Here is a 288,358-nt window from a genome sequence, read left to right on the forward strand (position 1 = left end):
TTGACTTGTCTTCTGGTTTCTGAATAAAGGATATCAAAGAAGGCCTACCTCTCACACCCATTTTAATGCCATCTTCACCTGATGTATCTTTATAAATTATCGTCCAAGCCCCACCATCTTGGTAAAGCATTTTCATTCCTTCCCACTGTTATTTGATGGCATATGTCACTGTTCTTGGTATAACAACAACTCCTGGAATCCCAACTGAGCTGATGCTGATGTCAGGTTATAGCCACCCACCCTGATCAAATGTCTCTGGACCAAAAGCTAAAGAACTCCTTAACAACCCTGTGGCTAATTCACTGCCCCCTACCCAGGATTGGTGCCTGTCCTCTGATCCTCCTTCTTCAGCGAAGGGAGGTATGCTGAACATCGAAGCCAATTCATTTCTTCCAGGAGCATTGTTCAACATCAATAGAAATGTCATAGAATAGGGTTGGGGGGAAGCGGAGAAGAGGAATCAATCCAACCACAAAACAAATGTACATTTTTAATTCAACCACAAATCAAATAGAAAGAAGATGCAAGTGTTTTACGTAAACAACCAAAAAAATAAAGGAGGGGAGGGAGGGAGAGTGGAAAAGAGAAAAGGAGGAGTGAAGGGAGGAAAGGAGGGAGGAAAAGAATGAGGGAAGAAGGGAGAAAGGAAGGGAAAGAGAGGAAGGAAGAAGGGAAGAAAGGAGGGAGAGAAGGAGAAAGCAAGGGAGGAAGGAATGGAGAAAGGGAGGGGAGGAGAAAAGGAAGAAAGGAAGGGAGAGAGAGGAGAAGGGGAAAAGAAGAGAGAGAAAAGGAAAGGAGGGGAAAAGGGAGGAAAGCATGGAGGGACTGTTTCAACAATTTGGCTAGCAGCTGTTGTGGGGGTGAAAAACCAACACAAGCCCAACAACAAGAATGCTGCCAAAGCCCAGGTTCTTTTGATCTGCTTCACTAAGGAAAGCAACGTTAAGGGGTTAACAAGCTTACTTTAATTTAGCATATAAATACCATTCCCTTAGTTCAGGGGAAAAAGCCAGCACCCTGAACTTCAGAACAAATACAAACAAATTACAAACATTGACAGACAGACCAAATACAATTCATAGTTACCAACATCTAGGTTCAGCCCGGGAGCTCATAACAAGGGCTGGCCCAGAGTCACACATGCCACCATGGCTGTGGGTAAGAGCTCCAAAAAATAGGAAGCCAACCCCTAGTTTTGTATCTTTTTCAGGGTCAAGGGTGAGTCACAAATGTGACTCACCCACATGACCCAAAATCGTCACAAAGATGCGACTTAAACCCACGTGGTCTAAAAGCCCCTGATGTCCCAAACATGCCACTCAAACCCACGTAAACTAGGCCCTCCCCTGAGGCAAGGAGGTCACCAAGGACTCCCAATCTAATCAAGGAAACAAAGGCCAAACTCTTCAAGGGCACTTGGTTGAACTGAATGCTAAGAGCCCATTTTGATTGCCAACACAATCCACCCCTGCTCCAGGATACATAATCTAAATAGCCATGGATCCTGGAACAAAATAGACCCATTATACATTGTGATCCAATCACACAGGAAACTAAAACATATCATTCACAACAAAGCAAAACATATCATTCAGTGCCATTCCCAAATACTTATTTACAATTCAAATGTCCACCCCTAGGTCAAAGCAAGTTAATCTCTTTAGTTCATACTCATAAAGTACTTCTTGAGCATCACACAGCCATTCCAGGCTTTTTTCAGTACCCTCAGGCACAGGCATGCTTTAGTTAGTAAAGTCCTAAAGCAAACAAACAAATTCTTGGGGATGTTTTCTTCTCACCAAATTGCTGTTGCAGGCTTCCACTTGGCACCCAAAGTCCAAACAAAGTTCTGTTGGGGTCTGTTCTCCCCATTATGGTCCAGTCCCTGGTTCCAAGTCCTGAGGGGTGGCTGGGCAATAAAGCCAACAGGATGGGGTCCCTGAGAGTCCAAGGCACTTCCCCCATCCCACCATAAATACACCCCTCCCTCCTGGGTCCCAAGCAGCCCAAGGGGGAGGCAGCAGAAAGGCACACTTGGCCCCTTGCTGCAAAGTTTCCATCTTGCCCCAGGGCTGAATTCCCAGCTCCTGGGTTCCTGGACCTCCAGCTCCAGCTGGCCCCTCTCAGCTTCTCCTGGAATCCTGATGCAGGCAGCTCACAAATCTCACCTTTCCAAACTTCTCACATATGCAGTTTTCCTTGCCACCATCTTCCACTTCTTCTCTCTCCTCACCAGGGGTTCCCACTCCTGTCGTTTCTGCAGGAAGGTTACTCTTCACTCCTGTTTCAAAATTTGTCATACAGTATAATCTCAAGGCATTTACTCTTTCAGCACAGTCTTCCAGAACCAGGCTTATCAGCTCAAACCCTTGGAAGAAGGGATTATCTCCCAGGGCCCCTGGGAAACCACTTCAGGCCTTTGTTGCTCCTGGGGCTCCATAGTACCATAGCCACCATAAGCACAAAGAGCAATCCAAAAACTGGGAAACATTCAGCTATCCCAGTACCCCAAAACGCCATACTTTCCTTTTAAAATGCAGATCCTGCCGTGACTACGCCACTTGTTTCAACAATTTGGCTAGCAGCTGTTGTGGGGGTGAAAAACCAACACAAGCCCAACAACAAGAATGCTGCCAAAGCCCAGGTTCTTTTGATCTGCTTCACTAAGGAAAGCAACGTTAAGGGGTTAACAAGCTTACTTTAATTTAGCATATAAATACCATTCCCTTAGTTCAGGGGAAAAAGCCAGCACCCTGAACTTCAGAACAAATACAAACAAATTACAAACATTGACAGACAGACCAAATACAATTCACAGTTACCAACATCTAGGTTCAGCCTGGGAGCTCATAACAAGGGCTGGCCCAGAGTCACACATGCCACCATGGCTGTGGGTAAGAGCTCCAAAAAATAGGAAGCCAACCCCTAGTTTTGTATCTTTTTCAGGGTCAAGGGTGAGTCACAAATGCGACTCACCCATGTGACCCAAAATCGTCACAAAGATGCGACTTAAACCCACGTGGTCTAAAAGCCCCTGATGTCCCAAACATGCCACTCAAACCCACGTAAACTAGGCCCTCCCTTGAGGCAAGGAGGTCACCAAGGACTCCCAATCTAATCAAGAAAACAAAGGCCAAACTCTTCAAGGGCACTTGGTTGAACGGAGTGCTAAGAGCCCATTTTGATTGCCAACACAGGGAGGCAGGTAGGATTGAAGGAGGGGATGAAGATATGGAAGCAGGAGGGAAAAAGGTATGGAAGGAGGCAAGGAGGGAAGAAGAGGGGCAGAAAGGCAGGAAGAAAGGAGGGAAAGAGGATGAAAGGAAATAAGGAAGAGAAGGATGGAGGCAGAAAGAGATAGATGGAAAGAAAGAGGAAGAAAAGAAGGAAGGTGAGAGGTAAGAAAGGGAAATTGTGTCCAGAATTCCTGTTCTGGCCTCTTCCTTCTCCCACCTTCCAGATCCAGTGCTTGTATCATTCACTCTAACAGTCTTCTTTCCCCACGTAGGCTCTTCTTGGCTTGTTCTGGGTCCTTTTTAGCAAGGGACCTTTCCTAGCTGGGACAGATGATGGTCAGGACAGACCAATCCACACATTAAATAAACCCCTCTCTATATACACTATACAAGAATATCAGTTCAGTCTGCATCCTCGCAAGGCCAGTCCCTAGAACAGGGCTCCCCTGCCCCTGGACTCCAGCTGGTACCTCTGCTAACCCTGGAGTTCTCCAGGGAATCTCTAATTTATCACAGAAAAATAAGAATGAACAGCCTAACTCCAGCCCTGGCTGCTGTGTCCATGCATGATGTCAGGGCAGTTTCTACAGGCACTGGGGATCCATTGATAAACATACCATGTAAAAGAAGGGGGTGGGCTGGGTAGATTAGACTGGGGTTGTGCACAGGGGCAGCTACCCTCAAGCTCCCATTGCTACCATCTGTGGAACATTTTGTACCATTTTATATCATTTTTTGTAATTTCAATAAGACTCAGAGCCTGAACTAATCAACCAGAAGAAGAATCTGGACCTAACAGTCTCTTTGTTCTCTGAGTAAGCTCAGAGATGCCTCTTCTTATGTCAATACACTCAGATAGAGCATTCCTTTCTCTGTCCATGGCCATTAAGGGTGAAAAACTTGACCCCAGACACTATCTTGAATTATTTGACTTTTCCTTATCTTAATATTTTATGGGCATATACTATGTTATGGAATGTTAATGGCAAATTAAACACAGAGATCCTGGGTTGTAATTTCAATTGACACTTTGTCAACTATCTGAATCATTGTATTTACAATCTATTCCATTAAGGAAAATCCTTGTCTTGTATCATAATTAACATACATGGGGGTCATAAAAGTGATGTAATGCAGGCTGCTGTGTTGGGACCAAAAAAATGTATTTAAGCTTCCTCATTTCTTTGTTCTGGGAGTCAGACTTAGTCTGGCCCCCATGCATGCATGTATCTGCTAAGTTTAAAGGGAATGAATAAATAAATGTATAAGCAACATGAATTTTTCTATCACCTAGCCTGTCATTTCCTTCAACCAAACTTTGAGGTTTAACAGTTATGGTGCCGTGAACTGCGGATGGAAATGATGGAATCAGGACAAAGAACTGCAAGCCCAATCTCACCAACGCCATTCTTAGGTGCCTCGGCATTTTTTTTCCCTAGAATCTTGGCCTTGATGAGGTGGGGGTAAGTTCTCTGTATTCCCAACTTCCACAAAGGACTCCCACAAATTTGGTTGAAGTCCAAAAATTCCCTTTAAGCTAGCTCTGGGGTCGGGGACCAATTCACGTTAAATCGCTTTGGATTAATTCGGTTCCCTCTTTGAAAACGAGTTGGGAATGTTTTTCACCTTGGGCTTGCTGAAATGGCTGAGAGAAGAAAAGGCAAAAGCCTTTTCCCTTAAGGCTCGCAAAGCTGCTAATTCCCTCAACTTCGTTCTCCCCTAGCTCCAGCTCTAGCTGTTCTACTCTCTCCTCCCTATTACCTACTCTAACCCGGAGGGAGGTAACTTGGTTCTGCTACCATTGACTTCTCTCCCTCCCTCCTCCTCCTCTTTCCCCCTTCCCTTAAGAGCTCTGTTTTTGTCTTCTGCCCTATTCCTGCCTCCTGTTCCCTTAAAGGCTCTGATTGGGGGAGGATAAACATCCTCACTCCTTGCCTTTTCCCTTACGTACCCTGGCCTAAGGAGGATAACTTTGTGCCACTGCTATCATTGCCTCTTTTCTCCCCCCCTCCCTTTCTTCCCCTTCCCAAGGGCTTTGTTTTTTTGAGAAGGACAGCTACATTCTGGATGTAGATTATGGAACTTCAAGCTAATAAGAGTGTTTAGGTAATAAGGTCTTAAATTTGAATTTTTGCACAAGAAAATTGTATAAGATATTATTACGAGTGAAAGTTTATCTCTTTATAAAGTATCTGTCCAATAATTTTAAAGGAAGATGAGTTCAATTTATTGCTGAACCTTCGTATTTTGAAGGATTCTTATACCAGGTACAAGATATAAGTAAGGATAGACACAGCAGATGATATATAAACTGAAATTTTCTGAAGTTTCAAAAATGGAAAACCAAATTTAAGTGATTGTACTAAGTATATTAAGTAAGAATTATCTGAGAATTTCCAGATCTGAACCAGAGAAGCAGAACTCTCTTTTACTGTCTAGGGACCAGATAACTACAATCAGGCATCTGGAAAAAAAAAAGTACTGCTTTAAATGGACATTGGGAATATGTAACTGGGATTTAAAGTTACTTTGTATACAAATTGTGCAATTAATTGCTGGAATTAAATCAGAAACATTTTACCTATCATATTTATATGGTCCAATTTTTAAAATATATGCAAGCTATTTAAAGCTAGCCTTAAGGATGTTCCTTAAGCAATTTGAGATTATAGTCACATCTTAAACTAATTATTGGAACTTGCCATTCAAAGACTTGATGGGACTGTTAACTGACTGTTTTTTTCTGAGTCTAACTCCAGGTGTGAATATCAAGGAAAGATGACCCAAGATGCCAGCAACCCTTTGAGGGGAAGGCAGGTGTGAACTGCAGGTATGATTTAAACCTGGCAGTCTGGCTCAAAGCAGCTTGCAATTTGACATGACTTCTGCCTGGAGTTGACAGGAAACTGGGGAAAATATCATCCCTTTACTCTAAGTCCCTAATCTCTTAGTGGTAAATTTCTATAATCAGAAGGTTTTGTAAGTACAGCAACAAATCTATTAAAATAATTGATTATGGAACATCTTAGATTACTATAGGACTGGAACTAGTGTTCCCATATAAGTTAGGGTCTTTAATTCTTGGTAACGGTATGAAGACAATTAGGTCAAGGGTTTGTGAGAATATTATTTTGTTAATACCATGCCTGTCTAAAGCTTTGTTAAGAATGGCTTGTTGTTTATTTTGTAAATGCCATCAAACAGACATGGCATGACTAAAGTATGTGAATGATGATTGCATTACTTTGTATGGTTCATGTTTAAGTTTTCTTGGTTATCTAATGTGTAAATATAAAACATGTGACATGCAAATTTCCCCCTCTCAGTATCAGTCTACTGTGAACCATCTAAGTGGTTTGGTCTGTACCTGACTTAACGTAATTGTACAATTTGTGAATTGTGAGAAAAACTTTATTGTAATTGTTTAAACTCAGCCCTGTGTGGCTGGGATACTGAACCATGTATTGTACTGTTTCAACTTAGCCCTGCATAGCTGGGACCTATGTTGTGTTGTTTTTCTCTCAATTATCAAACCATATGTATTCTGGGGGCTCCTGTCAGGTCTGACTACTCCTATAGCTGCCAACTTGTGGATATGGACTCCTTGATCCTTCTGTCACATCTGAGGACTGCCCCTGCTCCCGAGTGGACGTCTGAACCCATAAGAGACTTTGCCCTCTGGTTTCAAAGAGCCTGAAGGGGACAGCATCAGACGCAGTTTTTCCCAAGAGTCCGGACCAGAACCTGTACAGACAGCTGCCTTTCTGAGTCCCTTGAGTTCCCAGAACTGTTTGCCTATGTCTTTGGTATCTTTAGCCATTATGGTCCCTACCCTGATCCCCCTTGCAACTTGCTCCCTCTGCTTCTTTACAATTAGTTTACAGTTACTGCCCATCTCTGGGACTGTCCAACCACAGGAAGAAAAAAAAACCTGAAACCACCTAGATAAGGATTTTTAGAACTTCACCCCTAAGGAAGATAGAGGTTTTTCCATATCTTAATTGGTCTTCAGGTGAAACTTTCAGTTTGCCTTTGACCAAAAGGAGGAAATGTGGAACATTTTATACCATTTTATATCATTTTTGTAATTTCAATAAGACTCAGAGCCTGAACTAATTAACCAGAAGAAGAATCTGGACCTAACAGTCTCTTTGTTCTCTGAGTAAGCTCAGAGGTACCTCTTCTTATGTCAATACACTCAGATAGAGCATTCCTTTCTCTGTCCATGGCCATTAAGGGTGAAAAACTTGACCCCAGACACTATCTTGAATTATGTGACTTTTATCTTAATATTTTATGGGCATATACTATGTTATGGAATGTTAATGGCAAATTAAACACAGAGATCCTGGGTTGTAATTTCAATTGACACTTTGTCAACTATCTGAATCATTGTATTTACAATCTATTCCATTAAGGAAAATCCTTGTCTTGTATCATAATTAACATACATGGGGGTCATAAAAGTGATGTAATGCAGGTTGCTATGTTGGGACCAAAAAAATATATTTAAGCTTCCTCATTTCTTTGTTCTGGGAGTCCGACTTAATCTGGCCCCCATGCATGCATGTATCCGCTAAGTTTAAAGGGAATGAATAAATAAATGTAAAAGTAACATGAATTTTTCTATCACCTAGCCTGTTGTTTCCTTCAATCAAACTTTCAGGTTTAACACATCCCGGCTTCTGTAGTCCAGTGTCCTGTATGTACAAACGCCTTCTTGGCTTAACAGTCTGTGGGTGTGGGTATCCCTTTTCTGGCTGGGGGCTAATGGAACAGGGGGCAGGAAAATGGGGCAAGATCGTGCAAAATGGCCCCCAGGCCAGCCCCTAAGAAAATAAGCATGACTATAGGCAAGACAGGAGGCAGGGGAAGGGGGATGCATGACACAAAAGTTGGGAGTGGAAGCACACAGGCAGGACAGCTGCCACATTCAGGACCAGTGCATCTTGGTGGACGCTGCCTGCCATTCACTCTGCTGGGGGGCGGGCCAGATTGGCGACCATTTTGGCCTGGTCCACAGCATCCAGTAGGTTCTTGGCATCCACGGCCAGCGTATGGGAGGCTGTGAGCATCTGACGCTTACATTCTTCACTCAGTGAAGTCACCGCATTCTGCTGTGCCAGACGCATCTTGTTGATTAATTCTGCTAGGTCTTTGTTCAGCAGCTTCTGTGTTCCCTCAATCTGTAAGGGATTAGAAAGAACAATCTAGGGTTTGCAAAGCTCAGTGATGAGAGGCTGGGGGCATAAAACCCCTGCTCATTCTCCATGCTTGTCCAATAATAATGGAATCAGACCTAAAGCTGGCAGTGACCTCAAGACCACTTAGGCAGCCCTCCCCCCACCTCACCCCCACCTTCACACTCTATATATGAGGAAACTGAGGTCTAAGGAAATTAAATGGTTGCCCAAGGTCACACAGGTAGTGTCAGAGGCAGGATTTGAACTCAGGACCTCTGACTCTAGAGGTGGTGTTCTTTCCATTGTGACTACTTGCATCTCAAAGCAACTTATATTCATTATCTTCTTTGAGCATAACAACTCAGTGAAGCACAAGCTATTAGGACCCCCATTTTATAGACAGGTAAACTGAGGCTCAGGGAGCTCAGGGTCACACAGGTCTTCCTGAATCCAAGTGTAGTGCTCTATCTATTAAACCACACTGACTCTTCAACACATTCACTACCTCCATAGTTATCAGGCACCATCTTACTAATTGATGCTCCCACCTTGGACGGATGAACAGCCATCAAATGTCCATAAGCAAATGGGCCATAAGATATAGCGCTGGAAGGGACCTCGGAGATAACTGAGTCCAACTCCCCCATTTTACAGATAAGGAAAGAGGGGACCAGATAGAGGAAAGAACTGGCAGAACCCGAAGCTTGGCCTTTAGGAAAAATCCTTTCCCAAGTTGTTGGTCCCTAGAGAGCATACACCATGCCCAGACTCCATCTCTATCTCCACATCACGGTCCTCCTAGCCAAGCTCTTCAGACAGGCCAGCCCCAGGGCCTGGGGGAAGGAGCCGGGGGAGGGAGGAGGAATGAAGCAAGCCAAGATGGCCCTCATGACTCTTTCTTTGGGAATAAACACATCCCAGGACAGGGGAGGACTAAACAGCAAAGTGTGCAGTCCAGCCAGGCCCCAGGAAACTTACTTCTGTTCGTGAAGCCAGAGGTAGAGTGGGCAGAAGGTCATCCACGCTTCCAATCAGCTTCCTCAGGGTTAGGCCTACATTCTAGGAAAGAAATATCCCCACGTGAGGGTAGACTATCCCATCACTCAGAGTCCGAGGACTTACCCTAAGATTCATCTTGGGAATCCTGGTACAATGTTAATTCTTTGAGGGCAAACAATGGTTGTTGTTTTGTCTTTGTATCCCCAGTCCCTAGCATGGAGGCTGGCATATAGTAGATATTGAATAAATGCTGATTAACAGGGCCAAAAGTAAGGCAGGGCAATCAGTACTTTATCTCAGGGCACCAACAATTGGGGTGGCGGTGGGGGGTTGCTTCAGTCTCAGAATGGCCCTCTGGTCCACTGCCCCACACCTTCAGTGAACCCTGTGCCATAGGATGCTGCCCTCAAGGGTTCCACCCTTCTTCCTCAGCCTACCTTTTCCAAACTCACAAGGCTTGACCTTTGTCTGCCATTCACTCTCCTTTGTCCTCCTTCTCGGGGCTTGGGATCACCCAATACTCATGCCCTCCTCAATTAAATTTGCCCTGGGTGCTGGAATTCCTACCTATGGCTCTGCTTGTTGGATTAGACTGGAGTGGACTGAGATATCTTTTCAGTAGCAACACTGGAAAATGTACCCCTAGCAAATAACCTTGGGAGGCAGCCTCAGGGATAACAAACTAGAACGTCAGTGTTCCCTTAGTCTTTCCTTCTGAAATCTCACATAGAGCTTGGTTTCTATCTTTCCCATTCACTTAACACATTCTAATGTATATTCATGTGTATACCATCAACCCTCCTAGGGCACAAGCTCCTTGAGGGCAAAGGGCGATGTCTTTACATATACCACAGGGCTTTCATTAAAGCATTTCTCTTCTCCTCCTACACCTTGCCCTGAGTTTCCCCTTTTGGTTTCCCACCTTCACCACGACAACATAGCCTTCCGGGGGCAGCTGGCTGAGTTCATTTTTGAGATCCAGGACAGCTCGAACCAGCTCCATGACGTTGATGTACACCATGTCATCCGTCCTGTCCAGGTTGGCTGTTGGCAGGATTGACTGATGGGGAAGAAGTCAAGAAGAAATTAAGAAAGGACGCCTACGAGAGAAGGTGATGATTGAATCCCCAGGTACATTATCTTCTATGAATGGGAGGGAGAAGGCAGAGGCAGGAAGACCCATAAGTCAAATGGGGCTGTCTCACTGGCATTCTATTTTTGTCTTTTCATGATGCAAATAAATTGTCAGTAGTTATAGCCCCAGGCTCCACTCTCTGTATTGTTCCTGCTACTCTTCTGGGATACCTTGGACCTAATGTTCCTAAGCCCAGATCATACTGTCATGCCTAGCCCCTAGTTCTGTTCCCCACCAGACTTGACTGGCCTGATGATGGCTCCTTCCATTGCTGGGATGGTGAATTGTGTGCTTCGACCCCGACAATCCCGATTTTCTACCATTTGACTGTGCTAATAGTCTCTATAGAAAGCTGGCCTCCTCTCCTTAATCAAAAGAGGGATAGGGCACTATGCGTGGCTCCCTCAGGGGGATACAGCATTTTCCTTGGACAAAAGGTCAGGCTAGGCTAATAACCATTGTTATGGATAATAACGACAAGAACCACAATAATAACTAACATTTATAGTGCTTTAAGGTGTACAAAGCACTTTATCTCTCTCTAAATAGACTTAACATATGTTTATATATCATTATATTTATAATTAAATATATTTAAATACATTTAAATATAAATTATATTTATATATTATGTATTTATAATTATATAGCATATAATTATATATCTTATGTAAACTATAAATTTATAATATATTTATATATCTATAATACATTTACATATTATATTATATATTTACATATTAATAATATCATATGTAAATAATCTCATTTCATCCTTACAACAACCCTTTAAGGGAGATGCTATTATTCACCATTTTACAGATAAGGAAACTGAGGCTGAGAGGTTAAATCACTTGCCCAGGCTCACACACAGGTAGTAAATGTCTGAGTCAGGACTCAAACTCAGGTCCTCCTTACTCTCCAGGTCAATACTCTATCACTGTACCACCTAGTAGCCTAGAATTCATTGTGCATGAAGTTACTGTTTCAGACTTAAAGCCTGTTATTTCGTTGCTGTTCAGTCATTTCAGTCTTGTCTGACTCTTTGTGACCCCATTTGGGATTTTCTGGGCAGAGATACTGGAGTGGTTTGCCATTTCTTTCTCCAGTTGATGTTACAGATGAGGCAAAGAGTGATAAGTGACTTGCCCAGGGTCACACAGCTAGTAAGTGTCCGAGGCCAGATTTAAACTCAGGAAGAGACTGTTATACAGAGAGAATTGTTTAGTTTGTTGGCGCCCTTTCCCCAGTGATCTTCTAGAGAGTAGAAAAACCTTCTCCTTGTACAGATAACGGGCACTGTGGGTACTGAAAAAAGAGGCAGGATCCCCACACCTGCTTTCTCACTGTCATCTCTCTGGTCGATCATTACTGCCCAGCGACAAGTACCTGGCTCAATCATCTCCCCTGATGGTATAATAGAAAGACTACTGGGCTGAGGGTCTAAAGATCTGGGTTCAAATCATGCCACTTAGTACCTGGATGACTTTGAGCAAGTCACAACCTCTATGGACCTCAGTTTCCTCATCTGCAAAATGAGCGAGTTGGACTAGATGGTCCTTTGCAGCTTTAGATCCATAAAATATGTAAAAATATGAGACAAAGATGAGTTGAAAATTACTTCAAATCCTAACAAATTTCCTAAACTGATACTTAAAAAATAATGTATTAAAAACGAGCCAGCTGTTTCTATGAATTTCAATAAAGTTTGCCAATTTTTGAGACTAGTCACTCCGACCTCTCTAGGCCCGAGTGTCCTCATCTGTAAGATGTGGGGACTGGATGAGATCATCTCTAAAGCTCCTTGTGTCTAGAAAAGTGGGTAATTCTAACTCCCTCCCAGGCTCCGCCTGAAGGGAGGTGACCCACTATTGCTAAACATCTCACCCACCTGAGCTCCCAGTCGTGGTGGCTTCTGAGGAGGCCCCGTGAACTCAGCTGTGACCACAGGAGGAGAAAAGGAGAAATAAGTAGGGAGCAAGTCCGTAACCTACCCTCACTTTTGGTCTGGGAATTCTTTTTTTCATTTGGGTTAACTCATGCACCCTCCCCTACCCTCCACCCTTTTCCACTAAATTCCAGAAAAGTCAAGCAACGACCCCCATGTGACTCAAATGAGAAAAACAGCAAAAAGCAATCAGATCCCTTGGCTTGGAAAGCATGCGTTTTCTGACTCCAACCCAGCCCTCTTTCCCACATGCTCCCTGGGCTTCTGTACCTAGAAAAGGTGAGCTTTTGACTAGATACTTTCTTTGATTCTTCTAAGATCGAATAGGCTCTGAGTCCTAGCTATACTCTAAGCTCTGATGAAAGTTAAGCAGTCTGTACCATTTACTCTTGGTTTTCCTCTTATCTTTCACACAGGTTCAGACGATGTAAGAGAAAGAGGGGAGGGGGAGTACCTCTAATTCCTAGTCTGTGGCCAGGAAGCTCAGGCTCTCCCCACTTCCTTCTCTCCCGTACCCTGTGGGCCATGTAAGAGCACGAGCAGGGGCAAGCAGAATATGGATCATGCCTTAACCCTCACTAGCCTGGTAGTGAGAGCTAGGGGTGTAATAGGAGAGAGGCTTTGACAGAATGAGAGACAGAAAGAGACAGGGAAGGGGAAGAATAGAGAGAAGGGAGTGAGGAGAGAAAGAGACAAAGAGAGGAGAAGAGAGGGAGACACAGAAATACATACATATACATACACATATATATATACATATACATATACATATACATATACATATACATATACATATACATATACATACACATATATATGGGGGGGGAGGAGAGGGGAGAAGAGGAGAGAGAGGGAAGGGAATGGGAGGGAAGGGGAGGAGAGGAGGTGAGAAGGAGGAAGGGACAAAAAGAGGAGGAAGGAAGAAGAAAAAGGAAGAAGGAAGGAAGAGGGGAAAGAATCATCTATAAATGGAAAGAGTACAGGAGAAAAATGAGCACCAGAACAGAGGACTCAGGGAGAGAAGGAAATTTAAGGAGATAGATATAAGCACATGGGAGAGGGGACAGGATGACACAAGGAAGATCGTTGGAAAATAATGGACAAGGATGAATTGAAAATTACTTTAAATGCTGACAAATTTTCTAAAATTATACTTTAAAAATAATGAATTAAAAACAAGGCAGCTGTTCCTATAAATTCCAGTGAGGTTTGCCAACCTTTGAAACTAGTCACTAGTAAGGCCATCCCACTGACACTAGGCACCACTGATGGCAGGCCCCATTAAGAAGATAAAAATGAGTTTGGATAGAAACTTACTATAACCAGCCTCCTTCTCTGGGGTCTATAAGAAAGGAAAAGAAAGTCAGTGTTACAAACATAGCTTTGAGAAAAACATGCCTTCTCCTTCCCTCTCTTGATTCCTTTTCCTGGAGGTGGGAACAGTTCTGGCCACAGCCCAAGGGAGAATCCTAGGGAGCCAAGGAGTGATTGCTACCAGACCATGTGCAGCTCATGGCCTCCTAGGCCTGCTGGAGTTTTAAACACAAAGATGTTAACACATATCTGTTGAATCAAAAGCTTAAGAGCTCAATGCTACATTTTCTATTCAGCAAATATTTATTGTGGACCTACTATGTGCAATCCACTACATTTGTCACTGGGCATATGAAGATGAAAAATGATGCGTGGTCCCTGCCCTCAAGCCCACGCTCTAGTAGATGACCACAAATAACTGTGATACAAGGCAAAATGTGAAAGGCAAAGATGGGCAGTGCTTTGAAAAATGTGATTGAGGGAAGAGATTATTTTCAGTCAAGAATCTGTGTGTGTATGTGCACAGGTGCAAATTTTATTGCATTCATTCTTTATATACATTATATATATATATATATGTATGTATGTACTATACACACATATCTCATGTCCTTCAATCAAACTATAAGATGCTTAAAGGTGGGTACTGTTTTTACTTTTGCCTTTGTGACTCTACTGTCTAGTACAAGGTCTGTTACCTAATGAGTGCTTAATAAATGCATGTTCTTTGAATGGGGAAAGTCAGGGAAGGTTCTTAGAAGAGGTTTTCCATGAGTTGGGTCTTGAAAGGAGATTTGAGATTAAAAGAAGGATCTTTTGCTCTACCAAGGGAATAGATATTGTATTGTTAAGCTTGGAAAGGGAAGTGTTATCATCCCTCCGTGCTAAGGGTGATATAACTATCTGGGTTAGTCATAGCAACACTTCCAGTATGCATGGTCTTGTTCTTCGGTCCAAGTAGCAAGGGCCATGGGCTTGTCACTTACCACTGGAGACTTATCATTCATGTACAGCATAGGGTCCTATGAATGAGAGAACCAAAGGACAGATTTGAGACATTCAGTTTACTTGAGTCAAAGAGGATAATCTTTTGTGAAATATGGAGAGGTGAACTGGGTGTTGGATTGAATTGATCTTGTATCACATTTTTAGGTGATGGACACAACTGCAATAGTACCTTTTATGAGGTCTTTTTAGCCCTCCCCTTAGAAGGAAGAAGACATCATTACTTAGGGATTACAATGGGATACTGAGTAGAACAGCAGAAACCTGAGGTCCCTTGACTGGTTAAGGATGAATTTTGGAACTGAAGCCGATAGAGGAACAACTAAGTGGGCCAATCTCATTTAGGTGGGAAGTATTCTGGTGCAAGAGATGTCTTTCTTGTTTGGGGGTCCAGAAGGGAATAGCATGCCGGAGACGGATATTTAGGCCTATAGAATCCTAAGCCAAGCCCTGGGGACTTTAGATACAGAATAGTTAAGCAAATTGGGGCACTTTTTTTATCTGGAGTCATCTATTTTACATACACTTTCCACTCCCTGCTATCCTGTCATTATTATTTCTGTATATCCTTCTTTTTCTTTATGAATAAGTTCAAGAAAGCACATACTGTTGGGCTAGGGTGTGTGACAGCTGAATTAAAATAGGAAAGAGTCAGTGTCTGATAGAAGCCAATATCAAGGTACAGCAGCAGCAGTAGAAGAGGAGAAAGTGACCAGAGATTGGTGTGGAGATCCTCAGGAAGATGAGCCCAGGTTGACCAGAAGGCTCTGACTAGGTAGCTAAGGTACCTAGCTGAGGATTTAGAGTGAGACACTGGACATTAGACAATGAGGTATCATAATGGGTAATGGTTGACTTGGGAGTCAGAAAGTACCCAGTTCAAATTCTGTAGTAATAATAATAATAATAATAGGAAGAATTTATGACCAAAAAAGAGATAGAGAACATTATGAAATGCAAAATGGATAGTTTTGATTACATTAAATTGAAAGGTTTTTGTACAAACAAAGCCAATGCAACCAAGATTAGGAGGGAAGCAAAAACTGGGAAAGAAATTTTTACAACCAGTGCTTCTGATAAAGGCCTCATTTCTAAAATATATGGAGAACTGAGTCAAATTTCTAAGAATATAAGTCATTCCCCAATTCATAAATGGTCAAAGGATATGAACAGGCAGTTTTCAGAGGAAGAAATTAAAGCTATCTACAGTCATATGGAAAAATGCCCTAAATCACTATTGATTAAAGAAACATAAATCAAAATAACTCTTAGGTACCACATCATACCTGTCAGATTGGCTAACATGACAAAACAGGAAAATTATAAATGTTGGAGAAGATGTGGGAAAATTGAAACACCTATGCTTTGTTGTTAGAGTTGTGAACTGATCCAACCATTCTGGAGGGCAGTTTGGAACTATTCCCAAAGGGCTATAAAAATATGTCTATCCTTTGACCCAGCAATACCACTACTAGGGCTGTATCCCAAAGAGATCACACAAATGGGAAATGGACCCACATGTACAAAAATACTTAAAGCAGCTCTTTTCATGGTTGCAAAATTATAGAAATTGAGGGTATGCCCATCAATTGGGGAATTGCTAAACAAGTTGTGGTACATGAATGTGATGGAATACTATTTTTCCAGAAGAAATGATGAGCAGGTGGACTTCAGAAACACCTGGAAAGACTTATACGAACTGATGCAGAGTGAAGTGAGCAGAACCAGGAGAACACTGTACACAGTTAACAGCCACATTGTGCAATGACTGACTTTGATAGACTTAGCTCTTCTCAGAAATGCAAGGATCTAAGACAACTCCAAAAGGCTCATGAAGAAAAATGCCATTCACAGCCAGAGAAAGAATTATAGAGTCTGAATGTAGATCGGAGCAGACTATTTGCTCTCTCTTCTTTGTTCTGTTTCTTCTTTCTTGTAGTTCATTCCATTGGTTCTAATTTTTCTTTACAACATGACTAATGTGAAAATATGTTTAATACCCATGTATATATAAAGTTTATATCAGATTGCATGTTGTATTGGGGAGGGGGAGAAAATTTAAAATTCAAAAGCTTATGGAACTGAATGTTGTAAACTAAAAATAAATCAATAAATTTAAATATAAAATAAGAATAATAATAGTAATAATAATAAAAATAGCTAACATTTATATATAGTTATAAAGTTTACAAAGAACTTCTCATGTATTATCTCTCCAGATCCTCACTACAACCCTGTGAGGTAAGTGCTGGCATGAGACTTGTTTTACAAATGAGAAAACTGAAGCTAAGAGAGGTAAAGTGACTTGTTCAGGGCCACACAGCTAGTAAGTGTCTGAGGCAAGATTTGAACTCAAGTCTTCCTAACTCCAAGTCCAGAGCTCTATTTACCATGTCATCTAGCCACTGCTATAAATAAGAGGAGAGGGAGAGATAGAGGGAGGGAATGGAGAGGGAAGAAAAAGGAGGAGGAAGAGGAGGAGAAGGAGGAGAGAAAAGGAGGAGAGGGCCCTGGAGTGGCAAGCCAAAGTCTGAATTTTAGTTTTGTCTCTGACAGTTAATAACTGTGTGACCTTAGGCAAGTCACTTTACATCTCTGGGTCTCAGTTTCCTCATCTGTAAAATGAGGGAGTTGTTGATTCCTTGGAAGAAATGAGGAACTATGCCTCTCCCCTTCACTGGAAGAGTGGGAGGACTATGAGTATAGAACATGTTGAAAGCTGTGGGGAATTAGATTTGTTGGCAGGTTTTGCTTAAGTGATTTTTTTTCGCTTTATTGAAAAAGAGTTTGCTGGAGGAGTGGTGAGGGCATACCTGGCAATCAATGACTGTGATGAAAAACAAAAGGTGTCAGTAAAACTTTTCTTAAAAATACAAGATAATTACAGGAATTGGACTAGATGGTCTCTAAGGTCTCTTTCAGCCTTGTCACAATACAATTCTATGATTCAATTTCCTATTTCTCCCCTCCCTTAGGCTCTCCAAAGCCCTTTATCATTGGGTAGAAAGTCAGACTGAATGATTTCCAAGACTCCTTCCAACTCTGATTCTGTGATTTTTTTTAAATAAGAAAAGCTCCTTATTTTTATTTTTTAAAATTTAAATAAAATAAATTATTTTAAAATAATTATTAGCTATTATTGGGTAGAAAGGCAGACCAAATGATTTCCAAGACTCATTCCAACTCTGATTCCGTGATTTTTTTTATTTAAATAAGAGAAGATCTTTATTTAAATATGAGAAGCTCCTTATATAGAGTTCTGGGGGGCCAATTCCCATTTCAATTCCCACTCACCAGGGACTTTTCCTCCTGCCTGAGCCATTGGTAATCTTCCACCATCTGCTTCTGTTGCTTGTCCAAGATCTGACGCATCTTTGCTCTCTCAGCTTCCCACAGCTGCTGGGCCTCCTCTCGACTGCTAGGGCGGACAAAGTCCTCTTCCTGAGATGGCCAAGAGGAGAAAGAAAGGTATCCTGAGAACCAGCCCTTGGGCCTGGTGAAGATGGCCTCAGGGTGGGCACCACAGAACTATAAGCCACAGCCTTAGCAGAGGGCCTCTGTCCAGGGAAAGCAACAACATGAAGAGCCCGGAGGACACCCTGGCAAATCCTCCCTGGCCAGAAGGCCTCTGCTTTCAACCCCTCCCCAATGCTTTGTTTTTGTTTGTTTTCTTTTGGGGTTGTTAAAAGTTGGGGTACAGATGTAGGCCTATTATTAGCATTCCTGAAAATCACATACCTACTTACATGACAGTAATACTGAAGATTAACATTAGAGAACACTGTGTAACCCATACTCAAGTAGGTGGTTATATGTTGCCTTATCAAAATTTGGGTTATTACCTTAAGATGAGTTTTCCAATTGGAGCTGTAACTTAATGGGTTAAAGCATTATATAAATATCAGCTATTAGTGTTATTATTAAAAATGCAAGGTGATTTCCACTTAGACGCCATGCCTGTAATTCCAGTAGCTGCCAGTGGATGACTTACTGGGCCCTATTAATGATTATGTAGGTCTAATAGGCTCTTACCTGGCATGGGTAACTGAGAAGACCAAATAGCACATGATCTAACCAATAATGCATTTTCCACATAAAATGAGAATTCTTTATTAAAATAACAGCATTGCTTAATTAAAACCCTAAAATAAGTGTATAAACTAAGATATATAATATAGAGCAAGATTTCAAAAAATAACCAATAATTAAGTTCAAGTGAAGCACCCTTTTTGCTTGGCATAATTAACTTAAATATTGCTCAATTTAATCCAATCCTGATTTAGTTTTCATTCACATACAGTGTTTTGTACCTATTCACAGCTCAGCTTCTTATAGGGGGAGGTGTGAAATATGTAGTTCATTGAAATTACTATTGTAACAATCAATCCAGTTTCTCCCTTCCCCATCTGCCAACCTTTCTTCTAAGCCCAGAACTGGCTCTCGTTGCTTCTGACAATTTTATGTGCCATCTAGCACTTCGGCTCTCATTTCCTTCGACAGAAAGTACAGACAATGATCACGTCTGACTTTCCCCATCTCTGCATAAGATGGGAGACCCTGTATTTTTCTTTCTTCCAATTAGGAACTGGTTTTTCTGACAGAGCTGTTAGAAACATAGTCTAGGGATAAACAATACTCATTGGAAAGCCAGGAGGGTTTTAATTATATTTTACATTTGTTCATCCTGAATAAATGGGTATGTCCCCTTAATGGAGTACAGGAGAGTACAAGGACTCGGACAAATACCAGTCTTTTATTGATTCCCAATTTGAATCTCCCACCTGGCTATTCATTGGCTAGATGTAACCCCCTGAACTGCCCATGTCATACTTCCCTCAAATAGCTTGTTAAGCATGCACACAAGCCTTTACCTTTCACCAGATCAGAAGTCTGGTTTCAGCTAGATCACAGCTCTGATTAGAACCAGTCAACTGACTTACATTCTGCTAAAGCTGGGGGGGGAGGGGAGAGTGCTTTTAATCCTGTGGAAACAAAACTCCTTCCATCTGTTTCCCACAGGGCTACATGCTTTTCCTTCCTCTCCCTTTGAGCTCCCTATTGACATTCAAGTTATTTTGAACAGAATGCTCAAGACTGCATGGGAACTAGCCTAGCTGTGAATGGGGTGGAACTTATACATTAGAGTTGCTCTCAGCCTGAGTCCTTGTATGAGCATCTCTCCTGTTTTTGATGTTGTGGGCTGGGCTCCTGGCTCTCTTGATCCCCTTGAAAAGTTATCCTAACCTGACTCCTGCTATGATTGCCTCCTGGAGGCATATCTAGATTTCCCTATTACTGCTTCTAAACCAACATTCTCTGGAGCTTCAGGTAGAACTTGGACTTAGCACCTCCCTCCACACTCCTTACTTTCCCTGACCCCTCCCCCACCCCAAATCTCTCCCAGTGCTTTTTGAACAAAGTCAATGGGAGAACAAACTCTCTTCACAGGAATTTTGCTAGAACATATCTATAAGCACTTAGTAAGACCATGGCTACTTTTAGCATTTGTTTGTTCTAGCTCAAGTACTGCTTGACCTACTTATAAGCAGGCTGGTGTATAATTTTGGATTGAGTTGTTATGTGTTTAAAACTACCTTTAAATGTCTTTGGATACAAAATGAGGGGGTTAGACTGGATCATCTCCATGGACCCCTCCAACTCTGCCATTCCAGGGATCTATGAAAGCTATCTGCCAGAACTGATAGCAGGTGTGTTGAGAGAAGTGGCTTGCACCTGACGTGCCCCTAAAGTGAAGTGACAGGAGAGTCACTTTGCTACCCTACTGGGCTCTGCTGAGCGACACTGCTGCTTAAGAAACCAGCATTCCCACCAGTCCCCCACAAATAGCACTGCTTGCAAGCAGAAGGCAGCAACATCAAAGAAATGGTTTCTTTGGGCAATTCAGCAGAGGTAAGAGGTAAGAGAGGGTTTGCCCCTTGGGGCAAAGAAGAGCAGCTTCTCTGGAGCCAATTCCTTGACTTAGCTGTTTTTATTGCTCACTGAACCTATGCCATTGCCCCAGGAGAGAGAGCCATTCTCGGGGCACTTCCGTGGCACTGGGATACAAAAGAGTGAAAGGATGGCATCCAACTGGGCACAGCAGAGGGCATATCCCTGAGAGAAGCTGGCTCATATCCTAAATTTCAGTATTCATACTGACTAGAGGGTGTCTTCTAGAGGAACCTCAGGCCCGCTCAGTGCCCTGGGCACTCCCCAGAGTGGGAAGTCACAGGGCATCGTGCTCCCTCCTGCAAGTTACAACTGCATCAAAAGCCAAGTCCCAGCATGCAGATAGTTCTTACCCTCATGCTGTGGCGTTTGAAGACATTGTGCCGGTGGAGAGGTGGGGTATGCAAGGAATTAACTGGTGACGGATACTCTATGGGGCTGGTGAGCGTAGGCGAGCTGGCACATAGACCCTCCGGTACCTGTTTGAGAAAGCAAGGCAGCAGGAGGCACAGAGACAAGGCAAGCATACATGATAGAGAGTTAGCAGCAACACATATGCACACATGCCACACACACAAAAACCAACACAAGCCAAAGGGAAACACCAGGACAATTCTTGAGAAGGACTTTGTCCCTGAGAGACAAGAAAGAACACTTTTCATTGACCCAGCACTTCAGAAGCAGCAGGATCAAGGTCAGAGCTCATTAACCTAGAAGTCAGTGTACGTGGGTTCCATTTCCAACCCTTAGCATTGACTTCCTCATGGACTTGGAAAAACAACATGATCTCTGACTCTCCCTAATGGGAGAGTCTTGGAGAAAACTAATGCTGCTCCTTTCCTCCTGTACACAGTGGGCACCCCCACAGTATTGCTGATCCAATAAGACACTGCCTGCTTTCTCAGCTCCTAAGAGGCAGTTTTCCTTTATCCCCCAGGTACAGAAGTCCTTCTCCAACCTGGTAAACCAGGATTGTTGAGGTACAGAATAAAGCTTGACTCAGGGCTTCAAACACCACAGAACCAATTTTTAAAATAATGATACATTAACTGTTTTAAATTCAACATAACATTCGTCTTGGTTATTTTGTTTATTTTTAAGGCCTGAAATAATGAAAAGAGCACTGGCTTTGGAAACGGGGGACTAGATTTTAAATCCTATTAATTAACACCCATCTGAGCTCGAGCAAAGTTATTTCAATTTTCTTGGCTTCCGTTTCCCCATTTGTAAAATTAGAGCACTGGACTAGATGAGCTCTTAGGTCCCTTCCAACTCAAGATTTACAATTGTATGATTTCCTACTGTCAGTTAACAAAATGTACTTTGGTTTCTGAATCAGTTTCTTGGAGGTACCTGGAAGTGGTGGGAAGAAGGCTCCATTGGGCATCAAAGAGTCTTGGGTCCAGTTCCAGCTGGGTCACCTACTCCCTGTGTCTGTGTGACCTTGGGCAATTTGATTCAATTCAGTGGGCATTTATTAAGAGACTACTTTGTGCCAGGCACTGTGCCAGCATTGGAAAGGCATTGTTACAAAGACAAAAAAATGAAACAGCGTCTGTCTTTAAAAGCCTTACATTTTAATGGGAGTAAAACAGCATGTTCACATCTTTGGGCCTCAATGAGTTTTCTGATTTATAAAATGAGGGAGTTGGACTAGAAGTTCCATCAACTTTGAAACTTAAATCAAGCTTTTCTCCTCCTAAGGGCAAGTTAGACCTACCAATTTATTTCTTCCCCCACTGACACTTTTTTTTGGAAGGAGGAAGGTAGGGCAGTTGGGGTTAAGTAACCTGCCCATGGTCACACAGTTAGTAAGTGTGTCAAGTGTCTGAGGCCAGAATTGAACTCAGGTCCTCCTGACTCCAGGGCCGATACTCTACTCACTGTGCCCCCTAGCTGCCCTCTGACACTTTTTTATTTAAAATTTTAGTTTTTTTTCAATAAACACATATTTTTCTTTCTCTGCTACCCCTACCCCCACATAGACAAAAAAAAGAAAATAAAAACAAAATCCTTGTTGTAGATACGCTTAGTTAAGCAAAATTCCACATTGGACATATTTAAAAATATATTAGACCTGCCAATTTGTAACCTTGCTGGTTAGGTCCAATGAGCAGAACCCTGTGGATGGGGAGAGACAGATGCTTGAACTGAGATGTTGCTGCCATTCTCCCAAGAGGACCATGGGATTAGATATTGTTTTACTCAATTGTGTTTGCTAGAGCCACCGATAGGCTCAATACCAAGAGGTAAGAGAGGGATAGGAAAGGCCAATCACATCCCCAGGAAGATGTGATTGGTATAAGATGATGTAGCAGTAAAGGTCAGAAGGGAATATGAGAGTCCCCCTTTCCTACTTCACACTCTTGGCCCAACCACCCGGTGCCTCTAGGTTGATCACTATACTCTCTGGTCTACAGCACCTCCCAAGCTGGGGAGTTTTAAGAGGCATCGGGGTTGCCCTTATTATAGAAAAGGATCCTCACAAGACAGTAAAGAATCCTCACCCCTACTCAAGACTCAGCTCAAATACTGCCTTGCTCAAGAGGCCTTTGTGGATTCCCCTAGGAATCAGTGCAGCTTGGCTGCTCGAAAGATTGAGTGCTGGATCTGGAGTCAGGAAGACCTGAGTTCCAATCCTGCCTCAGATTCTTACTACCTGGGCAAGTCACTTAAACCTCTGTTTGCCTCAGTCTCTTCATTTATAAAATGGGGATAATAATGACACTTACCTCCCGGGGTTGTTGTGAGGAGCAAATGAGATAACGTTTGTAAAGGGCTTTGCCAACCTTAAAGCATTATACAAAGGCTAGCTATTGTCATTATCAATATTATTAGTTCTCTTGCCCCCAATCACCATGTATTTTTAAAAAATCATATCCTGCATTTATTTATCTGTGAATATGCTGACTCCCCCTAGTACATTTTAAGCTCCTCAAGGGCAGTGACGATTTCATTGTCGTCTCTTTGTCCAGCACAGTTCGAGGTACATAAAGGGGAGATAATAAATACTTATTGATTCATTGATCAAGGAGGCCTAGGCTTGGACCCTAGTTCCAATACATTTTCTGTGAGAACTTGAGCACGTTGGAAAAATTCTCTGAGCCTCAGTTCCCCACATGTAAAATGGAGACAAAAATTCTGAGACTTCCTCAGAGCTGTAGCTGGTACTTCTGGCACCTGCAGCAAAGACCCCAAAATGTATCCAGTCAAGAAACGTGGAAGGTGCTCGAATCAACTTTCTGAGACAAAATCAGTTGAGAGTGTGTGTGTGTGGGGGGGGGGCTGGGGAGAAATCTTGGAGAGAATCCTTGTGCCTCTGAACACAAGACTTCTCACTGGCCTCCATGAGCACAGGCCTTGGGGACCCCAGTATCTTCCAACTGGGAAGGCCGATGTAAGAGGAGGGAGGAATAGGGGATGGAGTTGGGGAAGTGGCTCACTACCCGGTAGCTTCTTATCGCAACTAATCATTTTGGTTAATTTGGTACTAATTCCATCAGTTTCTGTCAGCTGGGATACAGATGCTGTCAGTTCCTTCTAAATTCTGGTGTCCTGAGACAAGGTCACAGTCACCTCACCCACACCAAACCAATTCCATTTTGTAAGTGGCCTTCACTCTATCTCACCAGTTACAAGTCTACACCACTGATCTCACAGGGCTTTTTGGAGAAAAGCACTTTTAAAGCTCAAAGTGATACACGCTATCAGCTGTTATGGAGGTAGCATGGAGCAGTAGGAAGAACGCTGGATCTGAATACCAGTCGGGTGGCTCAGTGGATGAGTGCTGGGCTTGGAATCAGGAAGCCATGCGTTCAAATCCTACCTCAGACACTTACTAGCTATGTGACCAAAGGTAAATCAATTGACCTCTACCAGCCTCAGTTTCCTCATCTGTAAAATGAGGGATTGGACCTGATGGCCCCTTCCAGCTTTAAATCTATGATCCTGTAATCGCTTATCACTTGTGTGACCTTGGGCAGCTTCTCTCAGTCTCCATTTCTTCATCTGAATGAGGGAAACACACTAGATGACCTCAAAGTTCCCATCCAACTCCAATCCTATGACCCAAATCTTCTTCTTCACTTGCTACCAGATGCCTACTAGAGGAGATACTTGGCTGTAAAAAAAAGAGCTCAAAGGGAGGTAGGCACTTACTCAAAGCAAGCAAACATTGTGAGAGTTCTCTGAGGGCAGAGGAATGAATATCCAGCTTTCTAATGCAAGGCCCCACCAGTCCTAACCAACCACCACTCAGGGGGAGACAAGGGAGATGGTAACTACCAGTTGTTCACTCATGGGGCCTTGGATGACTCACAATCAAGTTCTGCCTCGTGTCCCCACACAAAACAAAACAGATCAGGCAAACATCCCTTCTTGTATCACCCTAATGAGTGACTTCAGCTCTTCAGGGACACCAAGCCAGAATTTTGAGCATGACTCAGTGGTGGATGAGCCCAAATTTTCTAGCATATCCCCTGCAGATGCTATAATGTTGTGTTTACCTGGAACTGCAGCTTGGGAGCCAGAAGGTTAGTTTGTGGAGGCAGCTTGTACTTGGGCCGGCTGGGCTGGAAAAGAAGAAACAGATGAGTTAATCCCTGATGTTTTTCCTGCTCCTTGAGAGGAGGAGATGAACCATATAGGAAGAGAGAACACTAGGTTCTAGATGAAAAGGTACCTGCTAGACAGGGAGGGTTTAGGAGAGATGAGGGCAACATTAATAACCGTCAATAGGGGTCATCATCATTCTGAAAAAATATTCACTGAATGTATATCGTGAATAATGAGCTATGGGGATACAAAGAATTTGAAGCCATGGTGCCTGCCCTCAAAAGGCTTAGGGGGACAGGACACATGTGAAAAAACACCAAACAAACCATAAGGCAGAGTAGAGTATGGGCAGCTAGGTGGTACAGTGGCGAGAGTGCTGGGCCTGGAGTTAGGAAGACTCATCTTCATGAGATCAAGTCTGGCCTCAGACACTCACTAGCTAAGTAACCCTGAGCAACTCACTTAACCCTGTTTGTCTCAGTTCCCTTATCTGTAAAATGAGCTGAAGAAGGAAGTGGCAAATCACTCCCGTATCTTTGCCAAAGAATCTCATGAAGAGTTGATCGCAACTGAAAAAGACTGAACAACAACGATTCCCTACACCAATGAACCTTAGGTAGGTCCAGTTTTTTTAATGAACTGAGCATAAAGGATCAGGGTAAAGTAGGAAGGCAGGGCAGAAAGAGGAGAGAACCCAACCTTTCTGATCCATCAGGGAATTTGGTCCAATTCTTGCCTCATAGCTTAATGGCCCATCGAGGCTATGGAACTTGTACCTATTGGTCCCTAGGAAGAAAGATTGCCCAGCATCCTAAGAAAAGCTGATCTCATGTATTTTACTGACCTAACCATCCCATACTGTCACCCGCTGGGTATGACTGGTCCCAAGCCTTCTGTGCATGCATGTGAGAGGGACTGAGTGGAAGCAAGAGATTGAGAAGCTAAGAAAGACAACAGCTATAGAGGGAGGTTGGCTGATCAGTCAAGTTATTCAATAGTTAAAGAGGCCCCTGGCTATGTCTTATGTCCTAGAGGCAGCATGGCCTGACTTACTTTGGGTGGGGGATCCTGGAAGGCTGCAGGCTCCAAAATTTTGGGTGTCCGATAGCGGATGTTCCTCTCTTGCTCTTTAGCAATCTCCTTCTCCATCTGGTAAACATCACTGCCAGGGAGTTGATGGGATTAGGAGAGACAAGCTATAATTTGCAGATACCATGGAAGTTCTCTCTTGCTCTGTGTAAATACCCTCTGCTTCCCATCTGAAGCCAGAGAAGGACTTAGGGCCAGATGTTAGATTCCCTTCCCATCTACACAAAACATAGTCTCAGTTAAATCATCTATGGAAGTGACAGCTATTAAGAGACCCCCATGTTCAACAAGGTAGATTAGTACTTGTGACCCCTAGAATGGTCTCCTTTCCCATTAGCATAACAGAAATGAACAAAGTGTGTGGGACAAAAATATAATGCAATACCATTGAGCTGTAAAAAAAAATGATGAACCAAGAAACTTAAGAAGATATGCATGAACTGATGCAGAATTAGACGAGCAGAATCAGGAGAAAAACATACCCAGTGACTTCAATAATGACATTAAATAAAGACTCTCCATATGTACTCGAGGATCTGGTCCAAGGCCCAATTGTGTGTAAAGTGAAGTTTGTCTTTAATACCCACCTAATTATACACCTGTTACTGTAATAGCAAATCTTATTCTTGTGGTATTTTTAGTTTTGCGAAGCAAACAACAACCTTAGTGAGATAGGTATTGTGAATGTGATTACTTTCATTTTATTTTTAATTAAATTTTCTTTTTCAATTATCAAGGATTTATTTGTTCCTTACTGGGAATTCCCTACACCAGAGGTATCAAACGTGTGGCCAAATATCTGCATCTGGCCTGCAACACTCCTGAGTGTGTTCTAAACAACATTAACATTAAATTAAATTCAGTTAAATTAAAATAAAAAATACTTGAAATACTTAAAGTAACTAAAAACACAATAAAACAAAGATAACATCACATTTTAAAACAAATTCAATATGCAGCCCACAGGGATCCTTATGTATGGATCAGTGGCCCCCATTCCTATCGAGTTTGGTACCACTGCCCTACACCAATGAAATCCCAAGGGTGGGCCAAGTAAATCAGACAATTAATAAGTGTCAGTTATTATCACTACTGGGAAACTAGCCCTGTGATCCTGCCAAGACGATGCTAACAACATAGTATGGTGATGCTAGCTGTCTATAAGGCAGGCAGGGCTGGACCACCCGATGGGCAGTTTGTAGAGTCCATGGCCAGGGGTGAAACAATGGGTTGGACATCTGTAATGCTAGAACGCTGCCAATGGACAAAGGAGAGAATCATTTCCAGGGGTGTGTGGCAGAGCATCCTTTGGTTTACTTTTCATTTATTCCTTTTTCTTTGCATTGACATTCAAGGGTGAGCTTTATTAAACAGATAGTGTCGTGCAGCGGACAGAGTTCTGGGCCTGGAGTTGGGAAGACATGGGTTCAAATCCTGCTTTGCGCATTTACTAGTTATGTCAACATGGGCGAGTGATCTCTTTGATCCTCAGTTTCCTCATCTATGGTATCTTTGTCGCAGAGTTGTTGTGAGCCTCGAATGACATTATGAAATGTGTGCCCGGGACATAGTAATGGATTAAAAATCCTTTATTTAAAACTTTATAAAATCAATGCTCATTTATTGTGTGCCTACTATAGGCAAAGAGGCTGATAGGTGGATCGGTGGATAGAGCTCTGGGTCTGGAGTCAGAAAGACCCAAGTTCAAATCTAGCCTCCGACACTGACCAGCTGTCTGAGCTTGGGCAAGTCACTGAAGCTGTTTGCCCTAATACACTGGAGAAGGAAATGGCAAACCACTCCAGTATCTTTGCCAAGAAAACTGCATGGACAGTATTGGTGAACCATGTTCCCCAGGGTCACAGAGTTGGACACAACTGTACTCGATCTGGGGACTACTGGTCAGTTTCATTCTAGGAGGGTTCACCTTCACTGACTATTCTGGACTGGCTTCCTAATGATCTTGTCTTTTGGAGCTGTCCACCATTGCTTCCCACAGGGTCAGTCCCTTGCCCCTATGAGCCTTCTTCCCAAAGCCTCCCCGGCTCTCCACTTACCTAAGGCTGCATACAAGTTCTGTGAAGCGAGGTCGGTCACTGGGGTCATAGTCCCAGCACCGGGTCATTAGAGTATACAGGACAGGAGGGCAGAGATCGGGTTTGGGTAGCCGGTCCCCTTTCTCCAACACTCCAATTACATCTTTGTTCTCTAGCCAGAAGAAGGGCTGCTTTCCAAAACTCAGGATCTCCCACATGCACACAGCTAGGAAGAAAAAGGGATACAAAAATGGAAGGGGCTTAGCCACTAGAAGGAAGGCATTCCCATCCGAAGACTTGCCCAGGAGCTGCCTTGACAATGGATATGAACCTCCCAAGCCAAGTTCCCCCAAAACAAAGGTGATGCCCATCAATTAGAGAGTGACTAGACAAATGGTGGTATGTGAATGTAACTGAATGTTGTTAGGCCACAAGGGATAAAAAATATGAAGAATTCAAAGAAACCTGGAAAGACTTGTATGAACTGATACAGAGTAAAGTGAGCCAGCAAAGAGAGTAATTTATACACTAACTCACTGTAAAAACAATTTTGAATGACTTAGGAACTCTGATCAAAGCAGCACTAACTATTATTCCAAAGGAGTGAAGAAAAATATATTATATTTGCCTCTGACAGAGTCATGATGGACTCAAGGCAGAAAATAAGACATGTATTTTTGGACATAGACAATAAAGGAATTTGTTTTGCATAACTACACTTCAATGCTATATGTTACAAGTGCTTTGCTCCTCCCCTCCTCAAATTGGTGGGTGGGTGGGGAATAAGGAGAGAAAAAAAATTTAACTGAAAATAAATTTAATTTTAAAAAGTGTCCTAAGAAATGACAAAGATGAGAACTTCAGAGGGAAGTGAACAGAGCCAGAATGATTTACATAATGACTACAATAATATAAAGAAAAATGGATTTCACTCTGATCCAACCAGGATTTCAGGAGACTAATGACGCATTCCTCCCACCTTCTGGCAGAGAGATGGTGGATTAGAGGCTCGGAATGAGGCATACTTTTATGGATATGGCCAATGTATGGATTTGTTTCACCTGATCATACTTGTTTGTTATAAGAGAGGGCTTTTATTGAGAGAGGTTAGTGGGTAACAATGCAAATACTGCATAGTGATTAAAGAAAGAAAAAAGAAGTATTAATTAAACTGTAGTGAGCCTGAAAACAAACCTATAGAAGTTTTATATTTGATACAAAACATTAAATAAGTATGCAAACAGGGGCAGCTAGGTGGCGCAGTGAGTAGAGCACCGGCCCTGGAGTCAGGAGAACCTGAGCTCGAATCCGGCCTCAGACACTTGACACATGTACTAGCTGTGTGACTTTGGGCAAGTCACTTAACCCCAATTGCCCTGCCAAAAAAAAAAAACCCAAAAAGTAAGCAAACAAAAAAGCAGACCAAAGTTCAAAAGCAGACACAGATAAGCAGGGCAATTTTATTGCTACCTTCAAACATGACCCTTGTCCTCCGGCCTTAAAAAACTTTCACTATATCTTACTATCCCCTCAAACTATCATCCTATATTTCTTCTCCTTTTCTCACCTAAATTCCTAGAAAAAACTGTTTTCACTTTCTCATTCATTCCTTAACCTTTTGACTTCTGATATCATCCCTTGATTAAAATTACCCACTTCAAAGCTATCCACAATCTCTTAACTGCCAAATCTGATCATCCTTCTCAATCCTCATCCTTCTTGACCTCTGTGCAGAATTTTACACCATTCAAGACCCTCTTCTCCTGGATATTCTCTTCTCTGACTTTCCATGACTCTCCTCTCTCCTGATTCTCCTCTTGTTTGATTGACCAAGCCTTCTCAGGTTCCTTTGCTAGATCTCTGAATGTGGGTGTGTCTGAAGGCCCCATCCTGGGCCCTCTGCTCTTCCCTCTCTCTACCTCTCTTGGTAAATTTATCAGAAGTTATGGGTTTAATTATCATCTCTCTGCAGAAAATGTGTAGATCTACATATCCAGCCTCAGGCTCCCCTGAGCTTTAATCCTATATCATTATTTACTTATCAGACATTTCAAACTGGATTTCCCAGACTTCTCAAACTCCACATGTCCAGAATAGAACTCATTATTTTCTCCTCAAATCCATCTTTCTTCCAAACTTCTTTATTTCTGTAGATAGTACCATCCTCCTTCCAGTCTTCCAGGTTCTTAACCGTGGCATTAATCATCAAATCCTCCTCTCCCTTGCCCCATATACACAATCAGTTGCCAAATATTGCCTTTTTCTACTTCTGTAACATATCTGGTATGTGACCCCTTCTCTCTATTCACACAGCTGCCAGCTTAATTTAGGTCCTCATCACCTCTTTCCTAACTCATTTTCATAGTCTCCTAATTGGTGTCCGTGCCCCATGTCACTTCCCACCCCCAACAATCCTCCATACAACCACCAAAGTGATGACTAAGTACAGATCTGGCCATGTCACTCCAATCTAATGGCTCCCTTTTGTCTGTAATACAAATCCAAATTACCATTAAAGTCCTTTATAACCTGGCCCAAATCCATCTTTCCAGCCTTATTAGACATTACTTCTCCTGCACTTTGAAATCCAGCTGAGCTGGCCTTCTCTCTGTTTTCCATACAACTTGTCATCCATCCTCTATCGCTCTGCTTTTGCACTGGCCAGCCCCCTGGTGTAAAATATGTCCACTCTGTCTTATATAGTCTCTCCCTTCCTTTGAGATGAAGTTCAGCCAGCCCCTTCTACATGAAGCCTCTTATCTTTGGGTCTATATGCACAAAATATGACATATCTTTTCTAAAATGGCCAATAGGTGGATTTATTGTTCTGTTTTATCACACTTGTTTGTTGCAAGGGTGGGGGAAGATGGTCACTAGAGAAAGGTAGCAATTTAAAAGAAGAAAAGGGCATCAATAACATATTTGAAAAGGGTGAGTGGGGGTAGGAAAAAAAACCTAAAGGACAAATAAGCTTTTTGGAACTATGGATTTCCTGTTATTTACCAATCCTCTGTGCTGGGCTTACTTGGCAAGTTACTTGACTTCTTTAAATCTCCATTTACTCATTTATAAGATAAGGAAGTTTGGATTAGATGACCTCTAAGGTCAAGCTCCATGATCTCTTAATGATCTCTGAATATGGAGTCTATCCTAATAGGGAATCAAAAGAAATGACCACGAGGCCTCAGGCCTCTTCTCTGTGTGCTTAATGTATTAACTCAACCCCCTTCTCCAAAGTCACAGGACTGTTCTTCAGTCTTACCCATTTTGAATCTTCAGAGCATTCCTGAGCCTTAACTTTGTTCCAAAATGACTTTCCATTCATAACAGTTGTTTCCAGGAGTGTCATCAGCTACTACTCATGGTCAGTTCTCAGCCCTTCTGGGATTCATTAGTTGGCATGGCTAAGCAGGCAGTACAGGGACGACAAATGTACTGGCTTCACCCCCAGCGTGAATCTGGGATACCCAACCATTTACCATCAAGGACAGAAGAGATAAGAAACACTTTCCTAGGTTTCCCTATGCTCTTACTCACCAAACATCCAGACGTCACTGGCAGTTGTGAACCGACGGAAGTTGATGGATTCAGGGGACATCCATTTGATTGGGAGGCGAGTCACAGAGGCTTTGGGGGAATGAATATCGAATAGGAGTTATTTTTATAACTGGAAAGATCATAGACGACAGCACCCATCTCCAAAGACTCTCAACCTGAACTCCTTCCCTACCCATCCGCCTACCAAACCTAGATCTTCCCAGTTCTAGTTCTGGGTTTCATCAACAGCTCTTGGATGGCATAATAGAGACTAGGAATAGAGACGTCTCACCTTTGTAATACTCTTCATCTTCAATGTACCGAGAAAGGCCAAAATCCCCGAGTTTCACACATTCAGGAGAAGCCACCAAGATGTTCCTGACTGCAATGTCCCTGTAGAAAGGAGGAGGATGATGATGATGATGATGATGATGATGATGATGATGATGATGATGATAAGAAGAATGATGTTAATAGTAAACATTGACATAATGCTTTAAGATCTGCAGAGTGTTTTACATGGATTATTTCATTCAATCTTCACAACAACCTTGGGACTCAGGCACTATTATTATCCCCATTTTACAGATGAAGAAAGGGAAGCTGAAAGAGGTTAAAGTGACTCTCCTAGGGTCACATATTTAGTAATTGTCTGAGGAGGGATTTAAACTCAGGTCTTCCTGACTCCAAGTTCAACACTCTATTCATAATAGAGAAAAAACTCCTGGGACGGGATAAATGGAAATGAATTCTGACCAGGCCCTCTGGCTTGTGCTTCGTATGCCAAAGCAGGATCCAATAGTTACTTGTTTCACTCCAAGGAAATATAGTCCCAGGACTTTGGCATCTGGCTCCAATGTTCCATCAGCATCCCATCTCTATCACCAGTGAATGGAAATCACATTTCCCTCTCCCAGGTTATCTTCCCTCTACTGTGTATATGTGTGTGTGTGCATGCACATATGTATGTGTGTATATATGTATACGAGCATATATGCATGTATATGTGTATATATTTATTTATATTATATATTATATAATATACACTATAAATATAATATATGTATATATTTAAAAATTATCTCCCCCATTACAATGTTAAACAAGTCAGTAAGTAAGCATTATCAAGTGCTTACTGCATAGCAGGCACTGTGTTAAGCACTGGGGATACAAAGAAAGACGCATAGTTCCTGACCCAGTGGAGCTCACGTTCTAATGGGGGAAACACCGTACAAATAACTTTCTGCAAATGTAACAGGACTGGCTCAGAATGCCTTTGACCCTGTCTTTTTACATGGAGGAGGCTGGAGAGGCTGCTTCTAAGGGAATCGGAATGACGTGAAGAGAAGTGCCCTGGAGAAACACTGGAGCACTTGTGAGCATTCTATAACTTGTTCTGGTCTACTAACCATGGGGTTAGGAGAAGGCTCTTTGATAGTCTGCAAGGTCAGAACTGGGGGAGCCTTCAAAAAGTGCCAGTTAGAGCTTCAACCATTCTCTTGACTGATTTCTCTTGGTGGCTCTCTCCTCTTGGTTTGACTCCTTTGCATTCAATGAGAGATAATGCTATAAGGGGAATGTCATTGAGTCCTTTCCCCACAGAGGCCAACATGCGGTCTATGAACATAAGGCTGAGTTCCTTGCCTCCCTTGGCATTTACTGTTTCATTTTAGGTGTGACCTTATGATTTTCCAAAGGTCAGTAACAAAAGTCCTCACCTCAGTCTGGGAATACAAAGATCTGGGAGTCAGAATTTATGCCAAACTTCACAGTCAGCCCAGTATTCATGCCCCAAGGAGCAAAGACCTTTGGGGTTCAGCTGAATGGTAGCTGAGACAAGGACTCATTCACATTTGGACGTAATCTTGGTGGGGCCAGTGTCATGTGGACATTTTGCTAAGTCTGAGCTCACTCTCTCCAGAGATAGAGGTGTACAGAAGAGAGTACGTCCTGAGGTTTTAGGAGGAAATATTTGATTTTTGCCTTTGCCGTATCTTCAAAGTAACATCCCTTTCTAAATGTCAATTGATGTTAAGTGATTATATGGAATTTGGGTACCTAAGCAGGGGAGGCGCACAATGAATGGAGGGCTTGAGCTGATAGCATAAGAGAAGAGCTACCCTCAGCTCCTCAGGGTACCCCTAGAATCCTGAAGATGAGGTGTAGCTGATTTTACTCTGAGACAATAGGCCCAGAAAATACTTGCTACACACATAAGATAAAGTTGGTATAAAAGGAAAGTAATTTCAGAATGTTAGCTCCTTGAAGACAGGGGTTAGGTTGTTTTTTTTATTTGTCTTCTCAATACTGACACATACATCCAGGTCCCAATTAATGTGAATAGTGAATCACATGAATACATGTTCACATGTATTCAAATTTGCACTATTTGAAGTTAAATTATATAAAATATGGTAATTGGTTCCAGCTCAATGGAAATACATGGTTCGAATTGAAATATATGCAACCATTTCACTGGATTCATATTAGTCACACTAATCAGGACCTAACTGTTGTAAGTATTTAATGAATGTTTATTGATTCAGTGATTGATTTTATTTTTAGAGAATCTAAGCTCTCATGGTTTGATTACACTTCTTAGAGCTAGGGTATGCAGTTAGGTGAGAAAGGAATAATTCCATGCCAATGTAGTCAATCAATATAAGCTGGAGAGAGAAAAGATGGTTTCTGTGTGGAACTCCAAGTGGGAGAGGTGGGAAGATCAAGATGCAGGTAGGAACCAGGGCAAATCATTTACTTCAATACTTCAAAGATTTGTGGTTTCACAGGCGTGAAAACTCCCTTCACTGGTGCAGATCACAACTTTAGTAGATGGTCACCACAAACTGAAGTGGCCAAAGAAAAAAATTATTTATCTGGCATCCCATCTCCTAATGATGAACCTCACCCAATTTAGCTAGGTGGTCCTTGAATGATGGACATATAGTCAGTCCATCATCCACCCACTGGAAGCTTTTCCTATTTGACTTGACTTGGCAGTGACCATTTTCCACTGCTGTACTCTTCAGGAACCCAGAGTCACCTCCCTTGCATGACGAGGCATCTGTGGAAGACTTTCCAGTGGGCCAGGATAAATGTTATCTATTCTTGGGTCTTGATTCAGTGGAAAACATAGGTACTCTAAGCTGGGAATTAAAAGGCCCTTCCCCCCTGCCCCTTGCCCCGAGACCTAGTAATTCCAGGTCTTCCAGAATGAGTTATGAGAACTGATAGCCAAGATGGAGAAAGCAGATCTGGACAAGGTTAAGAGACTATCTCTCATGAATTCTTAACCAAACGAGAGGTGAAGACAATTACAAAAGATTAAAGTTATTATTCTAGTGACATAAAGTTGAAAAGCTTTTGCATAATCAAAATTAAGGCATTTAGGATAAGAAGAGAAATGGTTAACTGGGGGGGAAAGCTTTTTATCAGATTTCATAGATACCAACCAAGATAGAAAGAGAACTAATGGAAATATATGACCAAAAGCCATTCCCTGGTGGAGAAATGATCAAAGTATCTGAACAAACAATTCTGCAAACTATTAATAACTAATAATAATAATCCCCCAAATCACTAATAATGAGAAAACTGCACATCAAAACAACCCTGAGGTTTCACCTCCCATTCAGCAAATTGTCAAAGATGGCAAAAGATAGGAATAGGCAATGTTAGAGGGGTAATGCATTGTTGGTGGAGCTGTGAATTAGTACAACTATTCTGGAAAGCAATTTGATATTATGCAAATAAAGTGAGTAAAATGTCTATAACTTTGACCCGGAGAATCCACTTTCCAAAGAGGTCACTTAAAAAAAGAAAAGCTCCACATGCATATAGCAGCACTCTCTTATAGCAGCAAAGAATCGTAAACAAAGTAGATGCTCATTAACTGGAGAATGGCTAAACAAATTGTGACATATGAATATAATAGAGTATTACTGTGTTGTAAGAAACAACAAATTTAATGAATACAGAGAAGCATAAAAAGATGTACATGAATTGGTGCAGAATGAAGAAAAGAGAGCCAAAAAATAACATGCATAATGACTAAAATGACGTAAAAGGAAGGAATAATGACCACAAACAAAAACAGAAGTTACAAAATTACGGTGAACAAACATGGCCTTAAAGAAGAGATATGAGAAGACATCTCCCCGTTGATTCCATTCTACTCTTTTGCAAAGGTCCGTGGGTGTGTGGAGCATTGCATATGTTTGTAGACTCTTTCTGTAAATTGATGAATTTTGGTGACTTTTTTTTTCATTACTGTTTTTCTTTTGTTTTCTTTAAAAATATTATCTGTAATATGAAATGGCCCTCTTGGAGTAAGGAGAGGAATTCTGGGAGACATTTGGTGATATACAAAGCCAAAGATGTCAATAAAAATTTATTGTTTAAAAAAGGAAATGATGAACTCAGTACAAAATGAAGGATATTTTTAAAAAATTTCTTTATTCTTGGTTTTCTTTAAACAACATGGCTAATACAGAAATACGTTTGGCATGACTTCAAATGTATAATGGGCAATGCATTGCTTGCTTTCTCAATGGGTGGGGGGGGCTGGAGGAAGGGAGAAAATTTTGAACTGAAAATAATTTTTTTAATAGAGAATTTTAAAAATCTCTTTTTAAGGGATGGCCCTCTGAGATGGGGGAAGGGAAGGATACAGGGTGATATTTAGGTGATATAAAAACAAAAGATATCAATAAAAAGTTTTCTTTCAAAAAAGAAACCATCTCAAATGAAAAGTAAATGTAACAAAATTATAAATATTAAGTGAGATTCAAATGGGGAGATATGAGAAGATACCTCCAACCTACCCCTCTGCAGAGGCATTACACATTGTACATGATGAGACTTTCTCAATCCGTTATACTGACTTTTTTCCCCCTCTCTTGTCTTACGGAAAGACTATTGGGGATAGGTAGGGGGAGGAATACGTGAGATACTATGGTAATGTAGAAACAGAAAGCACCAATTTTTAAGAACATATCTTTAAAAAAGAAAAAAGAAACATCTCCCCAAATTAAGGGATGATCCTCATCATAACCCTGCTTCAGCTCAAACCTCCTGGAGAGTGGGCTACGACAGACTTTCTCCCGACCCTCTGAGCCTTAAATCAACATGGCAGAGTGGGAAGAAGCCAAGTTCTAGAGTCAAAGAACCTTGATTCAAGGCCAAACTCTGGGGCTTGCTATTGGGTGACATTGGGTGAATCACTTCACTTCCCAGGCCTCAGTTGCTTCATCTTTAAAATGAAAGGTTGCAAAGGGATCATAGAAGTGGGAAATGAATCCGTATGTTCAAAAATATTTATAGCAGCTCTTTTTGTGGTGGCAAAGAATTGGAAATCAAGGGGATGCCCATCAATTGGGGAATGGCTAAACAAATTGTGGTACATGAACGTAATGGAATACTATTTGTGATATAAGAAATGAGGAGCAGACAGACTTCATAATAACCTGGAAAGACTTATATGATCTGATGCTGAGTGAGGGGAGAACATTACACACGATTACAGACACACAGTATCTGTGATGACTGATTTTGATAGACTTGGCTCTTCCCAGCAATGCAAAGTTCTAAGACAACTCCAAAAGAGTCATGATGGAAAAAGTGATTCACATCCAGAGAAAGAATTACAGAGTCTGAATGCAGATTGAAGCAAACTATTTGCTCTCTCTCTCTCTCTTTTTGTTTCTTCTTTCTCATGGTTCATTCCATCGGTTATAATTCTTCTTTACAACTTGACTATTGTGAAAATGTGTTTAGTGTGAAGGTATATGTAGAACCTATATCGGATTGCATGCCATCTTGGGTGGGGAGGGGGGAGGAGGTGGAGCGGGAGAAAATTTGAAACTCGAAAACTTGAAGAAGTGAAATGTTGTAAACTAAAAACAAATAAATAAATTTTTTAAAAAGGCAAAAAAAAGAAAGCTTCCTAATCCACAGATTGGATTATGAGATTTATTTGTTCAAAAGTCTTCAACTGTTTTATATTAAATAAAATGTAAATCTGATAAATGAAAAAAATGAAGGGGTTGGACTAAATGACCAGAGGTCTTTTCCAGGTTTAGGCTTATGTTCCTGCAGATCCCTAGACTCTACCACCCTCCCTGTTGTCACTCCCCTCCTTCCACCTACCTGTGGACACAGCTGATGCTTTCCAGGTAAGCCATGGCCTTGCATATTTGCAGCGAATATAAGATGAGTGTGGGCACCTTCAGGGAATTCTTATTGTGTTCCAGGTAGTGTCCAAGCTGTGGGGAAAGGAGAAAAAAGACCATCAGAAAAATGGGCTCAGACTTCTACAAAAAGTGTACACATTGGCCTTTAGGCATCAGGCTGCAACCAGAGTTTGCGCTAAGGCCAAAAGCTACATATGATTCAATCCAATCAGCATTCATTAAGCACCTTCTCTTTTCCAGATAAAGAGGGGGATACAACTGGAGATACAAAGACAAAAATGAAATGGCCCCTACCGTCAAGGGGTTTACATTCTGCTGGGGGGAAACAACATATATTCAACAAAGTAAATGAAAATTATAGACCAAATAAAATACAAGGTGATTATGGGGAGTGGGGGAGGGGAAGAATGCCAACTAAGGGGATCAGGATGCCTCTTGTAGGATATAACTGACATGTAATCAAAGGATCATAGACTTGGGAGCTAGAAGCAACCTTCAAAGTCATGGAATTCAACCATTTTGTTTTTCAAATGAGGAAACTGAGGCACAAAGGGGTTAAGTGACTTACCCAAGGTCACACAGCTAGTAGGCATCTGAGGTAGTCTCCCTGATTCAAAGTCCCCTGGCCTATCTATGACACCATACTGCCTCTCAGTAAGTTATGTGCCTTCTGCAGAAACTTCAAAGGAGCTAGAAGTTCCACGTGGAAAAGGTGAGGAGGCAGGACATTCCAAGCATGAGGCCCAGAGAGGTTAGATATGGAATGTCATGTACAGTCAAGGAACATGGCAAGTAGAATATGTTAATGGGAGTGAGATGTAATTATCCTGGAAAAATAGACTGAAGCTAGATTGTGAAGGGCTTCAGCTGCCAACTAGATCGGTTTATATTTTATCCTAGAGGCAATCAGAAGCCACTGGAGCTTCTTGAGAAGGGGAGTCACATAGACAAACCTATGCTGTAGGAATATCAGCTTAGTGGCTATATGGAAGGCAAATTAGAAGGGCAGGAGACTAAAGGCAGTGACACCAATTGGGAGGTTACTGCAATAGTCCAAGTGACAGGTGATGAGGCCCTACATGATCATCTAAGGATCTTTTTCTGAGAACACCTGGGAATTTAATCACCTGGTTACTCCTAATGGAAAAAGAAGGCACAGTACTGAGATTCAGAGCCCCTAACCCTAAGGTGCCTCACCCCCAGGAGCCCAGATCTGTCCTGGGTCAATTGTAAAAACAGATCCCCTGGTGATTGAGTTACCCCTACAGAAGCTTCTTTCCTCCCTGCCTCTCTGTGCTCACCTCTCCATATGGGTACAGCTCCATGATGATCCACGTGGGTTCCTCTTCAATGATACCGATCAGCTTCACAATATGGGGATGATCCAAATTCTTCATTAACACTGGGGTGGGTCACACAAAGTCAAGGGCATAAACAGAAACAAAAAACATTAATCTGAATACTGAGTAATTATAATAACCAAATTTAAGAGATAAAAAATGCTTTCATAGAGGTTGGGGACTATGGGTATAGAACATTAGATATATTGTCATTATCATAAGTTGATGTCTTAGTTTTGCTATGCTAGTCTTTCCCCCCTCCCCCATCTACTTTTTTATTCCTTTTTACAAGGGATGGATCTCTGGGTAGGAGAGATATATGAGGAACTAAAGGTAATATTAAAACAAAAGATATAAATATAAGTTGAAAAAATCCATCTGAAAGACTACATGCTGTCCAAAATTGGGGGAATAGTAGAGATGATTTGGGGGGAGGCTCAGGTAGAGGCGACTAGCCTTCCTTTATTTCCCAAGATTTCCTGCTTGGGCCTCATCAGCAATCCCCTCCCAGTCCTTCTCCCCCCCTCCCCCTCACTGCTTTCTCTTCCTTCTCCTCTTGGCCTTCCCATCTCTGAGACTACATTCCAACTTGGAAGCTATTTTCCTTCTTCTGCCAACATCTTCTTGCCTCCCTCAGCCAAGATCAGAGAGTGGTTTAGTGGAGAGAGCTTCAGAGTCAGAGGACCTCAGTCTGTGTTCCACTTCTGTAACTTACTACCTGAGTGACAAGTCTAGAGCCATGATCCTATGATCCATGAGGTAGCTGACCTACCTGCTTCACTCATGAACTTCTCTTTATTTTCAAAAGTGCAGTCCTTCTTACAGGTCTTCACAGCCACATTGATACGCTCTCCTTTCTGCAACCAGAGATATGCTCAGGACCCCTCCATCCAGTTTGATAGTCTAGGAAACGTGTTTCTGCCTGCCCACTTCCTGGGGCATGACCTCCATGCCTCACTGGGCTCTTCCCATTAAGGCTGTGCCCGGGTAATGTCCAGAAAAGGCTCTGGTTTTTCAGTCCTAGTCTTTCTCAGTCCAATTAACTATATCCTAACTATTCCCCCTTTTCCTGACTAGTACCCACCTCACTTCTGGAAACCTCCCCTCCCACTCTGGAATCTTCTATAGAAACTTCCAGTTTCCTAGTTGATTTGTGTCTCTCTGTCTATGGCCTAAAAGATGTGAAACCAATCAAGCCAGGCTGAACAGAATTTATCCTCTACCTATAAAACTCCCAAGTGACCCAGGCCTAGAGCTTCCTTGATCCCAGAATAGCCCCGAGTTGCCCAGAAGGATGGAAGAGAGGTACAATATAGAAATTTAAGACAGTCATGGACTCTCTCCTCAGGCTATTGCTTGAAAACCATTGGGCTGAGGCTCCCTGGCTGTATGCCTGGTCCCATCCCTGCGCTTTCTCAATTTGCTTTAGACATGTCAGTCCCAGCCCACATGCTAGGGACCCTGTGGGCTGTCCCAGTACCCTGCCTTCCCTTGCTGTCCTTGCCTTCCCTTATGAGAGGCGTTATGACATAGTGGAAAAAACCTTATCTCTGGTTCAAAAGGTATAGTTTCAAATCCCAACTCTGCCATTTACTACCTATATGACCTTGGGCAAGTTATTATACCTTGTTGAGCCTCAGTTTCCCCATCTGTAAAATTAGGATGTTGGATCAGATGACTGCTACCATCTCACCTTATTAGAATGTAAGCTCCTTGAGAGAAGGGACTGTCTACTTTTATCTTTGTATCCCCAGTGTCCAGCACAGTGCCTGGTATACAGTAAGAGCTTAATAAATGCTTTTTACGTTTGTTTCTTCCACTTAGCACTTCCTATCTCCCTCTTTCTTCAGACTGTACCTCTATTCTATTCTTGGCCTTTGTACTGCTATGGTAAGTTACTCTCTTTCCTCATCACCCCCCATCACCTCAAACATTTCATGACCATTTCTGTTACCAAATGGGCACAGATCCAAGCCCCTCGTGACTTATCACCTCTCCCCCTTACATGTTAATGGCTTGGGCCCCAGACGAGAAAGGAAAGGTTTAGACTGGTCAGTACTTACATGGTTCTGGTAGACACCTTCATACACTTCCCCAAAGAAGCCTTCCCCCAGGATGCGGCCCAGAACCACATCTTCCCGTGCAACACCATACTGCAGACCTGAGGACAGGAAGAAAACCATGAGCCCAAAGAGGGGTAAATGATGACGGTGGTTCTTCCCAGGAACCTGACTACTCAAGGGAGAAAATAAGGTACTAGAAATAGACAAAAATCCAGAGCTTGAGGGTCCCTTAGTGGACCTTAAGGCCAGCACTTGCTTTTTCACAGATGAGAGATCTGAGTCCCAGAAAGGCTAAGCAATTTGCCCAGAGTCACACAGCTAGTATCTGAGGTAGGATTTGAACCCAGGTCTTCTGAACTCCAAATCTAGCTCCCTAATCATTTTGCACACTGCGAGTTACCTGAAGGCTCCAGGCTTCCTCAGTCACCTAGCCACACTACCCCTGACCAGGACCCAGGAGTCTAAGCATGGGAGGGGCAGAGTAGTAATATGGAAACTGCAATGAATTCTGGTCACTTCAGGGCACCTAGGATAGTCACTGAGTGATTTTATGTCCTTGCAAAAGTAACTGAATCCCTCTGGCCTTTAGTTTCCTGGCCTAGAAAATGAGGGAATTGATTTGATGACCTGTGATAAGCTCAGAGATTGAGAACTAGAAGGGAGCTCAGAGACAGTTTAGTCCAACCTCTTTAGCTTAGAAAAGAGGATACTGAGGCTCAAAGAGGTTGTGACATACCCAAAGTCACACAGCTGATGTCATAGGTGGGATTAGAACCCACATCCTTTGGTCACAAAGCCAGTGTCTTTCCATTGTTCCATTCTTTCTCTCTGAAGTCTCTTCCAGCTCTGAGTTTCTATATATCTGGGCCTCCCTGTTTTCTCAGACCCAGAAAAGAGTTTTCCCCCTTGGAAGGACTGGGACACACCTATTTCTGTGATATCCCCTCAGTAGAAGCCAGCAGAGTGTCAGGTTCAATACAGGTTGAATGAATAAATACTAACATTAATATCATTTAAATTAATAGTGACTTAGGTGTACCCCCATCTATGTATAAGGCTGTTGGTGCCAAATATGGGAAAGAAGGAAGGAAGAGAGTTCTCTTCATGACATTCCAAACACCTTACCTGTTCACCCAAGATCTGGACACTGACTGTGGTTTTCATCATTCATTCAGCAAATATTTATTGAGCACCTACTATGCGCCAAGTGCTATGCTATGCTCTGAAGATTTCTTTGGGTGGGGGGCAGGGGAAAATTCGCAATTTTGCCCAGGACCTACCTCCAGACCTCCGCAGGGTGTCATCAGGAATTTCTGCATAAATATCTGACTCTAGAATGACAAAGAGAGGGTCCATCCCATTGTCAAGACATCCCCAAACAACATGAACTCAGGAATTCAGTGGGCGGCTCCATTCCCCATTGCTCAGGGATGATGGAGCTGGCATGAGCCATGTCCCTATAAAAAATATCAGGCACCCTGCTACATGGTAATTCTCTCCATTATCTGACAACTGAGGGGGCAGGAGGTTTGGAGAGGAGAATGGGACTGGAGGGTGTGGGCAGAAAAACAGGGACAATGTTACTCCCTGGGCCTTTTGCCCACCTGGGGCCAAATCTTTCCAGCATTCCCTGCCTACTATCATCAGAACTGGTCCCTAGAGTGGGGCCAGAAGGTGGAAGGATGACTCCCCCCACCGCCCTCTTCATTAGCCTCAAGTAGGCACTGAAAGCCTAATAAGAGAATGAAGGCAACCCTTAGATTAAGGTCTTTAACTGGAATCATGGTTGCTGTGGGCAGAGCCAGCAACATATTGAAGCTGCCTTTCTTTCTAGTCTGAGGGAGTCTCAGAAGGGTTTTGAAAGAGGCAGAGCAGGGAGGAGAGAGGCAGATTGATTGATATATGGGGCTTACCAATGCTGCAGCTTTCTGAGAAGTGGGATCTCCTCTCTCCAAAATGTCTATAGAAAGGGCATTGAGAAAGCCAAAAATTGAAGTTAGTCTGGGCTTAGATCTTTGGATCGGATCCTACCCAGTGCATCCCAACCCCTTCCTCTGTAGTCTAGTTTCTTCTCCAGATGGTCTGACCCATAAGCTTTGAAGGGGGTTTCCCTAATCCACTCCTTGATAGGTCTACCCCCCTCAATACTAAGAGATAGCTATTTCTAATATAGAAAATAGCCACCACTTCCCCATTCCCTCCATCCCCAGCGATTATCTCAGTTACCAATGCCAGGTATGGTGATGTAGGATGGGATGAACTACCCTGCTAAAATGACCCAGTCTACAATTAAGACATGGGAACTCCCCAATAAGGAAATGATGGGGTAGGATCTAGATCAGCAAATCTGTAGAAGCTGAAGTTTCTATTTGTCCCTCCTTCTTTCACATAGGATCCACCCCAGATCCCACTCCCAGCTATCCCACTCTACTCACATGGTAGGGATCTGAGGCAGGCTGTTCCGTTTCTCACCATCTGAGAGAGATAAGAGGAAGTGAGACTGGGGAGAGAGAAGGAGTCTGGGTTCTGGGTGGTCACCTGCCATCCTCAACACTCTTAGAACTTTCTTCTGTTAGCTAGATTGATTTATATCCTGACTCTCATGGAGTTTCCTTATGTTGGAATAGAGATTGGATGTTGGGGTTGGAGAAGGTGGACTAATCATTATTGGGATCATAGAGTTAGAATTGGGAGGGATCTCAGTGACTGAGAGGCCAAGTGAGTTTCCCAAGGTCATACAGGTATTAAGTAAAAGAACTGGGATTCAAACCCTGATCCTCTGACTCCAAATCCAGCTCTCTTTCCACTCCCCTTCATTCAGTCTTGCATTCAGTACAATTTAATAAGCATTTATTATATATGCCTGGCATCATGGATGATAGGTGTGGAAAATATTATACTATTTTATATCATTTCTAATTTCAACCAGACCCAGAGCCTGAACTGATGAGTAACTGGAAGAAGATCCAGGACCTGGGCTTCTTTGTTCTCTCTAAAAGTTTGCTCAGGCAATACCCTTACCTCTGTCAACAAGGCCAGATTAAACTGACCTAAGGACATTCTTATCGATGAGAGTCATTAAAGGATGAGACCCTAACCCCAAGAGAGATTACCTTGCTTAATATTCTACAGGTATATACTATGTTATGGAATGTAATGAGACACAGAGATGCTGGGCTGTAGTCTCAACTGACTTTTGTCAACATCCTTTACAACTCTATTCCATTAAGGAAAATCCTCTTCTTGTATCATGGTTAAACATACATGGGGGTCATAAAAATGAGGTCATACAGGCTTGCTAGCTCTGCTAAAATAACGTATATAAGTTTTCTCATTGCTTTGTTCAGGCAGCCAGAGTTTATGCTCTGACTCCTTGTACATACAAGTAAGCTAGCTCCGCTATGCTTTAAGGGAAAATAATAAACAACATGGATTTTTCTATCACCTAGCTCTGTTGTTTCCTTCAACCAAATTTTCAGGTTTAACATAGGAAATAAAACAAGTCCTGTCTCAAAGGAGCTTACATTTTATTTAGGGAAACAACATATATGGCCAAAATATTAACAGGATAAATACAAAGTAATTTTAAGAGGGTTGGGTTTCAGAAAAGACCTTATAAGAAATAGCATCTGAGCAGACCCTTGAAGGGAGTGAGAAAGCAGAGCATTCCAGGCATGGGGGACAGAGAGGAAGGAATCAAGGTCGATGAGGAGGTTGGACTATGGCCTGTAAGCTCCTATCCAGCCCAACAGTCTGAGCCTATGCATCAGGAGAGAAGACAGGGCCCAACTTAACGCTGGTCCTACTTCCCTAAGGCTTCTCTTCTCATTGTCCCATCAGCTTCCCGAAGGCCTGATCTCAGGTATTCCTCAGCTCCACTCCCATCTCCCAATTATCTTTTAAAAGATTCCCACCTTTCTTGGAGGAAATGATGAGAGAACCTTTATGTTCACCCTGTATCCGGCAATAGCCATCGATCAGATCAGCCATATTCTCAGCCTCAGCCAGGGAGGAGGTTTTGATGGACAAAGACTGCAGAGGAAAAACAAGTGAGGACTGAGATCCATGGGGACCATGGTGAAAATGTATAGACATGGTGGGGCCAGTATAGCACAGTCATCAGAATCTTCCCATGTGAGAGCTGAGGGGCAGCCCACGGTCTCTGGGTATACTATCTAGGCTACTCCTCTGTTCCTCCAGCTCTTTTTCTCAGAGCTTCTTCTTCATCTTTTTTGGGGGGAAGAATTGGGGTTAAGTGAGTTGCCCAGGGTCACACAGGCAATAAGTATCTGAGGCCACATTTGAACTCAAGTCCTCCTGACTCCAGGGCCAGTGCTCTATCCTCTTAGCCACCTAGCTGCCTCTCAGAGCTTCTTGAGATCTACCTTTTGTTTCTTGAGATCAATCTCTTTGACCAGCTCCCTAATAACAATGGTAGCTGGTGTTTACATAGCTCTTTTAAGGTTTGCAAAGCATTTTACAAATAATATCTCATTTAATTTTCACAATAACCCTGGGAGGTAGGTTCTATTATTAAGATTCCCATTTTACAGATGGAGAAACTGAGGCAGACAGAAGTTAAGTGACTTGTCCGGACTCATGCAGCTATTAAGCATCTGAGCTCAGATTTGAACATGGGTCTTCTTTACTCCAGGTCCAGTACTTTATCTACTTCACCACCTAGCTCTTGCTAGCTTAAGTCCTACTTACCTTCACCAATTCTAAAAATCAAGCACTGAAATCTTCCACATAAGTACCAACCCCCCAAGACACTGCTCCCCTGACCCCTTCACAACCTGAAACACTGTCAAAGATTTGGATGTTCTTTTATTAATTAATAATAACAGCTTAAATTTAATTCAAATTGCTAGGTGGAACCATGGATAGAGTGCCAGTCTTATGGTCAAGAAGGCCTGAGTTCAAATCCTGGCTCAAAGGCTTATCAGCTATGTGACCCTTGGCAAGTCATTTACCTCCCCAAGCCTCAGTTTTCTCAACTATAAATTGGGGATGATGATAACAGCACTTACCTTAAAAGGTCAAATAAGAAAAAAAAATGGAGATCAAATGAGAAAACAGGTTAAGTCCTTTGTAAACCTTAAAGTGCTACACGAATGTTAGCTATTGTGATTATTTAGTGTGCCAAGGTTTACAAAGGACTTTTGTACTGGATGCCACATGTTTTCCCCAGACCATGGGGAGCCCTAAGGGGCTCACTGGGCCATATGGTGCAGTTAGAAATTAAGTGTACATGTGCAGCCTCTGGTCATGATTATGCAACTTGGGAGACCCAGAACAAGGATACAGTTATCTTTAAAATAGGATATTGTTCTTTGGAGACATCTAGCCTATTCAAGTCACAAATTAGGCGAGAGAACCCTACCTACTTCACTATCTGGCTAAACATGCTAAGGTCCACCATTGGTGACACAATAAGCCCCATAAAAGCCAGTACTGAGAAGTGGGTATAACTCTTCAGACCTGATGGACTCCTCCTTCCTCCCTGAAAGCTGCTGTTGTTACCAATGAGCACACATCCTCACGGGGAACTGGGGGATATGGGGAGATTAGTATTCATCAACGCATTATGTAGCACTGTTAAGTATCTGCATATATTCTTGTTGCTTTTACCTAGTTAAATCATTTTGAATTTTATTTTTTTATTTTTTGCCATCTGCCTCATTGTCTCAATCTTACCAAATTCCAACCTTGCATTAGGGAACAGTGAGCACCCAGTCCAGAACAACTTTACACAGATGACCTCATCTGATTCTTAGAACAATTTTTTGAGATAGATGCTATTATTATTATTATTATCATTTTCCATTTTATAGATGAGGAAACTGAGGCTCAGAGAGGTTAGTGACTTGTTTTCCCTCTTAAGTAGGTAGTAAGCTAGTAAGTATCAGAGCACCGAACCCCGAACAGCTTTATATACTTTATCTCATCTGATTCTTACAACTTTGTGAGGCATCATTATTACTATTATCATCATTCCTCATTTTATAGGTGAGGAAACTGAGGCTTGAAGAGGTTAGTGACTTGCCTAGGGTCACTAGCTAGTATTAGAGACAGAATTTGAACCCAGGTTTTCCTGACTGCAAGTCTGGAACCCTATCCACTATACCACACTGCCTCAGCCGACAGTGGGAATTTGAAGAGTACCATGGAATCATGGTCAGAACCCCGGACTTAAAGTAAGGAAGACTTGGGTTAGAACCTAAAGAAAGGGGAAAACTCCCTCTGCCCTCAAGAAGCTCACATTCTAATGGGAGAGTCAGCATGTATATATGTGGGCAGAGACAGAATATATAGAGTAGGCTAGATGTGACGTCATAGGGGAGTTCCCCCACAATGACAAAAACACAGATTCTTCATGTATCCTCATAACCAGAAACCAGACAGCTTTTTTTTTCAATTCCAGGTACAACTGAATAGGACTTATGAGAGTCCAACCTAATTGCTTTTAATGGCTCTTGCAGAGCCACCGGGATATGATGAGCAAGTTCTCACCTGAGGCGCGCCTTCAATCCCCAGCTGGAGTAGTGCTTGTCCATCTTCCACAGGTGTACACTTGATGGACTTTATCTGCTTGAACTCGGCCAGGCAGGTTGGCTACAGGGGATAAGTGACTCTTTACATTCACTCAGGGAAAGGGAAATGATGTCTAGACTTTGTCGGCTACTCAGAACCCAAGGACCAGGCCCAACTGGAACATTTGACATGGGAAGGTTCATCGAGCAGGAAAGAGGAGGGGAGAGTTCTCCTCTTGGGATGCTTTTACGGCAATGTTTTGTCCTCATATCCTGGCACAGAGCAGAGTCCCTGGCATTTAGAAGGCGCTCAATAAATACTAGCTAAACTAAAGTGAATTAAATTTCTCTTGTGACCATCTCCTGAGGACTCTTTTATATCCCTTATTTCTTTATACTATATCTTCCTTCATATCCTTCCATCTCATCTATCCCTCTTGTGTCTCTCTTCCTGTTCTACCCTCTCCCTTCCATTGTGCCCTCTGGAATCCTGTTCCATTATTAGCAAATTGCCCATCATATTAGACACATGCCCTCCCTTCAGAAACTATTTTGTAAATATCTAGTGTTAAGTCGTCTCTGTGCATGCTGTTTCCAAATAGTGTAAGGTCCTTTATTTCTGTTTTTGCATCCCAAGTGCCTAACACAGTGTCTGGCACATAGTAGGTAGCGCTTACTAAATATTTGTTGAATTCTCATCCCCCTTCTATCATCTTATGGAGAAGGGAATAATATAAGGGGAGCTCTGACTGCTATGCCATAAAGGGTTCCTCATGTCCACTGTCACATGTGCCTTATTACCCTTGGCCTACCTTTGCATCTTGACTTGTCAGCTGTCGGATGCCCTTGGGCCCGATGACCAGGTCTACAGTAATATTCCACCCTTGCTGGAAGGAAGGTAGAAAATGGATCGTTATATTCAGTTCTTTCTAGCCATACCTCAAGAACCAACCTCCAACAAGATAAGAAGAAAACTTGCTTAAAATGGGTCAGCCTTTGATTTTGTTTTGTCTTTGTACCCCCATGCAGGCACAAAACAAGTCCCTAAGAAAAGCTTGTTGAATTAAGTTGATTTCAATCCCTCTACTGACTTAGAATATAAGCTCCTCAAACTTAGGGCCTTTTCCTTTTGTCTTTGTATCCCCCTCACCCAGTGTGTGATACATAGCAGGTGCTTGATAATGCTTGTGACTTGACTTTGTATTAGAGAATGAGGGACAGAGATTTCTTAGACCTCCAATGTCACTTGTTTTCCCTCAGCTCTGTTAGATTTCTATAATCCTTTTCTTCCCTCAAGCATAGCCCCCTATCCCTCCCCTATAGCTACGTAACACACACACCCACAAAATAAGGACAATCATAGATATTTGAAGAGACTCCAAAAGACCATCTGGTTCTGCCTCAGATTCAGACAGGTAAAGTATTATGTAACCTCATTTTATAAAAGAAACAACTGTAACCTACTTCAGTAAATCTACTTCATCTGGATGCCCTGACCCTCAAGAGCACCCAAAGCTGGGTGCTGTTTGTTTGTTTTTCTCTCTGTTGGCCTCATTGGGCCCAGACACTGAGAGACATGGAACCTAGCACTTGGAGGGGATGAAGAAAGTTGGAGAAGCCATTACTATGAGTTCACAGCGATAGGTCTCCTGGTCAATGTTGGCGAATCCGGCAAGCGTGTTGAAAAATTTCCTGACACATTCCTCTTCCTTCAGTGAGGCATACTGCTGAAAGGTTTGCTGGATCATCTTTCGGAACTGTTTAGGCTGTAGAAGAGAAGCCGTAAGAGATGGCGGTGGCGAGGTGGAGCGTATTGTAACTGCTCCTCATGATCCCTACCCTACCCCATAGGCCAGGCAAAGGAAGGACCACAGTATAAACATGGCCAGAGAGAATGCTATTATAGAAAAAAGCCCCAAGACCTCACTGGTAGGCCCTACAAATTTAAACAAAGATATTACATAAAAGCATAGCTGATAAAATCCCCTCCTTTCTATGGACCACTCTGCCTCTAAATGGCCCTAAAACAATGAATATTGACTACTTTCCCAGTGGAAATTTCTGACCTTCCCTTTGCCTGATGACTAATTTGAAGAATTTCTCTCTTCCTTCCTCCTCCTCACCTTCAGATTCTCCTGCATCTGCTTCGGGAAAAACAGGTCCAGTCCCACCTCCTTCCTAGAAGAGAAATCAACCAATGGCAACTCATTCCAAACCCAAAGCTTCTTGTCCAATTAGAAATAAATAAGAGGGCTTGGATCTGGGGGGAAAAGGTCCCACTTGGTCCAGAATGATTGGATCCCCCAATTTGGTTCATCAAAATGGGATAAAAGTTAAGGATCTGCGGAATGGTAGAAGGGAAGAAAGGGAACTCAGAGACAGAAAGGGGGCAGTAGGGAAGGATTGTAGATACTCACTCTAAGAGCTCAAAGTTGGACTTCTTGTCAAGGGCATTGTGGGGCATGTCTTTAAAGAACCTCCTATGGAGAACAGGAGAGATAGTGGCTAGTAGACCAGGGCTCAGCAATTAAATCACTCCCACATACACACATTGGCCTAGGAAGATCCCAAGCACCTGGGGAAACCCTGAATGGATAGTTACAGAGTTTCAAAGTCTGACTTAAAAAAAAAAAGATCCTTCCCCCAGGGCCATTCCTAAAACTAGACCCATTACCTATGGCACCAGGGTGCAAGGCCCCCACTCTTATTTAATTAGATCATAGACAGTGGCTCAAGAAGGCATTTTGCAGGGGAAACAGAGGCAGTTTTGTCAGTTGGTGTGAATAAAGAATTGAGATTACTATATACACAGAATTTTTCCTTCTTCCTATGACCAAGGAGAAGCAGGTAGGTATTTTCAAACACAGCTAACGTGGGAATTTCTTTTACTTGGTAATATTAATATTTGTTACAAGGGCTTTGTTTTTCTTTTGTTTCTCCAGGGTGGGTGGGCAGGAGGTAAGTGGCAGGGATAGAGAGAGGGGAGCAAAGAAAGAAGAAGGGTCACAGAGAACAGAAAGGCCAGAAAGAAGCACAGACAAAAAGGATAGCTTTGAAAGGTACGGGTTGGATATACTTACAAAGAAAAGGAAGCTATACATAATAGAGACTTAAAGCTTCATGTATAACCTCCTTCTGATACATGTGTATATGCAAATGCCCATTTTATTTAGTGTTTATTATATTCAGAATAAAAAAATCTAAAAAAAATTTAAAGATAATAGCATGTAGAACTCCATCTTCTCCTATTTCCTCTTCCTCTCAATCCCTTTAGGCTTCATGTTTTGCAATATTTTTTGTTCTCTTCAAAGCTGCCTTTGATATTCATTTTAACTTGATTTTGCCTACTTGGGGGGCAGGGTACTTAGAGCTACACTGTGCTAGGGATGGTCCCAGGCCATATACCCAACTAGGCATGGTTTTTCTTATATACAGCCCCCAATATGTTAAGAACCCCTAGGTCCTATCCAAAGTTGAATTATCCCAGTGGACAGGGCTGTTCATTTCTGTGGAGAGAAGCCAAGGAAGCAGCAGCTGATAATATGACCTTGACCTTTTCTGGTACTAAGTGGCTGCTCCATATTGACCCATCTAAGTAGGTGTCCCCACTCCCACCTGACACTGGTTACCTCAGAAGTCAATCTATCCAGTAATCCCTACTTTTCTGTGGGCCTCACATAGCTTCTCTTGCTCTATTCACATGTGTCTCTCTTATCCTCTGGAAACCCTTCTATGCTGCAGTTCGGTTTTTAAACAAACATTGTCACTATAGAAAAAGTAAATAGTCAAACCGTGGTAGGAAGTTTGCATGAGATGACTATTGTCTCGGACCTTTAGGATTAGAAGGAACTTTAGGGTTCATCTAGTCCAACCTCTCACCCCAAGAGGAATTTCTTCTTCCATATCCCTAACAGGCAGTCATCCTGTCTCTGCTTGAATGTTTCTACTGACAAGGTGCTCATTACCCCACAAGGCAGCCCTTTTCACTTTCAGATAGCTCTAACTAACTGTTAAAAAGTTCTTCATTATATTGGGCCAAAACAAGCTTCCCATTGGTCTGGTTGCCTCATGGAACTGAATAGTATAAAACAAATCCCTCTTCCATAAGGCAGCCCTTCCAATATTTGAAGATAATACCATATCCCCCCACACCTCCTCATCTCCAGATTAAACATCCCCAGTTCCTTCAACTATTGTATTTAAATGAGGAAAGAATAGCAGGGAGTCAGAAGAGAAAATGAAATAGAGAATAACAGAGACTGAAGGGTAGCTAGGTGGCTTAACGGATAGAGTGCTGGGCCTGAAGTCAGGAAGACCTGAGTTCAAATCTGGGCTCAGACACATACTAACTGTGTGACCCTGGGCAAGTCATTTAACCTTGTTTCCCTCAGTTTCCTCATCTGTAAAATGAGCTGGAGAAGGAAATGGCAAACCACTCTAGTATCTTTGCCAAGACACAACTGAACAACAATGGAAAATAGGGACTGATCAAAATAAACTTATGAACTTGCTCTCTTTTCCCCACCCCCACAAGCCACTCAGCCTACAAGATTAGTGACTTTTTGTTCTCTGAAGGACTGCTTTTCATGTTCATTTTAACTATATTTCACCTGGATAAAAATATCTGAAGAGTGAAGGTTGGGGGGAAGGAAAGCAGAGGAAAACCAAGGCTGATGGGAACTTGGGCTTGGGCACAGGTAGTAGTCACACTATTCTCAAATGGTAATAACAGAGGAAAAATTTGATCGCAATAAAGTACTCAATTACACTTTTCTATTAAAAATATGCCACCTAGGGTTCTATCCCAAAGAAATCACACAAGTGGGAAAAGGACCCATATGTACAAAAATATTTATAGCAGCTCTTTTTGTGGTAGCCAAGAACTGGAAATCGAAGAGATGCCCATCAATTGGGGAATGGCTGAACAAGCTGTGGTATATGAAGGTAATGGAATACTATTGTGCCATAAGAAATGGGGATGATAAGGACTTCATAACAACCTGGAAAAACCTACATGACATAATGCTGAGTGAGCGGAGCAGAGCCAGGAGAACATTATACACAACCACAGATACATGGATTCTGTGAGGACCAACCCTGACAGACTTTGCTCTTCTCAGCAACACAAGGCACAAAGACAACTCCAAAGGACTCACGATGGAGAATGTTATCTACATCCAGAGAAAGAACTATGAAGTATGAATGCAGATTGAGGCACACTTCATTATGGCCTTGCCCCCCCCTTTTTTTTCTTTTTCTCTCTTTTGTTTTTGTTTTTGGGTTGGTTTTTTTTTTTTGGTCTTGTTTCTTCTTTCGCATGATTCATTTCATTGATCACAGTTCTTCTCCATAACTTGACTAGTGTGTAAATTAATTCAATGTGAAGTTATACGTGGAAGCTACATGGGATTCCATGCTGTCTTGGGGAGGGAGGGGGGAAGGGAGGGAAGAAAATCTGGAACTCAAAATTATGTGGAACTGAATATTGTTAACTAAAAATAAAAAAATGCCATCTTAAAATAGTGATGTAAATATGAATGTAATGAAGGCATAACAGCAACGAGATAAACACCATTTGATCTTGATTGGTTCCCTCTTTCTAAACTTGATTTATTATCAATCATTACTCAAAATGAGGTACAAACTTACTTTGGCTGGTTTTCTAAGTCAAAGGTTTTCTGAGACTGTGCCCTGGCTATTTGACGGTCAAATCCCTGGACTGTTACCTCTAGTCAGGGTAATCACTTGGATGACCATGCTGTTGATTACCCACTCTTCCTCCAGTAAATTCTTCTATTGAAATATGCCATTTATGTATAGGATGAAAGAATGAATGAGAAATATTTATTGGGTACCTGTTTTAGGCCAGGCACCCTCCTCTGCTATTTATAGGGATTTGTTTGTTTTAAAATTTTCAATGTAGGTTTATAAAAAGTATTTTACCCTCTTCACCTCTCCCCTCCCCACTCTCTTGAATCATTTAAATGTATTATGAATTGTCATGCACAGCTTCTTTTAAACACAGTTTCATAATAGAATCGTAGGATCTAGAGATGAACAAAACCTCATCTAGTCCAGCCCTATAATTCTATAGATGAGAAAACCCAGGCACAGATAATTTTGACTCGCCTAAGGTCACGAATTTAGGAAACAGAAGAGCTCTGACTCTCAACTCTTTATCTACTTTTTAAACTCTATTTATTACATCACACTGACTCCCTCTCTGAGTTTCCTCATATTTGTTTATTTGAAGATGCCCCCTACTCCCTCCCCGCCCATACACATATCTAGAGAATCACTTAGAACCAATCAAAACTCAATAGGGAAAAAGTCACATACAATAACACAAGTACAAATTTATCTCTGATCTGATCCAAGTAAAACAAATCCCTACAGAAACAGGAACTGATTAGTCAGTGCTGTCAAGGTCTCTAAACAGCACATCTCTAGAGTACTTTCTAATGGGTTTATTGTTCTGTTTGCTCAGCTTACTTAATGTTTATATTATGTTTCAACACTCTTACAAAGCCCATCTAATCATTAGAAAAGGGAGCATTCTTATCTTCTGATGGAGAAGTTTCTGGATAGGAACCACCGATTTCAAATCCCAATTTGTGGGAGGGGAGAAGAAAGAGAGAGGGATGTGAAGACAACAGGTGCAGTAATAGATGCCAGATTTGAACTCAGGTCTTCTTGACTCCCGGCCTGGTACACCATCCACTGCGCCACCTAGTTGCCCTGTAGTCAATATAGAGGATTCTTATAGATAACCCCTTTCATCTAACCCCCAGTACCTAACACAAGTGGTTCATGATTAACTGAGCAAAGAATAACATAAATTAGCTTGATCTCTCCTGGAAAAGAGATTTTACATAGGACCATAGACTTAGAACTAGAAGAGGCTTTAGAGACCATCTAATTGAAGCGGGAGCAAAAACAGAGGTACAGGAATGTTAAAAGATTTACCCAGGGTCACGTGGATAATAAGAGGCAGAGATGGGATCTGAACCTATGCATTCTGACTCCAGGAACCAGTGTCACTAGGAACCTATTAAGGTAGATAATGTCAAGTCTAATTCATTCCAGGATAAATAATACCTTTATCCAGTGACTTGTTGGCTTATTGTGAAACTTTCAAGAAATGGAGACAGAGGAAACTGGCATCAATCACTAAACCAATCAAAAAAATAAGCATTTATTAAGCACTCACTATATACTGAGCACTGTGCTAAGGGCTGGGAATACAAAGACAAAAGGCAAAAGCATTTCCTGCCCTTCGGGAGCTTATATCCTAACAGAGAAGACAACATGTACCTATATAAGATGCAAATTAGATACAAGGTTTAATAAAGAAACTCTGACATTCCAAAAAAAAAAATTAGATACAAGGTACCCCTAGAAGGGAAGGCACCAGCAATTGGGGCAGGGGAAGTGGAGCCAGAAAGCAGTACATGAGCCAAGTATTGAAAGAAGACATGGATACAAGGCAGAAGTGAGGAGGGAGAGTTGTCCAGGCCTAGGGACAGCTGCCGCAGAGGCATGGAGACTGGAGATGGAGCATCCTATGTGAGGAAGAGTAAGTGGGCTTGGACAATGTGGCTGGGATGGCCAATGTGACTGGACAGGAAAGTGGATAGAGGTTGACTGAAAGGATGCTGGTACTCTTGAGAGTAATAAGGGATTTTAGAAGGCAATGGATGGGGGCGGGGGTAGGTGCAGGGAGGGAAGAGACTGAATTCTGGTTTGGACTTGTTGAGTTTGAGATGCCTATGAGACATCCAGTTCAGAAAGACAAGGGCTGGATATATAGGTCTGGAAGTACTCTGCATAGAGAGGATCATAGAATCCATGGGATCTAAGGAGATCATCAAGTGAGAGAAAATAGGGTTCAGGCTGCAAATTCAAGGTTCACCCACAGTTAATGAGGGCATAAGATGGACCAAGCAAGGGACACTGATGAGGAACAGTTAGACAGGTAGGAGGAAAGACAAGAGAGGTAGATCATGAAACCCAAGAAAGGAAAGAGCATGCAGAAGGAGCAGGCAGTCAATAAAGTCAAATGCCACAGAGAGGTCATGGATGATGAGGACTGTCCATTAAATAAGAAAAGAGATCATTGGTAACTTGGGAGTGTTTAAACATCCTCAGATCTGTAGGAAAGGATTTTATCCTCTGGCTTGCAGGATTGTACTTCTTTTGTCGTTGGTTAGCTGAATGTGTACCATGCTGAAGATATTCTGGAGAAAGGGAACCAGGGAGAAATGATGGGGAAGGCCAAGCATACCGTCCTAGGAGGAGAAACTCCTTCTATCCCACATCCTTTTGAGCACATTTTACCTCAAAGCCAGCAGTCCCTCCTGGCATGCTGGATCAATTGAGGGGATCCTCCACTCTGCCCAACACTCATCAGTCTCTGGGGATTTATGGGAAGCTCAAATCATCCACAAGACTGGTGTCGAAAATAGTGGATTTGAAGGCAGAAGATCCAAATTTGAAATATAGCTCTGCCTCTTACTACCTGTATGTTCTTAAGCACTTATTGGCTCTTACTGGGCCTTAATTTCCTTGTCCATAAAATGAGAGGAAAAAAAGTACTAGATGTCTTTAAGGTCTCATCCTGCTGTAATGATCCCTACTATACCCCCATGGCTATCCCTGGGCATCTTGCACTCTGTTTTCTAGAACAAAAGCCAGAATTCTCTAATGACCCTCCAGTCAGTAGAAATAGGGAGAAGAATTCCCAGAATCTTCCAAAGATTTGAAAGAACCAGTGAGCTGAGTAGCCTTCCAATTCTATCCCCCACCCCATGACTCTCTCTCTTTGCAGCGGGCTGGGGTAACCTTGAATAGGTTGTGTAATAACTTGGAGATGTAGCTAAGTGACAATGTTCTTCCGTCTCTGTCACCACACAGTGCTAAGGATAATGTCTAGACACAACTGAGTATAAAGACAAAGGTGTATTACTGAATGCAGAGGCATTCAGACACTGAAAGAACAGATAAGTACAGAATATTAGAGGTGAGAGGAACACTAGAATTTATCTAGTCCAACCCCTTCCATTGTGCGGATGAGGAGGCTGAGATACACAAAAGTGAAGTTACCAGCCCAAGGTCGCTGAAGGACTTAATGACAGAGCCAGCAAAGAAAATGAAACTGGGCCCAGATCTTCTATGCCCCCCCACCGGACCCACCCAGGCCAGGATTCTGTCTATTCCACCAGAGTGGAGTGCTTTGCTCACTATAGTTTATAAATGAGGCTATTAAGATGGGAAGATAAGACAGGCAGATTTTGGGTAGCAAGACAGCTTAGGGCTCAGTGCCAAAGATATAAACAAAGAAACCATAGGCAAATGCAGGAAGGAGGCAAGGACAGTGGACAGAAAAACAGGTTGATATGTACTATCGAGCAGCCAAGTCTTAGTACCCAAGTCTCATATCTTCTACTATTTCTCCCCTTTCCTATTCCCTCCTTTTGGTTTTGGGAAGGAAGCCTGGGTCGACTGTATACAGGGAAACCAAGAAGAGATGGGCAGTCTGTGTCCATGGTACCTGGCTCACATACAGATGGCGCCTTAGGAAGAGACTGGAAGTCACATACCTGAGCTCCAGACAGCCCAGCTGGAGTGCCATGCCTTCACTGACCTTGCTGGCATAGCGTTGCATATAGTCATTCCGCAGCTGTGGAGGAAAAAAGGGACATCACTAAATCAGTGAGCATCTGTTTAGTGTCTACTATGTGCTAGGCACCGGGCTAGGATACCAAGACAAAAACAAATAGTCCCTGCTCTCAAGGAACTTACATTCTATCAGAGGAGACAACATGTATATACATAAGTAAATGCAAATATATATATGCGCATATATATATAGTAATGATACGGTAATGGGGGAGGGAAATGTACTAGTAGCTAGGGAGATCAAGAAAGGGCTCATGCAGGATGGGGCACTTCAACTAAGCTTTGAAGAAAGCAAGGGATTCTAAGAGGCAAAGATAAGGAGAGAATGCATTTCAGACATGGGGGATAGCCAGTGGAAAGTTACAGAGAAAGAAAATGAACTCAGACCTCCAATCTCTTTCCCTTTCATACCCATCCTCATTGAGAGCATAAGATTTAATTTTGGTTTTGCCGCTGACTTGTGATATGCCCTAGGACAAGAAACTCTCTTTCCCAGGACCTGTTTTCTCTTCTTCAAGAGCCTGATCTTCTGGGCAAGAAAGTTCCCCAAGAGAGCAGAAGAGGCAATGGGAGCCTTGAATATAGGTTAAACTAGTGAGGTAGAAAAATGACAGCACAGAGGCTGCCTGGGGACCCAGCTCTGACATTCTAGGATTCCAACCTAGGGGCAGAGTGGGAAAACGGGAGAAGGCCAGGGAATGAGCGCTACTGCAGAGCTGCCTGGATTGGCTTCCTGCAAATGCTGGCCTTTATTGTGTCCCTCCACCCATGCTCCCAAAGGAAGGACAAATGAGACTCAAGGTTCCAGAAGCCTCACCTGTTGGTAAAAGTAAAGCAGCGTGGTTCTATCTTCTTTCAGGGCCTCCATGAAGTCCTCCGGTAAGTAGCGGATCTGCAGGTCATACCTGAGGCAGGAAATTCAGAACCTCTGGTCTGGGGTGGGGCGGCTGGTGCCTGAAGGGGGTAAAGGGGCCAGCAGAGGAGGGGCAGAGGCAGACAAGGAGCCTGGCATGCAGGGGTCCTCCTTGGACTGTTCTGGGCTTTCTCTGAACTCTTAACCAAAGCCTGTTCCCTCCCAGGGAGACAACATGGGATGGTGGAAAGAACTGAATTTGGAATCCGAGAAACAGCTCAAAGCCCTTCTTTTCCACTTGTTAGAGGTACGACTTTGGGCAAGCCATTCACATCTCTGGGCCTCTGTCTGCTCACCTATAAAACCGGACTAGATTGGCCTCTGAGGAAACTTTCAGGACTAGATTTATGATCCAGTGATCACTGGGGTGGGGCAGAGGTATAGAATCACATGGTCAGGGTTCTCCTATTCTGCTTTAGCACCTCCCCCCTCACATGGTAACTGCCTCTCTGACCACTAGTAAGAGTGATAATAGTAATAAAAATAATAACCAGCATAAAGTACCTAAAATTGTTCAAATCACTTGTCATACTTTACCTCATTTGAGCCTTATGATAATCCCATGATGTAGATGTTATAATATTATCATCTCCACTTTACCGATTAACAGATTGAGACTTAGTGAGTTTAAGTGACTTGCTCAGAGTCACACACCTGGTGTCTCTGGCAAGATTTGAACCTAGGTCTCATTGCACCCTATTCATTAAGCCATGCTGCCTCTCTAGCAACACCTAATTATCTTTATCTTGAGCACTCTTCAAGAGTTCCAATAGAATGCTTATATCATATCTTCGAAACTGAGGAAGTTTCTAGATCACCAGTTTGCAGGTATTGTGGTACAGAGGGAAAAGCACTGGCTTTGGAGTCAAAAGACTTGGCTTCAAATCCTGATTCTGATGCTCACTAGCTGTGTGACCTTGGGCAAATTATTTAACCTCACTAGGCCTCAGTTTCCTCAATTATCAATGAGGGAGTTGGATTTGATGGTTCTTGAGTTCCTTCCAGATCAAGATCTATATTCCTAAGTCCCTGTGAGCTCTGTGAAGTGAGAATGGTGGGTTCATGGTGAGCCCAAGATAAGCTTTCAAGAACTCAGTCTATGGAAGCTATGGGAGGATATGAAGCTATGCCTCTGCTCGATTTCCCTAGAATTCTTCTCTGTCTCACATGACTAGGATGAACCTTGGCTGTGAGATGAAGAACTCTCCCCTTATTGTTAATACTTGGAGGACTGGGCTGATGGTCTGACCTTTGGATAGAAGGAGCCCAAAAAGTCCCTGACTTTGAACGGGAAGAGGAACCTAGAGCTGGATTTAGGTGAAGCCTCCCAAGGCAGCAGGAAGCTAAAATATAGCAATGCCAGGACAAGAAACTAGTTACAGGGGAGTGGAGCTAGTTAGCTCAAGAAGTGGATGATGCCCCTGTGGTTAGGAAAGGGCTATCTTAACATGGGTCCTGAGCTCTGAAACTCAATAAACTCTGAACTTTATTTTATTTTTACCTTTTTAAAATTTGGGAGCAAATAGAGTATTTTAAAAAATCTCACCTCTGTTAGCTGTGGGGGAGAAAGTGGGGTATTGTTGCTCAAGCAAGGAGAATCAGGGGTATTCAGTACCCTGGAAGCACAAACATGGATTGGTTGCCACAGTAGAGAGTTGCATAAGAGATTGCCCTCACCGTAGCTTTGGTAAAGTTCATTTTCTTTTTTGGTTTGGGGCCAAAACTATGATTTCATTGGTATAAGGAACTCCCAGCGAGGAAATCCCCTCTACCAATGAAAACCAGTGACTTACAGTCTTAGGGAGTGCTTGGTATATTGAGAAATTAAGTAATTTACCTAGGGTCACACAGGTAATGATGATGATGATGATGATGATGGTGGTGGCTAGCATTTATGTAGTGCTTTGAGGCTGAGGTAGTAACCTAATGGTATTTGCCAAGTGCTTCACATCCTGACGGAGTGCGTATGACACACGTAGTAATGAAGTATCACATATCAAAGACAGAACTTGTACCCAGGTCTTATCCTAGGCATGAGGACAATAGATCAAACTTACACAGCCAGGATTACAGATTACGTGTTAGAAAGGATTTTCGTTCTGAGGCAGCTAGAGGACACAGTGGCTAGAGTGTTAGACTTGTTATCAGGAAGTCCTGGATTCAAATTCTGCCTTAGACACTTACTGGCTGGGTGACCCTGGGCAAGGTACTTAACTTCTCTATTTATCAATTTCCTCCTCTGTAAGATAGCTCCCAGGCTTGTAAGGATTAAATGAATAGACATGTACACAGCACTTTGCAGACCTTAAAGCACTATATGAAAATACTAGCTATTATTAAAGTCATCAAAATTCCTTCTCTTTTAGTTGAGGAAGCTGAAGCCTAGAAGTCAAGTAATTTGTCTGGGATCACAAAGGAAATAAATGGCAGAGCCAGGATTTGAACCCAGGTCCAAACTCATTGCTCTATACTGCCTCTTTCTGATTCTGGAGAAGGAAGAATACCTCTGGACTAGGGCTTCCCAAGCTGATCCTCTTTCTGCGGTGCATCTACTATCTCAGAGTCTCAGAGAAAGCAATGGGATGATGGAGAATTCCCTAGGCCTCCAGTCAGTCCGCTCCAATACATTCTCTACTCTGTTGTTGTTCTGTCATTTTCAGTCATGTCCTAATCTTCATTATTCCATTTGGGGTTTTCTTGGCAAAGATGCTGGAGGGGTTTGCCATTTCCTTCTCCAGTTCATTTTACAGATAAGGAAACTGAGGCAAACAGGGTTAAATGACTTGCCCAGGATCATACACTTAGTGTCTGTGGCCAGATTTGAACTCATGAAGATGAGTCTTCCTGACTCCAAGCCCAGCGCTCTGTGCACTATGGCGCCACCTAGCAGTCCATTTCTACCCTAGAAATTTGTTTTTCTCTCCTACCTCCATTCGGCTTCAACGTGTAGACACTCATACTTCTCCTGCACCTCACCCACCGTCAGCTGAGGGTGCAGCCAGTGGATCTCATCGGATTTCATGTGTTTCAGTCTCAGTCCATAGCACTCAGTCAGCTGGATGTTGGGCCCAATCCTCCCACTTAACAGGATAGAGGTGATGATCTCCTATAGAAGAGACGAGAGGGAGAATGTGAGACTGAGGGAGAGAAAGCAAAGATGAAAGATTGAGGGCTAAATGAGAGGTCATTTAGTCCACTGGCCTCATTTCCAGATGAGGAAACTGAGGCCCCAGTGAAGTTAAGTGATGTGTCCAAAGTCACACAGGCAGTAAGCAGCAGAACCAGGATTTGAACCCAAACCCTCTGCATGACTCTTTGCATTGTCCACAAGGGAGGAAACACACAAGAAAAGGAAATATGGAGATAAGAAAGGATGACATGGGGCGGTTGGGGGTGGGGAAGAGAAAGGCACTCATCAGCAAATTCCTACAAGGGATTTAAATCAAAATGCCAAATATTAATTGAGTTCATATGATACACAAGGCATTTCCTTGAACATAGGAGAATAGTAGGAATGTAGAGCAGAAAAGGGTAGGGTTTGGAAGTGAAGCCTATTTGACCTGAATAGACCAAGTTCAGCTGAACTGGGCACCATCACTGTGACAGAAGAGCTAATCTGGGCATCAGGAAACTGGGATTCTGACACAGGCAAGTCACCAATCTCCTTGGGCCCCAGTCTCCTCATCTGTAAACCAAAGGGACTGAACTAGAGGACTTCTAGGGTTTTTTCCTAGTTCTCACATTCAATGTCCTATGTCTTTGACCATGAGTTACTATCAGTTCATGTCTAATTGACTATAGTCCATCTCCCAATTTTGGGCATTTTTATTAGCCATGCCCCAGGCTTGAATGCTTTCCTTCCTCATTTCCTCCTCTTGGCTTCCCTCAAGTCCCAGCTAAAATCTTACCTTCTACAAAAAGTCTTTCTTGATCCTCCCTAATTCTAGTGCCTTCCTTCTATTAATTATTTCCAACTTTTCCTACACAGAGCTTGTTTGGACATAGCTGTTTGAATGTTTTCTCCATTAGACTGTGAGCTTTTTGAGGGCAGGGACTGTCTTTTACTTTTCTTTGTATCCCTAGCATTTTGCACAGTGCCTGGCACGTAGTAGGTGCTTCATAAATATTTATTGACTGACTGGCACGCACTCCTGCCTCACCTCTACCTGGAAGAATCCCTTGCTTCCTTCAAAGCATAGCTCAGGGACCAAATCTTATGAAGATCTCTCCGGAAGGCCCAAGTATGTTAAGTGTTCTTTCTTTCTCTGGAAATTACTTTGCATTATTTTGTATATATTATGTATATGCACATACTTCACTGCATAATACTATATTCAAGGGTGTGCTGGAGCCAGCTCAAACCAGCTCCTGACATGGGGCTGATAAATTTTAAATGTGTGCATTTAACACCTTGGAAATAAACAAATGCTACAGATCAATGTTTAGTTTATTGTTTTGTTGACTGTCTAGACTTAAGAAAGTGATGGAGAAAAATGTTAATAATGCAAATTAAACTTAAAAGTATGTCCTGCTTTTCTGGAGAGTTGGTAGTAAGACATTTATCAGCATACCCTTTACTATCCCCTCAGTAGAAGGAAAATTCCTTGAGGACACAGAGTCTGTTTTGTTTTTGTCTTTGTATCACTCAGGCACTTAGGAAAATGCCTGGTACACATAAGGTACAAGATAGGTGCTTGTTGAATTGAGCTCAAAAAGTACATAGTAGGTATGAGATAAGTACTTAGTAAATATGATCTCTCCCTCTTCTGAACACCTATAATAACCAATAGTAACTAACATTTATGTAATGCTTTCTGGCTTACAGAGTATATTTTATCTCATTTGGTTCTAAAAATATTATGAGATAGATATTATTTTTATAGATGAAGAAATTGAGGCTAAAGGAGGAGAAATGACTTGCCCAGGGTCACACAGCTAGTAGGTATCTAAGGAAGGATTTGAACCCCGATCTTCCTGACTCCCAAGTCCAGTACACTATATACTACACCATCTAGCTGCCTATAATACTTTGTTTGCATCTCACATTCTGCCTTTTATCAATGATATTTACAGATTCTATTTCTTTACTTCCCTTAGTAGACTGTGAGCTCCATTATGGAGACCAGCCTTATTCATCTTTGTATTCCTACAATGTACAATATAACACTCTGCCCGTAGTAGGTACTCAACTCATTTGTTCACGAATGAATGAACAAATTAAACGAGTATAGCTTAGGTGTGAAAAGTAGCATGCCTCAGTGGAGAAAAAGGGCATTGCCTGGGAATCAGGAATCTAGGATTCTAATGCTGGCTCCATCCCTGCCTGGTAAGTAAGTCACTTTCTTCATTCCCTGCCTTAGTTTTCTTGTCTGTGGCCAGCTTTCCCTAATAATAAGTGATATCTATCCATCTCACTTTAGGGATTCAAAAGTACTTTATAGATGTATTTGTTCTAAGCTTCCCTTCAATCCTGCTAGGTAGGGACAACAGTTCCCATTTTATAGATACATACAGATAATACCATGCTTGTTTCATCTAGGCCTAGAATATTACAGAGTCTTAGATGAAGTCCATAACCACCCTAACCATCCATACAGGAAAAACCAAGTGCATGAAAAATACCACTCGTTCAGATTAAGACATGCAAATACACAGACAACCTATATTCAGGGAGTCCCACATGCCTAGAATGCTAGATAAAGAGAGAAAGAGAGAGAGAGAGATACACATACATATATAAATATATTAACATATGTGTATGCATTATATATAGACATATATGTACATAGACATATGTGTGTATACAAATTTATGCATATATACACAAATAGATGGGACAGCTAGGTGGCCCAGTGGATAGAGCACTAGGTTTGGAATCAGGGAGACTCATCTTCAATAAATTCAAATCAGGCCTCAGATGCAACTAACTAGTTGTGTGACCCTGGGCAAGTCACTGACCCCTGTTTGCCTCAGTTTCCCCATCTGTAAAATGAGCTGGAGAAGAAAATGACAAACCACTCCAGTATTATTGCCAAGAAAACTCCAGATGGGGTCATGAAGAGTCAGATAAGACTGAAACAACTCAATAACAATAAAAACATATATATACATACATGCACATATGGGGTATACATATAGACATGTGTACATATACACATATGTACATAGACATGTATATATCATCCATATATGCACACATAGACACAAACATCTATATCTGTTTGCCTGTCTGTCTATCTATCTATGGCAGACATTACAAATGGACAATGAATTCAAAGAGATGGTTCACTTCTTTTCCTATATATTGTTTCAAATCCAGCTAGCAAGGGCAACCGAACCTAAATACCAGCAATGGGAGGGGGAGCTCTCAGTTTATCTGAAGAGAGCATTTGGCTGCTGATGGTTTGACTGTACCACCACCTGGTGGTCAAGTCATGCACTACACTGTCTTAATGGTTCAAAGAAACATAGCTTTCTAGTTGGAAGGAACTTCAGAGGTCATCAGCTAATTAACTAATGGATTAATCAGTTGACTGAAAGCCTGCTTTTCTGTAGGTTTGTGGAAAGCTGGAATCGTTACCAAAGCATCTCAGGTGTCACCCAAGATACCAACCAACCATGTTCCTAGGGCACCCCACTGTCAAGGAGATAATAATAACTGATGTTTATGTAGCATTTTAAACTTTTTGGAGCACTTTATATGCATTATCTCATTTGATCCACTGAACAACCCTGTGAGGCAGATGTGAAGAGAGGCTAAGTGATTTGTCTGTGGTTGCACATCTATTAAGTGAGGTGGGAGTCAAATGCAGTTCTTCTTGACTTCAAGTACAGTGTTCTACACAGAGAATGCTGATGAGACAATCTATATAACCATCAAGTTCATCAGCCTTGTTTTTAAAAGGAGAGAAACTGAGCCCCAGAGAGATAAAATGACTTGCTTAGACTACACAGGTAGTTAGTGGTCCGGGTCAATAGGTAATTCCCTTAAACTGCCTATACATAATTAAATGATTTCTCCTAGTGCTTAGCAGAGTACATGGTATATAGTTGGTGCTTAATAAATGCTTGTTCATTGACTGACCCTTCCACTGCAATGGGCACCAGAAATCAATAACAGACCCTATGAGCCCACAGAGACAATAACAAGCAGGGCGGGGTTAAACAAGCTGTGACCTCTGAAGTCAATTCCAGCTTTGGTTCTAATTTATCTTAATTCAACTAAATTCAACAAGCATTTATTTAGTGCCTACCATATACAAGGCACCCTGCTAAGCAGGCACTGAAGACACAAAAAGGAAATTACATTCTTCTGGAGGCTTCTATAGAGTTAAGTAAGTACAAGGTCATCTGAGGAAGGAGAAAACACTAAGACTAGGGGGAGAATAAAGAAGGGCTCCCTTCAGGAGGGTGCTTCTCAGGTGAGTCTTTTTTTCAATTATTATTTTACTTTTGTGAGGCAATCAAGGTGAAGTGACTTGCCCAGAATCACACAGCTAGTAAGTGTCAAGTGTTTGAGGTCAAATTTGAACTAAAGTTTTCTTGAGTCCAGGGCTGGTGTTCTTTCTGCTGCACCACCTGGCTGCCCCACTTCGGATGAGTCCTGAAGAGAGATAAGGATTATAAGAGCCAGAGTTAAAGAGAGAGGGTGTTCTGTGCAGATGGGCTCACCTATGCAAGAATACAATGGTGAGGAATAGAACGATGAGTTTGAGGAACAGCAAATAGGCCAGTTTAGAGGGAAATGGAAGGGAAAACGCATTTATTAGCCACCTACTATGTGCCAGACACTGTGCTAAGAGCTTTATAAATATTAGATCATTATGCAGTTTAGCTGGAACAGATGTTGCATGGAAGGGGCTAATATGAAATAAGTTTGGGAAAGTAGTCTAGATCCAGACTATAAAAGGTTTTAAACTTCAAATGAAAGAATTAGTATTTTACCCAGGGGGAATAGTAAGCCAATGAAGCTTGTTAGGCAGGGGAGTGATACAGTCACACCTGTACTTTAGGACGAGTCTAGGGGTAGCTGTATAGAGGATGGATTAGAGGTGGGGTGCCTAGAACCAGGTTGCTCCTGAAGTATTTGAGGCAAGAGATGATGGGGGAACCAAACTAGGATATTGGCCATATGAATGGAGAGGAGACAGATGTGAGAGACGTTGAGTACTACTTTCCATTTTCAGAATGCAATTCTGGATGTTTTACTCCCATGTCTTGGTCAGAGTCATGTGTTAGATAGAAGGCAGCCACTCTTGGAGTCAGGAAGACCAAGGTTCAAGTCCTACCTAGGACACACAATGGCCATGTGACCCTGGGCAAGTCACTTTACCCCTATCCTAAGACCCTGCAGGCAACCCTTTAAAACCACATGTTGGAGAAAGATGTCCCTCTGCATCGATGCAGGGAGGTCCCTACAATGATAAATGCTCAGGTCCAAAACAAATGGCAATTTCATATAGGCTCATAAATTCATAGATCTACAGCTACCATTTATTTATATAGTATCTTAAGATTAGCAAAGCACATAATATAGGTTATCTCATTTGCCCCTTACAACAACCCTGGGAGGTAGGGACTAGCATCATGCCCATTTTATAGATAAGAAAATTGAGGCAGAGAGGTTACATGCTTTGACCAGGATCATGCAGCTAGTGGGAGTCTAAAGCAGGATTCAAACTCGGGTCACCCTAACTCCAAGTACAATGCTCTACCCAGGGTACCACCTACAGCCTCATAGGCCACCCAGTCCAATCTTCTCATCTGACATAATAATAACTAACCATTTATACAGCTCTAAAGGTTTATAAAGGCTTGACATACATTATATGACTTGTAGATGAAACCTCCCCATTAGAATATGAGCTCCTTGAGAGCTGGGGGTTGACTCCACTTTCCCATTTGTATCTCTAGTACTTAGCATGGGTGCTTTGTGTATAATAAATACTTTTTAATTCATTCATTCATTATTTCATTTGATAGTCACAGTAGTCCTACAAGGTAGGTGTTAATTTTACAGACAAGAAAACTGAGTCTCAGAGGGTCTGACTTGCCCAGAGTCACAGAGCAAACAGCAAATGTCTGTGGTAGTGCCAGAAGCCAAGGATCTCTGATGTCTAATTCAGGACTCTATGGCAGAGGGGGCAGACAGGGGGAAGAGAGAGAGGGAGAGAGAGGAAAAGTAGGGAGAAGAAGGGGGAGATGGAGAAGGAGGGGGAAGAGAAGAGGAGAGAGAAGAGAAAGGAGGGGAAAGAGGAAGGAGAGAGGAGAAAGAAGTGGAGACAGAGGAGGAAAAGAGGAGGGAAGCGGGGAGAGAGAGGGGAGACAGAAGGGGGAGAGGGGGAAAAGAGAGAGAAAGAGAGAGGTGGGGAGAGAGAGGGAAAGAAGGAGAACACACTAACAATCAACAAATATTTTATTAAGCAGCAGCATTTTAGACCAGTATCTCAGGTGGGGCCCTTAGGTGACCCTGAATTATGCTATAAGGAAGTATCTGTAGTTTGTCTCTTTCCAATCAAGGAGAAAAGGGGAAAAAACCAGCCTCCTAATGGGGGAGTAGGGATTTCAAGAGATCCATCAGGGGAGGAGGAGTGTTGGACAAACTTGGCAGGACTCAGAGACATTCCTGGTACAGAATGTTCAGACAGATAAGGGACAGACGTGGAAGTTGTAAACAGAGGCGAAGTGAGAAAACGGAGGGCTGCTTATAGCAAGCCTTTCTGTTGACCCAGGGCCTGAGTTTTAATTCTGCTGGGGAGAAAAAGGGGAACTGCCATTTCCTGGAGCAAAGCTTCTTGCGGCCAAGCTGTGTGGAGTCTGGAGTTGGGGGTGAGGTGCATATGTACGTGCGCGAGTGTGTGTGTGTGTGTGTGTGTGTGTGTGGTTAAGCAGGGGCCTAATCTTTTGGCACTAGAACCACAGGAAGCCAAACAGCTGCCTCTGAAAAGGACCCATAAAAGTGAAGAGGAAGAGAGTCCAGGCAGGAGAATCAGACCTGAATGACACGGAAGCTGGGAAAGGAGGACAGGCCAGAGAGTAAATTCTAGTACTAGGAGACAGGACTCCTGGATTCCCAGCTCCCCCTCACTGCCTCCTTTCATCAAGGGGTGTTGGGGGCAGGGCGGTGCTACATAGATCATTCTCAAAACCTGAGCAAGCTAAGTTTCACCTTACTGTCTGCAGGGCCTTGGGCAAGTCACTTCCCACCCTAAGATTCAATTTCCTCTTCTGAAAAATGAGGATGTTGAATTGACTAGAAGATCCCTTCCAGCTCTGAACCTTTGATTTGGACCCCTGTGATGGTCCTAGGCAGGTCAATCAGTACGTCAGTCGACAAGAATTTATTAAGCGCTCATATGTGCTGGAGACACACTTTCACGGACCTTACAGCCTAAGGGGAGAGACAACATGAGACCATGCACAGATAAGATTTATACAGGATATATTAGAGATAATAGGCAGATGGAAGGTGTTGGGGCTAAGGGACATTGCAAAAAACTTCTTTCAGAAAGTTTGACTTCGGATGAGCCTTGAAGGAAGCCAGGGAAGTTAGAAGGTGAAGGTGAGGATGGAGAGTCCCAGCCTAGGGGACAACAAGTAAAAGTGCACGGAATTGGGAGACAGAGTGTCTAGTCTGAGAAACAGCAAACAGGCTGGTGTCACTGGATCACATAGTATGTGGGGTGGTCACAGAGTGAGTTAGGAGGGACAAGATGATACAGAGGTGTGAATATCAAGTAGAGGTTTTTATATTTGATCTGGGAGCTGATATGGAGCCACTGAAGCGGACTGAATGGGAAAATGACACGGTTAGCCTTATGCTTTAGGCGGATGCAATTGGCAGCTGAGTGGAGGATGGACTGGAGTGGGGAGAGACTTGAGGCAAAGAGAATCAATGAGCAGACTTGTATTAGTCTAGGTGTGAGGTCATGAGTGCCCACTTCAGGGTGGTAGTGATGTCAGAGAAAAGAAAGAGGCACATTGGAGAGATGTTACCAAGGTGGAAATCAGAGGCCTTGGCAACAGATTGAATAGGGGGAAGGGTGGTGAGAGAGGATGATGTCTAGGCTGTAGGCCCTGGTGACTGACAGGAAGGTAGTGCCCTTCATAGTCCTGAGTCCCTTCCTCTTTAAAATACTACCTCATGGCAAAGAATTGGAAATTGAGGGATTGCCCATTAGAAAATGACTGAACAAGTTGTGATATGTGATTGTGATGAAATACTACAGTACTATAAGAAATGACAAGCGGGATGCTTTCAGAAAAACCTGGGAAGATTGACATGAACTGGTGCAAAGTGAAGCAGACAGAACCAGGAGAACATTGTACACAGTAAAAGCAATACTGTATGGTGATCGACTGTGAATGACTCAGCTATTCTCAGCAATACAATGATCCAAGATAATTCCAAAGGACTCATGATGAAAAATGCTATCCACCTCCAGAGAGAGAACTTATGGAATCTGAATGCAGATCGAAGCATACTTTTTTAACTTTGCTTTTCTTGTTTTGTTATCTTTTACACCATAGTTAATATGGAAATAAAAATGAAATAAAATACTACCTCAGTTCCTACTATGTCCCAATCTAGATCTAGCTCCTATAACCCCAAAACTCCCTCAATTACTCTGACCATGAAATAAAAAGAAAGCTTAGGCAGCAGTTGAATGAATGGAAAGACACAAAACCTTTGAATTTAAATTCCTCAATTCCACCTACTCCAGTTACCATGAAAATGTTTTTCTGCCAGTCAGATGGAACTGTCAATGCTTTTGAAGCTGTGGACCAGACTTCCATCTCCCTCCTTTTCTGGAGAGGGTAACTGCTGGATCTTCTTTCTGCACCTGAATTTCCTTGACTTCCAAAGGGAGAGAAGCAATGATAGAGTAGAAAGAGCTCTGGATTTGGAGTCAGAGGATGTGGGTTTTAATTCTAGCTCACTTTTTTGTTCTTGTTTTCATCTGTAAAATGGAAGTGCCCCATGATGGAAAAAATGCTGAGTCAGAAGACCTGGGTCCCACCTTTGAGCAACTCACTTAACTTTCCTTGGCTTCCATTTCCTCATTTGTAAAATTAAGGGATGGGTTAGGGGGCCTCTGAGGTCCCTTCCAGCTATAGTTCTATGACCCTGTCATGTTTGTACTATGTATCTCAAAGTTATTGTGAAGGAAGAATAAGGACGGAGACTGACCTGTGATTTTACCAGTATAAGGAACTCCCAGGTGAGGAAACTCGCCCTACCAATGCAAGTAGGCACCTTCAATTTAGAGTCTTACAGAGTTGCCAAGAATAGTGTTGTCAAACTCAAAAAAATGGATCCCTGTGGGTGGCATTTTGTCTCAGAAAACCACAAATTAACATTATCTACATTGTAGTGTATTTTTATTTATTTTGTCAAACTTTTCCCAATTACATTTTTAATCTGGTTCAGGCAGCACCGGGGAAATTTCTGGGTATGGCAGGTGAATTTATCTTTGGCCAAATAGTGTGTGTGTGTGTATAAATGAGAGGGCAAATGCCTTGCCTAGACTTAGACGGGCAGCTAGGTGGCGTGGTGGAGAGAACACTAGACCCGGAATCAGGAAGACCTGATTTCAAACTCAGCCTCAGACACTTACTAGCTGTGTGACCCTAAGCAAGTCATTTAACCCTGTTTGCCTCAATTTTCATATCTCTAAAATGGGCTGGAGAAGGAAATGGCAGATCACTCCAGAATCTCTGCCAAGAAAATCCCAAATGGGGTCACAGAGAGTTGGGCATGACTGAAAACAGTAACTGAGCGACAAAAGCTCTCATAGGGAGTATGTGTCAGAGACTAGCCTTGAACCTAGGTCTTCCAGGCTTCTCTTTAAGGTATTACATAAATGCAAACTATTGTCTCTACAATTGTTTTGTGTTCTCTCACCTCCCTATCTCCCCAAATCCATCCAGCACCCATAAAAGTGTTCAGAACATAGGAGGCACTTGCAGGCACTGGTTATTAAATTAATTAAGCAGCAAAGGATCTATAGTTGATTCTATTCTCCCCACCCCGACCAGGTGTTAATGCCTTGCTTTCCATCATCTATTGTTTCTGTTTTATGTATTTTGTATTTCATGCTTTGTGACCATGTCATTCCCTCCAGTAGAATATGAATTCCTTGATGGCAGGACCGATCCCATTTTTGGAGAGGCAGTTAGGTGATGAAATGCTGGACCTAGAGTCGGAAAGATTGGAGTTCAAATCCACCCTCAGACACTTACTAGCTGTGTGACTTTGAGCAAGTCACTGCTCTGTGCCTCAATTCCCTCATCTGTAAAATGGGGAGAATGATAGGGCTGTTGTGAGGATTAAATGAGTTAATATATGTAAAGCACTTTGCGAGACTTAGAGCACAGTACAAATGCTGTCATGATCATCATGATCACTATCATTATTATTACCATGTTCGTACCCTGATGGATAGCACATAGCGGGTGCTTAAGGATTGTTGAGGGCAGCCAGGTGGTGCTGGCCCTGGAGTCAGGAAGAGTCATTTTCCTGAGTTCAAATATGGCCTCAGACACTCGCTAGCTGTGTGACCCTGGTCAAGTCACTTAGTTCTATTTGCCTCAGTTTCCTCATCTATAAAATGAACTGGAGAAGGAAATGGCAAACCACTCCAGTATCTTTGCCAAGAAAACCCCGAATGGGGTCACAAAGAACTGGACAAAACAACAGCAATATTCCAAAGCCTGGTGCAGTGTTTGGCACATAGCAGGCACTTAAGAATTATTGTCGGTTGATTAAGGGGATCACAAATTAGAGCTGGAGGGGCCTTTAGGGGTCACCTAGCCCGACTCCTTCATTTTATACAGGAGAAAATGGAGTCTGGAAGGTGCTGAACAAGTTGAGGTGCTGCAGAGGGTGAACATGAACCAGGATTTGCCTGTGAACTGGGTGACGGGGGCTAAACCAAGCCTGGAGATGAGAAGGACCACAAGACGAGGACAGAGACTGCTGGGGTGTCTGGGCTCACCTGTTTTAACCATGGAGTCGGAGAACAAACGGGCAGTGGAAAGACTATGGGAGCTGGGAATGAAGTGGGATACACAGGAGGACGTTCTGAGACAAACAAGCTTAAAGTGAAATGAGAACAGGGAGAGATTCAAGAGAGGAAAGCAGAGCTGGGATGGGCACCCACACTCCCTTCTCTTCCAACTCCAGTCACCTTCTCTCCTTTAGTTACTCCTATGCAGCCAAAGGATATTTGCATAGCAAACTATAGAGAAATCACTTTCTATGGCTGCGTTAAAGCTGTTACTATTGGTTTAGTTGTGTCTTTAGAAGTCAGACCTGGACAAAGGGGGAAATATGAGGCACGTGGCTGGAAGGACAGGAAAACATGGCAGTGGTTGGCATGTGGCCATGCACATAGCTCAGGAGAATTTGTTTATAAAGTCTAAACTCCTTAGCCTGGCACTCGAGGATCTGAAAGATCTATCCTCCATCTACCTATGCAGCCTTATCTCATACCACCCTTTTATGTCCAGCACACCAGCTCAACCTGCCATTCCTGTCACACAATTCCAAATGTTCACCTCTCTGTCTTTGTCCTGAGAGGCAAAATATCACAGTAGGTAGAGAGCCTGACCTGATGTCAGGGAGTTCTAGGTTCATGCCCTGCCTCTAACGTATGATGGCTGTGTAGTCATGAAGGAATTTATTTAACTTCTCAGTGGTCTAAGCAACCTTCCTAAGATGATAAATTATGGATAAGTTGCATACCTGCACTGGGGAAATGGGGTTTCACAATAGAAGTTTCTTACGCTAACAAAAATAACAACAACAATTTTATCCTTTGCCTGAAATGCTCTTACATCTATCACTATTTGTTGAAATAGCCTGCTGATCCCTCAAGGGGTGGTTCAATTACCATTTCTTCCCAGTTTTCCATCTTACCCTCCTCCCTGTCCAGTCAGAACTAATCTCATTGCACTTTATACTCCTCTTAGAGCACTTACCACATTCTCCTGAAATTGGAAGCCATTTACAAGGCTGGGAAGAGAGCCCTAACTCCCCCATTACAAAGACTAATTATTCCTAAATGCCAAATTCCTGCCCATCTTTTTACTCCTTAATCTAACAAACATTTATGGGCAATGCATTGTGATGGGTGCTGGACACTAGGACTATAAAGATGAAAGAAGGTATTCAAGGAATTCTAAGTCCCTCATATAATACCCCTAGCACCGTGTAAGTAGTGATTATTGAATGATCCCATGGAAGATTTAGAATGTCTGTCTCTACATACTTTTGGCTAGCTGGTTGCCTAAAATAGGAGGTAGAACACCCAGCTCCCACATACCTACTCCACTAAAACCCTGAAATTCCAACTAGACAAAATAATGATGAAAAAAGCCAGCTATAGTAAGTAGATTTTTCCACCCCAGAAAGACACAAAAAGACATTTAGAAGCATATGGGCAATGTAAAGAGGGATGTTAGCAGATCCAGTGCTAGCATAGGCAATCTGGCAGCCTCCCCGACTGAACAGACACATGTGTGGTCTGCAAAGCTCTCTGTCCAGAGGTAGCAAGAGTGAAAGGTTCCCCTAAGAAAGACCCAGGGAGGTGAGAAAGACCCATCATCATCAGAATGCCCGAGGAAAGGGCATTGGAGTTCTCAGAGAACTAGTGCTAGCATGGCAGTGTTCAGAATGGCCCAGGACCAGAGGCTCTGAGATCCTTAGCACTGTGTCCTGAAGATGCATCGCTACAAACTTCAAAGATCTAGGGGAAGCTTAACCTCAGGAGAAGGATATCGACACAGGGACCCAAGGGATTCAGGGTAAGGCTGAGCAGGGCCAACCATCCTCCTCCCAAAGTGTAGCATGGGGCTGAGCTTGGCCTTTGCCCAAAACCCCAATTCAGGTACTAAAGATGAAGAGATGTATAAATCAAAGAAAATATTGACCAATATAAAGAATTATTGTAGATACAGAGATTCCATCTAGAAGAAGCAAGTAACAATGACAATAACAACAAACATAATAATTGTAAGAAGTGACCCAAATGAAAAAAAAATGTCTTACATAAAGAAATGAATACCTAGATAAAATGAAGCAAAAGATTAAAAAAAGAAAAGAAATAAGAACTCAAGAGGAAAGAATTGGAAGGAGAACTGAGAGATAAGAAGGGAAAGTGGAAGACCTTACCCAAGTAATGGACTCCTTGAAAACTAAAATAGACCAAATAGAAATCAATGACTCCATGACAGCAAGAAATATTGGATAAAAATCAAAAGATTGAAAATACGGAAATTTGATATAAAAATATTAACCTGGAAAATAGGTTAGAGGAAAATAATTTAAGAATCATTGGACTCAGTTGGTAAGATTCTTTCTCCTCTCACCTGAAGCCTCCCTTCTTTTCTGCTTCCCCTGTAATTCACTTATGCAATGTTGAATATCATGGTTATTTCTTCATCTCATTCCCCCATAATGTTGTGAGTTTCCCTAACACGGGGACCCAAATTTGTATCCCCTCCAACATCTGAGTAAAAAAGTAGTATTTAATAAATGTTTATAGAAAAAAATTATTAAACAGAGAATCATTGGATTCTCTAAAAAACATAATTTTTAAAAAATCTGAATACTATATTTAAAGAAAAAATAAAAACTGCCCAGATCTATTAAAATCAGAGGGAAAATAAAGATAGTAACTAAAGATAGTAAGAATCTACTGATCACCTCCTGAAAACAAAGCCTAAGGAAAAGTCCCAAGAATATCATAGCCAAAATCAGAGCATCCTCATTTAAAAAAAATCAAACATTCAGAAAGATGTTGTTCAAGTACCAAGGAACCATAGTCAGGATCATACAAGACCAGGCAGCTTTTACCATAAATGAGAGGAGATTTTGGAATACAACATTCCAAAAAGGCAAAGATAAAGGCTTACAACCAAGAATAACTTACCCTGCAAAGCTGAATATAATCCTACTGGTGAAAAAAAGAAATGGAGCTTTAATGAATAGGGGATTTTCAGTATTTCTGATGACTAGATCAGAGCTGAGTAGGAAATTTGAAATAGAAACACAAGAGTCCAGAGAAATAAAGAAAGGTAAACATATTGGAAACAATCATAGGTTTTGAATGATGATATAGTGCTAAAATCCTAATAGGGAAAGAGAAAATATGTATCCTTTCAGCATCTTAATATCTTCAAAAGATAAGAAAAACAGAGGACATAGGGGGTAGATTGGTTCTACTTTGAGAGTCTGAAAAGAAGAAAATGAAAGAAGGATAAAAGGAACACACTAATATAGAAAAAAGAAAGAAGGGAGTAGAATTTGCTGTTTATCGTAACTAGAGTGCATGAGAAGACTATAAAGGAAGGAAATAGGCATCAGATAAACCTTACTGTTATATGAAACAGACAAAGGAAGATTGAACACACACTCACACACACACAAGCTTGGTTTAGAAGTGCATCAAACTCAGTCAAATAAGCAGAGAGAGGGGAGGGGAGAAGAGGTTAAAAGAGAGGATAATATAAGGGAAGAAATATCCCCAAGTAAAACAAACTTCTCAATCTTGAATAAGGGATTAAATGGGGAAAATGGAAGGCAAAGAACTAGAATCTGGGGAGGTTTACATCAATTGGATAATCGCTGAACAAATTGGGGCCATAAGAAATGATGAAAAAAGATTATTTCAGAGATTCCTGGTAGTATGGACTGATGCAGAGTGAAGTGAGCAGAACCATGAAAACAAGTTACACAAGGACCACAACAGTATGAAGAAAAACATCTTTGAAAGATGGAAAAACTGTGATCAAAGCAATGACTATCCACAAATCCAGAGGACCTATGATGAAGCATGTTGTCTACCTTCTGACAGAGTGGGGTTGGATGCAAGGTTCAGGAGAAGACAAACATTTTTGTAAATGGCTACATGTGGATTTGTTTTGCCTGACTTGTTTGTTACAGAGGTTTTTCCCCCTCTTGGTTTTTAATTGGGGTGGGGTGGGAATTAGGGTTAAGAATAGCTAGGTGGCACAGTGGATAGAGTGCTAGGTCAGGAGTCAGGAGAACCTGAATTCAAATCTAGCTTCAGACACTTGCCAGACCTGGGCAAGTCACTTAACCCTGTTTGCCTCAGTTTCTTGAGCTGAAGAAAGAAATGGCAAACTATTGCAGCATCTTTACCAATAACATCTCAAATGGGGTCACAATTAGAGTCAGGGGGAGTTAGTCATAGTGCTGTGTGTGTGTGTGAGAAAGAGAGAGAGAGAGAGAGAGAGAGAGAGAGAGAGAGAGAGAGAGAGAGAGAGAGAGAGAGAGAGAGAGAGAGAAACATTTTTAAAATTCACAGAAGGGAACAGAAAGAAGTTTAGAAGGGCAGTTTTGAAAGTAATGTGGAATTATTACAAGGTCTTTTTTTAAAGCAAACCTAGATATGTATCCCAAGGAGATAATAAAAAAGGAAAAGGACCCACATGTACAAAAGTATCTATAACAGCAATTTTTGTGGTGGCAAAAAATTGGAAATTGAGGGGATGCCCATTGATTAGGGAATGGCTAAACAAGTTGTGGTATATTAATGTAATGGAATACTATTGTGCTGTAAGAAATGATGAGCCATTAGATTTCAGAAAAACCTGGAAAGACTTATATGAACTGATGCTAAGTGAAATGAGTAGAACCAGAACATTGTGCACAGCAACAACATTATGAGATGATTAACTATGATAGACTTAGCTTTTCTCAGCAATTCAATAATCCAAAACAATTCCAAAAGACTTGTATGGAAAATGCTAACCACATCCAGAGAAAGAACTATGGAGTTTGAATGCAGATTAAAGCATACTATTTTCCCTTTTTTTGTTTTTTCTTTCTCATGGTTTTCCCCTTTTGTTCTGATTTTTCTTTTACAAAACAACCAATGTGGAAATATATTTACCATGATTGTACATGTATAACCTATATCAGATTGCTTGCTGTCTTAGGGAGGGAGGAGAAGAGGGAGGAAGAAAAATTTGGAATTCAAAATTTTTGGAACTCAAGAAATTTGGAACTTGAAACACAAAAATGAATGTTGGAAACTATCTTTACATGTAATTGGAAAAAATTAAAATACCATTAAGGAAAAAAATAGAGAAAAAAAGTAAGCCTAGAAAGATGCTGGGCAAGGATCACAGGTTTAAATCTAGCCCAAGCCCTTCATTTTACTGAAGAAGAGTTTGAGGTGAAGTGACTTGGCCCATGGTTACACAGCTAGTAAGTGTCAAATCTCGATTCAATCTCAGGCTTCCCCTGACTCTAAGTCCAGTGCTCTTCCCACTATGCCACACTGCCTTCCAAATGTAAGATATGGTCCTTGCCTTCCTGGAGGGCAACTTAGAGTCTAGTTAGGGAACTTGCTCCATTCACAACCACTATTAACTCTCAGTGGATTATTAGGAAAGAACCTTTACAGACACATTCTACTCCTTGCACAATAAGGCTATGTTTTTATCTGGAATTCATATAGCTAATTCAAACCCTTGTGGGTGATGGAGTCTCTTGTGGTACAAGAGGCACAGATTGCCTCTTTCAGGATGCCATGTCTCCTGGTCAGAGCCCCCTCCTTAAAACCCTAGAAAATCTCTGCTACCAATGGCCCAAGGCAATGATGCCAATGGTGCCATTTATAGCACACTAGCTTGTAAAAAGAAATTTTGTTAAAATATTTTCATTCTTCCCCCACCACACTCCTCCACTGGCTTCTTCCTCTTTGTTCACACACACACACACCCCTTCACCATTCTAAGAGGAGCAAAACTCTCCTGACCTTGCTGTCCTCTTTAGTAGGACCAACTTCTGCAACCATCTGTCTGCTCCCCTATTATTGCACTCTCTACTTTCTCCTTGGCCATCTGCAACCTTTCTTCTATCCTCACCACTCTCCTGTAAATGCTCTTTCTAAGGCACCAAAAGGCTTCTAATGACCAAGTCCTGCATAGCTCCCTCAGACCATATGTCTCAGTAGCATTTAACTGGAGCACCAATATACTTCCAATAATATTATAGGACTGCAGATCATGGAATAATACTGCCTCCAAAGAGTTAAAGCTAAGGGTCACCCAAAGGACAGCTGAGGGGCAGGTGTCCCAGGGGAGCAGGTAATGCATAACACTATCCTTCAAGCTTCTCAGGCTCACAACCTAAGCATCATTCTCAACTCCTTAATCTCTCTCATCCTCCCCATATCTAATCAGTTACCAAAGCTTTTTGATTTTACATTAATAACATCTCTCATATCTCCCCCGTTGCTTCTGTCATCTGACACTGCCACCATCCTGGGTCATACTCACTCTAGGACTAGCAACAGCCTGCTGGTTGGCCTCCCAGCCTCAAGTCTCCCCTCACTCTACTCCATCTTCCACTCAGCCATCAAATAATCTTCCTAAAGTCTGACCATGTCACCAACCTTCACAAAAAACTCCAATGGCTCCAATCACCTCCAGGATTAAATAGAAAATTTTCTATTTGGCATTCAAAGTCCTTCGTACTACCTTTCTAGTCTTTCTATGCCTTACTTCTCCCACATACGCTGTGATCCAATGACCCTGGCCTCCTTGCTGACACTCTATCTCCCCATTCCATGCATTTTTACTGGCTGTTCTCCATGCCTGGAATGCTCTCCCTCTTCATCTCCACCTCCTGGCTTCCCTGGCTTCTTTCAAGTCCCAGATAAACTATGCCTTCTACGAGAAGCCTTTGCTGATCCACTTTAATTCTCACACTTTCCCTCTGTTGGTTGTCTCTAGCAAATCCTGTATATATCTTGTTCGTACATAGCTGTTTGCAAATTGTCTCCCCCTTTAGACCGTGGGGTCCTCAAGAGCAGAGACTATCCTATTCCTTTCTTTGTACTCTCAATACTTAGCACATAGTTAGTAGTTAACAAATCCTATTTACTGACTGACAAATGAGGAATTAGTAAAGAGAGGCAAGATAATAGATGTCATCAGAGAAATGTGTGACCCCAAAACAAAAACGACCAAAACCAAAGATGGGTTTGCTGTGCAATAAGAATGAGGAAGAAATGGACAGCCCATGTGCTCCATCAGTATCCACACAGGATCAAAAGGACACAAGGAAGGCCCCTAAGAACATTGGGAGGGCATCCCCATGGTGAATGTGGAAGGGTGGGGAAATGGGTGAGGATTGCACAGAATAGGGAAGCATAGATGGGTTGCAATTTATATCAGTAGTGGCAGTAGTCACAACAATGAGATCATAAGTCTGCTGGAATTGGATTATTGGACCACTTCTCAATTTGAAACTCTCCTCCTTTAGTTTCTGTGATACTACTATATTTTATCTTTCTAGCTGCTTCTTCTCTGACTTTTTTGTGCTTTAACTTCCTCCTGCAGCTAAAATCAGGAGGTACCCCAAAGTTCAGTCCTCGTCTTTTTTTTTCCTATACTCTGACATTTGGAAGGCTCATCCACTGTATATGTTACCTGAACTCTAGGCCCATATTTCCAACTCCACCATCAAAAATTGAACTTACCTTTTTCCCTAAACCATCTCCCCATTTCTCAAGACGTCATCACTTTCTCACTCACCCAAGCCTAGAATATTGATCATCTCTGAGTCCTCCCATTCCCTTGCCTTCTTGTGTCCAATTGAAACCGACACATGTCAATTTTTGTTTCAAAACTTCCTTCACACAGTCATAGAACCAGAGTTTTAGAGCTGGAAGGGCCCTTAGAAATCATCTAGTTCAAGCTCCATATTTTTACAGCTGGGGCCAAGTGTCTTACCCATAGTTGCTCAGGCCAAATTAGCCTCCTGACTGTTCCTTGAAAATGCTATTCCAGCTCCTCTGTCCATGCCTGCAATCAGCACTTTTTTATCTAAGAATCCCTATTTCAATTAAATTTTATTTAAATCTCAGCTCAAATGCTATTTCTACATGAGAAGCATTATTATTTCTGCCCTTCCCCATCCCAGCTGATGGTGCCTCCTCCAAAAAAAAAATTACCTCATATTTTGTTTGTATATATTATGTATGTATGTACTTATGTTATATATGTTGTCTCCCCTGAGAGAATATTAGCTCCTTGAGGGCAGGGACTGTTTCGATTTTGATTTTGTATCCCCAGCTCCTAGTACAGCGTTTGCGATATAGCGGGTGCTTTATCAAGCTCAATAAAGCACCCACTATATCTAAATATAGGTGCTTAGTAAATTATCTGTTGATTGGTTGATGACTGACAGAGTCAAGATTGAATCCAGGTCCCTGTTTACTGAATCCTGCTCTCTTTCCACACATTTTTCTTCCTTTCTTTCTCTGCTACCACCACTTTAGCTCAGATTCTAGAACCTCATATCAGAACTTTTGCAATAGTCTTCTGACTGGACTCCCATCCTCCCACCTGCAATCCATCCTAAATGCCGCTGCCTGATTAATATCCCCAAAATAACGATTTCATCACATTTTTTTCCTGCCAAAAATCTTCAGTTCTCTAAGTACTTACAGAATAAAGCCAAACTCTACAGCCTTACATTCAAGATCCTTTGCAGTCTGATCGCTATCTACCTTTCCAGCTTCATACCTTACTATTCCCTACACAGACGGTCTGCTTCAGACAGACTGACTGACTCAATATCCCCCTCCCCCAATGCTGTGTATGTTCTTGCCTCTGCAAATTTAGCAACATTAGAGAAGTTGAAAAATGTTTTACTGGTGCTTTTTTTGCTTTCTTGTAGTGTTGTTAATTCCAAATCACATCCCCTTTCACTCTTTCCAACAGAATCCTTGAAGTCTTATAGCAAAGATGTAAAATCAAGCAGAACATACCAATATAGTAGCAATGTCTGACAATGTGTACTTCATTCTACAGCCATAGTCCACCACCTTTGTAATGAAAAGAAGGAGGCATCCTTCACTGTCAGTCCTTATTAGTCAATTATTACTACTTTGGTTTCTCCATCAAACAGTCTCTATGGATAACAGCCAAAGCAGCAGGATTTGAGCTAGTGGGATTCATTTTTCTACTGACAACGCAATAATGAATTTTAAGCTATTTTTTCCAGTTTTAGGATCAAAGACATGAAAGATCTAGAAGAAGACCAGAAAATGGCCTCAACTATTAACAAACAGGAGCCAAGATGCAAAACGGAAATAGCTGAAATGACATAGAACATCTCACCAGAACTGCTGAGTATTTGAAACATGCATATTTAATTTGTTTTTGAGAAGTTATCCTCTTGAACCTTCCCATGGCTAATAAGTTAACAATCCTTCTATTTCTTTACTGCAATAACCAGAATATTGATGTTTTCCCATTTTTACATTATTGTGATCATTGTGTAGATTATTCTCCAGACTCTGCGGACTTTGCACTGTATCAGTTCGTACACCTTCCAAAGATTCTCTTAATTCTTTGCATTTGTCATTTCTTACAGTTCATTAATATTCAGTTACATTCCTGTACCACAGTTTGTTTAGCTATAAACACTTCCCAGTTGATGGCACTACTTGTTTCCATTTTTTGCCATAAATATTGCCATAAATGTTTATATGAAATCTTTGCCTCTGATGTACTCTGACAATATATCAGTTGTTTCACCTTCTCTAAGGGCATGTACGGTTTAACACTTGGCCAAGTATAATTCACCCCTAATCGTTCTCTAAGGAGCAGTTCATGTTCTTCATGTAGCACAGGGATTTTATATACTTGTTCCACTAAGCCCTAGAGGGCAGAAATTGGTAAAAGTTTGTAGTTGTTAGTCAGTTGTGTCTAACTCTTCATGACCTTATTTGGGGTTTTCTTGGCAAAGCTACTGGAGTGGTTTGCCATTCCCTTCTCCAGCTCATTTTACAGGTGAGGAACTGAAGCAAACAGGGTTAAGTGACTTGCCCAGGGTCACACAGATAAAAGTGTCTGAGGCCAGATTAGAACTCATGAGGTTGGAGTCTTCCTGATTCCAAGCCCAGCACTCTATCCACTGCACCACCCAGCTGCCCATTTTCTTGTCAAAGATACTGGAGTAGTTTGCCATTTCCTTCTCCAGTTCATTTAGAGATGAGGAAACTGAGGCAAATGGGGTGAAGTGACTTGCCCAGAGTCACACAGCTAGTAAGGGTCTGAGGCCAGATTTGAACTCGGGAAAATGAGTCTTCCTGACTCCAGGCCTGGTATTCTGTCTACTGCACTGCCTAGCTACTCCTAACAGGTAGAACGTAGAAAGAGGAAAATTCAGGTTTGATGAAAGAAAAAAATTATTAATAATTAAGTCATTTAAAGGTGAAATGGGCTGTCCCAGAAGGTAATCAGCCTAATAAACATGTAGTCCAAGCCTGGAGATGTACCCTAAGGAAATTCCTGCCAACTCCATAATATGTCTTCCCAGGTATGTCTTCCTTGCCTTTCTCAGTATAAGAATTTGAATCTAGGTAGTTCTATAGAGTCCTCTGGTCTCTGCCTGAAGACCTCCAAGGAGAGTGAACCCACCACCCCTTGAGGGAGCTCTCATTGTCAGGAAGTTTGTATTGCCAGTAGAAAACTGAATCCCATTAGCCCAAATCCAGCTACTTTGTCCATTATCCACAGAAACTGTTTGATGGGGGGAACCATTTCTTACAGTAGTAACCATTCTGGCAAGGAGTCATACATGGGGGGAGAGACTAGAAGTGGGGATAGACTGCAAGATCCTGGCAAATAAGAATGGGGCCTTCTGACAGGGCTCAGCCTACAGGATCATAAATGTAAAGCCAGAAGAGGCCTTCCAGCTCAGCTCGTCCACCCTCTTCATTTTACAGATGGGGATACTGAGGCTTAGAGAGTTTCAGTGAACAAGTCGTCAAGTGAACCAGCATCTGTTAGGTGCTTACTATGTGCCAGGTACTGTGATAAGTTCTGGAGATACCAAGAAAGATAAAAAAACCCAAAACCACAACAAACCCAAATCCATAGTTCCTGCCCCTACTTTCCATCAAAGAGCTCACCTACTATTTGGAGAGAGAAAACATGTAAACAACCAAGTCCACACAACATATTTGAAGTAAGGATGGGTGGTAATCTCAGAGGAAGGCACAATAGGTAGGAGGGATCAGGAAAGGCCTCTCGAAACAGGTAAACACCGAGCCAAGCCTTGAAGGAAGCTAGGGGAGCCGAAGTGGAGGCCAGGAGGAAGAGCATCCCAGACATTGGTGACAGTCAGTGAAAAGTCATGGAGTGTCATGTCTGAGGAATAACAAGGAGGCCTGTATAGCTGGACAGCAGAGTACATAGAGGGTGTGAGGTGTAGGAAGTCTGGGAAAGTAGGAAGGAGCCAGGTTATAAAGGGTTTTAAAAGTCCTTTAAAGAGAAGATTTTATATTTGATTCTGGAGCTAACAGGGAGCTGTTGGAGTTTATTGAGTGAGAAAGGGAATGGTGAAGTGGTCAGACCTATGCTTTAGGAAGATTGCTTTTGACAGCTGAGTGGAGGATGGACTGGAGTGGGGAGAGACTTATGGCCAAGACCAACCAGAATGCTGTTGTAATAGTTCAAGTGTTAAGTGATCTGTTCAAGATCATATGGGTTCTGTGTATGGGCTACATTAAGAGGTGTATGGCTTCCAGGAATAAGGAAGTGATAGACACACTAAACTCTGCCCTCTTCAGACCTCATATGGAGTATGGGATTTAGTCCTGGGCACCTCAGTTTAAGAAAGATATTGATAAGATGGAGAGTGCCATCAATTAAGTAAGCATTTATTAAATGTCTACTATGTGCCAGGCACTGTACTAGGCACTAGGGATACTGGTACAAAGAATGAAACAATCCTTTCTTGCAAGGAGCTTACATTCTAATGGAGCAGACAACAAGCACATCAATCAATAAAAATGAATGAACGAATGAATAAAAGAAAGTTATATACACACAACATATCTATCTATATGTATATCTGTATGTATGTGTATATATATGTATACACACACACATATATATACATATACATCATATATATATATATATATATATGTATATATATATATATATATATATATCTGTGTGTGTGAGCCATCTGCATAGACACAATAACTAGGATGGAAAAGGGCCTTGAACTCATGTCCTATGAAGTCTTATGAGCTGATTAGCTGGAGAAGAGAAGACTCAGGGGGCACATAATAGCAGTCTTCAAGTATGTGAAAGGCTATCACGGGGAAGAACAATCACTTGTTCTGTTTAGTCCCAGAAGGGCAGAATCAGAAACAAAAGGTGGAAGTTACAAAGAAGAAAATGTACACTTGATGTCAGGAAAAACTTCCTAACAAGGAGAGCTCCCTCAAAGGGTAATGGGTTCCCTCTTCTTGGAGGTCTTCAGGCAGAGGCTGGAGGACCAGTGTGCTATATTAACTGAACCATCTTAGAATTAACTTCTTGGACTGAGAAAGGAAATCAGCCTAGTAAACATTCAGGCCAAGCCTGGTGATGTGCCCTTAGGAAATGCTATGCTACCTCTTTCCAGGTATGGAAACACCTGAGCCAGGACAATTGAGCAGGATCTGCTCAAAGGAAAGAAAAGATCATGGGTTGGAGAGCTGAAAGTAACAGCAAAGGTCATCTGGTCCACCTCTTTCATCTAACAGATGAGGAAACTGAGGCCCAGAGTGGTTGAATTTGGTCAAAGATCACACAGCCATTAAGAGACAAAGGTGGGATTTAAACCAAGGGCTTCTGACCCTAAACCAAAGAACTAGCTCAGCCCACCTCTCCCACACCCAGCTCTTACCTGGATCTCTGTCTGTACAGTGCACTTGACCAGCTTGAAATTCTTTCCAGGGTTGAAGCTGTTGCTGTAGAAGCAGACCTTGAGGATCCGCACGTCCTCCTTCTCCACATCCACAGGCACCACCACCACAGGCTCTGGCGGGATGTCGGGTCGACGCAGGGTGCCCACCCTCACCCGGCTCAGGGGCTCGGACACCCCAGACATGCTGTCAGAGGACAGCTAGGGCCAGCGCATCTCAGTCCTGTTAGGAGACAGTAAAGGGGGAAGCCTGTGTGAGACTCACTGCAGAGCAGCTCCCTCCCCATAGGGAACAAACCCAGTGCTCACCACACCCATCTCTTACCCTTGAAGCCTCCCCTAGAAAGCAGAGAGGTGTAGAAAAATGGTCCTTTCTAATTTACAGATTAGGGAAATTGAGGCAAACAGTTACAGTGTAAGTCATGGAAACATAGAAGTTGAGCCTAGAAGAGAATTTGAGGAATATCTACCAGGGGTCTCAAGGCCACAGGTTCCCCATCCCTGGACTACACCTTAGTACCTGAGAGTAACAGACACCCTTTGGAGACCCAACCCACTAGTGAGAGTGCAAGTTGGGGGAATAATAGAAAGGGTTCTACAGAAATATATGTACAAAATCTATAGTGTGCACAAAAATAAATTCACTATCTTCTATTCAAAACCCACAGGAAGTGGGCCAGAAAGGGCACTAGATTTGGAGTCAAAATACATAGGATCAAATCCTGATACTCTTACTTATCACCTATGTGACCATGGACAAATCATTTAATGTCTTTGGACTTTAGTTTCCTTATCAATTATAATAGATGAGATTTATTCAGAATTTTTAAGTTGTTTGATGCTTTCCATACATCAGGTCACTCCTTACAACAAGTGTAAGATGTAAGTACTGCAGGAAATCTTATATCCACTATGTAGAAAAAGAAACTAGGCTTCAGCAGCTTGCTCACCATTGTCTTCATTGTTGTTGGTTGTCCTTTGTTCTCTAAGAGGACTATTATGTTAGAAAGGTGATTTCATGACTTGCAAGTGAATTGGATTTAAATGAAGTAGGGCTGTGAAAAGTCAGCCACCTCACTTGCTCTTCCAGAGCCGTCTGGGTCTGGTGGTAAGACAAAGATCAGGGCAACTGGAGATGGCCTGGGATGAGTTGGGAGACCTTGGCTTCATTTGGTCATTGTTTGGGCTCTGATGGCTCAGAGTGACTGTAAATAGCAATTGTTTCTGTTTTGGCCAGAAGCTCTGGGGGTCTTTCCCTTCCAGATTGATATTTTTTTGACTTAGGTAAAAGAAGCCATGCTTTGCCTCATTTCTTACCTAACCTCAGTCACTGAATGGGTGATGCTCATGGTCACAAAACCAGTAAATGTCTAAGGTGGGAGTTGAACCCCAGTCTCTTATGACTCCAAAGCTTAGTGTTTTTTCTACTACTCCACATTCTCCACTGATGTTAGGGAGGCATACCTTCCTTCATTCTTATTCACTCATGTAAGGGTGAATTATTTTCAGGAAAAATGTTCTTTCCCTCTATGTCTATGCTTATGCTGTTCCCTTTGCCTAGAGTGCCCCCTTCCCCCACCCCCATCCCCATTTTTTCCTATCAAAATCCTATTCATCATTCAAGGCTACAAGGCCACCTCTGATCTGTCCCAACCAACAGTCAGCTTTGTTTTCCTTTTGTGCTCCCCTGGCATCTTTTGTACATTTCTCCCATTTTGTCTTATATTACAATTCTTGTGTGTCTTATTGCCCTTTCTGGGTTACAAACTCCATGAGGGCTAGGACCATATCTACTTAGTTTATTGCATTGAATTTAATCTGCTTCCAATAACTAGAATGATATGGGTATTCAGTCTCCATTTCCCAAGAACTTTTCATTATATTTCACTACTTAGCAGACACAAAGACAGGAGCAGCTAGGTGGCAGAGTGGACAGAGTGCTGGGCCTGGAGTCAGGAAGACTCGTCTTCCTGAGTTCAGATCTGACTTCAGACACTTACCAGCTGTATGAGGCTGGGCAGGTCACTGACCCTGTGTGCCTCAGTTTCCTCATCTGTAAAATGAGCTAATGAAGGAAATGGCAAACCACTTCAGTATCCCTGGCAAGAAAACCCCAAATGAGGTCACTAAGAGTTGGACATGACTGAAGCAACTGAAAAACAACAAAAAACACAGGGAGAAGACCACAAAGTTTAGTGGCATCCCATCTCCTACTCAGCGCCAAGCATGGAAGTCCAGATGGAGACAGGGCCCAGTCCAGTCTTTTGGGCTGTGGCCTAGAGAAGAAGTCAGCAAACTATAGCCTGAAGGCCAAATCTGGCCTGGCTGTTTTTACACGGCCTATAAGAAAGTTTTTTTTTTCCCCAAAATTTCAAACACAACAAAACTTTATTTTAAAATGCAAAAACCATTCTTAGCTTACAGGTAGTATTGGGTTTTGCTAAAATCTGGCCTAAGAGGGCCAGATCAACCCTGTTTTAGAGGACACTCCAGGAGGCTATGTTTGTTTAGGTATATTCCAGAATGGGCCTGAAGAAGGTATCCACAATGAGCCCAGGCTTCTGATATGGCTCAGTCTTCTAGAGGTTACTCTAAAATAAAGTAGGTCTAAAAGATCCATCTAAAAATAATTATACATTTAGGCTAAACTCAGACCAGTAGATTAGAAGTTGAGTGATGGAGCTATCTCTGGACACCCAATAGAACTCCATACTCCCCAAACAATACAATTCTATCTTCATCCCGTTTATCCTCTTTATACCCTTATATCTGGAAATTAGTAGTCTTCACTTTTAGACCAGGCCTCCACATTTCCATTAGATGTGGTACAGTTAGAAAGAACACTGGCTTTGGAGGAAAAAAACCTAGGTTCTGTGGAAGTACCCCTGAGATTAATATTAATAACTCATCTTCTATGAGTTATCTTGCCAGGCAGATACACTGGACACAGAGTAAGCCTGTTAGCTGAAAGGAGACAATCAGGAGCCTGCAGTAAGCCAAAGTCTTGCTCACTCCCAATTGCCTTTGCTGGTGTTCACTGGCTGGCCTTGCTGAGCTGTGCCCCACCCCATCCCCTCCAAACTGGCTCAAACCAGCCTTCCAGTAAGTTGCAAAGCACTGCTTCTATGTCTACCTGTTCCCAGAAAAGATTATCCATTCTTTTTCCCAACCCCTCTCTGAACTTCCCCTTTGTGGTTTTCAAGCATAAATCTCCCCTGCCCCTCCTGGCTATGGGTACCTTTGTACCCTGTGCTAGGGGCCTCAGCACTGGTGTCTGATTTTCTTTCTAATAAAATTTCTCTGCTTTCAATCCAGCTTGGACTCCTCTGCATTTTGAGGGGTGGGTTTCACCTGGTTGACAGTTCAAATCTCCTCTTCTAACACTTAGTACCTATATCACCTTGGGCAAAGCCATTTACCTCTCTGACCCTCTCATCTGTAAAATGAGGATGTTGGACTAGATCCCCTCTGATCTCTGAACTAGACCCCTACAACTTTCCCTTTTTTAAATACTATTCCAATTCTTATTATCTCTATCTTGTAGGATTTTCTGGCTCTAAGTAGAGAGACCATGAGGTACAGGGTTTTTGGTCATAGAAGCTGTCTTGTGGGCAGAGCGCTGACCAGGGTGTGATGAATTTTATTTTAACTTAGAACCACTTCCCCTCTTAGGTTCTATGTTCTCTGAAATGAGGGCCTTCCTACTAAAAAGGCCCCTCAAGCCGACTAAGTCAACTAATTGGCCGTGGCTTTTCAGTCACGCAGAAGAGCATGAGTGTTTCCCAGTGACACGGGCTTTTGCAGTGGTGTTACGGACAGTGGCTAAACTTCTAAGATCCTTTTGGTCTCCCGTCTGGAGCTGTAATCATGCCCTATGCTCCAGAGTGTAACCACAGGGCCAACCCTTTTCCTACCTCTACATGTACGTCCCACTGACTTGCAAGGGAAGGAGCCAGCAAGAAACTGATTATGACCAGCTTTCTGGCAATTCATCAAGTCCTTAGTGAGCATCTATCAGGGGCCTGCCTTTGTTCTCCACCCCCATACCCATCACTCAGAAAACTATTTTCAGGGGCATCACCCGCAAGCCTCCAGGCCAGTCTAATTCTGATTTGGATCTCAGTGGATGTGAGTGAGGCCTAAAAACAGCTAGAGACGGATCTGTTATTACCTATCCTCCTCCTCTTCCTTATATTGTTCCTGCAGATCTCCTAGGACTGGGCTGTTTACCTGGACTTTGAATGCCCTGCCTTGCCATGGGCCTTACCACTTATTGATTTCTTGGCTGCTGTCTCAGTTTGGCTTCCCCATGCCCCTGGCTTTGTCCTTGCTGCTGTATTACTAGCTTTGCTCTGACCTTTGGCTTGTCTTAACTTCTTGTGAGAGTGCCAGCTTGGACCTTGGAATCATCCTTGATAAGTTGCCAAGTCATCAATTCTAACTCCACATCTTTCACCATTCCCTTCTCTCCACTCACACAGCCACTGTCTCAGTTCAGACCACAGATTATTGCAACAGCCTCCCAAATGGCCTCCTTGCTTCCCTTCTCTTCCCCCTCTAATCCATCCTCTAACTTCTGAAATAATTTTCATAAAGCTCAGGTTGGACCATATCAGTCCCCTGCTCAAGAATCTTTAGGGGTCCCTATTGCTTTTAGGAAAAAATACAAATTCCTCAATTTGGCATTTGGCTCTCCACATTATCACTCCAGCCTATTTTTCCAGCCTTATTTATTATCTCCTATTACTTAATCCCATTACTCTCCAACATGAGCCTTACACTCCAACAAGGTTGGTCCATTCCCAAATATGGCAGCTTATTTCTGCCTCCCAACATCTGCTCATGTTCTATCTCCCCTACTCCCACCTTTCCAATTCTTTCCCATCCTTCAAGGCTTTATTCAAATCCCTTATGCTTTAAACAGCCTTCCAATTACTTCTCCACCAATCCACCAATGATATCTCCCCTATTCTATTCTCCAATGAGAATGAATGTAAATTCCTTGAGGGAAAGTGTCATCTTGCTTTTTGTATTTGCATCTCCAGAGCTCAGCATGGCATTTGGCACAGGGTAAGTAAACATATAATAAATGCCTTTTCATTTCTTCATTCATTCATTCTCACAGGGCAGGAGCCATATACAACCTTTCATCTCCCCCACACACAGGGGCTGGCAGTGGACAGAGATGCAACTCTGGAGTCAGGCGATGGGCTTTCAAGTCCCACCTTTGATGCTCACTGCACGGATGACATGGGGCAAGTCATTGAAGCTCCCTAACCACCAGTTTCTTCATCTGTAAAATGAGGTGGGCAGGGGTGAGGCATGTCCCTTCCCACTCTATATTCACGAGTCTATGAGAGGGCTTATGCCCATAATCGGTTCTCAATAAATATTTATCAAGGAATGAATGAATTTCATTGAGAAGACAAGGAAAGAGTGAAATCACACTAGACAGGAATGGTAAGCAAGACTCCCAGAGGACTCCTACACTCAAGCTGGGCCTGGAAGGAGGGGTAGGATTTAATAGTAAAGAGAAGGGGAAGGCAGAAAGGGGTTATTCCAGGTACCTGCAGATGAAGACAGCCGAGTAAAGAACCTGCCTCCAGGTTTGAAGGAAGGTTCACAGCTACTCTTTCCTTTCCATCCTACATATTAGCAGTCACCCAGAACATTTAAAAAGATGTCAGACTAACTGTAAAATAATGATAATATTATGGTTTGCATTCTCACTGACTATTAAGTCAATTACAATCCTATAGAGAAAGCTCTCTGTATGAGCTTCATTAACCTCATTTACTCATCAGCCAAACATGAGAGTATTAAGTGCCTACTATGTGCTAGGCACTGATGCTACAAAAAGAGAAGTGAAGCAACCCCTGCCCTCAAGGAACTTACTTCTATAAGGGGAGACAATGCACATACACATAAGCATATGCAAAACAAATACGCACAAAATACATGCAAGATAAAGATGAGGTAATTGGTGTCCAGTAAGGCACTAGCAGCTGCAGGGATCCAGAAAGGCCTCGTATGGGTAGTGATACTTATGATGACGTTCGGTCATTTTTCAGTCATGTCCAACTCTTTGTGACCCCATTTGGGGGTTTTCTTGGCAAGGATACTAGAATGGACTGCCGTTTCCTTCATCAGCTCATTTTACAGATGAGGAAACTGAGGCAAACAAGGTTTGGTGACTTGCCTGGGGTCACACAGCTAGTAAGTATCTGAACCAAGATTTGAACTCAGGAAAACAAGTCTTCCTGATGCCAAGCCCAGTGCCCTATCCACTACCCCATCTAGCTGCCCTTGTTTCTCTATGTGGACTAAGAGGTTTAACTGGATGGCTTCAAACCCTATCTCACAGATGCTTACTTGCTACGTGACACTAAGCAAGGCATTCAATTAAACTTATGTGAGTTTCAGTTTTTATATTGTATATTTAAATAGAGATATTGTGTATAGCTTGTGTGCACACAGCACCTCCAGACCTCTGAAGAACCCCACAAACCACAAGATTCTAGCAGTCCAAATTTGGCTCCAGAAAACAAGGTTGTATAATGGGCCAGATGGATAGGTTCAGATGAATTCCCCTATGAGTGGAGGAAATAGTTTGAAGCAGGGACTCAACTATTTTTATGACATGGATCCTTTTGGAAATCCTATTAAACATCCAAAGTCTGTCTCAGAATAAAGTTTCCAAATATATAAAACGAAATCCAAAGGAATCCAAAGGAAATAGTTATTAAAACATTTTTTAAAAAACAAATTCATGAACTCCATGTAAAGAACCCATTATTTAAACCTTTACTAAGCACCCTGGGATTTACTGCCCCCACCCTCTCCCATCCTGGGGGAAATTGAATTCAGAGAACAGGAAGTCTTTAAAAGCCTTTAAAAATGCTCTTCAAGAGTCAAAGGGAGAAGTACAGAAGAGAGATGGGTAGAAGTAGCACAGGACAGAACAGCCGAAGCAGCCTTGGAAGTTACGCCATACATGTGGTACTTACTGACCACGCACATTGAGCAACTGGAACCTTCCCTTGTTTGGTGCTTCACTCAGGAAAGAATCCTAATTGACTGTGCATACCCTTAGATCAGACTGAGACTTTTGAAATTTCTTCACTATTTTTTCCTTCTGCTCTCTTGCCTATTAGCAAATGAGTGACACTGTTTCTTCTTCTTCTTCTTTTTTTTTCTGGAGGCAGAGTTAAATGACTTGCCCGGGGTCACACAACTAATAAGTGTCCGAGGCTGGTTTTGAACTCCCAGCTTCAGGGTCAATGTTCTATCCACTTTGCCATCTAGCTGCCCCTGACACTTAAGCACTTTCTTATTCTTTTAAATGTCCCTACCTGCTGTTTTGACAGTACTTCCAATAGTGTTTTTCCCCCTATATAAAGACAAAGTGATCTTAATTCCATATTGAGTGGATTGGTTGTGTAACACAAGGTTGTGAAACAAAGAGTATGGATGGTGCAAACTCAGAAACTATTTGAATACACAGAATTTAATGGGTCAGGAATCTTTATCTCTGGCCTGGCTATTAGAGGTCGTTGAGGTCTAGGGGCTTTGAGTTTTTGTGAATTTTATTAATTATCTATATTTTTAGCTTCCCTACCTCCATTAAGAAAAGAATTCATGTGGACTCAGGAAAAAAAATAATCCTAAGCTACAACTGTAAGGTGATCTCTTTACCTGAAGAGAAGGAAATAGCAAACCACTTCAGTATCTTTGCCAAGAAAACCCTAAATGGGTCACGAAAGAGTCGGACACAACTGAAGTAACTGAACAACGACAACAACATTATTACTATTATTATGAGGCAGATTTGAACTCACATCTTTCGGACTTGAAGTCCGACACTCCTTCCCTTATATTTATCTCCGACATAAGGCCGTTCCTAATCCTAGTGTCTCCTCCCTTGAAATGACCCTAGAATTTACTCTGTGCACATGTTGAGTGTCTTCCCCTTCCTCCCTTCCCCCTCCCCAACAGAATGTAAGCACCTTGAGAGCAGGGGCAGTTTCATCTTTATCTTTGAGTCTGTAGTTCCTAGCTGTCCTGCAGTGGATGCTTCTTGATTGATTGCTATGTAGCTACACAATGCTAAATATTCTTTATAAAATTTGAACTGTTCTTCCGAAATGCTTTATCTATGATATCTTGGAAGGAATAGATATAGTTTAGCAATAAAAGCCAGCAAGAAACCTGAATCTGAATACTGACTCTAATGCATACTAGCTAAGTGACCTTAGCTAAGTCACCCACTATAATTCCCTCACAGAGGAAGCTGTTGCTCACTTGTGTCCAATTCTTCACGACCCCATTTGGGGTTTTCTTGGCAGAGATATTAGAGTGGCTTGCCATTTACTTCTCCAGCTCATTTCACAGATGAGGAAACTGAGGCAAACAGGGTTAAATGACTTGCCCAGGGTCATACAGCTAGCAAGTGTCTGAGGCCAGATTTGAACTCAGGAAGATGAGCCTTCCTGGCTCCAGGCCCAGCACTCAATCCATTGTACCGTCTAGCTGTCCCTGTTGTGAGGATCATATAAAATGGTGTGTGAAATGTATTGTAACTTGAAATGAATGCTCGTCTGATTCTAGCTGTTGGTGCCGACCTTTTCCTTTGGATCTAATAAAGCACATCGCAATGTTACTCCCTGGTGTACTTAACCTGTTGATTACGGCTATCTGCATATATGCCTTCTCCTTCTTCTAAGCCATAAACTCCACAGTCTTGTCTAACATCTGTCAGTCTGGCGTGATGCTCTCTACACAGAGCAGGAGCTGTGCTGAATGTTTGGTGAGTGAGTGAAGGGGGAGAGAGAGGACTGTCAGCTGTGACATTTCCCATCCTTAGAACAGCTACCACGAGGCTGGGACCCAGGGCTTTGCAGCCTGCTGCTCTCTTTAACATAATGAAGTTCTTGTTGATTCCCATTTCAGTCTAATTTCCTTGCCTAAGTCCCTTCTGTAATGGCAAAGGAAGTTTTGCAGAACTCTGAGAATTCTGGGAGACCCCGCTCTTGTCATAGCCCAACCAGGAAACTTTCCAGGTTGAAAATCCCCTTAGTTTGGTGGCAAGAAATTTTGGTTTACCAACTTGGTCAATTTGCTTTGCAAAACCTAATGGACCATATAAATGCTAGGTGGTATTGTTATTATCATTATGATTTTAGTTAATTTAACATTCATTTAATATTCAATAAACAACTACTGAGTTTTTACTATATGCCAAGCACAATGCTAGGCCCCGGGGATGGGCCTTAAGGAGTTTAGCCCATTAGATTATGAGTTCCTTAAAGGTTCCTTTTGCCTCTTTTTGTGTCCCTGGAACTTAGCACAGTGCTTGGCACCTAGGTGGCACTTAATCACTGTTTACTTGACTGACTGAGATTCAAGTCATCAACAAGCATTTATTAAGGGCCTACTATGTGCCAGTCCCCTTGCTAAGTTCTGGGGATACCCAGAAAAGCAAAAAACAATTCCTGCCCTCAAGGAGCTAATGGTCTAATTCAAGAAGCACATATGGAGTGCCTGGCACTAGGGGGACAAATCAGATTTGATCTCTGCCCTCAAAGGACTGACAGCTTACAGAAGGGGCAGGAGTTCACCATGAGAGAAGATGTAGAAGAAATGTCCAAGTTTCTTTTCCAATTGCAATGGCATTTTCATAGGCGGAATAATGATATAATAACTGACATTTGAATAACATTTTAAAGTCTGCAAAGGACTTGACATCTGTTACCTTATTTGACTCTACAGTAACCTCATGAGATAGTTACCACAGATATGAACTTCATTTTACAGAGGAGGAAATTGAGTCCCAGGAAGCATAATTGATTTGCCATGATCACCCAGCTAGGAAATGTCAGAGGCAAAATTTGAACTAAGTCTTCCTAACTTGCAAGTCTGGTGCTCTTGGCCCGCCACATAATTCATGGGCACAAATAACTATAAAATAAATCAGAGGTTGAGAGGGCATAAGAGAAGACCAAGCAAAGTGCTATCGGAGTTTCATCTCCTGACTCTGTCATTCCTGTTGGAATGTACTCCCTTTTCACCTCAGCCTCTTAGAATCACCGGCTCCTTTCAAAATTTAGCCCAGATGCCACCTTCCATCCCTCTCTTGCCCCCCCTCCCAAAAATTATCTTTATAAAAATTTTGTCTGTAAGTTTATGTATACATCTTTCTTCTCCAATAGGATGAAACTCCTGGCCTCTGTAAGCCCAGTGCCCAGCTCAGTACCTGAGACATAGTAAGTACTTTGTTGTTCAATCATTTTCGGTTGTGTCTGACTCTTCATGACCCCACTTGGGGTTTTCTTGGCAAAGATAGTGTAGTGGGTTGCCATTTCCTTCTCCAGCTCATTTTACAGATTTTGGAAACTGAGGCAAACAGGGTTAAGTGACTTGCCCAGGGTCACACAGCTTGTAAGTAAATCTGAAGCCAGATTTGAACTTAGGAAGATGAGTCTTCCTGACTCCAAGCCCAGCACTCTGATATGCCACCTAGCTGTATTAATAAGTACTTAATAATGCTTATTGATTGACTGAAGGACTCATTTCTGCCTGGGTGAGGTAGGGGCAGATTATGGAAGGCTACGTGGAAGATATGTCATAATGGCTAGGATGTCAGCTGCAGGAAAAATGTAGAAGAAATGTTCAAGCTTCTTACCGGATTGCAATGGGATTTTCATAAAGTTTTCTACATTGAGTAAAACACTATTCAATTCAATTTAATAAATGCTCATTAAGCACTTGTTAGGTGTCAGGCACTGTGATAGGCAAAGAAAAAACTGAAAATAGTCCCTGCCCTCAAGTGGCTTATACCCTTCTGCGGCTGGAGGGAATCAAATACTAACAGAAAAACCCAACTTCTAATTTCTGAGCCTGTGGCATAATGGTTGTAGCTTATGGGACTTGAGAAGATCTTAGTTCAAATTTCACTTCTGACACTTGCTATGTGACCCCAGGAGATGTCCCATAACCACTTTTAGTTTCATTTTCCTCATCTGTAAGATGAGGGGGTTGGGCTAGATGGTTTTGGGGGGATCCCTTTCATCTCTAGATCTAGGATCCTATGAACATCCCAGAGAAGAATGGAATTTCCTGAGCACAACCAAGGCAACCAGGACGACGCGGGGAGAGAAGTAGCCATGGGAGGACAGGAACAGATGAGCAAAAAGGCACCAAAAAGGTTCAGAATCAAAATGAACCAAGCCTTTCGCTCAGCTGTGGAGTTCTTGTTTCTCCTTGCCCTGATGCGGGGGCCCCACCCCACCTGGGCTCAAACTACCTTAGCTACCGACCAGTGATGTATTTGACTGGGCCCCACCCATAGGAGCCATCCTCACCAACGTTCTGTAGAAGGTAGGGCATGGGGGAGGGGAGAAGGCTTGGCAGGAAATGACTGGTGTCACCACACCTGGGTTCTATTTCTGGTTGTTCCACCGTCTTTAAAGAAATACTCTGCTCTTAGCTATACCAGATACAAAGCTATGTTTAGCAGAACATTACCAACCCCTCTGACCCAACACCTCCACTTGTGCTGAGGTCTCTAAAGCACACAGGAAGCCAGAGCCTAAAAGATGACAAATGATCTTCCCACAGTCCCCCCTCCTCTCTCTGCCCATTGATACAAAGCAGGGAGGTTAAACAGGGAGGGAAGAGGAAGTCCAGAGCATCTGACACAGAGGGGAGGGGAGGGGAGAGGAGGAAAGGAGAGAAAAGAGGGGAGTGGAAGGGAGAGGAGGAAAAGAGAAGGAAGAGGAGATGGCAGGGAAGGGAGGAAAAGAGAGAGAAGAGGGGAAGGGAGAGGAGGGAGGAAAAGAGAGAGAAGGGGGGAATGGAGGGGAAGGAAGGATGTGGGAAGAATAAATAGGGACTTTACTATTCTGATAAGACTCAGAATCTGTTTTCCCTCTCAGATAGAGGTAAATGGTGAAAGATGTGTGTGTTTTTTTCCTCTTTTTAATTTTTTGTTGATTTAATTTACTTAATAGTTTTAGTTTTCAGCATTGATTTTCACAAGAGTTTGAATTACAAATTTTCTCCCCATTTCTGCCCCCCCCACTCCAAGATGGCATATGTTCTGGTTGCCCCATTCCCCAGTCAGCACTCCCTTCTGTCACCCCACTCCCCCCCATCCCCTTTTCCCTTACTTTCTTGTAGGGCAAGATAAATTCCTATGGCCCATTGCCTGTATATCTTATTTCCTAGTTGCATGCAAAAAATTTTTTTGAACATCTGTTTTTAAAATTTTGAGTTCTAAATTCTCTCCCCTCTTCCCTCCAAACCCACCCTCTGTAAGAAGGTAAGCGATTCAACATAGGCCACATGCATATCATTATGTAAAACCCTTTCACAATACTCATGTTGTGAAAGACTAACTATATTTTGCTCCTTCCTATCCTATCCCCCTTTATTCAATTTTCTCCCTTGACCCTTTCCCTTTTCAAAAGTATTTCCTTTTGATTACCTCCTCCCCCATCTGCCCTCCCTTCTGTCATCCCCCTTTTTTATCTCCTTCCTCCTTCTTTCCTGTGGGGTAAGATACCCAATTGACTGTGTATGTTATTCCCTCCTCAGGTCAAATCTGATGACAGCAAGATTTACTCATTCCCCCTCACCTGCCCCCTCTTCCCTTTCAACAGAACTGCTTTTTCTTGCCACTTTCGTGTGAGATAATTTACCCCATTCTATCTCTCCCTTTCTCCCTCTCTCAATATATTCCTCTCTCATCCCCTAATTTGATTTTATTTTTTTAGATATCATCCCTTCATATTCAACCCACTCTGTCCCCTCTGTCTATATGTATATTCCCTTCAGCTACCCTAATACTGAGGTCTCACGAATTATACACATCGGCTTTCCATGTAGGAATGTAAACAAAACAGTTCAATTTTAGTAAGTACCTTATGATTTCTCTTTCTTGTTTACCTTTTCATGCTTCTCTTGATTCTTGTGTTTGAAAAGTCAAATTTTCTATTCAGCTCTGGTCTTTTCACTGAGAATGCTTGAAAGTCCTCTATTTTATTGAAAGTCCATACTTTGCCTAGGAGTTTTCTTTTTGGGATCTTTTTGAGGAGGCTATCTGTGGATTCTTTCAATTTTTATTTTACCCTCTGGTTCTAATTTCTTGAAAGATGATATCTAGGCTCTTTTTTGATCATGGCTTTCAGGTAGTCCAATAATTTTTAAACTATCTCTCCTGGATCTATTTTCTAAGTCAGTGGTTTTTCCAATGAGATAGTTCACATTGTCTTCCATTTTTTCACTCCTTTGGTTCTGTTTTATAATATCTTGATTTCTCACAAAGTCACTAGCTTCCACTTGCTCCAATCTAATTTTTAAGGTGGTATTTTCTTCAGTGGTCTTTTGGACCTCCTTTCCATTTGGGTAATTCTGCCTTTCAAGGCATTCTTCTCCTCATTGGCTTTTTGGAGCTCTTTTGCCATTTGAGTTAGTCTATTTTTTTAAGCTGTTATTTTCTTCAGTACTTTTTGGGTCTCCTTTGTCCAGTCATTGACTTGTTTTTCAAGGTTTTCTCATGTCACTCTCATTTCTCTTCCAAATTTTTCCTCTTCTTCTCTAACTTGCTTTTCCAAATCCTTTTTGAGCTCTTCTATGGCCTGAGACCAGTTCATGTTTTTCTTGGAGGCTTTTGGTGTAGGCTCTTAGACTTTGTTGACTTCTTCTGGCTGTATGTTTTGGTCTTCTTTGTCACCAAAGAAAGATTCCAAAGTCTGAGTCTGAATCTGAGTCAGTTTTCGCTGTCTGGCCATGTTCCCAGCCAACTTACTTGACCCTTGAGTTTTTTGTCAGGGTATGACCACTTGTAGAGAGTACTTTGTCCCAAGCTTGAGGGTCTGTGCTGTTGTTTTCAGAGCTATTTGTACACAGCAAGCTCTGCCACACCAGTGCTCCTCCTCCTCCCCCAAGAACCGCCAACCCAGACCTGACTCAGATCTAAGCTGGCTCTGCACTCCCAGTCAGATCTGCCACTTAATTCCTCCCACCAGGTGGGCCTGGGGCTGGAAGTAACTGCAGCTGTAACTCTGTAAGCAGCCTCAGAGCTGCATCACCTCTGCTGCCCCAGGGGTGGTGGCCGAAGCCCGAACTCCTTTCACTCTGTCCCAGCAGCTTTTCCCACTAACCTTCTCTGTTGTCTTTGGTGTTTGTGGGTTGAGAAGTCTGGTAACTGCCACAGCTCACTGATTCAGGGTGCTAGGGCCTGTTCCGCCCAGCTCCTGGTCTGGTTGGTCCAGGCGTGGCTCACGCTGGGCTCTGCTCCGCTCAGCTCCCAGTTCCATGCTATAGACCTTACCCCGTGACCATCCAGGCTGTCCTGGGCTGGAGCTCTCCTTCCCTTTGCTATTTCATACGTTCTGCAGTTCTAGAATTTGTTCAGAGCCATTTTTACAGGTGTTTGGAGGGACCTGGGGGGGAGCTCACGCAAGTCCCTGCTTTCCAGCCGCCATCTTGGCTCCTCCCCCATGTCTGTGTGTGTTATGTGTGATTGCCCTACTAAAGTTTTCCCAGGCACTAAAATGAATCCAACTTTTAAAAATTCAACAAGTGTTCATCTAAAGCCCTTCCTCTCTCAAATCAAAGTCAACTGCAAGTCATGTCACCATCTCCCTGATGTCATGGTCCTCTTCAAGAAGAAGGACAAACACAACACCGACCATAGGCCAAGAACTGTGCAAGATGCTGGAGACAAGAAAGATAAAAACAAAACAGTCCCTGACCTCAAGGAATTTAGGGTCTATTGGGGGAGGGGAAGGACCAGTGAGGAAGACTCCCCTCGCCAATACAAATCAGCAACTGTTCTGTGATTGTTCTGTTTTAGAAAGTTTCCTGGGGCGATCAGAGGTTAAGTGACTTGTCCAAGGTCACACAACCAGTGCGAGTCAGAATCAGGACTTGAACCTAGGTCCTGCTGAATCTAAGACCAGTTCTCTATCCACTTCTGTGCTAAACCAGACTTTCAAGGTTAAGTAGTCCAACCCCCTAATTTTAAAAAAGAGGAAACTGAGGTACAGAGAGGTGAGATTACTTATTGAAAGCCATGCAGCAAGATTTTCTTAATAGTAACAAAACTGACATTGACAAAGTGCTTTTCAAGTTTGCAAAGCCCTGTCTTATCTCGTTCGAGCCTTACCACTGCCCTGTCAGATATGTACCCGTCCACAGATGAAGAAACTGAGGCTCAGTGGTTAAGTGATTTGCCCGCTGTTGCACAGCCATTAGTTTCAGAGGGGAGATTTGAACACAGGTCTTCCTGCGTTCCATCCCAACATTCTAGCCACTCTACCCTGCCACGAACTGTCGATGATGCTTCCCTTGTTCCTGCCTTGCCTTCCACATGTAAACTGAGCACCATTTAACCTCCAACCCTCAGGGTTCTATTCCTGGCTGCCCCACTGGGCTAGCCTCAGAACCATTTATTAAGTACCTACGTGCATATAGGAGAATGTCAAAAATAACGTCAAAAGGGAATTAGGGGACATGGACTCAGCTGCTGTCCAGAAGCTCACTCTCTTGAGCCAACAGCATGGCTGAACAAAGGAGGCATCCTGATGGAAGAATGGGACCATCCAATCACTGCAGGAACAAATGATATCTTATGGCTAGATTAAGTGCCTATGTCACCTTAGGGCTGACAGATCAGAGGGTGAGAGGCAAAGGGAGAGCAGCTGTGGGAGAGGCAGTGTGGGGCCTGGAAGGAGCATGCAGGAAGCCTGAGAGCTTGGCCTGGCCAAGTACCTTCATCTCTCTGGTGAGATGAAGACCCCGCTGCCTCCTTTGTAAAATATGGATCATATAGCATCCTAGGCCTCAAGCTAGAAGGGACCTCAGGAGCCATCTGTCAAATCCCTTCATTTGACAGACGAGGAAACCAAGGCCCACAGAGCTGAAGTGAATTATTCCAAGTCACACAGGGAGAGGAGTTGAACCCAGGTTCTCTCACTCCAGAGCCAATATTCTTGCCACTGAACCTGCACCTTACTAGTCCAAGGCAGTAAGCTAGACCAATTAATAATAATGACGATAATCATAATTAGTAGTAATGAGATTTTACTATATATCAACATAGAAGATATGTTGACATATTGACAATTATTTTTAGTTTCGGAGGTAATACAATCCAGAGAAAAGAGGGCTAGATATGTGGTCAGGACCTGGGCTGGAACACAGGCCCCTCTGTGACTTTGGACAAGTCGCTTTCTTCAGTTTCCTCATCCATTAAATAAGAGGTTTGGACTAGATCGGTCAGTTGATAAGAATTTATTAAGCTTTACTTTAAGCTTACTTAAGCCTACTATGTGCTTAATGACTGTGCTAAGCGCTGGAAATACGAATAAAGGAAAAAATCATCCCTGCTCAAAGCCCAGTGAGGGAGACATGAAAACAGCTATGTACAAACAAGATCTATGAAGAATAAGTGGGACATAATCAACAGAGGGAAAGCCCTGTGATTGAAAAGGACTGGGAAAGGCTTCTTGCAGAAGACGGGATTTTAGCTGAGCTGCGGAGGGAGCTGGGAGGCAGAGATGAGGACAGAGAGCATTCTAAGAGTGCGGGACGGCCAGAGAAAATGCCCAGAGTCAGAGGACAGAGAGAGTCTGGTGCAAGGAATGGCCAGGAGGCCAATGTCCCAGGATCTCAGATCCCAGGACAGTAGGAAGGGTAGAAAGGGGTTTAAAAGCCAAGCAGAGGGTTTTATAGCAGATCCTGGAGGCAATAGGCAGTCACTGGAGTTGATTTAAAAGGGGGTGACATCATTAAACTTATTTTTGAGCCTTTCAGGTCCCTTCCAACTCTAAATAGGGTCGCTACTTTCTACACCACATTCTTAGGGGGTTACCTGGGACCGCTGAGAAGATAAGTGACTTGCTTAGGGTCACACAGTCAGTATGTGTAAGCAGCGGGAGTCGAATTCAGGTCTTTCTGATGCTGGGCCAGCTTGCTACCACTGCCTCTCAAATTTTTTTTTCTTACTAGACTTATGATCTCATCGGCATAAGAATGTCTGGTGAGAACTTCCTCTATCTTTTCTTGCAACTTATGTTCTTAGAGAGCTGCTCTCAGTAATGTCTAATTATTATAATTATATTACACATGCATTATTAAAATTATATTTCATGTTTATGGTGATTTAAGGTTTATGAGGTACTTTCCTCACAATTACTCTGTGAGGTAGGTAGGGTCAATGTTATCATCCCCATTTAATTGATGGGAAAATGGAGGCATAGAGAAGGTGAGTCACGCCAGGTCACAGATATAGTGAGTACTCTCATTCTTAGATTGGGTTCTTGTGTTCTTTCTTAGCTCTAGAATTAATGACTATGATTTCAAGGGTTTCACATATCTGAAGAGCAGGAGAAGAGAGTCATGCTCTGATCTACCAGTGGAAGGACAGGCTTGAAGAATTCATAGTCTCATTCCCCACTTCTTTTTAAAATAATTATAACAGCATACATTTATATAGTATGTTCTCTCTCCACACATACACATATGCATATGTGTGTTTCTGTGCATACATATGTGTGTATGTATACATGCATGCATGTATGCACATATATGTGTATACACATGTGAATACATATGTGCACATGTATACATATAGATCTATATCTATCTATGACACCTAGATGCTGCAGTGGAAGGAACACCATGCCTGGGGTCAGGTAAATCTGAATTCAAATTCAGTATCAGACACTCGTTAGCTGTGAGACCCTGGGCAAGTCACTTAACCCTGTTTGCCTCAGTTTCCAAAATCTATAAAATGATCTGGAGAAGGAAACGGCAAATCATTCCAGTAATCTTTGTCAATAAAACCCCAAATGAAGAGTCAGAGACAATGAAATGACTGAATAACAACAATGTGCCAGGCACTGTGATAAAGTGCCAAAGATGCAAAGAGAGGTAAAAGTCTGCCTTCAAGGAGCTCACAATCTAATCTAATCATAACCACTTCCTCTGCCCAGATGCTAGTGCCTCCTCCCCAAAGAATAGCTGTTTTGTATATGTTTTATATACCTGTAGATGTAGATGTTGTTTCTCCTGACTAGATCTTAAGCTGGTTCACTTTTTTTCTTATCTCCTCAGCACTTGGCATAGTGCCCAGCACATAGTTGGTGCCTAATAAATACTTGTTGAATGACTGTCACCTTCTACCAGCCTGATAAATATGGCTACCTCTGCCCAAGACCTCTCCCTACTGCCTCAGGCTTCATTTGCCCTCCCCACCCCGACCACAAAGCACTAAGTTCTTGGAGGAAGCTGGAAAAGAGAAAACCGTGGTGGGCCCCATGAGCCCCATTGCCTCTGCTCCAACCACTGTCACCTCAGTCTTTTAGAACTGCTGCTACCCCCAGCCCCTGACCTCCTCAGTCCTGTTCCTCTTGAAACCGCTGTTGTCCGGATGCCTCAGGCCCCCATCCCAGCCTGGGTCTGGCCACATTGGTGGTACAATGAATAGAGTCAGGTTCAAATGCAGCGTCAAATGCTTACTAGCTATGTGATCCTGGGGAAGTCGTTTAACCTGTCTGCCTCAGTTTCCTCAGCTGCAGAATGGGGGAAATAATAGTACCTACCTCCCAGAGTGGTCGTAAGGATCGAATGAGATAACATTTGTAACGCACTTAGCAGTGTCTGGCACATAGTAGGTACTTAATAATGCTTGTCCCCTCTCTTTCTGCCTTCCTTCTTGCCCCTCCCCTAGGCTCCTCTCAGCTGCCTCTGCTGCAACCCAGCCCTTGGAGAATGCCCACAAAGCAGACTTTGCCAGAAACCAGCAGTGCTGGAGCTGGGCAGTCCTGGCTCCTTATCTCCTTTGCAAACCTCCAACAGTCTCATGCCCTGCCCCTGGGCCCTTGGAAACCACTGGTTTAAATGATCTCCAAGCTCCTGCCCAGCTCAGACATTCCAGAGCTTGTGTGATCGATTTAAAAACTAAATCAATATGCAGCCCACAGGGATCCTGATGTACAGAGGAGTAGCCCCCACTTCTGCTTGAGCCTCGAGGAAGACAGCTTGCCTGAAAAGCTTGGGGGAAAGGACCAGTTGGCAGAACAACCAGGGAATCCTAGAAATTTGTCTCTAGCCCATGTTCTATGACCCAGAGTCAGTGGGCATTCACAGAACACAAACATCCCATTTGCTGCTCACCTGGTCTTCAGATCAGGGAGTCTGCTCCGCTATTTGCCTCAGCATTAGGAAGTCCTTGAGGCCAGTGCTACCCAGGAAGACCAAGTGTCAGTCTGGATACTTTGTATTTCATTCAAGGGCACCATCATCATCCAGGATGCCAGGCGGGGTCATCATATATTTATAGAGAAACAGTGTGATATAGTGGAAAAAGAATGGCCTTGGAATCCAGAAGGGCTGGGTTCAAACCCTAACTTGGACACACACCGTCTGCGTGACTCTGGGCAAAATTTTCTCAGGGCCCCTTGCAACACTCTAAGAGCATCAAGAATAAAGTACAGAAGAAGTGTTAACCTGCATTGGTGAGAGAATTTCTTCACTAGGAGTTCCCTTTACCAGAAAATAACTGATCTGTTTCTATTTTGTGCATTTTATCTATATACATATTGCTTTCTCCCAAAAGAATATTCACTCCTTGAGAATGGGGACTCTTGGGTTTTTTTCTTTGTATCCTACAGCATACAGTAGACATTTAATAAACTTAATTACTTAATTGAATTGAGTGGGCTCCTCAAAATTACAAGATGAAGAAACAGAGATTCATCGGCCCAAAGCTGCCTTTCCAGTTCCCCATGAATTCTTGTTCCTAATGATTCAGACCAGCTTTTTGGTATAGAACAGGCTGAATCTACACTCTCCAGAATGTGGCCATGATCTGCTGATACTTTCATTGACTGCATAGAGTCAAATACCCATAGAGTCCAGAAACTTAAACAGGCTGATTTAAAGACAGCTTGACTGCTGGACTTTTCTGAAAGATTTCCAAAGGCCAATTTGCGGTAAGATTACGTTTATTTGTTTTCCCTTAAAAATCATAGGGAAACACTATTAGTGGTGCTGTGGATTGGTATAGTTATTCTAGAGAATAATTTGGAACTATGCCCCACACTTATTAAACTGTGCATAGTGATACCACTGCTAGACCTATACCCCCAAAAGAGCAGAGAAAATGGAGAAGAAGCCCTATGTACAAAAGTATTTAAGCAGCTCTTTTGGTGATGGCAAAGAGCTGGAGACTAAAAAGGTACCCATCAATTGGGGAATAACTTAAGAAAGTGTGTTATATGAATATTGGTCCTCTTTGAGAGCTAAGGACAACAGTCAACCATATGAATTAAAGTTATACAATTGTGCTATAAGAGAAGATGAAAGGAACCATTTCAGAAAAATCTGAGAACACTTCATGAACTGATACAGAGTAAAGTGAGCAGAATGAGGAGAAAAATTTCTACACTAACAATAACATTGTAAAGACAAACAACTTTGAAAGACTTGAGAACTCTGATCAGTGTAATAACTAACTATAATTCCAAAGGCTTAATGATGAAGTATGTTACCCATCTCCTGACAGAGATGTGATGGAACAGAATAAGACACAAGTTTTGGACATGGTGAATGTGGGAATTTGTTCTGCTTGACTGTGCCTATTTGTAAGAAGGATTTTTAATTTTTTTCTCTCTCTAATGGACAGGAGGTGGGAGGTGGGAGGGAGAGAAAATAGATTTTTGTTAACTGAAAAAAATTATTTAAAAATTGGGAAAATTGGGGGAAATTATCTTATGATGAGGACCATGGAAAGAGAAGGACACAAGATACCCTTCCCTCTCTTTCTCCCAGCTGCTACAGAAGTCAGAAGAAACCAAAGGGTTTTACACCAAGACTAGAAAACTAGACAACAAACAGAAGCATTTAAAAATAGCACAGGGGATAGAGTTTGATGAGCCATGAACAGGAAGGGCACAGATGTTTCAAAGCAAGGTGTCCTCTTTCCTGAAGCCATCTCTCCCACGATGTTGCTCCATGCCCTTAATCCCAAAAGAGCCAAGATCAACAGCAAAATCAGGAGGGTGATGAGATGGTGGTGAAGTAGAGGAGGGTGGAAGGGCTATAAGGATGGAAAAGGACAAAGGCAAAAACAGAAAAATGGCGTAGGAAGAAGAAAGTGTAGATGGAGCATTGCCCTTGAAGGCGGGAAGACCTAAGTTTACATCCTGCCTCAGACATTTACTAGCTGTGTTGTCCTTGGCAAGTCACTTAATTTCTATCAGCCCCACACACAGAGGAGCAGGGCACCCTGAGGAGGAGACAGGGAGGAAGTGTATGTCAGGCACATCAAATAAACCCCAGACACTGTATCTTAAATATCATCTTCCTTTAGATGCCAGTGGAGACAGCCCAGGACCCTGAGCCCAAGAGCCTTGGGAATAGCAGTGTCCCCTAAACCAAGAGACTGCCTCCATCCTCCATCATTCACTGAGGAGAAGAATAATTATGGAGAAGGGACCCACCATCTTCATCGCTACCAGTAACAACTACTAACCAATTGCCAGCAACAGGCAGATGAGCTCAAGATTCCTGAGAATGGAAGAACTGCCCCTTCCAAGACCACCAGCCCAGCCCTCACAACTGCCATCCAGTGAAACAACTCCTGTGGAGGAGTCAGCCATCCCCACCAACTACTGACCATTTTGCAATCCATTAGATTTAAGCTCCTTGAGGAGCTTAAAAAACAGAGGGTTTTTCTTTTTTATTAATTGTATCCCTAGTACTTAGCATAATGCTTGGTACCTAGTAGGCACTTAATAAATGTTTATTAGATTTCTTGGAACTGCCATTCACAGGGCCAATGGGTCAGCCTAGATGAAGCAGCAAGACACCCCTAGGGAGAAAGAGGAGGCAGCTCATGCCAGGCTAGACAAACCACCACCACTAACACCACCATCTTTCTTTGGACCATGATGGAGACAGCCCAGGACCCTGAGCCCAAGAACCTTTGGAACAGCAACGCTTCCAGTCCACTGCCCACAGCCATCATCCCAGGCAGTAATCACTGCAGAGATGCGGCCTGACCACTGCTCATGCAGGTGCTGTAGCCAGATCCATTGAAAACCCAGAAAAGAAAGTTCTTGTCACCAAAATCTTTGGAACCCTCAAATGGTTCAACATCAGAAACAGATACAATTTGATCCATAGCAGTGACATTACAGAAGAGGCATTGCCATCTGCTTTGCTGCTATACCCTGAGGGCCATGGGCCCTTTCCATCTGACTTGCAGCAGAAACCTTCCATATGTTGTCTCCTGAATTCCAGTGTGAGCTCCCTGAGGACAGGGCCTATTTACTTTTCTATTTGTATCTCTAGTGCTTTGCACATAGTCATCTATTACAATTAGAGCAGAAGTAATAAATAGAGAGAGGAACAATAGCATATAGACTTTCTTGCCCTTCTATTTTCCAAAGCTTTTAGTTACCAAGATTTGCAAAGACCCCCATGTTCCTCATCCCGAGGGAACCGGAAAGCACCCCGCTTTGTACTCTTCCATCTCAGAAGCCACTGTCTTTCATGAATGTGGTATATAACAAACACGGGCTTCATTTAAGACTAATGGACAGCAACCTGTGTGTGGCAGCCCAAAAAGCCTCCAGGATGCCTAACACTTACATGGGATAGACCGCCCCTTCCTTCCACCCGTCCACCCTTCCCTGCCTCTTTTCCAGAACTCTCTGTGTCTACAGTCTCCCACGCCCTGTGCTGTATTCAGCTTCTCTGCATGGCATCTCCCTATCTGTGATATCAGAGGCAGGAAAATTAAACAGACTGTCATGCACGAGACCTTCCTTGTCTCTAAAAGTCCCCTTGTCCTGGTCTGTTTGACTGACGTCCTAGTGGGCCATCTAAGTATACATGGAGAGTCACAGTATGCTGTCTATTGCCCTTAGTTACCTTGATGTGTCAAAGATAATAATTATTGTCATCATTAACTAGCATTTATATGGTACTTTAAGGTTATTGCATTTTATCCTCACAAAAGGCCTGGGGGAGGGGTACTGCTATTATCCCCATTTTACAGAGGAGGAAACTGAAGCAGAGATTAAATGATTCAGAGGCAGCTAGGCGGCAAAGTAAGCAGAGCACCAGCCCTGGAGTCAGGAGAACCTGCGTTCAAACCCAGTGTCAGACACTTGACACACTTACTAGCTGTGTGACCTTGGGTAAGTCACTTAACCCCAATTGCCACACCTTCCCCTCTCTAAAAAAAAAAAGAGATGAAATGACTCAGTCAAGGTCACACAGCTAATAAGAGTCTGAGGCCAGATTTGAATTGATGTCTTTCCAACTTGAAGCCCAGAGATCTATTTACTTCGTCACCTAGCTGTCCCTCGTCCAAAGATCCAAATGTCCTACCCATCAAACAAGAGTGATGGGAGCCTGGCATGCCCTGGCTATAACGAATCAAAGGAGCGGCCTCTCATGGAATCCCCAGACTCCTTTTCTTCTCCAGAGCCAGGCCCCAGGAAGCCAGTTGCATCTTTTTCCCTGAATCCTTTTTTTGTTCCTTACCTTCCCCACCCCATCCCCTTTGGTATCCCAAACAGTCCTCAAGCTTTCCAGTCTGTGAGTTCATATGTGCCTGTAAGAAAGGCCTTTGGATTTTATCATTACTGGCCGATCGGCTTCCTTCCTAAAAGTGTCTTAAGCAGCAACGATGGCTTTTCTGTATACCATAGCAATAAGTTTCCATTTTAACAGCTTGAAAACACGGTAGCAATTATCTAAAGACATTAGCATGATGCAGAAAGGAAGAGCCAAGATTGAGGAGATCTGGGCCCAGGTCCCAGTTCTATCTGTGTGAAATTCTGAACAAGTCACTTCTTTCCGGGACTCAGTTTCCTCATCTGTAAAAGGAGAGGGCTGGGCCCAGTGATGTCTAAGGTCACTTCCAGGTCCATGGGGTAATGGAAAGAGTACTGGCCTTGGAGTGAGAAAAACCCTGGCTTTTATTGGAGACGGATAAGATAGTTGCTTTAGATGGGTGTGTTGAAAGCCTTTAACAGAGGCTGCTATGTCCCTAGTGCATAAGAAAGCGATCGTTCTTGATGGAACTGAAGGGTTTCCCTGGGCAGCTCTATTTGGTGTGGAAATGGGCTTTGTAATCCGGTAGTATTGAGCTCTTTTTTATATTGACTTATAAATATATTTTAGAGAATTAAAAAAAACCCCGAGATTCAAATTTCCCCCAAATCTCAACAGTTATTAGCAATGTGACCACAGGAAGTCACACTTGATCTCGCTGAGTCTGTTTCACCAACTATGAAATGAAGACAATGATACCTGTAAAGCCTCAAAGGCTTTTGTGAGAGACAAAGGAGATAACGTTTATAAAATGCTTGGAAAAACTTACAGAGCTATAAAAGCCCCCGCTATTATTATTATTTTGAGATCGCAGAAGGGAAAACGAGAGGAGGGGAAAGCTTCCTTAGAACTTGGCAGGCTCAGGGAAAGAGGAGGCCAGGAAGACGACATAGTGAAGGGGGAGGGTAGAGAGAGAAGATAATTTTTCTTTCTCCTTATCCCAATATCACAGCTCCGGTTATTCTCAGCAGCACCAGCTGCAGGTTCAAAATAGATGTGCTGAGGAACGTCTCAAAGGACAGCGAGTGCTGCAGGGAGAACCGAGCCAAGGTTAGGCAGCCCTTTTCAAGGGATGGGGGAAGAGGAAAATGGGGGTGGGGGGATGACACTCCTGGGGCATGTTTTGCTTCATTCCAATATCTTATTGACCTTTCATCAGATGTATCTCCAGTGCAGAAACAAGGCTTCTTTCCTAAAAATCCTAGACTTAAAGCTAAGAGGTGGAGAGCTGGCATCCCAGGCATTGTCCCAGCTTCATGCACAACCCTTGCTGGGATTGAGAATTAAAGCCTGAGTCAGCAAGCACCTACTATGTTATTAAGCATCTACTATGTGCCAACCACTGTGATAAATTAATGATTGGGATACCAAGAAAGGCAAAAAATAATCCCCGTACTCAAAGAGCTCACAATCTAATGAGTGAAACAACATGGAAAGAACTCTGGATAAACAGTAGATAACCACAGAGAGAAGACACTAGCAATGAGGGGTAGGGAAAGGTTTCTTGTAGAAGGTAGGACTTTAGCTGAGTCTTGAAGGAAGCCAGGGAAGCCAAGAGGCAGAAATGAGGAGGGAGAGAGTTCTAGTCATGAAAATGCTTAGTCTTTTTATCACATCCTTTCTGATTTTTCTGAAGCAGGGAAGGAGAAAGGAGGGAAGCTGCTAGGGGATTCCCTCACTTCCTTTAAAATTCAACTTACATGCCATCTCCTGTATAAGGCCTTATCCCTGTTTCTCCAGCTGTTAGGGCCTCCAGTGAAATGCCATTGTATTTATTTTATATAAATGTGTGTGTGTTTGTGTGTGTGTGTGTACATGTGTGTGCACGTGCATGCAGACCTTGTTTCCCTAGACTGAATGTAAGATCCTTGAGGGCAAAGGGACAGTTTCAGTTTTTGTCTTTGGATTCCCAGCATCTGGCACCTAGTAGGTGTTTTATTAAATGTTTGTTGATTGAGTCGGTGATTGACACAGTCACTCTAGGCTCCAATAAAAAGAGAAAAAAGCAATGGGGGAAGCAGAACCATAACAAGAGTGGGACAGTCTGGGGCTTGTCCCAGGTACCAATATGTTGGAGCACACTTCCTAGTTGCCTTTAGTGAAAAGACAATGAAAGCAAAGGATTCACTAAGCACGTTGCTTGATGTGGCGGTGATGGGAAAATGGCATGTTCCAGGAAGTAGCTGACTCCCATACCTGCTGTGGTGACTAATAATAACAGCCCACATTTCTCTATAGCTCTCTATGAAGCACTTCCCTCACTACAGCTTTGTGAGGCAGGATAATTATTTCCAATATATAGGTGAGAAGAGATAGGGAGACAATGGTCATAGATGTGATCTTCCTGTTCCCAAGTCAAATGTCTTCCCACCGTATCACACTGGCTCTTGATCCTCCAAAATATTTACTCCAAGCATCAAATCCTAATCCTCACCACATCCCACCCTACCCTCACCTCCACTTCCTTTTCACTCTGCAAACCTATTGGCCTATAGTAAAAAGAAGAAAAGGAGGAGAGAAAGACAAGAGGATGAGTTAAAAGGTCATCCTAGAATACTTTGGAGAAGCATCAAAAAATTGTATGATAGATAAGGACTTTAGATATATTTCAGCAGTCACACAAAGCCAGTCTGGCACATAATTTTGGCTACCAAGGCTTTCCTGTTGTCTATGATCAGTGCTTTGGATTACAGGAAGACCCTGAACAGCTTTGAAAATAGCAATGAATTGAATATACACTTTATAAGAAAAGCAAATTGTACATAATAGAGATTCTCAGTTTCATATGCAACCCTCTCACAGTTCCTACTGTATATGTATGGAAGGGCTCAATTTAATTGACATTAAAGTTCAGAATTCTTTAAGGGAGATAAACAAGTAGGTCAGTGTGGCCAGAATGGAGAGCACAGAGAAAAGGAATCATAGTGTGAAATAAAAATGGCATGGTAGGCTGGTGCCATACTGTGAAGGGCTGAGCTCCCATGGCAGGCCTAGACACCAGCATGGCAGGTTTTCTCTAATCTCTCATCTTCAGCTAGAAGAAAGCAAGGATCAAGCTAGCCCCTAGGCATCTAAAGTGCTGGACCAAAATTCTAACTACAGAGAATGAGAGTATCTGACTGGCCCAACTACAAATATTTGATTCTGCTTTTGGTCTGTCTCTGCTCAAAAAATGCTATGGTCCTTTGATTGGAGCCCAGCCTTAGGATCATAGCCTTCATTTCTCACCTCAAATATTCCCAACCACCTAACTTAATTTCTCCCAAATTCACACAACCTATTCCCCCACTTCTACTTCCTACACCCCCTCCCCAACAAAAAAGAGACTCATACACTCACAGCAGAAGACATTCAGCTGCCAGGATCCTCTTCCAGGCCTTACACCACTTTAGAGGTGAGCAGCTTCAACTAGGCCTTCCTACCTCCTTCTGAAATTCTAGGATTAAGGCAGAGTAAATTTGCATATTATAGACCAAAACCTGGAACCTCAGCTAGAAAACAGCCTTCCACACAGGTAGGGGGTGAGTAGTCAGAGGGAAAGGAAAATGAAAGGAGCCAGAAGAAAGAATTAATTAATTAATTAAAAAGCATTTATTAACCTTGTGCTATGGGCAAAGTAGCAGTGCTAAAGGATGGAGATACAAATAGGAAAAGCAAGCTTACAAGGAGCCCACATTTTAACAGAAGAAGAACACTCATAGAGGTGTTCTGCTGTAAGCCAGATATCCAGGCCTAGTGATCCTTAGGGAACAACGGCGAAGGAGGCACCAACGCATCTTCTTCCTTGTTACTTTCATTGATAACACCCTATCTATTTGTAACATGGAACCATTTGATAGTGCCAGTGAATTTCTTTTCTGAATCTTTAGCAGCTGTGGCTACAAAGGAGGAGGGGGCTGAGGCACCTGCAGAAATGGATGCTTCCCATCTCCACAAGCCTTGCTCCCCTGGACCCCAAGAAATGTGCTGGTAGCAGGGTCAAAGGTTTGGGGCTCTGGAACCTATTTTTAGCAGTTGGTCAGTAGTTTGTGCTGGTGATGGCCAGAATTCTAGACCTTCCTTCATAGGGGCTGCCCACCTCAATGATATAGTAATCTTCAGAAACGACTTTAAACAGAGATGGGAAGAACTGCAATGAAGGAATGACCAATATGGCAGCCTGTTCTAGACCTCTGTCACTCACTGCTCACCAGCACAGCTCCTGCCCCTGATAGACTTGGTCACGTTCTGACCCTGACTTAGTGGTGGGACTGAGAGGCAGCAAATGGCATTTAATAGAAAGAGCACTGTACTTGAGTCAGGAAACCTGGGCCTGAGTTCAAGCATCTCCACTGACCAAGGCCAATTCCACCTTACTACCTGTTTGACCAAGGACAATTCATTTGATCTCTCTGGGCCTTCTGCCTTTTCTATCAAAAGGGCACAATAATCACCCTACTTGTTTTATGGGCCATTGTAGGATTCAAACAAGGGCTTGGCATGAGTAACTACACAAAATATGAGCTATTACTATTACTTCTGATAACAGACAAGTTTCAGTAGAGTAAATTCCTTAAGGATAGGAACTGTTTTTAAATTTTGTTTTTGTATCCATATATCCTTCACTTCTTAAACAGCCCTAATCACTGAATGGGCTCTGCCTCAGTCAAAGTGAGAACTCAGAGAGACCTTAGCTTAAAAAGGCCAAAGTGTCCCACTGTATCTTGGGCCATCTCCAGTTGTCCTGAGCTATACCTGGCTGCTGAACCCTGATGGCTCCAGAGGAGACAGTGAGGCTGGTAACTTTGCACAGCCCTTCCTCCCTTACATCCAATTTCACTTAAAATCATGACATCATCTTCCTGATGCCATGGTCCTCTTTGAGAACGAAAGACAAACCACAATCTTTGTATCCCTAAGGCCTAGCACAGAGCCTTGCCCATCTGGGGAAGGACAGAGTAAGGGAGGGTCCAAACTTGTGACCATTCAGCAGCAGAGCTAGAGTTTGAACCCACATTGTCTAACTCCAAATCCAGCATTCTTTCCATGATACCATATGGGTCCTATTTTGTGCCTTGTTGATGTTTTCCTGTGGGAAAGATATGCTCTACATGGGCTGGTGGTCAAGCAAGGCCATTTTCCCCAGGAACATCCCTCAGAACTGTTCCTCCTTCCCTAGAGTTGTAGACTACCCTTGGTCCCCATTGCTGTCCTGCAAGTGGGTACCCAAGACAAGCTCTTGCCACATTCAGAAACTAGGGAAGAATGAGGAGAGCATGCTTTCAGTGTAAAGCTGCTGGTTCAACAGATTGCCCACCATTTCCTTCTAGTGTCCCTTTAAATCATAGGATTTTTGTCAGAAGGTACCTCCCTGGCTAACTAATCCAAGGGAAGCTCTAATTGTTAGGATGTTTCTCCTGACATCAAACCTTAATTTGCTTATTTTGCAACTTCCATCACTTACCCTAGTTCTGTCTTCTGGAGCCAAATAGAACAGACTTAACCCCTTAATGGCAGCTATCATGTTTCTTTGGGAGCAAACTAGACAAACACTAATGTGTCTTCTATCTCTTAAAGTCTAAGGATAACATTTATGGGATCTAGGAGCAAAGGAAAGTGGAGATACAAAGTCATATGGTCTTGTTGGAAGTTCAAGAATATATAGTAACGAGAATACTATATGATTGTGATTACATATCTTTGCCCTGGAAAAAGGATAAGAATGCACTTCCCTCCTTTAAATAAAGAGGTGAGGAACTATGGGTGCAGAGTGTTGTATATACTATGAGGTATGATCCCTATGTCTTTTGGCTTTGCTTAACTTTTGTTCTTTGTTAAAAGGAACAGTTATAAAACTGGGGTGGAGAGAAGTAGAGTATATCCAGACATGACTAATGTAAAAACACACAGAGGGCATCATGTTAAGAACACTGACTATTCAGATCTATGAATAAGGGAAGCATTTATGACCAAACAAGAGACAGAGAGAACCACAGGAAGTAAAATGGATAATTTAGATTGCATCAAACTAAAAAATGTTTTTGCACGAACAAAACCCAATGCAACCAAAAGGAGAGTAGGAAACTGGGGGTGGGGTGGAGAAATTAACAGCAAGTTCCTCTGAAAAAGGCCTCATTTCTCATATATATATATATATATATATATATATATATATATATATATATATATATATATATAGGGAACTGAGCCAAATGCATAAAAATAAGAGCCATTCTCCAATTGATAAATGGTCAAAGAATATGAATAGGTAGTTTTCAGAAGAAGAAATAAAAAAAATCAGTTATATGACAAAATGCTCTAAATCATTATTAATCACAGAAATACAAATTAAAACAACTGTGAGGTGTCATGCCATACCTATCAGATTGGCTAATATGACAGAAAAGGAATGTTGGAGGGGATGTGGAAAAATAGGTACACTAATGCACTACTGGTGGAGTTGTGAACTGGTCCAACCACTCTGAAGAACAATTTGGAACTCTACCCAAAGGACTATAAAACCGTGCATACTTTTTGACTCAGCAATACCATTACAGGTCTATATTCCAAAGAGATCAAAGGAAAAGGAAAAGAATCCGTATGTATAAAGAGATTTATAGCACTCTTTTTGTGGTGGCAAAGAATTGGAAATTGGAGAAATACTCTTCTTTTGGGGAATGGCTGGATAAGTTATGGTATACAACAATGATGGAATACTATTGTGTAATAAGAAATAATGAAGAGGATGGTTTCAGAAAAACCTAAGAAGACTTGCATGAACTGATATAAAGAAGAGTAGAGCCAGGAGATTATTGTACATAGTAACAGCAACATTGTAACAATGATGAACTGTGAAAGACTTAGCTACTTTAATCAACACAATAATCCAAGAAAATTCTAAAGTACTCATGAAGAAAAACGCCATCCACCACCAGAGAGAAAACTGATAAACTCAGAGTGCAGATTAAAGCATACTTTTTTCATTTCATTTTTCTTGCTTTTTCTCTTTTTTGGAACATGGCTAACATGGAATTATGTGTCACATGACTTCATATGTATGACTGATATCCTATTACTTGCCTTCTCAATGGGTGAAGGAAGTGCTGGAGGGATGGAGAGAATTAGGAACTCAAAACTTTTAAAAAATGATTATTTTTAAAAGGATGATTAAAAAAAGAACTCTGACTATTATCCAAAGATCTGTGTTCAGATCCTGCCTCTGATACTACCCTTCCTTAGGCAAGGTACTACCTTTCCTGGGCCTCATTTACCTCACCTGTAAAATGAAAGGATTGGACTAGATGATCTCTGAATCCCTTCCAGCTTTAAAACTATGATCCTATGAAGTTATTTAAAACAACAAATTTATAGGCATAACCTTATTTAGGTTTAAACAGTTAGGTGGAGACAGGCAAATCATAAGGTTCATGGGCTCAGTGTCATTACCATCTGTGACTAGATATATGGAATTCACTTTTCTACTTCAGGCAACAGAGACAGCAGAACTGAGAGGCCTCAGCCACCAAGATGCTGAGGTCTCTGGCTTCTAATCTTAATCCAACAGTGGCCTCTGTCTATCTCCATTTCCCAGTCAGTAACACAGGGAAGAATAATCTTGACCTACAGGCCTCAGAGGGGGAGGAATGACCAACCAATAAAAATGTATATTTAAAATGTAGCTGAAGTGCTAAGTGGCTCAAATAGCTCATCAAGAAATGGGCCCTTCCCAGTGCTCATGCCGAGAATCAGCACACAGCTCACCACAGGCACAGGCATGGACGCAGGAGGCAATGACTAACAGTCTCATTCTGACTCAGAAGAGAAGACCCTAATCTGAAGAAGGAAATAGGCTGTAGCGAAGGTATCTCTGGGCTGGAAGAATAGGCAGAGTGGGAGGAGACTCTGAGGATAGAATCTTAACATTTGATGGGACCTTAGAGGGCATCTAGCCCAACTCCCACCTCCATGCAAGTACCCTCCTTCTAGCATCCCTGGCTGATAGCCAGAGGGCCTGTGCTTGAACAGTCCCAGTACAGGGAGCTCACTTAGTATCTCCCAATGCTACCTGTTCTATATTCTAACAGCCCTTCCCTTTACTGAGCCAAAATCTGCCTCCCTAAAACTTCCACCCACTAGTCTTATTTCTTTCCTCTAAAATGGCAGAAGTCTTCTCCTCTAAATGATAAGCCTTCAAGTATTTGATGACAGCCCATCCATCTCCCTTCCTACCAACTCTCTCTTCCAGGCGAAATATCTCCAGCTCCTTTGACCACTCCATCTTGTCATGGTTTCTAGACCCTTAACCATCCCAGTTGACCTGCTCTGAAGATGCTTCTTTTTATCTAGGATTCCCGCCGCTGCCGCCGCCGCCGCCACCCCCCTCCCCCCCCATGAATAAAATATTCCAGGTGTGTTCTATACACCCTGCTCTGAAGGTGCTCCAGTTTATCTGGAATCCTCTCCTACCCTGTGAATAAAATACTGCAGGTGTGTTCTATACACCCTGCTCTGAAGGTGCTCCAGTTTGTCTAGAATCTTCCCCTACCCTGTGAATAAAATATTCCAGGTGTGTTCTATGCACACTGCTCTGAAGGTGCTCTAGTTAATTTAGGCTTCTTTAAAATAAAAATAAGTATCTAAATGAGGTCTGTGTAGTATATAATGGAGGTAAGATGAGAGGCTATGCAAAGCTTTCCTTAGTGGAGAGTGTACCTGAAAAATCTGTGAAGTGAACTGGTATCATGGTCTACCTGCCTGGCCTGCTTTGGGGCTGGACTGTAATAACAAGAAGAAGAAGCAAAATTATATAGTGCTTTAAGATTTGAAAATAACTTTACAAATCTTACCTTATTCTTCACAACAACCCTCAGGTAGGTGCTAACCGAGGCTAAGAGAGTGACTTACTCAGGGCACCTAGCTAAATGGCTGCTGCAGGATTTGAACTCAGGTCTTCCTTCAAGTCCGGCATTCTATCCTTTGCACCTCTCAGCTGCTTCATATACATAGCATGGTTTGAGGAAACCTGAAATTCTATCTGCGTGTTATAATTTTTCAGTGTAGCATGGTAGCCAGGGCCCTGCAGTTGGAATCAGAAAGACCCAGGTGCAAATCCTGCTTCAGACACTTACTTGCAGGACCCAACCCTGGAGAAATTACCTTACCTGTCTTTTCAGTTTTCTCTTCTATAAATCAATGTGGAGGGGAGAGGTCACATTCAGTAGGCTCTAAGGTCTCTTCCAGTTTTAAAACTACGAGCCCATGATCTTCACTACTTACCTCGAAGGGTTATTGTGAGGATTAGATGAAGGAAGGCATACAAACAGCTTGGTGGACTTTAAGGCTCTATATAAAGATCAGTTGGTATTTTCCCCAATGACTCATTTTTAATGAGCAAAAGTGGCACAGGCCAGAGTGAACTGGGGCTCAGAGGAGACTTGGTCCTATAGATAATAAATCCTTACAGCTCAGAGCTAGATTTTCATTGTGCTAGAGCTCAGCCTCCTTCAGAGAAGGCTGGTGGGACTGAGTTATTTAGAGCACCGAAAGAAAGAGAGCCTCAGCCCCAGGGAATTTTTCCAGTAAACTACACCAAATTCAAACCCTGCCTCTGTGCCTTTGCCTAGGCTGTTCCCCCTGCCCCCATTCCTGGAATGCTCTCTATCCTCATAGAATCACAGATTTTGAGTTGGAAAAGACCTTAACTCAACTCTTTATTTTATAAATGAGGAAACTGAGGCACAAACATTTGCCCACGTCTACATAGGTAAAAATTATGAGGCTAGGTTTTGAATCTGGGTCATCTGACTCTAAAACCTTTCCAATGAAGGTGAGTTCCAAAACTCTAACCATTCTTTTGCTCCTCACCTTCACTTACTATGATCCCCATCTCCCTCCATCCTCCACAGTTGATCTCCCTGCCCTCTCCCACCCTGGAAACTACCTTGCATTTGCTTTATATCCACTTATCTGTGTATATGTTATTTCCCCCTAGTAATAGAATGTAAGCTCTTTAAGGATAAGGACTGTCTAATTTTTCAATGTGCCTCTTAATCAACAGATTAATTTAATTAAATTAATTACTGTGTGCCAGGCACTGCGTTAAGCACTGGATAATCTCAATAAATACTTGTTGAATTGAAAACACGTTTTAGTCATTCGCAGAATCTCAAAAGTCCACAGATCAGACCGCTGCTATGGAATTCTGAAGGGGCGGATGACAATGCAAGACAGAAGGGGCCCCCTTGGAGGACATGAGGAAGGAGGCTTAGGGCTATAGATTAGGGGAAGAGAGAGGGCTCTCAGGAATGGTAGACAGCCAGAGATGCATGTAGAAGGCATGCCTACAAGGTCCAAGTCTTACCTTCCCTGAACCCAAAGTCAAAAAATTCATCTTGTCAAGAAATCAGGGAATTCTTCTTTATACAGTTGAAACAGCTACTGAGCTCTTTTTGGGGAAGGGGCACTGGAAGGACACAGCCTTCAGCCCTAATTCCCCAAGGGCAGGTCACAAGGGGGCCAGTGCAAGTCTGGGTTTCACCAACGTCAGGAAATGACACATAGCAGCCAGGCAGAGTCGGGAGGAGGGAGGCATGAATCACACCCGGGAAGTGGCAAAGAGAGAAAAGAGGGAGGTCCTCAGGGAGAGAGAGAATGAGGAATGCCCTGGGAGAATCATACTAGACATGTGACTGCCAGCAGGCCCAACTTTTCTACTCCTGGCTCTCTGGAAGGGCAACTAACCCAGGAAGCCCTGAGTCTGATGGTGAGGAGGCGCCTGCTGCCATTGGGTTGGTTATTCTATACACACAGGTAGGGAAATTTCAGAGTGAGACAGATGCCTCACCCTCCCAAAGCCAGTCATATTAACAAACATTAGACATAAATCATTATTTTACTACATGTATCATTTCATATTAAATAAATTATTTTCTGACACGTTAAGCAGACCTTGAACCTGAAATGGGGGAAATTGGATGAATCAGAAACTCCCATAATTCAAGATAAAACAGAGGTCATCTAGTACAACCCCCACCTGAAGCATGAATTCCCCCTTTATAACATCCCTACTAGGAGATAATCCAGCTTCTTCTTGAGCATTTCTAGTGACTGAGACTTTCACAGTCTGATCCCATTCTGCGTTTCTCTCTATATACCCTATGTTACATACAAACTGGCTTATTTCCTGTTCACTGAATTTGGCCTTCTACCTCTGGTCTCTATGACTTTGTAGTACATCTGAAATGGATTCTCTCCTTAATTATGCCTCTTAGAATCCGTATTTCCCTTAAGGCTTAATTCAAGCACCACTTCCTACATGAAGTCTATCCCAAGTCACACTACTCCACCTCCAGCTGCTAGTGGCTCCTCCACAAATTACCTGTTGTTTACTTCATGTGCTTTGTATCTTCTTACATAAGTATACACTTCCCCCTCCCCAATAATGGAAGCTCCTTGGGGACAGGGACTATTTAATTTTTGTCTTTTTTTTTCCCTAATGCTATTTCATGGGTTGAAATCAAGATATGGAATTCAACAGTCTCTAAAGCATTAAAAAATAAATGTTGCACAGAAGGCAATGGAGAGGCTCATGGTGGGTGTGAGTAGACTGCAACATGTAATCTACAAGGAAATCCAAAGAAGAATAGGAATAAAGGATGCTATGGAGGAATTGCATGATGGGAAGAAAAAATGAGCTAGTCATGTAAAAAGCACAAATGGTGACAGGTGATCAGCTAGAGGCCTCCACTAATGTCCTAATGATATCAGGAAAAATTAAGAAATGGTCCCCAGTTGACAAATGATCAAAGGATAGAAACAGGCCATTCTCAAAGGAAGATATCCAAGCTATGAACAGTCATGAAAAAAATGCTCTAAATCACTGATTAGAGAAATTCAAATTAAGGCAACTTTGAGCTTTCACCTTACAGTCATCAGATTGGCAAAGATGACAAAAATGGAAAACATCACATGTTGGAAGGGCTATGGAATAAACAGGCACATCAATGCACTGTTGGTGGTGCTGTGAATTGGTCTAGCCATGGGAAAAGATTTGGAACTATGTCCCCTCAAAGTCACTAAATTGTGTATATCCTTTGACCCAGTGGCACAACTCAGGTTCCACTTCACACTCATCAGATTGGCAGAGTTGATGAAAAAAGGAAAATGGAAAATGCTGGAAGGGCTGTGGGAAAAGGGATACATTAATATACTGTTGGTGAAGCTGTGAACTGATCCAACCATTCTGGAAAGCAATTTGGAAGTGTTCCCCAACAGCTATTAAACTGTACATACCCTTACCCCAAAGAAATTAAAAAAAGAGGAAAAGGACTCATATGTAAAAAAATAATTACAGCAGTCCTTTTTGTAGTAGCAAAGAACTAGAAATTAAGGGTGCACCTAGGGATGGGTGAAAAATTTATACTATACGAATGTAATGAAATACTACTACGCTATAAGAAAGGATGAAAAGGATAATTTAAGAGAAACCTGGGAAGATTTATATGAACTGATGCAGAGGAAAATCAGCAAAACTAGAATTATTGTAAAGACAAGTTTGAGAGATTTGAGAACTCTGATTCATGCACTGACCAACAGGGATTCCAGAGAACAGATAATAAAACATGCTGGCACAGTACCTAGCGCATAGAAGGTGCTTAATAAATAAATACTTGTTGACTTGACTCCTGTGGATACAGAGTGAGCACACCCTATGTTACATAAAAACTGGCCTATTTCTGGTTCCCAGAATTTGGCATTCCATCTCTGCTCTCCACACCTTTGTAGTACATGTCTGAAATGATTCCTTCCTTAATTATGCCTCTTAGAATCCATATTTCCTTTAAGACCTTATCCTTTGTATATGACCAAAAAGGAAATTTATTTTGCTTGACTATGCATACTTGTTACAAGGCGTTTTGTTTTTCTTTTTCAGTTGTGGGGGAAAAAATAGGTGTTGGGAAGGAGGGAGAGAAAATATTTATTCATTGGGGGGAAAAATGTAAAATAAGTTACATTTAAAAAATAAATCAAGGAAGACCTCCAGCATGTTGGGTAGGACTCAAAGACAAATTTATGGAAGGATATGGACAAAAGTCAGATAGTATAGGCAGGCATGGGTGGGTTACTGTTTACACCATCGAGAGAAACTTGATGAAATCACAGATCCATTGAGCATTTGGGTTCTCCAGTGCTTGTCTAGAAAAATGTCTTGCATTTAATAAATGTGTGTTAATTGATTAACCTAAGGCTAGATTCAGGTGCCACTTCCTATGGGAAGCCTAAATGTTTGTTCTCTCTCCTTTCTTAAATTTTCTTGCATTTACTATTTTGTGAGTTGTATCTCCTTGAGGGCAACAGCTGGTTTGTTTTTGCCGTTGTAGTGCTGATGTATATAACACAGTACTTGCATATATAAGATGCTTAATAAATGCTCAGTGAAATCAGTTCAACTGCATGGGGGAACAGGGATCCTCACTATTCTGTTTCACAAGGCAGCCAGCTCCAGCTTTGGACCATTGTAATTGTTAGGAAGTTTGTCTTATACTGAGTTAAAAGCTGCTTCCCAGAGACAGCCAGGTAGCGCAGTGGATAGAGTAACGGGCCTGGGTCAGGAAGATCTGAGTTCAAATTCAGCCTCAGATTATGTGACCCTGAGCAAGTAATTTAATTTTGGTCTGCAACAGTTTTTTTCTTTAATGTGTTAAATGGGGATAATAATAGCACCTACTTCCCAAGATTGTTGTGAGGATAAAATGAGATGTTTGTAAAACACCTTTGCAAACCTAAGAATGCTATATGAAAGCTAGCGACTTGCTGTTATTGCTATTATCATTCCCTATAATTCCTACATATTGATCCTAGTTCTTTCGTCATGCTACAAGTCTAATTAATCTTCCATACGACAAACCTTCAAAGAATTCAAACTCTGCCTGCTTCCTCTTTTCCAGGCTATACACACTCTCAGTTCCTTCAACCTTTCTTTCACGTGTCATGGTTTCTAGGGTATCACATCACAGATCATTGAAGGGACCTCAGGGAAAACGAAGGCCTAAAGAAGTTAAGTCAATTGCCTAAGATCATCAAGCAATATTTGAACCCTTGTGCTCTAGCTCCCAAGCCACGTGCTCTTTTGTACAATGGTGTCATCCACTCTTCAATGTGGGCACCCTCCTCTAGACTCCATATGATTAGTCAGCATGGTTCTAGAAATGTAATCCTAAGAACTGGACATGGCATTTCAGACACATGCTGACCAGTCCAGAACACAGTGACAGCTTAACTAGCACCTCTAGCCTTGATCAAATCTGAATCCCTGGCTGTCGGAGTACAGAGGCCCAAGGAATAAGTAGATGGCTAGGAAAATTGAGAATATAAGATAACCAGACTTCAATGGTACTCTATTTCTATCAGTTACTGAGAACAGATCCAAAGGATCTGAGTGTACAGGAAAGTTTTATGCCTTTCTTCCTACAACCTCATTTCCTAAAGAACAAAAACCACATAGCATCTCACAACCTTTTTTAAAGGTATTAACATACCTGAGAAATTTCTAGAGTATCCTGCAAGAAGTAATAGGTGTGACCAAATCTTGGTAACAGCTCCATGTACCCACAAATTGGAGGTCCTGGGCTGTTACGGAGACTAGGCAGCTGCAGTTGAGCAGTAGGCGAAAAAGGAATTGTCACCATTGGATGTTTGGTTGTTTCAGTCTCATCTGACTCTTTGTGACCTCATTTGGGGTTTTCTTGGCAGAGATACTGGAGTGCTTTGCCATTTCCTTCTCCAGTTCATTTTACTGATGAGGAAACTGAGGCGAACAGGGTGAAGCGACTTGCCCAGGATCACACATGTCTGAGGATGGATTTGAACAAGGGAAGATGAGTCTCCCTGACTCCCAACCCAGCACTGTGCCAGCTAGTTGCCCTATTGTGACCACTAGATAAAGTTTAAACACACACACGAGAGAGAGAGAGAGAGAGAGAGAGAGAGAGAGAGAGAGAGAGAGAGAGAGAGAGAGAGAGAGAGAGAGGGAAAGAGCAGGAGGGAGTCATAACATCCTTTATTGTTTCCTGGTAGCATTACTTTTCTATGAAGAAGCAGCATGTTACTGTGAATCAAAGAACCTGAGTTCAAAGCACCTCTATGTCATCTTGGGCAAATCCTTAATCTTTATGGACCTTAGCTTCTTCATCTGAAAAATTAAGACATTGGACCAAATGAAAGACCACAACATACTTTCATATGGCAAATGGGTACAATCAGTCACCAAATCTCCAGAGGGATGTCCCACCAGCCTCAGACTGCCCTAGCTTTTATGCTGCCTACAGAGCTCCCAGACTACGTTGGAGATCTCCTGCCCCTGGCCACAGAGATCACGTCAAGCCTTGAAAATTTTCCATTATGTTTTGCTTTACTAAGTGTAGTTGTTACAAGGGTTTTGTTATTCTTTCTATTTCTAAGGAGGAGGTGGTAGGAGAAAGCATACGTTTTTGTTAATTAAAAATATTAAATTTAATTTAAAAATAGAGAAATTTCTCCCATTTCCTTGAATAGGCATCATCGTTGGATCATAGATTTAGACTGAAAAGAACCTTAGAGGTCATCACTCCAAACCCTTCACTAAATAGGGAAGGAAACAGGCCCAGGAAGATTAGTTTCACTGGTTTGCCCAAGGTTATGGACCCTAGTGATACAAATATGAAACAGTCCCTGCCCTCGAGGAGCCTACATTCTGTAAGAGAAGACTTGGTGGCAGAGCCAATATTTGAACCCAGATTTTCTGACTTCAGAGATAGCATTCTATGTACACTGCACCACAAATACTAAATAGACTTCAGAAACAGTGCTTTGTTGTGGCGTCCCCTGTGGAATATTAGCTAGTTAAGGGCAGGGAAGTAGCTCAAAGGATGGAGAGCTGTGCCTGGAGTCAGGAAGACTCATCTTTCGAGTTCAAATCTGGCCTCAGACACTTACAAGTCATAGGACCCTGGGCAAGTCACATAGCCCTGTTTGTCTCAGTTTCCTCATCTGTAAGATAATTTGGAGAAGGAAATGGCAAACCAGTATCTTTCCCGGGAAAACCCCAAAATGGGGTCACGAAGAGTTGGACCCAATTAAAGAACAACATTTATTATTCTTAGGGGCAGATAGATGGTATGATGCATAGGGTACTAGGCCTGAAGTCAGGAAAACCTGAGTTCAAATCCAGCCTTAGATCCAGCTCTATGACCCTGGGCAAGTTATTTAGTCCTGTTTGTCTTAGTGTCATCATTTGCAGAATGAAGTGGAAAAGGAAATGGGACACCACTCTAGTATCTTTGCCAAGAAAACTCCAAAATGGGGTCATCAAGAGTAGGACACAGCTAAAATGACTAAGCAACAATAAAAAGGGCAGAGATTATCTCACTGCTCTTTGTATTCCCAGCACCTAACATGGTGCCTGGCACATAGAAGGCACTTAATAAATGCTCATTGGGTGAGATAAGCTTGCTGCTTTCTAGCTTTGGGTTCTGGGCCACTCAGACCAGAGTAGTGAACCTAGCAAGAGGGAATAATATGGAGAATAGAGGAATCACTTTGTCCCCAAACCATCTAGTCCTCTCCCTCCCCTCCTCTCAACAGTCCTCATGGTTTCACAACTAATATGTTAGGACAGTGACAAGTTGTAAAACATCCTTGGTGTGTCATTCTATCCTTGGTTTCCTCACTCGTCTTTGCTGCTTTAGGTCAGAGAAGTGGAAGTTGGGGTAACTACAGTGTGGTCTAGTGGATTAGGCATCAGACGTGGAATCAGGAAGCCCTGGGTTCAAAAACCCCTCTTCAAAATATGTTTTATTTTATTGCACATGTATAACCTATATCAGGCTGCTTGCTGTCTTGGGGAAGGGGGGAGGGAGGGTGGGAGGAAGAAAAATTTGGAACTCAAAATCTTTGGAAAAAAATGAACGTTGAAAATTGACTTTACATATAATTGGAAAAAATAAAATATTAATTTTTTTAAAACCCCTCCTCAGATAAAAGCTATGTATGTGCCTGGGCAAGTCAATTAATCTCACCAGGTTGCAATTTCCACATTTTTAATGGGGGGCATAGGACTTAATGTCCCCAAGGTCCTTTTCTATTCTAAATCTATGATTTTAGAAACAGGGCATTGTCGTGCCTCCCTTATCCTTTTCAGACGTACCTCTCAGACTATCTGTAACATCTTATGAATTGTTAGAATAGAAGCATACTGGTGTAGATAGACTGTTGGGTGCGGAATCAGGAAGACCAGAGTTCAAATTCTGCCTTTGGCACTTCTCTGTGCCTCAAGCAGTACCCAAAGACTCATCTACTAAGATCAGATAAATTTGGATCTGAGTCATTTCAGGGAGTTTTCCCACAGGGAGTTCTCCTTGATGAAGTCCCAGATCCTTTGAGTTTGGGACTGTAACCTTTAAGAGCTGGAAAGGACCTTAGACATCATTTAGTCTACCCTGTTCACTTCCCAGAAGAGGAAACTGGAGCCCAGAGAAGTTGAGTGACTCATTCAAGGTCACACAGCTAATAAATGAGAGTTGAGACAGAAGTAGTGATTTAGATTTCTCCTTTAGAAGCATTTGTGGCATCTAGATAATAGATTTAGAGTTAGAAAGGACTTTAATGGTCATCTCATTCAACTCCCTCACTTTATGGATGAGAAAAGTGAGGCTCAGAAAGGTTAAGTGATTTGCCCAAAGTTACACAGCTAGTAATTAGCAGAGCCAGGATTTGAACTCATATACTCTTGATTCCAAGTCCAGCACTATTCCCACTGTGCTGAGTTGTCCCTTCCCTTTCTCTTGAAAGCTGCCTTTGATGTTCAGCCTAATCACCTGTATAAAAACATCAGCACTGGGGAGAGGGAGCCCAGAGGGATCTGCCTCTTGAGAAGGATGGCCCTACATGTGTACATTTACCAGTCTGGCCTAACACCTACCTACGACAGCAGCCTCCTTCCACACTAAACCCTTCTTCTCACCCTTCCTCCATTTCTCCACTCATATCCTCCTCTCCCCAGTGATCACAGGATCTATTTGGAGACGGAAGATGCCTTGAAGTCTATCAAGCCCAAAGAGGAGACCCGGGCCCCAAAGTGTTATGTGATTTGCCCAGGCTCACACAGATCATGTCAGAAATAAAATTTGCACCCAGGTCCTAACTCCAATCAACCACTCTGTCCACAACACTACACCACTACACTTCCCTCAAATGTATGTACAAACAAAATTTATCAGCACATAAATGGAAACTGAAGTGGCGAATACTTCCCATAGTATAGAGATACTAGCACTTGGAGCTGGAAAGGACCTTAGAGACCATCTAGTTCAGTGGTTCTCAAACTTTTTCGGGTTCATGGTACTATATTCTTTGCCATCATATGCACACTTTCAAAAAGTAGGGAGACTTGCTCAACCATAAGTGATTGCAAGTGTAAATTCCATACCATTTGTAGCACACCCTCGGAGAACCACTGATCTAATCCAACTCTTTCGATTTTCAGACAAAGAACCTGAGGCCCAGATAAGTTAAGTGCTCAAGGTCACACAGGTAGCTAGGGTTAAAACCCAGATCCTGACTCCAGATTTAGTACTTATTTGTCACTCAGTCATTTCAGTCGTATCTCACTCTTTGTGACCCCATTTAGGGTTTTCTTGGCAAAGACACTGGAGTGGTTTGCCTTTTCCAAACCATTTTACAGATGAGGAAACTGAGGCAAACAGGGTTAAGTGACTTGCCCAGGATCACAAAGCTACTAAGGCCACATTCTGACTCAGGAAGACAAGTTTTCCTCACTCTAAGACTGGTACTCTATCCACTGTGCCACCTAATTGCCCACAGCATTTATACCTCTTTGATATAAATTTTTGTTGTTGATGGGATTTCTTCCATTGAAAAACTTTGCTCGGCAAATTGGATGAACATATTAACCTCTGATGAAATAGGAGCATCATTTATTTCCCATTTTGTTTTGTTTTGTTTTCCCTCAAGACATTAGTCCCCCAGAATTCTAGCCAATGCTGGAAATAAGTTGTTCAGAATTATGTCTTTTTGCAGGAAGGAAGGGAGGGAGGCAGGGAGGGAGGGAGAAAAGGATGAAGAAAGGAAGGAATGAAGGAAAGAAGGGAGGGAGGGAGAGAGAAAGGAAGGAAGGGATGGAGGGAGGGACTTATTAAGTACCTACTCTGTGCCAGGCACTATGCTAAGTGCTTTACAAATATTATCTCGTTTGATCCTCACAATAATACTGAGAGGTAGGTACTATTATAAAATTCTCATTTTACAGTTGAGGAAACTGAAGTAAACAGGGGTTAAATGACTTGCTACTCAGGGTCACACAGCTAGTAAGTGTCTGAAACCATATTTGAACTCAGATCTTCCTAACTCCAGGTCCAACATTCTAGAGTTCTGAATCTAAGATCTGCCTGGACCTTAGAACTAATCTGTTTTCAACAGCTAATATATTGAAAAACCTAGATCTCTGTTTGACTGCATTTTTGTTTGTTTTTCTTTTTTGTAATTAAAAATTTTCTCCCCTCCTTTAGGGCAAAAAAAGAAAAAAAATATGTATAACATATGTGCCTTGTCAAACAAAACTGCATTTGGCCATGTCCAAAAATATGTTTCATTCTGTACCTTTAGTCCATCAAGAGATGGGTAGTATCGTGGTTCCATTAGATGTCAAACTTTATACATGTGTGTCTGTAACAGCAACCACACTGGCATACCCAGGGTGGCTGCTAGTGCAGGTTCTTTTATCTGCTTTACTAGGAAAGCAACTTAAAAGGGGTCAATGATCTTCTTTAATTAAACAGAAGAAATACAGAGAAAAGAAATAAAGACCAACAGGCAGGGCTCTACTACCTGAATCAAAACAATACTGTTATGCATACTTCACATTCACCACTGGATCAAGAGAGTCTTTACCTCTGAGCTGTCAAGGAGCTCTGAATACACAGCTACTCAGAGTCTCGACCAGGGAATCGCAAGATCCTTCTTGTGAGCTGATCCCAAAGCAAAAGCTCACCTCTCAGAATATATATTCTTTCAGCTAATAGGCTCAGAGCCTATTAGCTCCTGACTCAGGGCCTAATTAGAAATTACCAAAAGGTGTGTAAGCCTTCCTACAATCAAGCAAGCTTCCCTTAATGGGCTCTACGTGAGGCCTATTCACAGGTGAGGAAGATCTTATTCCCCATTAACCTTACACTGTCACAACTGGTTTTAGTGGGGAAAAAGGGGAAGGAGAATTAAAGAAATTGAGGCTATCCTTATTTGAAAAAGTGGAATGAAAAGTAGAATCTGCATTTGTCAAAAGAAAGTAGAAATAAACAATTCCTGAAAAAAAAATAAATGTAAGGGTTTATCCAAGAGTGTCACCAGGAAATGATAAGCATTGTAAAGTCACTCTTTCTCAGCCCTCCCTGCCCCAGGGAAGTGATACTTTTTTTTTAATTTAGCAGAACATTTCACACTTCATTAGAAAGACAAAAACACTTACCAGTTAATTGGCATGGACTTTTAAAAGGGAGCTTCAAAACATGGCATCTAGTTCCTACTCATCCTTCAGTGCCCAGCCCAAATGTCACCTCTTTCATGAAGCCTTCTCAGATCCTGCCAGGGAGCTCTAGGTCTTGTGAATCCTTATCTCACTTCGTGGCTATCTCTGGTTGCTTCCTCTCTTCCACTTCGGTAGTTATTTGCATATGAGTCATCTCACCTACTTGATTTTCCTCTTGAACACAAGAACTTGACTTATTCATCTCTATGCAGCAACATAAAGAGTGAATGAACCTCCCCCAGAGTTGCTAAAACCAGCCTAAGACTAGATGTGAGCTGTTGCCTTTGTGTGCTCTTGGATGGTGCTGAAATCCACTAATGGAATGGGAATGCTAGGTGAATAAAAGTAGAGATAGGAATCAGACAATAAGAACAAGCAGCTTTGAAAGACACTCCAGAAGACCTGAGAAAGCTTGGAGAACCACTAGTCCAACCTCTTACTTTAGAGAGGAAACCTAGACCCAGAAAGATGAAATGATCTGTCCAAAGGCACACAGGTATTAAGTAACAGAGCCCAGCACTCTAGCCACACCTGCTTGCCTTGATTCTAATCAACCAATCAGCAAGCAATTATTCAGTGTCTTCTAGGTGTTAGGCTCTGAGAATACAAAGATAAAAATGAAACATTTCTTCCTTCAAGGAGGTTACTTTCTAACAGGGGAATTGCAAGTACACAGAGAAATAAATGCAAAATATGTACAAAGGAATTACGAGGCAAGGGGGTTGGAGGAAGAGGCACTAACCTCTGGGTGGCTGGGTTGGGGGGTAGGGGAGGGAGGGAGGATAGAAATCAGGAAAAGCTTCCTGTAGGAGGTGGTCCCTCAGGTGGCTTTTGAAGGAAGCTAGGGATGTTAAGAGCCTAGGGTAAGGAAGAAATGTATTCCAGACAAGGCATGTAAAGGCACACAAATGGGAGGTGGAATATTCCAACAGTTTGTAAGATGCCATAAAAGGGCCACATGCAGCCTGAGAAGTGCGTATGGAAAAGGGAAGGAAAGCAAGACCAAAGTCTTCCTATTTCTAGGATGATGATATTTAAATACAAATTAAGGAAGTATAAACAAAGCTTTTTATACACACAAATAGAATTCTGCAGTAAAAAAAAAATGCCTCCGATAGAATAGGACTTAGATCTGGAAAAGACATTAAAGAGCATTTAGTTTAGTCTTCTGACTTTATACAAAAGGAAACTAGGCTTACTTGAGGAGTCATTTGTCCAATGTCATTCCCCCCCACCTCAATCACTGGCAAAAGCATTCAAACTCAAGACCATGTAGACTATGGGATGGTTCCTTTCAGCACTAAATATGTATTCCTATGATGCAAATTCATCTCACCATCCCTGTGTGTGGCAACAATTGGGCTAGCAGCTACTGTGGGGGTGAAAGACCAACACAAGCCCAACAAGAACACACAGGTTCTTTGATCTGCTTTACTAAGGAAAGTAACATTAAGGGGTTAACAATTTTACTTTAATCCAACATATACATATATCATTCACTTAGTTCAGGGGAAAAGCCAGCACCCTGAACTTCAGAGCAAATAGAAACAAATTACAAAGATACATTATAAACAGGCCAAATACAATTCACAGATACCAAGAAGGCATCAATATTTGAGTTCATAAGCTGGAGGGCTCTTAACTACAGCTGCCCAGAGTTTCCACATCAACATTCTTCCAGTGAGTGAGAGCCCCAAGCAAATAGCTCTGTTGTCTCTTTTTATACAGTCTTTGGACGTCATCAAATGTCATCTGAGCAACCAGAACTTAGGCTTCTACTGTTGGCTCTGGTCTTAGCAACTCCCCTTAGGACCCTGAGGGCTTCATGCCCACATAGGCTTAGCACCTAGTAGATAGGGGTTTGGGCCTGGGGCTTTGTACCTAGTAAGGCTCAATCAAAGACATTTAATTAATTTCTCATTCTAAAACGGTAAGAAAGTCCCACCTTAGTTACCAATGTATTGTGCCATTTTTGCTCTTATAGAAAAAGAATCCACTGGGATCAAAAACCTCTTTTAAAAATAAAGAATCTCGTATGAATAGAAAAACAAAAAAAGCTTGGCAAAACTCTTGAAACAGGGCTGATGCCTTTGCAGTGAGGAGATAGCAGCACCTTAACGTACAGTGCACCTCTTGTTGTCCTACTGGTTCCCTACATCTACATGCCATTCCCCCCTTTTCTCTCCTCACTGGTGACCCTTTCCCTACTTTAGGCACATGGTCCCCTACTCCTTGCTTCCATAGCTCCCCCATCAAAATGACTTCAGAAGAAGTCTATGACATAAGGCAACAACATTCAGTAAATGACTTGCTGGTTGGACTCTATTGTGTATGAGTGTCAATCAACAGTAACACTAGTCATAGGCAGCTAGGTAGTGCGGTGGATGGAGTATAGGACTTGGATTCAGGAAGCCCTTGCAAGCGGCATTACCCTGGGCAAGTAACCTTACCCTCCCTCAGCCTCAGTTTTCTCATCTCCAAAATGGGAATAATATTAGCGTCTACCTCAGAGGGTGAAATAACGTGTCAAGCACGCTGCAACCTGAAAGTGTTATAATCACTCATTATCATTATTACTCTAGTTCAAATTTATATAGTATTTTAAAGGCATTTTCCATACAACAACACTGTGAGTTAGATTTTTTAAATTGGCTAACATTTATATGTTCCCTAATACGTGCCTGGTATTGTGCTAAGCACTTTGCACTTATCTTGTTTCATCCTCACAACGACCCTGAGAGGTGGGTGTTATTATTACGCCCATTTTACATGTGTTACTACATATATGTAACCATCATTATCCCTATTTTACAGGTGAGGAAACTGAGGCACACTAAGGTTAAGTGACTTGCCCAGGGTCACACAGTTAATATCTAAAACCAGATTTGAACTCAGGTCTTCCTAACTCCAGGTCCAGTGCTCTATCCATTGTACCCCCTAGCTGTGCAGATATTATTATCTAGTAGTGTGGATATTATTGTCCCAATTATATAGGTAAGAAAATTGAGGTCCAAAGCCGTGAAGCGATTTGGCCATGGTCATACTCCTACTAAGTGTCGAGGCCAAAACTCAAGCTCATTTAGCTCAACCACTTTCATTATCACTTTTCAGTCATTGTTTCAGGCGTGTCTGACTCACAGTGACCCCATTTGGGGTTTTCTTGGCAATGATACCGGAGTGATTTACATTTTCCTTCTCTAGCTCATTTTACAGATGAGGAGGAAGGTTAACAGAGTTAAGTGACTTGCCAGGATCACACAGCTAGGAAGGATCTGAGTCCAGATTTGAACTCAGGAAGATGAGTCCCCAGTTCCTCATCTGTAAAATGATTGGGTTGGATGAGATGACCCAAAGGTCTCTTCCAACTCTGAATCTAGGATCCTACGAGCCAGTGTGCTTTGTGTGATTCCCTCACAAGAAATTTGTCTACCTGATTGCTAAAATTTCCATAATGGCAGAAGATTTCTATAAAATTGCAGAAAAGACCTTTCATTCTTTAATTTGAAATATATTTTCATTATAATTACATATTTTCATTACAATATATCTCAAATTAAAGAATGTTGCTGCTGTTATAGAAAATTTCGGCCACCAGGTAGACAAATTTCTTGCAGAAGCAAGAGGACCTCTGAAATCACTCTAGATCCTAGGATCCTAGATTCATCCCTGGAAGAGACCTCTGGATCATCTCACCCAACCCCCTTATTTTACAGGTGAGGAACTGAGGCCCGCAAATGCTGAGTGACTTAGTAATTTGCACAAGACCACACAGGTAGTGAGAGAACCAGGATTTGAAACCCAAGCCTCCTTACTCTAGACACATTACTCTTTCCACTGTCCTGGCACTGCCAGCCCTGAAGATCAAGTTGACTTTGATCCTGCAGGTTGATTGGGATGGCTACAGAAAGAGAAGGGATTACCTATCACAATAGCTGGGCAAGGCCTTTTCCTACCACAGCAGTCTTTCTTCCTCCCCTGTAGAGGATAAGTAGGAACTAACCCAGCTGCAACAGCCAAAAGGTCTCTTCTTGGGAGTTTCTGGAGACAAAAGAGTCTGTCTCTTCTTTCTCAGCTTCCTCCTGTGGCCTACGGTGCCCTGGTGGTCATCCATTAGGCCTCTTCAATATTTCTTTGTTTCCTCCTATCATCACTTCCCTGTCTGAACACAGCTCTAGTCTACACTCCTTCTTACACCAACATTGACACTGTAACAGGAAACATTAGAGAATTATCCAGCTGGAGCTAAGTAGAACCTCAGAAGCTATCTAATCTAACACTTTCATTTTACAAATGAGTACGTGAGGCCCAGAGATGGCGAGTGACTTCTCTAAAGGACACAGAGCCAGTAAGTGGCAAAGCAGAGTTTCAGATCTCTGACTCCAAATCCTGCTCTTCCCATTCTTTCCCTTCTGTTCCTTTGCCCCAAGACTCCTATGTCCACATTATATTTTCCAGCCTATCTGACATGAGTTCAGTTAGTATTTCATTATACTTTCACACCATAACCTCAATTATAAGATGGCCTAGAATATATCTGTACACTCCCTATGTTCTTCCTAACCTCTGGCATTTATTACTGCCGATAATATTACTATAGTAAAGTTATAATATTAGAGACAAAGACTGGGCCTTTGATTTCACTGATATATATAGGGAACAACTAGGTTAAAGGAGACTATGCAGGTCAGAAGCTTCTCTTCAACTTATGGCTATAAAATGCTGCTAGAGCATGGAGAAGTTAGGACCGTCCAGGATCACATGGACAGTGTATGTGAGAGGCAGGATGTGAACCTGGGCCTTCCAGGCTTTAAGGCTGGTTCTTTACCCATTAAATCATGCTGCAGTTTTGTTATAATAACTATATATAATATATAATAATAATGAATAATAATAATTATAGAATGCCATAGAATACAATAATGCTGTCATAATGTTAGATTGTTTATTATCATTCATATTAATTATCAGTCATTATTATTAATATCTATGTTATTAGCTATAATTATTGATCTGTCAATAACGATGGTTGGGCCATATAATCAAACCTCTCTGAATTTCACAGGATCATAGATTTAGAACGAGAAGGGACCATAGAGGTCAGATGCGTAAAATGAGGGCGTTAGACTAGAGGACCTCTGAGGTCCCATCCAGTTCTGACTGTCTATGACTAGTTGCTTTAATGTTAACATACATTTGAGGCCTGAGGAGTCAGCCCTGGCCATGTATTAATGGTTTCCCACAAGGTGCAAGGTTTAAGGCCCAAAGGATGCATAGTTAAAAATACACACCAAACCTGCCTTCAGAGAGCCTATAGTCTACCAGGAGAGACAAGACAAAGCAACCCCAAAATACATAAATCCATAAAAAGGTATGCTCCCATATACTAGTGGCAGTGTGACCAACTTGATGTGTAGCTCTCAGTAACTGAAAGACTCTTCAAGCAAAGGCAAAACCCAACCTATGAGGTGAAAAGGGAAAATTCCAAAAGGCAAGGGATGCTTACATATTCAGCCAATAGTCACAGACCAAAGGACAGTGTGGTTTTTTTCAACCATTCCCACAAACAGGTTAGCAAAAACCTTATCTTTTAATAAGAAGAATTCCATAGGAAAAAAAGACTTAAATGTGTATGTGTATATAGAGAGATGTAATATATCTGAAGCCAGGGGACAACAATTAGCAAATATATTCATTGTCCTCTTTATACTTCAGGCAGATGAGCTAACACATAAGAAACCAACCAACGAGCAAGCTTAGTTAATACTTTATAACAGCTATAGCCAAGTCAAAGAACATTACTTAATAAATAAATTAGTTGAAGTACTATTCATAAATTTACTAATTTTTCCTCAGTTGACAAAAGCTTCATCTGGTCTTTTGCTTTATTATAATAGATCTACACAGGGCCATCACCAGTCATCCTGACCCATGTCTTGCCCCTACATTCTGATGACTGGAGGAGAGTGAGGCTAATGATGTTGCACAGCCTTGCCTCACTTAAATCCAAGTCACTTGCAGGTCAAGACATCACCCTTCCAATGTCATTGGTCCTCTTCAGGAATGAAGGATGAACAACCACAACGAATCTACCACTTGTTCTCCATGTCCCCCTCTTCTCTCCTCCCCTATATTTACACTTTAACCAGGGTAAATAAAATTCCATTTTAATTATTGTTTTTGTTCAATCAGTCACATCCATGTCTTCATGACCCTATGGACCATACTGTCCATGGGGTTTTCTTGGCAAAGATATGGGAGTAGTTTGCCATTTCCTCCTCCCATTTTAGTTATAATACAGTTGAAAAAACATTGGATCTTGGAGTCAATTGATCACAAAATTTTAGCCTTGGAAGGGACTTTGACAGACATCTAGTCAATTAAAGTCCATACGTATAAAAGAATTCCCCTCTATAACTTACTGTACAAGTGGCTAGCTGTCTTGTACTTTAGGACAGTCAACTCATTACTTCCCATTTCACATGGGAATAGCTCTAGTTCTTCCTGACCTCAAGCCTAAATTTGCTTATTGTGCTAGTTCTCCAGGCTGTTTCTGCTTTATGGATTCAGACAAAGCTGAACATGACAACACTTCAAATATTTGAGGACAACTAGTGGTTTCCTTCTGGTGCCCTATCTTTTCCAGGCTTTGTATCCTTAGATACTTTCCCTGATCTAACCAATCCTTCCATGGAATCAGTCCATAGAGTCAGAGGGTATGGATTCAAATCCTTCTTTGCTGTTTAGTACTATCTGTGTGACTTTGGGCAAGGTACTTGATCTCTGTGGGCCTCAGTTTCCTTATCTAAAATAAGTAGGCTAGAGCAGATAAGCTCTAGGTTCCCTTCTAGCCCTCAATCTGTGATCCTTTGACCACCTCCCCTCTGATGTCCCTGACATCTGCTCACATTCCACCCTGAGTATTTCAGTGGCTCCATGATCTTACTCTTGAGAACACTCCCTCTATTGGTACAGATCACCATCCATCTATACCTTCTTATCCTTTTCAATGTCTTTCTGTAAGTTTTCTGTTGAAGATCTACTCAACATCTGTCTTAGTTCATGTAAACCAATCCATATTATAAGAACATGATGGCCATGGTCAATATAAAATATATTTTGCATGTATTTTACATGTATAACTCATATATTCTTTTGCCTTCTAACTGGGTAGAGGAAAGGCTGGAGTGAGGGAGCAAACTTGGGACTCAAATTTTTAAAAGCTATAAGTAAACAAGCAGACAAATAAATAATAGAACGTGATATAGAAGGAATGGTAGGCATGGAATAAGGTGCCACTAAATAGCTGTGTGGCCTTGAGCAACTCATTTAACCTCTCTGGGTCTCAACTTCCGCGCCTGTGAAATGGGTGTTGGATTAGATGATGTCTAAGGTTCTATGTAGGTGCAACTTCTGTGACTCTATGAGCTTCTGTGGGAAGCATCCTCAATCTGGTGTCATTCTAGTGAGACTCGTTGTTGTTTGCTTGTTCAGTCATGTCTGACTTTTCAGGATCTTCTTTGGCAAAGATACTGAAGTGGTTTGCTGTTTCCTTCTCCAGATCGTTTTACAGATGAGGAAACTGAGGCAAACAGCATTAAGTGACTTGCCCAGGGTCACACAGTTAGTAAGTCTGAGGTTGGATTTGAATTGGGGTCCTCCTGACTCCAGGCCCAGTGCTCTATCCACTGCACCACCCAGCTGCCCTGCTAGTGGGATTAGGAATCCTTTAAAGCCATGCTGCCTAGAATATGATCCTATGCCAGGGGAGAGTAGAGAGAGATAGGAGAAACAATCTGGGATTTGGCCCATTACAAAGCCCTTGGCTTCAGAGCCAGGAAAAGAATGTTAACATTCTTTTCCGAGCTGATGTCCTGCTCTGCAGACCGGGGTTTAGATTTAGTTCGATACCTTCTGTAGGAGTTTTTCCTCAACCTCCAGTAGCTAGTGTCTTCTCCTCAAAGATTATTTTTCGCCTACTCTTTATGTATCTTTTATGTACTTGTTGTCTCCTTCATTAAAATATAAGTTGCTTGCAGGCAGAGATTCTTTCATTTTTCTTTTTGCATCCCCAGTACTCAGTACAGTGTTTGGCATATTAAAATATGGCTCCCATTAGAATTGGAGATCCTCAAAGGTAGGAACCATATCTTTGCATTAATTTGTAGCCTCAGAGTCTAGCACATAGCATGCACTTAGTAAATGTTGGTGGACTGCTTGACTGACATAACATTTTCTCAATAAATGCTAATTGATTAGTTGGACTGGGCTAGTAACAATAGGGTATAAGCAGAGTGACCACACTAGTACATAGATAGAAGGAAAACCAAATCTGTCCTGTGCTTTGGTTTCTTTGCCTATGGTTCACATTTCCCAGGCATAAACATATTCTTGCCCTTTACCAACGGGAACAGTCAGCCCAACAAATTCTCACTTCTCCATTAAACCTTCGTGGCCCACTGCACATGGCCAGCTCTTGGTAAATTTGTGAAGTCAATAAAATTTGTCTGGAAATTCCCCTTCTTGGGAGCAAAGGGAGGGTGGGAGAGAATTTGGAGCTCAAAATTATAGAAAACATGAAGGTTAAAATTGTTTTTATATATAGGTGAGGAAAATAGAATATTAATTTTTTGAAAAAAGAAATTCCCTTACCTTCCTTCATCAATACATATTTCCTTTCCCTAGGCATTCAGTCTACTCAACTTCATATTGTCCCTTCTCTCCCCACATCTAAACTTGCTCTAAGAAGTTTTCTGGTAAACTCATTTGAATTGATAGGTGTATCTGTAACCTCTTTCAGGCATCATCTTTTCTTAACTTTCCTATTTCTGTCAAAGGTACCACAATCTTTCCAGTCATCCAGGTCACCAACCATGGGGTCATCTATCCTTGACTCTTCACCCTCAATCAGCCCCCATATCCGATAAGTTGCCAAGTCCCGTCAATTCTACCTCCACATCCGTGACATTCATTCCTTTATTTCTACTTACATGACCATCACCCTAGTTCATACCCTTGTGACCTCTTGGCTGTAATACTGCAAGAGCCCTCAAATTAGTCTCCCTGTCCTCAGCCTCCCCATGCTGCTATCTATTTTTCACTAGCTGTTAAATTAATATCCCTAAAGCCCAGGTCTGACTCACCTACTCAAGAAGTGTTAGTGGTTCTCTGTCGTCTCTAGAATAAAATATAAATGCCTCTATTTGCTATTTAAAGCCTTTCATAATCTGATACCAGCTCATGCTTATGAACAAATTGCACATCTCTCTCCCCCGTGAACTCTATGTTCTAGCCAAATTGGTCTGTTTGTTGTTCACAACATTTCCTCACTAAGTCTTTGCTCAAGTCATCCATCATGCCAGGAATACCTCCTGCCTCACCTTCATCTCATAGAATCTCTAGATTCCTTCAAAGAAAAGCTCACTGCTCCCACTTGTCGGGTATGGTATGGGGAGATATCCTTTGGTGGATGGTGTAGATTAGATGGCTGCTGAGGTCCCTTCCAATGACCAAATCCTATGCATCTATTCTTACTTGGGTTTTCAACCCTGAGACATTTTGTATGCTGCTGCTTAGGCATGACTCCAGATTTATGGAGAGAATGGTGATGTAATGGTGAGGAATTGGTATGAGAACTTTGGAAGGAAGAAAGATGAGAGACAAAGCCATGAGGAGCAAGAGCTGCACTTACCTGGTACTAGGAAGTCACAGGTCAGATCTCAGTTAGGCCAGGCTTCACTGGAACTGTGGAAAGAAAGAAGAAAGATGTATTAAGGAAAGAGAAGGGGTTATAAATTGTATATCAAAGGACATTAGAAAAGAACCTTAGGGGTCATCTAGGTCAATGGTATCAAAAAAATAGAAAATAAACCATATATTAAAGATCTCTGTGGGCCCCATATTGACTTGGAAAACTATACATTAATAGTATCTATGTTCTATTGTATATTTATTTTGTTCAATATTTCCCAATTACATTTTGCATCGTCCACACTTGGGAGTAGAGTGCAGGCCTCATGGTGGTCCATAGGCCACATGTTTTATATCTCTGATCTAGTCCATCTCCCTTGTTTTATGGATGAGGAAACTGAAGCCTAAAGAGAAGAAAAGGCTCGTTCAAGTCACAGTTAATTAATGGCAGAGATGGAACTTAAATCCAAGTCCACTAACTCCTAGTACAGGGATCTTTCCATAATAGTAGACTTCCTCTTTAATCCCTACTCTGAGCACCTCTAAGATGAAGAGCGCAGCTCATTGGTGAACTGGTTGCATTGTGTGGGGCTGAACTGACCTTGGTCCTGAGTAGTTTCCTGTTGGTAAATGGATTGGGAATCCAGGCAGCAGTGGTAGGGACAGGTTAATGTGAAGAGTCAACTGGCTGGGACTGCATCTTATTCAGTTGTTATACTCCCAGCATCCAGCATAGATCTCTGCACATGACAGGTACTCAATAAACATCAAAATGATTTCCCATATGCAAAGTTCATCGCCTTTGCTGACATGATCTCCAATTTGGTATAGTGGAAAGAGTGCTGGGGATAGCTTTTGCAAAGACCTAGTTCTGAATTAGACCTCTGACACAAACTCTCTGATCATAGGCAAGTTCATGAACCCTTCTGAGCCTAGAGGAGATAGGATGGTACCATGAAAGAATACACATCCCAGAGTCACAGGACCTGAGTTCAAATCCTGGCTCTGTATGAACTTGGGCCGAGTCATTTCATCTCTCTAGGCCTTACTTAATTCCTTCATGTGGAAAGTGAGGGGGTTTGGACTATGTGCCTTTTCAGGTCCATCCCAACTCTAACTCTATGATCTTCAGTTTTTTCACCTAGAAAGTAGGAATAATATTACCTTTAGGAACCACTGCATTAGAGTCATTGTGAGTATCAAGTAAGAGTATATAATTCAAAGTGCACCACAAACTTTAAAGCACTGTAAAAATGGCAGTCGATCTACATAGTCAGTCTTCATCCTACTCTGCCTCCCTGGAACTTTTGTTCTTCCTCCTCAATTGTCTAGTGTGCATTTCAAACTCAGTGTCCCAACAACATCTCATACTGGGCATGTCTAAGACTGAACTCCTTATTTTGCCTCCTAAGCTCCCACCCTCCTCCAAACTTCCCTTCTTCTGTCACAGATGCCACCATCCTTCTAGCATCCCTGGTTTGTAAGCTTAGTCCCCATTCTCCCTCATTCCACATATCCAAGCCATTGCTGAGTCTTGCCTTGTTTACCTCCTCAACATCCCTCCCCTCTGACCCCTTCTCTCTAGGTATAAGCCCATCACTTTTAGGTGGAGCGCTCTTCACCTCTCCTCTGACTATTACAACATAATCGATCTCCCTGACTCAAGGGTCTCACCACTCTAGACCAGTCTACATAGCACTGACAAAGTAATTTTCCATAAGTGCAGATGGGCAGAAAATTAATAATAATAATAATAGCATTATTAAGCACTTAGTATATGCCAAGCACAATGCTAAGTACTCAGGGTAAAATATAAAAATGAAGACAGTCTCTTCCCTCAAGGAGCTTACATAGTGCCTGGCACATACTAGGTGCTTTATAAATATTGAATGATTGATTGATTCTAGTAAGTAGAGACAATACACATAGGGAAGTAGTGGCCAGGGTGGCTTATTTTAATTTGGAAAGTCACCTGGATGGTAAACGGATTGACACACCCTTTCCTGTAAGAATGACACATTGAGTTGATTACCATTCCAGGCCTGGAAAGGGGGAATGTTGATAGGAAGATAGACGTATTCCAGTGAACATGGCTAAAAAATGCTTAGCTATAGTGGGCAGCGCTGCCCAAGGAATGGAATCAGGGCCTGCTGAACAAGAATCTGAATCATATTTGCTGAGAACAGGAGAAGAGAAATGCTAGGATGAGTAGAAGTTAGTACTGCTTTTACAGTACCATCAGCAATGACTCCCTCTCCTCTAATTGGAGGGGTCTATGGGCTGTGGGCTAAGGAAATCTGATGCAGCTTCAGTTCTCCTTCCAAGAATGTTTTTAGCCCTAATGGCATGCCAAAAGAATTTTTGCTTTAAAGTTATTTTATCTCTGAGGTTTTCATCCCTAGAATAAGATACATTAACTTCTACTGCTATTGTTCCCTGGTACCTTGTTGCAGTGTGGAAGTGACCATTTACCAGAGGCATGCTGGTAAATGTTTAACAATCAGCTATCTAGGGCAAGAGAAGGGAGGTAGGGAGGAAATGTATATGCAACACATACTTTTAAATTTAATCAGCCTTATTAACATTTTCTCCATCATAAGTTCAGGGGAAACTTAGTGTAGTCAGTTGGGTTGGCCTTAGCAGATCATAAAACCTGTCTACTAATCTGGGGGGGGGGGGGCGCCAAGAAGGATCTTAGAAGAGAGGGTACCTACATTAATAAAAATAGTGAAATAATAGATCTCTTGATACACTGTAGTAACATATATCTGTATGTGTGTCTGTCTGTCTGTCTGTCTGTGTGTTAGCTCCTGAAGACCACTAAGTAGTACCCAATAACCAAGGAACCCCCACTCTTGTAACTGTGAAAAGAGGATTTATGACACTCGGCTCTGAATACAGAGACTAGGGACTGATTCCCAAGCACACGAACTACATCTGGGGCATGTACAAACCCATTTGGTGGTGTGGTGTTTTTTTCTTCCTTGAGTTGGGAGGACTATACACACATACAAGCTACAACTAGAAGTTTCAGACTAGACACTGAATTTCCTATTCAGGTTTTTCACCTGGCAATATTTTTGGCTTACTTGGTCGTTAATTCTAGAAGGCATCTGGGACAGTTGGGTTGAGGAGCTGTGTGTATAAAATTAAAACTCATGGACTAACAATGCCTGTAACTAATGGCTGAGGGAAGGGGGAGGATGTGGGTGATATTCCTGTCATTTCTTAGAACCCTCAAGTGATGGGGCTGTCAGAGACCTTCGATCGGTCTCCAAAGTGGAGGCCATGGCACACAAGGGTGCATAAAACAATTGGCAGGGGCACATGAAGAACATAAAGACCCAGGTCCTCCCTACTCTGACATATCTGATTGGCTGCTGTGGCAATGGGATGGATACAGGTTTCTCCCTCTCTGTTTACTTCCTTCCAAGAACTGGGCTATGGCAGAAGCAACCAGAGCAAAGGCAGGCTGACTGGGGGCCCTGGGGGACAAGATGGAAAGAGCCTGAGGGAGGAGCTTGGAAAGATGGGGTCAAACTGAGCTAGGACCTGGAAGGCAGGGACAGACAGCTGTTGACTCAAAGACCTGGGTGAGGTAGGTGCCTGGGACTCAAGGGCTGATAGCTTTGAGAGGCCTGGGAAAGCAGCTGCAGGACCAGGACTCTGGCCAAGAGTCAGGAATCCTATATGGCACAACTGCAAGAGACTGGGCAGAAAGAGGCAGAAGGAGCAGCACAGAAGACAAAGCAAAGCTTGGGGTCCAACAATAAGAATAACTAATAATAACAGTTAACCTTTATATAGTGTTTACTATGTGCCAGGCTTTGTCCTAAGCATTTTATACTTATTATTGCATCTGATACTCACAACAACCCTGGGAAGCAGGTTGCTATTATTATCCACATTTTACAGATGAAGAAAATGAGGCAGACAGAGGTTAGGTGACTTGCGCAGAGTCACACAACTAGGAAGTATCTGAGGCTGGATTTGAACTTGAGTCCTCTTGACTCAAGGGCCAGTACTCTATTCCCTGTGCCACTGCTTTCTGCTTATTCTCTTCCTTCCCACCTCCCTCCAAGCCTGGGATAGTGCCAGTGGTGGGAGAGGGGGTTGATGTTGGGTACGAGGAAGAAGGGTCACAGATGAAGGCTGAACGAGGGGCCAGAGCAGCTGAAAAGCATCAAGATACTGGACTCAGGGACTGGTAAGAAGTAAGAAAATCAACAAGCACTTATTAAGCACCTACTATGTGCCAGACACTGTGTTAGGCTTAGAGACTCCAAAGACAAAAGTGAAGCAGTCTGGTCTTGAGGAACTCACAATCTATATACAAAACACATACAAGGTCATTATTTGGGGGAGTCACCAGCATCTGGAGGGTCAGGAAAGGCTTTATGTAGGAAGCGGTATTGGACCTGAGCTTTGGGCACTAGGGAGGGCCAGCACTAGGGAGGATGTGAACAACAATGTTTTACCAATAGCGGGACAATCAAAAAAAGTTTGGAAGCCACTGCCTAAGGGAGATCTTTGAAGAGTACTGGATTTGGAGTAAAATGACCTGGGTACAAATAACATTATTATCACTTACTGCCTGTGTGACTCTGGGCATGTCACTTAGCCTCTCTGTGCCTCAGTTTCCTCATCTGAAATACAAAGGAATTGAATTTGATGAGTAGATTTTAAAATTCCTTTCCGGCTTTAAATCTATTAATTCTATCTCAGCCGCATCATTCTATAGATGAGGAAACTGGGGCCCAGAAAGAGGAAATCACTGATCAAAAGTCACACGATGGATTGGTGGAAGTTTCCTGACCCCACCCCAGCCATCAGGGATCCTCACGGGACCTGACCAGGTATGGCTCTCACTCAGAGTGCGAAGGTTTGTGGGAGAAGCTGAGCAAACAGACAGAGTAGCTGGGTTTGGATTACAAATGTTGTGCCCCGGGACTGACCCTCCAATGGTTACCCCAAAGAACATGGTGGCTGCAGTGCAGGGGAAAGCCCAGAAACTGATTGTGGAAGTGGGAGGGGAGGACACTCTGTGCTTAGAATGTAGAAAACACCACCAGGCAGTGGGAAAAACACCACCATACCTTTTTGGAACAAGTCACTACCTATGAAACACCTCTGCATGCATTATCTTATTTAACTGTCATAAGGCAGAGGAGATGGCGCAAGTATGATTATCCTCATGTTACAGATGAGAAGCCCGAGGCTCAGTGAGTTTAGGTAAAGGTGTGGTACAATAGAACAACACTGGAGACCTGGGTTCAAATTTTGACTCCGCCTGCAACTTACTATCCATGTGATCTTGACAAATTATTTAACCTCCTGGGGCCTCAATTTCCTCAGCTGAAGAGTAAAGGGGATGGATTATATGGTGTCTAAGCTCCCTTTTAACTTACCCGCCCAAGCATGTTTGACTAGTAAGAGGCTTGTAAGAGTCCTTCCAGGACTTGGAAGGAGATCTTTTGACTTCAAGCCCTTTGCTAAATTCACAGAATTTAGTCTAGAGTGAAAAGGGACCCCAGAGGCCATCAAACGCAGCCCTCTTATTTTGCCAATGAGTAACTGGTGCCAGGAGATGTTATCTGCCTTCTTATTGTTCAGTTGTTTCAGTTGTGTCTTGCTCTTTGTGACCCCATTTGGGGTTTTCTTGGCAAAGATACTGGAGTGGTTTGCCGTTTCCTTCTCCAGCTCACTTGACAGATAAGGAAACTGAGGCAAACAGGGTTAAGTGACTTGCCTAGGGTTACACAGCTACTAAGTGTCTAAGGCCAGGTTGAACTCAGGAAAATGAGTCTCCCTGACTCCAGACTTGGCACTCTATTCACCCAGCCACCTAGCTGCCCCTTCATCTGACTGACCCCAGGCATTAGAGTGAGGATTTGAAGGCCAGTCCTCTGATTCAAGAACCAGTGTTCTTTTCCATTGCATCATGATGCCTCATATTTCAATAGACCTTACCTTTGGACCAAGTTATGTATAAACCGAGGTCAGGAAGAACCTCAAAGATAAAGGGTGATGGAACAAAGAAAAGTACCCCCAGAATGGAACATGAGGGGGCTTTGTAAACCATGGGCAGGCAGTGTACAATGACAGGCTGCGTGGGAACAGAGACAATTATCTAAGCTGCCCTGCCTGCATCACACAGCATCAAGAAAGCAAGAGCAAGTGGTGAAATACACGGCTCTGAGAACCACCTACCCAGACGCCCCCACACAAATATTGCCAAACTCAAAAGGTAACCGACGCAGTAACCAATCCTGGCCCCAGGGAAAGGAACCTCTATTTCCAGAACATAATGCTGTCCACCTCTGAAAGCAACCTTTCACTGGTTGGAGAGTGACCAGGGAACTGTTTGTATTGTTAGGACACCTGTGCCGTGTCAGGAGGAGGGGTGATCCCACTTCCCTTATTGGTTGCTAAGCACATGGTCGCTAAGCAACAAAATCGGATGAAGGGCAAGGCTGAAATTTCAGGCTCTGTGTGTGTGTTGGGGGTGGGGGGAGTAATGAGGTTAAAATTAGGACCTGCTGATGTTGATTTGGCTGGGGAATCAAAGCAGGTTGGGTCTTGGGAGGACCCAGTCCAGCCCACGTGGGAAATGGTGGATGCGATAAGAGATCTGAATCATGGAAGTTACCAGGAAGGATATATTTGAGTTACCCCAATGCCAGGAGTCAGGTCCAGACTTCCCTCTCCTCTGAGCTGCTGCCTTCCACATCTGCCAGCCTCCCAAGACCAAGGAGAAGAACAACCTTCCTCACAAAAGATGTGTATGCCCAGAATCCCAGTCATGGAATGTTAGTGCTGGAGGTGCCATTAGTGGGCATCCCTTCTGCACTCGTCACTTCATCCAGAGACACTACTAAGAGGAGTTTCTCAAACATCATTGCTTCAAGATACCTTTAAAAGTTCAAATCCACCTCATTCAATTAATTTTTTTTTAACAGAGAAGATAACACTTCACCATCTCTTGTACTTACTAGCATATAGTAAGTGCTTAATAAATGCCTGTGACTGAATGACTAAACAAGACACCTGTACATCCATTATCTCATTTAACTGTCACAAGATGGTAACAGATAGGGTAAGTATGACCATCCCCTTGTTATAAATGAGGAAACTGAGACTAGGAAGTTTAAGTGACACACTAGCAGCAACCCATACAGAATCCCTTGGTGAGAGGGCTAACTCTTAAGGTAAAATTACTCAGTTTCCAACTTTTTTTAAACTAAGTCTCCCTATCTTGCCCAGCCTGAAAATGGAGGAGCTACTCATCAGCCCACTCTGGCTCAGGAGTATTGACCTGCTTCATTTCCAGCTTTAGGCAACCTGACCCACTGCCCACCAACCACATTCCCTGACCTCACCATATTAATGCTGAACTTAATTGGACCACCTGACCAACTTAGCCCACTGTAGCTCAGAACTCCAGAGCTCAAGAGATCCACCTGCCCAAGCCCTCCTCAATAGCTAGCTGGGATTACAGGCATCACTATCATTCCCAGCCCAATTCCTAATTTTTCACTCTGATGTTCAGCCATTGGTCCAAAAGAGTCTACCATCCCTATTCTAGACTTCCTTCCTTAAAAGAGATATGGGAAAATAGCCACAGACATTCCTTATTGTGGCAACTTGGGGGCAGAGGGAGGGATTTTCAACCCAACTTTTATCTTTTATTACTTACTAAATATTGTGTTCAATTCTGGGTATTAAATTTTACAAGAGATAGTGGCAAACTAAGGACCACGCAGAGGAGAAGCACCCATTTGGTTGAAGGACCTAAAAACATATCGTATGAGAAAATAACTAAAGGAAATAAGAATTTTTAGACTGAAGAAGACTCAGGGGACCATGTAAGTTACCTTCAAGTGTCTGAAAGTTTGTAATGGGGAAGAGGAAACCTTTTTGTGCTGTTCTAGAGGCCAGAATTAAGACAAATGGATGGAAACTATATGGAGGTGGATTATCTTGATATAAAAGAAACAAATACCTAGAACACCTCACCACCCACAGGGAACTGCTTTTCAACTTGGACTTTGTTCTAGATCTCCTCCATCGAGTGGTAAACATCTCTGGCAAACAGACATCTTCCTGTTTCATGACTCACCTGATGTTTACAAGGAGTCACTAATCATATCTTCTAATGTCTTTTAAGGCATCTTGGATGATTTTGAAGGATAGATTGGAGCTTCCTTGTTGAGATAATCCCTTTGAGATGGTGTTCTGCTCTATCCAACCAAATGCTTGAAAATGAAACAATGATGGCAAACTTAGGGGAGGAGATGGACAAAAACAGCATAGGATGGGCAGGCATATACGAGCTGCAATCTGCATTATTGGGAAGAATAAACATTCAAATCAGTGAGACCACAGGTCTGTTGGAGTATCTTACCAAGTATCCACTCTATAGCGTATCAAAAAGTGGTCATTTCATCTTTGTTTGGAACCCTTTAGTTAGCAGGAAGGAGATTATTCTACCTTGGGAGAGTTCTATTTGTTGGGATTTTTCCCCTTAAGTCAAAATATTCCTTTCTACAACTTTCACCTATTGTTTCTAATTACTGAAGGCAGGGTAGTACAGTGGGAAATGGGCTTCATTTGTAGTCAGAAGACCTGGGTTCAAATTCTGGTTCTGCTAGTTACTTCTTTTGTGATGTCGGGCAAGACTATTAATTTCTCTGGATCATAGTTCCTCCTTTGTGAGGAACTTAGATGGTCTCTAAGATTCCTTCCAGCTTTAAATCTATGTTCATCTGTCCTCTGGGCCCAAGCAAAACAAGTTTAGAGCTCAAACCTAAGCCCATTCTGCTATTCTGGTTCTGTTCTTAGGAAGAGGAAAAAGAATGGAGTGCTGAATAACTAATGATGGCCCCAGAGAGCACATAGTTAAACAGACTTCTCGTGGTAGAGAGGTCGAGGATTACTAGGGCAAATGTTGTATGCATTATTAGATATAGTCCCTGTTTATTTATTTTCTTTCTTACAAGGAGAAATTAAACCTAGAAAAATAGGAAGTTTGTTTTTTTCCCTGTTCCAGGAATGACAGTGCTATAGAAACAAAAGATAGAAATAAAATGCATTTTTAATAAAATAAATTCTTTAAAGAAAAGTTTTTTCTCTATGGAAGCCATCAATATCTCTCATCAGCCTTGTTATCTGGGGATTAAATAATCCTAGTGTTCTGAGATTTTCCCCAAAGGTTGAATGCAACTGGGCTAGAATGTCCTCTTTAGCCTATATGGAACTTCTCCTACGCGGAGAAGGGACAGGATACTCCCACTTAATGCAGGTAAATTATATGCAGGGTCATACTCTTCTTCATTGAGTGTTGGGCCTGGAGTCAGGAAGATGAGTTCATTTTAGTAATTAGTAACTAGATTAATAATCTGGCCTCAGACACTTACTAGCTATATGATCCTGGGTCAGTCACTTAATCGCTGTCTGCCTCAGTTTCCTCACCTGTAAAATGGGGATAATAATAGCACCTATCTTGTGATCACCAAACAAGACAATATTTGTAAAGCAATTAGCACAAAACCTAGAACACAGAAGGCACTTTATAAATTATTGTTCTCTCGCCCTCTTCTTTTAGGGGAAACAGAATGTGATTTAGTCCCCCAGTGGATGTGCCAAAGAAGAATATGGGGACAGGTCACTGAACATGAAGTCAGAAAATTATGGAATGTTAGAGTTGGAAGAAACTTCAGAAGTCATTTTAGTAAAAGCAGGGAAATGGGTGTTACAGCCAATAGAAGATCCCAGGAATCTAAATCCCAATTTAGTCTCTTTTCCATTAGCTCCTGATGCTCAGAGAAGAAGATGACAGGGAAAGTGGAACTTGAAAAAAGTAAAAACCTGGTTATTATTCGTTGACAAAAAATGAAAAAAGAAAAATAAGAAGAGATAAAAAGATAAGACCAAAAAGAAGGTGTTGGGAGAAGATGCTATTGAGACTCCTTGGAAAACATGTGTTATTTGTCTCTCAGGACATGTTCAGAGGTATCAGTGATACCTAGCACAATGATCTCCAAAGGGGTGGCTCCAGACCCTCGGAGACAAGACCCCAGTAAATGCATGATCAGTCAATCAGAGGGTCAGAAGATAGGTCATATCCCACCTTCCCCTCACTTGATAGCCATCTAATTATAATCTCTCTAATATCTCCAATACAACACACCTACTCTTCTTCCTTTTCACCCAACATTCCCCCACTTCCCACCACTGTGCAAGCCCCCAACTGACCAGCCTCAGAGCCAGGCTTCAGCCTCTCAGGACAGCTATAACCTGCTTGCCACTTGGAGACCCCCAATAGCAACTATGCACATACCATTGGGAACTACCCTTCCCCAACAACCTACGTCCTGTCCCCCAGGACAACCCCATTGCTATAGCAGAGTGCCCTTCCACAGGCAAGCTCTGTGCTCTGGAGTCAGGGAATAAGATCCCCACCCCCTCTTTTCATTGTGAGTGGCACAAAGTAAGTCCTACAGGATGAACAGACATGGATGGACAGCAATTTCAATGCAGGGCTCATTGCTTCATCTTTCCCCCAAATCTACCCACCTTCCAAACTTTCCCCCTGCAATCAAGGACACTGTTCTCCTTCCAGCCCTCCAACGGTGTCCTCCATTCCTCACTCTTACTCATCAGACCCATCCAAATGTTTGATAAATCTTGTCCTTTCTATGTGCACATCTAGCCTCCAGTCCCTTTTCTCCACTCACATAGATAGCACCTTGGTCAAGGCCCTCATCACTTCTCATATGCAGGGGTTTTGTAATTGTTTTCTCTGTTTTGAGTCTTTCCTCAGTCCAAAGAATTCTTCACTTGGCTACTAACGTGATTGTCCTAAAGTTCAGCTCTGATGATGTTACCCTTCCCCTCCAACTCCATTAAGTCCAGTGGCTCTCTTTTGACTAGGCCCCTTCCTTGCTATTCTTCATGTCCATACCCCACCCCCAAATAGTCAAACATGAATAGAAAATTAAGATATAGTTCTATCCTTCAAACCAAGCCACTTAAAGAAAGAGGAAGGGATTTATATTTAAAACTTTCTGTTGAATTGAAATTAGAAACAATTTACTTTTGCTTGTTGCTTTTGCATTGCTTATGAAGAATACTTCTACACAGAGAGAAATGTAATTCCTACTTAAAAGCTGTTATGTATACTTATTATTATCATTTGATTACTATATGTATATCTTTCCACAAAAAGTATCTGAAAGAAATTCACCTGTGTGCCTAACTACATTGATTAAATTAACTAAATAGTTATTTACAAAGAATTCAGTATTTACATGTTTACCTAGGATAAAATACGGATTTTTCAAAAATAATGAAAATAATTACATTGCTCTCACTAAGCGTTATTATCATTTATAATTTTTGTTGTCGTTTGTTCATTTCAGTCATATCTGATTCTTTGTGACCCCCATTTGGGGTTTTCTTGGCAAAGGGAATGGAATGATTTGCCATTTGCTTCTCCAGCTCATTTTGCAAATAAGGAACTGAGGCAAACAGGGTTAAGTGACTTGCCCAGGATCGCATAGCTAGTGAGTGTCTGAAGTTGGATTTAAATTCATGTCTTCCTGAATCCAGGGCTGCCAATTTATCCACTGTACTACCTAGTTCCCCAATAATATTTTAGTAAGAACAAAAATATTTTTTCTTCTGTTAATAAATTTAAAAGTTAAGTGTCGGGTTCATTTCATCTTTATCTCATTCCTTTTTAATCTCTATATTTGTATACATTACATCATGTTTATAATGTCAGTACAGTGGTACTAAATAAATACATACATTTATATGTGTATATACATGCACATATATGTGGTGCATGCTCAATAATGTTTTTCATTGATAGAAGTATACAATCAAAAAAATTTGGAGACCACTGACTGAGTCATGAAGAGAGGAGGAAAAACCACAGAGCAGTACTTCCAAAAGATGCATCTGGAGTCTACTAAGGGTCTCTAGAATTCCTTATGTTAGTAGCGGAAGCATCCCTGGATATAATTCAGAAGTGATTGCAATTAGGAGACAGTTTAATAGAGTGGAATGAACCCTTGCCCAGAATTTGGGAGACTTGGGTTTGAATTCTTGCTCTGATACTTCAAATTCAACAAATATTTATTAAGGGCATGGTATGTGTAAGATGGAGGCAGCGAGGTGGTACAGAGGATAGAGCTCTAGACCTGGAGTCAGGAGGACCTGAGTTCAAAACCAGCCTCAGACACTATGTGACCCTGGACAAGTCACTTAACCCAGTTTGTTGCAGTTTCCTCATCTGTCAAATGAGCTAGAGAAGAAAATGGTGAAGTACTCCAGTATCTTTGCTAAGAAAACCCCAAATGGAGTCACAAAGAGTCAGACACGACTGAAATGACTGAATAACAACAATGTGCACGATAACTATGGGCAATTCACTTTGCCTCTCAGCCTCAGTTTTCTCATCTGTGAAATAGGGACACTACCTATTTCACAGGGTTATTCCAAAGAAAGCACATTATCAACTTCAAAGCACGGAACCTGATGTTATGGGAAGAGCCTAATTGTTATAGACAGAAACTAAATAAGGTTATCCTGACCAATGTCATTTCACAATAACACCCCTGATATATTTACAGATAAAAAGAAATGAGACAAAGTGAATGTCCATTCACTGGGGAATAGCTAAACAAAGTATGGCACATGAATGTAAAAGAACATTACTACACTATAAGAAGCAATGAATATGAATGTAACCCCCGTCCCAAAGCCCATTGGTATGGGACTCTCGCCTTATTGGCGAAGATAAAGGTCTTGCCCTCCCCGAGGGATGGGGCAGAGTTGGTGAAAGGTGAAGGAGTTCCCACCTTTGCCAGTCCCTTTTGGGACTCTCCAAGGGCCAGTCCTCCTTTGAAACTTATCAAGTTTTGAGTCTTCAAGTATTACTGAGCCTCAGGAGGGAAGAATAAAGAGGCCAACTCCACTTCAGGTTGCTGAAGGAAAAGATTCTGGGAAGACATGAAGATAGCTGGCAGTCTTCATCATGTGCCTCTCTCCAGCTTGCTACTCTAGAGACTTCAGAGAGTTTCCCCTTGGGTGAGATCTAGGACACTCTCTCTTGGTTGGACTAAGTTGTCTCCCTCCCAAGGGAGAGTTCCTTCACCCTGTATAGTCTGGCATATATTCTCCTATGTAAACCTTCTCTGATTTCTGTTTTGCTGCCAATTTGGATAAGTGGGTTTCTTTGCAATTCACTGTGTGTGTTCAATGCAGAACTGATATTTGGTAGGAAAGGGATCAAGCCTTGGATATAAAGCTTGGGGCCTTCTTTCCTCACTCAAAATGACAAAGTAATTAGATGTTAGCTCAAATCTGGTCATATCCCCTAGACAAACAATATTTAAGGGGGAAGATAGATAAAATTCTAGCTTGGTACTCCCTCTCTCTGAGGACAGCAGAGTAGCCTCTGGCCCAAACCTCCTGTTTCTACTCCTGGCAGGAATGAAAGTCTTCCTTGGAGAAGGGTGGTGGGAGAACAGACTAGAGATGTCTATTTTGCCTCCCTATGAGCCACACAACAACATGTGGGGCTCAGGCCTTAAAACACATGGGCCCCTCTCTGTAAGAGAGGCTCATTAACCTTACAAGAAGAACTCAAATAGACAATGGAAAGACTTAGATGAACTAAATCAAAGTGAAGTAAACAGAACCAAGAAAACAACATTCATAATGACTATAATATAAATGGAAAGAACCACCCCCCACTACCCTGCCAAAAGAAACCCAAGTAAATACTGTGTAAGTAGAATAACCAAACTTATCCATGAAGAAGAGAGGAAAAATTACATCTCCCTCCCTCCGTTCTTTGCAGAGGTGGGAGACTATGAATAGGGAATGCTGAATATACTGTCAGGCTCAACTGATATGTTGGTTAGTTTTGCTGAAATGTTTTTTTTTTAAAAATCTGTTTCTTTTTATTCTGTTTCAAGGGGTGGTTCTCTGAGGGTTGGAAGAGGGAAGGATACATAGGAAAATGAAGATGAGGAAAAATAAAAGATACCAGTATAAATTATATATCATAGTTAAGCCCCACCATAAAGTCACAAACACCCACTGTCTCCCATGGTTCCTATGGAGCTAACTGCTCACCCCCACCCCAGGTAGCATTGTTTCATCCAACATCAAGTTTTTATGGAACCAGTTAAAGATACTTGGTGCAGAACAACTGTACGAGGTAAAGGAACTAGAACTTGAGGGAGAGGACAATGGCTGAAGGTTATTTTCGGGGTTGGAGTGGACAAGTGTAAGAATCATGTAAATGGAAAGAAATCTAGTCTGTAGGATCAGAAAGAAGAGGAAATTGAGGGCTACTACCCACACCAAGGGGTTTAGGAAGTTGACTCATACTAAAGGTGAAAAACATTCAGAAATACTGGCCTGACAAAAGTCCCAAAGAATTTTCAGGGCTGAAAATTCCCTAAGCGTTGATCCTGAATAGCCAGAATTAACCAGTTTCAGTCAAACTTTGACATCCTTTGCTCCTTCAACCTTGGCCTCTTCTACCCTCTGTTCTCCCCCATTTTCCAATCCCAAATACTCTGGTCTGAGACATACCTGCCACTCACCTTCCCAGAACTTAACAGACCTACGGAAACAGTATTCAGCAGAAAGAATGATGGATCCAGAATCCAGAGGATTTAGACTCAAATCTCTAGCACTTGCTACTTGGTATGACTTTGGGCAAGTCAGTAAACCTTCTTGGGCCTCAGTTTCCTCAACTGTCTTCCAGTGGCTTGATTAATTAGTTCTTAACTTCATTCACTCATTCATTCATTCAGCAAATATTTACTGATCACCTACTGTATCTATATGAAGCACTCTGCTAGGTTCTGTAAGGAGTAAAAAGAAGCGTCAGACTCCTGACCTGTCCTGCAGGAGCTTACATTTTAATTGGGGCAAAAAGACACACACTCTCAAAAAGACACTAGCAGGAAAAATGCAAATGCCAGATGAGTATAAGGGGTAGGGAATGGGATAAGAGTATATAGGGGCTCAAAGAAAAGAGAAGCAATTGCTGGGGGCGGGGAAGTTAGAGGGAGAGAAAGAAGAAAAGACTTTTATGGAAGAGGTGAAATGGAATCCCTGGCATTTTCTAATTCCTTTATATTCCAATCCCTAGTTCTCCCCCTCTGTCTTATAGAAAGAGCATCTTCAGGTCCTGAGGATGCAGATATGCCAAGGCTTTCTTAGAGACATGGTTCCCAACTTTTTAATGACAAGGAAACCTTTTTAATGCCAAAAAAGTTCATAGATTCCCTCATAGGATAGCAGCTGTATCCTTTAATTTAAAAAACCTGCAATGGTAAAAGGCTACTGTGAATTCAATAATCAATCAACAAGTACTTATTAATTGAGTTAAATATCCATACTAGGATTTGAACTCAATCAACCAATAAAAACATTTATTAAGCACTTACTATGTGCCAGGTGCTCCAGATATAGGATAGAGGCTAAACCTGTGATTTCAATGATTGAGAGAACTCCCAAATGAGGAAAGTCCCTTTGCTAATGTAGAGTAGTACCTTTTCTGCTTTTTAGAGTCTTCTTTGGAGCATCAAGAGGTTAAGAGATTTGCCTAGGGTCACTTGGCTACTTAAGTTAGACTGTGGGAGTTGGCAAACTCTGGCACGATCCTGTTTTTGTATGGCACTCAGCATTCACATTTTAAGTAAAGTTTTGTTATATTTTAACATGTAAAAATGATCCTTAGCTGGGATGTACAAAAACTGGCAGCAGGCAAGAGTTGTTTGGCCATAGTTCACTGACCTCTGGTAGAGGCAGGTCTTGGACCCATTCATGTCTTCCTAGCTTTGAGGCCAGCTCTCTATCCATTATGCCATGCTGCCCTCAAGGAACTTACACTCTAACCGAATTTGCATTTTATCAATCACAATAGCATCTAAATACATTTGAAAAATCACATATGTGATCACATATATGATTTATTCAGTCCACAGAAGGTATGTTTAGTTATTTATTTCCCTGAAATGCTTAGACACAGTGTAGTGTCAAGTAAAGTGGGACTTTTTGTCATCTTTTTTTTTTAGAGCACTTCTCAATACTAAGGTAATCAAGTGCCTTTGATTGAGCCTTGCCTTTGTTTGAATTAAGAATCTTTGATTGAATCAAGAGTCTTTGATGACCTGCTTAAGTTACAAGAAAACCTAAATCACATGAGTTTGAGTCACATGGTTGTGATGTCCTCCGTGGGCTGACCCTGAAGAAATGTATATATACCCTGAGGTTAGCATTTTGCTTTGGGGGCTCACTCATTAGAAGAACGTTCACACGATTTGGCCAGATGAGACTCTGGGTAGCCATTAAGGAGCCCTCCATCTTTGAAAACCCAGACGTTGGTACTTCTCTCTCTGGTAACTATGTATGTATGTATTGCTATGGTCAGACAGAAGCCTTTCTGTTGATCTGTGTTTATTTGCTGTTTATATAATTTCTGCTTGTGTTTTCTCTGAAGTTCATGGTGCTGACTTTTTCCCTTGAACTAAGTGAATGATATAAATATGTTTAATTAAAGTGAGATTGTAGACCCCTTAAAGTTGCTTTCCTTAGAAAAGCAGATCAAAGAACCTGTGCTAGCAGCCCTCCTGTGTGCTGGTGTTACTGGCCTTACACAGCCACAGTAGCTGCAAGCAGCATTGTTGTTACACACAGCAACCCCTCACAATAACTTTCATGGACCCCAGGAGTCTGCAGTTCCCAGGCTGGGAACCATTTTTCCATAGTATTCTATGAAAGGTGAGCGTTTGCTCTAGTGATAAGTGCCTTGGTTTTGGAGTTAGGAGAGAACTAGGTTCAAATCCCACCTCCAACAATTAATAGCTGTAGAACCCTGGGCAAGTTAGATACTCTGCCCCTCAGTTTCATAATGTGTAAAATGATGATAATGATAACTGTAGTATTTACCTCCCAGGGTTGTAGTAAGGATAAGAAAACATAATTAAAAGCACATATATATGTGCGTGTGTGTATATACATATATATATATATACATATATATATGTATATACACACACGCACAAATATATACATATATGTGTGTGTAGATATATATATGTATGTATATACGTATGTAAAGCCTATATATAAAAGACCTCCTTGTTATAGGAGGTCTTCTAGCAAAAACTGAACAAACCACTTGTCACGTATGTTATAGCAGGAGTTCCTTTGGTATATGGGTTAGACTAGATGGCTGCTAAAGCTCCTTCCAATTCAACTTCCGTGACTCTATTATTCCAAGTACTAGACAGACCTACTAAACAGAAAGGTTTCCTATCAGAGAGAGTTCCTGAGCCCAGTGTTAGAGAAAGCTAGACATTCTAAAAAACATGTTAGGAGGAAGTGCATTCTGGGCATGAGGAAGAGTCTGGGCAAAGACTTGAAGGTGGGAGAATGAGTGCTGTAATCAGGAAATAGCAAATAGGCCATTTTGGCTAGAACATAGAGTCCGTAAGAGGGAGAAACATGAAATGAAACTGAAAAAAATCGACTCTGACCATCTTTTCTTGACAGAAAACTGTGACCATATGGGTAGCATCAGTGATGCTGCAATTTGCTACCCTTGGGTTTCTAGCAACTTCCTTCAGTCATGTCATTATTTCTGGCAATCAAGACCACAGAGAAAGTACATAAAAGCCACTAGATTGCTAATCCAATAAAGGAAATATGCGATGGTTCACGGAGGGAGGCTATGGAATCTCCTACCTTGAATAACATATTCCTCAGTTGGCTGGTTTAGAGTCTGTCACAAAATCATAGAATTTCTATAAGGAATGACAAAAAGCTCCCAGTTTGTTTTATTGCCACTGTCCAGAGAAAAACTTCCCATGAGCCTTTGCTCCATCTACCACTGGCCTAATCTCTTGGTCGACTGGTTGTCAAGTGTGTCTAACTTCTTCTTTTCTCTCTCCTTCCCCTTTCCTAGAGTAAGAAACTTGAAACAACATCCCCACTAGTTTCCTTCCCTGAGACTGCTTCTTCCCCACATAGCTTGCCTTAGCTGACTTTCTCATTCTCTATCTTTATATCTCCTTGGATTATGGATCTAAAGCTGGCCTGAAACTTAGAAGCCATCTAGGCCAACCCCTTCATTTTATTGATGAAGAAACTGAGACATAGAGATTAAATGATTTGACAATGATTTGACACCCTAGTAAGTAGCAGAGCCGGGATTTGAATTCAAGTCCTGTAACTTTTAAGTTCACCATATCACCTTCTTTTCTCTTACCTCATTGCTCCAAGGTCCATCTTATCATAGACTTATGGGATGCTAGAGCTAGAAGGGGGCTGGATGGTCTCTAGATTTATCTAGCCCAATAATTTCACTTTATACGTAAGGAAACTGAATTGTAAAGCACTGGGGAGAGACTTGTACAAGTTGTTGTTGTTGTTCAGTTATTTTAAGTTATGTTTGACTCCTTGTGACCCCAGTTGGGGTTTTCTTGGCAAAGATGCTAGAGTGGTTTGCCTTTCCTTCTCCAGCTCATTTTAAAGTGCAGGAAACTGAGGCAAATAGTATTACGTGACCTGTCCAGGGTCACACAGCTAGTAAGCATCTGAGGCCAGATTTGAACTCAGGAACATGACTCTTCCTGACTCCAAGGCCAGCACTCTATCCACCGTGCCATCTAGCTGCCCCTTGTCCAAATTACCATGTGTAATTAGTGGCAGTCAGAATTAAATGCACATCTCCTGATATCTATAAACAAGCATTATTAAATGCTTGCTATGTCCCAGTCACTTTGCTAAGTACCCAGGGACACAAAGAAAAAGCAAAAACAATCCCTGCCCTCAAGGAGTTTACATTCTAATGAAGAGTCAACATGTACTAATAGGTATATACAAAATACTCTACTATGGAGGTGGGGGCGGGGGCAGGGCCGGGGCCAGAGCCAAGATCGTGGCTGGAAAGCAGCAACTTGCTTAAACTCTCCCCCAAATCCCTCCAAACACCTGTAAAAAATGGGTCTGAACAAATTCTAGAACTGCAGAACCCACAAAATAGCAGAGGGAAACAGATCTCCAGCCCAGGAGAGCCTGGATGGTCTCTGGGAAGGGTCTATCACACAGTGCTGGGAGCAGAGCACAACCCAGCATGGGCCAAACCAGGACAGACCAGACCTGGAGTCAGCCAGCCAGAACAGGCCTTAGGGCCATGAATCATTGAGCTGTGGCAGTTACCAGACTTCTCAACCCACAAACACCAAAGAATAGGTTAGTGGGAAAAATGCGGGATCGAGTTTAGTGCAGTCCGGCCCCATCCCTGGGGGTGGCAGAGGTGGTGCAGTGGTGGCGGTGGTGGCAGCAGGAAGTTCCTAAGGCTGCTTCCAGAGCTCCAGCATCAGATGCTTCCCAAGTCCCTGGCTCACATGCTGGGAAGAATCTAGCAGCAGATCAGAGTGGGAGTGCAAGGAGAGCTTTGTGGGCACAGAGGCAGATTCTATTGCTTCGCCCTGCTTGGATCTGGATTGCAGTCCTTGTTGGCAGTTCTTGGGAGAGGAGGAGCACTGCTGTGACAGAGCCTGGGGTTACAGTGGAGTAGAAGTAGCTCTGAAAACAACAGCACTTGGACCCTAAAGCTTGGGACAAAGTACTCTCTACTCTACAAGCAGTTCATACCCTGACAAAAAGCTCAAGGGTCAAGTAGCTGGCTGGGAACATGAAGAGGCAGCAAAAATGAACTCAGACTCAAACTCTACATTCTTTTTTTGGTGACAAAGAAGATCAAAATATATAGCCAGAAGAAGTCAACAAAGTCAAAGAGCCTACATCAAAAGCCTCCAAGAAAAATATGAATTGGTCTCAGGCCATGGAAGAGTTCAAAAAGGATTTGGAAAAGCAAGTAAGGGAAGTAGAGGAAAAATTGGGAAAAGAAATGAGAAGGATGAGACAAAACCATGAAAAACAAGTCAATGACTTGCTACAGGAGACCCAAAAAAATACTGAAGAAAATAACAGCTTAAAAAATAGACTAACTCAAATGGCAAAAGAGCTCCAAAAAGCCAATGAGGAAAAGAATACCTTGAGAGGCAGAATTAGCCAAATGGAAAAGGAGGTCCAAAAGACCACTGAAGAAAATACCACCTTAAAAATTGGATTGGAGCAAGTGGAAGCTAGTGATTTTAGGAGAAATCAAGATATTATAAAACAGAACCAAAGGAATGAAAAAATGGAAGACATTGTGAAATATCTCATTGGAAAAACCACTGACCTGGAAAATAGATACAGGAGAGATAATTTTAAAATTATTGGACTACCTGAAAGCTATGATCAAAAAAAGAGCCTAGACATCATCTTTCAAGAAATTATCAAGGAAAACTGCCCTGATATTCTAGAACTAGAGGGTAAAATAGAAATTGAAAGAATCCACCGATCACCTCTTGAAAAAGATCTCCAAAAGAAAACTCCTAGGAATATTGTCACCATATTCCAGAGTTTTCAGGTCAAGGAGAAAATACTGCAAGCAACCAGAAAGAAACAATTTGAATATTGTGGAAACACAATCAGGATAACACAAGATCTAGCAGCTTCTACATGAAGGGATCGAAGGGCTTGGAATATGATATTCCAGAGGTCAAAGGAGGTAGGATTAAAACCAAGAATCATCTACCCAGCAAAACTGAGTATAATGCTCCAAGGCAAAATATGGATTTTCAACAAAACAGAGGACTTTCAAGATTTCTCAATGAAAAGATGAGAGCTGAATAGAAAATTTGACTTTCAAATACAAGAATCAAGAGAAGCATGAGAAGGTAAACAAGAAAGAGAATTCATAGGGGACTTACTAAAGTTGAACTGTTTTGTTTACATTCCTACGTGGAAAGATGATGTGTGTAATTCATGAGACCTTTCTCAGTATTAGGGTAGTTGAAGGGAATATACATATATATAGACAGAGGGTACAGGGTGAGTTGAATATGAAAGGATGATATCTAAAAAATTAAATTAAATTAAGAGATGAGAGAGGAATATATTGAGAGAGGGAGAAAGTGAGACATAAAATGGGGTAAATTATCTCACATAAAAGTGGCAAGAAAAAGAAGTTCTGTTGGAAGGGAAAAGGGGGCAGGTGAGGGGGAATGAGTGAATCTTGCTCTCATCGGATTTGACTTGAGGAGGGAATAACATACACACTCAATTGGGTATCTTACTCTACAGGAAAGTAAGGAGAAGGAGATAAAAGTGGGGGCAGATAGGGGGAGGAAGTAATCAAAAGCAAACACTTTTGAAAAGGGACAGGGTCAAGGGAGAAAATTGACTAAAGGGAGATGGGATAGGATGGAAGGAAATATAGTTAGCCTTTCACAACATGGGTATTGTGGAAGTGTTTTACATAATGATACATGTGTGACCTATGTTGAATTGCTTGCCTTCCTAGGGAGGATGGGTGGGAAGGGAAGAGGGGAGAGAATTTAGAACTCAAATTTTTAAAAGCAGATGCTCAAAAAAGAGTTGTTTCTGCATGCAGCTGCGAAACAAGATACATAGGGGATGGGGCATAGAAATCCATGCTGCCCTACAAGAAAGTAAGGGAAAAGGGGATGGGGGGGCAGTGGGGTGACAGAAGGGAGGGCTGACTGGGGAACGAGGCAATCGGAATATATGCCATCTTGGAATGGGGGAGGGTAGAAATGGGGAGAAAATTTGTAATTCAAAATCTTGTGGAAATCAGTGTTGAAAACTAAAATATTAAATAAAAATGATAAAAGTAAAAAAAAAATACTACCTCTCTTCCCAGCTCATGAGAATTTTTTTTAAAGAGGATTGAGAAGAAACAGGGAATGATTTGGTTCTAGATAAGGCTACCATGATAACTCTGTTTAGAGTAGAAATAACTGTTTTTGAAGTCAGTGGTTCACAACCAGTTTCTGCTACTTACTACCTGTGTGATCTTAGGCAAATCACTTAACCTGGTCCACAGTTTCCTCATCTGTAAAATGAATGAGTTGAACTAGATGGACTCTAAAGACCCTTACAACTCTAGATCTATGATCCTGTGATCTCAGAGCCTCCATTTTCTCATCTGTAAAATAAAGGAATTGGACTAGATGGTCCCTAAGATTCCTTCTAGCTCTAAATTTACAATCCTTTGATTTCCTGATTCCGATCACATCTTCATAATCATACAACTGACTGAAAGGCATTGTAATTACAAAATCCTACTATATCTATTCTATGCTGATTAGGGAAAAAAATAAAACATTTGCTCTATAGACCAAAATATTCATAGTGTCTCCTGCAGTCATGTAAAGATAGCTCAAGATTCTGTGACAGTTGCAACCACAGGCATAAGTGACTTCCTGTGAATATTTCCATCAGGTCAGGCACCCAATAGGGAGATAGATATTCACCAACAGTGTTCATCATTATCGCAGAGGGCTGTTCAAATAGAAGGGAGACCTCCTATTGAGAAAAGAGATTCCATGCATGCTCCTGTTTGTGGATGACATTGTGCTGCTGGATTCCAGCCTCAGAGTCCTACAAAACTTTTTTCATTGACCTGGTCACTCGAAGGAGACTGGTCAAATAATCTAAGCAGAAAGAACCAAGTGCATGAAGAATTACCCAGGTTATAACATGTATCTTGGACAGTGCTATAGAGGGACAGTGAGTTGGGTCCAGAAATGAATAGAAGGAAGAGATCTAGTAGGATTGTGCAGGGAAGGTATCTCATACCTAGCTAGTATTGTACTGGTAGTCAGCCACAGGGTGTGAGGGGTCTCAGGCTGATCACTGCCAGAAAGGTCCAGCTTTTTAATACCAATATTCTCCTGGTGATGCCCTATGACAGCAAACCAGAAACATCTCAGAAGAAACAAGCCATAGGGAAACTTAGGATGGGTATAGGAATGGAACAGGAGCAAAGTAAAGCAACCAGAACCAAGAGGAGAAGCAATAGAATGGCCACAATAAAGCAAAGGAAAGCAACATTAAAAAACAAAGAAATAAGGCCCTAGCAGAACTCTGATCAACTCCAGGATCCTATCTTCGCTTTAGAAGGCTAATGATAAAACATACCTCCACCTTCTCAGCAGGTATGTGGTGGTCTATAGGTGCAGAACAAGGCATTTGTTGTGAGATGTGGCCAACGTCTTAGGGTCTTTTTTGCTGAACTATATTTCTTTGTCACAAGGAGGGATTCTATGAGGTAGAGGCATTAGGAAAGGACAGTAATACAAAGGAAACAAAAGCTTCAGGATTTTTTTAAAAAGAAAAAATTGTAAAAGGTATAGAGGAGAAAATTTGGGGAAGGGTCTTAACAGGAGAAATCCATAAGAGAAAGAGATGGGGATTTTGAGAACGATGTGATTTTAGATACAAAAGATAGATTTTAGGATAAGGATATGTATGTTAGGATTGGTTGACTGGGGAAAGAGATCAAATTAATTATCAAATTAAATATCAAATATAATTAGAAGTTTTTGGTGCAGTTCTATCCTGTTGAGTATAGTTTTGTCTTGTGTTGGATCAAGTTACCACTGATAACTGGCTTGAGGTGTGGTACATGAGATGTGATCAAGGATTATCTATCTATCTGTCTGTCCGTCTATACATGATTTTTCTAAAGTACAGATCTAACTATCTCAGTTCCCTACTCAGGAAACCCCAATGGCTCCCTATTACCTCCAAGATAAAATATGAAATCATAAATTTAGCATTTAAAGCTCTTTACAACCTGAGACCTTCCTACCATTCCAATATTCTTATATTTCACAGCCCTCCATGTACTCTATACCAACTTGCCATTCCTCAAACATGACTTTCCATCTCCCATCTTGGTGATTTGTACGGGCTGGTTGTTTTCCATTCTTAGAATGTTCTCTCCCCTCACCTCTGCCTCTTGGTTTCCCTGGCTTCCTTCAAGACTCAGCCCAAACCTTATCTTCTGCAGGAGGTGTTCTCTGTCCCCTCCTTTACTGCCACCCCCAACTACTAGTGTATTTTCCCTGAGATTTGCTTCCATTTATGCTGTAGATGTCTTGTATGTAGGCAGCAAGGTGGTGCAGGATAGAGCACTGGGCTGGAAATCAGGAAGTCATGTTCCAGAGTTCAAATCTGGCCTCAGACACTCATTAGCTATGTGACCCTGGGCAAGTCACTAAACCCTGTTTGCCTCAGTTTCCTCATCTGTAAAATGGGCAGGAAAAGGAAATGGCAAACTACTCCAGTATCTTTGCCAAGAAAACCCCAAATGGGGTCATGAAGAGTCAGACATGACTGAAAAACATCCCATCTTGTATGTGCATAGTTATTTTCATGTTGTGCTCCTTATCAGAACATGAGCTCCTTGAAGCCCGGAGCTATTTTTGCCTTTCATTTTCCCTCAGCCCTTAACACATTGCCTGACACAAAGTAATCACTTAATAAATAATTGGTGACTGTTGACTGAGCACTGTACCAATAGCCACAAAACATGAAAAGATCTAGAAGGCGACCTTGAGTATTCTCAGCAAATCTCCTATGGAGGGTTTCCAACATTTGAGGATATGGATGGCTTTGGCTCTATACTAGCAGAGTAATTAGCCACAAGACTGAAGCATTTATGTCATGCTGCCGTCTTATGAACAAGTAAGAAAATAGAAGGTCTTCAAGGCCACCCCATGGAAAGAATCCATGGCCCTTGCATGGGAGGACTGGGAGACCAGAGTATTTTTACATCTAGGAAGGTCGCTACCTGACCCTACCTCTTCTAAGTCTTGTTTCCACATCATATAGCTCAGGTCTGCTGACCCTTGACCCTTATTACTATACCACACTATCCCTTATAATGAACTTATAAACAATAACTGACAGCTTAGCAAGATGGGGTAATCATTGTTGGTAGAGTTGTGAGCTGATCTAACTATTCTGGAGAGCAATTTTTGGAACTATGCCCAAAGGGCTATTAAAAATTTTGACCCAGCAATACAACTTCTAGGGCTGTATAAAAATGGGAAAAGGACCTACATGTACAAAAATATTTATAGCAGCTCTTTTTGTAGTGGCCAAGAACTGGAAATTTAGGGGATGCCCATCCATTGGGGAATGGCTGAACAAGTTGTGGTACATGAATGTAACAGAATGCTATTGTGCTATAAGAAATGATGAGCAGGCAGGCTTCAGAAAAACCTGGAAAGACTTTCATGAACTGATATTGAGTGAAGTAAGTAGAAGCAGGAGAACATTATACATAGTAACAGTCACATTGTGCAATGACTGACTTAACTCTTCTAAGCAATGTAAGGACGTAAAACAACTTCAAACGATTCATGATGAAAAATGCCATCCATATCCAAAGAAAGAAATATGGAGTCTGAATGCAGATCAAAGCAGACTATTTGCTTTCTTTTTTGGATTTGTTTTGTTTTTTCTTTCTCATGGTTCTTCCCATTCATTCTAGTTCTTCTATACATAATGCGAAAATATGTTTAATTAGAATGTATATGTAGAGCCTATATCAAATTGCATGCTGTCTTGAGAAGGGGAGAGAGGAGGGAGGCAGAGAAAATTAAAAATTTGTGGAAGTGAATGTTGAAAACTAAAAATAAATTAATTAAAATGGGGCAATCAGGCTGAAAGTGAGAGTAAAGTGTCAGAGGATACTCAGAGTACACTAAATTCAATTCCATTCAACAAGCATTTATTGAGACATACTATGTATACTTGGGATGGTTATAGGACTACAAAGACAAAAAATAAGTGGTCCTTGACCTCAAGGAGTTTACATTCTACTAGGTAATACATGTACAAACATAGGTAAATAGAAAAATAGACAAATACAAAGGAATTTGAGGAAGGACTGGGGAAAACAGTAAAGGCTTCTCAAAGGGTGACCCTTGAGTGGAGCCTCAAAGAGAGCTAGGGGTTCTAAAAGGTAGAAGTGAAGAGAAAAAGCATTCTGGGTTCCATCTGAGCCTCAGAACTTTGCTATAATTCCTGATCACCACTCTAGGCTATTGCACCAATTGAGCCACTGTGGTTTGGGAAGGGAAGGGAATAAAAATTAACATAGTCAGTACTTACTATGTGCCAGGCACTGTGCTAAGCACTTTAAAATAATATCTTATTTGATCCTCACAACAACCCTGCAAAGTTAGGTACTATTATTAATCCCCATTTTACTTGAGGAAACTGAGGCAAACAAGGTTGAGTGACATGGCCAGGATCATACAGCTTCCAAGTGTCCAAGGATAAATTTGAACTCAGGTCATCCTAACTCTAGGTCCAACGCTTAATTCATTGTACCATGGCTGCCTTCAGTTTGACCATAGGGCCACTTCTGCAGTGAAGTCCTTTCAAGGTCCCTTTGTGAATGGATCTCAGATGGGAACTTTGGAGGTCTGGGGAGATGGCTCTCTAGAAAAAGGGGAGGCTAGTTTGGTTAGATGTTTCACACAGCTACCGAACTAAGGTGGGAGATGGAATGCAGTTAAGCCAGAAGGTTGAGTCTATGAAGGGGAGTGATGTGCAATCTGTCTGGAAAGACAAGCTGGATCCAGAGTCTGAAGGGCTTTAAATACCAAGCCAACAAGTTTATATTTTATGCTAGAGGTAATAGGGATCCCTTGAAACTTCTTGACCAGAGGAGTGATATGATCAGACCTGCATGGTTCGAAAATATCAATTTGGTCACTGTGTGGAAGGTGGACTAGAGAGAGGAAAAACGTGAGGTAGACATCAATTGGGGTTAGGAGATTATTGCAATAGTCCAAGACAAAGGTAATGAGAGCCTGAACTAAGGTAGTGGCAGGAGTGTGCCAAGAAATGTTTAACAACCAGCTTTTGGGGGTGGGGGTGGGAGTAGGGGTGGTAATGTACCTAAGACTTACTTTTAAGTTTAATCTGCATTATTAAGATTTTCCCATCATTTTATTGTCTAAAAAATCAACAAAATGATAAATGAAGCCTGGATTTATAGTGTTTGCAGATTTCTGAGGTATAAAGACTCACACTGAAAATATAACAAAGGGGGTTTGAGGGGAATACAATAAACAAACTGGTTCCAACAGGACCCTGGGTAGTGGCAACCTGAATGGAGAGAAAGGGAAGGATGCAAGAGACCCTGCAGAAGTAGAAGCAACAAGCTTTGGCAAATGATTGGGCCTGGAGGGTGAGGGAGAGGAAGAAGATCAAGAATGACTTCTACGTCAGGAACTTAGGTGATAGCAAGAATAGTGGAGACTTCAACGAAGTCAAAGCTATCTAGGGGCAGCCAGGTGGTACAGTGTATAGTGGGCCAGGCCTGGAGTCAGGAAGACCTGAGTTCAAATTCAGCCTCAGACACTTACTGGTTGTGTGACCCTGGGCGAGTCACTTAATCCTGCTTGCCTCAGTTTCCTTGTGTGTAAAATGAGCTGGAGAATGAAATGGCAAGCCACTCTGGTATCTTTGCCAAGAAAATCCCAAAAGGGGTCACAAAGAGTTGGACTGAAAGTGACTATCTAACAACAAAGACAATGAAATCAGGAGTAAAGATAGGTTTGGAGAGGAAGATAATGAGGCTTAAAGGTGGACTAGGAATAGATGGATAAAGGGGGCAGTAAGCAGTTTGGAAAGGAGTGGTATTGGGGCCATGAACCTCCCTATGGCACTACAGGGATGAAAGAGTTAACTGAATCAGGGAGAGTAGAAATCAAGCTCAAAGTCCACTCACCAAACAACAACTATCACCACCGGTATCTTCTCTAACTGTTGGGACAAAGTCCAAGTCATGGAAAAAATCAAACCCTGGGACTGATTCCCTCCCCCTTCCTCCAGTGCCCAAACTGTGTGTCACTACCCATCCCAGAGATTCTCTCCCCCACCTCCACCCCGTTATTGACTTTTCTTGGCTCTCCAGACCAGCCCAGACTCGCCAGGCAGCAGGTATTATGGAAGACTGACAGAAGGGAAAGGAAAGAGGACTCAGCAGGATTAATGGGAGTAAATGAGTGGCTTGATCCTTGAGGTCAAGGCCACGAATCACTGGTTCCTTCCCTCAGACTTTTATTATCTAAATTGCTGCTTTCTTTGAAGGGCAGTAGAGCCAAGGGGAAAGCAAAGCTGGAGCTAACTCCAGGCAGGAGACCTGGATTCTAATCCCTGATCTTCCACTTCCACAAACTAGCTCAGGTGACTAAGTCTGGGGAATGAGGAAGGCAGTGTCTGGACTGGGTGAGTAGCGCGTGACTATTTATAAAACATTAAATCACACTTTCTCAGCACTTCAGGGAGTTAGATGGGAAAAAAAGAGCTGCTTGTCCCCTATCAGCCGAGGGCCAAGCATGACACAGGCCAGAGGTGTCAAGCAATTAGTTACTGCTTGACACAGTCCCTGCGCATGAGGACATTCCACTTTAGCTGGGGAGACAGGACACAAACAAACTAACTAACAAAACAGGGAAATCCAGGGTGCTACAGGCTATATATGCTTTAAGAGTTCAAAAGGAGAGGCCACATTGGGTCAGAATGGGTCTGGAAGGCCTCACAGAAGCGGAATAGCTCAAGTTAGGCCTTGAAGAGTAGGTGGGATGTAGGTAGGTAGCAGAACGGTGCAAGCAATGGCTCTCCCATTAGAATATAAGTTCTTCTTGACTAGAGCATAAATTAATTCAATGCAAAGTTATACATGACAGTTATATGAGATTCCATGCCGTCTTAGGGAGGGAGGGGGGAGGGAGGGGAGAAAAACTGGAACTCAAAACTATGTAGAACCGTGTGTGGTAAACTAAAAATAAATAAAGAAATTTTAAAAAATAGAATATAAGTTCTTTGAAGACAGGGATTGTTCCATTTTGTCTAAGTATCTCCAGCCTTTAATAGTCACTGCAACATAGTAATAATAATAATAATAATGGTAAGCATTTATATAGTGCTTTAAGGTTTACAAAGTGCTTTACGAATATTATCTCATTGATTTCATCACAACAATCATGGCAGGTAGGTGCTACTATAATATCCATTTTACAGATGAAATAACTGAGGCAGACAGTGGTCACATTTGAACTCAGGTCTTCCTGATTCCAAGTCCAGAGATTTAGCTACTGTGCCTTCTAGCCTAGTAGACCCTCATTAAGTGCTTGTTAATTGGTTGAGGTAAGAATGTCCAAGTCATGTTCAGGGGATGGTAAGTAGACAAAGCCGGCTAGGGCAGAAGGTTTACGTAGGCTGATTAGGAGTGATAAGCCCGGAAAGGTAGAAAAAAGGAAAATTGTAGGGGCTTTTGTAGGGATTATAGGGATAAAGGAAAATTGGATTTCATCCTACAAATGGTGAGGCCCCAGTGAAGGTTTTAGAGCAGAGGAGCGACAAGAAAAAGCTGGATGGAGCATTTTCAAGCTCTCACATCGGTATTCGTATCTTGGACAGACTCTGAAAATGGACGGTGAGTTGGACCCAGAATTAAACAGAAGGAGGAAAATGGACTGGATTGCTTTGGGGAAAGTAGAAAAAGTTCCTCTAATGACTCGAAACTTCTCCCTGAAACAAAGGTCCTTCTTTTTGATACTAATATTCTTCTTGGGATGTTGTATGGCTACTACAAGTCAAGGAACATTAGAATCACCAGAGAACTGAATGAGAAATCACCCAGAGGGCAATGGAAAGGTTCAGGGCTGATGTAAGCAGGTGGCAACGCATTCCAAACAAGAAGTGAAGTAAAAGATATCATCAAAGAAACCTTTGTGGGAAGAATAAAAAGGGCTGGTCATATGGTAAGAGTAAGCAGTGTAACAAAAACCAAAATAACATATGGTGAGGGTAACCAATGGGGAGGTCACATGTTCCACTGGTACCCTTACAAGATCAAAACAAACCTGGAAAAGTCCCCAGCATATTGGGTGGATCCCATGTGAGAAATGAGGGTATAAGGCATGGACAAGGGTTGCACAGGATGGGCAGGCATAGATGGGCTGTGATCAACACTGTTGGAGGGAAACCCCCATCGATGAGATCCCAAATCTGTTGGAGTTCCTAAGTACAGGATGAATTTGAGATGGAGGAAACTGGAGGCAGAAAGACCAGAGACATTTGAAATAAGGGTCTAATCTAGGAGTGTGTGGATGGAAATAGGGAAAGAAGAGATGGACGAATACATTATTTAAAAAAAGAGTCTGCAATCTTTAGTGATTGATTGGCTGTGGACAGTGAGCTAGGGGAAACACTGAAAGAAACTGGCATTTTGACTCCGGATGACTCAGCTAAGGAAGTCAGGCCTGGGGCAGAGTGCAGTCAAGATGCTGAGCTGGTTTTCAGACAGGTTGAATTTGAGGGGATGATCAGACACTTGGATAGAAATGTCAGGCATTTGAAAGACAAGCTATTTAAGGCAATTGGGTGGAACAGTGCGTTGACTGTTGGCGTTCAAATCCTGCCAGACACCAGGTGACCCCGGGCAGCCTCAGTTTCCTCGTCTGTAAAATGGGGATAATAATAGCGCCATTTCCCAATAGCCATAAACCATCTGTATAGTGCTTTGCAAACCTTAAAGCACCAAACAAATGCTGGCTGTTGTTGCTCCACTTGTTACTGAAATTACAAGAGTGGAGTTTGGGAGCGAGTTCTGAACTAAAGCTGTACATGTAGTAGAAGTCATCTCCATAGTAGCTCTCATTAGCTCTGAAGAGGTACATGGAAAATAGAAAAAAAAATGAGGAGGCCTGACCATTCGGAGTGTTGGGAGCCCATCTCACAGAGTTAAATGAACCAACATAATCACATCATTTCAGAGTTAGAAGAACCTTAGAAGTCATCCATTCCAACCCGCACCTGAACAGAAATCCCCTCTGTCCAACAAGTAGCCACCCAGCCTTTGCTTGAAGTTCTCCAACGTGGGAGAAGCTACTGGCTCCCAAGGCAGCCAATCCTACTTAGGGATAGGTCTAATTTTCTTTCTTCATCATGCCCAAATTTGGGCTTTGCAGTTTCCCCTCATTGTCCCTAACTGTTCCCTCTGGGTTCCAATACAACAAGTCGAAGGTCTTTTCCCTGTATCTTTTTTCTCCTGTGGGCTAGTCATTCCCAGTTCCTTCTGCATTCTTGCATTGCATATGGCCTTCTTTCAAGGCACTCCACCATCCTCGTTGCCCTCCTAAAGATACTCTCTTTTCATCTCATCTCTAATGTTCTTCCTAAAATATGGTACCCAGAATTGAATCTAATACTCCAGATATGTTCTAGCCAGGACGAGGCACAGCAGAATTATCACCATTCATTCATTATGCTGCCATATTTTGACTGACTCACTAAGCTTACACTACCCTAAATGCCCCAGATCATCTTCCTGTTGGAGACCACAAACACTGACTTTCAATGCAAATGTGGCAAAGATAGGATGGCACAGAGGAAACAAAACTGAAATGTGGATTATGTGGAGGAAGACTTCTTCATAACCAAGAACAGAGAAAAGGAGAGCAAGATGGGAAGGAGGAAGTAGAGGATAATATCTCAAATAACAATCCTAGACAATCTTTCCTACCACCCCCCACAAACCCTATATTATATCAGTAGTGACCTCAGCATCCTTCTCTGAGGTATCTAGTCAGCTGAAAGTAGAAAATGGTGACTCAAACTCTTCTTCATGCCCCTAAATCAGGCAGTAGACATATTTCAACCCCCCCCAAATCACAGATTCAACAATTTATTATCAAGAAAATGTTTTAAATTGGTGTTTATCTCCTAAACATGTCAGCTCTCCAAGGGCATAGTCTATACCTTCCATATCTTCCACATTGTGGGTTACTCTGAAACATTTATCACAGAATATTTTTGTAGCAAGGACTATCTCCCCACATATAGCATAGGGTGTTGTTCTGTGGCTCAAAGGGAGGCAGAGTAGACACCTCTAGTGTCTCCCCACCCCCAACCTTCTCCAAAGGTGGGGAGATTTTATTTCTTGCCAAGAGGAGAAGCAAGAGATTGGGGCCAGAAGTCTAGCCACGCTGCTCTCCTCAGAGAAAGAGGATACCGGGCTAGAATTATATTTATCTGCTCCCTTAAATATTATCAGTCTAGGGGATGTGGTTTTCAGATTCAAATTAAACTTTTGACCACTGTTCATTAGGAAGCAGGACCCCAAGCTTTATACCCAAGCTCCATTCCCACTAAATATTAGTTCCATAATGAATACATATAGTAGGTAACCAAGAAATGCATTTACCCAAGTCAATAGCAAATCAGATATCAGAGAAAGCATACATAGGAAAATATGTACCAGACAACAGAGAGTGAAGGAGCTCTCCCATTGGGAGTGAAGTAGCTCAATTCAATCAAGAGACACATTCTACATCTCCAAGTCTTTAGTGCAGCGATCTGGGGATAGAGACATGATGGAGATGCTAGTTCCTCTCATGTCAGTTTCTTCCCAGAGTCCCATTTTTCCTTCACCAACCTGAAGTGATCTTCTTTCTCAAAGCCAGAAGTGAGAAGCATCCAAAGTGACTAGAGAAACCAAAGAGACTAGAAGAGCCTGGCTCTCTTCTCTCTCCTGCTCTCTCCAACGGCACCCTGCTCCTCAAACAGGTTTATTTCTACAAGTAACCTGGCTTTAAGGCTCAGGTTATATTTTATTTCTATAACTCCTTTCCTTTAAAAAATCCAAAAGTTCTTTCATACAAAACAACACACCCTCCATAACTTTCTTACATTCTCTCATAAAGGAAGTAAGTTCCTTGAAGGCAAGGATAGGATTATTTGTCTTTATGTTCCTAGAAACCAGAACCTACCCTCAATCATTTGGGGGAAGGGAATGACTTGAGATTTCATCAGCGAATGGAATTTCTGGCAAGGACCTTTCTCTGCTAGTGCAGACTGGTACCTTCTCTACAAGTTGTAGTCTTGTAGGGCCATCTCCAGTTGTCCTGATCTATATCTGGCCACTAGACCCAGAAGGCTCCAGAGGAGAAAGTGAGGCTGGTGACTTTGCACAGCTCTGCCTCACTTAAATCCAATTCAACTGCAGGTCATGGCATCACCTTCCTGATGTCATGGTCTTTTTCAAGAGTAAAGGACAGACAACAGCAACAACAACAGTCTAAGAAAGTTTCCTGAGTGGCGAGCCCCCTGTGCAGTCACACAGCCAGCTTATGTCAGAGGCCAGACTTAAACCTAGGCCTCCCTGACTCACACTCTGCTGCTAAGCCACACTGATCTTTGGCCTTGAACATATTTGGCATTAAATAAATACCTGTCAAATTGAATTGAAACAAAAAAATCAAAGTACTTTAGAGGTAGAAAGAAAATCACCTAGTCTCAGTTTCTCTCTCCTCACCCTCCCCTCATTTAGTGTGACAAATCCTGAAACTAGAGCCAAGAGAAACCCAGGTTTGAATCCTTCCTCCTCCAATACTAGCTGTTTGATTGCTCTGAGCCTCAGTTTCCTCATCTGTAAAATGGAAATGGTAAAACCTACAGGTTTTACTATTGATTATTTCACAAAGCCATTGTGGGGTACCAAATGAGATAGTGTATATGAATTGCCTTATATACTTAAAAGTGATAAATACATATACATAATATATATACATACATCCATATACACACACATATGTGTATATGTATGTGTGTGTGTGTGTATCCGTGATCATTATTGTTTTTGTTCTGCTTTGCCAAAAGACTAGGAATCAACCTCTTAAGAATATTTCACAGAAAGTCAATGGCAAAAAAGTGACTGGGAATCCTATTTCTGGCTGTGCCAACCTTTCTACTGGAATCTTAACATCCTGTCTAACCTCTAAGGTTCAGCCAGAAACTCCAGAGAAATACAGGAAACAAAAAACAGAATGAAACCTCAGGTCTCTGAATCCCAATGCCAGTTTCACCAGGGAGATCTTGTGTGACCCTGTTATGAGTCATGGCTACTCTTGAACTCCATTTCCTTCAATCTGCATAATAAAGAGCTAGAGGAGGAGGTGGAGAAAGATGACAGAGCTGAGAACTGCCAGAGCCCCAAGGTTAACTACTAACAAATGATCTTCCGGGCTCTACTTGGTCGATGGCAGAATCCTTTGCTGCCTGAATTATACCACAATTTTTTGAACCTCTGGCTTCACTGTACCTGCACTTTAACAGGGTCTCCTTGGCAACAATGGTTGATTAACCCAAAGAAATGGTCTGATGGGGACAATTACATACACAATGTCAAAAAAGATGGAGTCAGTCAATAAATGTTTATTAAGTTCCTACTATGTGCCAGGCACTATGATAAGTGCTGGGGATACAAAAAGAGGCAAAAGACAGTCCCTGCCTTCAAGGAACTCACAATCCAAATGGAGGTGGAGGAAAGGAAAAATTTTAGTGTCTGTTCCACCACCCCACATGGGGGAAAGAATAAAGGGAATGGTCAGTGAACAAGAATTCATAAAGCATCTACTCCATGCCTGGCACTATGCTAAGTGTTTTACAAATATTATCTCATTTGATTTTTATGACAACCCCGTAAAGTAGGTATTATTATGATCTCAGTTTTACAGATGAGGAAAATAAGGCAGACAGAGATTAAGTGACTTGCCCAGGGTCATACAGGTAGTAAATGTCTGAGGCAGTATTGAACTCAGGTCTTCTGGCTCTAGGCCCAGTGCTCTATAAAATGCACTGCTTCTACTGACATAGTTAATGATTCCATATCTTTTCTTTGCAAAGTTGATCAACTGAAGTAACTACTTTGAGCTAGAAGCCTGGCCAGAAGGTCAAAAGGTTATTCATTCATTCATTTAGTCCCCCTCAAAAGCACTTAGTTAAGAATCTAACCTTCGTGTGATACTTGAGATAGGAAGACAGAAACTCTGACCTCAAGAAGCGTGTATATGTGTGTAGGTATGTGTGTGCATATACATACACAAACATGTATATATATGTATATATGTATGTATGTATGTATGTATGTATATAGACATACCCATGTGTGTGCTCTAGAGGAGGAAGGGCCACCCCTCCAGGGTAGGGGAAGGTCTGAGGAATGGTTCACTTATGGTAAAAACTCTATGTGTGTATGTGTGTGTGTATGTGTAGAGAGAGAGAGTCATTCTTTCTCCATATGTTATATTGTAATTTGTATATATACTTCATAATATATATAGAGTACATATACAAATATCCTACAAAGTGTATATGTATATATACTTCGTAATATATATATGTTTCTTTTTAAATAGTTCATACATACATATAAAAATAGGAAATATATAAAAAGAAAATGCAAAGTAATATGGGAGAGGGGAAGTGGAGGAGCTGGACAACTGTGATGTGTGTGTGTGTTTGTGTGTGGAGAGAGAGAGTCATTCTCCATATGTTATATTGTAATATGTATATATATTTTGATAGTACATAAACATATATACTACTAAGTGTATACGTACATATATACTTTGTACTATGTTGTGTTTCCTTTTTATATAGTTCATACATACACACAAAAATAGGAAATATATAAAAAGAAAATGCAAAGTAATATGGGGGAGGGGAAGCGGAGGAGCCGGACCACTGTGAGAATAAAGGAAAATCCACAGTTGGCAGAGTCAGTTCATCCAAGCCTTGAAGGAAATTAGGGATTAGGCTCTGATGAGATACCCCCTTCTTCCCTAAATTGGAGAGATTTCAACTCTGTGTAAACCTTGAGGAAGAACTTTAAAGGTTGCTTTGAAAACTATTAAGTTCCAAGCCTCTACCAAGGCTACTAAGTAATAGATACCCAAATAGAAGCTCTCTAGAGATCAAAGGCTCCAAACCCACAAAGTTAGGAACCAAAAGAGTATTGAGAGCTCAAAACACCAATGGTGGAGGCAACTGACATTAACTGAGACTTGAGAACAAGGAGTAGGAGCAAGAAAAATAGTAACCATTCTTATTAATGACAATAACTGAGATTCATAGAAGCTGACAGAGCCCTTTTAAGTTTGCAAAATGCCTTAGATATATTATCTCATATGAGCCTTACAACAACCCTGTGGGGAAAATAATGCAAATATTATTGTCCCCATTTCACAGGTGAGACTGGGGTAAAGAGAGATTAAATGAACTTGCCAAGGACCAAAGCTTCTAAGAGTCTAGAAGAAGGTTCCTTTAAGCTAGATGCTGCTAGAATGAGCCAGGAAGGGAGGTAGGGGTGGTTTAGGGCTTAGAGTGGAAAGAGCACTAGCTCCAGAGACAGAAGGCCTGGGTTCAAATACTGCCTCTCACGCTTACTACCTGTATGACGTTGGGCAAGTCACTTAACTTCCTTGATCCTCAGTTTCCTCATCTGTAAAGTGAAGGACTTGGATTAGTTGGTCTGGGGTCCCTTCTAGCCCTAGATACTATTAGTGGGCCGTCTGGGCCTTAAAGAATGGGTAGGATTTGGGCGGGTAGCAAAATAGTACAAATGATGGTCCCTCCATTAGAAGATAAGCCCCTGGCAGGTAGTGATTGTTTCATTTTGGTTTTGTATCCTTAGTCTAGCATAATGGCTGCAACATAGCAGACACTTGATATGTGCTTGTTGACTGATTAAAAGTAGGAATATTCAAGAGAACATGCCTGCAAATAGCTCAGAGAGACACATGACAGAAGGCGGAACAGAATCAGAATTCTTCATTCATTCATTCAAAAAAGCATTTATTAAGTCAGGTCGTGTATTAGATGACAAAGATACAAATACAAAAAGGAGAGAGTCACTGTCCTCAAAGAGGTTACATTCAACTGGGAATACATTCTGTAAGTAGCAAACATGTTTATACCTAACAACCCCTCACCATTCTCAGTAAAATTGCTCGCCATTTTGCCATTGTCTACACAGAAGGGGAAAAGAAAAGGGGGTGGGGTGGAGAAAGGGAGGAGGGAGGGACAGTGGGGAATAGAAGGTAAGTCATGTGGAGTCCAGTGACCAGAATCCTGGGGTAAAAAAGGGAGAGAGGATCTTCCCACAGTTTGCAGGTTGGTGGTAACAGCAATGCAAGGGGTTCATGTGAGAAAAAAAGACAAGCTAGAGAAGACTCAGGAAGCCAAAAAGCAGTGAACTCCCATAATCCCATTTTGCTACAAGGTGACTTGGAGGCAAAGGAAAGCAGATTTAGAGCTGGCAAAGATCTTCTGGACCATCTGGTCCAATCCCCCCTCCCTTATTGTATACTTGGGGAAACTGAGACCTAGGCATATTAAGTGACATCCCCAAGGTAGAGAGTAGCAAGGCCAGGATTTAAACCCAAGCCACTACCCTATTCTACTTCACCACACTGCCTCCCTTTTCCAAAACCCAAGAAACATTCCCTCCTCTGAATGTCCCTGTCCCATAGTCAATAATAAATAACATAGTCTGGAAGAAAAAAAAATAGTGAACATGCGATATTAAGGCTCTGTTCTCTTAATCAAACTGCCATCTGAGTAATAATTATACGGGAAACAGCTGAGTGACTCAAAAGGCTCCCCCACCCCCCACTTCCACCCCCTCAGACCTCTCCCTAAGAGCTGCCTGCCACCAGAACAACACCACAAAGGTACAGCCACCATCTTCTCTGGCCTGCGGCATTTCAAAGGATTGCTCCAATCAGTGGGAAAAGCTCCTTACTGGGGTGAGGGGGACAGGACGGAGCTTGGGGAGAAGAGAATCAGTCATGATATTACTACTAATAACAGTAGGCCACTGAGTTTGAAAGGGCATAAGCAATGCTCCATTTTTTCTCTAAGGACAATGGACAGCCTCTGGTGGAAACAGAACATTGTGAGCCTCAAAGGAAGAAACTCCACTTTCTCTTCACGTCTCTAATCATCTATTCCCTTTTCTTGTCAGATCCTCTAGTCCTAGAACTGGGAATACCAGCATAGCCACTGGTCACACACACACACACACACACACACACACACACACACAATTTCTCCTTTCAAACTTCACAATGTGACCAATAAAGATCATTTATCTGGAAGGGACCATGGAGGCCATCTAGTCCAACCTCCTCATTTTATAGATAAGGACACTGAAGCTCAGGGAAGTTAAGTAGCTTGCCCAAGGTCAAATAGGTAATAAACATCAGAGGTGGAATTTGAACCCAGGTCCTCTGACTCCTGGGCAGCTAGATGGCACAGTTTTAAGAGTGCCAGGCTTGAAGTCAGGAAGATTCATCTTTGTGACTTCAAATACAGCCTCAGACACTTACTAGCTGTGTGACCCTGGGCAAGTCACTTAACTCTGTTTACCTCAGTTTCCTCATCTTTAAAATGAGCTGGAAAAGGAAATGGCAAACCACTCCAGTATCTTTAACAAGAAAATCCCAAATGGGGTCACAAAGAGATACAAGTGAAATGACCAAGAACAAAACCTGTTGACTTCAGAGCCAGCACTCACCAGTACTCTTTCTACTGAGCTTGGTTTAGCTCTGTATTTTCAACCTCAAGTAGTCCTACGTTATTTATAAATAGTTGAGAGTGTAATGTCTGGAATGGCAGACGGAGCTAGGAAGACATGCTTCAAAACAATTACTATATGACTCTGGACAAGTCACTTAACCATTCTTAGTTTTAGTTCTCTCATTGATAAATTAGTGAAGTAAATTCTAGCTACAATAATAAAGTATATCTCAAAGCATTGCTGTGAGGATAAAATGAGTTAGTATTTGTAAAATGCTTTATAAATCTTCAAGCATTACATAACTATCAGTTAATAGTAATAGTAATGATAATAATCATTCTGGATTTCAAATCACCCTTTGTGGCCATGACATAGCCCTCAGTAGACTGGCTAGGCTTAGATTAGATGACCTTGTAACCTTCATGGAAAACCCAGGTTCTGGGGGTATCCATTTCTACTTTCAAAGGTGGCACTGGCTCAGCTACAAATGGAGTTGATCACATAAGGCTCTTCTCTCTTATCTCATGTTTGTTGCCCACTCATGTGTTAAACCTAATACAGTACACGGTGGAGCCACAGTCACCATTATGAAGGTATGAAATACTAGAAGAGTTATAGTGTCCCCAATCTGCTGAGGATCAGAAGTTTGGATGTTCCTTCTTTGTCTCATCTGAATAAGAGTTAAATCGCCATGCCTTCCACAAAGTAAGCTATTTGATAAATGTTTGTTGAAGAAATGAGCAAATAAACCAATGTCAAATTGCATTGCAAAGTCAGGAGGGTAGACATCAGAAAGAATTTCCTGATAGAAAAAGATATGAAGAATAGTAAAGCACATTCTGTCTGGAGCCATGTCAGTAATAGCCACTAGAAAATCCTCTCAGTCCCAGAAGGAGAGGTATAGAATTCATTTTGTTTCAAGAAGTATAGCAATCATGATCTCAAACAAGGCAATAGTAAAAGATAGAGATGGTTAAAATAAATAGAGAGAATATATTTGCTTAAATGTATCATCAATAATGAAATAATAGCTATACCTAATATATAGGCACTGAATGGCACAGACCTAAGTACTTGAAGAAAAAACTAATTGAACTACAGGGAGAAATAGACAACAAAACTATAGTAGTTGGGGACCTTACCATGCCCCTTTCAGACCTAGACAAAATTAACAAAAATAAAATTATAAAACTACTAAGGACATGAATAGAATTTTATAAAAGTTAGACATAGTAGCTCTGTGGTGATTACTAAATGGGATTAGAAAGGAATATAAATATTTCTTAGCTATGTATGGCACCTTTACAAAGGGCAGCGATGGTAGAGTACTTAGAGGTACAATTCTTTAACTTATTAGCTAGGTTTCACAGTGTATAGAATGCCAAGCCTGGAGTCAGGAAGACCTGAGTTCAAATCCAGCCCCAGGCATGTACTTGCTGTGTAGTCCTGGACAAGTCACTTAACTCTATTTGCCTCAGTTTCCTCATCTGTAAAATGAGCTTGAAAAGGAAATGACAAAGAACTCCACTGTCTTTGCCAAGAAAACCCCAAATGTAGTCATGAAGAGATGAACATGACTAAAACAACTGAAAAACAACAGCAACCTCATAGAAAGGAAAACCCCAGAGACAAACATGACTTTACATGATGTTTAACTTCTTCTGGCTCCCCTTATAGGATCAATAGACCCTTCCCAAGTTTACCCCTAAAAAACATCCCATAGAGAATCAGAATCATAGCTTTTAATCATACCATAAGACTGGAGGGTGATACTTATCTCTGAAGCAAACAGAATTTACCAAAATGCTAGGGATTTGCCTCTCTAGGAACCCCAAGTTTACTTCCTTTCCAAGGAGAGCCCAAGGCATAGGGTAGCATTATATGTTGGGGGAACTATATAAGGCCCTAGCAGAAAATTGGAATTCACTAATGAGACAGGAATAATTGCATTGATTGTTTACATATTATTGTACATCCTTGATGTGTTTTCCATATTTACTGTGGAGTGAAATAAAGACTGTCCTGTCCTTGATATGCATCATTACCTTGAGTGCTTGTATAAAAGTTTTTCTTTTACCTACATTTGTGGAAATCTACACAAGACATACTTTATGTTTGAAGATTTCCAAGACTCAAATATAGCTGAGGGCAAGATGAGCCAAGGAATTCTCATATGAAGGGCCGCCTCCAAGATTGAGCTCAGTATGTATAAACGCAAAGCCTTTAGTACTGGACCACAAGTCATATATCCAAAATTAAGAACAGCTCCACAAGGTACATTCACCTCTGTAAAACTAAGCACTGTCTCTACCTTCTTCCAATATGAGCTTCACCTTCCCTTCTGCTGGTCCCACCTATACCTAATCCCCTCCAAAACAAGACTGGGACGAATATTTTGAACTAAAGCAGACCAAGAGAGAGAAAAAGAATTCTTGCATCCAGATTTCAACGTAACATACCCTGTTCTCAGTCAAGTTTCAGCCCACCACTCACAGAGGCACAGTAATACTGTAATATGTTTTCCTTGTACCTAGTACCTCTGAAAGATAAGTATAAATTGTATTTAAGGAACTCCAAGTACTTCCTGGCTACTTAATATCTTAGTCATCCCCTCCCTGGGAGATAGGACCAAGGTGTTGCCATGATACTCTATAAGGCCATCATTCTATGATCTTCTTTTCAACCCTAAAGGATCCTCTCAATAGTTTACATGAGTAAACTGAAGTCCAGTCCAGGGAGGTATCTTGTCAAAGTTCATATGGAAAATCAAGGATCTAGCTTAAAGAAGAACTGAGGAGAATTGATTCTCAAACCAGAGATCTGTCTCCTGGAATCTCTCTCCTTGAACTGAGCATTGCCCACATTAGCTGCCCTGTCTGTATAACATCCACAGCTATTCTTAGAGCCAGTAGTGTACCTGGGAAATTTGGGGACTGGTGCAAAATGCCCAGCACCGCTACATTAGGAGTAGCAGGGGAAGAAGTCTATGTTACCTCGGGCAAGTCACTGAACATCTCTGGGCCTCATTTTTCTCATCTGTGAAATGAAAGGTTTGGCCTAAATAGCTACTATATGTCCCCTCTAGTTCTGTAGCTTTGACCCTCTGATCCTTCAACCTAAACTAGAGCCTTAAGTATTATCTGTATGCCCTGATTAAAGCATTAACAGCAAAATGTCTTAGTTCTGGCTTCTAGATCAGAATAGTCTTCTTGGCCTTGTTGAGAAGTCAGAAGGGGTGCAAGCTCTCCGTTCCCCCTAAACTCACTGACTTGAGCATAACCTTTTTTTTAAGCCATCACCCCTCTGGTCTAGGAGACAACAAATGTTATATCCACATCCTAATGCTGACCCAGTATGCATTGTGTGCCATCCTTCTGGCTACAGCCTGCACTCCAGCACCTGGAGGGAGCCCAGGTGTGTCAAATCCCCATCCTCTCTCTGAGAGAGACCAGGAGGTAAGAAATCTTCATATCATGTGATGGAGGGCTAGGGCAGGTGGTAGAATTCGGTGGGCATGGAATATCACCCATATGTTCTGCATTCACCCACCAGGAGGCTGCAGCCCTGGGCTTTGCCCACGCACAGCCTGACAGCCAGAAGAGACAGGAGCACAGAACTTAACCCTTTAGTAGCTACCAGAAGGAATGAGTTTAAGAAAAGTATTGGCCTAGAAGATGTTAACTTTGTCCCCCACCAAAGAGATCAAGCCCCATAGATACCACCTGCTTTGTGATACCATGTTCATAATGTTCCCTGTCAAAAGACAACAAGCAACTAGGGACTGGAAGATATGGGGGTGGAGGATGTGAGGGGTGGAGGTGGAAAGGAGGGAGAAAATATAGCTAGAAGGCTTTTAAAGAAAACCAGAGGGATAGAAAAAAAGGAGCATTGATGTTTAGAGAAGCTGTTGAGATGGAACTGAGGCTGAGCAGTGAAAGACCCTGACTGGGTTTAACCATCTCTCAAACCTAACTTCTAAAGACCCATGGGGGTCTCTGAGCCTTCATCTATATATAACCTTTTTTCTCCTTCCAAGTGTGTGAAGTGGACCAAAAAGATATCCAACCCCACGGTCTCAACTCACATCTCAAAATAGGTTCACCTTTCCCTTGCTGAACACACCTCGGGCGCACCCAGGCACACACATACACATACCCTCGCCCCAGACGCACACACCCAGTACCTTTCGGTTATGAATTCCTGATCCTCCTCCTCCTCCTCGCAACTCCCAGTTCCTCTGCACTACACCCCTCCCCAGTCCCGTCCAGGTAACCAGAGCCACAGGCCAGACCATTCCACTGAGGGAAAGCCGACAACTTTACCCAACCGCGCCCCCCACCCTCACCCACTGGAATTGAGAGAGGGGAGACTCACGTGGAAGGAAGAAGTGGCAAAGAGTCTGGTTCTTCTGGGGGTCTCCCCTGAGCTGGAGTTGGTAAGGTGGGAGATGCTACGCAGGACAGGTAAGGGGCTGAGCGGTGAGTTGCCTTCAGCCGGTAGCTGCCTGTGCAGAGTGAGAGGAGGGCTGACAGGTTTCCCCCCGCCCCCCCCTTTCCTCCTCTGAGTTGCTAACCACACCCCGCTTCTCTGCTACCCACTTCCTTAAAGGGCTGGGTGTGTTGTATGTGTTTGTGTGTGTGTGTGAGTGTGTGCCTGCACCAGCCACTTACCATAAACTCTGAAATAGAAGCTGCTTTCGAATCCCGGAGTTGCTAACGGCGACCTGAAGGGAAATTCTGCCTTAGCCGCTCATTCAAAAGGAGGGGAAACTGAAGTTTTCTGCCGTCATGAGTTGGGCCCCCTAGCTCTCGCCATGCTATCCCCTATTCCTCTGCTCCACACTTCCGACCTCTGGAAAACCCACTTTCCAAATTGGGTTCAGGCGATAGCCAAGCTTTATACTTCAAATCAGGGGCCTGGAATGCAGGACTTCTGGATTCTAAGCCCTCCCACCCCCACTCATCACTGTGCTGGAGTTTCTCCATAAGACCATAGATTCGGAGCTGGAAAGAACCTCACAGACCATCTAGTCCCTACTTTCAAATAATGAAACTGAAGCACTGAACAGCTAAATGATTTACCCACAGTCACATGGGTAAGAAACATTCATGTTTGAACTTAGGTACCCCGGCTCCCTCCCAGTCCAGTGCTCTTTGGAGACCCCTGTGGTGGCAGTTTCCCCTCTCCCCTTCACCAGGCAGGCAAAATTCTGCCCTCTTCCAAGCCCCAACCCCCTTCTTTTAACATCAGCAGGATGTAGTGGAAACAAGAAGAACTAGGGGTCCTGGGGTCTAGTCCCAGTTCAGACCCTGATGACTAGTTGTGTTATCTTGGGCAACCTCTCTGGGACCCAGCTTCCTCATCTGTAAAATGAATGTACTGCACTTGGATGCTGATCTCTGGCATTCCCTTGAGCTCTAACATTTTATTCTATTCTATCAGTTGCTTAGTGAGAGGGGGTGTGTTCTGGCAGGCACAAGGCAGGGGGACAAGTTGGAAAGTAACGGTCCCTTCCTACTCATGACGTCTCTCCCTCAAGTGCCTGGAGACCTCAGCTCAGATTTCTTTATTGAAGAGATCTTCCAGAATTCAGGATTTGCCACCCCACTTCGATGTGAATGTTCAGTTCTCCCAGGAGATTGAGATATTTAAAGCTTAGGTGGGTGGGAGGGAGGGAGAAGTTTTTTCTAATGGAATGAGGTGCTGATAAGATCCTTTAACAGGCTTGGAGCTCATGTCCCTCAGCCAGTTCCTCCCCCAAACAAATCCAACTCAAAGGGCCCCATCAAGGAGGCAGGATCAGGATGCCAGACACCCTCCCTGCTACCAGCATAACACCCCCCCACCAATGAATCCATTTATTAAGTACCTACTAGGTGCCAAGTACTATTGTAGGAACTGGGACTAAAAATACAAAAAAAAAAGAGAATAATCCCAACTTTCAAAGCCCATCTTCTATAAACCTGGAACCCTGTAGTCCCTATGCCCATGTCTTATTGCCACTGCTGCCAGCAGAGCAAGAATGGGTTATGGTGGTGTTGAGTGCTGATGGTACTGAGGAGAGCCATACATTCATCCATTCAAAAAAATATTTATAAAGTGGGAATTAATGGCAGTTAAGATTTAAAACCCAGTCTGCTAATTCTAAATCTAAAGCTCTTTCCATTATAGCACATTGCACATCTTCACACTTCAGTCAAAATAATCTGCCTAGTGTATAGATCTAATAGGGCACTCACTCATTAATTTTCAGTGGCTCCCCATTACCTACAGTGTAAAACACAAACTCCTTCTCTTAGCATAAAAGTCTCTCAGCAATCTGGCTTCAAACTGCCTCACTCCATTTCCCACATACTACTTTCTAGCCCTACTAGAATATTAGCCATGCTCCCATATCCATTCTGCCCTCTGCTGCCTTAGAGCAATTATTTAGGTTGTTCCCCAAGCCTAGAATGGATTCCATCTACTTCTCCACTCACTGAAATCCTTTTCTTCCTTCAAGACTCAGCTCAAGTGCCAGCCATGTTCTCCCTAAAGTCTTCCCTGATCCTGCCCCATTAGCCGAAAGTGATCCATTCCTCCCTTCCTCCCCAATCTTTCAGCCCTCTCTGTTGGACCTCTCATATGCATTTATACCATTCTAACCATGCCCCTACTAGAGGGTCCTACTAGAGGGTCACTTGGCACGTCTGGGCCCCAGGTTTCTTATCTATAAAATAAGAGAGTTGTATTAAGTGGTCTCTGAGGTCTCTTCCAGACCTCTGGGCCCTACCTCCTTGAGAGCAGGTACTAGAGCACAGAGTGAGAGACTGCAAATGAGAGAAAGGGGGAAGGAAGGGCAATGATATAGTAGCACAGAGGCAAAATATGCATGTGTTGGTTGGAATGGAATGGGATTGAAGTCTATCTGGGTAGACCTCCCCATATGAACGTGGTAGATTTTTTGTGGCCACAAGGTGGCACACTGGGTGGCAATATCATTAAGGGCTCAGCGGTACTCTTTATGTATCTGAAGGTGAAACTACTGAGCAGATTTTCCAGGTGAGCAGTTGGATTTGCTCTCATCCAGTCCCACTTTCTCATCATCAGCTCCACCTAGTGACCAACAGCATACATCCAGGAGATGGTGAGCAAGGCAAACAAACGGGGAAGCCCAGCTAGGGACTAGACCTAGAGTCATCAGGCATAGAGTTAGAACTGAAAGCAGTCTCAGAGACCATCTAGTCCAACTCCCTCATTTTGTATTTGGGGAAACTGAGGTCAAGAAGGGTTAAGTATCTTGCTCAAGGTCACACAAGTGATAGAGGTATGATTTGAATTCAGGTCCCTGTACCACACCACAGCTGGATGCACACTTCATAGGTAATGATGACAACAATTACTATTAATGATATTTATTAATAATAGTATACAATCTGATTAATATTAATATTATTTTATTAATAATATAAATAATGATTAATAACTGACATTTATATAGTGCTTTATGGTCTTCAAAATGCTTTAAATACATTCTAGCCAATGGTGTGTTGATAAATGTTTAACAACAGGCTCTCTGGAAAAATGTGTTCCCCATACACTTTTAAGTTTAATCTGCATTATTACCATTTTCTCCATCACTTTCTCAAGTCCAGACAATCATCAAAACAATAATCCAAGCCCTGCTTTGTAGCATTTGAGAGTCACATAAGTGTTCACACTGAAAATTTAACAATGGGCTCTGAGTAGAGCTGGCTCCAACTCACCCCCATTACAGTTCACATTAATCAATTGGCAAGTTTTGATAAGTGCTTACTATATGCCAGTCAGTATGGCATGAAGCTAAAAGGTCAGGATACAAAGACAAAGGTGAAACAGTTCCTGCTTTTAAGAAGCTTACATTCTAACTTGGGAAACAGTCTGCAGGTGCACATATGCCTATAGGACATGTACAATGCCTGGCACATAGTAGGTACTTAATAACTGTTTATTGACTGACCGACACAAAGAAGTACGTTTAGAGTATTATGGTGGGTGAAAGAGGAAATGACTGAGGGAACAAAGGTTCGATCTTCTAAGCATATCAATTTATTTAGCAATGCATGGCAATTGAGAAACCAATCAGGACCAGGCCCTTTCCTCTGCTTAGAGCTGGAATCCAAATACAGGGAGAGACAGACTTTGAAACATTAAAAAAAATGGCTCAAATAAGGCCAATTAATTGAAAGGAAATAACACAACATTAGGTAATCTGATTCCTAATTGGATGAAAGATTAGGAACTTTCCAGGTTGGGAGGGGGAGAATGAACAGGTGAAATTCTCTAAATTCAGAAAAATAGGTATGCACTCCCCTTCCAAGTGCCTATAAACAATCAAAGGAACATGGAAACATGATCAGTATGGAGCTAATTTTCAGATAAGACATATGGATTTCTTGAGATTTACAATTGTGAAAAAACTCCTTGCATCAGTCTTTGGATCTGACTGGGTTTCTGGGCAGTATAACCTAGTTCCTTGTAACCAAGGGTCTCTAAGCAGCAGATAGGGGTGGCCCATTTCCCAGTCACATGGGGTTAGGGTTCAAACAACGCAATAGTTTTCTCCCAATTCCTACAATTGAACAGTTTTCTCACAGTACAGAATTTGGTCTAGACCCATAATTGATTAGAAAGGAAACTGAGCCAGCTCCAGAATTGAGTCACAAGATGGAGTCTACATGGTTCACTCAATTCCCACAATTAACCACTAGCTATCTTCATCCCTTCAATTCCCTCAATTTCCTCTAGATATACAAAATGGGGAGAGAAGGCACTAGTGCAGCTTGGAGTGGGGGGCAGGGGAAGATTAGGAAAGGTTCCAAGTAGAAGGTGGAGATTGGGCTGAGTCACAGGGCACAGGGTCCTGGATTAAGAGCTGAAAGCAATCTTGGAGGTCATCAGGTCTTGAAGGAAACCAGGGATTCCAAGATACAGAGGTGAGAAAATGAAGGAAAAAACAGCATTTATTAAGCACTTACTATGTGCCAGGTGCTATGCTAAGAGCTAGAGATACAGATACAAGCAAGATAGTCCCTATTCTCAAGGAGATTATATTCTATAGGGAAAGATAACACTTCCAGGAGAGCAAGAGTAAAGAATAACAGGGTGTAATAGAGGGTCCAAGCTTGTGGTATGGTTGGCCAAGGAAGTGATGTGATGAGCCCAAGACTAGGGTAAGGTAAGGCAAAAGCTCACCTATCTGCACCTAGGTCCCAGGGATGGGAGTCCAGTTCCAGTGAGAAGAGGTTGAGTAGGAGGCTAGAGTACAGATGCAGTAGAGGGAGTACATTTAAGACATTGGGGACATCTAGTACAATGGCATGGAGGTGGAAAGTAGTATCCTGTATGCAAATAGAAAGTAGGCGAGTATATGTGTAATGTAGAGCTAGGGGAGGAATGTATAAGAAAACCGGAAAAGTAGGAAGGAGGCAGGATTATAAATGTCAAAGATTTTATTCTAGGTAGCAGGAAGCCACTAGTGTTTATTGAGTGGGGGAGGGAGAGTGTCAGTGTCACACTTGCTCTGTAGCCACTGTACGGATTATAAAGCTGCACAGCGGCTCTATATAAAGCAAGTAGTCCATGTATCATTCTCCCTATTTTACAGATGAAGAAAATAAGGTTCAAAGAAACTTGCCCAAGGTCAAACAGGTAGTACTGCGGGCAGAGCTTGTATTTAAACCTAGATCCTCTGACTCCAAATATAGTCTTTTCTACTGAACAATGATTCTATCTTTGTGATCTAACCAATTAAGCTAACAAGCCCTAACTCCAAGTACTGCTGCCTTCTGGACCTCGAGCCTGCCTTCTAATTCAATTCAGTTCTTAGAATTTTGAGATGCCAGAACTAAAGAGAGCTCCAGGATCATGTGGTCACCCAGTCACCTAATATTCATTGAATATCTATAGCAAATGGAAATGTACTGTGCAAGCTGCTGGAAGGAGGCACAAAGAAAAATCAGGACATAATTCACTTTCTCAAGGAGGTTATATTCTAGTAGGGGTGATGAGTCATAGACGTAAGTAGCAGGGATTGGACCCCAGGACCAAGAGGTGGTTTCAGGGAAACACATGGCTCACCAGTGAAAATTTGTTGCTTTGGGATAAGGCAGGAAACCCTGAATTTTCCCTCTGCTGCCCCCTGACAGCTAAAGGGAGGTGGTATCAGCCCTGCTTCAGGGGGCTTTGTTGGCTATGTCAAAGCCATATCAGAGCCATTGGCCACTAAGCCAATTAGAGTGGCCCAACTCAATGGACCTTAAAAAGTGAGTTCTAAATCTATGATAATGGTGACCACAGGGCTTCACCATTTGCTTGGCTAGCTATCTCCTTGATGCTGTTGGTCACTAGGTAGAGATGTTGAGAAAGTATAGTTCTGCCCTCTCTTTTTTCCATCTGCCAACTGAGTCAGTACTATTGAAGTTTCCCTTAAGTGCCCTTCCCCCACCACAACAGCATGGTAACTTCTTCTATATAGAAGTCAAAATAGGAACTCAGTTAGACAAGCTTTATCCTGGGCCTCTGGCTGCCTCTTCTGTTTCATTACATGTCTAATTGTAGGTGAGTAAATGACAATCCTGATAGGGACCTTCTGGGTGGTTGGGTTCCTCAACTGGTGCTAGCTAACTTCTGGGAGGAGGCAGCTACCCTAGGGCTTCTTGGAGAAGATGAACACTTGTCAGGAAGGTGAGCCTAATATTTGGTCTGGCTTACCAGAAGATTTTTGGGAGTACTTTGAGGGAGTAAGTGCAATTCAGTTTAGATGAAATGTGAAATGTTTGACAGTCCCACAAAATATTTCAAGTTAAGTACCAACTTGTAGAGTGCAGTGATAGTTATAGGTTATTACTGCTCTTCATTTAAGTTTTTCTATCAATGAACACTTGTCTTTAAGTATTTTTTTGTATTAAGTAATTTACATTGTACATTGATTATCTTTCTACTCCCTCCTGCCCACTTTGGAAACCAGTCCCAAAGCCTTTCTCCCAATTGGTGGAGATCAATGCCCTGCCCCTTTTTAAGGGGCAGGGCAGAGTTAGTGAGAGCAGAAGATTTCCAGTCTCATCAGTCTTATTCAAGTTCTCTTCTAGTCACTGAGTCTCTTTGGACTTTGAGCACATCTGGCTTCTAGCTTTGAGAGAAAAGATGGAAGATGCAACCCCATTTCAGGTTGCTAAAGGAAAAGACTCTGGGAAGAAACCAACATGAGAGGAGGTGACAGTCTTTATCATATCCTTATCTCCAGCTTGCTGCCCTAGAAACCAGGGAACTTCCCCTTGGGGGGGGATCTAAGACTTCTCTTGATTGAGCTGTTACCTCACTCCCAATGGGAGAGCTCCTTCAATCTGTACTGCTTGCTATATATTCTCATATGTAGACTTTCTTTGATTTCTGTTTTGCTACCAATTTAGATGAAGGGATTTCTTGGCTAAGTAAGTGCTATGTGTATTCCTTGTGGTACTAGTAATTGGTGGGAAGGGAGTCAAGCCTTGGATATAAAGCTTGAGATCCTGCTTTACCCCAATAATGGGGGCAGGGAGCAGACTGACCTATTGTTTCTTATACATAATCCTTTATCTCCTGCCTCTACATCTTTTCACTGGCTATCCCCCATTCCTGAAATGTATTTTCTCCTCAACTCCATCTCTAAGAATCTGTAATTTCCATCAAAGTTCAACTCAAGCACCACCTCCTATAGTAAGCTGTTCCGAGCTTCTAGAGCCTTCCCTATGAAAAGTTTTGCATGTAACTATATATGTAAATGAGCAGCTAAGTAGTGCAGTGGATAGAGCACTGGGCTTGGAATCAGGAAGACTCATCTTCCTGAGTTCAAATCTGGCCTCAGATACTTATTAGCTGTGTGACGCTGGGCAAGTCACTGAACCCTGTTTGTCTCAGTTCCTCATTTATAAAATGAACTGGAGAAGGAAACAGCAAACCACTCTAGTATATTTGCCAAGAGAATCCCAAACAGGGTCATGTAGAGTTGGACATGACTGAAACAACTCAACAACAGCAACAGCAACAAAATACACATAGCTGTCATTCCCCTCAACCAGACCATAAGCTCCTGGAGGACAGGGATTGTTTTATCTTTTATATTTGTATCCTTCCTAGTGCCTAGCCCAGTGCCTAGCACATATCAGGCACTGATATGCTTGATTGACTGATGGGATAGGTATAAAAAGTATAGTTCCTATTTCACAGATAAATAAACAGAGGTCCAGAGAGGTTGAGAATTGTCCAAAGTCCTCTTTTTTTTGGTGTTTTTGGATTTGGACCATATTGGTCCAAATATGTGTTTCCATCTGTGCATGAAACTCCTAGAATGGAAACACCGAAGGGAAAAGGTAGTGTGCCCCAAGAGGAGCTCGCTACCACCCTCTAAATTGTTCATCTAAAGCAAGCCTAGTTGCTGCCACGAGCCCCACCCCCAGTTGCAGTTCTGCCTGAATAAAAGAGGGCAAGGATTATTTCCCCCCATTTTACAGAGGATCTAAGTGACGTCCTAGAAAAAAAAAACATGAACATTACTCCAGCTCCCAGTGCCTTCCCTTTTAAGGCTATCTTCTATCTACTCTGTTTATAACATGCATGTACCAATTTATCTACATGTTGGCTCCACTGTTAGAAAGTAAATACCATGCTTTTGCTCTTTATTTGTATCCCTAGCACCTAACACAGTGTCTGGCACAGAGTAAGCACTTAATAAATGTTTGCTGATTGGTTAGCTGAATATGAGGAACACATAAACAAACCAGAAATAAAATTGAAATATTAACTCCTAGGTAGGATCTGTCAATCAATCAACAAGCATTTCTTAAACACCTACAATGGGCTAAGCACTGGAGATACAAAGACAGAAGTGAAAATAGTCCCTGCTCTCAAGGAGTTTACATTCTATTGGGGTGTGGAGACAACATGTACACATTTAGTCATATGTAAAGTTGAGTCATGAGACCACCCTGTCCTTTAGCCCAGAGATCCTGCAGAGACATATATGTGTGTGTATGTATGCATGTATGTATATTTACGTATAAACATATATACATATATGTACACACACAAAGTGATCAAAGACCAAAGAGAGATGTTGTATGTACCAAAATATTCATAGCAGTACTTTTTGTGTTACCAAGAAAAACTAGGAAAACAAAATAGGTCCTCATCCTCAACTGGAGAATAGCTAAAACAGTGTTACAGGAATGCAATGGAATGCTGCTGCACCATAAGAAATTACAAATATGAAGAATTCAGAGAACCGAGGTAGATTGAATTAAGCAGAATCAGGAAAGCAATATATACAATGATTATAACAATATTAATTGAAAGGAACAACCGGGGCAGGGGCGCAAGTGGGAATCCCTGAATGCTGTGTAAAATTAATGACCAAATTTGGCTCCAGAGAAGAATTGAGAAAATATATTCCCTTCCTTTCATTGTAAAAGTGGGCGATTATGGATGTGAAATGTTACATATACTGTCAGACAGATGATGTGTTAGTCTTGCGGAACTGCTTCTTTTTCCTCTTTAGTTTTTATTCTTTCTTACAAAAGATGGCTTAGTAATAGCACCCTACCTCCTAGGTGGCACGGTGGATAGAGCACTGAGCCTGGAGTCAGGAAGAACTGAGTTCAAATACAGTCTCAGACACTTACTAGCTGTGTGACCCTGGGCAAGTCACTCAACCTTGTTTGCCTCAGTTTCTTTATCTGTAATATAAGCTGGAGGAGGAAATGGCAAACCGCTATATTATCTCTGCCAAGATAACCCCAAATGTGGGACCATGAAGAGTCAGACACAACTGAAAGGACTGAACAACAACATCCCAGGGTTATTGTGAGGCTCAAATAAGATATTATTCATGAAGTCCTTAGCACAATGCCTGGCACATGATAAATGTTCTATAAATGCTTCCTTCCTTCATTCCTTTCTCCTCTTCTTTCTTTCCTTCCTTCCTTCTTTCTTCAGTGGGTAGGGTAGGGATAGGAATATATTCAGAAATTAATGTTATATAAAAACAAAAATGATAAGATTTTTTAAAGTTAGAGAATGTTCCTGTCCTCCTGCCCCACTTCTTACTCAACTGGTTTTTCCGTTACTCAGGCACACAGGCACCAACATCAAATTTCTTCTGGCCTAGTTCTAAGTCGGCAGAACCAGTGCTCTTGAAGTGTTCTCAGCCATAATCTGCACCCATCTTCCCAGAATCATCTGATCAGGCTGCTTGAATGATTGAATTGTATAGGTAGCAAGTTCCAGCCTTTTACTGTCAATATCCAGCTAATACTTTGAATAGATTGGAGTTGCTTCCAGTCAATGCTTGTACTACAGAGATAACTGGTAGGTCTAAACAAAACCAAAGTCATAACGTCACCTGCCTATTGATAACTTCTGTTGGAAACTTCAGGCTTATTCTGATATATCCAAAATATGCATAATCTTTGTCACTAAGACCCTGGAGTCCTAACTCTCTCAGAGGCTATAAAAGTATTTTCCTCTGTCTTTCCTTTATTCATGTACCATGGTCACTTGAGATCCACTCAAGTGTAGAAATGCATTTTTTTTTAATTACCACTCTCACTTCTGCATAGAGTCAAGATGAGATCCACCCAGAAGCAAATAGTGAAGTCCAATTGGCTGTTTTGGAGGAGTAGGAAGGATCATTGCTCTCATTCTGTTTTCCAAACCTATTACCCGGAATGCAGCTTCTGACACATGAACTCTGTATTCTTCTCTCAAATCCATTCATTATTCATATGTCCATCCAGGCCAAAGTAGTAGTGGGAGATGCTTTTGGCCTCTGCTGATGGTGTTTTAAGCCACCTTATTATGTCCTCTGCTGACTTGACCTTTTATCTTCCAAGGGGAATGTTTCTGTCCGAAGTTCTGTCTCATAACAAGTTTCATGTTTTATTTTGTACTGCCCTTGAATCAGTGTGACCAGTGAACGTGATAACAATAATACTAACACTTTGTATAGTGCTTGGTGTGTGCCAAGAACTATGATAAGTTCTGTACAGCGATCATCTCATTTGGTCCTCACAACAACCCTGGCAGATAGGTGCTATTATTATCCCCATTTTAGAGATGAGAAAACTATGGCAAACAGAGGTTAAGTGACTTGCCCAGGATCACACAGCTGATAAGTGTCTGATGCCACATTCGAACTTGGATTTTCCTGACCGACCCAGTGATCTATCTCCACTATGCCACCTGGCTGCACTAAAGCAAGTCCTTTGTTTTGTTCCAAGGCCCCTACACGAAGCATATTTGGCCTTGGTGGAAATTGGATCTTCCTCAGTTCATTCACCCTGTGCCCTCCCAGTGCGTTCCTTGATTATTTTTGTTCTTCCTAGCAACCACCAACAACAATTATTTTTGGTTATGTATGGCCACATCAGTTCCCCAGTATCTCACCTATCTCCTTCCCAGTCAGCACTTCTAGGGAGTGGGGTGGGGCAAGAAGAGATAGAAACCATTAGGAACATCTTGCTACATTCAACTCTGTAAAATGGGGATGATAATAGGACTTCACCTTATTGGATGATCATGAGGACCAAAGGACATAAAATAATTAAGTGCTTTGCAAATCTTAAAGCACTATACAAATGCAAGCTATTGTACTTATAAATGTTGTCATTATTATTTCAGAGTGAACTCTTTCACTTGTACCCCATTCATTTCACTTGTATCTCATTTCTTCCTGTCTTCTGAGGGAGAGTCCAGAAGCAGAATATTCCAGCAAATCAAGCCACCACCACTACCTTGACCATCACTTACCTTCAGATCCTGATGGATACAGACTGGGAACCTAAGCTAAGAGCTTTGGGAATACTGGGGTGCCCCAAATCAACAGACTTGTCTCCAGCCCCCATAGGCATCATTGAGTGAGAAATCATTGTGGAGGAGTTCATCTTCTTCATCACTATCAGCAATAGAGCTGCTAACCAACTGCCATCAACAGGCAGATGAGTGTAAGAAGAGGCATATCCCCCTAAGACCACCAGCCCAGCCTTCACAGTCCTCCTAACTCCTGTGGCGAAGTAGTCAGCTATCCTCACCAACTGCCAACCAACTGCCACTCCTAGAACAGGCAAGGTACCTACCCTAAGGGAGAAATGGAAAACAGCATATGCCAGCCAAGTCAACCCATCACCAGCACCTTGACCACCATCTCTCTGCAGACTTTGATGGAGACAGCCCAAGACACTAAATCCAAGAGTGTTTGGAACAGCAATACATCCAGTCCAACCATCCCACAGCCTTCATCTTGGGAAGCAATCCCTGTGGAGATGGAGCCTGACAACCACTCCTAAATGTGCTATAGTTAAAGTTACTGAAGACTTAGAAAAGAAAGTTCTCTTCACCAAAGTTCTTGGAACTGTAAGTGGTTCCACAACATAAACTGATGTGATTGTATCAGTGGAAATGATATTGAAGAAGAGACACTGCTGTCCACTTCACTGCTGCACCCAAAGGACCATGGGTCTTTTCCCTTTCCCTTGCAGCTGCAACTTTGCGCATACGTCTCCCTTATTAGAATGTGAGCTCCTTGAGAATAGGGTCTGTATTACTTTTCTATTTGTATACCCAGTGCTTTCTTTACACATAGTAAGCACTTAATAAATGCTTCATTCACTTTCCTCTGGACTTTAATCCGCTGATCATTCTCTCTCCCTTTCTGCTGCTTCCTTTCATTCTGGCTATAAACATTCTCAGGTTTTTCCTACCATTAAAAAAAAATCTTTTCAAGGTACAGTCCAACATCGATTTCACTTCACTGCTAAACTTTCAGGAAAAGTAGTTTGCATTCACAGCTTCTACTTCCTCATCAGCCAGGCATTCTTTCATTTCTTGCAATGTGGCTTCCAATCCACCTTACAAAACTATTCTCAAAGGTCACCAATGATCTCTTGCTTGCCACATTCAGTGACATTTTTTTTCCTTGATTCTATTATCTTTGGCCTTTCTAAAGCAGTTTAAGCTGCTGGTCATGGTCTCCTTCTTAACACGCTGCTTCTTTAACACCACTTGTCTTGGTTTTCTCCTTAATTGTTTGACCAATCCTTCTCTGTCTCCTTCATTGGTTCATCTTCCATGTTCTCATCTTTCACCTCCCACCCTCTAAGTGTTTATGAGGCTCTGTCCTTGGTCCCCTTCTATACTCTTTCCTTTGCCAATGTCATCCCCTTAGATGGCTTCAATTATCACCTCTATTCTAGAAGGTATAGTGCAGAGGGTACTTGAATTCAGGAAGAATGAGTTTGAATTCTGCCTCAGACACTTACTAGTTGTGTGACCCTGGGCAAGTCCCTTAAATTCTCTCAGCCTCAGTTTTGTCAAAAACTGATAATCAACCAACAAGCACTATTATATAACTACTATGTCCAAGATACTGGCAATACAAGACAATACAATACAATACAACTGGCAATACAATACAAGACAAAGAATGAAACAATCTTGACTCTTAAGGAGTTTACATTCTAATAAGGGAGACAAGAAGTAAATATATGTATGATATGATATATAATTTATACATATAAAACATATAAATACATAATCTATATTAATTAAATAAATGTGAAAAAATGAATACAAATAAATATGATGTAGCTAAATGAGGGGTTGAGTTATTTTTCCCTAATGCCATCAGTTCAAGCTTCTAATCCAAGTATATCCTACCCACTGTTCTTCAGCAGTGACTAGCACCCCATTTCCATTTAGTCACTTCACATCAATTAACTTTTACAAAAGGATATTTTTATAAATTAGAATAAGAAGAGAACAACAAATATTTGCCCTCAAGACTTTGGGGGCATACCTCCCCATATACTAACTTAGTCACTGGGGAAAGTGGGCTTAGATTGATTACAGTTTCTACATAGCATTGGTGCCACCAAATTCATGTCCAAATATGTCATCACTGATGGATGAATCCTCATCTCAGCTACTGATGGCCTGGGTCCTGAAGGTCACTTTTCAAGTATTTATGCTAGGTTGGCTGTAAAACCTGGCACACTCTTTACTACCAGATGGCTCAGTCTCCTGCCCTCTTGAAACTCACAAGATCACAGAATACAAATCAGTCTTCTTGCCCTAAAATTAAAACAAAAACTATGTGAAAGAACCCAAGGCCTGTATTCATAGGCTACATATCTAACTAAGTGGGGAGTGTGCCCAAGATCACTCCTTTGACAGCACTGACTCTCAATGGACACTCTACCAGAAAGAAGTCTACCAGGAGGACATGAGAGTAGAGGCCAACTAATATCCTTCTGAATCCCTTCTTAGCCAGTCAAAGAGCCTCCAGATTGGAATTGGTTATAGAATGTCTACATGTGGTCCAAAGTCTTTCCACTTCATCCTAAAGCAGTTTCCCCAGTCTCTTCCATGTGAAGAATTCCATCAGTGTCACTCTATGCAGGCTTGTAAAGTGTGGGCTCATTGGCTAATCCCCTATTACTAATAGAATGCACTCCCTCCTCACCCCTGCCCCACCCCTTCTTACCAGATACAGTTCAAGCATCACCTTCTATATGATGTCTTTCATGATCCTCCAAATCCCACTGCTCTCCCTTCTAAACTACCTTGTATTTAACTACTTTGTATTTATTTGTATTTATTCTGCCCCCTCACCTCTACCTCTTAAATTCCCTGGCTTCCTTTAAGACTCAGCTCAAAGTCTACCGTAGGAGGCCCTCCCTGATCCTTCCAGCTACTAATGCTTCTTCTTTCAGATTACCTTCCATTTAATATATATGTGTGCGCGCACGCACACACACACACACACATACCCCTAGTTATTTACATGTTGTCTCTTCCATTGCAAAGAACGTTTCTTGGGGACAGGGTCTTTTATTTTTTATACTTTATGTCTTAGTGCTGGGCACATAATAAGTACTTAATATGTGCTTGTTGACTGACTAATTTGAGAAAACTCAAGAGCTGTGTTCTTCCTCCATAGCTGGTTCTCTTCTCTTGTTGCCTGTCCCACCTTGCCACCCCCCATTAGAAGTTAAGCATATGGTAAGTAGAGCTTGTTTCATTCATTATACTTGCATCCCCAGGGCCTGGTGTGTAACAGGTACTTAATAAAGGTTTGTTCATTGATTTGATGAACTTGGTATGTAGGATGTATCTTGATAGACTGGTAGAGGTAATGATATATGCCTGAAATGCGGCAAAGGCCTGGAGAGGACTTGGGATCCAAATACAGAGCAGTTGGAACAAACATTCCATGAACTTAAGGTTTCCTTTGAATTGGAAATCTCCAGAAGAATCTTATTAAAAAGAGGGATTTACTGCCTGTACTGTTTATATCACATAGGAGTTAAAGGATTTCTGCCATAAGTGAATTTGCAGATGGTCATTAATATACTTCTTTCCATAAAAGTTACATTGAAAGAGTTTCTTCTATATGGTAACTCTAATAAACATGAAAAGTTGATGTCTTACTAAAAGCTTTTCTCTGCTCATCACACAGTCAGGGCTTTTCTCCTGTAGGGACCCACAGGTAAACAATAAGATTTGTATTATGGCACAATCCTTTCCTGTCTTTATATTTGTAGGGGGTTGGGATGTATGTATATACATATACTATACATATATGTGTGTATATAATATACATACATACATAGTATACCTCAGGACAACCTCATCCCTTCACATGTTGAAAGGGGATGGGAGGGTGTGTGACTATCCCAGGTTCTCAATGTATTTTGTGGGTCTGCCCTCCTAGAACTATAGCTTACAAGTCCCTCTTGATGTTTTTACCTTCAACAGTCAGTCAGAGGACACAATTAGCTCAAAGAAAAAGTATTTATTGAAATGGTATAGTAATACCCAATTAATAAATGGTTAAAGGATATGAACAGGCAGTTTTCAGAGGAAGAAATCCAAGCTGTTAATAACCATATAAAAATGCTACAACTCATTGATCAGAAAAATTTTAAATAAGTTAACTGTGAGGTGCTACTTCACACTCATCAAATTGGCAAAATTGACCCCAAAAAATGACATATTAGAGGGACTGCAGGAAAATAGGCACATTAATGAACTATGAATAGGTAGAGGTGTGAATTGGTCAACCAATTCTGGAAAACAATTTAGAACTCTGCCCCCAAAGTTACTAAACCATGCATACCCTTTAATACTGCAAAACCACTACTAGACCTATGCCCCTAAAGAGACAAAAGAAAGAGCTTAAGGCTATACATATATACATACAAAAATGTATGTATATATGTACATATTTATGTTTGTGTGTATATAGACATAGATATATTTCATAGGTGTTTGCAAGCCTATCAGTTGGGGAATAGGTACATAAAATATGAAAATAATGAAATACCACTGTGTTATAAGAAATTATAAAAGGGGCAGTTTCAGAGAAACCTGGGAAGACTTGTATGAACTGGTGCAAAGTGATTGAACACAAGGGGAACATTTTAAACAATAAGTCAATAAGCTGAGCCAACAAATATTTATTATTTACTATACTCTGGATACTATGCTAAATAACATTGTAAAGACAGGCAACTCTGAAAAACTCATAAACTCTGATGAAAGCAATGACCAATCTCTAATATCAAGGATCAGTGCTGAAGTATCTATCCTTACTGACAAAGATGAAAGACTCAGGGTGTAGGATAAGACATATTTCTTGGAGATAATGCAGGAATTTTTTTTTTGCTTGACTGTGTGTACTTGTTACACGGGTTTTGTTTTTATTCTTTTCATTGGAAGAGGAAATGAACAAGAAAGAAAATGGATTTTTTTTTAAATTGCAAATGAAATTTTAAAAAAGAAATGGCATAGTAAGAAAAAGTATTAACAAAATATCTCACCTACACACTTGGGATGTGCTCTCCTATGTACCTACACAATACCAGTAGAAAGAACTGAAACACAAAGATTTCATAAGTGAAGAGGGAAACCCATTAAGGAGCAAGTATGGCCAAAGCATCTTACTCCAGTGCAGCTATGTCCTCCCTTCCACCTCGAGTATTCTAATTACATCTTCAAGATGCTTCTCACAAGCAGTAGTGTCTCTGTTAGACAAAGTCATTCTGTCCCTAATTGTATGTTAGGTATATGGCTCTCCTGCTTGGTCAAGGTCTCCATCACCTCCAGCTTCAGGCTCAGATGAAGTCCTGTCTTATGGTACTGCTAGGCTCTTTTTACAAAAGAGCCAGAATCTCTACCCTAAAACCAGCAAGAGTTAACTCTAGGGCTGCCATCTTCCAAGGAGGATCTCATCTCCAATTCTCAGTTCCTCTCATCAACTTGATTTGACTTCACTGTGCAACTGATCTCCCTCCATGTGCTTCTGCTACAAGATACCATTGTCAGAGGGAGTGGTGGGGGGAATGGAGGACAGAAGAGAGAATAGAAACCCTCCCTGCTGCCCCCCTCCATGTCCTTTTGCATATTCTCCAAAGGGCACAAGATGAAAAGGGAAGAGAAAACTCAAGAGCTGTGTTCTTCCTCCATAGCTGGTTCTCTTCTTAATTCTGTCCTCAGATCTGCCTGACTTAGAAGGTGGCCAACTTGCTTCTTATCTGGGCCAAAAGGAGTACTGCTGATCTTCCCTCTGAGAAGCCCTGCCCATACTACCCCAGCCCATCCCCAAAAGCAACCTTCCAGCTCTAAGGTTCCATTTGCCTAATGACTCAGTTTCCAGACTATGCCCAGATTTTATGCCCTCTACAAGTCTCTTTCTTGTAAATAGCACTAGTATGAAGATTGCTTTGGTTGCCGCCTTTACTTGTGTGCTTCTCACTAGAATTCTACATTCCATCCTTAGGGTCTCTTTTCCTGCCAGAACACCCCACCCTCTCCATTCTCCTTTCTTCTCCAAGGGATTAGGACAAGGCCCTGCCAAGCAAGTAGTAGTCATGGCTCTTCATTCCCACCCCCTACCCCCATCAGACCAAAGTTTACCTTGGTTACCATAGCAACCTGCACCTTCACTCATTCATTCCTGCAACTCAGGTTAATTAGCACTGAATAAGCTTCTTACTACTGTACTGCCAACAAAACCATTTTAGAATTTTAAGAACTGACTCCCAACACTCTGCTTTGAAAGGTTGTGTGGGTTTTTCCCACCCCCACCTCTTTCTTCTGAACCTTTTAAATATTTTCCAAGTAACACAACAGAAATTTACAGAGAATTTCTTTACAAAGATGTGACATGATGACATAGCAGTAATTTAGGATAATTTCTCAATGAAACACAATGTGGTACCATGGAGTTAGAGGTCATGGGTTCATGACTCATGTTTGACACATTACCTGTATTACCATAGGCAAAACCCTTCACCTCTTAGAGTCTTCAGTCTCCTCTTCTGTAAAATGGGTGGGATGGACTTAAACAGCCTACCATCCCTTCCATGTTTAAATCTATGATCCTATAATCTGCAGAACCCTAATAAACATAAGGACCAACATGATGGAGGTGGTGTGCTTCCTCCCTCCATAAGCAAGCTTCCCATTCCATATTGGCCCTCCTCCCACTAAAAGAAAAAAATTTCTGGGGAGAAACAATGAAAACACCCCCTCTACCAGTGTGATTGCATCTCATCCCTATGCTACACCCCTGCATCTCTGCCTCCAAAAAATATTTCTAGTCAGTGCTGGTTAATTTGGTAGGTAATACAGGATTTCCTGGATAGAGGAGAAAAGGACAACTTCTAGGAAGCTGTTGTCTTAAGTCAGAAATGAGGTGATAGGAGCCTAAATTAAGGTGGTGGCAATCGGAGCACGGAAGAAAGGGTGAATTTCATATGTTTCAAAGGAAGAAACAAGAGTTGATCAACAAGCCTGTTACATAGAATACCTGTGTAATATCTCCTCTGGAGTCCTTCCTCAATTTATTGAAAGTAGATTTTAAGAGGACATAACTGACTCCATGTTGTACTATATTTACCATTATCATATTTCTTTCTTTTTCTATGTGACACTGAAAGTACTGAAAGCCTCTTTCAGTACCTCCCTTCCTTCAATTACTTCATAGTTACAAAAGAAAATTTATAGGACTTTGAATAGTTCTAGGAACTCATTTCTCTTATTCTAATAAGGCACATAGTAGGAGCTTAACAAATGTTAATCAACAAACTGACTGATACTATTTTCATTGGTCTTCTATAAGTAGCTATACTAGGGCTTTATAACAGTTTAGGCATCTTTTTTCTTTTGTTAAAAATTTAGTTTTTCCTGTCTATGTGCCCTACCTGATCTTACCAAAACTCTGGTTCATTTAGATCAGGAGGAAAGACCACACACACACGTACACACACATATACATACACACACATACATACATACTACATACACATATATACATACATACTATACACACATATATACACATATCCTGGTACATATATACACAAATACACATATGTGTATATGTGTGTAATCTGTGGGATTGTGAGACACAAATGTCCATCACTTATTGATATAGTATGTCATACTCTTGAGTAGATAAACAAACTACAGTGTTCCTGTCTGTCTGTAACCTGTGCTGGCTTATTCATACAATGGCTACCAAGGGCCCTGAAAAATTCTTGCAATAGCGCTTATACTCAAAGATTAGGTCTCCAGAAGGTGGCTGCTACCTCAGGTTCTAGAGGTAATCCCATGGGTCTGTACTCTTAACAGTAACATTGCTCAGGAGCCCCCACCCATGTGCTTCCCACTAACAATCAACCAGTAGATCTATTAGCTTTTAGGAAAGGAATTTACTAAGACAGTACAGTATATGTAATTAGTGCATTACTTCTTAGGACTTTGCAATGTAGGCTAGGATAACTTTTCCAAAGGCTCTACCCCACATAGCTTAAGCTAGTTTTGCCTTAAAAGGCATTGAAGTTGTCCTCAAAATCTGATTGGCTCAGGGCACCAATATTCAAACTGATAACACAGCTTTTTGATCACCTTAGCAAAACAACAAACAAACAAACAAAAAACCCACAGAGTAGGAGTCAAAGACTCTTCTATAAGGCTTCTGATGGGTGGAACACTAGCATGACCAAAACTGGGATGCTGTGCTCAGCTGAATCTTCATTGTCTCCTTCTCCTGGTATGACTAAGTAAACCTTTGTTAACTTAAACATTTCAATTCATTGCAGTTTCAAATCCAAGGTACCAGCCAGCCTGAGCCAATCTAGTCTATGGCAGTATAGAATAAACAGTTTTTAAAGCAACTCACAGCTATCTGAAGGCATAGGTTCCCTTCTGGACGGGCTGCTCAACTGGATTCTCAGGGTCTGCTACTAACTCAACTTTCTTCTTTGTTGCCAAGTACGAAGCTCCTTGAAGTTACTTCCTCCCTTCAATGACTGTCTCTATGTAACTAGATTATATATCTCTGCTACCCACTGGATGTGGTGTTGGCTACTGGGCCAGTAGCTCCCTGTCAAAGTTACATGGCAAACATGAGGGCAGGAGGTAAAAGAAATTGCCTCCTTACCCCCTGACAGGGTCTCCTCCACAGTAAGCTCCTGGCTTTCAACCTCTCCCACTCACCAACTTGAAATCATTTAGAGCTTAGCTATTTAAAGTTCCCAGGGGCATGGCTAATTTATTTTCTTAGCCAATTAAGTTGGTCTCTTTTTCACGCAATCAGAAAGGTGTTCACACCTCATAAAGGGATCATAGGGTGTTACAAGACCTTGTTAACATATTACAACTTTATCAGGTATGGCTACATTCTGTGACTCCATCGGCTGAGCTGGAGGGGGGTGAAGATTACATCTCCCCTACCTACACTTTTCCACCACTTAAACATTTGTTGGTCCCAGTAAATTAACCAAAGCACTTTTTGGCAAAGTCCATTTGGCAACAACCAAAAAAAAAGTGGCAATGACTATTCTTCAACAAAGATACAGACCTACCAGAGCAAATGGGGCTAGAGGTTACACTCATCCAAATTCATGGTAACACAATTTTAACAAGCAAGTAACATTTTATGAAATTCTCATAAGTTACCACCTTGTCTTGGTACTTGCAAATGTGTCCCTCAACCCAAAGACAGTAAAGAAAAGAAAAAGAAAATTAAGCATCCTCTCTCATTGGGAAAATCTGGCCCCTACAGAGAACACATGGGGCTCTTTCACCATAGGAATTAGGAACCTGAAGTTAACTGGAAATCTCTTCACCCTTCAGGTGAGAAAATAAACTATTTTGTCTTGGTACTTGTGTAATCAAACACAGAAGACAGGCAGACAGGCAGACAGGCACATGCACTCACACACACACACACACACACAAACACACACACATCTATTACAGTCAGGGAAGGAAAGAAGCTTAGATACTTGCCCTCTCTCATTAAGGAGTTACTTTAATAAAAGAGAGAAAGAACAGATCAACAAATCAGGCATGTGACAAAAAAACTAGAAAACCAACAAAAGAAAAAAGTCCCAATTAAACCAAAATAGAAATCCTAAAAATCAAAGGTGAAATTAATGACCATTAATTAAAAAAAAATTGAATTAATACATGAAATTAAGAATTATTTTTAAAGGAACAACAAAACAGGTAAGTCATAAGCTAATTAGACTTAAAAAAAGAGAGGAAAACCAAATTACCAGGATCAAAAATTAGAAAGGTAAATGCACAACCAATGAAGAAATAATAACAATTACTTGGAGCTCTTTCACTCAACTACATGCCAATAAAACTGACAATCTAAATTAAATGGATGGGTATTTACAAAAAATATAAATTGCCTAGATTAACAGAAGAGGAAACAGAATGCTTCAATAACTTAATCTTAAAAAAAAATTGAACAAGCCATAAGTAAACTCCCAAAGCAGGTAGGGGAGGGAAGGGGGAGATGGATTTACAAATGAATTCCATCAAAAATTTAAAGAATAATTATTTCAAAAAATATATAAATTATTATGTTAATAGGTTAAGAAGATATTCTATCAAATTCATCCCATGGCAAAAATATAATCTTCATACCTAAACCAGGGAAAGTAAAAAAAAATAGAAAGAAAACTATAGACCAATTTCTGTTATATTGATGTAAAAATACTAAGTAAAATATTAGCAAGGGAATGACTGCCAGATGTCATAAAGATCATATACTATGACCAGACTGAATTTATTCCATGGATGCAAGGCTGGTTTAATATTAGGAAAATTATTAAAATTATTATATTATTATATTAAAATTAATTATATAAATTATTAAAACTCACAAAAGTATATGATTATTTCAACAGAAGTAGAAAAAGCTTTTTGACAAAGTATAAAATCCATTTCTGCTTAAAACATTAGAAGTCATGGGAACAAATGGAGCCTTCCTTAAAATGATAAGTTGTATCTATCTAAAACAAAAAACAAGCATTATCTGTAATGGAGATAAGCTAGAAGCCTTTCCAATGATGGAGGGTGGTGGGTGGGTGAAATAAAAACGTCCATTATCTCCACTATTATTCAATATTGTAGCACTAGCAATGCTAGCTATGATGAGACAAGAAAAAGAAACTGAAGGAACAAGCATAGGCAAAGAGGAAATAAAACCATCACTTTTTGCCCATAATATGATGACTTACTTATAGAACCCTAGGGAATAAATGAAAAAACTTATCAAAACAATGAAAAACTTCAATGAAATTGCAGGATACAAAATAAGTCCATACAAATCATCAATATTTCTGTATATTACCAACAAAATCTAGTAGGAAGAGATAGAAAGAGAAATTCCATTTAAAATGACTATGGACAGTATAAAATCCTCGAAAGTCTACCTGCTAAGCCACACACAGGAACTATATGAACACAATTAAACAAAATACTTTTCACACAAATACAGATCTAAATAATTAGAAAATTATTAATTGCTCATAGATAGGTTGAGCCAATATAATAAAAAGTGATGATGCCATCTAAATTGTCTTATTTATTCAGTGTCCTACCAATCAAACTACCAAAGAATGACTTTATAGAGCTAGAAAAAGTAATAACAAAATTCATCTGGAGGAGCAAAAGTTCAAGAATATCAAGTGACTCAATGAAAAAAAAAGGGAAGGAAGGGGGATACTTAGCAGTACCAGATCTCAAACTATATTACAAGATGGTAATGATCAAAACAATCTGGTACTGTGTAATAAAGACAGAAGTTAAAAAAAGACAGAAGCTGATCAGCGGAACAGATTAGATATATACTATATTTCAGAAGCAAACAAATGAGCATAGTAGCCTAGAGCTTGATAAACCCAAAGATCTCAATTATTGGGGAACTTACTAGTACAAAAAACTGTTGAAAAACTGGAAAGTAGTCTGACAAAAGATATAGATCAATATCTCACACCATATAACAAGGCAAGCTCTAAATGGGTATGGGATTTCAACATAAAGCGCGATATCATAAGCCAATTAGAGGAGCATGGAAGAAACCACCTCATACCTACGGATAGGGGAAAAGTTCAAGATCAAACAAGAGAAGGAGAAGTTCACAGGAGGTAAAATGGATAATTTTGATTACATAAAATTAAAAAGGTTTTGCACAAACAAAACCAATTCAGCCTAAGTTAGAATAAAAGCTGGAAACTGGAGGGGAAGGGGGAATCTTTGCAGCAAGTTTTCTGATAATGGTCTTATTTCTAAGATATCTAGGGAACTGAGTCACATTTACAAGAAAAAGAGCCATTCTCTAATTGATAAGTGGCCAAAGGGTATGAAGAGTCAGTTTTCAGAGGAAAAAAATCTGAGACATCAATAGCCATGTAAAAAAATGCTCCAAATCATTAATAATGTAAATTGAATGTAAATATAAATCAAAACTTTGAGGTACCTAATCAAATCCATCAGATTGAGTAAGGTAACAAAATAAGAAAAATGACATGATGGAGAAAACAAGTGCACTACTACAGTGTTGGTAGAGCTATGTACTAATCCAACCATTCTGGAAAGCAATTTAAAATTATAACCAAAAAGCTATTAAATCCTGGATACCCTTGATTTAGCCACACTAATACTAGGTCTATACTCAAGAGATAAAAGAAAGTGGAAAAAGGCTCATATGTACAAAAATATTTATAGACGCTTTTTTGTGGTGGCAAAGAATTGGAAACCGTGAGGATGCCCATCAATTGGGGAATGGCTCAAGAAGTTATGATATGTGATTGTGATGAAATACTATTGTGCTATAAGAAGTAAGGTAGGGAATAGTTTTAGAAAAACCTAGGAAAATTTGTATGAACTGATGCAAAAATGAAGTGAGCAGAACAAGGAAAACAATTTATGTAATAATATCAATATTGTAACTATAATCAACTTTGAAAGACTTAGTAATTCATCAACATAATGACCAACCACAGTTTCAAAGGGTTCGTGATGAAACATGTTATCCACCTCCAGACAGAAAGCTGATGGGCTCAGTGTAGGCTGAACCATATTTTCTTCTCTTTTTTTTTGACGTGACTAATTCAGGAATTTATTTTGCGTGACTATACATATTTGTAATGGGCTTTTTTCTTGCCTTCTCGATGGGAGTGGAAGGGAGACATTCAGAACTGAAAATTAAATAAAATGAAGTTAAGAAAACATCAAGTACAACTACATTCTGTGACTACATTAACTGTGGGTAAGAGTGGGAATGGGGGTGGGGGGGGGAAGAAATCACATCTCATCTTCCTTACAAAAATTTTTAAAATCTTCTTCACAAATATAGGATGGTGGAGGAGGTATGGTTAGATGGTAGGTGTGTGTGTGTGTGTGTGTGAATATGTGGAGTTTTAATGGACCCCAAGCCCAATGAATCAGCAAAATAATATGGCAGTCAAAAAGTTAGTGCAATCTTGGGATGTATTAGTGGAGCCTTAGTTATCAGGAATAAGGGTGCAATGATCCCTTTGTACTATGACCTGTACCCTGATCTGACCAAATCTAGAGTATTGTGCTCAATTGTACCCATCACTGTTTAAGAGCACTAGAAAGCATCCAAATGGAGGCTACCAGGACAGTGAAGGGCTTTGAGTTCATGTCATATGAGGAATCCATTGAAGGACCTAGGGATGTTTAGCCTAGAGAAAAGAGACTCAGAGAGAAATAAAATAGAATTCAAATATTTGAAGATCTGTTAAATGGAACAGGGATTAGTCTTATTCTATTAGAACCCCAAAGAGCATAGCAAGGAGTAATAGTTAAAAACAGATAAATTTAGGTTTGATGACAGGAAAAATTTCCTATTAGAGCTGTGCATAAGCAGAATGGCCTACCTGGTAGGATAATAGATTCCTCCTCATAGGAGGCTTTTAAGTTAGATGGTCCACTTTTCAGGGATGTGAGTGGGGACTCCTTTTAGCTATTCATTGTGTTCTAGAAGGTTCTTTCAACTAGAAAAAAAGATTCTGTGATTCTATGAAATAAAGATAGGAATTAGAAGTCAATACTATTACAGTACCAGGCATTGTGCCAAATGCTGGGGTTACAAAGACAAAAAGGAAGCAGTTCTAGCCCTCAGGGAGTTTACGATCTATCAGAATGCTATTTCTAGGAATGGAAAATCCATTGACCTGGAGTAAAGTGAGAGGTTTGGTTTTGGCATTGTTGATTTTGAGCTAACAATGGGACATCCAAACAGAGATTAACACATGAATTAGTGTACCAGATCCCGGAGAAGTATGCTTTTTGGTCATTTGTGACTAACTAAATCTCACAGGCCCCCTTTTTAGTGACCCTATCATAGGTATTAAAAACTATTGGGTCGAGTAGAGCACAAGCCCTGGAGCCAGGAGGACCTGAGTTCAAATTCGGTCTCAGACACTCGACACATTTCCTAGCTGTGTGACCTTGGTCAAGTCACTTAACCCCAATTGCCCTGCCTTCCCCCGCAAAAAAAAATACAAAAAAAAATTAGGGTGAACTAGGGATAAAGGATTTCTACTTTTTCCCCATGAAAAACTTCCCCCTGGATCCTAGCTTTTTCTTTCATTCTCTGTCAAAAGGGCATCTCAGGGCATGAGTTACACACAGAGAAGTCCCATCACTGCTAGTTCACATTGTTCGGGCAGCTTACTTCAGTTTTATAGACACACACTCTTCTAACAATACAGAGGTTGGCTGAGATACAATCCTGGTACACTGAGTGCTCCCAGAAGGAAATACTACCCATTTTCCCTCCCTTTAATACACAGTTTGGCTCCCTTCTGGTTCTGAGAGAACTAGGATTATTTCCACTTTGATTGTCAGATCCATTTTCTCTGATTAATTTTTATATAAAGTAAAATGATTTCAGGTATATTTTTCCCCTATGATTTCATGGGTGCAGGGAACTTCCAGTGGGGAAATTTCCTTCATTGATAGGATAGCGGCAGAGACTGTGATGTCATTTGTAAACAGAACTCAAGACTGAACCTAGATATAGTCCCTTTCACTGCCCAAGGTGCCTTTCAAACAACAAACAGTTCTTCCAGTCCAGATCCATGCCATGTCTTCTCTATATCTATATATTTTCATCACCTCTATATCTTCCCCACTTGGGTCCCTTAACAGCCCCAGTTTCATTGTACTGTACCTTCATTTTTTCTGTAAAATGGGAATGAAGAAGGTGATAGGCATAAAAGCATTTTGAAAAGCAGAAACAAAGCAAGGATGAAAGGGTCGGGGTGGTTTTGCATTCTTTACCGACAGAGGGCGTGCCCCCGCTTCCGATGATTCACAATCAAGACCACTGTTCTTAGCTCCTGCATCTCAGACCTAGGCCCTTAGTGCGCTGGCCACAGGAGTTGGGATGGGGATGAGGAGGGAAGGGGAAGGGTTTCCAGACACTCAGTTGATGATCTAAGGTGGGAAAATGGGTTATAGCACTGCATTGGGGTTTTTGCTACAGAGGTGGGGAGAATCTCTGCATTTCAGCTTAGCTAGGCAGACTGAGAATGGGCAGGGGTGAGGGTGGGGTGTGGAATAGGAATGGAGGCGCCAGGGCTCTCCCATCCCCTGCAGGGCACCTTCCAGCCCCTCCCAGAAAGCAGTAGCTTTAAGAGAAGCCGGGCTGACGGAAAATGGGCAAACCGTCCCCACAGTGGTTGGCCAGCTGCGGTGTCACTCAGGGCAGTGCGTGGGGTGGTGCAGGGTGGGGCGAGCCCACGCCTGAGTCACCCTCGGGGAGGAGCCACGCACACTTTGGAAAGTTTGGGAGCGCAGGGCGGCGCGTCAGACCCAGAGCAGAGGCATGGAGCCGGGGGCCGGCGGCTCTGTGGGGCCGTCGCCTTCCTTCAAGGAGGAGCTGCTCTGCGCCATCTGCTACGACCCGTTCCGCGACGCGGTGACTCTGCGCTGCGGCCACAACTTCTGCCGGGCTTGCGTGGGCCGCTGCTGGGAGCTGCAGGACGCGCCCGTCTGCCCGGTGTGCAAGGAGCGGGCGTCCCCGGCGGGGCTGCGCACCAACCACACGCTCAACAACCTGGTGGAGAAGCTGCTGCGCGAGGAGGCCTGCCCCGCCCGCCCGCGGGGGCCCCGCTTCTGCCGCCTGCACCACGGCCAGCTCAGCCTCTTCTGCCTGGACGACAAGGAGTTGCTGTGTGGCTCGTGCCAGGGCGACCCGAGACACCAGGGCCACCGCGTGCAGCCAGTACAGGGCACGGCCCGCGACTACCGGGTGAGGGGGGCCACCCGCCGGGCCACCAGAGGGGACTTCGGCCACGTGGGTGGAGTAGTGGAGCGGGCGCACCCGGGGAGGCCGCACTGCACGCTTAAAACCTGGCCCCTGGGCTGTCTTAGGAGCCTGGGTTGGGCCCCCAGCTGCTGCTGCACGCAAGCCTGGAGTTCCCCTAAGCTTGAGCTTAAACTTGGCCCGGCCTAGCTTGGCCCCGCCCCCTGCCTAACTCTCTCAGTTCCCGCTCTACTGACCGCATCCCTTCCACCCCTCTCCGCCCCGCCACCCGGGCTGAAGCGCACTGAGGGGCCCGAGAGATTAACGCTGAATTTCATAGTTGTTAGGGACTCTTAGAGGTTCCACAGGAAGTTTTTCCTGGTTCCCTCAGTCTTTCTTGCAAAAAGGAACAGGATTTGGTGCTCGAGGGCTCTTCTGCCTCCTACCTACTTTCCAGCTTCCTTGGGCTGGCCTCTTTCCCCCTTTGGGCCTTCGTTTCCTAATCCGTAAAATGAGGGAGTTGGACTAAATAACTTCAGTGCCTGCTCCCTTCTAACACTATACATGCTATTCTATGACGAAATGACAACTTGCACTAATATAGTACTTTAGAATTAATAAAACATTTTCCTTATCCTATGAGGTAAGTAGGTGATGCAGGTATTATCATCACTGTTCTACATTTCAGAAAATTTACACCCAGAGAGGGTAGGATCAGAGCTAGGATTCCAACCCAAGTTCAATACTCTTTCTTCTCAATCACACTTCCTCTACCTGAGTGTGTGCCCCTATCCACAAGATGATAGGATGATCTCGTGGTTTTGAGCTATTATTGGGGAAACCTGGCAAGCTGAAATACACCAGCTGAAATTCCCTCCCTTCGCCCTCCTCCCTTCAGCCTGTTGTATAGTTCCCCTCTTGGGTTAAGGAGTAAAAGGTCAGAGCAGTTCCCTTCTGTCCTGCCCAGGTCTTAGATTTTCTGTAATTGGAAGGAGAAGAAGGGGGAGGGGGGAAGAATTCAAGGGAAAAAGTGTCCTCTGAGCATATTGCTTATAAGATTTTAATTAAATCCCTTGGCTGGGCAAGAGATGCGGTGTCAGCTCCTGCCACTTTTTAGTATTCCTGCCCAGCATCACTAGGCCTAGAACTCTCACATACTATATAACATGATGAGCAAAGGGCCTGCTGCAAATGCCACTCTAGCGCTATCTAAATCTGTCTTTCCCTACTGCCCCCACTCCCTCCCACCCTCCCCCCCATCCGTTCAGGGGCATGCCTGAGGATCCAAAGAATGGCAAAAACAATCCCTTCTCACAGGGTACTCACAATCTAATGGCAGAGACAACATGCAAGCAAACCACATCTATGCAAGATCCACACAAGATATATAGAAGCTAACACAAATACAGCAGTAGTGATCTGGGAAGAATGGTTATAATGTCCTAGGGGTTGGGGAGTCAAGCCCAAGGAAAATCGGTTGAGACATTCTAGAAGTAACAGTAGTGATTTGCTTACTTTTGCCAAAGTAAGAAGAGGAAGCCTTGGTGGGGAGCCAGTCATAGGGAATTAAGTATTAGACAGTCAAATGGGATGTGAAGCACCATCAGAAGTCTGGGATCAAGAAGACAGAGTGGGCCATGTGCATCCATACTGACTGATTTACCAACCAGGGCATTTTCAGGGCCATCATCTGAAGCTGAATGAGTTAAGTCACCCAGGGCATGGTCTCAGGAGGGGATGCCCCATTCATTTTCCTTGGAGAAGAACAAGTTACATGAAAAGTTCACTGTATGGCACATTGGATCTGGAGTGAAAGGACCCAGGTTCAGAACTTCTCTCTCTGCCACCTGTGTGACTCTGGGCAGATCACTTCACTTATGGTTTTATGTATAAAATGAGGGGATTGGTGCTGACATTAAGAAAGCATTTATTAAATATTTCCTTTGTGCCAGGCACTGTGCTAAGCTCCAGGAATATTAATAAATGAAGGCAAAACACCCCCTACCCTCAGGATAATTACACTCTAATGAGGCAAGACATTATATAAGGGGAGTCAAAAGGGAGGTTGGGGGTGGGAAGTGGTACTCAAAGTCAGGCTTTGGAAATGGCTGGGAAGTGAAGGCCTGGCTCTGGGAAAGAGAAAAGTCTTTCAGAGCCCAGTGATGTTGTGATACAGTTGGGATGGGGATGAGGTTGATGATGGTGGCTGGATTGCAGATGACATGGTTCACTAGTGTCAGTGAAATGTTGGTCTAGGTGACTTCTAATATCTCATGTAGTTCTGAATCAATCTATGAGCCCAGTAAATCGACCTTCAAATGTATGCCTCCTACAGGTAATAAGACATATGTAGAGGGGACCATGGAAATTATCTAGTCCAGTTGCCTCATTTTACAATTAAGAGAACTAATGCCCAGAGAAGTTAAGCAATTTTCCCACAGTCATACAAGTTAAGTAGCAGAGGCCAGATTCCAGACCTAGTTCCTCTGACTCCGAATCCAGAGTGCTTGCTGCCTCTTCACTCCCAGATCCATGGAATACCAGAATCTGAGATTTACCTCATCCCTTTCTTCTAGCAACATCTAGGATCCTGGAAACCAAACCTCTGGTCACTTTTAACCCTTTCCTTCTACTCAAGCGGAGTAGAAAGAGGGCTAGCTCTGTCTCTGGCTTGGAGGACCTGGGCTTAAATTCTAGTCCTGGGACTTGGTACCTGTGGGACCTTGGGTGGCAAGGCCTTTCACCTCTCCTGGACTCAGTTTACTCCAGAGTAAAATGAAAGGGGCTGGACTAGAAGAGTTCCAAGGTACCTTCCAACTCTAAATCTGTGCTCGTACATATTGGGTGAATTCCCCAGCATCCCAGTACCCAATATTACTTCAACTCAGTGAGCATTTACTAAGAGTGTGCTAGGTGCTGGGGATACAAAGACAAAAACAAACTAGTTCCTGCCTTCAGGAAGCTTATATTCCATTGCAGATGGGGAATGGGGAGGAAGATATCAAGAGAAGCAGTTTGTGCGAAACCCAGACAAGAGAGCAGGTTGACAGGAGCAGAAGGAGATACTAGAGGGTAGCCTCCATGGCAGGAAGTTATCTTTGGACACTATGCTGTGTAGGGGCCTTTCCTGATCCCCCTTAATGGCAGTGCCTCCCCCTTGTTGAATATCTCTAGTTTATCCTGTATATATCTTGTTTGTATGTTGTTGTTGCCTCCCCCACTGGACTGTGAGCTCTACAAGGGCTCAGACTGTTAATTGCCTTTCTTTGTCTCAGTGCTTATCAGAAGGCCTGGCATATGGTAGGCACTAACTAAAAGCTTGTTGGGGGAAGGTTGGCAGTGCAGTGGAAAGAGAACTTGTTTGCCTCAGTTTCCTCATCTGTAAAATGAGCCAGAGAAGGAAATGGCAAGCCACTCCAGCATCTCTGCCAAGAAAACCCCAACTGGGGTCATAAAGAGTCAGACATGACTGAAAAACAACAGTAACTACAGCTTGTTGTCTGACTAAAAGGGCAATGGTGGCCAGGAGCATAGCGCCTGGCACAGAGTAGGTGCTTAATAAATGTTTATTGTCTGACGTACTAAATGCTTTGTCTAAAGAGTACAGAATCTAAAAGAGCTAGAAGAGGCCATCTAATACAACCCCATCATTTTACAGAAGAACCTGAGACTCTGGTTAAATGACTTGCCCTAGGTCCCACAGCTAGTAAATGACAGAAGCAGGATTCAAACTCATGTCCTCTGATTTTAGTCAATGCACTTTCCATTATTTGGTGCTTCCTCTTCCTCAAAGGCTTGTGCCCCAGGTATTATTTTTCAATAGCTGCCAACTGCTTCCTGAGTGAGTCTCCGTACTAGAAAGGAGTTATGTAAGAGGAAGTGTAGGTGAGATTGGAGGCTGCAGAGGAGAATGGCAGCAGTCAACTAAGGAAAGGAGAAAAGCCCCTCCCAAAATTCAGTAAGGAAGATACAGCAGACAAGATAATTATATATACCAATGTCAGGAACTCAGAAAAATAGTGGACCAGCCTAGGGATGGCAACAAAATGTCTTCAGGAAGGAAGTTCAAATAATAGAGGAGTCTGGGGAAGCTCATCTCGGAAGACTGAGAAGAAAATCTCATGTAGGGAAATGGTAGATGTGGGAGGCTGTGAAGGACAAATGAACTTTGGAATTATTATCACTTCCTAGGATTCAGGAAGACTTATCTTCCTGAGTTCAAATCTGAGCTCAGATACTTACTAGTTGTGTGACCCTGGTTAAGTCATTTAATCCTGTCTGCCTCAGTTTCCTCATTTGTAAAACAGAATGAAAAGGCTACTCTACCTTTTTTAGCAATAGGATTCTAGAATGTCAGTTAGTGCTTGAAGAGACCTTAGGATTTAATCAATCACTGGGGATACAAGAATAAAAATGCTATATTCCCTGCCCTCAAGGAGTTCACATTCTACTAGGGGAAGACAATAATGTAAACAGATTCATATACAAAATATGTCAGTATTCAGTCTTGTCCAACTCTTCATGATCCCATTTGGGGTTTTCTTGGCAGAGATACTAAAATGGTTTCCTTCTCCAGTTCATTTTACAGTTGAGGAAACTGAGGCAGGCAGGGTTAAGTGACTTGCTAGTAAGTGCCTGAGGCTGGACTTGAACTCAGTAACGAGATTCTTCTTGACTCCTGGCCTAGCACCTAGCTGCCCCTGCAAATTATATACAAGATAATATTGTGGGGGAGGGAAGAAAGCACTAGCAGCTGGGAGATCCAAGAAAGCTTCATTTAGGAGGTGGTATCTGAGCTGAGCTTTGAAGGAGACTAAAGATTCTAAGAATTGGAAGTCAGAGCACAGTGAGCTCCAGGCATGAGGCACAGCCCCTTCAAAGGCAAGGAGATGGGAGATAGAATTTTGCATGTGAAGGACAGCAAGTAGACTAGTTTGGCTGAAGTGTGAGAAAAGGAAGTCATAATTAAATTCAGTATCTCTTCCCCTAAATCCTCCCAACGTCTAAACTTTTATATTATTATCAAGGGCACCACATTCCTCAAGTCCCCCGGGCTTAAAACCTGGTGTCCTTCTGGACTCCTCACTATCTCTCACCACCACCCCAATGTCCAATCAATTGCCAAGGCTTGTTGTTTTACCTTCACAGATGTGACCCCTCTTTCCCCTGACACTGACACCACCTGGGTGCCTAGGTGCAGACCCTCATCACCTCACTCTTGGACTATGGCATTAGCCAGCTAGTTGGCCTCCCAGGCTCAAGTCTTACCCCAGTCCAGTCCATCCTCCACTCACCTGTCAAATTAGTCTTCCTAAAGTGCAGGTTTGACTATGTCATCCCATGTAACAACAATGCTACTTGCCGCTACTGTGACTGTGTAAGGCCAGTAACACCAGCATACAGGAGGGCTGCTAGCACAGGTTCGTTGATCTGCTTTTCTAAGGAAAGCAACTTTAAGGGGTTTACAATCTCACTTTAATTAAACATACATATATCATTCACTTAGTTCAGGGGAAAAAGTCAGCACCTTGAACTTCAGAGAAAACACAAACAGAAACTGAAAACAGAGAAAATATAAGCAGATCAACAGACAGGCTTTTGTCTGACCATAGCAATACATGCATAGTTACCAGAGAGAGAAGCACCAACATCTGGGTTTTCAAAGTGGGGGGGTGCTCCTTAACAGCTACCCAGAATCTCCACACCAACACTCTTCCAATGAGTGTGCCCCCCAAAAGCAAAATGTCAACCTTAAAGCATATATACCTTGTTTAGGGCCCTGGGGCTTAACACCTACTTAGCAAAAGGGTCTGGGTCTTTCTTATTTCTTAAGCAGGTCTTCAAAGACTCCCAATTGAAACAGAGGCAAGACCATCCAAGTCACTTGATTGCCTTAGTGCTGAAAAGCACTCCAGAACAAAAGACAATAAAAAGTCCACTTTGCTTGCCATTACATTTGAAAGGCAAAACTCATCAAAAGTACTTGACTGCCTTAGTGCTGAGAAGCACTCCTAAAGAAAAACAATGGCAAAAAGTCCCACCTGCTTGCTATCACACCCCCTCCTCAAAAAACTCCAGTGACTGACTGTCATCTCCAGGATCAAATATAAAATCCAGTCTTCTAATACCTTATATCCTCCCCTTACACTCTTTGATCTAGTGACTTTGGTCTTCTTATTGTTCCTCCAAAAAGCCACTTCATTTCTGTGCCCTGGCCATTTTCCCTGGTGGTCTCCCATGCCTAGAATATTCTTCCTCCTCATCTCTGCCCACTTCCTTCAAGTCTCAGCTAAAATCCCACCTTCTCCAGGAAGCTTTTCCCAATCCCTCTTAATCCTAGTATCTTCCTTCTGTTAATTATTTCCTATTTATCTCGTACATAGCTTGTTTATATATAGTTTGCATGTTGTCTTCTCATTAGATTGTGAGCTCCTTGACAGTAATTTCTTTTGCCTTTCTATGTATGTATATGTATATATATGTATGTACCAGTGCCTGGTACATACTAGGTGCTTAATAATTGCTTATTGACTGACTAAACTTGGAAAGGGAAGGTGGATGATTAAGGACATCATAAAAGCCAAACAGAAGAGTTTGCATTTGGTCCAAGAGGAGAGACATGCTCAAACTTGTGCCTTAGGATTATCACTTTGGTAGCTATGGGAGGGAGGGATTGGAGAGAGCAAAGACTAAAGACAGGGAGACCAGAGATATTAGAGATTGCACAGTCCAGATCTTCCACATGAGAAAACAGGCCCAGACAGCCTGAAGGATTGGCCTGGTATGTAACAGCTAAGAAGTGGCAGAGACAGGCTCTGAATGCTGCTCCTCTAAGCCCAGACCTGACCAGCACCACCTCTCCCACTGTGGAGTGGTTCAGCATGATGGCGATTGTCTAATCCAGTGATAGCTGTCCTTCACATGCAAAATTCCATTTCCCATCTCCTCACCTTTGAGGGGGCTGTGCCTCATTCCTGGAGCTCACTGTGACCTCATGTCCAATTCTTAGAATCTTTAGCCTCCTTCACAAAGCTCAGCTCAAATACCACCTCCTAAATGAAGCTCTGCTGGACTTTACAGCCCCTAGTGCTTTGCTCACTCCCCCACAGTCTAATTCAGTGAAAGAAAAACTGATACCCCTAAGGTTCATTGATTTGTTCAGGGTCAGTCACTAACTAACAATGTGGTTCTGTGCGAGTCACTTCCTCCTTGGGCCTAGTTTCTTTAGCTTTAAAACCAGGGAGTTTTAGACTTTGATGTCATATCTCTAAGGATTTTTTTCAGCTCTATGACTCAGTGGTATCATCTGACTCAGCTCAGTATAACTCATAACCACATCTGAAAAAATTCATGGCTTAATGATGGTAGGTCAGCTTGGTAGAGAAAGGACATATTAGATGTTAAAATCACAATAGCAGAGTATGAAGTAAAAAAAAAATACTGGCAAATGACATGAAAGGAAATGGTGGAAGAATTGTGGGGGAATGAATTCATTAGGCCTAAGAAGAATAAAGGAAAATGTTGCCTACTAGAGGAGGTTGGAAACATCTTTCCAGGGGACATGGAAAAAGGCTAAGACTTTTATTAGTTTCTTTTTTTTTAACTTTAGTCTTCAAAAATTGGAGAACTATAATGTAGCTAGAGATTAGGAAAATATTTAAGCCTCCATTGGCTAAGGCCTAGATCAGGGGTAGGAAACCTGAGGCCTCCATTTGTTCTGTGAAGTTTGGATACAGTCAAAGGGCCACACTTGAGGACCTAGAGGGCCACAGGTGACCTCCAGGCCTCAGGTTCCCCACCCGTGGCTTAGATTAATTAACTGTCAAAGTCATATAGGAACCTGTAGAAATCTTGAAAACTGGAAAAAGAGAGATAGTGTTGGGAAGTAGAAAGACACTGGGATTCGAGAAGACCTGGGTTGAAATCCTGCCTCAGACGTTTATTAGGTGGATGACCTTGGACAAGTCACTTCACTTCTCTGAGCCTCAGTTTCCTCATCTGTAAAATGGGAGTAAGAACAGACCCTAGTAGTTACCCTAGTGCATCTTTGTCCTTATGGGAGATCAAGGCCAAGAACTGCATGTGACAGGAAGAAGTAGATCGCTTACAGAGCTGGAGGGAGAACCTATAGGAATGAGATCTGTTGGAGTAGCTGCTGACTGAGCTGTTCCCCATCCAACCTGCCATGCCTAGGGAATCATTGAAACATTTTTAAATGATTTGTTTCCAAGTACCTTAACAATGGTAGGGTCTTGCGGGGTGTGTGTGTGTGTGTGTACACAATATATACATAGAGTGCTTTGCAGTAACAATAATCCGGGGCCCATTTGCAGACATACCTGCAGCCTGGAAGGTATCAGTTGTGTGCACACCTAAATTGTTATTCTGTTATTCTTCAGTCATTTTTCAGTTGTGTCTGACTGACCCATTTGGGGTTTTCTTGGCAAAGATGCTGAAATGGTTTGCCATTTCCCTCTCCAGCTCATTTTACAGGTAAGGAAATTGAGACAACCAGAGTTAAGTGACTTGCCCAGGGTCACACAGCTAGTACGTGTCTGAGGCTGGATTTGAACTCAGGAAGATGAGTCTTCCTGACTCCAGGCCTTGGCACTCTACCTACTGTGCTGTCCCTAAAACATAAACATATATATTTAGGGGGAAGCTATTACTGTCCATCGCTTTGATCAGCCAGCTATGTAATGAGGAGCAGGGTTTAGAGACTGTGAAAGGGATGATGTCAAGACTAGTCTTAGAGATCAGGGCTCTGGCCTTATCAAAAGATTTGTGGAAGCAAAGGGTAGGCTCATTTTGGAGAAAATTGAACTTAACGGGGAGCCATAGAATAGATATTATAGAGGTTGGAGTGGAACAGTGACCACTGAAGGTCAGCTTTGTGGGGTCAACTCCTGTGGAAACCTGGGTTGACTTCAGAAACCAAGCTCATTTACAAGGTCGAGGGTCATAGGTGATCTTGGCCTAAGATACCCCTAGCTTAGGTGTATACCAGACCAATATTTCACTTCCATGAAGCTATGTGATCTACAAAGCACCAGGTCAAGTGTTAAAATGGTAGAATCTCATGTTACCAAATTAATTCTCAATAACATAATTACCACATTCTGGTTTAGGGTCCATATTAATGACACTTTGCAAATGCAAATGAGGGACCCACCACTTGCTGATTTTTGTTGTTTAGTCATTTCAGTTATGTCCAACTCTTTGTGATCCCTTTTGGGATTTTCTTGGCAAAGATATTGGTGTGGTTTACCATTTTATTCCCCAGCTCATTTTACAGATAATGAAACTGAGGTAAACAGGGTTGAGTGATTTGCCCAGGGTCACACAGCTAGTAAGTGTCTGAGGTCATATCTGAACTCAGGGCTTCCTGACTCCAGGCCTGGCACTATATATATTGCACCACCTAGCTGCCCCTCCATTTATTAATACCTAAATGCTATTAAAAAAAAATCTTGTGTGGCACATATGTTTAAGGGAACAACCCTGACCATTTAGCAATCCATTAATTTAATGCTGATGTCCTTTGGCATTGTATTTTATGCACTACAATGATGAATAACCATAACCTTTAAAATACATTTCTCAACTCTTAGAGAATCATTGTTTCAAGCTCTTATCTGATGCAAGAATCCTGTCTACTCCCTCCTTGGCAGGCAGCCAGCTAACCCACATTTCTCTACAAGGTTCTCATGAGCAACTTTTTCATATACTTTGCTGAAATACAGGTACACTCTTGTCTTCAGCATTCAATCAGTCATTCATCAAGGATTTACAAAAATCCTACTATGTGCCAAGTTCTGGGCTAGGCTGGCACTCATTTCAGTATTTTAAAATGGACCCATGGTCATGATCTAGGTTTTCCCTCTAGTGGTGCCAATCAACCCATCCTTTCATTCTATATGATTCTTATCTGTATAATCTCATAAATACTTCACAGAGGATCTGCCCAATGTACCAGAGATCTTCCCATGAACCTTTTAATATTCAGGATTATCAGTGAAGTGCTCAGGGCTGTTCTTGTGTTATCCTCTCTCACTACATGACTGATGTACCTCCTTTTCTGATCATGCACGAAGTATTTTATGCCACTTCTTATACACAAATCATCTTTAGTAGTAAATTACCATCTCCTTAATCCTGCCATGCCCCTTGGGCCACCTACCATTTTGATTCTTTAGAGATCATATTACTGAAGATTCACAGCATCATTAAGTCTAGTAACCAGTTTAACACATTTTTTTGAGACTGGGTCTCCCTAATTTGCCTAGGCTGGAAGTACAGCAGCCACTCATGAGGCAATCCCAATGCTAATGGGTCCAGAGACTTTAACCCACTCTATTTTTTCTGACCTAGACCAGTTGACTCTTTTTTAGGCAGCCTGCTGGCCCTCAGCTCCTGGAGGCTCACCATGTTGGTGTCAGGCTAAGTGTTGACATTTGATCTGCTTTAGCCTTGATGGAACTCAGGACTCCCAAACTCAAGGGATCCACTCCTCTCAGCCTCCCTTGGTAGCCTGGATTACAGTAGCATGCTGCCATGCCCAGCCTCTAACATGATTTTTAAAAGGCATGTACTTATAATATTATATGGAATTCAAAGCAGCTTTGAGAATTGAAAACCACAGAAATTGGAAGTAACCTCCAAAACTTAGCAGCGATCAGGTCTTTTTATCTAGTCAATTTCTTAAGATGTATCATATTAGACTACCAAGTAAATACCACATTTGTACTATACAAATATGGAACAAGAAAATGAAATGGTGGAGGAAGGCAGATAACAATTTAATTAGCCAGCAAAACCTGGAAAGCCCAATTTTCATTAAATAATAGAACATATAAAGTAGAATACCTAACTTTCTTATTTAAAAAAAAAATGGGAACAACTAGGTGGCACAGTGAGTAGAGCACTGGCCCTGGAGTCAAGAGGACCTGAATTCAAATGTGACCTCAGACACTTGACACATGTATTAGCTGTGTGACCTTGGGCAAGTCACTTAACCCCAATTGCCCTGCCTCCCCCCAAAAAGTTATCTTTTGTTTTTACATCACCTATATTTCCCTTTGTGTCCTTCCCCACTCCTTTTCCAACAACTATCCCTTAGAGTAAAAAAATTTTAAAGCAGAAGAAAAAAGTTGAGAAAGACTAACCAAGATTTTCTCCTGTTCCTTATCACATATCATCCATATATATCCCTTCTGCCACTATTTCCTTCTTCACCCTTGTCTCACATGAAGAGGTGCCCTTCTCCATCCCAAGTCAATCTCCTCTCCATTTATAAGTATTCCCATTCTATCCAGTTCTTTCCAGCAAAATGCCCCTGTGCATCCTACTCTCTCACTAATCCTCAATTGCTCCCAATCTACTGGCTGTTTACCTACTAACTACAAACATGGCCATGTCTCCCCCATCCTCAAAAACAACCCCTTACTTGATCTTTCCACCCTACTATCCCCCACTTTTGTGGCAAAACTTTGAAAAGGTCATGTACAGTAAGTGTTTCCATTTTCCTCTGTCTTAAGTCTTTATAGTATAGCTTCTGACCTCATCGCTCAACCAAAACTGCTCTTTCCAAAGTTACTAATAATCTCTTAATTGACAAATCTAATGGCCTTTTCTTAATTCTCATCCTTTTTGACCTCTTTGACATCATCATTCCTCTCTTCTCATTGATACTCCCTTCTCTTTAGGTTTTTGTGAAATTACTCTCTCCTGGTTCTTCTATCTGTCTTGCTGCTCCATCTCTGTCTCCTTTCTTGTATCTTGCTAACAGTAGGGGTGCACCAAAGCTCTGTTCTGAGCCCTTTTCTCCTTTTATGTTATTTCACTTGGTAATCTTATTAGCTCTCATGTTTTCAATTATCATCTCTATTGAGATGATTCTCCAATCTACTTGTCCATACCTAACTTCTCTCCTGACCTCCAGTCTCACACCTCCAACTATTAGACGTCTTGAACTGAATGAATGTAGACATCTTAAATTCAACATGTCCAAAACTGAAATCATTACCTTTACCCCCAAAGCCTCCCCTCTTTCTAACTTCCTTATTGTGGTTGAGGGTATCACCATCATTCTAGTCACCCAAGCTCAAAACCTAGGTGTCATCTCATACCCCACTGTCTCTTACACCCCAATATCCAACTAGTTGCCAAGTCCTATTGTTTCTCCCTTTATAACATCTCCCATTTAAGTCCCATTCTTTCCTTTGACTTGGAGCAAGCCTTCGTCACCTCATTCCTGGACTATTGTAATAGCTTTCCTGAAGTATTTTCCCACTCCAATCATTCTACTCGGCTGCCAAAGTGATCTTCCAAAAGCACAGATCTGACCATATCGTTCCACTCTACCCCCACCTGGTGTCTCACTATCACCTCCAGGATCAAATATAAAATCCTTCGCTCTTCATAATCCAGCCTCTTCCCACCTTTCCAGACTTCGCACACCTTCCTCCCCTCTATGTACTCTGTGAACCAGTGACAATGGCTTCCTTGCTGCTCCCAAAACAAGCACTCCATTTCCTGACTTTGAGCATTTTCACTGGTCCCCCATCCCTGGGAGGTTCCTCTGCTTCATTGAAAAAATGAAAAACTAGGGAAACTCCTAGCTTCCCTGGCTTCCTACAAGCCTCAGTTAAAGTCTCACCTTCTGCAAGAAGACTTTAATCTGTCCAACTTAATCTTAATGTCTTACTTCTGAGCCTAGCCCAAATTTACTTTCTGTATCATATATCTTATTTGCACAGAGTTGTGTGATATCAATTGCTTGTCAACAGCTGGTTGTTGAAATAACCAGCTCTCTGAAAAATGTGCTTGTGCCGCCCTTTTAATTTTAATGGCATTATTAACATTTTCTCCATCATGTTCTTAAGTCTAGACAGTCAACAAAATAATAAATCAAGCCCTGATTTGTAGCATTTGCTAATTTCTGGGATATAAATGCCTATACCAAACAATTTGACAGTCAGATCAGGTTCAGATTGGCTCTAGCAACCCTGATTGTCTTCTTCATTAGATTATGAGCTTGAGAAAAAGGACTTTTTTTGGCCTTTTTTTTTTAATCCCCAGCTCTTAGCATTGTGCCTGGCACACAGTATGTGCTTAATAAATGCTAGTTGGCTTGCAGACATATCAAAAAAAAAGAGTCTGACCTTATATGTAGTATTCTAAATTGATCATCCCCTGCCTCTTCAAAGATGAGGGAGGTTTCTTCTTTTATCTCTTCTTTGGGGCCACCAGCTTTCTAAGTGTTAAGATAAATAAATCTTTCATTCTGCTTTCAAATACACTTAGAGCAAAAGGCACAAATATAGGTATAATTCATCTCTCAATTAAACATTTACGTTATTGTGTGTTGCTGCCTTCAGTAATTCCTTGTTTATTAGTAGGACCCACAGATTGCACATCCAAAGGACCCCAGGAATCATCCTTGATGGAACCTGTTCTTATTGTCTCCAAGTAGCATGTACAACAAATATGTTTAATGGATCAAATAGCTTGATGGAAGCTATTATCTCTGTATACAAGCAGTATATACAACAAGTATTTTTCCATTTAAAATTACACAATGTAGCATATCCCCTGTCTGCCACATGGTACAGTAGACTTAATTTTAATGATCAAAACAGAACAACAGTTTTGATGACTTCTTATCATGGGATCAGAGATCTGGAGCTGGAGGGGAACTCATGCAACCCCCTCATGTTATAGAGAAGGAAAGTTAAGTGACTTACCCCAGGTCACACACATAGTAAGAGTTATTGTATGTTAGGTGAATCCATGACATAATAGAATTCTGAATGAGAACTCAAAAGACTTTGGTTCTAGGTCTAGATCTGTCATGATCTAGCTATATAAGACCTTGGACAAACCAATTTACCTTGCAAGGCTTCAGTTTCCTCATTGGTAAAATTAAGGCATTGGACTAAATGATTTCTGAGACACTTTTCAGTTCTCAAATTCTATGATGGGAGAAGGGAACAAGCATTTATTTGATCTTCACGATAACCCTGTGAGGCAGGTGCTATTACTATCCCAATTTTATTGAGGAAACTGAGGCAGACAGAAGTGACTTTCTCAGAGTCACTAGCAGAAAGAATATTGGTCTTGGATTCAAAAGAAGTGAATTCTAATCTTGGTTCTGCCTCCTAGACATTCTCTCCAGCTTCATTGTATATTACTTCCCCTTCCCCTATGGAGAATAAATATTACTCTACCATCAGCCCAAACTGGCCTTTTCTCTATTCTTTAAACACATGACATTCCATCTCCTCTCTCTATACTTTTGCACTGGCTGTGCCCCATGCCTGGAATATACTACCTATATAGCTCAAGTACCACCACCTTCTACTTGAAGCTCTTTCTGCTCTCCCCAGCTGCTAATGCCCTCCCTCCCTTGTATATGTTGTATATATTTATATATATACATACCGATATTGATATATCAGCCTTATATTTATATATTTTAGTTTTATTTTTATGTTTGTTCTGTATATATGTATATGTTTATACACACATATGTGTGTGTATATATGTATGTGTATGTATATAGATATATATGTATATGTGTATATTTCCCCCTCCACCTTCCAATAGAACCCTTGAGAGAAGGGATGGTTTCCTTCTTTGTATTTGTATTCCTACCCCTTAGCACAGTGCCTGGCACATAGTAGGCACTTCATAAATGCTTGTGGACTGGTTAGCATTTACCATCTATATTAGGCTATAATACTCCAGGCAAGTTGCTTAACTCTCTGCTCCTCAGTTTCCACCTGGGTCAGATGACAATAATAATGCTTACACTGCCTGCCTCATAGAATTGTTGTGAGGAAATCACTTTGTAAACCTTAAAGTGATTGGCCAAAGTGAGTTATTACTGTTTGTTAATCACAAAGGATTATAAAAATGTCAGTGACTAACATCCTTGCTTGTCATGAGGACCCAGGAGAATGAAAGATTGGCAAAGGCAAACATACCTGAGTTGTGACCTCCTTTTTTCCTGTCTTCCTTCTCATTCAGGCAAAGTGCAGGAATATGGAGCACAGTCTTCGGGAGAAGGCCAAAGCTTTTCGAGCCATGCGTCGTTCTTATGAAGCCATTGTCAAGCACAATCAGGTGAGTGTCTCATTGGGAAAACTGTGCAATTGCAGAGCTTCTGCTCAGGACAGAAAAAAAAAGGGAAAGCAGGATAGTAGGCAGAGGAGGTGGGTAAGCACTGATACAGTAACATAAAAAAGAGTGCCCTACCTTTGCCAGGCCCTAATGTAGTGTGGGTTTTTCTGCAGGGACCCCAAATCTTCTCCCTCTACAGCTGTCTGTTTTAGGAGCCCTAAGGCTTGTCTGGTAGTCTCTGCCAGAGCTAGAAGTACAAGGTGAGAGGAAGGAAGAAGAGCTAATACACTGTAGATACTTGTTGAATGAAATGAACAAATGAATGAAAGATGGAGCTTGGAAGATCAAGACTATAACTTTGGGCTTTTCTCTCTGTAGTCAGCCTTGTTCAGGTCTGCATCTCTTCTCTCCTAGTTCATTGCAGTAGCTTCCTAACTATCCCCTCTACAAATCTTCTTAACTCTACTATTCAAGGAATCTTCCTGTGTGTGTGTGTGTGTGTGTGTGTGTGTGTGTGTGTGTGAGAGAGAGAGAGAGAGAGAGAGAGATGCAGTGACGGTTAAGTGACTTGCCCAGGGTCACACAGCTAGTAAGTGTCAAATGTCAGAAGCTGGATTTGAACTCAGTTCCTCAGGTCCTCCTGACTCCAGGACCAGTGCTGTACTCACTTTGCCACCTAGCTCCCCCCAGGAATCTTCCTAATGCATTTCATTTTGCATCAGTTCATGTAAGTTATTCCAGGTTTTTCTGAAATCTGCCTGCTCAAAAGACTGGAATTTTTTATGGCTTTGTATACCCAAACATTATAGCATAGAGCTTTGAACATACTAGGTGCTTTATAAATACCTATAAGATTGCCTTGAATTTTCTAGAAGGCTTCCGTGGTTGGAGTCAAAGATAAATATAAGGTTACCCATCATCTCCTGGCTTCTTATCTTAAGCTCTCTTTGTGAGATAGCAGCAGCTCAGTAGGGACTAGATGGAAGCTAAGTTGGCCATAGCAATGGATGGACAGCTGTGGGATGTAGAATGTGCCTGGTCACTACCAACCTGCATTGAATTTCATGTGGCTGCTACCACTTCCCTAGCTACCTGCCTGAGCACCTATAATTTCGTCCTCACTGGTCCGTATAAAATACTGCTGGGCAGAGCCTCTTCGATATTTGGTCACCCAATTCAGAGCTAGACCTGTTTGCTGTCTCTGTGCAGCTGGCTGGGAACAATGACCTATGACTAATGTAGAAGCCAGTTTGAATTTCTTTTCAAAACCTTTGTTTCAATTTTGTTTCAAAATGTTCTGTTCTGTCTTAAGTTGAAGGTTACGGGATCTTTAAGAACAGTTTGGTTTTTTTTAATTTTATTTTTTCTTAATTACATGTAAAAACCATTTTTAACATTTGTTTTTTAAATTTTGAGTTCCAAATTCTCTTCCTCCCCCCTTCCCCTTCCTTGAGAAGGCAAGCATTGAGCTATAGATTATACATCTATAATTATGCAAAATGTATTTCCATATTACCATATTGCAAAAGAACCCCCCCCCAAAAAAAAACCAAGAAAAATAAAGAAAGTGAAAAATAGTCTGCTTCAATCTGCATTCAGACTCCACCAGTTCTTTCTCTGGGGGTGGGATAGCATTTTTCACTACAAGTCCCTTGGAATTGTAAGAACAGTTTTTATTAAATATTTTCTGGCTACATGGGACCAGAATCCTTACAAGTACCTCATGGTCCTTGTGAGTACCAGTTGGTTGTGGTAGTGCGCAGCTAGGTGACACTAGCTCTGTGACCCTGGGCAAATCACTGAAATGGGAATAATCATAATAGCACCTATGTCCCAGGGTGGTTGTGAAGATTAAAGGACATAATATTTGAAGGCACTTAGCACAGTGCCTGGCACATATTAAGTATTACAATAGATGTTTATTATGATTATTATTTTGTTATTGATGATGATGATGGTGAAGAGTACATTCTTCCATTAGAAAAGAAGATGAATAATGGTACATTTATGATCTCAGTGAGAACATGCCCTTTTTGGCTGCCTTTTTCTCTTTCTCTTCATCTATAGAGAATTTCAACAAATCTAACAAATGTTCATTAAGTGCCAACCATGTGTGAGATATAGTTCTAGACACTGGGGATACAAAGAAAAAAACCAAAACACACACAAAGGAAACAGTCCCTGTCCTCAAGGGGCTTCCTTTCTCCTAGAAAGGAAGGAGGAGGTTGCTGATGCCTGGTGTTCATGATGCTTGTTTTTAGACCAGCTACTGCAGCCACTGTTTGTAGCACTTCTGTATCTCTATCAGGAGCATTGTCTCTTAAGCTCTAGAACTTCCTTTGCTGAAAAAAAAAGAGCCAGTTCCCTTGCAATTGTTATGCACCAAAGGATTATTGATTCTCAGCAGTCCGTTATTGCCTCTTACAGTTGCAATTATGCTCTAGCACATTCTAAGCATCTGTAACATGGCTATTTGTTCTCTATGTGGGGATCACCATTTCTTAAGGGGTCCCAGCCATGCTCACTTCACTCTTGCTTAGCTCATTCTTTGGTCTTCTCCATCTCTTCAACTTGGGTACTCTGTCTCTCCCTTTTCAGCAGCCCTATTAGAGTCATTTAGCACAGAGCTTGGCACAAAATAAACACAACAAATACTCTTGTCACTCCACTGTATCCCACCATAGGAGCTTCTTTGGTGTCCTGTTGTATCAGGAGGGCCGAGTTTATAATCTCAAAGAAGATCATAAACATGTCTGAAAGGTTCGGAATCGCCGGATAGAAGAAACTCTCATAGTAGAAGGCAGAAGAATCAAAACATTTATTTAGGCTCAACAGTAACCAACCCATGAACCAGCAACCCCATTTTGATATGTTGGTCATAATCTTCCAGGCCCAATAAGTACGCCTTGAAAGAGTAACCAGGAGGCTACAGAGAAACATGATTGCGTAAAGCAAAATCATGTTTCCCCCTTGATGGTAATAAGATTACCCACTGGACTGAAGTCTTTGTTCAGCTTCCTCCCGTAGATCAGCTCTGCTGCTGGCAGCTCCTGCCTCAGCTGTGTCTGTTTCTGAAACTGAAGCTGCAACTGAAACTGACGATGTAACGGTCGTAACTGCCTCTGTAACGGTCGTTGTAACTGCCTCTGGCTCCAACCGGAAAAGGAAAGAGAGGAAGAATCTTCAAGCTGTCCTCTCCCCTCTTATAGGGTTTCTGACATCATCAAGCTCCGCCCAAATGACCAGGGCCGATTGGTTCCTGAGTTGGCTCCTCCCCCTAGGGTAGACCAGGTTCTGGAGCTAACACCTCCCCTCAGCCAGCCCCATGACTCCCCACACAGGAAGCCGTCTGCCTCCCGGCATGCTCCCCGGGCCTCCTGCCCCGGAAGAGCAAGCCACAGTGTCCAGAGGCTCAATGAGGCAAGCTGAGCCATTCAAAGAAAACAAAAGCCATTATGGCTACATTCCACCCCTTGTTATAGGATACATAATCTAATCAGCCATGTATCCTAGAACATACATTGTGATTCAATTACAAAGGAAACTAAAACATATCATTCATTATAAAGCAAAACATATCATTTGGTGACATTCCTAAACATTGGTTTAACGATTCAAATGCGATCCACCCCTAGGTCCCAGCAAGATAATCTCTTCAATCAATCATCCCCAAAATAATTATTAATAATTCAAATGTCCACCCCTAAATCCTTGTATCCATTACATAGGATCAATAATATCATAACAATAAAACAACACAGCAAGGATAACACAAAATAAGTAAACAGAACACTATCATCATTTCCACCCCCTTGAACGATTGGGGCTCAAAATCTTGGGGTGAGGGGTGAAGGTCTCATTTTCCATAGCTTCTTCATGCTGAAATTGGATGTAGAGATGGCCCTGCCCCCAAAAAGTCCCATTCCAGAGGTCATTTCTTTAAGGAGCTGGCAGGAATTCCAAGAATGCTACATGCTTAGGCAGTCACCGGAAAGTGCAGGGTGCTTAAGCCTGAAGGAAACAAAACTAGCAACAAGGTTAGCCAAAACAAAGGACAAAAAGAATAGTCTGTGAATCTATTATTATAACCTATTCACGGTAAAATATATGGTTCAGGGGTACGATTTGGTAATTATTTTCCCCTGAATAAACAACTGTTACAGTGTTGTCCTTCCCATGGGCTATAACTTCTGCAGCCTTTGGAATATCATCTGGCTTCCGTTTTACCCATACCTTAGCTCCTGACTTTATTCTATCAATGGAGCAAGACCCTTTTGCCCCTCTAGTAGTTATTTTGGGAGGAGGGTCAGTTTTCACAAAGGGTATTTTTTCACAGGGGATAATAATGACTTGAACCATCCTATCATTTCTACAAAATTGTACAGGTTTTTTACCCATATTCTGGAGTGTCACAACAATTTCTTTTTGATAATTAGAATCTATCACTCCAGCCAATACATGTATTCCTTGAGCCGCTAATCCTGGTTTAGGTAATATCCATCCAAGATGATTCTTGGGGATTCTCATACATACTCCAGTAGGGGTTTTTCTTATCTCTTTCCTATTTAACCTAAAATTCTCTATACAATGTAAATCATATCCTGCTGAACCAGATGTTCCTGGACTTGGTAGTGGGACATCTTCCCTCACAGTCCAAAATTCAATGTTTTGAATCTCACATGTTTGCTGTTCTCTGATCTGCAGATTTGGGGTCATCATTCTGGCTAGAGGTGTACTCCCCCCTAAGGGTCTATTATTCAAATTACGTAAGGCAATAGACAAATTATCCTTCCAATGTCGATATGAATTATTTGAGCTTAATTTTCTCAGCTGTTCTTTCAACAATCCATTCATTCTTTCAATTAGCCCAGATGCTTGTGGGTAATATGGAATATGATATATCCATTCTATATTATTCAACACACAATATCTTTTCACTTCTTTGCCCTTGAAATGTGACCCATTGTCACTTTGAATCTGCATTGGGGTTCCATAATATAAACTTACAATATCTAAAGTTTTACAGGTGTTTTTCTGAGTTGCGTCTTTATAAGGACAAGCCACTAGTACACCTGAATAGGTGTCAACACACGTACATACATATTTACATCCTTTATCCTGGGGTAGTGGGCCAATATAATCTATCTGCCAAATTTGGGCTGGAACTTTTCCCCTTGCTATTTCTCCAGTAACTATCCTAGGAAGAGTTCGTTCTTTTTCTAATTGGCATATACAACACTCCTCTGTTATTTGTTTTAACAACGCATGAGAAATACTGATACCTCGATCCTGTGCCCATCGATGGGTGGCCTGGACCCCTAAATGGCCAGCAGTCTGGTGGACCCATCTTGCTAAGGCTGGGTCATCAGTTGGAGTCGGAGTAGGGACAATACATTCAGTAGCAATCTTTGCTAGTCGATCCACATGTGCATTGTACTCACGTTCTGGTGTGGTCAGGGTTGCATGAGCATCAACATGAAAAACTGACAGATCTGTAAACAAAGACATGTCCCATATATTTTCCCATAACTCTTTACCCCAAACTTGTTTGCCATGAATCTCCCAATTCTGATTCTTCCATATAGGCATCCACGTAGCTAATCCATTAGCTACCGCCCACGAGTCAGTAAATATATGACACTGTCCTCCTTTCTCTGCTCTGATGGCCTGATGCACTGCCATCAGTTCAGCATATTGGCTACTTCCACCTATCCCAGAACTTTCCAGAGTTCTCCTTGTACAGGGGTTATAGGCTACTGCTTTCCAATGTCTCTTCTGTCCTAAATATTTTGCTGTCCCATCAGTAAACCAAGCATGTTTCTTCTGTTCTTCATTTAGTCCGTCATATCCATTATTCCATTTCACTAAGGATGGTACCATCTGTTGCTTAGATTCAAGGGGCTTTTCATTGCTCTCAGTATCAATGTTCGCCACAGATTCATGTAGAGCAGAAACTCCATTTTTGCCTGCTCTGGACCTATTCTGAATATACCACTTCCATTTGATTATGCTTGCCTCTTGTGCATGTCCAATTCTGTGAGAAGCTGGGGTACTCATTACCCAAGTCATAATTGGAATTCCAGGCCTTAATACCACTTCATGACCCAGAGTTAGTTGCTCAGTTTCTACTAAAGCCCAATATGCAGCTAACAGCTGCTTCTCAAAAGGTGTATATTGCACTCCAGATGAGGGTAGTTTCCTTGACCAAAAGCCTAAAGGTACACTTCGGCTTTGTTGTTTTTGCCACAGACTCCAATTTGCATAGTCATCTTGTACAGTCACTTGTAACTCCACTGGCCCATTTTGCATAGGCCATAAGTCTAGAGCTAATTGAATAGCAGCCTTTGCTTCCTCAAAAGCTCTACTTTGTTCAAGTCCCCAGTCAAATTCATATTTCTTTCTGGTGACTTTATACAAGGGTTTTAAAATCTGTCCCAAATGTGGGATGTGGTGTCTCCAATAACCAAACAGCCCTATGAACTTTTGGGCCTCTTTCTTATTGGTAGGGGTGGGAAAATCCTGGATTTTTTGTCGAGCTTGTGGGAGAATTTCTCGCAGTCCTCTATTCCACTGTATCCCCAAGAATTTTACAGTTTGAGCTGGCCCTTGAACCTTTGCGGGGTTGATTTCCCATCCTTTGCTTTTCATATGGTCAATTAATAATACTAAACTCTCCTCCACCTCCTTTATATTCTTTCCTTGTATCATGATGTCATCTATGTAATGTGTAAGCTGTACACCAGGTAACTTTAATTCATCCAAATGTTCAGCTACAATCCTGTGGCAAATAGTTGGGCTATGAATATATCCTTGCGGCAGGCGTGTAAATGTATACTGTCGGCCTTGCCAAGTAAAAGCAAACTGATTCCATTGCTTGGGGTCTATTGGGATTGTAAAGAAGGCATTGGCCAAATCAATAACTGCATACCAAGTCCCTTCACGTTTTTGTATTCTCTCTATTAAAGTAACTGTGTCTGGGACAGCAGCATACAAGGGAGGAGTCACTTTGTTCAGCTGTCTATAATCTACTGTCATCCTCCATGTTCCATCTGACTTTCGGACTGGCCAGACAGGGTTGTTCCATTGAGTAGTTGTAGGGACTAACACTCCTGCCTCAACACATTCTCTTATAGTATTGGCAATTTCATCTTGCCCACCTGGCACACGATATTGCCTCAAAGTAATTACTTCAGAAGGTTCGGGCAAAGTGATTGGATCCATCTTGATTTTCCCCACTAAGACTGCATTAATGCCTATTTTCCTCACAGCAAATTGGTATTTCCCTTCAGGTAAATTTAAGGTCATACCCTTCAAAATGTCTATTCCAATGATGTATTCAGGAATAGGCACAATAACCACACTATATTCTTTCTTGGGCAACTGTCCAATTTTCATCATCAATTTAACTTGTCTGGCTGATATTTCAGTCCCTCCTAGTCCTGTGATGGTAATAGGAGTTCCATGGCTGAACTTGTCTGGATTTCCATAAATAAGGGTGGCCTCGGCCCCAGTATCTATTAATGCCTCAGTTACCGTACTTGACCCATTTTTCCAATATATGGTCAAGTTAATGTGAGGTCTACAATCCAGCCTGTGTATTTCCTTAATTTGGACTGGGGCTCGGCCTATTCCCTAGTATTCCCTTTCATATGATTCACTTGGGTTTGAAGGTTCAACATCTGTAGCATTTGCAGGAGCAGTTCTGATTTCCCTATCTCTCGTGTTATCAAGTCCTCTATACATTCTGTATAATTCATTGGTTGGAATTCCATCTATCATTTCAAAACCTACCCCTGCTCTCAATAAAGTAGTAAACATTTCTTTCCTTGTTACTCTCCTTTGGCGCCAAGTTTGCTGGTTATTCACTCTTCTCTCTCGAGGAGATCTATCCCTTCCCCAGTCACCTAAGTCATATAACTGTAAAATCTTATTTATCACTGTTGTAAGACGGCTCCCTACTTCTCCAAGCAATAAATTCAAAATTAGTTGTTTATAAGCAGGGGGAGCTGTCCTAATTATTAAATTCCTATGAGACAGTCCCATTGGATCATTGTAATATTTGTCTGCAGTTCCTATCATAATGGCAGTCTTCATTACCTCCTCCTTTAGTCTCATGATACAATCTCTAAGTGAATACCAGGGTCTGTGCTCAGTGGGCCACATAGAATCAGTATCATATCTCTTATTGCATCCCACAGCGGCTAATGCCAACAGAGTAGTCCTGCTATCACCATCTCCTTGCTGATGATGTTCCCTAAAAGCTTGTTGAACTAGAGGATCATGGCTGATACCTATGAATCTCATGCAGTCTGTCCCATCTACTGATATTCCACCGGCCCCTTGATCACTGAGTCTTACCATCCAAGATATCAATGGTTCTCCTATTCTTTGGCTGAATCTACTCAAAATATCTGTGACCTCTTGCGGTGAGAAATCTTCCTGAATTTCCCTTGTAACTGAATCTTCACCTCGGGTTTCTGTCTTCCTCCTTTGTATGGGTCGAGCCCTTGTCTGATCATTTAACCATCTCCTATTCTCTGTGTGAGGCACATCCTGAACCCCAGTAGTGTTTTGTGCCTCAGCCGGCTCTTTCTGGGCTGGGTTGAAATGCACTCTGGGCTTTTTTGGTCTCCTGTTGCTCTTAGCCACATTAATAGAAAAGTTCTCATTTGAGTCAGTTTGGTCTCCTGCTATCTGAGATTCCTCTTCTTCCTGTGGGGTAGGAGTGCCCCTATGTCTTTCACTTAATCTCAATCTTTCGTATACTAGCCGGTAGGCTGATAACACTATCCAGCTTTGCCTAGATAGTGATGCCCCTGACTGAATCCCAACTTCTCGTAAACACTTTTCCAAATCCCTAGGATCTCCTCTCCGTAGCCTTGGTTCCCAGTTTTCACAGGGTCCAGCTTTTTTAGCCAATTCTTTTGCTAGGGAGGAATAAAATGGATCCTCCCATCCTGGGATATTTATCTCTTCCTCTGAAATTGTTCTGCTTCTAAATAGAGATCTTATACCTAGCGATCCTGTTCGTGACGCCAAATGTATCAGGAGGGCCGAGTTTATAATCTCAAAGAAGATCATAAACATGTCTGAAAGGTTCGGAATCGCCGGATAGAAGAAACTCTCATAGTAGAAGGCAGAAGAATCAAAACATTTATTTAGGCTCAACAGTAACCAACCCATGAACCAGCAACCCCATTTTGATATGTTGGTCATAATCTTCCAGGCCCAATAAGTACGCCTTGAAAGAGTAACCAGGAGGCTACAGAGAAACATGATTGCGTAAAGCAAAATCATGTTTCCCCCTTGATGGTAATAAGATTACCCACTGGACTGAAGTCTTTGTTCAGCTTCCTCCCGTAGATCAGCTCTGCTGCTGGCAGCTCCTGCCTCAGCTGTGTCTGTTTCTGAAACTGAAGCTGCAACTGAAACTGACGATGTAACGGTCGTAACTGCCTCTGTAACGGTCGTTGTAACTGCCTCTGGCTCCAACCGGAAAAGGAAAGAGAGGAAGAATCTTCAAGCTGTCCTCTCCCCTCTTATAGGGTTTCTGACATCATCAAGCTCCGCCCAAATGACCAGGGCCGATTGGTTCCTGAGTTGGCTCCTCCCCCTAGGGTAGACCAGGTTCTGGAGCTAACACCTCCCCTCAGCCAGCCCCATGACTCCCCACACAGGAAGCCGTCTGCCTCCCGGCATGCTCCCCGGGCCTCCTGCCCCGGAAGAGCAAGCCACAGTGTCCAGAGGCTCAATGAGGCAAGCTGAGCCATTCAAAGAAAACAAAAGCCATTATGGCTACACCTGTCTACCTGTTTCTGTCCTGTAGCAAGAGCCAGTTGTGAGGAGGGGGTGGGGTTTCAGTGCTACTAGACCTGTAGTACTCCAGGAACTCCTTGTTAGTGACCTAGTCCACCCGTTCAGTGATAAATAGAGCATATGGATGATGTTAATGAAACTGCCAAAGACCTCAGATGGGATGTCTCAGAAAAGGTACAACTGTTGCTTTAGTGAGGAGAGCTCCATCCCTTGAGGATCACTTCTCATAGGACAAGCTTGATTGAACTTCTTGTTAAGAACCTCATGCTGAATTCTTGTCTTTACTGGCAGGTTTCAGCTTCATGGGACTCATGGAACTGGTTGTGTGTATATGCCCTAAATACTTCACAAGTGTTATCTTTAGGCTTAGAGTAGATGGTATGTAGAGCCCAGTCTGCAATTGAGTATGGTGATTGGGGAAGGTGGGGCTGGGGAGATATTGCAGGAATCATCCAGATTTCTGATTTCATCAGTGTGGAGAACCCCCAGTGCAGAAATTCCCTCTACCTATACAAATGGGCAACTAATTTTTATCCCTTTCTTAAAGCAGCTTTTTTCATGTGTGTCATGAACCCTTACCCCCACCCCAGCTGTCTGGTGAAGCCTATGGACCCCTTCTCCGAAAACTATTTTAAAACAAACAAGATAAAACACATAGGATTACAAGTGAAAATAAAAGTCAGTGAAGATAAAGATGTAATTTTTTATCCCATCCAAGTTCATAGGCTCCCTGAAATCTGTGGACCCCAGGTTAAGAACTGTGGTCCTGAAGAGCTGCCTGAGGCTGTGAGAGATTAAGTAACTTTGTCCATAGTTACATAGCTAGAATGCGTCAAAACTTGAACCAAGATCTTCCTGATCTTCTATCAACTGTGCAACATTGTCTTTCAGATAATGGCTCTGGGTAGCCAATATGTTGCTGGTGTTATGGCTCAAACTTACTTTGTATTTATTTGGCATATACTTTTTATTTTGTTGTTTAATGGTGGCTATGTAAGGGGCAGCTGGGTCGTATACTGGATAGACCACTGGGCTTGAAATCAGGAAGATTCATCTTCCTGAGTTCAAATCTGGCCTCAGATACTTGCTAGTTGTGTGACCCTGGGAAGTCACTTAACCCTGTTTTCCTCAGTTTCCTCATCTGTAAAATGAGCTATAGAAGGTTATTGCAAAGATACTTTGTATTTACTTATATGTGTATGTGTTGTTACATGTAAGGTTACATAGTAAATTGTTACATGTAAAGTTCTGGAGGGCAGGGATTTCACTTTTTGTATTCATATCCTCCAGTCTCTAGCACGGTGCCTGGCACACAGTAAGCACTTAATTAATACTTGTTGATTGATTAACAATAATAGCTGGCATTTAAATGCATAACACTTTAAGAGTTGCAAAAGTTTTCCATGCATTATCTCATTTCACCTTCATTATCTCCATTTTGCATTTGAGGGAACTAAGGGTGAGAAATCTTAGTTGCTGTGCGTAGGGTTACATAGCTGGTAAGTGTCTGGGGCAGATCTTCTTGCCTCGAAGACCAGTGCCCTCTCTACTTTGCCATGCTGCTTACCTTGGATAGCCATTCTAAAAATGCCCAGCTACAACTCATGCAATTCCAACAGCAATGAACAGTGAGGGGCCGTAACAGCCAAAGCTGATGAGGTCAGGGGCAGCCTGCAGACATTTGGGCCTTTCATCAGCTGTCAAAGCCATATCCCTGCTTCCTCCCTGAAAATGTCAGTTCCGTTGGGTCCAGAGGCTTAACTGTAATGCGGCCTGACCCTGTCAGCAGTGGTGCCTCCCTGAAAGACTGCAACAAAGGCCAGGTCCCCACATCCTGGAGTACTTTGTCAGGCCTCATCCTCAGTGGTGACAGTGATTCTGATAGTCAGTGCCATCTCCCTGATTTCCCCATCTCTGTGATGAGGGTAGACCTTGTCACAGTCCAGCCATGGGACCGTAAAGTCTTTTCTCTGTTCTGTAGCAACTGGGCAGTATGTGCTGCCTGACATTTCTGGAAAATCCCCACCCCCCTCCCTCTCAGTGGGAAGGCAAGAATAATAACTGACATATGGAAAGCATACAGTGCCTGGCATATAGCAGGTGCTTAATAAATGCTTGAAACACTTTAAATATTTGATCTTATATGAGCCTCAAGACAAAAAGAAGTACAGGGAAAAGAGGGCTGGATTTGGGACTTGGATTCAAATCTTAATTCTGCCATTTGTTACCTGTGTCACCTTGGGCAGCTAGATGTCTCAGCGTATAGAGTACTGGGCCTGGAGTGAGGAAAATTCCTTTTCCTGAGTTCAAATCTAGCCTCAGATACTTACTAGCTGTGTGACCCTGGGCAAGTCACTTAGCCCTGTTTGCCTCAGTTTCCTCATCTGTAAAATGAGCTGGAGAAGGAAATAGCCAACCACTCCAGTATCTCTGCCAAGAAAACCCCAAGTGGGGTCACAGAGAGCCAGACATGACTGAAAACACCTTAACAGTGTCCTTGGGCAAGCCATTGGATCTCCATAGGGGCTTCAGTTTCTTCATCTGTAAAATGAAGGGGCTGGACTAGGTGATCTCTAAGGTCCCTTACAGTTCTATAATTATGATCCTGTTAACCCTATAAGTAGGTACTTGAGGTGAAATTATCCATTTTACAGAAGAGGAAACTGAGGCCCCAGAGGTTACTTGCCCAGCACCATTTTGGGTGCTGACCAACAGGTGCTCCTGTTCCCCACAGTTTAAGAAGAGCTGAGTAGTGGGTAGAGCACTGGATCTGAAGTCAGGAAGATCTGAGATAAAAGTCAGTCTCAGACCCTTAGTAGCCATGTGAATGTGCCCTGACTCAGCCTCTACTTCCTCATCTGTAAAATGCAGAGAATAGTGCCTTCCTGACAGGGTTGTTGTAAGGATCAAATGAGATAATATATCTAAAACTTGGCAAACCATAAAGTACTAAATGGTAACTATTAATTAACTTAATTATTTAATTAACTATTAATAAATGTTAACTATTGTTCTTATTACTGTACTTTTGAAAAATTAATCCATTTATTTACCAAATCATCCTTCTCAGCCTCTAAACACAAAAATTCACCCGAAGATTCAAGGTCAGCATTCCTCAGCCTTGACAAATCTCCTCTCTGTTCCTACTCTTTTCTGTCTCCAGCCTAACTTGGACCCCTTTCTCCATGTCTCCTAATTCCTCACTCTGTACCTTCTCCCAGGCCTTTCTAACCCCTCTGCTCAGCTCATATTCTCTCCCATCTGCTGTAGGTGGAAGCTGCCTGGCTTCAGGGCAGGATCCGGCAGGAGTTTGAGAAACTCCGGGAGTTCTTGAGAGTAGAAGAGCGGGCAGCCCTGGACGCAGTGACTGAGGAGGCTGGGCAGAAACTGAGGCAGGTAGAAGAAAAAATGAAACAGTTGGCAGAAGAGACAGAGGCCTTGGCTCACGAGATCGGGCGGCTACAGATGGAGATGAAAGAAGATGATATCTCTTTTCTCATGGTAAGAGGCTCAGCCCTGAGGCCTGGGGATAGAAAGAATTCTATGGAATGAACACATAAAGTCTTTTTGTATGAAGAGTATCTAGGGGACCAGCAGAACTGGCTGCTCCCAATTCTTCGTGCCCCACTTTTGGTGCTGACCAGCAGATATTCTTGATAAAAAGGGTTCCTTGCTCCAGAATTTTAGGATGGCTAGAAGTTATTAATTAGAAAAGTGCTCCCTGTGAATCTCTACATTTTCCAAGAGCTTCGCAGCAAACCCAGCACCCTTATAGCAACCTGCTTGCTCCTCTCTCCTCTCCTCATAGAGAAACTGGGGGCTACTTTGGGTGATGCTGATGCCAGAGAATGGAGAGAATTGACTGGAAGCATAAAAGGTTCTGTGAGGTTAGGAACCTTCCATACTCTATATCATATCTAGGTCCTACAGTCTCACCAGAAGTTTGGCTCACCTGGGTGGAGTCCACAAAACAACAGCAGAAATTAGTAGGAATTATATTTTTAAAAGGGCTATGGGAATTGAGCTTACCTGGCAAAAAGAATAGACAGAGCATGACAGTGAATAGATAGCTGGTGGCCTTGGAGTCAGAGATAGCTGGTTTCAGGGCCTTCCTATGATACACACTAGCTGTATGAACATGGGCAGATTGTTTAACCCCCCCCCTCCCAGTTGTTGATTTTCTTGGTAAAGGGAGTTTTCCCAATAAACATTCCCCACAATGATGATGTCATAGGTCCAGATGCCAAAAATTCAATAGATAGACCAGCTGGTTTTTCACTCAGTTAGAAACCTGGTAAAAAAAGAGAAGGGGATTTTAATTGAAGCAAAAGACATTTATTTAAGGAAGATATAAAAACTCACTGAACGTGAGGCAAAACCAGGTTGTTAAGAAGATATGATTTAGAGCAGAGGTGTTAAGCATATGGCCATTAAAATGTAATTGGGAAATATTTAACAAAATAAGTAAAAATACAATACAACATAGATAATGTTAAATTGTGGTTTTCTAAGTCAATATGCAGCTGATTTAGGATCTACTTCTTTGAAGAGATTTTAAAGACTGGAATAAATACTAATCTGCCTGGGATGATTTAAGTGTAGACTAGAGCAGAGGCAAAAAATAATTACAACTCATATTTCTATAGTGCTTTCAGATTTACAAAACACTTTCCTGTATAACAAAGCTGTGGAGGTACAAATATTATTACCTCCATTCTATAAGTAGGGAAACAGAGGCCTGAGAAAAGTCAAGTGCCTCACTAAATAGATAGGCATTTCTTTGAATCTATGTGAACTGAAAATTAAGAGTATTGGTGACTTCCACACCTGACTCAATATACCAGAGCCTTTTGCCCAGCTGGATCACTGGCTGCTCAGTAAACCAATTCTGGCTGACTCCTGACCTGTAACTCCCATCTTTTTCCTTAACTTCATTCCCTTTTCCTTGACCCTTCTTTTGTCCTTTCCTCTTCCTTCTGATCTTCCCCTCTCTTCCACCAAAACTAATCCAACTCCCTCCCTCCTCCTATCCTCTGAATCCCTACCTAACTCACCTGCCTTGCCTTGCCCTGAGCTGCAAAGGGTTTGGTTTAGGAAGATAGGAGTCCCAGAAGATGAGGAGGACTGAGGAAGAAGTCTGTCCCAGGGAGGGAAGTGGGGGCTTTAACACTTTCTGCTCATGGTTGTAAGTTCTTCAAATTTTTTATACTTTTGTGGTTTATATGTAATTTTTTTTTTAAATCGCTAGAAGTTCATGTCTATCTGTGTCAAACATTTTATACACCATAACAAAGTCAATGTCCTGAGCTTGTTGCTTTGGGTTTGAGTTTTTACTGATTACATGACTTTATGTGTATGCCTTAATTTTTAGGCAAAGAAGTAATTTCATTCCTAGCTATTTAATAGGGACATGTGAGAGAGTTCAAAAACTTGTCTAAAAATGTTAGTGATCAGCTCAATTAACACTTTAAAATTAATATAGTGAATTTGAATATGGATTGGAATTAGAATATAGCCCCCATAAGTATGGAATTTTACTAGCTAAGCATGTCACCCAGAGGTGGGGAGCCTGGGAGGCAGGCACCAAAGGGAGACATTCCCATTTTGGCTGATAGATGCACAAAGGCAACATCTCTTTGAAGGTCTGGAGCAGGGGTGGGGGACCCATGGCCTTGAGGCCACACGTGGCCCTCTAAGTCCTCAAGTGGATTTAGTTAAGGGCTGTACTTGGGGACCTAGAGGGCCACATGTGGCCTCGAGGCTGCGGGTTCCCCACCCCTGGACTCTAGAGCGACAGTATTGGAAAAGGCCATAAGGTGCAGAGATGCTACTCCACAAAAGCACTTTCTCTTGTATCTTTGCTGGGTACATTTTTTTCCTTTTGTCTTACACCTTCCCTCTTAATTTCTTCCATCTTTTCTCCTCCCTGGGTTATATCCAGGAATGGAGATGTTTGTCATATTTACTGAATCGGGTTGGTATTCTCCACACTTCATTTTAAGAGCTGATGAGTGGAACAGTTTGTAATCCATCAAAAAAGGTCCCTGTGTATATTATTGCATCTCCTGTCTTAGTACTTTTGTTTAGCCCATCCCTCAGGCCTGGAATTCACTCACTCCCTTCTCACTTCAGCCTCTTAGAATCCCTAGCCTCCTTCAAGGAAAAAAGGAAGAAAATAAGCATTTATTAAGCACCTACTATATGCTAAGTGCTTTACTAATATTATCTCACTTTTTCCTCATAAAAATTCTGGGAGTTAGGTACCATTATTATTCCCATTTTATCGTTGAGGAAATTGAGGGAGACCAAGGTTAAGTGATTTGCCCAAGGTCACACAATAAGTGTCTGAGACTGGATTTGAAGTCAGGTCTTCCTGACTCCAGGTCCAGCATTCTATCCACTATACCACCTAGCTGCTTCAAGACCCCACTCAAATACCACCTCCTGTGTGAGGCCTTTTCTGATCCTCTTAGTGGCTACTTTCTATTCTACCCTCCTCCCCAAATTACTTTATATTTTGTTTTTGTTGTTGTTCAATCGTGTCTGACAATTCATGACCCCATTGGGGGTTTTCTTGGCAAAGATACAGGAGTGGTTTGCCATTTCCTTCTTCAGCTCATTTTACAGATGAGGAAACTGAGGCAAACAGGGTTAAGTGACTGGCCCAGGGTCACACAGCTAGGAAGTGTCTGCGGCTGTATTTGAACTCAGGAAGATTTACTTTATATTTTGTATTCACTAATCTATATTCTTTTTGTTTCCTTCCAATATAATATAAGCTCTTTGAGGGCAGAGATGATTTTGTTTTTGCTTTGGTAGCTACAGTGGCTAGTACATTGTAGGTGTTTAATAAATGCTTGTTGCATTTTTTATTTTTCCCTTTAAAAATAAACAAATTTCTGCGTGACCTTGGGCAAGTCACTTAACCGCAATTGCCCTGCCTTCCCCCCTCCAAAGACAAGACAAAAAAACAAATAAATAAACAGATTCATTCTGGGCTTTTTAATTAGGCTCCTTGATTTTTTTTTACTTTTAATTATTGACCTTTAATAGAAAGAAGGAAAAAAAAGGTTCTCTGCCTCTAATCTAAAATGTTGTCCTGTGAGTTTTGTCTTTATGCATGGCCTTCAAAATGTCTCTGCATGTATGGGTGGACAGGTCAGTTTAGGGCCCAGGGTTGAGGAACCAGCAGCCTTGAGGCCACATGTGGCCTTCTAGGTCCTTGGGTGTAGCCTTCTGACTGAGTCCAAGTTTTACAGAACAAATCCTTTTATTAAGGGGATTTGTTCTGTGAAGTTTGGATTCAGTCAAAGGGCTGAACTTGAGGACCTAGACAGCCGCATATGACCTTGAGGCCCCAGGTTCCCCAACCCTCATTTAGATTGAAAGCCAAAAAGTTGACAACAAATAGTAGAGCTGTGACACCCTCACTTTCCCAGGCTTGGAAACTGAGTGAAATTTTTCTGGGGCCTCAGTCAGGTTCATATCATGTATCAGATAAATGTTGGCTTTTATTGAATCTAAATGTTTATCTCTTTACTGTATGTTCTTTTTTTCTTTCAGAAACACAAGAGCCGTAAACGTAGGTAAGTTCCTAGAAGTAACTGGGGAACAAACGAATCATACAGCTTCCTTCCCTCCTTCCTTCCTCTCTTCTCTTCTTCCCTTCCTCTCTTCTTCCCTTCCTTCCTTCCTTACTCCCTTCCTTTCTCCCTTTCACCCTTCCTTCCTCTTCTTCTTTCTTTCCTTCTCTTTCCTTTCTTCCTTCCTTCCTTCCTTCTTTCCTTCCTTCCTTCCTTCCTTCCTTCCTTCCTTCCTATTGCCTTCTTTCCTCCCCCCCCCCCTTTCTTCCTAGCATGAAGCCACAGGATATTAAAAAGAATCACAGCACAGTATATTTAGCTGTCCCCATTTGTGGCCCCAGTCACACCTAGACATATGAAAGAGTTCTAGTGAAGCAGTAACCAAGGCCCATTGAAGGCACATTCCAGAACCACCTTTGGAGTCCACAGAAAGGCATTTAAAATGACCCCAGTACAACAGTGAATGTTTGAGGAGGACAAGAAGTCTGTACAATAGAGATCTATCCACAGGATTTGAAGCCTCCTCTCCTGTCTTACCCTTGTTCCCACCCCCTTGGCCCCCATCCCGTAGGTTTTAGTCCTTGAACCCTAAGTCTAATCCATATCCAGTTCCATTTGCTTTCATTCTGTGACTGATAGTCCCTCCTCTCCCCCACCACACTGCCCTCCCGGTCCCTGCCCTACTGACCCCCCAAGTGTGACTGACTTTAAGATGGAATGATTTTAAATGAGGTAGGTGGACCCTTGCTTTGCTCAGTGTAAAAAAGTGATTAGCCATGTTGTTCTGAGAATGATCCTCCCCTATAGGCACAGCCCACCATGAGAGTTTCAAAGCCCATGTAATTTCCAGAATGGTCAGCACATCTGAAGAGCTCAGCTCTGTTAGGAAAGGCCTATTTTTCTTATACAAGTACCCAAGAGGGCAGTTGACCCAAGAACTTTGGAGACCATGAGCTTCTGAAGCCCCTGGACTTAGCTCTCTGGGGGTAGAGCCACAAGGACGGGGCCCTAAATAAGAAACCAGTGGGCTTAGCCATCTAAGAGGCGTAAATACTGCCTAGTTCTTTTAGTATTACTCATGGATGCTCATGAGGTACCTGAGCATCAGGGAGATAGTGTGGTTATTACTTCTGAGGACTCCCATGTCACTGAGGGAATGACACCAATGATCCAATGATGAATCCAATGATGCTCAACCATGGCGTGAGGACTGGCCTGAGTGCTCTCACCCATCTATGACTTAGCAGTACAGTATATTACAAAGGGTTATTTTCTCCCTGGGGCTTTTGAAGTCACTATTTGTAACAGGAGAAGAAGCAGTAGATAGATCAAAGCACCTAGCACACTGGCCCCACAGTAAGTCATCCCTGTGGAGTACTAGGGGAAGAATTAGGGCTGTCTCAGACTTGTCCATAAGGAAGGGTGAGAGGTAACATAGTACAGTATACAGAGTCCTGGATTTGGAGTCAGGAAAAGCTGGGTTTGAATCCTATTCAAGACACTTGCCGACTGTGTGACCCTGGGCAAGTCATTTAGCCTCTATGGGAGGAAGAAAGAGAAGAAGGAAGGAAGAAAAGAAGGAAGGAAGGAAGGATTTACTTATTAAGCACCTATGTGGCAGACAATGTACCAAACACTTTACAAACATCATGTCATTTGTGATCCTCACAACAACCCTGGAATGTAGGTGCTAATATGATCCCTATTTTACAGTTGAGGAAATTGAGGCTAACGGGGTTAAATAACTTGCCCAGGGTGATACAGCTAGCAAGTATCTGAGGTTGGATTTGAACTCAGGTCTTCCTGATTCCAGGCCCAGTGCTCTATTGACCGTGCCACCTAGCTGCCTTTCAATCTCCTCCTCTGTAAAATAAGTGAGTTGGATGTGATGACCTCTAAACCTATGATGCTTTGATCTCTGATCCGTAAAGTCCCTTCTCCCTCAGAGCCTGGGGGAGCATAGCACTGGATTAAATGGTATTGAGTTTAAATGCAGAGTTTCTCTTTAGTAGCAATAGATTTATTCTATTGACTTCAATAGACTCCAGAGAGCAGAAGCAGGACCACTGGATAAAAGTTATGGGGAGATAGATTTCAACTCAATATAAGGAGGAGTTTTCTAATAATTTTACCTGTTCGGCAGGCAATGACCTGGCTTTCAAGGTGTTTTAGGCTGGCCCTGACTTGGGCTAGTTACTTAGGTTAGATATTGTAACAAAATGAGACACTCATAGGTCATTCCACATTTAACAAAAGGAGATTTATTTAGTCAGATTAATGTCCAAATAGCAGAAGGATGTCCAAATAGGATGTGAGCATCTCAGATCACTTTAGCTGAGTGAAACTCTCTTGCCTGAGCTTCCTGTTGTGATCTTCCAGCAAAGCATTAGAGAGAGTGCTTAGAGCAGAGAAGGGGAACCTGCAGACTTCAGGCCACCTGCCCCACCCCTGGCCTAGAATTTCTTGTGGCTACTTTGGGAATTTTTGTGAAGTAAACTCAATATGTGGTAGCAATCTAGAAGCCAAAAAAACAATGCAGCCCTTAGGCAAAGGAAGTGATGATAATTCTCTTACTCTCTGCCCTTGTCAGATTGTATGTGGAGTATAAAATTTAATTCTAGGCACATTTTGGGCAAAACATTGACAAGTCGAACAAGTTGCTACCAGAGGAGGACAACCAACAAGTTAAGGGACCTCATGTCTATGTTGTATGGGGAATGGTTGAAGGAACTGGGAATTTTTCACCTGGAAAAAAGAAAGACCCAGGGGTGGGGAACCTTCAGCCTCAAAATTCTACTGGATTCAGTCAAAAGGATACACTTAAGGACCTAGAAGGCCACGTGTGGCCTGGAGGCCGCAGGTTCCCATCCCTGGAGTAGGCATATTCTGTCCCCTGGATCCAAGCAAAGTTAGAAGCAACAAGCAGAAGTGGCAAAGAGACAAAAGAGACACTTGATGGGCTTGATGTAAGGTGGGACTTCCCAACCATTGGAGCTATCCAAATCACAATAGAAACAGTCTGCCTCAGGACATTGAGTGGGTTTCCCCTCACTCTTGTTGTTGAGTTGTTTCAGTCACGTCTGACTCTTTGTGACCCCATTTGGGGCTTTCTTGGCAAAGATACTGGAGTGGTTGGCCATTTCCTTCTCCAGCTCATTTTACAAATAAGGAAACTGAGACAAGCAGGGTTAAGTGACTTACCTAGAGTAACACAGCTAAAAAGTATCTGAGGCCAGATTTGAACTCAGGAAGATGAGTCTTCCTGACTCCAGGTCTGCCACTCTATCCCCTGAGCCATCTAGCTGCCCCCTTCCCCTCACTAGAGATCTTAGAAAAAAAAATCTGGACTCAGGGAGGATTTTTGTTTAGGTTCAGAGTGGACTAGTTGGCCACTGAAGTCCCTTCCAGATCTCTGATTCTGATGCTCTGAAAGTGTCAGAGGAGCCCAAGTAGCAAGAGAGAGAGAAGGAACCCAATTCCTTTCCTTTCACCCACTGGTGCCCTTGTGGGCCCCCCCACCCCTTATTTCCTTGCCTAGGCTTTCCTGCACGACTGAGCCAGAGCCCATCCAACCAGGAATGCTTATTGATGTCAGCAAGTACCTGGACTCCCTGCAGTACCGTGTCTGGAAGAAGATGCTAAGCAGTATTGAAGCTGGTGAGTGGGAGGGCTCTCCAGGATGGAGGGAAGGGGGTGAGGGTGGGGAAGGCAGTGCATAGTGAAAAGTACACTGAAATAGGAGACCAGGCCTAAGATCCACCTCTGCTCCTGACTAGGGGCATTATATTGGGCAGGCTACTTCCCTAGCTTTGAGACTCAATTTCTTCAACTGTAAAATGAGATTAGAGTAGATGTCCGGAGGCATCTTCCAGCTCTAAACTAATGTGACTTTGCTTTTGGGTGAGCACCATGACATATAAGTGTGTCCCCTAGATAGAAGGGAGGACAGATTGGAGGAAGGGGTAATCAGAATGCATGCTGTCCTGGGGTTGGGAGAGGGGAGAGATGGAGAGAAAATTTGGAATTCAAAATCTGGTGGAAGTGAATGTTGAAAACTGAAAATAAATAAATTTAAAAAACAAAACAAGTATGTCCCCTAACCTCACTCTATTTTGCCAGGATGAGAAGCTCTTTAGTTCTGAGGCACATACTGGGATTTCCTGGAGAAAGAGATGGAGAATTTAGAAAGCCATCAGAACAAGTTATTATAAAAATCCAGAAAACAGGACCCATGAAGGCCAGGGAAACGAAATGGGTATTGTGCAGCAGAAAGCCAAGATGATTCTTGATCATTTGCTGCTGAATGTTGTTGGTGTGAGCTGAGCATATATGAAATCTGTGGGTTTGAACCTTACCAACAACTTTGCTCCATTGGCTTGTGTGAGTTGCAGTTTCCATCAGAGCTCCCACCTGGGGACGAGCAGAGAGCGCCCCCAGTCCACTCCAAGCTCTAACTCTGTTCCTCCCACCAGCTCTGACTCAGCCATTGCTGCTGTGACTGAGCCTTATCACATAGCTGCTGGTGGGCCCTGGCCTTTGAGAGAGGGTCCTCTGCCAGGCCTCTTCCTACCCAAAGTGTTGGGGCAGCTCCTGTGGTGACAACCAACTCAAAGGTGGTAAGGGGAAAAAGCGGACTGTGGGAAGTGGAAAATAGTAGAGAATCCTGGGATGGGGAAGGAGTAAGGGAGGGGAAAGTAGTTCTACCCATCTCTTCTCCCCCATACCAGATCCTGAAACAGGCCCGTAGCAGCAATCTTATCCTGACAAGATGTAAATGCCTTGCATTACATTCTTGTTAGGGTTCATCTTAGTGGATTTGGCCCAACGTTTTAGTCGGTTGAGATCTTGGTTGCTGATTCTACCACCCAGCCAGTTGACAGGACCTATTTTTTGTTTCCTCTTTTTATCTCAAGCATATAATGAGTGCTTTGTGGATTAAATTAATATTAATGATATTTATGTTATGAGTATTAGTAACAATATTAATAATTGCTTTTTGGGTTGAAAGCTAAAGGTGGCTAGGAAACTGCCTCTGGAAGCAGGACGATATCCCCTAGCTTCCTATTTACCATCCAGATGACCCCCACTTTTAAACCAACCTGTACCTCTTCCTGCACCTTACTCTTCCAGTTGACCCCATTCTGACAAAGCCTCATCCAAGCACTGAACAGTAGTAGACACCACCCTTTAAATCAAAACAAAAACCCCTTCTCTGACCCTTTTTCCTCCTATTGAGTCAAAATCTTGCCACCTACGTTCTAGCAGCTAGATTCCTATGTATCATCCCTTGTCTCTCACTAATCTTGTCTCTTCTTGTCTTCTGGCTGCTTCCCTTACTGCCTACAAATGCCCTCCTCAAAAGACCTTCATTTGATTCGTCCAGCTAGCTATCACCCTATGTCTCTCCCCGCTTTCATGGCCGAATTCCATGAGGAGGCCATTTAAAACAGGTGCCACCACTTCCTGTCAACCTCATGCTTTTCTTAACTCTACAGTTTGGCTCAGACCTCTGCATTCAACTGAAACTTCATCTCCAAATCGATCTCTTAATCTCCAAATCTAATGGCCTTTTCTCCATCCTCATCCTTCTTGACCTCCCTGGGGGCTTTGATACTGTCGATCACTTTCCTCTCCTTGATACTCTCTTCTCTGTAGGTTCTTGGACACTGCTCTCTCCTGGTTCTTCTCCTACCTGTCTGACCACTGTTCCTTAATCTCCTTTGCTGGATCTTCATCCAGATCATGTCCCCTAATTGTGAGTGTCCCCCGAGGCTCTGTCCTGGGCCTGGGCTCTCTTCTTTTCTCTTTTCCCTCTATATTGTTTCACTTGGTGATTTCATCAGTTCCCATGGATTCAATTATCTCTCTGCAGATTACTGTCAGATCTATTTATCCAGTCCTAACCACTCCGCTGCCCTCCAGACTCATATCTCCGTCTGCTGAATATCTTGAAGTACATGCTCCTTAGACTCAACATGTCCAGAACTGAGCTCATTATCTTCCTCTATCCCCTCCCCACCCCGTCTCTAATTAGACCTCCCTAGTCTAAACTTCCCTATTACTGTCAATGGTACTATTATCCTCCAAGTCACCCAGGCTCTCGATTTAGGGGTCATCCTTCAACCTTTACCCTGTCTCATCACCCCATAATCCAATCTGTTGCTTGTCATTGTTTAGTTGTTTTCAGTCCTGTCTAACTCTTTGTAACCTCATCTGGGGTTTTCTTGGCCGAGATACCAGAGTGGTTTGTCATTTCCTTTTCCAGCTCATTTTACAGATGAGGAAACTGAGGCAAACAGGGTTAAATGACTTGGCCAGGGTCACACAGTAAGTGAGGCTGGGTTTGAACTCAGGAAGATGAGTCTTCCTAATTCCAGGCCCAGCACTCTATCCACAGTGACATCTAGCTGCCCCAAATCTGTTGCTAAGCCCTTATAAATTCTACCTTTGCAGCATCTCTTGTATATGTCCCATTCTCTGCTCTAACACTCTCACCTCCCTGATGTGGACTACTTGTCATCTCACATCTGGACTACTGTAGTAAACTGCTGACCTCTCTGCTCCATTTCTCCCCACCCCAGTCCATTCTCCATGCAGCTGTGAAAGTGCTCTTCCTAAAGCATAGGTCCAGTTACGTCCTTTCCCTCCTTGATAAAACCACTTGCTCCTTATTGCTTCCAGGATAGAAATAAAAAATCCTTCATAAGCTGGCCCCTTCCTACCTTTCCATTCTTCTGACCCTTTATTTTTGTCCATCTATTCTGTGATCCAGTGACACCAACCTCCTTGCCATTCTTCCCACAGTCTCCCAACTGAATACATTTTCACTGACTTTCCCCAGTGGCTGGAATACTCTCCTGCCTCACTTCCACCACCTGACTCCCCTGACTTCCCCCAAGTCTCAGCAGAATCCCCACCTTCTGTAAGAAGCCTTTTCCAGCCCCCTGCAATGCTCAAGCCTTCTCTCTGAAGCCACCTCTCTCTGAAATCATCCATGTGTATTTTGTATGGACATAGTTGTTTGCATGTTGTCTCTTCCATTAGAATGTGAATTCCTTGAGGCAGGGACTTTTTTACTTTTGTATCCCCAGAACTTAGTGCAGTGCCTGGCACATAATGAGGCCTTAATAAGTGCTTGTTGTTGGCTTGCTAGGTGCAGGGGGCACCAAGACAAAGAATGCATCAACCCCTACTGTGGAGGAGCTTATGTTCTAATGAGGGAGATAAACAAGGATGCATATGCCCACATGATCCATCCTTCCCCCATTACTGAGAGAGTTGCCCACTAACCTTCCCCACAGTTCCCTCAACGACCTCCCTAACATCCTCTCCTAGAACACTGCTCCCTAAGGGTACCTGCCACTCTGTTTACTTACATCTCTCTTACTCCCTACACCATCACCTTCCCCACCCCCTTTTCTCTTCCCCATTATTCCAACCTTTGTCATCCCTAGTATCTCTAGTCTCTTGCTTCCTTGGCCTCAAACCCTCTCCTTTTCCTCTTGTTTACCACATTCTGCTTATCCCACATACCCAAGCTTAGATTCTTGCTAGTAGGAGGCTTAACAAGGGGATGCAGCTGGCAGACATGGCAGCCAAGACTTAAAGCCCACCCTAGCCTGGGAGCTGTTGTGAGTGAGCAAGGATGCCTGCCCATGCAAATGTCAGAGCATCCACCAGATGGCAGTAGCAGCAGCCTTTCAGGGAAAAAAAACTTTGGAGGTGCTCAGTTCAGATCCCTATAGTGCAGGGGTTCTCCACCATTTTGGGGCTAATAGACCCCTTAGATAATCTAGTAAAGCCTATGGACCTCTTCTTAGAATCATATTTTTAATGCGTAAAATAAAACTAGACAGGATTACAAAGGAAACCAATCATGTAGAAAATCAGTCATCAAAATATGTTTTAAAAAACAAGGTTACAGAACCTAGGTTAAGAAATTCTGCTCTAGTACATTAGTCTGAATGATCAAGGTCTTAGGGATCTTTGTGGAATCAGAGAATGTTAGACCTCAAAGGGACCCTTCCCTAGAGGCCATCTCATCCAATAGCTGAAGTGCAAAGTGGGTGGGCCTCCACAAAGTAGGGTCTAACAGGCCAGCAGGAAATCAACATTTATCAGGCAATTACTGTGTGCCAGGCACTGTGCTAAGTGCTGGGAATAAAAATACATGCAAAAGCAAAACAGTCCCTGCCCTCATGGACCTTATATTCTAATGGATGAAGGCAGCACATAAAAGGGAGAGGAAAAGCTTGGGACCACAGGGTGTTGTTAGGGTAGAGAAGGTACCTGCTTAGGGGAAATACTGGGCTATAAGGCATAGTCTCCTACAGTTTTTGCTGGCATTCAGAGCAATATCTATCTATTTATCTATTTATCTTTATTTCCTTCCTTTCCTTTCTCTCTCTCTCCCCCCCCGCCCCGCCTCCCTGCCTCTCCCTCTCTCCTTCCTTCTCTCCCTTCCTTCCTTCCTTTCTCTTTCTTCCTTTCTTTCTTTCTTCCTTTCCTTTCTTCCTTTCTTTCTTCCTTCCTTCCTTCCTTTCTTTCTTCCTTCCTTCCTTCCTTTCTTCCTTCCTTCCTTCCTTTCTTTCCCTCCCAGCTTCGCTTCTTCATGTCTAGACTTCGATACTATACCCTTGTGTATATATAAACACACACATACACATATACGTATCACTCTATATATACACACATACATATACACATATACCTCACTCTGAAGGCCAACCTTTGTGTGTGTGTGTGTGTGTGTGTGTGTGTGTGTGTGTGTGTGTGTGTGTGTGTATGATCTTGATATATAGTTGTCCTCCCAGAAGATGTGACCAGTAATAAAGGATGATCTCCAGCTTGTGCTATGGTCTTAGGCAATCCTTAGGACCAGGCTAGGGCTGCCCACTAGAGCCAGCCTGTCATGACAGCCAGGACAAAAGCATCTATGGGATGGATGGTCCTGCCAGACAGATACTTGAAGCAATAGTAACTGCTAAGACCCAGCCCTTGGCCCAGAAACCTCAACATGCCCTCTGTATTTGACATACCTCAAGGAGTGGGGTTCCCTTCAGTTAAATTCAGTCAACATGGATTCTACACCCACTATCTGCCAGGCACTGTGCAAGGTGCTGGGGATAGAAAGAGAGACATTAATCCTCCCTCTCTGCAAGACACTCACATTCTCCTGGGGGGAGGAATATAGCTGGGGAACTGTATCCCCAAAAAGTAAATTTTGAATACAAGCAAAGTAAATACAGAGAAAGTCATGGGATCCCTGAAGGCCTTGAAAGGAAGTGACACTGAAGCTGAGCCTTAGAGGGAGCTAAAGGATCCAAGAAGTCGATGTGAAGAAGGAGAGCATTCTAGGCATGGGGCACAGCCCGTGCAAATGTATGGCGGATGAAATGGAATATTGTGGGGAACAGCAAATGGACCAATTTGGCTAGAACTTGGAGTGTGTGAGAAGGAATGTGAAATCAGTCTAGAAAGCTACTTTAGAGCCAGGTTGTGCAGGACTTCAGTTTCTATAGTGATCAGAGCCCTACCTCAAGGGAAGGTATTTTCTGAAGGAAGGGAGAGATGAGGAACATGACAAAGGGTTTGTGGGTATTGTTCAGTCATTTCCAGCTCTTGCTGAGCCTGTGAACTTCTGTCCATGAGGTTTTCTTGGCAAAAATACCAGAGAGATTCGCCACTTCTTTCTCCAATGGCAAACAGAGGTTAAATGGCTTGCCCAAGGTCACACAGCTAGAAAGTGTCTAAGGCTGGATTTGAACTCAGGTCTTCCTGACTCCAGGCCCAGCATTCTATCTACTGAGTCACATAGCTGCCTCCTAAGAGAGGATTAGGTATTAGAATATTATTCCAACCCTCATTAAACCTAAGCTTCATGTCAAACCTATCATTCATGTCACTTGCACCTGATCTTAGGCCTCCTGTAAATTTTACCTGCCAGCATGCTCCCCTTGGTCTTAATGCAGGGGGTACTGAATATAATAATATGCCTTGATTGCTTTAGACTGAGAAGTAACCACCCCCATTAGCCAAATTGTGTATGCCTCTGGAGATAAGTGAGATATGGGATGTCATTAGGTAGCATCCTTGAACTCAGGGCTTACTTTTAGAACTTTGAGGCTGCTCTGGCAGGGCAGGTTTGAGATGGGGCAGATCCCAGGGATCACAGATTTAGTCATGGAAGGTACATTCTATTTCTAGGCCATCTAGTCTAACCTCATTTTACAGCTAAGGAAACTGAGTCCCATAGTAGTAAAATGGCTTTCCCAAGATGATATAAGCACTAGCAGATGCTAGCAAAGCCAAGATTTAAACCCAGATGCTCTGATTCCAAATCTAGTACTCTTTCATTGTACCGTGCTGCTGGAGCATCCCAAAGTCTTTTCTGGGAACTTCTGGCAAGCCTAGGCTGCATTAGAGTTCCAAAAGATCAGGGTCCCCTGTCCACAAGTTTTCAGAAGTTCTGAGAGAGTGGAAAGATTGATAAAATTAAGTGTATCCCTTATAAGGGGCAGCTAGGTGGCTCAGTGGATGGAGTGCTGGGCCTGGAGTCAAGAAGACCTGAGTTCAAATCCAGCCTTCAGAAACTTCCTAGCTGTATGACCCTGTGCTAGTCACTTAACCCTATTTGCCTCAGTTTCCTCATATGTAAAATGAGCTGGAAAAGGAAATAGCAAACTACTCTGGTATCTTTGCCAAGAAAACCCCAAATGGGGTCACTAAGATTTGGACACAACCGATTGACTAAACCAGGTGTGGAAAACCTGAGGCCTCAAGTCCACATGTGGCCCTCTAGGTCCTCAAGTACATCTGCAGTCCTCAAGTGAATCCAAAATTTCTCTGTGAAGGACCTGGGGGGCCACATGTAGCCTCAAGGCCACAGGTTCCCCACCCCTGGACTAAACACCAAATGTCTTCTAACCTTCATCCCTCAGGCCTGACATACTAGGACCTCCTGGCAATAGAATGAAATCCTCTTCTGAACCCCAGAACTGACCTCTTTGTTCAAAGACCTTGGCCCTCTTCCCATGAGATGCACACCCCCAGAAGCGGCCTTTGATGCCATCAGGAGCCCTGGGACCATCTTAGAATTCAGGATAGTGACCCCTCCAGAGCTTGGAGCTTGTACCAAACCACATGGGGCACTGAATGACCTGTTTCTCAGAAGTCAGTGCCATAACCTTGGAAGGCAACACCTTAGCCCTCCTTCATTGTTACAAGAACCCTGGGACAGGTCCATCTCCTCTGGAGCCAGGGTTCTTAACCTTCATTGTGTCAGGACGCCCTGGAAGTTTGGTAAAGCCTATGGATTCCTTTTCAGAGTAATGTCTTTAGATGCATAAAATAAAATATACAGGATTATACTAAAATTATTATTAAAATATTTTAAAAACCAGGTTCATAGACCAGGTTAAGAACTCCTACTCCAGAGCCTCTTGGGATAGGGACAGTACTAATTTTTACTAATTTTTGTAATAGCCAATTCTATAATCCAAAGGCAGCTGACCAGATATTTCCCATTTCTGAGAAATCTGAGAGGGCCTGCATGGTAGTAGTTGTATAGCTGGCTTCAGAGCCAGAAAGGCCTAGGTTCAAACCCCATCTCTGACACACACTAGCTGTGTGACCTCTTAGGTTCTCAGTGTCCAGACAACTGTTTCAGACTATAGATTATAAAGTAGATGCCAGTCTCCACTGGCAAAGAGAATTTTCTCGTCAGAAATTCCATATGCCTATGAAATCACAGGTGTGGGGAAAAAAGTCAGAAGGGACAGAGTAGAATGGGATGAGCTAGAGGGCAAGGAGTCTATGTGCCAGGCTGCTGAAATTCCTTTTCTTCTTCTCTCCTAGTGCCCTTCAGCTTTGACCCCAACACAGCAGCCGGCTGGCTCTCTGTCTCTGACGACCTCACCAAGGTCACCAACCATGGTTATCGGGTCCAAGTGGAGAACCCTGAGCGCTTCTCATCCTCCCCCTGCTTGCTGGGCTCCCGGGCCTTCTCCCATGGCTCCCACACCTGGGAGGTGGATTTGGGTGGGCTCCATAACTGGCGGGTGGGTGTGGCTCGGACTCGTCGAGAGTCTGGTGGGGACGGGCACTCGCACAGCTGCTACCATGACGCCCGCTCGGGGTTCTGGTACATCTGCCGCACCCGGGGAGCGGACGGGGACCACTGTGTGGCATCCGACCCTTCGGCTTCACCCCTGGGCCCTGTGTTACCTCAGCGCCTGCGTGTAGAGTTGGAGTGTGAGGAGGGGGAGCTCTCCTTTTACGATGCAGAGCGGCAGGCCCACCTCTACACCTTTCATGGCCGCTTTGGGGAGGTGCGACCCTATTTTTATATAGGAGGTACACGGGCAGACACTCCCCCTGAGCCCCTGCGCCTCTGTCCACTCCATATTCAGGTCAAGGAAGAGCTCTAAGGCTGACGGCCTTGGAATTAAATCTTTCCCTTCTCTGACTCAACATCCCTCCTTCCCACTCTCCCCATTGCCCTTTCCCTGGTATTCCTGTTCCTTCTCTACCTCTCTACTATCTGCCCCATCTTCTCCCCAGAACACTAGTTTTAAGTCACAGGGCCTGTGTTCAAATCCCAGCTCCACCACTTACTACCTGTGTGACCTTGGGAAAGTCACTTGCCCTCTATTGGTCTTGATTCCATCATTTTTTAAATTTTATTTTATTTTATTTTTATTTTATTTTTTAGAGACTGTCTCCCTATCTCACCCAGACCAGAAGTACAGTAGCCACATCAAAGCCCAACCCAAATGCTAATGGGCACAAAAGCTTTAACCTGCCTCTTTTTTCTGGTCTGGGTCAGTTTATCCCTCCTTAAGCAGCCTGGTTTCTTCCCCTTGTTCTCAGGGGTTCCCCATATTGATATTAGTTAGTCACCCAATCTGCTTTAGCCCCAGTGCAGCCCAGAACCCCCCGGCCTCAGCCTCAGCCTCCCCCAGTAGCAGTGGTTACAGGTGTAAGCTGCCATCAGCAGCCCTCTCATCCATAAGATAAGGGATTTTGAACAGAGGACTTTCAAGGTCCCTTCCAGCCCCAAGAGAGTCTATGATCCTGGGATCCCTTCACAGTTTGGTCACCAGATTTCCCAACTTGCTTTCTGTGTGATAGGGTCATAGAATCTAGAGCCGGAAGGGACCCTAGAGACCATCCAGTCCAACTCCATCATCTTATGGAGGGAGGGAAGTGACTTACCCAAGGTCACTCAGGTAGTAATTGGCAGAACTGAGAGCTGAGCCTAGGTCTAGATAGACTATATAAGAGGTGAAAGGGCAGGAGAGCAGCTAAGTTAAGAAGATGCCCAAGTGCCTGACCTCTCCTGGGCTGCTGCTGACTCAGCACCTTAAAGGGCCTCATATGCTTCTTCCTCTCTGGCTCTTTTTTTTTTTTAATTAAATTTTATTTTCACAAAGATTTGCCCTCATTCCTACCCCTCCTTCCCCCCTCCCCCCATTGAGAAAGCAAGAAAAGTAAAATGTCTGTTAAAAACACTCACAGTGAAGCAAAACAAATCCCCTCATTGGCTGTGTCCCCACAGTGGGCCTGTTTTCATTCCTGAGTCCATCACCTCTGCGAGGAGGTGAGTAGCACATTTCACGGGGAGTCCTCTGGCACCCTGGTTGGCTATTGTGTTCACCTGAGTAGGACTGTTCCTTCTCTTTCTTTTCATCCTCCCTTCCCCAGTACCTAAAGAAAGTTACCACAGCCCAGTTTTCAGCCCCCTCTCTGCACTTCCTCCTCATTCTTAGCCTTAGCCCATCCATGAGCAGGCCCCAATTTACACCATAACACGTGGCCCAAAACCATGTCATAAAGAGGATGGTTGGAGCATCACCCATGTTTGTGTAAGAATGACATCCTAACTGCAGGGCGTGTTATTCACCATGGACTCAGTATCAGGCAAATCATGGAAATGACCAGCAGGATGTCTTACGGGATAAAACCTATATGAACCTCTACAATCATGTTCTAAATCCTCTGAAATGGGTATAGGTGAATTGTACGTATTGATTAAAGCACCCCAATGTGCCATAAGATGTACTGCTGCATGTAAAAATAAAATTACTGTATCACAGATTGGACCTATGACATGACGAAAATAAATAGTGAACATTTAATTAGCCGTGTTGCTTGTGGCTTTAGAATTTGGGGTGGCTATCTAGGGAAGACTCATCTTCCTGAGTTCCAATCTGGCCTCTGACACTTACTAGCCATGTGACCCTGGAGTTTCCTCATCTGTAAAACGAGCTGGAGAAGGAAACGGCAAACCATTATATTATCTTTGCCAAGAAAACCCCAAATGGGGTCACAAAGAGTTGGACACGACTGAACAAAACAACAAAATCTAGGAAAACCTGAACTAATGCTTTGTTTTTCCTCTCACTAATTTCCCAAATGTATAGTTGTGAATCATGGAGTAACTACAGTCTCAGAAAAACAAGTTGATGTTCAGCCATAGGGCAATGGGGAGGTGCATGGTGGGCGTGAGCAGACTGCAACACATTTTAAACAAAGAATCGTGTAGAAAAAGTGACCGCATTTTCTCCCAGAGACCTAGGTACAAGTGGTAGCTAGAATCTAGTACAGAGATATCCAACACACAGCCCACAGCACTCCCTAAGTGCTGTAAAAACCAGATTAAAAATGTAATTGGGAAATATTTAACCAAATAAGAATACGATAAAACGATAACATTACATTATAAAACTAAGTCAATATGGGGCCCACGGGGATCTTTCTGTACGGACTAATGGCTCCTGACTATTTGAGTTTGACACCTCTGCTCTAGTACTATGGGCATAGTCCAATATTTCAGATTCTTCATGGATTAAATAGGGTTTGGAAGCCTGTCCTGGGACCCTAACCACTATGTTATCCATTGCTTCTACAGGGAAATGGCTTCTAAATTCTAAAGAGCCACCTAAGGAAGAATCTTTTGGAACAAACCTTTTAAAGTTGGGAACTGCCTATATAAAGCCATGAACCAACATGTTTTGAACAAATAATTTTAATAACATTTCTATAATGTTTACTATGTGCCAGGCACTGAGCTAGGTGCCATACAAATATCTCATTCAATCCTCACAATGACCGTGGGAGGTAGGTGCTATTATTATCCCCATTGTACAAGGGAAGAAACTGAGGCAAACAGGGTTGAGTGACTTGCCCAGGGTCACACAGCTAGGAAGTGGCTGATGCCAGATTCAAACTCCAGGTCTTCCTGACTTCAGGCCTGGCGCTCTATCCACTGTACCATCAAGCTGCCCCAAGTATTTTTGAACAAAATTTAGCATCATGGTTGTCCAGTATTTCTATATATGATAGCTGTAGCCATGAGACCTATTCCAGGGCCTGCTTTAATGTTCTATTTAGGTGCCTCTCAGTCCTCTAAGACTATCCCGGTGGAGCATAAGCTGTGGAAGTTCTATCAGAGAGAGGCAGTGTTACACTGTTGGAGTACTAGACTTGGAGTCAGGAAAACATGGGTTCGAATCCTTCCTCAGGTGCTTATTAGCTTTGTGACCCTGGGTGAGTCACTTAACTGCCAAGCCTTGGTTTACTCATCAGTAAAAAGTATTCCAAACTCGAATAGAGTCAGGAGCCATTAATCTGTACAAAAGGATCCCTGTGGGTGACATATTGACTTAGTTTTATAGTGTTATATTATCATTTTATTGTATTTTTATTTGGTTAAATATTTCCCAAATACCTAGCTTATTGTGTGATTGTGTCTATCAAATGGAAAATACATGTAAAATATTTGGCACATCTTAAAGTATAATAAAAAATGTGGGCTGTTATTATTCCCAGCCAAAAAGGGTTCTAGTAGACCCCCAAAGATAGACTGGATGGCCACTATCTGAGGACCAGCCTCCCTAAAGTCAGAGACCCTCATCATCGGGTTAGCATCAGGATGAGGAAGTTTTTGATCCAAGTGAATTATCAAAACTGCTGAGCTGTAGCAGAAGGACTGCAATCTGAACTGGTAGGGAGGACAGACATCAATGAACTCACAGATCCTCTAAGTCTAGATCTATCGTGCACATGTTGGCATGGTGGTACCTTAGGGAAAAGTATACTGCACTAGGAGACAGGAGACCTGGGTTCTTAGTCCTACTTTTATCACTAAATAATAACTGCTCACCTTTCTATCACCCTTTGTAATTTACAAAAACACTTTCTGAGGTGTCAATCAATCAGAAACTCTTTCCAGAGGGCTTACTGTGTAGCTTACGTTCTAATAGAGACAACATGTATATGACCATATAAATAGATACATACAGGATACAACCTCAAGTAAGTGGAAGGTGCCCCTGCAGGGGCAAGCGAGAAAGGCTGAGGAGTCTAGGGAAGACATCCTGGAGAAGGTGGCATTTGGAAGCCGTGAATTCAGAGGCAGAGGTGACAAGGGGGAGGCTGTTCCAGGCAAAGAAGACAGAAAAGATATGGAGCATCGTGTGTGCATCAGTATGGAGGTATCTTAGAGCGTATGGAGGGTCAGCCAGCTAGTCAACTAACATTTATTAGAATCTACAATGTGCCAGGCACTGCGCTAAGCTATGGGAATACAAAGAAAGGCAAAAAAAGAATCCCTGACCTCAAGGAGTTTATAATCTAATGAGGAAAACAATGTGTAAACAATTATGTGTAAATAAGATCTATACAGGATAAATTGGAGATAATGTGTAAGAAGACTGAAAACATGAGAAGGAACCAGGTTATGAAGAACTTTAAATGATGAATAGAGTATTAGTCATCGTACAATGTTGCTGTTACTGCATAATGTTCTCCTGGTTCTACTCACTTCACTCAGTGTCAGTTCATGTAAATCTTTCCAGGTTTTCTGAACTCCACCTGCTCATCATTTCTTATCGCACAGTAGTATTCCATTACATTCACATACCACAACTTGTTCAGCCATTCCCCAACTGATGGGCATCCCCTCAATTTCCAGTTGTTTGCCACCACAAAAAGAGCTGCTATAAATATTTCTGTCCATGTAGGTCGTTTTCCTATTTTTATGATCTCTTCGGGATACAGCCCTAGAAGTGGTATTATGGGTTAAAGGGTATGCACAGTTTTATAGCCCTTTGGGCATAGTTAGGAGTCTATTTCAACAGCCCAAGCAGGAGGTGATGAAGGCCTGAATTAGAGTCTGCATGACTAGACAGGAAGAACCATATACAAGAGATGTTATAGAAAAAGAAACAGCAAGATTGGGCCTGCTGGTCACATAACGGAAATGAGACTCAGAAAGGTCATGGCTTGTCCTTGGTCATACTTCTATTAAATGAAGTCCGCACTCAAACCCAGGTGTTCTGGCTAGAAGCCCTTTCCTCATTTCCGTTGTACCACACTACTCTCAACCTGCTGTGTGACCTTAGACAAATCACTTCACCTCTCTGTTTCCTCATTTGCAAAAACAGAGGCTTGGATGAGTTGGAGATGACCTGGCGCAGTGAAAAGAGCCTTGACTGTGAAGTGAGGGAGACCTTCTTGGTTCCAATCCCACCTCCAGCCCTGAACCTATGATCCAAAGAGTCCTATAGCTAGGCATCTTGCACAAAAGGGGAAATTGTATGGAGAGTAGAGGCAAAGGAGCGGCTGGGGGGCTGTATGGTAGGAAGCTGCCTAGGACGCAATACATAAGCAGTGTGAAACAAAGGACATTATTTAATAGAACCTTTTATAAATGCACATGAGCAATCATATATTATGGAACAAATAACCCAATGAGATCATAGAACGATTTGAGTATGTGAGTAAACACGCATATTTTAATGCCAGGAAATTCTGCTCTCCGTTATATATCTATTTTGTGATAAATCACGTTCCTTGTATAACAGCAAAGACTCTAGTGGACAATAGCCCGGGGCAAGGCCCCTACAAGTTTCAAACCTTGCCTGAGGTGTACATCTGTGCTTTGTCCTAGTGCCTGGCAGACCTTACACACCGTCCAGGCAACAAGTCAGCCAAAACAATTTATTAAGCACCCACTATGTGCTGAGAACTGTGCTAAGGCTCAGGACACAAAGAAAGGCTAGAGACAATCCCTTGCTGTCAAGGAGGTCATGGTGTCATGTCCATAAAATAAATCAACAACTCTGAAATATATAATAGAAGCATTGTCACGTAGCAGGGCACTGGGGATTTATCAGAATTGTTGAGACTAAAGAGGAGATCAAATAACTAGTCTCTTTGTCCAGTGCAGATAGGAGCTTGAACTGCAGCAGGAGAGATTTTGACTAAGCTAAAAGGCTAAGAGGTGGGTCAATAGGTTGACAGAGGCATTGGATCATCTTCTTCCCTAAAGGTCACCCCAAAAGGAATGAACTAGGACCTAGCTGGACACAAAGGGAGGGATGTGGTAGCTCTGAGAGGGAGGGTTAGAGAGGGAGGCTTCAGGCATAACTGGGCTGGCTCCTTTCCATAAACTGTAGGATCTCCATATCAGAAGCTCTGCTCTGGGGAATGCATTTAGATTAAAAGCTGATGTCATCTGACACACAGAAGGTCTCCTGATCTGCCTGCTGTTTATTCTGGTTTGTTTGTGGGTGTCAGCTGGGTGGGTCTTTTCTGCCATGGAAGAACTTACTGCAGAGATGAAGATGAGAGGGCTTGGTTTCTATGGTTACTAGGATGGCTGGAATTTGCATAAAGCTCTCCATCCAAGAGGCAGTTTAGGAACAATGTGAGGTGGAAAAGGATAGAGCAGGAGCTATCTGAAAGGCCAGGGTCACAGGGAACAGTTGTGGGAGTGGTCCAGTTCCTGCCCCTCCTTCCTACAGCTCCACAAACCTGCTGGATCCCCCTTGACTTTTCCCTCTCGGACCTCCCCCCACCCACTGTCTCAGTCAACTAGTTGCCAGACGTGGCTGATTCTGTTCTATTTCCATAATATCTCTCTCTCTCTCTCTCTCTCTCTCTCTCTCTCTCTCTCTCTCTCTCTCTCTCTCTCTCTGTCCCCTTCTCTCCATTCCTGAGGCTACCACCTGTGTTCCTTTTTTTAAGCCACTATTTATTTATTTTTAACATTTTTTTTTATTTTGAATTTCGGATTCTCTCTCTCTCCCTCATTCCAATTCCTCTCCCACCCACTGAGAAGGCAAGCAATATGCTATCAATTATACATGTGAAATCACGCAAAGCATATTTTCACATTAGTCAAGTCGCAAAAAAAAGTAAGAAAAATAAAGGAAGTAAGAAAATTATACTTCAGTTTGCATTCGGAGTTCATTAGTTCTTTCTCTGCAGGTGGATAACATTTCTTATCCTACCACCCAAGTTTTGACCCTTATCACTTCTCACCTGTACTATTACAATTGCTTCCAAATAAGTTTCTTGGCTTCCAATCTCTCCTGTCTCCAATCTAGCCTCTACCCTTGCCAAAATATTCTTCCTAAAGGCCAGATCGGGCCGTGGTGCCTCCCTGAAGCTCCTTCCTCTCTTGATGTCAAGCATTTCTTTACTGACATCCTTTATGTCACATCCTTTAAATCGTCTTGCTTCCAAGGCCTCCCCTGGCTCCCTATTCCCTCTATTCAACTCAGTTCAATTCAGCTAACGTGTTAAGGACCCAATGATTAAAGGTGACATAAAAACAAAATGCATCAATAATTTTTCAAAGTACCTACCCCATGCAAGGCACTGTGCTAAGTATAAAAGCAAAACCGATCCTGGCATCAAGGAACTTATATTCTACTGGATTTATTTAACCAAAGAAAACAACAACAAAACAATCTATTTGGCCCAGCATTTAGGTCCCTCTGGATTTTTGTTCCAATATACCTTTTCAGCCTTACCTCACTCTGCTTCCCTTCATGAACTAGACATTCCCCCACCCTCCTCATCCCAACCTCTCAGGATCCCAATTTTGCTTCAAGGCCCAGCTCAGGTGTTACCTGCTCCAAGAAGTTGTCCCTGATCTCCTAAATTGTTTCTGCTCTTTCCCTCTTCAAATGACCTTAAGATTTATGCACCCCTCCCTTGTGAGTCCATCCAATCCCAGCCACCTTCACCTCACCCTCCCCAAGTCTCTGTTGCTGTGCATTCTGAGATTGGTTCACCTCACAAAAGATGTTTGGAACAGAGACTTTGGAAAGTCTGTCTGTGGAGGTCTGTGTCTGCCTTGCATTTACTTATCTTGGTGCATGTTGTATATACATACCTATACACACTCACACACACAGTAGAATGTAAGCCATCTGCAGGGAAAGGACTGACTCTTTTTTTGTTATTGCATCTTCAGCATCCAACATAATGCTTTGCATATAGTGATCATTTTAAAAATGCTTATTGAATTGAGGATTAGCCCCACTCCGGCCTCCGGCAATATCACCAATAAGTGTAAATACCAACAAGAGGGAAAGAACTGATACATACAAAAACATTTATAGTAATACTTTTTTGTGATAGGAAAACCTGGAAACAACATGGGTTCCCACCAAGTGGAACTGAGTGAATTATCGCATTTGAATATAATAAAATATTACCGTGCTATAAGAAATTACAATAATGTCAGGTTCAAAGAAACTTGAGAATATTTATATGAGAGTAAAGGAGAAGAATCGGGAGAACAGTTTATACAATGACTATAATAAAATGTAAAGAAAAGCAATTTTGAAAGACTTCATAACTCCAGGTGATGCAATGATCAATCATGATTTCAGGAGACTGATAAAGCATTCCTCCTATCCCTTGGCAGAGAGGTAAACTAAGGTGAAAAATGAACCATATTAAGCATAGCTAATACATTGATTTGTTTGCTTGATTATACTTATTTATTGCAGAGAATGGTGTTTATTGCTAGAAAGAGGGAGGGAGAGCTGATGTGTATTGCGATGGGAAAAAAAAGAAAAGAAAAAAAAAGAATAATGAAACATGTTTTAAAACACACAGAAAAGAGTAGAAGGAGGTTCAGAAAGGGACATAGATAAGTAGGGCAGTTTTATTACCACCATGTTAAATTCAATATATACTTTTCAAAAATTGTATATAATAGAAGTTCATGGTTTCATGTAGAATTTTATCTGTTTTTTGCATACTGAAATGTTCATATTTGTTGTCATTTACTGAGTTGATAATTTTAAAAATTGTTGTTTAAAGTTCCTACTCTGTCATTTTGGCTGTTTTCTTCTTTGCCTTAAAAAAAGGGTTACTGATGCGTTTTAGATGGATAGATAGATAGATGTAGATATACATAGATATAGATATATTGATGTCTAGTACAACTCATTAAGATACCCTTCCATCTCCTCCACCCAAAGTAGAAGCCTTTAATTTCAATACGGTACAGCAAAACAAAGCAACACATTGGCTGTATCTGAGAATATAAAACTCATTCTTCATTTCTAGTCCAATACCTCTCTTTCAAGTGGCAGATGCTATGTTTTATCATCTCTTTTAAGTGGTGGAAACTATGATAGCTCATCAGTCATTTGAAGTCACCACTGATCCACTTTGATCAGAGTTCTGAGCTCCATCACAGTTGTTTTTCTTCATATTATCACAATCACATAAATTGCTATCCTGGTTCATTTATCCCATTCATTTAACTCTGTATCATTTCATGTAAGTCTTCCCGTCTCTCCCTGAATTCATCATAATTTCTTAAGGTGTAATAATCATCCATTCCAGTTATATACCACAATTTGTTTAGCTATTCCTAAATCTATGGGCACCTACTTTGTTTCTAGTTCTTTGCTACTATAAAAATTGCTGCTATAAATATTCTTGTACATATGGTTTATTGTCACTATCCTTGACCCACCTTGTGTTTATATCTGTGTGCATACATACATATATGTATATGTGTATACATATGTATATATGTATGGATGTGTATATATATGTATATATGTATGGATGTGGATAAAAAAATTATATTACTGGGCAGCTAGGTGGCACAGTGGCTAGAATGTTGGGCCTAGAGTCAGGAAGACTCATCTTCCCAAGTTCAAATCTGGCCTCAGACACTTACTAACTGTGTGACCCTGGGCAAGTTACATAATCCTGTTTGCCTCAGTTTTCTCATCTGTAAAATTAGGTAGAAAAGAAAATGGCAAACCACTCCAGTGTGTTTGCCAAGAAAACCCCAAATGACATCAGAAAGAGTCAGACATGACTGAAACAACTGAACAACAACACCACTATAGGGGTCAGAAATAGGGGCTACCAAAGGAGGCAGTGGTCCAAGAAAACATAAAGGAAAAGAAGAACTTCATAGGACTCCATGGCAGGACAGAACTTTTGCATCAGTCACACAACACACACACACACACACACACACACACACATCAAATTATTGTATTATTAAGTCAAAGGGTATGGACAGTTTAGTGACTTTTGGAATATAGTTCCAAATTGCTTCCATAATGGTTGGGCCAAGTCACAGGCCCACTAGGCATGAGTGTGCCTGTCCTTCCCAACATTCCCAGGGTTGGTGAGATCACTGCTGTAGAGCCAATCTTCAGGTTATCCAGTCACTCCCTGCTGGTCTCCAGAACCATCCCCTGGTTCTAATTCAAAACTACTCTCCCTGTAGTCAGCTGGTCACTGACTCAAACGTTTTATCCTGCCATGGATTCCTCTGAAGTTCTTCTTTTACTGGTCCTTTATATTTTCTTGGGCCACTGGTTCCTCTGGTAGCCCCTATTTTGGGCCCTATGGTGGTGCTCCTGATTTTCAATCCTTCCCTAGCAGATTGGGCTCCAGGATCCTTTTCTGAATGCCTCAGGAAAATCTATAATCTTTATCAAGTTGTCTTTGATAAAGGATGTTACTAAATCCCCCTCCAGTTCTCTTACATCTTTTGACTCTCTTCTGAAATCTTTCTTATTTTATTGAACCAATTCTCCTTTTTCCCAATCAGACTGTCACCAATGGGAGCTTTATTCTCTCATTTGTCAATACGTGGTTCAGTAGTACATCTAACAGTTCCCCTTAAGTCATTCTAAATCTAAATCATATATATAAACACACATGCATACATATATATGTCTAAACCCCTAATTATAATAGATTTAAATTCATATACACATATATGTAACTGCATTTGTGTATATATCTATATATGTGTGCATATATATAAATGTATGTGTGTGTGTGTGTGTATGTGCACCTACCCTGCCATATGGTTTTCTGGAGACTTACCCTAGGTTTGAGGCACTTTGTTGTCAACTTTTACTTAAAACCATAGTTCACAAGTCTCAACCAATATATTTTTTTTTAAAAAATTAGATCCATTAAAGAGCCCATGAATTTTTTAAAAACCCAGCAAAATTAAATGACAAGAAAAATTTCCCCATAAACACAGGAGTAGGTCCCCCCTGCCCAGATTGCCAAATTCTCATGTTTGTGAAATGTGTTAGAAACACGTGTGATTGGAGAATATACATGAAGAGGCACATATTTAGGGAAAATATATGGTCAGTGGACACACCTGAAGAGGTACATTCATTGCTGGGATAATCATGCCTCTGATGCTGCAGTGATTGATACCTTCTTAGAGAGGCCAGCAGGTGTTGGTGTTCACTAGGGATCTCATGGAGGCGAGCAAGCTACTTTGTCTGCTGAGCTGGGATCCTCTGCCGCGCTGACCTGCTGCCTTTTGCTGTTCTCTGCAGTCATTTGCTGATCTATAATGCCATGCAGGCTCTTCTAGTTTTTCGCTGTTCACTGAAGCTCTCTACAAGAATAGTAATAGCCCAGGGTAATTGTAGGTGCACTAACCTATATTACAGCCAACACCAGAAGAAAACTTTAAACTGACATTTGCTAAGGCCCTGAGGGCTGTCTTGTCCAATCAAGACTTGAACCCAGGTCTCTTGATTATTATTACCCCACATATCCTCCTATAAAAAAGATCAGTATGGCCAGAATTGTTTTTCTTTTTTAAAAAATTAAGAGGAACAGTTTTATTTACTCTTTTTTTACATCACTCACTTGCCAATGACTTTCCCATCACCACAACCGAACTCTGCCCTGTAACAAATAAGTAGAATCAAAAGATACCAAAAACTCTATCAAATTAGTATGAAAACATATCCCTCATCCCCCACCTCTAGCCTACCACCTCTCTGTCAAGAGGCAGAAGGCACAGATGGTTTCACCATCAGTCTCTGAAGTTGGGATTTGTCCCTGCATTGATCAGAGGGCTGAAGACCTTCAATATCATTTCCCTTTATGTCATCAAGCTCATCACCTAAATTGTTCTCCTGATTCTTCTTACTTCACTTTGCATTACATTACATATAATTACATTACCACATCATGCGGGTTAGGGGCATGGTGGCCCCAAGATCCAGAAAATCCATGTAAAATTTTTGGCCCTCCCTTCGTACCAGGGAAGAAGTCCGAATTGTTATGGAATTAAAAGATAAAAATATGTTGACATTTTACAATACTATACATATATTTTATGCATTTTTGAGTTGCTAAACTTTTTTCCATGTCATCTGCTGGCCCATGTCCTCTGAGGCTTCTGCAAAACTCCCCACAAAAATCCCATTTGATTTCTTATGCTAACCCACAATATATTGAAACCATAATAGAGAAAGTCACGATGGGGAAGGGATAACTGTGGTTGGTACAAGTCTTCCCAAGTTCATCTGAATTCTTCATGCTTGTCATTTCTTACAGCATAATTAATTACACAGTCACTTGGTTAACAGTTGTTTGACACTTCAAAAATTGCTGCTAGAAATATTTTTTGCACACGGGCATACCTTGCTTTATTACACTTCACAGATTTTGCATTTTTTTTTCCAAATTGAATGTTTGTGGCAGCCCTGCATCAAGCAAGTCCAATGGAAGTATTTTGCCAGCAGCATGTGCTCATGCCATGTTTCTGTGTCACATTTTGGTAATTCTCACAGTATTTCAAACATTTTCATTATTGTCATTATCACATTTATTATGGTGATCTGTAATCAGTGGTCTTTGATGTTACCACTGTAATTGTTTTGGGGGGCTACAAATCACACACATAGAAGACTGTCAATTTAATCAATAAATTTTGTGTGTGTTCTGACTGCTCCACTGCCCTGCTGTTCCTTGCTCTCCTCTGGCCTCCCTATTCCCTGAGACACAACAATATTGAACTTAGATCAATTAATAATGCTACAATGGCCTCTAAGTGTTCGAATGAAAGGAACAGTCTCCCATCTCTCACTTTAAATAAAACAATAGAGGTGATTAAGCTTAGTGAGGAAGATATTGAAAGCCAAGATAGACTGAAATTAGGCTACCACCCTGATTAATCAGCAGCCATCAACAGCAAGGCAAGACTGTCCACCAGCAAAAAGATCACAACTTGCAGAAGGCTCAGATGATGGTTAGCACTTTTTTTAGCAATGAAGTATTTTTAAATTAAGGTGTGTACATTGTTGTTGGTTTTTTTCATACAATACTATTGCACACTTAATAGACTACAGTATAGTGTGAACATGGGCAGCTAGGTTGCACAATGGATAGAATGCTATGCCTGGAGTAACAAAGACTCCTCTTCCTGAGTTAAAAAATCTGGCCTCAGGCACTTATTAACTGTGTGACCCATTTAACCCTGTTTGCCTCAGTTTCTCATCTATAAAATGAGCTAGAGAAGGAAATGGCAAACCACTCCAGTGTGTTTGCCAAGAAACTCCCAAACTGGGTCACAAAGAGTTGGACATGACTAAAAAATGACTGAACAACAAATAGTGTAAACATGACTTTATATGCACTGGGAAACCAAAAGACTCATGTGACTTACCTTAATGAGATACTCGTTTTATTGCAGTGGTCTGGAAGTGAACCCATAGGATCTCCAAGGTATATCTGTACATGGGACTTTTTCCTTAGGTTCCCACCCCATCCCTCACTCCCATCATGATTCATCCATATCTTTGACTTTCTGGGCAAATATACCTAGGAGTGATATTCTGAGTCAGAGAATATATACAGTTTAGTGACTTGGGGTGGGGCATAATCCCAAATAGAATGATCAGACCTGTTCCCAGAAGTGGATTAGGACACTTTACCTCTCATGGCCTTCCACCCTAGCCCCATTCTTTACCAAGAATTTCCATTTTCCTTTTTGCCTATCTAATGGGTATTAGATGAAACCTGTGGATTTTTTTTCAATTTGTACTTCTCTTATTTGGATATTTTATATGGTTGCTGATAGCTTTCATTTCTTCTTTTGAAATAGCAGAATTTCTTTTCATAAAATTCCAAGGGATATTGTTTACTTGGTTCCTAACCTTTAAGAGTTTCCCCCCACCCAAGCTCAGGGCTCTTGAAATAGCTGTGACCAGGCCTTAATGCTATATTCAGACAGGTCTATGTGAATGTATATGACTCTACATATTCTAATGTACCTGAATATGTACCTGTACATGCACACATACATGTCCATGCTGTTTATTTGCACATCTATAAAGGATCCCTTCATTGCCTCTGCCTCCTGGAATTCTTAGCTTTCTTTAAGGCTCTGTTTCTACACCACCTCTTGAGAGAGTATTTCCCTCATCCCTTAAGTCTTTAGCATTCTCTCTCTCCTCTCTAAGTTGTCTTTTATATTCTTATTCGTTTCTGTATTGGTCCCCCACACCAGCAGAACATAAGTTCCTTGATGGCATGGACTGGTTTTCACTGTCTTTGTATCTCTGGTGTACCTTGCACATTTGTTGAGTTGTTTCAGTCATGTCCGGCTCTCCATGACTCCATTTGGGGTTCTCTTGACAAAGACACTGGAGTGGTTTGCCATTTCCTTCTCGTTTATCTTTCAGCTGAGGGAACTAAGGCCAGCAGAGTTATGTGACTTGCCCATAGTCACACAGGTAGTAAATGTGAACTCAGGTCCTCCTGACTCCAACCCCGGCACTCTAGTGCCACCTAACTGCCCATGGGAAGCCCTTAATAAGTACTTGTTGGATTAGTGTAGTGGGGAAGGAAGGGAAGAAAAGTACAAGGGAGCAAAGGGAGGAGCTTCATTAGCCCAACCTGACATCATCCCCCATCACCAAGCAAAATACTAGCTACACAGCAAGGTCCCTACCTTTTTTGTGCATCAGAATATCTCAAAGGAACATTGATCTAAAGCTAGATGGGAACTTAAAGACCATCTAAGCCCAACTCTTTTTCAGATGAAGAAACTGAGGCTAGAAAGGTTAAGGGATCTGTGTAAGGTCATTCAGATAGTAAGTGGCAAAACTGGAATTCAAACTCAGGTCCTCTGTTCCAAGTCCAGTTCAGCACACAGGCTGTCCATTTGTTCTCCCAACATGTGAATGAATGAATGAAATAGAATATATTAAGCACTTTCTATGTGCCAGGCACTCTACTAAGCACTGAGGGTCCAAATACAAGCAATAAGACAGTCCTTATTTCTAAGCTGAAATTCTAATAAAAGAAGATAATACATTTAGGGGAGTGGTGGTCAGGTAGGACTATCAATTGATCCAAGAATGGTGGTAATTTGATTATTGTCCTTGGAGCTAGAGTTGAAAAGAGTGAGGGTGGGCATATGCTCAACAGTATGCATGGCACAGAGGTAGCCAGGAAGTGGTATGTGTGGGTAAGATAAGGTGAAAATCCACCATTCAGAGCTTAGAGTCCCGGGGATGAGTATCAGAGTTCCTTGTGGAAAAGGAGAGAGAGGAAGACAAAGATGCTGGAACACAAGGTACCATGGTATGGAGAAGTGAGTCATGGATTTTCACAGGATTGTCGATTTTAAACTGCAAGAAACCTTGGGGTTCATCCAGTCAAAAGACCTAGGTTCAAAGTGGCCCTGCCACTTACTATTGACATTGGGCCAGCCATTTCACATTTCCTGGCCTCAGTTTCCTCATCTATAAATGAGAGGGTTTGGGCTTGATGATCCCTAGGTGCTTTCCAGCTCTAAATCTATGATCTTGTCATCCTGATTCAAAGCTCTCATCTATAAGATGAAGAAAATGAAGCCCAGAAGACTTGCCCAATGGCACACAAGTAGTAATTATCAGAGCCAAAATGCAAACACAAATCTTAACTCTAAATGCAACATCCCACATCTTTTATGTGATAATGTAAAATTCACCACTGGTAATGGTCTGCAGCAGATAGACACCCACCATGCATTTCCCCCCCACCCCTTGGGTGACCTGAGCAACCTGCTCAGAAATTGTGGTGCTTGCTGTTTGTCAACCAGGTGGCAGCCTTAGAAGTATATTGGCTGTTGGTGTTCACAAGGTGGGTTTTGATTCCAAGGAGTGGCTTGGGTTTGTTCAAAACATGGTGGGAAATAGCAAAATGCAGTCTTGTGTGGTCTTTTCCCCCTGTTGAGTTCTAGGCACAGCTCACTGTCCATTTGCAGTGTCTGTCCAAGATATATATACTGATGAGCCAGCTAAATCTACCCAACTGGCTCTCAGACTACGCACAAGGAAACTTCTTCACTCATATTTTGGGAACACAGTGCCGTTATTCAGTTGCTTAGGTTTTTTCCAACTCTCCATGACCCCATTTGGGGTTTTCTTGGCAAAGATACTGGAATGGTTTGCCATTTCCTTTTCCAACTCATTTTACAGACAAGGAAACTGAAGCAAACAGAGATTAAGTGACTTGCCCAGGGTCACACAGCTAGTAAGTGTCTAAGGTCAGATTTGAATTCAGGAAGATAAGTCTTCCTTGACTCCAGGCCTGGCACTCTATTCACTGCACCATCTTGCTGCCCCTAAGAACATAGTGCTTAAGTGAATTGAGGACTGTTTACAGAGGCCATGTGGAAGAATTTTGAGGTTGAGGAACAAGGTTCTTCTCAAAAGCCTTGGTGCCCAAGGGAGATTGTAAAAAACCTGTTATATTGACATCACTTGTACACCCAGATCAAGGCAAACAGACCTCAGGGTGAAAGTTGATCTAGGAATCTCAGAGTCCATGTAACTCAAGCCACTGTTTAGCTCCACAAAAACCACAAATATTCTTTGGGCTACACAGAGGCTCACTCTTGCCATTCTCTCATCCTGGGCAGAATGGAATGAAAGCATGGTACAGCAAAAAGAAAACTAGCTCTGGAGTCACGAGCCCAAGAATCAATCCTACCTCTAACACATCCCACAGGTATTACCTTGGTTAAGTCCCTCATCCCCTGGAGACTTTGGTTCCTCTTCTATAAAATGATAGTATTGACCAAGTAGCTTCTGATGTTCCTTTTAGCTCTAGACCTATGATAATGATTCTTTTTTTTTCACTTTGTCTTTTTATTCCCAGCACTTTAGCAGGATGTCAGGCATATCAGAGACATTTAATACATGACTTTCATATTGAATCAAAGTCAACAGACCTGAGTTCAAAACTTGCTTTTAACACCTAAATATGTTATAGTGGCCAAGTCATTTTGTATTCTATAAAATGGAAAGAATGATGTTTGCACTATCTACCTCAAAAGATTATTCTGGGGAATGGGCTTTGAGAGGAATTACCTTAAACTACTTCACAACTCTACGTTGTCCTGTGCACTGTGGGATAGCTGCAGGCTCTGGAGCTACAATTGTTAGCTCTTCTGTTGCACACATGTGGGGAGAGAGAGAGAGAGAGAGAGAGAGAGAGAGTGAGAGAGAGAGAGACAGCGCAAGTGCACTGTGCACAGTGTAACAGCAAGCACCCTGGTATCCCCAGGATGGCCTGCTAGCACAGGTTCTTTGATCTGCTTTATGAGGAAAGATAGCTTTTTAAGGGGGTCAACAATCTTATTTTAATTACATTCACCATTTCAGGGGGAAAGTTAGCACCTGAACATGGGGAAAATATAAGCAGAAAAAATACAAGCAGAGAAAATAGCACAAAGATTAACAGACAGGGCTCCAATCTGTCTGAACAAGGTAATACAACCACCTACATACACCACGGGACTGGAGGAGCATCAGCAACATCTGAGTAGTCCAGGGGGCTCTTAACGAGTGGCTACTCAGAGTCCTGTCCAGGGAATCAAAAGATCTTTCTTATAAGTGAACTCCCAAAGCAAAATACTAACCTCAGAATATATATACCTTTTTGGCTAATAGGCTCAGAGCCAGAAGGCATCACAACCCTCATGATTCAGTGCCTAATTAGCTTAGTACTGAAAGGTGTGAAAGCCTTCCTACAAGCAAGCCTCCCCTAAGCAGGCTTTCCCTTTAAGCAAGTTTCTCCCCCAATGGGCTCTATGTGACTCAGGATGTATTACAGCTATGAGCTGAACACATGTGGTCACATTAATGGATGAGGAAGGTCTTCCTATTCCATTAACTTTACACACAGGCAGTAGCCACACCCCAGTAAAAGTGCCTCAGCAGATGGGCTAAATCAGGTTGAGGGTAACCAACAGGCCTCAAATCCATCAATGAAGTAGGGGGGTGTCTACTCCAAGCACATAAATACATGCCCCCATCCAGAAGAATGGGTCAATGAGAACAATTTATTCTGCTGAAGCAGGCTCTGTGGGAATGCTTAGAGCTTGGGCAGACATCAAAGATGCCAAAGTCATCCACTGTATCCCAGACCATCACCAGTTGTCTTGAGTTTTGTCTTGCCCCTGGATTTCCATAACTTTGGGAGAGAGTGTGAGACTGACAGCTTTGCGCAACTCTCTTCGCTTAAATCCAATTCACCTGCAAGTCAAGACATCACCTGTGATGTCACTAGTCCTCTTCAAAAACAAATTATCATGACCTAGCACAGTGCCTAGCACATAGTAATAAACCTGCTTGATTGATGGATAGATTGACTCTGTGCCCTAGTCCTGGATGGTGAGCTAGCATGTTTTACAGAGAGAAGAATATGCCCAGCTCACTGGGAAGAGTTTTAGGAAGACACTTTCAAGAGAATGAGAAGCCAACTGCAGGGTTGAAGTGATTATACGATCCTACATTTAGAGCTGGAAAGATTGTCAGACTAGATGATCTTCAATGTCCCTTCCAGTCTAGGTCTATGATCTTATAATCACTCCAGCCATGCAGAGAATGACCCACGCAACACTTTAGAATGGCAAAAGAGGGGGCAGCTAGGTGGCGCAGTGGCTAGAGCAATACCCTGGAGTCAGGAAGACTCGAGTTCAAATCTGTATTCAGACACTTAACCCTTACTAGCTGTGTGACCCTGGGCAAGTCGCTTAACCCCAATTGCCTCACAAAAACAAAACAAACCAAAAAAAAAAAAAAACCAGAATGGCAAAAGAGAAAGAATAATGGATTTGGAGTCAGAGAACCTGGGTTCAAATTGTACCTCTGCTCTGTGATTTTAGGCAAGGGGCTTAATTTGTATGCACTACAGTTTCTTCATCTATAAAAAATGTCAAAATGTCAAAAAATATTTATTAAACACCTTCTAGGCACCAGGCACTGTGCTAAGTGCTGGGGAAATAAAACAAGGCAAAAGACAGACTCTGCCCTGAAGAAGCTAAAGGAGACAACATAAAAACAACTATGGACAAGCAAGCTATCCAAGATAAGTTGCAGATAATCAATAGAGGGAAAGCACCAGCATCAAGGGACATCATGAAAGGCTTCATGCAGAAGGTGAGATTTTAGCTGAGACTTGAAAGAAGTCAGAGGTAGAGAGGAAGGAGAAAATTCCAGACATGAGGGACAGTCAGTGAAAAGACATGAAGTCAGAAGATGGAGTGTTGTGTGCAAGAAACAGTGAGAAGACCAGTGTCACTATGTCACAGCATGCAAGGCAGTAAGGTATAAGAAGACTGGAAAGCTTGGAAGAGGCCAGGTTATGAAGGGCTCTAAAAACGGAGCAGAGGATTTTCTATTTGATCCTGGAGGCAATAGGGAGCCACTCGGCATTTAATAGGGGTGACATGGTCAGTCCTTCACTTTTGGAAGAACAATTTGACAACTGAATAGAAGATGAACTAGAGAGAGATTTGAGTCAGGGAGCCCAACAGTTAGATGATCTTTCAAATGCCTTCTGGGTCTTAAATCTATAATCTTACAAATGAGGAGACTGAGGCCCAGAAAGAGGAATTCATTTGCCCAAATTCACACAGACAATAGGTAGTAGCTCTAGGTTTCAAACCTAGGTCCTCTGATTCCAAATCCAGGCCTCGTTCCACTGCATCATCATATGAATGAGATCACAGTGACAGTGAAGCACTGAGATGGAAATTTCATCTCGTTAGCCTCCGCCCACCTTCCAGACTGTTGATATTTTTTTAGATCTCAATTCTGCCATCCGTCTTATTAGCTATTCTTCCCAGCTTGGTGTCATCTGCAAATTGGATGGGTCTGTCATCTATGTGCCTTCATCTAATGCTCTCATTTTTGCCTTACCTCACTCAGTCCTGGTTTCTCTCACTGGTTCTTGACTCATCTCTTGCTGTCACATGCCTGGGTATACTTGTCTTTCACCCCAATTTAGTTCCTGCCCACCCATCTCCTGGCAGCCATTAGGAGTCCATATATATGTGGAAAGAGTCTCATATGCATGTACATCTGAGAGGGGGCTGATGATTACAGCATCCTCACTCACCTAATTCAATTTTCTAAATTGCTCAAATTAAGAGTTCCTAAGGCAGGAAATAGTAGAAGCTAAGTAGGGCATCATAAACTGGTTTTTTTTAATTGTGTTTTTTGTGGGGAACATGGCAGAGCTCTACATGCATGACCTCATTGGCCTTCAAATGAGATAATGTTTGTAAAGTGCTTAGCACAGTGCCTGGCCAGTATTGGCTTATTTCCTACCCCTTCCCTTCCTTCCCTTCTCGTAGGGAAGAAAGGACAAAGCAGAATTTTATAGAACAGAAAAACACATTTTCAGGACAACTAATGGTCCTATATTGACTACTAAAAGACCCACATCAATTAATCCCCAAGCATTTGTTAAGCTCCTACAATAGGCCAGGCACTGGGGATGAAAGAAAAAAAATTACTCAGTCCTGGACCTCAACGATCTTACTTGGAGGGAATATGTTCACAGATGAGTAAATAGAGGATATATACAAAATAAATACACAAAGTGATTTGGGAGGAGCACTTATAACAGGAGAAATCAGGGAAGGCATCTTGTAGGAGGTGGTACATTATCTAAGCCCTGAAGGGAGCAAGAGGTTGCAAGAATTCGAGATGCAACACTACTATGCAGGCATGTGGGACAGTCTACACAAAGGAACTCTAGCTCTCTTTCCTATTAAAGGAAGCAGTATGGTACAGTGGAAAGAGTGCTAGGTTTGGAGTCAAGAAGACTCAGGTTCAAATCCTCAATCAGCTGTTTATGACCCATGGGACCTCAGATGCCTCACTCTCTGGGCTTTGGTTTCCTCTTTTATGAAATGCAGGGGTTGGAAGAAATGACCGCAAATGTCCCTTCCAGCTCTTAAACCAGTGATGCAAGGACATGGGTCTTTCTGTCTTTCTAGCACAGACGTCTCCCTCTCCTGGATTCCTTGCCTTCCTTCTTTACAGATGGGATTCAATTTTATTCAACAAATATTTAGCAACACCAAGATAATTTTCAAGTCTCTCCTTCTAATTCTCCTCTCCAAAAAGCCTTCTCCCATTACAGGAAGGACCATAGTTGCACCTCTCTGAGGCTCGATTTCCACATCTGTATAATGAGGTTATTTGATTAGATGATCACTGAGGACTTTCCCAGCTCTAAGGAAGGATCCCATGATCCTTACAGGGGATGGAGGGGGGTACCTCATTGCCCAATTGCCAGATTTTAACCGTTTGCTTACATTCGTATGGGCCCCATCACTATGCCTGAAGCCCTATGGATTCACATAGGATTTGTGGTCCGGTCTAATCCTTTTCTCTTCGAGCAGTACCCTTCTTTGTATGATACATGACAATGATGGCTGACATTTCTACAGTACTTTCCATCCGATATCTCATTTGAACCTGTCAGTAAATTAACAAGCATTCATTAAATTCAGCTGAAGTGTTAAAGATTCCGAGAAAGACAAATACAGTCACTGCCCTCAGGGAGCTTAGATTCAGTGGGGGAGACAAAGGTAAATAACTGTGGATGGAAGGCAATCTTGGAGCAGAGGCTTTAGCAGATGGAGGGAGTGCGGGGGCGGGGGGAGGTGGGGTGAAGTGGGGGGCAAGGCCACCCAGAAAAAGCCTTTTGCAAAAGGTGAAGCTTGAGCTCAGTCTCGTTGGAAGTCAGAGAAACTAAGAAACAGAAGGTAGAAGTCAGAGCATTGCAGGCTTGGAGAACTGCCTATGAAAGAGATGGAAACAAAAGATGGAGTGTCATGTTGGAGGAATGGAAAACAGGCCGAGGTTAGAAGACAGGAGAGGTAGGAATGGGCTAGATTAGGAAGAATTTTAAATGCCAAGCAGTTTCTATTTGGCCTTCACAACAACACTATGAAGCACAAAGGAAAGATATAATTCTCAGCATTTCACTGAGGCACACAGAGCCAAAGCTATTTGCCCATGCTCATACAGCTGGTCAGAATCAGAGGCAGGCCTCTCTTGTCTCTAGGTTCTATTCTTTTCCCACTACAACTTCTCTGGGTCTCCATTTCTTCTTCCGTAAAATGAAGGAGCTATATTAAATGATAGCTAAGATTCCTTCCTGGAGAAGGAAATGGCAAACAGCTAGTATCTTTGCCAAGAAAACCCCAAATGGGGTCATGAAGTCAAGCATGATTGAAACGACTCAACAAAAGATTCCTTCCAACTCTAAAACCTGTTTGCCTGGTCAAAACGCTGTACACAGTGAATAAAGTGCTGTACCTGTGATTCAAAGATGAGGCTTCCAGTCCCCTTGATAGATCTGTGATTCTGGGCAAGTCACTTAAATTCTCTATGCCTCAGTTTCCTCTCCCTGTGTAAAATAGGGACAATTTAACTCCTTAGACTGTTGTGGGATTCCAAAAAGATCACTTATCTAAAGTTCTATATACCCATTTAGCATCATCACCACCGTCAAGGTTATTATTATTTTTATTATTATTCTGCCCAAACCCTGTCCACAGGGGCCAAAGCACAGCCCATGCACAGTCACCTCAATTAAGTACACACCTATTTTTACTACAGTTAGAGGGAATTTACTGAATACAGGAAAGGAATCCTGCTCTTAGGGAGCTTACCATCCAATTGGGGAGAGAAAAAGTAAACACACACTACAATCCAGGACCACAGTGTAAAAGATGGCACCAGTCAGCATATGATCCCAGTGAATGGTACATGCTATATGTTCTGAGCACATGGGCTACTATACAGCCCAAGGAAGAGCTGGAGTTTCTCAGATGGGGACAATTTAGTATATCCAGCAAGGGAAAGATTGTGAGCAAGGTGACAAGGTTTCAAAGCCCAGAGTGTATTTCATTTAGCTCCCTTTTGGTCTTTAGAAGGGAAAAATCATTTTCTGTTTGAGCCAGGCCAAAATGCTCTTCTCAAAGCTAGAGTGTCGTCCAATCTCTGCTCACTGACATTTCCTGACTCACCTTCTTTTTGTCCTCCTCTATTCTGTGTACCCAGAAGCCTGCCTAGTTTCTTTAAACTGCACTTCAATTTCTACCAATTTATTCTGAGATCTACCTTGTTCTCTTCCTCCTTCCTCCTCCTTCTCCTCTTTCTCTCTCTCACCTCTTCCATCTGCCTTCCTCTTCCTCATTCACTTCTTCTAAGTTTTTAGTATTCTCTCTCCTCCCTCGCTCTCTCTCCATTTCTGTCTCTGTCTCTGTCTCTCTCTCTCTCTCTCCCCCCTCCCCCTTCTTCTTCTTCCTCCCTTTCTCTCCTTCTCTCTCCCCCTCTCTGTTTCTAACTCCTTCTCTATGTCTCTGTCTTTCTCTTCCTTCTTATCTTCATCTCTCCTATAGATTATCTAAAAGATCCTAATAATATGGTCTCAACTCTGCTCCATGTGCACCACACTCTTCACAACCTCCCATTATAGATCAAGACATTCTCTTTCATCTTTTCACATTTCCCCAGCCCTCACTCCCAAGCCATTGTTTCCTCTTAAATGGGAATATAACCATTTCCATTCCTACAATTTACCGAATATTGACATGGTGTGATATCACTGGTGATATCGCTAGTATAATGTCATTGATTTCATTATAGTTTCTGTGACTTTATGTTGAATAACTGCAAGAGCTGATCATTAACAGACAAACAAAGGATAGATGGATGCTTCTGCCTTCTCCTAGAGACAAAATGGCTTGACAGATTAAAAAAAAAAAACTACTGGTGTTAGGGATGGAGGAAAACCTTTTGATTTTCCTAAAGAAGGAGAAAAGGTTTTAGTTCAAAACAATATTGGATCTATCCAGAAAACAATATTCTTATGTAGCTGTTCATTTCCCATAGTGGAAAATATGATCTGAACTCTTAGGAGAGATCTTAGGCAAACTCTTATTCCTAAAGTATAGGTCCGATTGTGATATTCCCCTGCCTGAAGAGTTTCAGCAGCACCCGAATGCCACTCTTGTTTGTCATTTAAAGTCCTTCACAACCTGGGTCCATCATATCTTTCTAGATTGATTCCAGGATTTTTCTCTTCATCCACTCTACCTTCTAGTTAAATCAGAAGACTTGCTGTTTCCCATAAACATCATTGCTATCTCCCACCTCTAGGCCTTTGCACAGGCTATTCCGCCCGTGGAATACCCTCCTTCCTGACCTTCCCTTCTTAGAAACCTTAGCTCTCTTCAAGGCTCAGCTAATGGGACACCTTCTACATGAGGTTTTTGCTGATCCTCCCAGTTGTTACTGCTCTCATTTCCTCTATGATAATTCTTTATATTTCTACTGCAAATGTTCATTATTTGCTCAGTTGTGAATAAAACATTTCCCAGTAGAAACTAAGCTCTCTGAGCACATGTACTATTTTGTTTTTGTTCTGTTATTCCAGAGCCTAGCATAGCAGTGAATAGCTACAAATTGATGTTTGTGAAATAGACTAAAATAAATGGAAGTGGGATAGGATAGAATAGAGGGAAGAAGAAGGGAAGGAAGAGAAGACAAGGGAAAGAAACATGAGGGAAGGGAAGGGAACACAAGGAAAAGAAAGGGAAAACAAGAGAAGGGAAGACAAGGGGGGAAAGGGAAGGAAGGGAGAAGGGAATAAGCACTTACATAGCATCTCTATGCACTAGGCCCTGCACTAAGTACTTTTAGAATGAAACATTAAAAGCTAAGTTCAAACTAAAAGAGGAGGATGCCAGTTTGTTCGGGAAGCCAGGGAAGAATAATTCCACTGTAAGAAAGAAGAGGAAAGGGTAAGAATAAACTGCTTTCAGAGATAGCTAGGTATAGCTAGCTAAGTATATAGACCAAGGAAAAACCTAATTGTCTAACCTGTAAGTCATTTGTACCTTTATCCCTCCTCATTGCCCGTCATGAGTAGCATCTATGGTACTCAGGATAAAAGATCTGAGATTTCTCACCTCCCTAATTGATGATTTATATTAAGGAGGGGTCCAGGAGATTATAACCTCCAAACAAATAATTATAATTGACATTTTATATAACACTTAAAAGTTTGCAAAGCACTTTATATGTACTGTCCCACTTGAGTCTTACAATTCTGTGAGGCAGGTACTATAGGTATTATTACTCCATTTTACAGATGAGGAAACTGAGGCTTAGAGGAGTGAAGTGACTTATCCATGGTCACACAACTAGTGTCAGAGGTGAGATTTAAACATAGGTCTTCCTGACACCAAATCTAGAGCTCTACTCACTAAGACAAGTAAAGACAAAGCCCAGTCAGCTACCAAATCCACTCACATCTTCTCTCTCTTAAAAACCTTTAACTGGCCAGTAGAAACTGGATGTCATAATTACAATCCTCAGCACTTTGATTCTCAGTTCTCATAATATACCACCCATGTCACTTTTATACTATGGTTTTAAATTTTGGACTAGTTTAATGTATCTCTGACACATTAAAATATCACCTAGGAATGATTGCGTAGACTATATAAAGACCTTTTCCTTTTAAATATATTTGGCCTAAACCTGGGGACTGTATTTTAGGAAGGACACTAGCAATCAGTAAAATGTCTAGAGGTAGGCAACCAGGATGGGGAAGGGCCTTGAGTTCATGCCACATAAGACTCGATCAAGAGAAGTGGAGGTGCTTAGCCTGGAGAAGGGTGGACTTATGGGGACACACAAGACGTCTTCAAACTTGTAAAGTCATCTGAAAGAGGAAGGTAACCTGTTCTGTTTGGCCCAAGAGAATAAAGGTAGGAACCATGAGTGGAAGAGGGGTCTGTGCCTCTGTAGAGAGGCAGATTTAGGAAAGGAACGAAGGAAGGAAGAAGGAAGGAAGGAAGGAAGGAAGGAAGGAAGGAAGGAAGGAAGGAAGGAAGGAAGGAAGGAAGGAAGGAGCTTGCTTACACTTAAGAACTATCCCAAACTGGAATGGGCTGCCTTGTCAGGGAATGGGCTCTCCTTCATTGGAGGTCTTTAAATAAGGTCTGTATAGCCACTTCTTGGATAAGTCATAGTAAAGATTCTTTTTCAGATAGGGTTTGAACTAAAAGACCCCGCAATGCTTTCCATATCAGAAATTCCTTAACACTTGGAACCCTAAAATGCTAAAAATCCTAAAAATATGGTTTTTAAAAGGACCACAGAGATCACCCAATCCACTCCCCTTCTTTTACAGAAGAGGAAACTGAGGCTTGAAGAGGTTAATCGATCTGGTCAAGGCCACAGCAACTAGTCCCTGGCAGAGCCTGAGTTGTTGTGGGCCTCAGGTAGATGAGGAGAAGTCACCCATCTCTTTGTCCATATAGTGAGATTACTCATCTGGGCATTGTAGTACAGGGGCTCACAGGGGAAAGGGGGCATCTGGAAAGAGAGACAGTGACTTTACCTTCCTGGGGACTCAGTTTATTTAATTGTCACATGAGAAGGTTGGAACAGATGTCCTCTGGGGTCTTTTCTAGCTCTAAATCTATGATTTATGATCTCCTCTTTACAGAAAAGTAGTGAACCATAGGTGAGGAACGAAGGGAGGGAGAAGGGAGAAGCCCAAATTCAAGCAACAAGGGAAGGAAGGAAGGAAAAGAAAGAAGGGAAGGAGGGAAGGAGGGAAGGAATAGGCATAGAAGGTTAGACATGGCCAATGTATTTGCATTCCTTTGTTAAGAGGGATGATGGGGGTGGGGTGAGAGACAGTAAAACATCAATAAAATGTTTAAATGTATAAGTATATTTATATAATATATAAGTATTGTAATAAGTGTTATATAAAAGTATATTTAATAAGTGTTATATGTAAGCACGCATATATATGTATAGGAGAGATGGCTATGTCTACAATCCCCTATGATCCACAAAGAGTTAATCAACTGCTGACTTTGACTCACACACCTCCCCCAGTGAGGAGGGAGGAACTGATTTATAATTGGAAGTTGATGACATCATGCCCACAGGCAGAGCCAATGACAGCTCACCAGCTTGGGAATCTTCCTCAGGAGCTGGGCGCATTCTGTCTGGCCCAGCTGTGAAGTGTTCTCATTCCTGAAAGTTGCTCATCCTGTAGCCAGGATGGAGGGAAACAGAGTTCCCTCTTCCAGTATTTCAGTGCAGGCACTGAAAGTGAAGTACATGTGGAAGGAATGAGAAGGGGACCCACTGGTGGGTCCTGTTCTTAAGTGACCTGGTAAACAGAACTCCCCTTCCCTTCTGGTGCCTGAGCAGCAGAAGAGCATTTGAAATGGCTGTAGATACCAGGTTAGGGGTAAGGCTGCTGGTCACCCCCCCTCCCCGTTCTCTTTGAGGTATTTCAAATGTAATGAAAGTTTGGTAGGCCTAAGGGAGAGGATGAGGTGAGAGTGAACTGGGAATTTCAGGCCCAAAATCAAGCAACGAGTATTTGTTAAACACACACTGTTGGGACTTGAGAATAAGAAAAAGAGATATGGATTGGACCTGTGATTTAATTGGTATAGGTACCGCCTTGGAGGAGGAAACTCTCTACCAATGCAAGTTCTCTGCAATATATAGTCTTAGATGACTAAGAGCACTGACTGGCAGGCTAGATCACTGACCCAGGGTCATACAGCCAGTATATGGCAGAAGCAGAACTTGAGACTTTCTGACTAGGTGTTGTGGGTAGAAAGACAAAAATGAAATAGTGCTTACATTGGGGGTGGGGAGAGAGGGGAGGAAATGAGACAGAGGCAGAGAGAGAGACAAAGAGAACAAGAGAGAGAGAAAGAAAGAGGGAAAAGGAGAGAAAAAGAAACAAAGAGAGTGACAGAAAACAAGAGAAAGAGAGAACAAGAGAAAGACAGAAAGAGATAGGGAAAAGGAGAGAAAAGGAAACAGAAAGAGAGACAGAGAGAACAAGAGGGAGAAAGAAAGAGACAGGAAAAGAGAGAAAAAGAAACAGAGAAAGAGAAAAAAAGAACAAGAGAAAGAGAGATAGAACAAGAGAAAGATGGAGAGACAAAGAAAGAGATAGGGAAAAGGAGAAAAAGACACAGAGAGATAGAGAACAAGAGAAACAGAAAGACAGAAATAGGAAAAGGAGAGAAAAAGAAAGAGGAGAAAGAGAGGGAGAAATAAGGGAGAAACAAAAAAGAGGAGAATAAAGAGGGAAAAAAGAAAGGAGGGAGGGAAGGATGGAAAGAAAGATACAGACAAAATAAGTGCAAAGTAACTGGGGAAAGGCACCAGCCACTGGAGGATCAGCCCCCAGCAAAGGCTTTGGGTAGGATGTGGCATTTGAGCTGGGCTTTGAAGGACACTAGGGGTTCTAAAAACAAGGCAGTGCATTTCAGCCATGGTAAAGAATGTGCTGTGGCAGACAGAGAGCTGGCCTAAGCATGAGGAAAACCTGGGTTCAATTCCTACCTTAGATCTATACTGGCTGTATGAGCCTGGGCAAGTCACTTCTCAGTACAACATTCCAAGACTGTAAGTCAGAGCACCATCGCAGGTCTGTACATGTCTCCTCATCAGAAATTCCCTTTACTGATGGAAGCCCAGGGGAGCACAATTTCTAAGCAGGGCTGAAGCAGCTTTAGATATGACAGGGGCTGTCCTCTTCCCTGCGGCCCTGGCTTCACTGGCCTTCTGAAGGCTTAACTATCTCTAGCCAGGTGTAGCCTGATGAATCTGACTGGACCAATCAAGACAGCTGCCTTCCAGCTACCAGCTGCATGGGGGCTCAGCCAGACCCTACTGTCTCTTTGTGCACAGCAAGCTCTCCTTGTTAGCATTTCCTGAGAACAAACTTCAAAGACAAACCCAAGTCGTGCCTTATGCATATTGCATTGGTTGACTGAGAATGACAGGAGAGGCTTTTTAAAGCTGGAAGCACCTAGTGAATATCTGAGCTGACCCATAAGTTTGACAGGTGAGGAACTGAACAAGATCACTTGCCCAAGGTTCACCTCTAGAAGTAATGGCAGACCCAGAAGTGGAACTCAGGTTTTCTGATTTCCAATCCACCGTTCTTTGCCCTATACCATATTTGATGGGAGACCCTGGCCCTTGACAGCTGAGGTCTTTTCAGGTTCTCACTTTGAGTGAGGTAACACCCATTTAGTGAATAGGCCTCTTTAAGAAGTAAGTCAAGGGACGGCCCCTTTAATTTAAGAAAAAAGTCAACCTTGGAGGGTAAGACCCTCAGGGTTGCTGGCCAAAAGAGAAACAGTTACTATTTACATTCACTCTGAGCCTGGAGGGCCCAAAAAATAACCATTCTGTGGTGCTTGGGCAGGAACCTATTGTTGTCCCATCTATGAGCTCCGGAGTGAATTGGGTTTAAGGTTTGGTCTTTGAGAAAAGATGGCTCTAGAGGAGAAAGTGAGGCTGGTGACCTTGTACAGCCCTCCTTCACTCAAATCAAAGTCAATAGCAAGTCATGTCATCATCTCCCTGATGTCACGGTCCTCTTCGAGAACAAAGGACAAACACAACAACACAACCAGATCTGATACAATTTTGGAAAAATATATACCCATGATTCTCTAACAGAGAGTAACAAGGTGTAATGGAAAGAATGCTATATTTGTAACCACAGAATCCCAGAATCTGAGCTGGAAGGGTCTTCAGACCCCCAGGTCACTTTCATTCCTTCCCAAATGAGTTTGATACCTGGCTTACAATTTTTCTCTCTTCCCCAACTCCTGTCCTCATATTTGGGGACTTCAACATACATGTTGGCTCTCCTTCAAATACCTTAACCACTCAGTTTCTCAGCCTACTCACCTCCCATTAGTGAATCCTCCACCCCACATGAGTCACATACAAAGATGATCGTATCCATGATTTTTGCCATCACCTACAAATGTACCACTTTGAAATCCCTTTATTCAACCGTAGACTATTGGCTTTTCACCTCTCCTTCTGCCTTCCCTTGCAAAAGCCAACTCTTTACTCACACCATGCCCTTCAGTCCCTTGACGCCTCAATTCTCTCCCAGGCCGTCTCCTACGCACTGGCCACTCTTTCCTCTTTTCCCCATCTTGACACCTTGGTGAATCAATTCAACTCTACACCATCCTCCTCTCTTGAATCATATCACCCCAGGCCTGCCAACTTTGGTCTTAGATCGTGCTTGCCATTCACTGTTTTCATTCCTACACATGTGCTGTTGAATGAAGATGGAGAAAATCATGCAACCATTCTGACTGGGTCCAGTACAAATTTATATTACACAATCTCAACTGGGCCCTCACTACTGCCTGGCAAAGCTACTATACCCCCTTTATCAACTTTCCCACAGTGGCTCTTCCAAAGCTTTTCATTCCTCCCCAAACCTCCCAGGGCTCCCCCTTGCCCCACTTTCTCAGCTAAGAGCCTCATCTCATATTTTACAGAAAAAAAATTGAGGTTACTTTCTATAAACTCCCCCTTCTTCCTTCTTCCTCTTCTTCTATCATTCTGGTACCTTCTGCTACTCTTTCCTTCACCCTCTCTCATATGATGAAGCAGCCCTACTCTTTACCAAGGTGTAACAATAATGCTACTTGCTGCTACTGTGGCTGTATAAGGTCAATAACACCAGCACACAGAAGGGCTACTAGCACAGGTTCTTTGATCTGCTTTTTCTAAGGAAAGCAACTTTAAGGGGTTTACAGTCTCACTTTAATTAAACATACATATATCATTCACTTAGTTCAGGGGGAAAAAAGTCAGCATCCTGAACTCCAAAGAAAATACAAACAGAAATTATAAGCAGGAATTACAAGCAGAGAAAAATAACACAAATCAACAGACAGGCTTCTAACCAACTGACCATAGCAATACATACAGTTACCAGAGAGAGAAGCACCAACATCTGGTTTTTCAAAGCCGGCGGGTCCTTAACAATGGCTACCCAGAGTCTGGTCTGGTCAAATCACATGACACTCTTCCAGTGAGTGAGCCCCAAGGAAAATGCTAACCTCAGAGTATATACACACTTCTTCAGGGTCAGAGGGCATCACAACCATGCAACTAAAACTCATGTGACATAGGCCTTCCCATCACTTAAGCAGGTCATCAGAGGCTCCCAATTCAAAGACTCTTGATTGAAACAAAGGCAAGACTCAAAGGCACTTGATTGTCTTAGTGCTGAGAAGCACTCCAAAACAAAAAGACAGCAGAAAGTCCCACCCTGCTTGCCATTACACAAGGCTAACCCCTCTTTAGTTCAGGTTTAGTTCTTTAGTCCCATTCTATCCTGTCTCCTCCAAAAGGCTGTTGACTCTGTTATCCCCACTCTCACTTATTTTCAATCAATCTCTCCCTCTCTACTGGCTCATTTCTTACTGTGTACAAACATGCCCGTGTCTCTGCTGGCCTGACCCTTCCACCTCCAGTTCCTATCACCCTACATCTCTTCTCCCCTTTGTAGCTAAACTCAAAAAGGCTGTCTGCAATAGGTTTCTCTAGCTCTCACTCCCTTCTTAACCCCTTATAATCAGGCTTCCAACCTCATCATTCCACTGAAACTGCTCTCTCCAAAGTTTCTAAGGACAACTTAGTTGCCAAATCCAATCACTTTTTCTCCATCCTCATTCTCCTTGACCGCTCTGCAGCCTTATAACACTGTCGATCACTCTTGCATCCTTAATACTCTTCTCTCTAGGTTTTCAGGTCACCATCTCCCTCTTGATTTTCCTCCTACTTATCTAACTGCTCTTTCTCTGTCTCCTGTGCTGGATCCTCCTCCAGGCCACACCTTCTAATGATAGGAGTCTCGCAGGATTCTGTCCTGGGCCCTCTTCTCTTCTCCCTCTTTACTACTTCATTTGGTGAACTCATCAGCTCCCATGAATTTAATTACCATCTCTATAATAATGATTCTCAGATCTACCTTTCCTGCCCCAATCTCTCTGCTGACCTTCAATCCTACATCTCTAAATGCCTTTCAGATATCTCAAACTAGATGTTAAGCAGACATCTTAAGCTCAATATGTCTAAGACAGAACTCATTATCTTTCTCTCTAAACCCTTCCTCCCTCCTACCTTCTACTACTACCATCCTCTCATTCCCTCAGACTTGCAACTTAGGAGTCATCCTGGGTTTCTTACTATCTTTCACTCCCCATATTCAATATGTTACCAAGGCCTGTAAATTTTCCCTTTGCAACATCTCCCAATAAGTCCCCTTCTCTCCTCTAACAATGCCACCCCTCTAGTGCAGGCTGTCATTACTTCTAACTTGATTAGTTCAATAGCCCACTGAGGGTGGGGGGACTGACTGACTCTAGTCCAGGGGTGGAGAACCTTTGGCCTTGAGGCCACACATGGGCTTCTAGGTCCTAGGGTGCTGCCCTTTGATTGAATCCAAACCTCACAGAACAAATCCACTTAATAAAAGGATTTGTTCCATAAAACTTGGACTAGGTCAAAAGGCCGCACCCAAGGACCTAGAAGGCCACACGTGACCTCAAGGCTGCAGGTTCCCCACCCCTACTCTAGTCTCTCCTCACTTCATTCCATCCTCCATTCAGCCAATAAAGTGATTTTCCTAAAATGCGGGGATGATCATGTCAGTCCCCTACTTTCTAAACTCCCCTGTTGCCTCCAGGAACAAATACAAAACTCACTGTTTGGATCCAAAGCCCTTCATATGCTAGCTCTCCTACCTTTCCAGTCTTCTTATACCTTACTCCTGGACAAGTACTCTTTGATCCAATGACCCTGGTAACTTAGCTGTTCCACAAACAAGCCCCTCCATCTCTCAGCTCTGGCTCTGGGCATTTTTGCCTGGAACACTCTCCCTCCTTTTCCAACTACTGACCTCCTGGCTTCCTTTAAGTCTCTGCTAAAATCCTACCTTCTCCAGGAAGACTTTCCCAGCCCCTCTTAATTCCAACGTCCTCCCTCCACTAATTATTTCCCATTTATCCTGTCTACAACTTGCTTTGTGTGTGTGTGTGTGTGCCTCTTTTTTGTAACCCCATGGCTTAGCAGTGCCTGGCACACTATTTATTGATCGATTATTATTACGCATTATTAGCTGTGATGTCCCTAATCCAGCCCTTCCGTGAAGACCTCTGTTGGGGGGAGGGGCAAGAGGGAGTACCCATAGCTTCTCAAGGCTGCCTATTCTACTCCTGGACAATAATTTTTCTGAGGTTTTAAATTATAGTAAACTCAAATATACCACCCTGTAACTTCCATCCATTGGTTCTATTCCACGGAGCCAAGTAGGACAAATCTAATCCTTCCTCTGTCTGAAAAACTTCCAAATACTTGAAGGCAGCTATCATGTCCCACCTGTGTTCTTGTCTCCAGGCTAAATGTCACCAGTTCCTCTAACGGATTCTCCTAGGGCATGATCACAAGCCCGTCACTATCCTGCCTCTCTAACCACAGATGCTCTTCATATCACTGACAAATGATCTCTATGGCAACTGACCATTCTCAAGATATGCCTAAGGCCCAGAGACTTGAATTCAAATCCCTGTTCCACTATATACTACGTATATAACTTTCCACCTCTCTAAATCTCAATTACCTCATCTGTGAAATGGGAGGGTTGGTCTAGATCTGGGTATCTTAACCTTCTTTGTGTCATGGAAATAGCAATCCAGTGAAGCCCTTCTCAAAATGTTTTTCAATAATTGGAGGAAATATGTACTAAATTTCAGTTAAAAGTTAGTGGGAAAGATATAATTTTCCCCATCAAAATTCACTGACCAGGGAATCCACTGACTCCAAGTTTAGGAACCTTGATCTAGCTGATCAGCCCTAAACACACTGTGCCCCCATAATATCTCTGGAGGTTAAATCTACTGTCTGCTCTGAAAATGTTGGGCTCCTACACCAGCTGCCACTCACTACTGTGCACCGTGCATTCCCAAGCCCAACACAGCACAGAGATTCTTGCAAAAGCTTTAGAATAGATATTAGTGCAAAGAGGGCTGCCCTGGTCTGCAGCTTTGCTATCCCAGTCTTGCAGAAGCATTGAAGAAAAAAAGACATTTGAAAAAGGAGATAGTCTCCTGCTGGGCTCCAGGTTCCTCACCAACACCAGAGGAACATTGGAGTTCAGATAGTGCCCCAACGTAACAATGGACTACTCTCCCAAAACATTTCTTTTGCCTTTTTAAATTTTATTATTTACTTCTATTATTG

At 42.2% G+C, this 288,358-nt stretch overlaps 2 protein-coding genes across 5 annotated transcripts; one reads left to right on the forward strand and one right to left on the reverse strand.

Moving 5' to 3' along the window:
- Window positions 1-7,830: 7,830 nt before the first annotated feature.
- On the reverse strand, window positions 7,831-182,489 carry PTK2B (protein tyrosine kinase 2 beta). 4 transcript variants are annotated; one of them, XM_036750697.1, is made up of 32 exons: window positions 182,348-182,489; window positions 139,335-139,387; window positions 85,438-85,678; window positions 61,631-61,809; window positions 58,608-58,695; window positions 57,712-57,791; window positions 50,530-50,592; window positions 50,236-50,290; window positions 49,738-49,878; window positions 48,925-48,999; window positions 48,093-48,194; window positions 45,494-45,611; window positions 44,015-44,054; window positions 43,493-43,539; window positions 42,860-42,910; window positions 41,580-41,677; window positions 40,289-40,373; window positions 39,478-39,578; window positions 38,133-38,248; window positions 32,278-32,378; window positions 31,986-32,075; window positions 28,470-28,674; window positions 26,377-26,485; window positions 25,275-25,340; window positions 21,123-21,248; window positions 18,115-18,261; window positions 14,802-14,837; window positions 13,819-13,843; window positions 12,445-12,491; window positions 10,341-10,478; window positions 9,398-9,478; window positions 7,831-8,422 (listed from the first exon to the last, which is right to left on the reverse strand). In XM_036750697.1, the coding sequence occupies exons 3-32, from the start codon at window positions 85,639-85,641 to the stop codon at window positions 8,207-8,209; spliced, it is 3,030 nt and encodes a 1,009-aa protein (XP_036606592.1). In that variant the 5' UTR covers window positions 85,642-85,678; window positions 139,335-139,387; window positions 182,348-182,489; the 3' UTR covers window positions 7,831-8,206. The 4 variants fall into 4 exon arrangements, with proteins under 4 accessions (XP_036606592.1, XP_036606591.1, XP_036606594.1 ...); XM_036750696.1 differs by lacking the exon at window positions 182,348-182,489 and adding an exon at window positions 147,453-147,584; XM_036750699.1 differs by lacking the exons at window positions 21,123-21,248; window positions 182,348-182,489 and adding an exon at window positions 147,453-147,584.
- A 26,332-nt stretch (window positions 182,490-208,821) lies between these two features.
- TRIM35 (tripartite motif containing 35) lies at window positions 208,822-255,970 on the forward strand. The gene is made up of 6 exons (XM_036748397.1): window positions 208,822-209,316; window positions 224,341-224,436; window positions 237,520-237,750; window positions 241,813-241,835; window positions 245,371-245,489; window positions 253,689-255,970. The coding sequence occupies exons 1-6, from the start codon at window positions 208,891-208,893 to the stop codon at window positions 254,258-254,260; spliced, it is 1,467 nt and encodes a 488-aa protein (XP_036604292.1). The 5' UTR covers window positions 208,822-208,890; the 3' UTR covers window positions 254,261-255,970.
- Window positions 255,971-288,358: the final 32,388 nt, after the last annotated feature.

This window comes from Trichosurus vulpecula, chromosome 3 (genome assembly GCF_011100635.1).
Source record: "Trichosurus vulpecula isolate mTriVul1 chromosome 3, mTriVul1.pri, whole genome shotgun sequence".
NCBI lineage: Eukaryota > Metazoa > Chordata > Mammalia > Diprotodontia > Phalangeridae > Trichosurus > Trichosurus vulpecula.

Bases quoted from the DNA above. Each gene is read 5' to 3' on its own strand.
- PTK2B (XM_036750697.1), bottom strand. From the start codon at position 85,641: ATGTCTGGGGTGTCCGAGCCCCTGAGCCGGGTGAGGGTGGGCACCCTG. The intron at 43,540-44,014 runs GTGAGTAGAGTG...CCCTTTCTATAG, and splicing joins CTGCCTCAGATCCCTACCAT to ACATTTTGGAGAGAGGAGAT. The intron at 25,341-26,376 runs GTAAGTCAGGCC...CTTCTTTTCCAG, and splicing joins TCCAGGATCCCCCACCCAAA to CCCAGCCGGCCCAAGTACAA.
- TRIM35 (XM_036748397.1), top strand. From the start codon at position 208,891: ATGGAGCCGGGGGCCGGCGGCTCTGTGGGGCCGTCGCCTTCCTTCAAG. The intron at 224,437-237,519 runs GTGAGTGTCTCA...CATCTGCTGTAG, and splicing joins CCATTGTCAAGCACAATCAG to GTGGAAGCTGCCTGGCTTCA. The intron at 237,751-241,812 runs GTAAGAGGCTCA...TTTTTCTTTCAG, and splicing joins ATGATATCTCTTTTCTCATG to AAACACAAGAGCCGTAAACG.